Genomic DNA, 244,291 nt, shown 5'->3' with positions numbered 1-244,291 from the left:
CGATAATCGAAACAAACATATCACTATAAACTATTTAAAAAATCACCTTTATATTATATCGAATTTTTTAGTTTTGTTTCTATCAAACACATTGAAATAAAATAATACGGCAATGAAAATATAAATTAACGACCATACTGTAAATGAATTGACAGAAAATTAACGTGCTGGGAATCAAGGAAAAGTTTATATTTATTTAATAAAAAATTTCCAATTATTGAGACAAATTTTCTGACTTTTCACTGACATTTCTAGATTTATAAAATTCTCTGGCAATGTCCGGTTTTCCAGATTTCCCTGACCGCTAGACACCCTGCTTTTTCTCTTTCCATCAAAAATAAAAATAAAAATAAAAAATATAAAATAATTCAAAAGAGAGCGAAAGAAACAAGAACTCTTAATCGTCCCAAGTGATTGAAACGTGCGTGGAATATTTAAAATGCATCGTCTCGTGTATACGATACGCATACAAGATCAGATGCACTTGCGCTGCAAGTCGTGGATGCATGTCGTCGCATGCAATCGAACCACGTATATATATATTTACACACGCAGGAGAAGCCGGTCGTCTCCTCGCTTCTTGTGTGTCCCTGCACGAAATTAGAAACGGAAAGAAAACAGAATAACGCCGGACGGACGGCTAGGTGAGGTCATTTTACACGCGATCGTCGTGTCGTCACGCAGAAATATCGACTCCGTTGAAAATATTTCATCGAATATCGCCTGTATGAAGTTAGCCCCCCATTTTTCGAATTTTAAAATTTTAAAGGTTGTTCCAGGTTGTTCTAGACTTGTTCTAAATTGTTCCAAAAGATCAAATTTAAAAAATAAAAATTTTCGCGAAAAATGGAAAAAAACGATTTTTTGACCTGGCCCCCCATTTTTCGAAAATCGAACTTTTAAAGGTTGTTCCAGATTGTTCTAGTTGTTCTAAACATTGTTCCAAAGTGATAATTCCCTAAACAAAATATTTCACGAGATATAATAAAAAAATAGTTTCGTGCGCTAAAACAGTTTTTTTACGTTTTCGGCTATAGTTATTATCTCTTAAACACCAAACTGTATATTTTAGCTAAAAACGAACACAACAACCTGGAACAACTCTCAATTTTGCTAGAACATAATTTTAAAGAGTACTTTACTCTTGGAAATAAACATATTTTTGTTGTTTTTTCGTGTTTTTCGACCGATAACGACGTGACAGCGGTCCCAAACTATAGAACAATTACGTACTGGCATAGAACAACTTGGAACAACTCTCAGTTTTGCTAGAACATTATTTTAAAGGGTACTTTACTCTTGGAAATAAACACATTTTTCTTGTTTTTTCGTGTTTTTCGACCGATAACGGCGCGACAGCGGTCCCAAACTATAGAACAATTACATACTGGCATAGAACAACTTGGAACAACTCTCAGTTTTGCTAGAACATCATTTTAAAGGGTACTTTACTCTTGGAAATAAACACCTTTTTTTGGTTTTTTCATCTTTTTTGCCCGCTAAAGTCGCGATAGCGGTCCCAAACTATAGAACAATTACGTACTGGCATAGAACAACTTGGAACAACTCTCAGTTTTGCTAGAACATCATTTTAAAGGGTACTTTACTCTTGGAAATAAACACATTTTTCTTGTTTTTTCGCTGTTTTTCGACCGATAACGTCGCGACAGCGGTCCCAAACTATAGAACAATTACATACTGGCATAGAACAACTTGGAACAACTCTCAGTTTTGCTAGAACATCATTTTAAAGGGTACTTTACTCTTGGAAATAAACACATTTTTTTTGTTTTTTCATCTTTTTTGCCCGCTAAAGTCGCGATAGCGGTCCCAAACTATAGAACAATTACGTACTGGCATAGAACAACTTGGAACAACTCTCAGTTTTGCTAGAACATAATTTTAAAGAGGTACTTTACTCTTGGAAATAAACACATTTTTCTTGTTTTTTCATCTTTTTTGCCCGCTAAAGTCGCGATAGCGGTCCCAAACTATAGAACAATTACGTACTGGCATAGAACAACTTGGAACAACTCTCAGTTTTGCTAGAACATAATTTTAAAGAGTACTTTACTCTTGGAAATAAACACATTTTTCTTGTTTTTTCGTGTTTTTCGACCGATAACGTCGCGACAGCGGTCCCAAACTATAGAACAATTACGTACTGGCATAGAACAACTTGGAACAACTCTCAGTTTTGCTAGAACATCATTTTAAAGGGTACTTTACTCTTGGAAATAAACACATTTTTCTTGTTTTTTCATCGTTTTTTCGACCGATAACGTCGCGATCAGCGGTCCCAAACTATAGAACAATTACAGTACTGGCATAGAACAACTTGGAACAACTCTCAGTTTTGCTAGAACATCATTTTAAAGGGTACTTTACTCTTGGAAATAAACACATTTTTTTTGTTTTTTCATCTTTTTTGCCCGCTAAAGTCGCGATAGCGGTCCCAAACTATAGAACAATTACGTACTGGCATAGAACAACTTGGAACAACTCTCAGTTTTGCTAGAACATCATTTTAAAGGGTACTTTACTCTTGGAAATAAACACATTTTTCTTGTTTTTTCGCGTTTTTTCGACCGATAACGTCGCGACAGCGGTCCCAAACTATAGAACAATTACATACTGGCATAGAACAACTTGGAACAACTCTCAGTTTTGCTAGAACATCATTTTAAAGGGTACTTTACTCTTGGAAATAAACACATTTTTTTTGTTTTTTCATCTTTTTTGCCCGCTAAAGTCGCGATAGCGGTCCCAAACTATAGAACAATTACGTACTGGCATAGAACAACTTGGAACAACTCTCAGTTTTGCTAGAACATCATTTTAAAGGGTACTTTACTCTTGGAAATAAACACATTTTTCTTGTTTTTTCGCGTTTTTCGACCGATAACGTCGCGACAGCGGTCCCAAACTATAGAACAATTACATACTGGCATAGAACAACTTGGAACAACTCTCAGTTTTGCTAGAACATCATTTTAAAGGGTACTTTACTCTTGGAAATAAACACATTTTTTTTGTTTTTTCATCTTTTTTGCCCGCTAAAGTCGCGATAGCGGTCCCAAACTATAGAACAATTACGTACTGGCATAGAACAACTTGGAACAACTCTCAATTTTGCTAGAACATAATTTTAAAGAGTACTTTACTCTTGGAAATAAACACATTTTTCTTGTTTTTTCATCTTTTTTGCCCGCTAAAGTCGCGATAGCGGTCCCAAACTATAGAACAATTACGTACTGGCATAGAACAACTTGGAACAACTCTCAGTTTTGCTAGAACATCATTTTAAAGGGTACTTTACTCTTGGAAATAAACACATTTTTCTTGTTTTTTCGTGTTTTTCGACCGATAACGTCGCGACAGCGGTCCCAAACTATAGAACAATTACATACTGGCATAGAACAACTTGGAACAACTCTCAGTTTTGCTAGAACATCATTTTAAAGGGTACTTTACTCTTGGAAATAAACAAATTTTTTTTGTTTTTTCATCTTTTTTGCCCGCTAAAGTCGCGATAGCGGTCCCAAACTATAGAACAATTACATACTGGCATAGAACAACTTGGAACAACTCTCGCTCATACATAGTACCTACCATACCATCATACATATATGTATGATACCGATCATACATAGTACTTTCGGACTGCGGACACAACCTTCACATGCTCTCTCCCACCACATGCTCTTTCCCACTACGCTCTCTGTCCGTATCCGTGTAGCGCGGCGTTATCGTATATGTTCTTTGGGCGTTCGGGAAGCGGATAGTCGATCGTTTTTCGCTATCTTACCGAGCATTTGTACTATGTATGATTAGCATTTTACATCCTAAGAGAGACCGATCTTAAGATCATTTTGAAAGTTATACTTATTAATAAAAAAATTAATAAAATATTTTTCGGCATTTTGTATGCGATATTGACGTCTCGTTTGCTATTTCTTATAAAACTGTTTGATATGGCTACGCATGTAGAAAATCTCTTGGATATTATTTCATCCCTAGATTTACGTGATATTGTGAATCCTGACGGTAAACCCGTTATTCCCAGTTCTGAAATTTATATAAAAATTAGCGATATTACGAAGCAAAATCCCGATAGATATAAATACTTAAAGCCAAAGTATATATATGTAATTTTACAAAAAAACAGATACAGCATTTGGGATAAAATTTTAAAATTTTTCAATATTGAGATTGGATCATCCTTAATTATCGATTCTGAGCATGATATTTCTTTAAATAAAAGTAACAGTAATCTTATCACATTCAATCTAAATTTATCTTACGTGCTTTGGTTGAAGATAGCTCCTGAAAATGTATTTTATGAGGATAGAGTTTTAAAGGAACGAAGATATAATGTCTTATTACGCAAAGTATGGACTGACGAATTATATGCTGAAATATATACTGCAACGAAACTGCCATGTCCATTAAATTTTAAACATTGTAAGATATCTGAAACTGGTATTTATTTAACTGTATCAGGCCGATGTCCAGAATGCGATGCCATTTTCAAAGGTTGTGTCATTAATAAACCTTTAACACGATCTGATATAACGATGGAATGTGTAATTGAAAATTTCGACGATTCAATTACACATAAAAAAAAGCGTCAATTGAAAGGTGAGAGAAGATATAAGGTTTCTAAAGAAATGGTCGATGCAAATATTTTACCGTGTATATGGCGCAGAAAGGAAGCCGACAAACTTATGGATTTTGGCGATAACGAGCCAGCTCATTTACCAAACATTAATGTTTTACGCAAAGCAAAAGAAGAAAAACGCAATATTGATTTAGGAATATCTGTTAGTGATCCAGTAGAAAGTATAAAGCGTATGAAATATGATATTCACGCAGGACATATTCATTCCATTGGATTAGATCCATTTTTCGTTCACTACTGGACACAGGAACAAATGGCAATTTATCTTCGATATTTTAATTTTATTTGTGTCGATGCTACGGGATCATTGGTAAAAAAATTAAAGTTACCAAGTAATGAATTATCTGCGCATATATATTTATATCAGGTAGTAGCAGAAACTCCAACATCAAAAATGCCCGTATTTCAAATGTTAAGCGCGATTCAAAATACTAACGCAATTATGTATTGGTTAAATGAAATAATTAGGATAGGCTGTACGCATAAACAAAATTTCCCTTACCCAAAGCAGATAGTTTGCGACTTCGATAAAGCATTGATGGGCGCTGTAGCGAAATCATTTGGAGGATGTAAAAATTTGAAGGATTATTTACAACAATGTTTTTGTTATCTTATTAACATGCCTTATAGTTTACCATCATGCCTCATTCGCTTAGACATCTCGCATTACGTACACTTAATTTCCCGATGGAATGAATTTAAAAACATACATCCACGAGTAAAAACATTTTATATGTTAATCATGGGATATTTGACAAAAATAACTAATTTTCAGGAATTAGAAAATGTCGTTAAATCCCTTATAATAGTATGTAATAGCGAAGGCTGTGGCTTAAATCAAAATAACTCGGAAAGTTTAGCTGAACAAGCTTTAAAACACTTGCACGGTATAATTAAAGGCAATACAGACATAAATAACATAATAGAAAATGAAAACATTGAAAAAGATATTTCGGCAGCGGAAGCGTTATTCTTAAATGACAAAGAAATTCAAGAAAAATTTGAAAATAATACTATCGGTAATTGGGTAAATGTTTTATTTGAAGATTCTATAAACGCAGTTTCTTCTGCCTCTCAGGGTGAAGCGATTAATTCGTATTACGCCCCTTCTATAATTCCTAAGATTAAACATCTTTTGTATTATTTTCCACTCTATACAAGTACTATGGCAAATGCATTTAAACTAGAAAAAATACATGTCAGCTCATCCGCCATAGAATCTGAATTCAATGATCTCAAGCATCGCATTTTAAGAAATGAATGTCGACCGATGCGCATCGATAAATTTTTAAGCATCCATTTAAAATCCTTTTCGGGAAAGGCAAAATTAGCTGTATCAAAAAAAGAAGATATGAATTTAAATAAAACACAAGTAAGTGAAGTAAAAGAAGAAAAAAATGCATACGAAACAAATATTGATGACAAAGAATCATCAAACGTATCATTCAAAGACATCTTATTTGAAAATTTTGATGTAATTAAAAATGAATTCGACGATATTATAGAAAACAAAGAAAATGTATACAATGCAAAAAGTACTTCCGAATTAGAAACATCGACGTCTTTGTTTAATGAGTCTCAAGACTTATTGTTGGAGCACAATTGGAAGAATAAAAATATTCCTAAAAAAATTAAACGTACATATCTGAGTGCTCGACCCGATTGGAATATTACGGAACTTAGTAAAAAAAATGTAATCGGTATTGCTATGCTCCAAAATGGAAATTTATGTCCCTCAATTACCGACAAAAATGTTAAATATGTCGTACAAAATACATGCGGCTTTGATAGCATTTTTAGTATTTTAGCTTGTGCAACTATGTACAACTCATATCGTCAAGTAATGGAATCAAATTCAACAAAAGTTTATGAATTTTTAAAATTATTTTTAAAAACTGGTTCCAGTAAACAAACTTATAGAAAAAGAGCAGAATTGTTGCGCGACGTAGAACATTTTGTAAGCGAAAGTATATCTGGCATCAAAGTTATTGATACAGTTTCGAATATTTCCTATCTTTGCGAACAATTATTTAAAGAAGATTTCAGCTACAATTTAAATAAAACTTGTGTGAAATGTGAAAATGTTATTGAACGCAAAGGAATTATTTTACCGATTAATATTGATATATTGAACAAACTTGGATATAAGAATTTACAGAATGCAATAGATGAATATAGCCACACCTTAAATAAAAATTGTAAAAAATGTAGCAGTGACCTTAACATTAACATAAAATATGGAGATATAATATTTATAGAAACTACGGATGGAACGGAGCAGAAAATTAAATTATACGATTTTCAAAATAGTTTAATATTAAATCAAGAACAATATGAACTAGTAGGAATAATTAATTTTAAGGGAGGTGCAACAATTACATCCCCAGGACATTACACTGCATTCGTACAAACTAATGAGTGGATGCAATTCGATGACCTATATAAGAAAGCAGTACATGTTACTAATGAGACAGAAATAAACCCACACATGTGCATATATGTAAAACTTTAAAACTTAATATATATTTATTACTAATATATCTACTTATTATATGATAGTTACATCCTTATTATATGATACTTACATTTTTATTATAAACAAATTTAATTTTTAAAAATTTAGAAAATATTTTAAAAAGTTAAAAAACAAAAAAGTTAAAAAAAAATTAAAAATACAAAAACGTTATTAAAAAATTCCTTCGTAAAAACATTTAAAACTTAAATAAAGTTTAAGTTACATTAAAAACTAATTATATAAGAAATAAGACATAAGCAATAAATAAGACATAGACATAAGATATTTAATATATAGGCATAAGATATAGGCATATAATATTATATATATATAAGGTTAGATATATAAGGATAGATATATAAGATAGACATAAGGTTTAATATATAAAAATATTAAAATAAAAAAAAGTTACAAAAAATTTTTAATTTTAATTAATTTTGAGTTACATTACAATTTAATTATATAAGACATAAGCAATATATATATATATAGGCATAAGATATTTAATATACAGATATAAGATATAGGCATATATATGTAGATATAAGATTTAATATATAATATAAGACATAAGTATCGTGAGAGGCAAGGGGACTCACAATAATCAAGAACCCCGAAAAAGAGTAAAATACTAAATTTACAATTGTGCAATCGCCAGGTTCTCAAGGATACCTCAACAAAAGTCTTCTAGAGGGAGAAAGGTTAAATCTTACTCTGACACCAAGAGTAAAGTTCCCTTTGGGTGATTGTTCCGGGAAAAACGAGAGTTGTTCCAAGTTGTTTTATGCCAGTATGTAATTGTTCTATAGTTTGGGACCGCTATCGCGACTTTAGCGGGCAAAAAAGATGAAAAAACAAGAAAAATGTGTTTATTTCCAAGAGTAAAGTACTCTTTAAAATTATGTTCTAGCAAAACTGAGAGTTGTTCCAAGTTGTTCTATGCCAGTACGTAATTGTTCTATAGTTTGGGACCGCTATCGCGACTTTAGCGGGCGAAAAAGATGAAAAAACAAGAAAAATGTGTTTATTTCCAAGAGTAAAGTACCCTTTAAAATGATGTTCTAGCAAAACTGAGAGTTGTTCCAAGTTGTTCTATGCCAGTACGTAATTGTTCTATAGTTTGGGACCGCTGTCGCGACGTTATCGGTCGAAAAACGCGAAAAAACAAGAAAAATGTGTTTAATTCCAAGAGTAAAGTACCCTTTAAAATGATGTTCTAGCAAAACTGAGAGTTGTTCCAAGTTGTTCTATGCCAGTACGTAATTGTTCTATAGTTTGGGACCGCTATCGCGACTTTAGCGGGCAAAAAAGATGAAAAAACAAGAAAAATGTGTTTATTTCCAAGAGTAAAGTACTCTTTAAAATTATGTTCTAGCAAAATTGAGAGTTGTTCCAAGTTGTTCTATGCCAGTACGTAATTGTTCTATAGTTTGGGACCGCTATCGCGACTTTAGCGGGCAAAAAAGATGAAAAAACAAAAAAAATGTGTTTATTTCCAAGAGTAAAGTACCCTTTAAAATGATGTTCTAGCAAAACTGAGAGTTGTTCCAAGTTGTTCTATGCCAGTATGTAATTGTTCTATAGTTTGGGACCGCTGTCGCGACGTTATCGGTCGAAAAACACAAAAAAACACGAAAAATGTGTTTATTTCCAAGAGTAAAGTACTCTTTAAAATTATGTTCTAGCAAAACTGAGAGTTGTTCCAAGTTGTTCTATGCCAGTACGTAATTGTTCTATAGTTTGGGATCGCTGTCACGTCGTTATCGGTCGAAAAACACAAAAAAACAAGAAAAATGTGTTTATTTCCAAGAGTAAAGTACTCTTTAAAATTATGTTCTAGCAAAATTGAGAGTTGTTCCAAGTTGTTCTATGACAGTACGTAATTGTTCTATAGTTTGGGACCGCTATCGCGACTTTAGCGAGCAAAAAAGATGAAAAAACAAAAAAAATGTGTTTATTTCCAAGAGTAAAGTACTCTTTAAAATAATGTTCCAGCAAAACTGAGAGTTGTTCCAAGTTGTTCTATGCCAGTACGTAATTGTTCTATAGTTTGGGACCGCTATCGCGACTTTAGCGGGCAAAAAAGATGAAAAAACAAAAAAAATGTGTTTATTTCCAAGAGTAAAGTACTCTTTAAAATAATGTTCCAGCAAAACTGAGAGTTGTTCCAAGTTGTTCTATGCCAGTACGTAATTGTTCTATAGTTTGGGACCGCTGTCGCGACGTTATCGGTCGAAAAACACAAAAAAACAAGAAAAATGTGTTTATTTCCAAGAGTAAAGTACTCTTTAAAATTATGTTCTAGCAAAATTGAGAGTTGTTCCAAGTTGTTCTATGCCAGTACGTAATTGTTCTATAGTTTGGGACCGCTATCGCGACTTTAGCGAGCAAAAAAGATGAAAAAACAAAAAAAATGTGTTTATTTCCAAGAGTAAAGTACTCTTTAAAATAATGTTCCAGCAAAACTGAGAGTTGTTCCAAGTTGTTCTATGCCAGTACGTAATTGTTCTATAGTTTGGGATCGCTGTCACGTCGTTATCGGTCGAAAAACACGAAAAAACAACAAAAATATGTTTATTTCCAAGAGTAAAGTACTCTTTAAAATTATGTTCTAGCAAAATTGAGAGTTGTTCCAGGTTGTTCTGTTCGTTTTTAGCTAAAATATACAGTTTGGTGTTTAAGAGATAATAACTATAGCCGAAAACGTAAAAATACTGTTTTAGCGCACGAAACTATTTTTTTATTATATCTCGTGAAATATTTTGTTTAGGGAATTATCACTTTGGAACAATGTTTAGAACAACTAGAACAATCTGGAACAACCTTTAAAAGTTCGATTTTCGAAAAATGGGGGGCCAGGTCAAAAAATCGTTTTTTTCCATTTTTCGCGAAAATTTTTATTTTTTAAATTTGATCTTTTGGAACAATTTAGAACAAGTCTAGAACAACCTGGAACAACCTTTAAAATTTTAAAATTCGAAAAATGGGGGGCTAACTTCATACAGGCTCGAATATCGAATTTTAAAAAATCTTAAAAATCAAGTCTAACTCAATGGGAAAGCAATTTATTGTTTCTATAAACGCGAATTGAAATTTGAGGTTGAATTCATCTCTTCATTCTCTCTCTCTCTCCCTTTCCGACTTCTCTGAAAGTCTAACGGTATATTCTTCGTGTTCCGAATTCAATTTAAAGTTATATACTCTCGGAGCGAGGAGAATGCATCTTTCGCCGCTCGTTGACCCGTGGACTTTAATTGATCCCGTGAACGCGTCGGGACACGCCTAAATGGACGAGCCCTTGTTAATTCATTAAACGCCGAATGGCCGTATATCCTATATACCAGAGCGACGACGACGGCTGTTAATGTCGCTGGGTGCTGAATCATGCGTTCTGAGAAAACTCGCTCTCTCTCGCATCCTCGTCTGCCTTATATGAGCATAGCCTGCTTGCAGAGAGCACGTCATACATTGCGAACGTATATAAAGGTATGCCGAAAACGCGGATGCATAAAAGGCTATAAAAAATCCGTATAAAAAAATTAATATAAGAAGCACGTCCATACGAGAAAATCTCTAAAATCAGGCCCAAAAGAACACGAACAATCATTCAGTATATGAGAATTAATTAATTTTTTATTATATAGAATTATGAAATTATTATGTTGTGCACAGAGAGAATTTTCTCTTCGAATTTACCCTGAAAATCATGGTAATCGAAGGACAATATAGTACTGGAAGAATTTTATAAGAGTTTCTTCTCTCTGATTAATATCTACCACAATAAGATATAAAATGTTCAATTAATTTTATGTACATATTAATATTTTTTATTGTGGTAAATATTAATCAGAGAAACTCATAAAATTCTTCTAATATTACATTGTTCCACGGTTGTCATGATTTTCAGGATAAATTTTAAGAGAAACTTCTCTCTGGAGAATTATTAATTTTTCTCTAATTTCCCTTTTAGATACTCTTTTCTATAAAATTCTGTACAAGATAAATTTTTTTTATCATTTATTAATCAAATATCGCCTCTATACTGATATTCGCTGACACTTGTTCGTGATTGTATTTAAATCTGTTTATTTGATCTCTACTTAAAGGGGCGAGCACCAATATATCTTCAATGTATCTTACGTCGCGTGTATAGCGTAAATATAACCGCGGGATATTACCGAGCAATGAACCCGTTAAATGACGGAGCGAAACCGCAACGACATTACAACGGAATATCGGAATAGGCTAGAGATATAGGATCTCTTTCTCTCTTTCTTTCTTTCTTCTCATGTTCGATATTGTAGATTCTCCACGAGCGAAAGTTCAAATGCAACATATTAAGCAGATCTGCAAATAAATATCGCACGAGCGATATATATAGCACTAGAAATAATTTTTTTCGGTTTTTTATCGACATCCTCCGAAGGACAGGATCCGCAAAGACCCTGATGAGAGCAAGTGGAAGCCGATGAAAGAGAGGAAAAGGCACGCGCGCTCGTATCGCGAGCATAAAGCTGCGTCCTCACTGGAGCAACGAGTTTCTTAAAAAAATTGCTAGTTGTTACCGAAAGTTTCTTAAAATTCTTTAGTGTTTCTGTTGCTAGCAACAAAAATTGCTGCTTGCTGCGTGTTTCCATTCGAAGCGATAAAGATAAAAAAAATTAGCAACACGCGTCAACAAATGTTCCTTCAGAGGGTGGGACCTTGAATTTTCAGTGACACAGTCACGGTTAAAACACGAATAGGAACAAAACCCAAATGTTTCTGTAATTATGTCGCTTCGGTATGGAAGTACAAAATGTCGCAAGTTGACATGTCGCAGCAAGAAAAAGTTGCTCGTTGTTGCTCCAGTGAGGACATAGCTTTAACGCAGACTTTACTTTACGGAGGCCGGCTCGGCGGCATTCTTGCGCCAAGTCGCATAACGGGTCCACATAGTCGATCTCGGCCCACTACTACTCCCGGGGTCCTGCGAGGTGGGCTCCCGCGATCAACCTTGAAGGGGACCTCCTCATCTCTGAGACCCGCCGCGGTTAATCGAGTCGCGCGTTCCGCGTGGATTACAAAAAGCGTATTATCGTGTTGACTTTTGATCCCATACTTATAAATTTTCTCCGTACGTGTGACACTACACGTCGTACACAATCATGTGTTTTTTTTTCGTCATATAGCAGAGTCGTAGGTCGTTCGATCGTTACCCTCGGAAGGGCGTTGGCTATACTATGACAAATTATGCATACGATAGATGAAAGACAAGCGAGGACGATTAAGGTAATGAGAAATCGAGGATCGATTTCAAAGCAAGGTAGGCGGAAGAGTGTCGGAGAATAAACACGTCGCTTCCTGAAGCGACGTAGAGGATTTTTACGATGAAATGTGAATAAATTTTATTATGGTCATAAAATACAGAAATACTTATAAAAAAAAAAAAGAACGTTCTTTTTTTCGATTAATTGCAAATTGATTAAAATTCTCATTTCAATCGAAGAATAAGAAGAATGCAGAAGGGAGGACCTTCGATCGGCCCTTAAAAGGCTGTGCGAGCCGCGAACTACGTGGGTTAACGCGAGATAACGATACGAGAGTGTTCGCACGGATGTCGCGAGCTCTTACCGAGAGCAAGTTGCGAGTTTCCGCGCACCAGCGGAGGCGTAATTTACGTGGATATACGAACATGCACCTTGTTCGATTACAATGCAATCGCCGCCAACGGCAAGCAGCATGGGTAGACGGACTCACATCTATTCTTACCCCGAGCTACTAGTAGACAAGTGTGTATATATGTTCGAATGAAAGGTGACTCTAAAATATGAGACAGCAGTCTGATAATATTAATAATAGTGTGATAATATAATATTGAAATGTAACAAAAGATATTTAGTGCGCTAAATAAAAATTAATATTTTTTATAGATATATCATATACAGTACCTATTTATTTAAATAAGTGCGAAAAATTTTAAGAGATGAATATCCTTTATATTAATGAAAAATATCCATCAAGTTTCAATTTTGGAATTTGTTTGAAATTTAGGGAAAAAAATAACTTAATTTTTACCTCCCTCTTTATAAAAGTGTAACTCCTCAGGAAGAGATAAAAAAAAGTATATATGTTTACATAAGAAACCCCCCTTAATTTTCGACAAAGAATCTCCTAAAATTGTTTAAACTTATTTAGATATATTCTGTATAAAAAATCTATCCGTAAGTAATATTTATAGATACTTTATTTTTAAGCATATAAAAATAAATTCTATTCTTCATTCATACTTTTCTATCTATCACAATTTATGTAATTGGGGAGATTCCTTATAGAATCGCTTTCACTGCCAAAACTGACGAGATTTTTATCTCATAATGAAAAGTGAATTCTACCTGCCGCCGTTACCAAGAATGGAAAACTCGTTTAGACCGGCCGAATTTAGTTTCGAGAGAAAGGGACCGGTTCGTGTGTATATTATTCGGGCCCAAAATCGAACGGGCCCCACCTGTATTTGCCTAGGCGAGTCCGCCCACAAAATCGAATCGCACCTCTCGAAATGTTTACGGTTCGATCCGCGAATTTGTCTCGACAAATTAACCGTATAAGGACATTTGATAGTCGCGCGAACATCTTTAAGCTGATGTTGTCTTTGACTAGAGTATCATTTACGAGGGGACGATGAGTTCACGTTCGTAAGCAAAGGGGAGCCAGTCGAGAAAACAACCGAGAATGATTTCATCTCGTCGTACACAATCGCTCGCGAGAGTCATTTGCGATAATTTGCATTCAACTTAAAACGTCGCGGCGCGATGAAAAAATGAGTTGGTTGCAGATTGAATAACAAGTAGAAAGGAAAAGCGAATCGCTTAAAATATCGGCGAGAAAGAGAATGCGGTTTAGCGATGAGTAATTCCATTGTAAAAGATGAATAATACTGATAATAATTCAGCAAACTATTTCTCCATATTAAGATTCGAACGAATTTAAAGAGAGACAACTGCACTTAATGAAAATAATTATGCGATCGAAATAAATTCATTATTTTTTAATATTTTCGTATAAAAAAATTTATCACCGATCAATTTTATTTTAACCTTTCTCTTACTGTTAAATATTATATAAAATAAGCAATGTATATCTCCAATCGACGTTTTACGTATCACTGTAAAATTAATTAATTAATTATTTTTTATTACGTCAAATATCTTGAGTAACAACTTTAGCCGCACAAATCGAGATTTTATTTCATATACTCCGGGTTTCGTGTCGAGTAAATTTTCTGCGTAAATTAACGGCAATTAAACCCCCGAGCAGCGCCAATTCGAGTAAAAGTTTCGCGATCTAACCAAATTAAGAAGTCGTGACGACACGCGTGTGTGAGTAAACGTGCATTAAATGTGCTTCTCGTGCTGTCTCGACCAGTTTTGTTGCAGTCTCGCTCTCGACATCTATTACATAATCAGTATCGGATAAAAACTACTTTCTTCTGTCATCCGCTATCTTTCCTTAATATAATGATTGATCTCGTCGGTGGGGTGTTGAGAAAATTCTAAAACGGTGTAACAGCGCATCTCTTTTGAACTAAAGCGACGAAAACAAAAAGGAAACATCGCATATTTTATTTAAAATTGTCCCGACGATGACTAAGTGTTCCTCTCGTGTTATCTCGCGTTATATGAGCATCATTTCGCGCTCATTTGCGTCGCTCATCATTAACAGCGTAGGCAAATTACCTGTGTTTTTTATTTCACGCGGTATCTGGCATCTCGTATTTATCCGGTTTATGCGGTATCGATAATAACAGATAAACACGCAGCACTTAACTGATAGTCGATATATCATATGACACTGTTGTTGATCATTCATTAGTAAGAATATATGTTGCGTGTTTAATTCTTAAAAACGCTACTCAATCTTCCGGTGATTTTTTTCTAAATTATAACTGAAACAAATTTTGAATAAAATGTCTATAAAAATAAAGTATAAAAAAAATTATCAAAAATATAGTTTTGATGTGCAAATTTTTTGAAAAATCTTTTATTTTCACCATAGTTTATTCTAAAAAATAATCTATATAAACATCATATACAAAATTTAAAACTCTACATCATGACGTTGATGTCAATGAAACATTCGATACTGATAACATATAGATATATCGAACACGCATGAGCGATAATGATAAACAAACGAAAAAATATCATGGTAGGAGACAGAAAAGGTGTATGCCACTCATTGATATCAACATATCGATCGTGAGGGAGAGAAAAAGAAAGAGAGGGAAAAAAAGGGGGAAGAATGTTGGAACTGCCGCTATTACGAAGCGTATGACTCAAACAGACGCCTGGCGTTGCTACACTGAACACTTGGAATACAAATTATTTCGATAGCATAATATATGTACCTTAACAAATATCAATGGTGTCGAAAACTAAATTAGAGATTAAAATCAATGAAAAATATTTCGATAAATTTGACTTTTTGAACCGCAAACACAGAAATTATACTTTGCATCAATCACATTTTCCGTCACAATTATAATAAACATTTAATCAACTTGGAAATAATTTTTCAAAAATTTCAATTCCTCGCGATAAGAAAAAAAATTGATGTCGCGAGCTCTCTTCGTAAACGTAGATTACGATCAAAATCCTTTGCGCCGTTGCAAAACAACGTGACTCAAATATCATAAACGACCACAAGCCGTGTTTATCACGACTGATAACGCGATGACGTGCGACGCGATCGATTCGCTCTAGAAAAAAAAAAAAAAAAAATAGCGCGCGAGGATCCTGCATCGTCATTACTGTCATACTCTACGAGGCCTCTAGGTATACCTATTAGACTAGAATAATGTCACTGACACCCGCGAATAACGACCGAACAACACCAGGCTGAAAAGGATCGAGCGCTTGCTCTCCGGCGCACAGTTCACTAACTCCTGGACACACGCGCGACACACGGCGACGACCGGGGGCGCTTCGAAACGTGGCACTGCGAATTCCTCCGTCCCGAAGAACGTACGTATGTATATATGTATATATATCGCCGCGCGTTGACGAAGTCGCCGAGTATCCGGAGCGGAGTCGCGAGCCAGGTGCTGGAGCGACAAGGAAAAGCGTACGCGATAGATGAGGACAGGAGATAAGAAGGAGAGGAGAAATAGAGTCAGGCGCAAGGACGGAGGCGGCAGCGAGATGACGAGAGAAGAGGCGCACAGGAACAGTAGGGGAGCGAAAGAGAGAGGGACAGACAGGCTGCGGAATAGAGAAGGAAGGAAAGAGAAGAGGAAAAGACAGACAGAGAGAGAAGAGAGCGCACCGAGAGAGAATTGGAGAGGACGCGGTATGTCGCTCCGCCGTGCAGGCCACGTCGCCTCGGAACGCAGACTGCCGACGCCTGGACAACTGCCGCCCACCCGGCGGGCCAGGTCTCCCCTGACAGGGGAAGAGAGAGATAGAGAGAGAGATCCAAGAAACGGGCCTGAACGCACCCCACCTCTTCGTCGTATATCTGTATGAACCTCGCGCCGACGACCGTCCTCGCTGCTCCCTCTTTGCCGACCCATCGGCTGTGGTTCCACGATCACGATCCTGCTTGCTCACTCCTGGCGAAGGAGCCGATAAAGAGAGGTGGGAGAACGCGAGGCGGCGAAATATGAAAGAGGAGAATGGAGAACAGAGGTAGGGTGAGAAACGTGCTCTCGCGACGCCGAGGAGAATAGCTACACGCTGAAGGAGGCAGTAAGGCAGGTCGCGGATCGGCAGGGGTTATATGCGGAAGTCGCGGCTTCACGTTCTTTCTTCCTCCAGGTCGGGATGTTATTTATTTTTGCCCTAGCAAGGGAGGGAGAACAATCGCGACTAATTTTGATATAATCGTCAAAATTAAAGATTTTTAAAGCTGAGAATCTGATATATAATGTCACCGTATCGGGATCAAGAAATTGCGAGTGCATCCTTCGCGCTTTTTCGAAAGATATTTGTCAGAAGAGCAGTCGTATATTTGTATCATAACGGCGTCATCATTGAGGCATTCACGCCCGATTATTTGGCTTCTAACGACGTTTCAGAGTTCGATTCGGAGAAGCACTTGCTTGGTCAAGTGGAAGACACGTGAGAGCTACCACTACTATTTAGAGCATCGGTCATCTTTCATGCACCCCGCCAGAAATGCGAGACTGTTTAATGCACATTCGACGAACCGAGAGAAAGAGACCGGTCAAATCTCCCTGGCGAGGTCACGCGTTATTTCTCGCAGCCACGTAACCCTCGGCGATATGCGTGTCTAGAAATGCTTATTTTACACCTTTGATCCAGCAATCGAGACTTTTATTCAACGTAAGATGTTTAAGCGGCTAATCGCGTGGCTGCAATATAAATTGCTACCAGGAACCCGTTAATAAGGTTTGACTCAAGATAGATCCCAAAAAAAGTAGTTTTAACCACCCTACATGGAAAGAATTTTCTCTTAAAATTTACCTGAAAATTATGATAATCATAGGACAACATATGGTATTTGAAGAATTTTATAAGAGTTTTTCTGATTAATATTTACACAATGAAAAATATATTTTTCATTTTGTAAATATTAATAAGAAAAACTCTTATAAAATTCTTCTAATACTATATTGTCCTATAGGATTATCATGATTTCAGATTTAATTACATTTAATAACTTGTTATCTTAATTAAATGTTATTTCTATATCAATAAACGCATTTAAATCTATTTTTTAAGAGAATTGATTGGCGGAAACATTTCTTAGAGATTGGAAATTATATATTAAATTGCATTCAACGTTTAAATAAAATAAAAACGCGGACGCCAATTAATAAGCTCTTCCGGTTCATCGTTATAAATGTTGAATATTACAGACTACAGTTGACTTTTTTCAACCTATTCGCGTTTTATGTAGCTGGCTAACAAGTTTAACTGGCATTCCTAACTGTACAACGATGGAGACCACGATTACTCCAAATATATAAATACGCCGGTTTCGTGGATAAAATCAGTCCATCGTCGGACGTCGATTATTTTCACGCTCCATTGCAAATATATGAATCGTCGACGAAGTATTTAATAGTAATTTCAATTTATTGTGTAATTTATGAATTAGTTTAAAATTTATTCGAACACCGAAACAAAATATTGTGCACGTGTTAAATATTGCAAGAGTATTAATTATTTTATCGGAAAAATATGCGACAGAAATTCAAAAATACTCTACAAGGTAAGTTTCCACAAAATTGTATAAGTCGATATTATAAATTAAATATACGAAACAATAAATGTACATTTCAATAAATTTTTTAAAAAATTCTACTTCAGAGAAATGTTAATTTTTTTTTTAATTTAATATTTTTTCGAAGTAAATGCATTCATAATCGGCTTAAGAAATGAACAACGTGCAAAATCGACCATCGCAAAATCAAAACCGACGTGCGTATATCGTAGAACATTTGCGCGAATCATCAACATCGCTCTGTCAACTACGACACGTCATTCTTGTACGTGTCTTATCAAATATCGCGAACAAATTCCTTAGACAGTCAGAATATAGAAGAAAGATAAGGGAAGAAGGGTAGATGAATGCGCGAGAGATAATTTTCGTTTATCGATGTGTTATAAGAGTTTCATATCTAAAATTGTACACTTTAATTTTTTTAAAGCGATATAACAGAGTAATCTTAAAATAATATACCTCAAAAAATTTATATATTATTAGCCATATGATAATAAAGATATGGTAAAACAATTATTATATCGATGGGGAAAGGAATATTCTTACGGTATTTCGATATCTCCTGATGGTAAAGTAGAATATTTCCGGTGTATTTATATATTATATAAATATATATTATAATACAAATTAAAACGTATAATTTGCCTATACTTCCTTATCACCAAATCAAGTATCATAGAAGAACCAAAATCGCAAATAGAATTTGACATTTATAAAACGAACTGACTCCTGATAAAATGTCTGACCTTTGGCTTCTATAACGGTATTCCGAGCAAAACTTAGTTTGATACATCTTACATTATTCTAGACGTGTATTAGAATAGAATAACCAAAAATTATTTTTCAATATATTTATACGCGACAGTAATTTTGCGATCATAAAATAAAATAAAATAAAATTTCTCAATGCTATTTCGCACCGCGATTCCATCTCTTTTAAATGGCAATTTAACAAAAAACCTTACACTCTAAAGAAACTTTAGTCGTTCGTGATAATTTCAAGATGAGGTTATTATGTGAGAATAATTATAATATACGTGTCAACAAGTCAGGATGAGCACCCCGGTATCGTCAAGTATATGGCGGGTATATGGTATTTACATAGCAACCGACACCACAAAGAAACATGCAAGCCTCGAGTCGAACGAGCAGTATTCTAAAAGTATAATTTACATCTCGAAAGTCTTTACAGAAAAAAAGTATGTGCAAAAAGATGTTTCAAAATTTTTTCTTCGCCCATAAACATGTGCTAATTATTTAAATAACGTTAAGTTTCTTCGTGTTAAAAGCGTCCTTATTTAATATATATGTTCATATTTAATATATATGATATATCGTTTATTTATAATGATACAACTATATATAGTTATTTATATCCAAAAAAATTTATTAACTTTGACTTAAACCTTTCAACTAAATATTATTTTGTTAATTAAACATATACAAATATTTAAATTGAATATAATATAAATCTAACAAAATGTATACTTGCGACTTAAATACTAATATATGTTCAATTAACAAAATAGTAATTTAATTAAAAGATTTAGTCAAGTTCACAAATTTTTTTTTCAGTGTAGAATGATACAAGTATATATTTGTCAAATTTGAACTGTCATTCATATTGAAAAAATTGCGAAATATTTGCTGTCTCGAGAATAATATTATGATAGATCACTACAGAGAACAAGAAGCTCTAATATGGGCAATTGATTGAAATTGAATCAATTATTTGTATTTGTCCATTCGGGCACATTATATATACATATAGATTCGTAATGTAACGTTATGGGACGTATGCTACGATAGTTTCGCAAAATATTATTGTTTCGTGCTACGAATTATACGACAATTACATTATGAACTAAATGTGCGCCTTTTCTATTTTGGTAAGAATAATAGACGACAAAATGCGAGAACGTGCGCGACATCACGACGAGGTCTTTGGACCTGTCGTACGAACTAAAGAGTTAATGCAAAAAGCCGCAAGACTCGAGGGTGATCATTGTCCGCGGTTTAAATTTACATTAGCACTTCGTGCTTGAGCGTTAAAAGCGTACCGACGAATGAATGCCTCGTAACACGTACGTTTAGTCTGCACGCTTCAATGCAAGAAAGAGTCTGTGCGTTTAAAACAACCGTGCGTTTATGTTTACGCGTTGACATATGGAGGAGAGTACCTTGCGTGTTCCCTGGTTTAATTTTATCTTTAAATAAGAAAATTCGGAAAGTAACTCGAAAATTGCTTTTTCTTAACCCATTGAAAAAGTTTAATTATATCAAAAATTTTTAATCAAATATATAAATTATATAACTATACACGTATATATCACTAAATATAATTGTATATATAACATTTTATAAAAATTGTTCATATTAAAAATAATAAATTATTAAAGCGTGCTTTTTTCATATAAAATGTGATATCGCGTCTTAAGGTTTTAATTACAAAATGGCTTTCTGTGCTCGGAGAAAGTCGTCCAGCTGGTAATAATTAAAAGTGGAGGGCAAGCATCGCTAAGCATAGACTCTGTATAGGCAGAGAGGCGAACAGAGAGGCGGCTGATGGCGTATAGCCGGGCATCGAACCGTGACCCGAGCACCTGTTGCCGCCTCCACGGTCGTGGCTCAATGTGAACTGACCTAACCTGTCCTTACTTCCTACAGCAAAAGATGCAACGATCTCATCAGGTCAACCGGTAGACAAAAACAACACCACTGTCAACAGCTTGCAGAGTTCATCTATATGAAAAGCCTAGCGACCAGGTTGAACATTATGTTGCCATATAAAATACATATTTAAAATTATTTAAAAATATAGTATAAATTAAAATAATTTAATTAAATGTAATTAAAATAATTTAAATTTATATTTCTCAATTTATCATTAATTTGTAGGGAGAAAGAAAGAAAGAAAAGATTCATCAAAATTCCCTATCTTCGAATTAAAGTTCAAAGTCGTTATGTAAATCAATTATTGTCACAAAGGTACGCAATTGAAACAAGCGACTTCCGATTGAGAAAAATGTCATAGATGATCTATACAGCGCTAGACACATGATTCAATTACGCAACATATAACAGGTAGCTTCTGCATTACATCATCGTCTTACAAATAGACAGATACGTACGAAATGACTGCTGACCACCTTATGACTAATAGCGCATAACAAACTTCAATTGCCACGGATCATTAATGCTTCACGAATAGGTCCATACGTGATTCATTAGGATCTTGACATTAATCCTAGCTTGACACTAGCTAACAACGTGTTATACAAATTAAATTATATATATATATACAATTATATAATTGCGTACAAAAAATGTAATGTAAGTTTTGTAAAAGAACGTAAAGAAAAGTTATACGTATTCTATATGTAAATTTTTTATGCTCATTCATCTTCGGTCATTCAATCCTTACAAAAAGGCCTGTCTCTGTACGTCTGACAATGAGACCTCTCAGATAATAAAGACTATTGTCACCCACGCAGTCCGAGACAGATAATAATCCGAGCAGTCTAAACGCGTTTAACCGATGCAATAAGACGAGAAGAGTCGAATAAAAGAAGAGACGTCTGTGAAAAAGTTATCGCGGTAAGACGATCTCTAACGCGCAACTCGATATTTACATATTAAAATAATCTCGAGTTTCTGCTCTCGTCAGCACCCTTCATTGAAGGTTCCGATAAGACGATGATGTCACGATGATGTATAAACACGCCATAGAATTGTACTAAAATTTAAACGCCACCGTAGAAATAATTTATCGCACAATCTTTTAAAATACAAATCTTTTATTATTCGAAAGCATCTTGTGGGAAAAATAATTTATATAGTCGTGTTAAAAATGAATCATCGAAATAAAATGACCAAACAGTGAATAAAAAAATAACACAATAAATAATTTCAATATCCTTTTAATTGAATAAAAATTTTTAACAGTTATTATTTTTTTTTCTTAAAAAAAGCAGGAGCTACTTGATTTTTAATCCGATGCTGCCTATTAAAAATTGTTAATCTTGCACCAAAATTAATCGACAAACAGAGAAAAATATTACATTATTAGATGATTTTTTTCTGAAGACTACCGACCGACTTTGAACTTAGAGAATTACACGGATTATTAATTTCATTCATTATCAATTACTTTTGACGTGACCCTAATCACCTCCGGGATAATACTGACAGCGGAAGAGCAGAATCGCACAATTGAATCCACTGTAGAAGCACTTGCTATTACTTTGAGCTATTCACTATTACGAGGATCATCGTTGATCTACACAATCTTCATCAATCAGAACACTAACAACGAAGTAAATAATCGAAATAATAACCGACTCTCCAATCATACTTTTCATATTAGTTCATTAATTATTTTTCATTATCATGTTATGAAAACATTGTTGTTAGAGTATATTATTTAAAATATAAAAATTCAAACACAAAGCATTATTCGAATTTAATAAATAGGCAATTTTTGTGTCAAAAGAAAGTAAGCTTTTCTTATCTGATCATTTCTTATGGCAATAAATAAACTGGTAAAGAGATTCAATGAATGATAATGTCAGCTGACATCAGCAATGAGCGATCCTATCTACAGAATAAGACGTCAAACATGACAAGTAAATTTTCAAAGATATTTATGATACGAAAAAATGTTTTTAGACAAAATTGTAATGATCTTGATCTAAATGTTGCACATCTTTCAATTGCATGTTTATTTTTTCTATTTAAAGTTGTTAAAAAGAACTTTCACAAGAAAAATACAATCTTCTTTTTTCTTCATCTCTATACTCTTGAATAGCAGTAAATTACTATAATTAGATTATATATGTTTCAACTTAAACTGTAATTATATGCTTTCACTGTAAAAATAATTTAATAATCTCAAAATTTCCTTAGTAGCATCACATAAAGAAAAATAAATGTACACATATATATCGAACAATATTAAAATATTAAAAGTTTAATTTTTCCTAATATATTTTCTCGTATTTTTAATATTAAAAAAATTATTTTATAAAAATATTTTTAAAAAACTAATTAATAAAAATATTCACTTGTCACGCATTCACGCGCTTTATTTTCTATATAATATATAAGAAGAGATCGCAGTAAATCCATGGGAGAAGAATTTACATGCTAATGAGACAGCTGACGATCGAATGTCTACATCCCCGCGGTGTCAGATTACACTAAAGTGTATAATGAGTTTAGAAATGTGCTAATTGAACTATCTTGTAGTAAACGATGAGTTCACTTATGTATGTTTATCTTAGAGAAAGTGTGTCAAAATAAAATGTATAAGTAGTAAATTCTAATTTGTGCTTTATATTCTTTACAATTTATATAAAAAATAAATATATAACAGATATAATTGTTATGTATTAATAATTTTTATTTTAATTTTATTTTTAATTTATATAATTGTGTGTGAAGTTAATATATCCTTTCGTAAAAATTCATAAATATTTAAAAGTTTAGTTTTATTTTCAAGAATTCTATAATTCTTGATAGATTAAAAAAATATTCTGACTACAGAAAATGTCTCAGAATAACTAAGATGTCAATTAGCATTTTATTTTATTCTGCATTTTCCTTTGTATTTTTCATCAGATTTCCAAATATTTAGAATTTTACGTAATATCTAGAAAAAGTTCTATACCTTTACAAAATAATATTAATTAAAATATAACTTTTAAAAAATAAAAATCTTTTTAGGACTCACATATAAAGTTATAAATCTTTGAAAATCTCACGAAAAATAAAACGCTGTGTGAACTTGACATTTCAGATTATGAAATTTCTATGGTTTAACAGCCAGAATTGTTTGAATACTATCAAGAATTATATAAAAACTTGAAAATAATGAAACTCTTAATAATTTATGAGTTATCACGAAATGACATTCCACAACTGCATACACATTATATAAGTCATAAGTGATTAAATTTATTACTTTTCGAAATTTATTAATTTCTTCATTAATCAATGCTTTTCAAAGCTTACATTTTCGAATCATAATAACATCAAGAATTTAACATTTCGTTTGACCCAAGCCACATAAATTCGTCGCGTTGGTTGCTATGAAAACACAATCGCGGATATTTACATTGAAATTCCGAATTCAAGTTGACGATCGTCGTCCAAGAATAAAATACGCAAATCAAACAGTGCTTTGTACTGTCTTTCACCGAAAATAATGCACTGCGCACGTGCATCTTGCTCTCATGTGCGCCGCTATATTTAACGGCGAAAAGTAAAGAACCTTTGGCTAAAAATAGTCGTGTCCACGAATGAGGCGAACGTGTCAATGTTAATGTTATAACCCTACAAACGCACGCACACTGTAAATGCGAGCGCATTAAGATGAATCAGCACCATCGAGCAGTGCCTCTAAATTTCGCAAACTCACCGCGCATTTGCGCTAATGTGAATAAGAAACTGGTAGAGAATCAAGTTGAACGGCAAAGGCGCCTATTCTCTACATGTTATTTCTGGGATATTAAAGACGCGCTAAAGCACTGCAATTATTATATGCTTCGTGCTTTTGTGTATCTGACGATCTATAGAAATGTATCGTTAAAGAATAATATTTTTGTATCTATTTTCCGAATAAATTAAAATGTGAAATCATACAAGAATTTATGTAAAAATCTTATTTGAATTTCGTATGAACCTTTTATAATTTATATATTCAGAATTGTACATTTATCCGAACTGACTTTATTATTTCTCGTATATCATCGTGGATAGACACGAGGGAATATATCGCTCATACTTTAACATCCCTCGGAATATAAACATATGTTCTATCTACCGCAAGCGTGCAATTAAAGCGAAAAGCGAGAAAAATCAATAGAATTGCGGCACTCACCAGCGATACGCAGTACGGCCCGGTCGGCAGGATCGAGCTGCAGGATGCTCAACGGCTTGTCCTTCGCCCATTCCTTGAGGCTGCCGTCCAGCTCGAACTCCATGATCCTCGGCAGATGATTTCTTCCTTACACCATGCTCGAGGAGCCGCGTTTCGCTTCTCCTCGTGTCGTACGACGTGTAACACGCAACGTGTCCTTTCGCCACCACAACACTATATTATCACAACACCACACTACAATGTCACGTAACGCGCCCGCGGTGGTTCATCATCGTTCATTTGTTTACAGCACCGCCGAGATACACTCCGATTCGGCTGCTTTTGTCGTTCGCCACTGTCCACGTGACACGTGCGTCCCGACGCACGTGCGTCCGCCGTCTGCTACTGCGGGAAACATAATACGCACACTCCTTATCCCTTCCGCTCCCCCACTACTATCTCTCTCTTTCTCTCTTTGCTTTTGCGCGGATCACGCGAACGACGATCTCGGATAGCGTTTGTTTACACTTACACACGTCGTGTGTTTATACATTCGGTGAAGCAGAGGACAATGAATCGGAAAGGAAAAATAAAAGAAAACGTTATGTGTAATAACGGGATTAATGCATTGTTTCTCCGCGGAGTAATATTATTTCTTCCGGTTCTTTTCACTGTAAAAAGATATGTAATATGTTACATAAAATCATGTAAAATTACACTTATTATTTACTTGTAATTTTATATTTTTTTACAGTGTTTGGTAGAGCTTTTAGACGATTCTCGATTAGATCGCGTGAGACTCTAACCCTCGATCGGGGGATGAAAATAGGGGAAAATTCACGAGGGTTAGGTGGAAGTCACGAATTAGCTTCGCACGCACCACTCATTGAGAGACCGTTTTGCGGTGCTACATATGCATGGGGTGATTTGAAAGCGTATATTTCCGAGAACTCCGGCTGCCTAGGAGACGAATTGAAAATACAAGCTACCTCGAGGCCGCGGCACTTGACCTTGGCCTTGACGAATTAATAATTATACGTACATATATATGTATACGAACAAACCGTGAGATTTTCATCACACTGTCTCATGTTTATTATATTTAGACCGAAATATATAAAGCGTATAGTTTCTCTGAAATTTTATATAAAAAAATCTCTTTCTTTAAATAAATTATTTCGCAGACCGTAAAAATTATACACCATCCATCATAATTTGTTCGCGTCGATTAAATGTAAATTGTGCGTAATAAATGCGTGTACGCTCCGTTTTCGCATATCATACATAATATTGTACGGTAACAATCTTTGATGTGAAAACCGCTATGAAAACGCTAGGTTGCTCGTTTGTCTTCCACGCACAGCTCCGTACATTGACTTCTATTTAGATTCGCGAATGTGGTCGGACGATCGACTTCTATTCGCATTACTAAGCAATCGGTATCGAGTTTCCGGAAGTGTCGAGTCGCCGTGAGTTCGCGCAGATACCGTTGAATTATCGCGAACAATCGGGAAAAGAGAGACGTAAACGTAGGCTCTTTCTCCTCATCGTGTGGTATATAACAGCGTGGAAACAAAAGTGCTGCTTTAAAATCGCATCAAACGCCGCACACATATAACGAGGCCGCCATTAAGGCCGTATATTCGTCTACGAGAAAATCTGCGCCATGAATGAAGGAAGGCAAACGCACACGACGAGAGCCGGTACAAGCGTAATTAAGAAGTGGAACACACGGTAGCAGAAGCGGAGGCGAGCTCCTCTCGTGGGTTCCTCTTGTTTTTTTTCCTCCTCCTCTACAACGCTTTCGCGACGCGGATATCCGTTCCACTTAGCGGGCTTCGAACGGCTTCGATTCGCGCGAAATAATGTCGGTTTGGACGTTAATTGGGCGAACGTGATTTGCAACGCGAGGCTTGTCAAGGGAAGACTCACGACATGTCACACACCGTGGAAATTTTCACAAAGAGGGAATTAACTCTTCTCTTTTTTTATCCAATTATATCTGACCGTGTTAAAGAGGGATGACAGCTGTACACGTGACAAAAAAATGACAGAATTGAAAATTTGTATTTTTTGAAAAAAACATATTAGTGCTCTTTCACAATATTTTTTTTTTTACGTATTAGCGGTTGATTTTAATGAAGTTAACGAATCGTAACACGTGTGCACAAAGCGACTCCGGTTTATATACAGTGTATAATTTTGTTTAGAGTTTTTGAGAGACGAAGCGACGCCTCTGGGATCTCGTTTTACGAGAGCGACCATCAAGGAAGTCTCACGAGGGTGCTATACGTTTTATAACCGGTCGCCGACGAAAGCTCAGACATCTGCCGCGGTAGATTGCTTTGTAGAAGCCGGTCGCGATCACTACACGCACGAGATAAAAGATTCAGCCCGTGACACGCGCCTTCTTCGTGCTTCTTATAGATATACACGACCGATTAAATTTTAACTCTCGTATTCTCGTCGCGTACTTTAGCAACGAGTGCAGCTTTCATCTCCAACGCGATCTGCATGACGACTAAATAAAACGATATCGAGTTTAGGCCGTAAATGTGTACCGATAAACCGAGGTAAAAGTACATAGTCTCTCTACTTGCAATGTCGACTCACAATTTCATAATCACACTTCTATACGTTCGTACAAATGGTAGATATATTTTTACAACCTATTTCGCTACTTTGAAGATATAAGCTCTCGTCTTGTATTTAGATATAGATATTACAATGTACTTTCCATCAATATTTTCGTAACCGATAATTCCATTTCAATATACGTAAACATGATCGTGAAACTAATGACATATGAAATGGTGTCATTGAATGTTATTTGGATTTAATATCGCGGAAAGATTTATTCAAAACTTAGATATAATAAAAATTAATATTTGTTCTCTATAAAAATTGAATTATTTAACAAATTTAATCGATCTCGATATTCTGAAAGGAAACAATCCTCTGAAAACTTGAATATTTTCCATCAATATTTGCGTAACATCGATAATATCAATTTCAGTATAAATATATTCATGAAGCTAATATATGATATGCAAAACACTGGTACTGAATATTATTTGGATATAATATCGCGGAAAGATTCATTCAAAACTTAGATGTAATAAAGATTAATATTTTCTTTTCTATAAAAATTGCGTGAATTATTTAAAAAAATAAATCGATCTGGATATCCTAAAAGAAGAAAATTCCTCTGAAAACTTTGATAATATAATCTCAATCTAGATTAAAAATCACGATGAATCAAAATGAATAAAAATAAAATTAAATGTCAAAAATCGTATAAGATTATCGACTTTTTCGAGGCGACTATCGTAACCGTAATATTATTATTTTTTCCAACGGAAATGGAAAGGTAAATATATATGATGTGTATGAAAGAGAAAGAGAGAGAGTTAAACTACATTATTAAACACGTTGCTTATCGATCGACCAACAAACGCGCATATCTCTGAATTTTTCGGAAAGTACTATACTAATTTCTAATCGTATATATGTAGGTCGAGGGTTGCAGCAGCGATAAATTTCGCGAGAAGGTCGACGGAAACGTGAAACCGCAAACCGGTATCGACCGAAACTTTCGAGATCACGGAATATTTCGAGAAACGTGTGCGCAAATCCGTCATCAGTATTAATCGGAAATTCGACGACCTTCCGAAAGAGAGAAGGTTCGCGCGCGCACGAACTGTCAACAGTGTCAAAGTGTCAACACACTTATTTTTTGACTACGTTTATCACCGTTATCGTGATTCCTTTACACAATCACGAAATGATTGCGTAAATTGAATACAGCCTAGCACACATATATCTGTAATTAGTCATTGCAATCTATCTTTTCTAATATATAACGTAATTAAGTATGAAAACAATGAAAACTCGCGCTATACGCACGGACTTCGCAATATCTATTTTTTTTTTTTTTTTTTTTTTTTGCAATAAAGTAGGATTAGTCATATTGATTCTTATCAGCGTTCTACATCTACGTTCCTTTCTTCTCGCTCTCAAAAGTACAGCGTCATAAAATTAAGAAATCAGCGAAAGTAAGAAATCGAAAAACTATCACTCTGTCGCGAAACACAGATATTTGCCTGAAAGAGCCGACTTCAAAAAAATATAGAAATATATATCTGTAACTTTTCACTCTTTTGTATTAACAAAAAAAAAGCACTTGCATATCTCCCGATATGCGCAACATGTGATCGCGATATAATATACATACAATGCACCGACGAGATACAGCATCTATCGATCGGAATGAAATTCGCGGGATTTCGCGGAAATCGAGCGTGTTACGCAGTCGCAACGCGTACGCGAGCGACGTAACCCAAACACGTCGTCGCGGTCACGCATAACGCCTCTCTTCCTCGCCAAGAGCGCCGAGTTTACCGCGGTTAGGCTAACCTACGAGGCGTTCGCCAAGTGTAACGAGGATTCGACTTACTTCCGGCGTTCTCATGCGGCGCGACGCTGCGCTCCCTCCCTCGTCGGTCGTCGCCGCGACGCTTAGTTAGAGAGTGTAACTAAGTATAGACGACGATGGAGCCACGCGACGACGATAATTCACGCGTGCCACGCTTAAAGAGGAAAATGCGTGCGAACCGCGACAGCGGACGTCCGAGAGAGAAAGAGAGAGGGAGAACGAGCAAAAGGGAGACAAAGAGAGAGAAACTTACGCTGAAAATATAATCCGTCCTGCGCGACGTCCTCGCCTCCTGGTGCACCGCCGCCTCACGGCGGCATCGTCCAAGATGAAAAAAGGCCGAAGTGAAGCGCGCCGGGACGTTAAGCGTGTCCGATCGTCGTCCGCTCGGAAAACAAGCGAAAATCGATGTTTCCACCGGTGGCGAGCACCCACACACGCTCTCGGGTATATCTCTCTCTCGCGATGATACAAGTCTCTCGCGCGAGCCGTGTCCCTCGGATTCGCCCGGCGAAACGACGCGCGAAGCCTTCGTTCGATTACGAGGAAACGTGGCGGTGGAATAAACTGTCGGGCACCGCCGTGTCGAGAGCGCGCGCACCGCGCATTATCACCTTATCGCGCCACGATTTTCGCGTCACGAATGCCCGACGACCCGGTTGTACGCGGACGACGACGGACGACGCGCCTAGCAGACGACATTTTGCTTTGCGCGAGTCCGCACGAGCCGCGACGGAAACGCCCGAGCGCCCGCCAGGGGCGGCTCGGTCGAGCAACCGCGAATATTCGATTCTAATTTATCCACCGTCGGATTATCCCGATTCGCGACATTTTTTTTTTCCCGAATCGATATCCATGTTTCGGAAATTTCAGCGAATTTCTCATTTTTATTTTTATTTTATTCGCGATTGTGAATTTTATTTTATTGAAATTTGCGTCGCGCGTGTAATTTCGATGTCGTAACTCCGACTTTTTGTCATTTTTATTTATAATATGGTACTTAATAGCAATGCTTGTGTGATTAATTGAATTGTAATCATTCGATATGCACTGTCTCTTTTTAGAAAATACAGCAGTGTTTATCTCTCCCTTTTTCCTTTTCTAAATAAAATAATAGAATAACAAGTATAAAAAAAAATGATTATTTATCATTTATAATTACTTGCAAACACGATAATTTCGTACCTCTATTTTTGATTTCGAAACCTTTGATATTTCGTTTTGGCCACCATCGAATTTCGTATCCTTGTGAATTTCACTTGAAATTTGTCCGTCACGTACGTACATTGTGCAAGAACTAGTTTCTTGAATTAATATGCGTGTCGCGTGTAACCGGCATGCGGCAGTTAACCTTAACTAGGCGCTCACTTGTTTGTCGTTCCTCTCTCTCTTTTGTTCGTTCTTTTGCTCATTCGCTCGCACGCATGACGCCACAGCAAGTTCGAGAGACTATCCTGCTCTAGCGTGTCAAACCTTGCAATAAAATCTAGCAATTTATTATAGCCGATGCGTAATTCCGCTTCAATCGAGATCTAATTCTTCCAACAACGATTTCATCACAATAAATATAAAATGACCGTAGTTATAGAATCTTCCTCAAAATTCTTAAAAATAGAATGCATTTTTTTTTTAGATATCAATTTTAGTGAATATCTGTATTTAATGAGTAATATTAACTTAATACTTCCTGACAGAAACAATAATTATAGTTTAATTAGAGATTTCTGCGTCTATTATAATTATATAGCTTTCAATCACGAATCTTTCATGCATAAAGCTCTGCAAGATTGTGTATAAAAGAGAGAGAGAGCGAGAGAGCGAATGAGAGAGAGAGAGAAGAGAGAGAGATCTCGGCATTTTACCTCTCTATTACATCATTTACATAATGTACATGAACATACCTATTAACTAGCATTTCTGACACACGTCGACGAGGAAATGTGAGAAAATATGCGAAAAATGAGGGAAACAAATCTCTGAGAACACACACGCACACACACACAAGGACGGTCGTCGATACCGAAGTGGCTACATTGACAAATGGCGATTATTACGGCAAACCACATCGTGATCGAATGACCGGAACTGTAGGAGACACTCGCGACGATTTTTTGCACGCGCAATTCACTTTTGAATGGAAAAAATGCGAGATAACGTACGGAGCATCCCGGCCGCCGTGACTCCATGATTCTCTGCCGTTGCAACTGACCGATTCAAAATCTATCGAATCAATTGCGATTCTCGAAGTATCGAAGGGATCGAGGCGGCAAATTTAAATTACGATTACGATTACTACGTTTGCACGCTTCACAATTGCACTTCGTAACACGAAATACATGATTTTTAGAAGAAGAAAGATCAAATAAGATAAAGATAAAACAAAAAATTGTTTTGGCAAAATCAAATTCGAGAAATATTGGAATAAATATTAAAAATTATATCTAAATACATAATCTCTCTCAATAGTCGAAATAGATAACTAATAAATAACTAATGTAATAATACAACTAATGTAACTAATAAATATCTAATGTAATAATATAACTAATGCAACTAAAATAAATAACTAATGTAACTAATAAATAAATAAATAGATTCATTTATCTGATAGAAAATAAACAAGTAAGACACTTAATACTAATATTCCCAATTAGGGAAATGTTTATAAATTATTAAAATATAGTTTTTGATCATTTTAATAATTATCTAAATAGTTTTAGAAATGATTTGCTAAACAATACTAAAATATTAAGCTAATGTTCACAGATTGTAAGAACAGGAAACTGGGAAAAAAAATCTGATAATTAGCAAAAAGCGCTTATAAGATGCAAGATGCGATAGAATGATTACAAAAACATGTACACGGTTTGCATGTTAATATTAATGGAATGTGAGATCATTTCTATATACGTGGGGACGTCAATTTTTCGTTCACACGTCGTCCCCAATGTTACCTCTGTCGTTGAATGGCAACCTTCAAAACCTTTTGCCGCGGTTGATGTCATCACTAAATAAAGGTGGTGATACTATCGATAAATCTGTTGTTTCCTCTAAGTATTGAATGAGTAAACGCGCGTTTGAGTATATTTCAAACGCAAGGTATGTCATTATCGTATTGAATACATTATCTTGGTGATCGGTCGAGTAACATGTCGATACTGTTTTGATTGTGATGTAATGTAAAATTAATCAATAGCTCTGATCTCTTATGCTATAAATAAATTTAGATGAAGATATAACAAGAAAATAATGCATAGTTCACATATATATAATCATGTATGTGTGTAATAAATATTACAACTATATTCAATATGATAATTATGCTATACATATATTATACATTAATTATAATAGTTTTTATAGGCAGTATATCATTTTGCGATAATCAATGTTAGACCATGTAAAATTTCCATTGGCAGTGATATTTCTACAGTATCATTTTTGTGTCGAATAAAAATTTTATACTTTTATCATAACAAATTTCTAAATTTTACTAAACGTGCTGAATCTTTACTTGTTTCAGCACTGTGTTACCTTTTTTATCATTCACAGCAGCAGTTTTCCAAACGTGATCCAAATTTTCGCGAGTGGCGTTAATTTCTTTCTGCAATCGTCCAATTGTTTCCTCTTTTTGCCTTAGTAGATGCTTGAAACGTTGTAATTCTCGATGATACTCGTTTTTCATACGGTGCACTCCAAGTTCCTGTACTTTCATATTTTTCTCCGCCAATGCTAAATGCTGTTTGGCACCTTCGTGTACAATCTAACAATAATAATATTTTAAAAAATTAAGAATAAAGAAAAATATATATATGTACATATATCGATAGATATACTTTAAATACCTTTAATTGTTCTTTTAAATGGCCTACTCGTTGCGTAATAGTATCGCCGAGAAAATGAATACTTGCATTTTCATTTTCTGTTTCATGTAAAAGTGCAATCAATTTATCTCGTTCAGCGACTGCTGTTTCATACTCACTGAACAATTCTTCACAGTATGTTGTAGTCTTTCTCAATTGCTTTTTAAAAGAATCTCGAGATATTCGCATAGAATGTGCTACTTTTTGAAAATGTTCCAGTTTTCGCTGCATGTGTCTAAAAAGAGAAAACAAAATAAAACATTTATGTAACATTATATAAATCAAATTTTCAAAGTTAAGAGATTTACAATAAATATATTAAATATACTTACTTTAAATTTTTTTCAAAATTTTTATTCGACACTCTTAATTGATTTCTTTCTATTGTATTTACATCTAATTGTGTCTTATTTTGGTATTGCAATTCTTCCAATTCTTTGATACGAGTAGATCCTTTCTCTTTCTCAGTTTCATATTGACGTTTTAGTTTCTCAAATAATTGTCTACATTCTTCGACAGCAGCATTATGAACATCGATAGGCATCGTTTTCGTATTGTCGTTTTGTAACTTTTCATATTCCTTATGAAAAATATCATATTTCCCTTGAAGATTACTGAGTTCCGTCCTTGATGCAAGATATTCCTCATGAAGTCTGTTATTATCGAATGACATTGCCTCCACTTTCTGTTCATATAATGTATGGATCTCGTGTATTTTTTGCTTCTGATGGGCCGTTTGTTTTATGTAACATTCGTTTATTTCCTTGAGTAAATCAGCATCCTCGGCTATCATCTTAATTTCATCCACATACTTGGTACACTAAAAAACTTTTACTACAATAATTTGTAAAGTAAACAATAAACTCTGATAACTAAAATACCTTTGATCTTAATTTTTCCACTTCATTCTGCATGCACTCATTCTCTGCGATAATCTCTTTGCATCTAGTACTGAACTCTGCAATATCTTCTTCATATTTATTTATAAGTTCTTGTTTCTCCGACAGATTTTCCTGATAAGCATCTAAAAGTGGGCCTAATACATGAGTATTCACAGAACCCCATGACTCTAATAGTTTTTTATTACTGTCTGCTGGGCTCTTAGAATCTAATATGTCATTAATATTTTTAGATATGACACTCTGTCCCAATTCTCTCATTTTATCTTGATATTTTTCTAGTTCTGCATTTAAACAATATATTACATTTTTCAAAAGCACTATATCTTCGTTTAGCTGAACATTTTCAACTTTGCATTTTTGATTAAATGTTAGAAGATTGGAATTGGTTTTCTCTACTTTTTGAAAGTCTTCGATAAATTCTTTGTGATATGCATGCAACTGACGATATTCTGTTTCACGTTTCACAAGAACAGTATTTAGTTTTTCATATTCTTGTTGAAGGCCCTCATAATTTTTGAACAATTTGTGATACTTATTGCAGATTTTTGACATTAAGGAATCCTTTTCTCTTAATTCTGCAATAGTCTCTGAAATTACATTATAATAGATAATTTTTATAATTATTCTTTAATTAGTAAAATATTATTTGCATTGTAATAAATATATTTATGAAAGAAAAAAAGACTTACCAGGATTTATCGCAGAGTTTTCAAGTTTCATCGTTAATATCCGATTTTCTTCAACTAATTTATCAATTTTCTTTTGAATACAATGTTTTCCATTTTTCTTATATAATACAACACTGTCATTATTTCTATTTTTATCTGTCACTTCGTCGGATTCACCATTAACTCTTGAATGACGTCTTGTTTTATGAAACCGTCTGTAACGATGCAGTGGCTTGTGCACTGGTTCCAGTTCATTTTCAGTAATTGAAACCTTACGACTGCTGTGCTGCAATTACAATAAAATTATGTTAGACAATAAAATAAAAAAATATATATTAAAAATTAGTTTGAAACAAAAATACAGAAAAATATACCACTTAAACTATATTTCTACCTTTTCTTTATAACGCTTATCAACACTGTTATCACGATTTGGCATTGCCTACACCTGCTGTTCGAATACAGGCAACAAATAATAGCTTTTAAAAAGTCATTTCTGACGTTATTAGCGGAAACACGTGATGCTTGAGATCGTATCGAGTGTAAATTTTAGAAGGCTTACGTCTTGTTTATGTCAGATGATGTTTTGTGTTTTGAACGCAGCCATGATGCGATCACCATGGCAACAATCGACGACGAAGTACCAGGAACTCACTGTTAGATGGAGCCACAGGCGCATTTTCGTGATCATTTCTAGTACGACTTGGCGTCACGCGAATCAATGAAAGGCGACACATGTATTAACGCATATGACATTTCATTCAAGTTCATTCAACGGAGCAGGGCACGCTGAAAACGTGTCACATGTCACATACCGAAGAGAGAGGGAAGGGGGAGAAAGATAGAGAATTGTCATTTATAATAAAATTGCTCCGACTCTACTTATCCTCAATTTATTCTCGTTAAAAACCGTGCGATTACGGAAGTAACGCGCGCCAATTATTTTCAATAGATTCAAAATTTTAATTTACGGAAGTTTTAATCCGTATCATATAATGTGTGTGTTGACAGAACATATCTCAAGATTGACTCCTGCGAGCATGTCACCGTACATACATTTGTCTGATTGAACGATATACGATAACAGCCGCAATGCAGTTCTTATTAAATGATACTGCCTATCCCTGAGTTGTACCGTTTTATAACGATGATTTGGAAGGAAATTTGATTTCATTGATTACCAAAGAATTATTGTAGTAAATGTCGTTCTTACGATATTGAAGAAGTAGTCAAAGTAAAAAGAGTTCTTACATTTTAGAAGACATTATACGCATATCTTAAGTAGTTATGTAAATTATGTCTATGTCGCAATAATTTATTCTTGACGCACTCTTAGGTAATACTTGGCCAGAACTAACTTATTTATCATTACCATTTCCGAGGTAATTTCAGTACCGACACTTATTATAGATAAGACGGCCTTGGCCAAAAGATTATATTACGCGTTCGTAGAAATCCGATTAACGATTATCAATATCGCAAATTGTATGCAATATAAGTATAACATATTTTTCCTGTACTTTATATCTGTAACAATTAAAAAAATTTGCAAGATATTTCCTCGCATATAATTATTAATAATAATGAATTATCTTTTTAATAGGTGGACTATTCGTGCTGACGCTGTCCTTGTATTTTATAATGTCAAACGGCTTGGTTTATCACAATTGCAACTTTTCCCAATATTTACAATCTGGCAGCATTTATTATGTGTACAACCCTGATTATCCCAACGTCTCTAAAGGTCGACAATCGTGCAGGTGGATTGCGGAAAGTGACTATCGGGTGAAATTAACATGCAATAATTTTAACATACCTTGGGTAAGAATTTACATTTGTAAGGAAAAATTAAATACTATTTAAATCTAAATATTATTGAAAGATTGAGCCTGTATTCATGAAAAAAAAATTAAAATGATTTGTTACTAATTAAAATTCACAAATAAATTACAGATTTTTTTACAATAATATCCAAAATATTTTTCGCAGAATTTTAAATGTGCCATTGACAATTTAACTGTACACGTGAATAAATCTACGGCCAATTCCTATTGTGGCAACGAGACATTTAGCGTAGAATCGACAGGAAAAGTCATGATCATTGAAATGTCAACCGCATTTTGGTCATCGGGAGCTAAATTTTTGTGCGAACTACAAGCGATCGAAGAAGCAGAGGACGATAATTGTAAATGCGGATGGAAAAATCCGGTGTGCAAACCAAATAAAATTAAATACTAAAAAATTTGATATATGTACAATACATACATTTCAAATAAAAATGTCTATGTATTTTATCGGTTTTTAATTTTAATTTATCAGACAAAAATAGTGGGAGGTAATGAAACTGGGGTGAATGAATATCCCATGATGGCTGGTCTCGTCGATCCTTTTCAAAGAGATGTATATTGCGGAGCAACCATCATATCGCAAAGACACGTTTTGACTGCCGCACATTGTCTGACAGATAGAAATACAAATAGCGTAGGTGTACTTGTAGGAGATCACGATCTTACTACAGGTATGTTAATATGTTTTTCTTTATCGAAAAGATTTTCTAATGGAACATGTATATAAAATTTCATTCAAGTTTTATTAATCTCTATTATTATTTTAAATTCATGTACATGTTACCTGATTATATAATGGCCAAAAATTTTCTAACATTTCAGGCGCAGACACAAATGCGACGCGCCTTTATACCGTATCCCGATTCGATATACATCCTCTTTATAATGACGAAACTCTAGACAATGACATAGCTATAGTAACGACGAATTCCATTATAAATTTCAGCGAAGAAATTGGACCGGCTTGTCTTCCCTTTCAACATCGGTTCGATTCTTTTGCAGGAAGTTATGTAGATTTATTGGGTGAGCGATATTCGCTATGTTTCTAGGAAATATTAAATTTTCGTTGTTTCACGTAAGTTGCATAAATAATAAACTTGCGATGCATTTAATTTGATCGAAATATAGGTTGGGGAACAACACAATTTGGCGGAATGAAATCAAAAACTTTACAGAAAGTTATATTAACCGTACTCACGTATCAAGAGTGTCGTCGACGGGACCCGAATTTATTATATAGTCAATTATGTACTTATGGGGAGAAGAAAGACGCGTGTCAGGTAGCATTGTATTTTTTTCTTGCGTAAATCCTACAAAATTATTGCAGAGACAGACACATTTTTTCCTTCGTCTATATTCTATAATTTATAGTTCGACAGTGGTGGTCCCGTTCTTTGGCAGAATCCTACGACGAGACGAGAGGTTCTGGTGGGTATTATCAGTTTCGGGACCGGTTGCGGCAATAACGAACCAGGGATCAACACACGTGTCGGCACTTACATAGATTGGATTCTAAGTGTAACGTCGGGTAAATACATGAAATATACAATGCCCGTTATCATCTCATTAAAACGTAGGGTAAACAAATGAAATATACAGTGCGTTATCATCTCATTCCGTGCTTATTTATCCTCTTACAGGTACCGATTACTGCAAGTCTGAATAAAAGGAACAAGTACTTCAAGTGATATTTAAAAGGATATCACTTGTTATTTGTGAACAATTATTTTTATATAGCTTATTATTTATAAACGCGACATATTTATTTGTAAACTGTTATTTATATATTTATTTCTTTCTCTCTCCTGAAATATTTCAAATTGATGTATGTATTTACGAGCAAAAATATAGATTTCTGATTTATATGTTTAACGTGCAATAAAATCAATATATTTCGACTGCCTTAGCCAAGACGCTTCAATCAATATCCTCAGACCTAGATTATATACTTAATAAATCTCAAATAGATTATCAATGGTACTTGAATATTGAAATTGTTATGCAGCATATTTCTCATGTATCTATTTGCAAGATTTAAGTAGATATCCTGAAGAGCTTCGAGCGAATATTTATAATATATTTCAACGCATATTAAGGTATATAATTTTATTCTAAAATAATGAATTTTAAATTCATTGTAATGAATTTAAAAAGAAAATTATACATAACCCATACAACACCGTTAGATTGCAAAAACATTACAACAATCTTTCACCGCAATATTGCAATATTGCAAATTCACTGCAAAATGTTGCTACATCATTGCTGTTGAATTGCAGCAATGTTAAAATGTCCGCTTTTTGGAAGATAATAAAATTATTGATTATCGTTAACATCTTTTATTGTACAATATTGCAAAAAATTATTTTATTACCAGTATTATACCCAGCAAATACCAAGTTACAGTTATATAATTGTTAGTTGTAATTTTCCACTCAACAATATAATTGTTATAATACACGTATTATATTTTTGAGTGGGAAATTACAACTAACAATTATATAGCTGTAACTTGGTGTTTGCTGGGTATATGTATATATATTACAATATATAAATTATAGAATTTGGATTACATGCAATATTTCCGAAATATTAATGTCATGTTGCTACAAGTGTGCTGGAATTTTGTGCACCTATATCTCTGCAATGTCTTTATAATGTTGCATTGCAACTTGCAACGTTGCAACGTTGCTGCAATATAATTGCAATAATCTGTGCTGTATGGGAATAAATTATTAATTCCAAAGTTGTATGTGTACGCTTATGAGACTTTAGATTATCTTTAATAGCAATTTGTACAGTGTAGAATGATCAACATTAACGGCTCGTAAACAATGTCTCATTATTAATAAGTTCCTGAATGAGGATGTGACGTTAAACTGTTTATAGGAGGGAATCTATGGTAAACGTCCACTTACACCGACCAATGTAGTACCACATTAACTTACTTGTCATGGCGTGTATGTACCGAAGATTTACATCATGCACTTTTATCATGCTTATCAAGAGAGAAAGAGAAAAAGAGAGAGAGAGAGAGAGAGAGAGAGAGGAAAGAATAAGAGAGAAATAAAATATGATATAAATAGATACAATAATTGGCATTATAAACGTAAAACGATCTTTGATCTACGATAGAGATTGGTTCTTTGTCATAATTGAAATTGATTTGTGTAAAGTGTTATATTTTTTCTTCTGACTATTTATATAAATAAAGATAAATATAATTTTTAAAAAATGTAAACTATCATATTGTATATCAATAAATATTATATCAAGTCTCGTGCGAAGTCAATGTTCTGCGAACGCGTATCAGTTAGTTGATAGCAGTTTCATGTTCACGGCACACATTTATTAAATAAATTGATTTCTTCGATATGCATTGCGATAATATATCCTTGACATAGTTGTTGACTCAATGATAGTACGCAAATAGATACTCTTCCCATATCACGACGGAACACCGTATAAAATAAAAAACTTTTTGCAATAAGATATATATTAGATGCTTTCCTTGGGAAGAAATTTAAGTCATTCAAATAATAATTTTTTATCACGTAAAAGAAATCATTAATAAAAGCATTTATTTTATTTTATTTTGAAAAGCTAGATAGTCGAAGCTAAATGATTCTAGTTAATGTATTCACAAAAATTGTAAAATTGAATATCTTTTATTTGTGATGAATAATATGTTTTTGTTTTATAAAAAATTCTAAGACGAAATTAAAATGTACGACCAATATCGGACCAATATTTCCTCGTGAGAACTCCGACGAATAAATATCCTGTTACCTGCTCGTAGTTCGCATAATCCATGTTTTTTTCTCCGAGAAACGCGGGTGCTATTCAAAAATTCTTTAGTGCATAGAAAGAAGTTGAATAAAGCATTGTCGGAGAACGAGACGATAGGCGTGTATAACCACATTTGAGTGCGATGGTAAATGAATAAAACAGGTACAAACGCAGATATCCGTTATAACATTTTTATATTACATGTATAGAAAATATATGATAAAAGATGAAATCGCACAACGATCTATCCACTGTGAGTTTTACTTGTCACACATTTCTAAATGACAATACAAGTAAAAATAAAATTAATCTTCTATAATAAAAAATAACATGGATCAACAAATATTCTCGTACGTCATCGTCGATTGTTCATCACATTTAACACAGTGCATTATATAGCAAGGACATGCATTACTTATATTACGTGCGTGTTATTCTTTTGTCCCAGTCTTTTTTTTAATATGCATTCAAATTATCTATAACAATAGTGACAATAGAGTTTTTCAGATTCTATATAACGTAATTATACTGACAGAACAATCCAGAACGAATTGATTATTGGGATAAAATGTAATAAACACTGCAAAGTATGAATATTTAAAATCACATTAGAATTTATAAACATCAAAATAAGGAAAACTCCATACTATGAGAATTGTAAAATATTCAAAGCACTTAAAATATGTATTGTAAGTTTTTTACTTTATAATTAGGTGTATTTTAAATGTTTTTCGTCTTATTGAATCTCTAAATATATTTTGCATATATTATATATTATAATTTAATTTTTTATATAAATATATATCTTAATTTTTGAGACTCGTACTTTGATATATTTCTGTATTAGTACAATGGCTAATGAACTGTTCAAATTTGATATATGGAAAATTACTTCCAAGGTTTATGCAATATTATGCAAGCAATGCTCGTGGTATGCCATAATCAGCACAGGTAAGCAAAAAAGAAAGATAGACGATGTGTATTGGATTTCTACAAGACTAAACTCAATATTCCGTGAAATCTAATTAAGCGGATTTTGTAGACTTTTTAAAACATCTCCAATTAAACATTTTTGTTATTATTTGCTGGGAGCGGTTTTAACGATATATATACGTTCTGAGATAACTTTACTCTCGACGCAAGACCAATCAATGTGGAACATTATTTGAGAGAATCGTTATTGTCGTGCATCCGACACGATTATGAGTACATATGCACAAATACTATTCGATGCAAATCACGTAAACGGTGATATATAGAGTGGCGGATAAAGTGAAGAACTCGAGAACAAGGTCAAAAGGTTACGCGACTGATTGCATAACTTGATGAAGCTACTGACTGACTGACTCGCTCTATGCATATAATGTATACATATATTACATGTACGTATATAGCACGTTCAGAAATTCCGCGAAACATTATATCTAGAGATAGCGTTGAATGACGTCATAGGGTGGTTGCGACCCTCTTTAGTCGATGACGTCAACAACTTGAATGTATTGTAAAAAAGAAAGAAAGAGAATAGAAGAAATATTTTTATGATTGAAATATAATAACGTAAATGAAAAAATATTATAAATAAAAATAGCAAAAAAAAAAAGGAATTTATTATATTTATTTTGCTCTCACTGGTCTTTTTATTGAGCTTTAATTTGGGTTCAACAAAGGTTCTCTCTCTCTCTCTTGCTAAGTAATTATCTCGACGAAAATTCCCTTTTCCCTTCGTTTGGCAAATAAAGTGACCCAAATAAGGATTAAGATATTGTCTAACGTCATCACAGAAGGGATGCTGGGGAATCCTTCGATCGAAGTGGATATGACAGAAACGCTGACGCGTGGGAAGCTGCGCGAGCGTATCTTTACTCTCTTTGTGAAACGGCAAAATTCGATCGATGATGCCAGTTTGTTAGTTTAAACTATTCTTGTCATCTCGACAAAAGCGCGAAGTTCAAACGAATAATAATAAAATGCGCGTCACTGAACAACAAAATGAAAAACATTTTCATCCACTCGGTGCTAAAAGATCAATAGGAATACAAAACAATTATTAAAACATTCCAATAACAAATTATGACGTAGATAGATTTAAATTTCATGACTTTAAATTTGCACTAATCTGCATTGTCAAGAAAAAAGTTAACAATAAGACGAGATTATCGCGCAATTAATTAACAACCGTGCTTGAGAATTTATATAAAAATCCCTCTATCACACACACAATCTCAGTTCACATAATTACATTCGGATTACATTTTCCATTCCAATTTTATATTCAAAATTTTAATATTTATGTAAAAAAAAAAAAATCATATCGCAATATCTGAATTTTTAATTTTACTCCATTTTATTTGCCCTTTCTTTTTCTCTCTTTGCTACCTTTTCTGCTTTACAATATAATAACAACACAATCGCTATCCAGCTCTCTACCATTTGAAAAGGGTCGGCTGGCGTATGCGCGTACATGCACAATTACCTCGGCCAATCGGGAGACCGAACCACCGGTAGAACGAACCTTCGTCGCGCTGAACAGACGTCGATGTCGCTCCAGAGGTGCCTGTTCCGTAGGTTCGTTCCCTCGCGCACATCGTCGCGCATTAGCGGCAGCTCAGTCCGATATCGACGTCCGAACGAGGCGCATATCCATCAAGTCACAGGTTGCGGCTTTTGGCCGTTTCGCGCTTTTCGCATTTCTGCTGATAGAACATAGAACAACGAAGCACGTGGAGGCAACTTTGGCGCAGTAATAGTGCAAGGAGGTGATATACATGGGTACCAAATGCCCTGGAAGTTTTGCCCTTCAACATACAGACACGCGCGTCCACTGCGACGTCAATCCGACTCGTCCGAAGACTAACCAGTTTAAATAATAATTCTCACAGAGTGAGTTTTTTTTTCGATCAAGAGTACTCGTATTAAATCTAAAACCAACCACGACGACGAGCGCAATAGTGTCAACGACAACGTCTTCCTCGCATGCGAAGTCAGGCCGAGGGAGACAAATTATGATGCTGAACTTGTGACTTCCACCTATACCAAACGGCAGCGACTTAAAGGAATCCGACCCACGAAATATACGAAGACTGCTAACTGATTTTGGCTGAAGCTAAAGAGGCACTGATTTAACGACTGACGAGAAAATCTTCGTGAATCAAGCTATTTTAGATTTCGAACATCCGGCAACTACTGAGGAGCCAGAAATTCCTAATCTCTCCTCACGTCTCTCTTTCTCTCGTCCATCTCTCTCTCTTTCTATACTTTCCTCTAACTCTTTCCCTTATTTAGATATCTAGCTTCCGCGCGGAGGATCGATCGATATTTCGTCCTGACTGGTGGCTATTAACGACACGCGTACTTTTCATTCGCCCCCTCCTACTCCATTTTTCACGCTACGATTGCTTCCAAACGTAACGTAAGGTGCAACCCCCTTCAAGTCCTCTACCCCCGTCGTCGATTCTTCCATCAATGTCAGGTAGCGCGTGCTAATTCCGCGTATCCTGCATCATCGGTGGTCGATACCCTTCGACAGCTCCGACTATAACACGCGACTCAATCTAATCGGAAGTCGCGGATTTCTTTCGTAACATCGCATCAGCCGGTGTTCGATCTTTATCGGGCCACCTACGTGAGCCACCCACTCTGTTTCCACCAGTTCCTAGCCCACCCTATGACGTATCCTTTCTCATACTTCGCAGTCTTTCCATCCTGTCGCAGTTTACTTCTACATGGTCGCGTATATGCGTCCGCAAACAGTCAATAAGAAGTATCATCGAGGCACACAAGTACCAAAGAGAGACGAGCACAGATATAGAGAACATTTCGTTTTTTCGCCGACAATTGTACATACAATATTAAAAAAGAGAGTCTAGTCGGTTATTCCTTGAGGGAAGAACCGATCTCAGTATTTTTACGGATACAGCAGCGCAAGCACTGTTGACACTATTACAATTGCATAACAAGAAGAAGATAACTACTGTTGTACTACCACTGTTACTGTTATCGTTGTTAACATTATTGTTATTGTTGTTATATGTCCGCTATCCTGTCACCTCATCAATCCCAATCGCTGCGAAATCACGGCGGTAATAGTGACAGTGACAACGATCGCCGAAAAATTCGTGAGACACGTGTTTCTGCCAAATCGTGTCGTTAATTAAAGGTTATTGACGGAGGAGAAGCAGGAAGAAGAGCTGTACACGAGAAAGGAAATAAACAGGCAGCAGGAAGTGGAGGAGAAGTGGGGTCTCGCAACGTATCTCTACGAGATCAAACAAACAAGGAGTGTGCTGAGGATCCCAATTAAGTAATATTATCCACGAGAAGAGTGATCGATTCTTTGTCTATCTATCGAGATTTATGAAAAAATGGTAGTCGAGACCGCGACGAGAAATGGGCACGAGCTGGCACCTTTAAATGACCATCGTCAACCCGCCCATACAGTGACAATTGTGGCGACCGGAAGTCAAAATGCCACCGGCCAAGAGATAAAGGAGGAGAATAGGGCGGCATGGAGTGGGAAAATGCAATTCTTTCTCAGTATTATCGGGTACAGCGTGGGCCTTGGCAATATCTGGAGGTTTCCTTATCTGTGCCAACAGAATGGAGGTGGTAAGTAACATAATCGATACGAGGATTAGAATTAATAATTCTCCGCGTCACACAACTGCACGCACAAATTTCAGAGCAATCGTATAAATAACGCGTTCGATGTACGAGTTGTATGATAACATTATGGCTAATTACGATTATTAAATATATGTATGTATAGCGTACGTAATTTTATTTTAATACACATATACTGTCCATGTGTGTGAGAGTGTGTGTGTGTGTGTATATATATTGTTGATAAGCTGTATGTTTTTATTTTTACGGCCTTCGTAAGCAAGTGACACCTCAAAGTGTTCTTGAACCATAACGCGTATCAGTAGCTAGATAACCCCAGTTTCTCACATGTATGAACACATATATATATATACAATGTATACATCAATTATCCCTTACAGCATCCACGTTAATATATAGTATCAAGATATTGTAGAAGCACGTTTTTTTCTCGTATACACTATAAAGTAACGCGCGAATAATGTCTATACCTGCAAAATTAAATTTTTGCCTAAGATACCAAAAAGTAAATGAATTGAAGAAAAAGTTATTTTATGCAAACTTACAAAATCTCTAAAATTTCTGATCTAAAAACTTGGCAAATTTTGAATCGTTACATATTGCATACGTCAAAAAGATAGACTCTCTTAAGCTTTTCTTAAAATTTTGTCATTTGGTTTCTTCAGATATTTCTGTAGATGTGCGAAAAGTATGTGAATGAATATCAGATTTGGAAAAGTGCACAATTTTTATTTGACTATATATATCTGATTATTTATATCGGGTTGCTTGATAAGTGAGAAGTGTTGACAGCGTGTACGCCAAAAAGTTGCCGCAAAATTGCATGCAACATTGAAAGCTCTCGCAACTTGCAGTCGGCGCCAGCCTCTACGGCGTCGGATGTAAAGCGAAGAAGAGCAGGGACAAGGTTGCACGATACGAGGGCAGTGGAGTCGGTATAGGCACACGGCTAACTATACTAGTCAACGACTATTTTCAGGTATCCCACGCCGACGTTAAATATAACTGCTACGAAATATTCCGTGTGTTCGCGTTCTTAAACATTTCTGCACACGCGCTCTTATCGGCCAATTTCAACGATTTATATGTTCAACAGCTGCAATATTATAAAACACTTGCATATATCTTGTATATTTATGTATATATTTAGTTTGAAATTACTAGTAAAACTTGCCACATTTTTTTCCTTTCTTCTTTTAATAGAGAATTTAATATACTAAATAAGATATAAATTGTAATGAATAATATTAATATACTAGATCGCACACACGCCGACGAGTTATTATAATTTATGCGAAGTCGAAAGATTTCCTATTCCGCATGACTAATTCAATTTTTATTAACTCTGCAATTCTATTCAAATATATTTTATTCCTATTTTTAAAATGTAATAATTCTATTTATATCATTGTACTATATTTTTTAATTTTATGAATATCAATTTTTAATATAAGAACTTTTAATCTAAAAAATATGATCACAGTTTGGTTTTAAAAAAATAAACGATTTTTCATTGTCTCATCATTAATAAAAGTAATGTGCTAGTAAAGAAAAAAGTAGCGTAAATGAGGCGTAATATTTTTTGCGTGGAAAAATACTGAGTATACATTCAAAGGGGTATACTTCACTATAATTTATAGACTCTTCTATAGCGAAGGTTAATAAATCTTCGTGGAAAAACGGTATTGATGCAATCACATTGTTCACGTATATATGGTGAAAAATATCCCTTAAAATCTGAATCTAAATATTTCCGACTTTGCACACAAATATCTAATTAAGCTTACCAAGTGTTATAAATGTAACATTCTATCTCAAAATGCATTTCGCTTACTTTAAATTAATTTATATAATTCAGCTAAAAATATATATCGCGATATATATACATATATCTATGCGAAATAAAATAATACCAAATCAATACGGAAAAGAGATATCTGTTATTCATCAGGATAAAGTTAGTTCAAGGTTGTACCTGATTTAATTCAACCAGACATGAAAGGTCGACCAACCGCAAATACTAAAAGACATACGCATTAGCGGCGTGACATTTTGTTTAGTATACCGTATGAAATACGAGTGCAACACGCGTATAAAACATGCGCACATAATTGCAATTTGGACAGATTTTATGAGCGTGTATTTCCGCCCGAGAAAATACCATTCCTTAATTAACAATAAGCGTAAAGTTCTGCTCTCGTGCAAATTATTTCAAGCCTCTGTTTCGCTGAGCAGCTCTCCTTATCACAGTCGCGAGAACGAACAGTTATTTAATATACATCTACTTTCGCGGATGTGGGTAGGTAGATAGGTCACGAGAGGTGTACGCGGGTGGCCCTCGCCTGATTATGACGTCAAAGTTTATATGCACACCGAAATCATATCGGTTACCATCCACCAACTGCGCAGATCGAGCTTCCGTTACTACTACTTAGATACACCTATCTCGTTTTGCCATAGGTAAATACTTGGTCTGAAAAATGCACCGTAGACACTCTGCTCAGAAGTTCACGAGAGATTCAGAATTAATCTCTTTAATATCGCTATATTATAATTTTACTGGCTTAAATCTCCGGAGCAATATAATAGAGTCGCGCAAAATTCAAATATATATATTTTTTCAAGCCGCGTTTTAAATGTTTTGCTTTAAATTATGAATTTAAAACGTGTTAGAAAAATAAATTTTTATAAAGTAAATATTATATAAAATGCGCTATAAAATTTGTCGAATCTCACATTAAATACACAGAAGGAATTCTCGAATTTCTGTCACACTGGCAAATTTGCAAACCGACAGGTTTCGAACTGGCGAAAATTTTTGCGCGTACCTGCAAATCGCTGTCGACGATTAAATTTCGCGATTCTCAACTCATACGTGGGGATACATACAACAGCATTAAGACCTAAAAAGGCTCAGCTTTCAATGGAAATTTCCTCGTTGCGCCGTACCATGTTCGCGTCCGCGACGCCGAACGCCTATCGATCGATTCATACCACTGACTGTGTAACGGAAAGCACGCGACCTAACATCTGCCGCTCTCTGTTTCGCAGCTCTAAAGTAATAGCGGCTTTAAACGAAGAGTCTGCGTTACGAGCCATTGACATGTTAAACGCCAATGTATAACATCGGATTACCGATGACGTGAAGCTCGTGAAGATCCGAAAGAAACGCTATTATAATCGAGAGATCTATATCTATTTCTGCACGTTTCAATTATTTTACCTTTCAATCCTACCCGCTTCTACTTTTTCGTTACTCGTAATAAATGAAAGATTAGTGATTAGTATATCAAAATTTTTAGAATGTTATTTATAATCAAGTACGATCAATCAATCACTGGAGTTAAAAAGGTTGCTGCTATTTTTTATAGCTTTGTACAAACAGAAAAAGCAGGTTTCGCAGCTCGCAATTTTCTCTTTAGTTCTAATTTACATTTGTATGATTATCAAAAAGATCGTGCAAGCGATGGAGTGGCTCGACGGGTTAGGACTTAGGTTGCTCGATCAATACAAGGCGTTCCAGCTACGACCGCGAAACTAGACATCTAAAGGCAAAGGGAGAGAGAAACGTGTTGGGAACAAGGGAAGACGCAGAAAAAAACGGATAACGTGATACATCAAATAAAAGAATAATTTAAAATCATGTGTGATATAATTAATATTTCGCTGACAAACTAAAAGAGAACACGTGATTTAAAAATTACGTATATGTTCCACTAAAAGAAATAGAAAAATCCATATTTAAAACCCTGAGTTAAATGTATAATACACGCGATCGATGTCGGAATTATAATCTTGTGTACATTATATATATGCAACGTCTTTCCAAAAATAACTTCTGTTTTGCTTACTTTATATGATAACAACATAATTCGCCTATATACAAATGTATTTATATGGATTTGATAGAAGCACGTTATCTGTCTTGCAAATGAGGCATATAATAAATCAGATATCAAATTAATTTGTTTAGCATATTTTTCACTTACTTGGCAATCCTTACATATGAATTCTGTCTGAATGTTTATGTATACTCGTATTCTTCGTATACTGCAGAAACTGTAATCTAGTTTAAATTTAGTTATTCGAAGAACATTAAAATTCACAGAAAAGATGCATGATATGCCAAAAATGTGCCAATATTAAAATTTTCTATACACGATTCAGAAAGAAAAAGTCGATCGAACACTGAATAACGGTCGTCGTACGAAATATTGGTTGTCAATACACAAAATATAAATATCTTCGTCTCGTAGCCTCTTCCTTTGTTACATAAAACGAGATCTCGACAGATCTATATTTGCAAATGAAAATAGAAGTGGAAATTTCACGCCCACTCTCTCTTTCTCTGTTTTTCAAAAAGATATTTCGAAAGATATTCTCCGGTGACTCTTTTGTCTTATTCAACACCTTCACGCGAACATATAAATAGCATTGTAATGTTGTAAAAATAATCTAAAATATCTATATAAGAAAAATGACATGTATAATTTCGTTAAAGCAATATTTGCGTGTACATTTTAGGTGCCTTCCTCATTCCTTTTTTCGTGATGCTCATCTTAGAGGGCGTACCCCTCTTTCTGATCGAGCTGGGTCTCGGACAACGTATGCGACAGGGTGCCCTGGGAGTTTGGAACAATATACATCCTTGGTTAGGAGGTATAGGAATCGCGTCGTGCATAGTTACGTTTTTCGTTGCGCTTTACTACAACGTAATTATTACTTGGTGCTTCTACTACCTCTTCAATTCGCTCGAGGTAAGCAGATCGATAACGTTTCGCGGCGATTGACGCCACGGTAATCTGCGTCGAGACATTGTAAGTAACTCTCTCTTCACTCTACATGTCACTGTAGTCTCTTGAATAGGTGGTATTCAAATTTATGTAATCGATATAAGCACGTGCTTTTGATTATGCAAGAATATGTAAAATCTATCGGCACTTTTAATAAAAATTATACTATTATTAAAAAAATATACATATATTAATGAGAGAATCTGAACTGTATAAGAAAAATAAGAAATTATTTTAATTGCTAGCAATTAAAAAATGTATTGTTTTGGATATAAAAAGTAATATTAATTTTAAATAAATGCGACAATCAAAATAAAATGTTCTCGACTACAATTACCGATGGCGTCTCTGTAATATTGTCACATCTCTGCAAAATATTAATAATGCTCGTCCTTTTTTTATGTTTCAATTAGGCTGTCACGATCAAATTCGGTGTAAGTATCAGTCTATTCTAAACAATGAATAATATAGTATAATTTTGCCTAGCTATTGGCCTGGTTATTGTATGAGTTGCATAAATCGAAGCATATATGCAAATTTTATCATGTGACGCTCTCAAAGTTCCATGCTCAAAGCGCTGCAGCTTTTACAGCGCAATAACGGTATGCTCGTTAAAGCGTCTATTGATAATCTATTTGCATATTCTGACGCAACTAGGAATCACTGCCGTGGGCGAAATGCCCGGAATTGAACGGGAAACCGGTCGAGGAATGTGCCAGGAGTTCGGAAACCGCATATTTTTGGTACAGGACTACCTTAGACGCGGCACCGTCGATCGAGGACGGTCAAGGTCTCAAATGGTGGATTGTGCTTTGCCTCTTGCTCAGCTGGGTCATCGTGTTCTTCATCGTCATGAAGGGCATACAATCGTCCGGCAAAGTAAGATCGTATTCAGAGTCGATGTCGATTGATCTGATTTGATTAATCGCGGGTGATGAAGACTATCATTTTTTATATATCATTTCTCTTTTAGGTAGTATACTTTACGTCCATGTTCCCGTATCTCGTACTGACCATCTTTTTCATCCGCGGGATTACATTAAATGGTGCAGGCGCCGGACTGGCGCACATGTACACACCAAAGGTGACGATCGATTTTGTTTCGACTTCATCCAGACGAGTGGTACAAAAAGGCCACGGATATTAGATATGACATTTACGTTATTCGTTCAAGGTTGAGAAATTGTTGGAGCCCCCGGTCTGGCTTGACGCGGCGACCCAGGTCTTCTATAGCTTCGGACTGGCGTTTGGTTCTCTGATCGCGTTCGGCAGCTACAACACCCCTAACAACAACTGCGTGAGGGACGTGATCCTGGTGAGCGTGTGCAACGCGTTTACTGCCATTTACGCGAGCGTTGTCATTTTCGCCATTTTGGGGTTCAAGGCAATGTCAAACGTGGAGAAGTGCGTCGTCAGGTAATGCGACCGCAAGTGCGGCATCGTTTCTAAATTCGTCATCGCGAAGAGAGTAGTGAGAAAAATCGTCCACGGCTGCGGAGATGTATCTTTAAATGGTCGAATGATAACTGTTGCTGCTTGTTCGAGAGATGCGTCGTCGCTTTTTTAACAATCTTACGCTATTAATGCATATAACATATGAGTCACACTAACAGAAGTCTTTTAATTAAATCAAGTTGTGAAATGCAATCTTTATTATTCAAGTATAACAATTCACGTTAGTGATGCTATCGAATTAAATTGCAAAACTTTCACCACACGCAGATTTACATTATCATCACAATTTAATTTAATTAAATGATAAACGTCAGACAGTTGAGCATTTAAAAGTGGGAGGGATTGAATCATAATGGGACGGGATATGCTAATAGCTGATGTGGCGAACAACATGAGGGGCATAGAAGATATGTCAAATTACTTTTATTTTAGCGCGAAGGACACCCTGGTGGCTAATGGGCTGTTGAATCCTTCAACTACATTCAACCTGGAGGACTACGAAGACTTTATGAAAACCTTCAATTCTTCGGAAATAAACGACACGATAAAACCATGCAGTCTCAGCAATGAGTTAGACAACGTGAGCAATGCTTGACAAATAAATTTGTCAAGAGCGTACAGTTTAATGACATTAATTATAAATGATCATTGTTTTTAGGCTGCCGAGGGTACTGGATTAGCTTTCATCGTGTTTACACAAGCGATCGTGGAATTACCGGGTGCGCCATTTTGGTCCTGTATTTTCTTCCTAATGCTTTTGGCTCTCGGTCTGGGCTCACAAATTGGAATACTCGAAGGCATGCTTTGCGTCATTTTCGACATAGATCTCTTCAAAAGAATAAAGAAGCAATATATGACGGGTAAGAGCAATTGTTGATCTATTGATTTATCATCTAGCGGTATCCGATCCGGAAAACAATAAATATATAAAACTATCTGCTTTAATTTAATTTGCGGACTTAGGAGTTGTCTGTGTCATTTGCTTTTTCGTGGGGCTCATTTTCTGCACCGGTGCTGGGGAGTATTGGCTGAAAATGTTTGACAGCTTCGCTGGTACCATCGGTCTCGTTATGGTCGCCTTGATGGAAATGCTCTCCGTAGTCTTCGTATACGGTCACGAAAAGTAAGTTAAATTTCAATTTTTCTTTCATTCTTTCAATGACCGATCGATTTAACAATCACGCGAACGATGCACAGATTCACGAAGGACATCGAGGAGATGACAGGATACAGACCGGGACCTTATTGGCAAATCACGTGGCGATTTCTCGCTCCCATAATAATGGTTTGCATTCTCGTATCAAGCATCGTCTCGATGTTCATCAAAAAACCGACATACTCGGCATGGAATGCGACATTGGTAAGCAATTATGTAAATTAAGATATTTAATTATATAAAGATATATAATATCTCTTCTAATATTTTGTTTTGGTTTTGTTAGGGCGTGACAGAACCAACGAGTTATCCTAGTTGGGTTCTGGCCATCGCAGCCGCCATAATTTTCGCGGGTATCGCGCCGATTCCGATCGTTTTCCTCTTACGACGATTCCAGTGCGTGAAACTCGACGTGGATATCCATCAAGGCAGTATTCGTCGTATCGACACCACCGTTTCCACCAAGGAAATGATGGGCGACGTTGACGTGAGTAGAGTCATTATATATATAATCGTATAGCAATCGTGTTTTCATATGTAGGAATCTAATGAGTTATGATTGTTGAAAATTGTATGATAAAAAAGGGAACCCTGAGGTAAAATGTTTCCCTCAAAGATAGCGTTATGGCTTGAAATCGTTCGTAATGGAATGTGTAAAATTCATGACAAACAATCCACTATAACTGGACGTGTGTCGAGAATAAACGCACGTTGTCCATTTTCCTTTTGACACAATTGTTTTGGACGCAAGTAGTGCCTACCCTTAATAACTGTTCCATTAGTGTTGTTCCCCTATCCGAGATAGTTTGTCTATTAAACGGTGTAGCGACTTAATTAGCACACCACGTGTATTTCATGCCTTATTAAATCGCAATACAGCCTTGCGCAATTAAACGATTCGTTAAAAATGAGATGTATCGGTCCCATAATTCCTTATGACGCAAGTTGTTTCTCATGGTGAGCCAATTAAGCGTATCACGCGAAGTGTCTAGGTAACTCACATTTGAACGTACGATCTACAGTTGTAGGTAAGCATCTCCATTCTGTCTGTGGTAACGTCGATTACTCGATATCCCCATAGCTACGTTATACACGTGAGTTCGCAGTATCAGTAACTTTTGGGAATGCATCCTCATGAATGTTATTTTTAGCGCATCCATCGTCACACGTGCACGAAGTCAACGTGCATCGCAGATAGCGCGAAAAATTACACGGCTCTAATATTCTGTCTTCCTTACCATGCGATAAATCATACACACTGAATTCAACGTCGCGATTAATTAATACTCTGCACGATCGAATAATGAAAAAAATTGTATCAATACAAATTTAATATGACACATTTCATAGCAAAATATATCATCAGCATCGATAGAATGCATGATTAGATTTCCTAATATTGTAACATATATGAATATTTAATGTAAAGAATTATAATAATGACAGTATGAAATCTTTTTTAAACAGAATTATTTTATACGGGAAATGCGCGCGATATATCACTACAATATAAAATATTCTAAATTTAAACTAAATTTTTTAAATTGAAATAAAATTTGCACTATAACCAGCATTCAATGAAATTTGCATAATCGGCGGAAATTTATTTTTACATATTGAACATAATAAAATTGTGATAAATTTATATCGCAGAGATCGTTATAAAAAATTATAAGATATAAACTTATATAAACTGCATTAATGCAATGAATCAGCATGCTTGCTTTTGGTAAGTATGCATTTTAAGAAGTTTGACCTGAACAGCATGTTAAAAATGAAACTCCACAAAATTGTCATCTATCATCAAGAATCACGTCTGTTTCACCAAGAATGAAGAGACACTCATGTATGCGTAGGATAATACATTTGATCGGTTGAGAATTAAAAGTGGTCTGTCATCAATTATTAAATTGCATAATTATTACAAGTTCTTGTTCAATCAGCTTTTTTTCCATGCGAAATAAAAAATAGCAGATAATTGGAAAGTACAAGATATTTATGAGCCTTCGATCATGAGCTAAAAATTTGCAACTTTTGAAAGATGAGAGTTTATAAATAGTTTGTGTTTAGAAAATATGTGATACGTAGGCGCGAACAAAAATGAAACAGACGTCTATTCACAATATAGTAGATCACTTACGATACTGAACCTTTCGAAGCTACGATCACATACACTTTGATAGTAGAAATTAACATAATTCCTATTTTTAATTGCAGTTGTTAGAGATATCTCTACAAACTGTGATCGCAAAGAGGAGTTATTTTAATATTCTATTCTTGCTCCGAAAATCAAGACCGTGGCTTCGTCTCTCTTAGTTATAACCTTAGTTCGCAAAATTCTATAAATATCTAATCTTATTAATTCCTTAACTTTTAGCTTGATGAATATCACGACCGATTGGAGGACTTCCCGGAAGAGGACGAGGACATTAATAGCGATGACGATATAAACACTGCACCGACCATGAGCAAACTCGCCAAAAAGGCAATGCAGGGTAGGGCTTTTAAAATGGAAGTAATGAACTTTTAAGAGCGCATAATATCGGCGTGACTCGTTTGTTTGTGAGCTATGCGGGCTAAAAATATCGGCAATGATTATACACATATATAAAGACTAACTATGATTTATGTCCAATTAATAGTCAAAGTGTTTGCGAGATAAGCTCGTTCACTTAAGATATTATCATAGAAAACAGTAGGCATATAGATATTTACGATAATTAATTTATAAAGACTTGCGGGAAATTACATTTTAATAGAGACTAAATTGTGTGCGTAAAAAGCGGGAGCAACAATTTTCGACACAAAATTAAATTTTTTACTTTAAATCTTTAACTTTGAAATTAAAAGTCTTTTCATACGTTTGGTCTTTATATATACTACAGTCATTGGTGCGTCTTTAAAAAATGAGAATATATATTGAGCAAACAAACAACGAACGAACGTACAGCGCGAACGCTCAAACTTACTTGAAACTTCCTTTGATGTACCACGATAATGAGCAAATCGGATCGGATGTAAGTAAAACACTAACGAAGTATTGCACCTGCGTCCGATCATGATTTGTATGTACACATCTGGTAAAAATTTATAACGAAAATTCGCATTCGTCGTTCGTTTGCTCGAAAAGTAGGGTGTGTCGATCCCGATCTTTTCGTATATATACGTAAACTTTAGGTAGAGATATAGGGTGAATCCGCAACAAAGCTCAATCTAATCGGATCGAAGCCGTCACTAGGAGCAATATGTAATACAAAATAAATTTTAGAGAGGTGTAACGCGAGAGCGACCAATTGTGCGCTGTGACGGATTAGCGTATCGAACTTTACCGTCGTTTACACGCGCTTCCGGGTAAAATCGCGATTCACCAGACGGAATGCGATAGATGTATAGCGAGCGAGAAATAGCGACGAGAGACTAGAACGTTCTGGCTTTTTAGTATCGCGTGATGCGAAGACGATCTGACGCGGGGTCGTTGAATTCGTCCGAGTCAATTCAATTTTTTAATTGAACACGGCGCGATTCTTTTCTTTTTTCTTTTTATTATTAGAACGGTAGTTTGATCTTTCCAATGGGAGAAACGTCGGAAAGACTAGACAATAAAATTGAACGTAATCGAGTTGTTAGCCAAATGTAGACCGTTTGTTTACTGCTCTCTACAGAATCCCGAATGAAATGCTTTTCGCTCCTCCGAGGTTCTACCTTTCGCGTATCATTACATCCGGATATGATCGACCTTGTCTTCAAAAAAATGTTTCAAAAGAAATATGTCTCGAATCCTAAACGGATCCAGAGCTATTCCTTTTATTATTTTATTACTTAAGTATTTTTAAAATTAGTAAAGCACTTTTGAGATTAAAGCAATTTTTTACCGAAAAAAGAAGAAATTAATCAAAGAGATTAAATCGTATGTTGATTATATTGAAAAAAAATAATATAGGTTTATACTATGTCTTAGAACTTTCGAAAACGTATAATATATATACATATGTTTTTTGTCTAATTTTAAAAAGTTAATTAATTTAATATTATATAAAGAGATTAAAAGAGTATTTTCGAAACACGATGGAATTACGGTCGATCAGATTTGCATTATTCAATCTCGTTCAGCAAACAATTTATGTATTACAAATATTATATAAACGAATCACGTCAAGTACGGGTTGATAATACTTTTAATTAGTAGTTAGATTTATAATCCGCGAGAAAGTATTATATTATAATTAATCCAAACAGGCTTTAAAGTTAGCTTAAACGTTATCTTTAAATTTCATTCATCAGCTATGACGGAGTATCACATTAAGTTAATAATTAAAAAGCCTTCATATTTATAGTCTAACGCGTTCCTTTACTATTAATTTCGCCAGAAAAAAAACGAGTATTCAAAGGCGTCACACGGTGCCATTATTACAAACGTGACATTTCGATAAAATACATTACCGGTGCAGAATATATCGATAGACTACATTGGTGTCGTACTGGTTGCATAGTATCTCGCGTTCTCTTTGCGCGCGAATACGGGACCTCCGCTCTATTCCAAGATAGATTTTCTCTTTCGTGAAGTAGCCCCTTCGCTGGGCTTGTTTGGCTGGTCCATCTATTTTGGATACGGAAATATTGTGTACCGATTCCGCGTTTAGGATATAATCAACGAGTAATCGGTACGCCAAGTTCCATCTCCTAAGTTCTCGTGTAACAATGTGAATTTCGAATAACCGTAATGTCAATAATAAAGAGACTGCGATCCGCGAGGGAATCGCATTTTTGCTGTGCAAATTTCGCGAAGTATTCTTTCGTATATATGTGTGCGTTACGATCTAAGCTCGGAAACGTCATTGTGATCATCCTCTGTCCTATTTATATTATACATACTTTAAACTGAGATCAATTATAACTGAACGAATCAGTGAGAACGTGTACAATATCGCGATTAATTCGCGAATACTGATTAGAATTGACAGAAGATTGACAGGTCGGTGCTATGGAAGCAAAGCGAGTGCATCGAAAAGCGCTCGCATTGCAAGGAAAGTAACAACGGTATGTAAAATAGGAAGCCCTAGGAGCGAGAGATTATTATTATTATTATTATTATATTAATGACATTACGAATTCGATGAAAAACGTAACGCGTGTGTGCCATTGTAAATAATAACTTGGCGTTTATAATGCCAATCGCATCTAAATTAATACCTCGTAAAGTACCTATTTTTTGAATCGCTTAGGAATAGTGTGACGAAGTATCGTACCTACTTATTTTCTTCCCTTTTTTCTACGTATAAAAGCGTATGCCCCTTTTCTTCGTGCATGAGAGACACAAACTTTTAGAAGCTAGTCGTCTAAATCTAGACGTATGTAAGTAGACAATGTGCGAAACGTTCTCTCCTTCGATATATGAGTTATACGATAAGCAATAGCCATTCTGAAGGAGTTGACGAGATAACCGTCGACTTAATGTAGAACACATGACGCAGCAAAAGCACATTTTTTCAGAGACCATTATTCCACTTTCGGCATTTCTTACATTTCTGTTTACATATTTAAAAGAAGTCATACAGCAAAGTTATATTATGTTCAATTTTATTTTTTACGTTAAATTTTAAATATTTCTCTAAAAATTACTTATTAAAATTCCTAATATCTTCCTTACTTTATCGAGAAAAATCTGGGAAATATGCCGAAAATATATTTATAGTACAAGTATATCAATCAATATCAAATATCATCACTCAAATCATTTTCAAATTACAGAATAATGCATGTCGCATCAAAATTTATTTTGCAAAATTTATCATACTTCTTTATTATTGTATAAGCAATTGTTTACTTTAAAACTAATATGCGAGTTATATGAATATACAAAAGAAAATGGTAATTCTAGTGTATATTTATAGCAAACACACATATTGAGATTACAGTCATAATCTTTCATAATGTTACATTATTAACATTAATTTCGAACGCAATTTATTCGATTATTATTCCAAACATTTTTAAAAATAAAACTCAGGTTCGCGTCAACATTAACTCGCACAAATTTAAAACAATATTTCTTCTGAATTTTCTTGATTTCATTCGATAAATGTAATGGAATCTTTGTTTTCAGAATAAAACACAAATTTAGTTTTATGTAGCATGTTTTGCATATAAGAATGTATTTATTATTCAAAGATTAGATGAAATTTTTATTTCTTTTAATTTATTTGTAAATTTTTTTAAATTTTATCATTAATAAAACAAGCACGAATTCTTAAAAAAAAAAAGTAACGATGACATGTAAACAATTTCTTTATCTCAACTAATTTAAATCATATTAATTGAACTGTTTATACTGAAATATGATGTATTCATAAAATATAATTTAATTGTAGAATATAATTAATTATTTAAAATAGAATTATAAGTTTATCGCAAATATATAAGTATTGTTAAAAAAAATAAACAGATGAAAAATAGAAGATGGAAAATATTTTCTCGTTACAAAAGAACACGACGAATTATCTCTCTAAAAAACTATTTGTTCTTTCTATATGAAAAGAGATATTGTATATCTCTATTGCTTCCAAAAATCGAAAAATTGTTTAATTTTGAGAAAATAAACAGTATTTTTAAAAATCTCAGAAATGTAACTTTGAATCAAAAAGATTGATGCATGTTAATCCTTAATGAGGGCCGGTTATTCCAACTCTTGGTAAGTTTTACTCGACAGAGGTAGCATATCTTTTTTTAGAATTTATCTGAAAAGAGACGAAAATATGCTACCTATCGGGTAAAACTTACCAAGTTGAAAAAATCAGCCCTAAGTAATGTTTAATTCACGCTCACATTTGTGGGGTCTGTCAGATTCCAGAATTAGAACTTTGCCTTTTAGTTTTTATGTTAAAAAAATAAATAATTAAGAGAATATTAATTTAAAAATACAATAATAATTTTTCTCTTCTTTTCTTGTTTTCCTAGACTTAAATGCCATAAATACATATACTAATAAAAGTAATTATGTTTAAAAAAGAATTGTTCGAAAAAAAATATAAAAAGCAAAGTATCTATGTGTGAAATCCCACATTATTTCTCGTCGACGTTTTTCATGTTACTAGATAAAAGTTGAAGAGCATTCGCAATATCGTCATTCCTATTTTCGAATCGAGCTAAATTTGTATACTAAATTCCTTAAAATTTAACAATTAAAGAATTTGGATACAATTTTTAATCTACCGTTTTATCGAGTAAAATAAAAAAAAAATAAATGGCACCGTTGAACACAGAGAACACGCTTAATCTCATCGTTTCAATATTTCTGTATTTAAAGTTTCGCTTAAATGTTTGTGTATCCGATGCGCTCGGTAATTCCTCGAAGTGATATGTACATACGATTATAAATGACATAATTAATGTTGGGTAGTTCTATCTTAGGCGCTGCTGAAGTTTAATTCAGTCATACGGGAAAGAAATTTCTCTCCCAGGAGAAAATTTCTTAAGTTATGCGTAAATATTAAGAAAATAAAACAGCGAGTATTATATTTTCGTTCTTTAGGTTTATACGATATCATAATGGTAATTATTTTAGTGCAAGGAGATCGATTTTCGATAGCGAGTACTTCCGATTATATTTAATTGCTCGACACAATACGTATGTTTTTAATAGCGTGAATGTTCAAATCATAAGCTATCCTTGAATTTGAACATTGTCGCCATACTTTTAGCGACTGAAACTTAGATATTTACTATGTACACAGTGTATACAAAATTCAGAGCATTTAAATAAAAGCTTATTTATTGTCGAAAATGCGTTCTCTTTTAGCGTGTTCAATATTATTAAGGAAATTGCCTTGTTTTTTGCATTTTCTGTATTTACCATACAAAAATGTAACTTTAATAATAATAATATGTAGATAAAAAATTATTATTCGTATTTTTTCATTAAATATACTCACTGATCAAAAAATTTAAGCACCAGAAAAACACAAGCAATAAGAACAAAAAATGTACAATTGCATCGCAGAAAAATATGCAAATAATTTCAGTTGGAATTACCATACAAGAACGTCCATCAAAATGCACAATTGTCTGTTGTGCTATTGGAACATAATGTTGTTATTGCATGTGTTTTTTTCTGAATATTAAATTTTTTCGTCGAAGAGTGAGATGTAATAACCTTGATAATCGCTGCGATACCATATTCAATATGATAGTGTCGTTACTTTTGATGCGTAATGATAACATTAGGTTCTCCCACGCAACGATTTACGGCAAAATCTTATCTGTTATAGCAGATTACCAAGTCGCAAACGTTGTCTATTTCATAAAATGCACTAGAGTGCACGGGTATGCAGCAAGTTCCGTAGCTTTTTTTTAACAATGTTCCAAATGGATGTTTGTCAAGATAAAGGATTCGATAACGCATTGCATCCAGAGATTGTGAGTGTGAATAATCTTAAAGTGAAGAACTCTACACGTAATACAATTTGTGCAAATAGAACGGAAAGTTATCATCGTAATGACACGACGAGGGAAAAACCAAAATTTCACGTTAAATATCGCGATCGCGTTTATAACATACAAAGTTTCTTAGGTGTTCATCCAGGGGGAAAAAATACGCTCATGCGTTTCAAGGATCAAATCTTAGATGGTGAATTAGCAAAATATCCTCATTCTAAATCCGCTTACTATCTTCTCGAAGAATTTGCTGTGCAATATCAAGAGAGATATAACGAGTGCGAAGTGAGTGATATAAATATTAATAAATGAAAAATAGTCAATCGCCGTATATTCATATACGTATTGAATAAAAAATGTTCTTATTTAAAATATACTTATTTGCAAAAAAATGTTAATGTATTTATGCAAGAAAAACAAGTTTGAAGAAAAGCAATCTCTCGTGTTCCAATTTTAAACAAATTGTATATGTATATATTAGTGTTGAAAAATAGCTACAATTGTAAAAATAGCATATTACGATAGACATTACACAAACGTTAAAAATAAATGGTACTTTGTTTCATATTAAATGATTTGTTCATATCGCGTCAAGTTTATCTAAAAAGATTAGCGCACCTATATCAGTTATATAAAACATTCATCTTGACGTTTATTTCATTTTTACATCGTTTTACATTCATGACATATAAGTAAAAAAATGTACAGATAAGCTGTAAACGCAAAAGTTACGCTAATGTTTTACGTAATCATTGTTTTACGATTATATATCGTAAAGAGATTATATGGAAAAAATAGACATGCTAAACAAATAAATAAGACGTTAAGATAAAATATCATTAATTAAATGTTTCACCTCAGGACTTAATTAATTGGGATGTACCAATATTGCGGCAAGTGGGCTTTATGGGGGATCGATATTGGGAATGGGTAAACTTGCCAATAAATCGACCTATTCGATTATTTCAATCGAACATTTTAGAATTATTATCGATCACACCATGGTATACCGTACCGATTGTCTGGGTCCCCATAGTTATATATTTCATTTACATAGGATGTCTTCCAAATATTTCGACAAATATCGGTAATTTCTGTGTACATGATTTATATTTTAATTATATATTTGTAAAGTATATATAAATAGTATGTTCTTTTCAGCTGAACTGACTACACTAGTTCAAAAGTTATCTTTTTCCTTCTAATGTCGAGCAAAAAAAAACAACCTCTGAACTAGTGTAATCAGTTTAGCTGAAAAGGACAGACCAATAATGAAAAGTATAGCAAGCATGAAAATTTAAACGTTTACAATGTACACAATAATTTGATATATGTGACTGCATATTTTAGTGATTACGTTGCAAAGAATTTTTTCATCATTCCTTTTGGGAATATTTATCTGGACCGTTATGGAATATTTCATACATCAAAAAGTATTTCACTTTAAACCACCGCATAATTCGAGATTACTAATTACTTTACATTTCCTATTTCATGGGAATCATCATAAGGTACGATCTAGAGCCTTAATTAATATTTTTAATATTTTTAATTAAATATGTTTTAAATATTCATTGAATGTAAAGAGCGTGCGTAAAGAAAAGCTATATCAATAGGCACCATTGGATGAACAAAGACTGATGTTACCACCGACATTCAGTTTAATGATAGCGACGATTGTTTGGCAAATTTATAAAAGCATATTTCCTGTGGCAATAGTTAATCTTGTCGCCGCTGGTACTATGACGGGTACTTACTACTTATAAATCTTCTGATATATATATATTTCATATCCATATTAATTATTTCTATAATTCAAATAGATTTATATGTATATATATAATTGCAATTTTAACTTTATTTATTTTATAGGCTATTTATGTTATGATCTAATGCATTATTACTTGCATAACGGAGCGCCGAAAGCCGAATCCTATTTGTATACGATGAAAAGAAGACACAATTACCATCACTTTGTACATCATAATCAAGGTAATAGATGGGAATTACTATTAGAGATAATATATAGGAGATTAATTATTTAATTATTTGCAGGATTTGGAGTGACCAGTGACTTGTGGGATCGATTACTTAAAACGGATTTACGTTTGCGGAAATTAGAGAAACCATTAGAATGGTAAAACAATAGTAAAAATAAAAATGTAGCAGCATTTATATTTATTGATAGATTCTTCTTTTAAAATATATTTAAAATATATTCGCATAAATAATAATTCATTATTAATATAATCACAATTGTAATTGCAATAAGTACAGATTACTCCTTGTAATAAAGCATAACTCTGTAAATTTCACCATAGTTTCAGTCCCTTAGAAATTTAAGTACGTAAGTTCTTAAGAGAGATTCAATATTTAAAAAAGTATGACAATCTAATAAAGCAAAAATATTGAGAAATTTAATCTTTTCTTTGCATTTATTTGATAATAAATCTTAAACGGCCTTGTAGAGTGATATCTTAAGTACATAATCCATGATAAACACATGGCTATAAGTCCATTTGTCTCGTTTCATGCCTAATATCACAAATATGTTCAAAGTTAACAGAAAAGTACATATTGTGCCATATATATATATATCTTACTGAGATCTCAAAGCATATCTGCATCGTGGCATATAGCCGTTATGAAATAAATTATACCTGAGTACGCACAACACACATTCACATGAGTGACTCTCATGTCCCAACCCTATAGAGATTTGTGTCCATAAAATTCCATCGCACCCTTAAATTAGCATCACTGTGCTTCCGTCTTAACAGTTTTCCTACCCATACTTAATTGTGGAAATGAACTTTTATTAGCGGGAGGGTTTAACTTGGACGACAGATATATAAATGCTTCAAATAAGCTAGATCTATCCATAACGTTCACCTCATAATGTTTAATTTTCTCTCTAGTGCACCAATTAGTCGCTTTGCTCGCAGTATTCTCTAAGTTATTCAATGCAGCGTCAGTTTTCGTTCGATTACCGATCACAATTACAATTATTTCCTTCTTATCTTTATTTTTATCAATATCTTTCTTCAAAGGAAAGAGAACATCGAGAGATTCAGGCTTACCAGTGTCGTACACTAACACATAGCCGTCAGCAAAACCAAGATAGTGTCGTGGAAGCTGCTGATTGTTTACATTACTTTGTAGAGATTCAAGTCCAGCTGTGTCGTAGAATCTAACTTTCTCCTTTGTGCCCCGATCAGTCTCAATGTTGGCGACATAAATGTCTTCGATTGTAGGATGAATTTCCTGCAATTAATTATTATAAATCTATTATATAAATCTCTGCATGGCACGAGATACACGCAAAAGAATCGCACGCAGCAACGTAACCTCTTAAGATAACGCGTACCATCTTCGCATCGATATTCCCGTATATGAGCTGTTCCAATAAAGCCGTCTTCCCAACACCTTTCATTCCGCAAACTACCACCCTCGTAGTTTTCCCCATATCTAAATCTAACGTTTAGATAACGGACTTCCTCGCGCAGAGATGACATAAAGACTGTCAACTACTTGGCCATACTTGGCTACGTCTAGACGTAACGTCAAGTGAATGCGCGTGGGAACTGCATTGCGGGAATTTAACTATCACCTTCTCCCTTCTCACGTCACGGTCACGGTTGAACGCGTAAATAATTATTGCGTCCAGTACATGTATATTTATACAATAATACGAAACCAGTTTTTTTAATACTAAGGAGAGCTCTCCTGCGATTTTGCAGAAATTTTACAATATTATTGTAAAGAGAAAATTATCGCTCTCAAGTAAAAAAAAAAATACAGTATGCAAGTCCCGCTCCCTCTTTCAAATATAAAATATATTGTAATAAACTATATTGAGTTTTTTACAAGCAAAATATTCATGTATTTAGGCGTACATTTTTTTTTAATAAATAATTCGACTTACATTTCGACTATTTTTTTTCTTCGGTCTCGGCGTATTTGGCGCCACTTTTGTAGTTTGCACTCGCGTTATTTTTTTCGTTCGCGACGCTCGGGTTTTATCTATCACATTTAAGTTATTTATTTCAGCGAATATTCAACGACAAAGAAATCGCGGAGATGTACAATATTGAAGTATAACAAAATAATATGGCGACGGCGATCGTGTCGCAGTCGATGCGATTTTTATACCAAAATTACGAGCTTTATTCGTCGCGTGATACTACTTCGACACGATGATGCGAAACTACGACCGGAAACGTGCCATCACCCGGTTAGAAATCAATCGACAATGCCGAAAAACTTTCGAAAATCCCGTCGAAATCGTCCTCGTAATTCTCGCGATCCGCCTCGTACATTCGCGCGCGAAAACTTTCGGCGGCTTGAGTCGCCGCTGTGACGTCACGCCAAGACCGAGAGTCTCCTTGTCCTGATTGGTCGATCAGAATTTTGTCCACCAATCGGAAACCGAGAAGCTTTGTCCTGATTGGTCAATCGATAGTGAATATATTGTCGAACACAATCTAGAATGCTGCTGCCCTCTGCTGCACTTTTTACTTGTTTGTGCTGAATGTTCGCGAGCTCGTCGTCGCCGGTCTGTCCGCGAAATTACGAGTGAGAATGTACTAATTAATGTCATTACATCGTTAATTATTGTATACGTCTAATCGCGTCGCGTGTCGCAACATCGTAATCGCGTTCGTACGCGCGAAATTGAGCTCGTCGGCCGCGAATCTCGCTCATTCAACTTCGCTTCGTTCTTCGCTCCTTGACGTGACGTGACAGCGGCGACTCGAACCGCCAAAAGTTTGCGCGCGCGAATTTGCGAGGCATATCGCAAGAATTACGCGGACGCTTTTGGCGCGAATTTCGGGAGTTTTTCGGCGTTGTTGATTGAATTCTAAGCGGGAGATTGTACATTTCCGGTAGTAATTTCGCATCATCCTGTCAAAGTAGCATCACGCGACGAATAAAGCTCGTAATTTTGGAATAAAATGTGACGCGAGTGCAAGTGTGTTTTATTGGAGCATCTTTTATGAGGAAGAAACTCGGTGGCATCGAACAACGGCGGATCAACTATATGGTAATTTATTTATTGTATATTTTATTATTACTAATATTTATTTTATTATTTATTTTTTATTATTGCTCGACATATATCAATTATTCTAAATTTCACTATATAATTTATTTCATGTATTTATAATTTACAGTTTACATAACACCACTGCTGCGCATCGTATCGGTGAGTCTCATCAATTTTTGTTTAAATTTTGATTAATAATTTTGTGAAAATCCATGTATAAGAGGAGAGAAAGAGAGAGAGAGAGAAAGAGAGACATATCGCAAACAGTATTCTTTCATTAATTTATATTTAATATTTATTTCTTATTGTATTTTTTTATATATATTTTAAAATTTATAATAATTAATAATATAACTCGGTCTTTTTAAATTCTTTTTCCTTAATAACGCTTTTACATAATTAGGCGATACGATATACATTATCAATATATCTAGAGATATTAATATCATTTTTAATCTAGGCAAAAGGATAAATACATCCTGTCCGTTTTCCTGTTTAAAAAAGAAAAATATAAAAGATTTTTATTAAATATCAACATCTCATACAATTAACATTCTATTTACATTATTATTATTTGTTAATAATAATCTAGTATAAATTAACATAAATAATGAATAAATAAATAAATAAATAAATAGTGATTTTCAATGACAAATGTCACGATTGGTATATTACGATTCTTTTCTTGTAATCTCTGACTTATAATTAGAATAACGAAAATTTGTGGAAGAAGTGTATATATTGCAAGAGGCACAAAGAGCTTTCCACTCTCTTCTAAAGTCATCATGGATGTTTATAATATCTATAGGCCTATATTCTCTTCAATTCATCTTTTTTATATTTTTCACAATCTTTTTAAGCTTGCGAATTTGTATTAAATAATGCAAATAATGCGAAAAAATGCTAAAAAAAACCTTATCTATAATTTTCTGCTATTGAATGAATCCAATCATCAATAATGTGCATTTGCTAAATTGCTCAGAATAATATAAATATGACAACGTACCGGTAAGTACCCGTATAGTAAAGCTGCTGTACTTATTAATTATTATATAATTTCGATATTAATAATTAATAAATTCCAAGGAACTATCTCTCTCTACTAAAATGTACATTACATTTAATGCGTACGGTTAACATCTCAGTCTGTAATAGCTATAATTTACGTATCATAGATCAAATCTCATCGACTGATTATTTAATAAGGACATTTGCGATTGACAATCCACCTGGACAATCGTATCTAGATCATATTTGATCGCATTTCGTTGCGTAAATTTTGTATCTTCTAATTTATATATTTAATATTTTGATATAAAAATTGATTAGAATTTAATCGAAAATATTATTCCATTAATTTTGAGCATTTAAAGATTTGCCTCTGAAAAGTAATTTAATTTTTATCGTGATTTTAAATGCATTTTGTTTGTAATAAATCTTTATAAGTAGAATAGATTTTTTGAAGCTTTTATGCATGTAATATAAACTAATAATTTGCGCAAAGCAATCATTATATTTTGAAAATAAAATTTATAGTCCTGAGAAAACAAATTTCACCAAGTCATCATTTTTTATTTGACTCGAAAATAACAAAAAACAAATAAATAATATATAAATAAGAAATTAATATACAAATTAAATTCTTTTTGGAGGCTACAATATATATATATATATATTAAACGCGAAAGAATTATTTATGAAATTCGTAATTTATCGAGTGTAATTATATACAAATCGTCGGCGAAGAAAACCGAAATTGGAAATTTCTGCATATTCTGATAAGACTATCTTTGAGTCTGTTTCTTACTCGCCAATTTCTGTAATCGCGCTTTCAAGCCGTGAGGATTTAATTTTACTCTTACGACATCGGATTTATTTTCGAGTTTCTTACGAGCTTCCTCCATCCGTTCCTTTCGTATTCGCTGCTGTTCCTTTTTCCAGATATCCTGTAAAATGCGCTCTGTCATAATTGACTTATTTACATATTTCGCGCACGCTGCAAAGTATACCTTAAAATCCCGACAAAAACCAAGCCATAGGTTGAAAAAATCGTAAGGTTCCGCAGTCTCCAGTGTGGCGCCTTTGGGAATGAACTGATAAAATCGCATTACTGCCTTGAATTTGTTTTTAGCTTCCAGTAACTCTTCTTTTTCGTTCGCCAATTCGGTATTCGCCCTCGCCATAAACGAATCTACTTTCTCCTTGAATATCTTGGACGTAGTTGGATCCGTTTCCACGACAATGTTACACTTTTGCGCGCATACTAAAACAAATTAATTTCACTTACATTAATATTTTTAACATATTTAAATATGTTGTGCTGGACGAAATTGATATAGAAGTCGTTCGCTGCGTTTGCAAAATTTAGAATTTTATCAAAGCATACATTTTTATCGATAAATAGTTTGTATGTATAGTAAATTATTGTATGTATATTCCATAAAAAGACAAACTAAAAAGAAGACGAAGAATTTATAGATTATATCAAATAAGAAATTATATACATAAAAATTTCTTATCTGATATAATCTATAAATTCTTCGTCTTCTTTTTAATTTGTTTTTTTATAGACTATAATATACATACAATATTTAATATACGTACAAATTCTATTCATCGACAAAAAAAATATATAATAAAATAAAAATATATATATATACAATTTACATACGTATGAACCAAAATTACAATGCGATATTATAATATTTTGATATCTAATTCCGAGCTTTTTAAGTAAAATAACAATATTTAGCACTGCTATAAAAATTTTTAAGCAGCCTAATATTAATAATATTACTTACTCTGCAATTCTCTGTCCAATCTGTCAAGTTCTTTGGCAATATCGTCAAATTTAATCGTCGATGCAGCTTCGACATCAGCAGGCTCGGGCACGGGTAAAGCTAATGGTTCATCGAAGCTATTATGTTCTTTTTCTTGAGCCAATTTCGCATTGACAACATAGTGTAACAAAGTAACCCCGGGTACGTTGGACTTTACATCTTTCAGTTTGCCAAGAATCTCTAGACCGAAGCCATCAGCCTGACCACGCATCATGTTTCCAGCCGTTCATGTAATTACCCAGAGTCAGTATAATAGCTATCACTTTCCTCAAAGACTCGGACTTGACCAAAAAGTCGCAGGTGGTCCGTACGTTATTTAATTTATACGAGACCGACGATATCGCGTCTTGGAATTCCGACTGAAGCATCAAGCAGGCTATCCTTTCGGAGAAGTTTTTTATACCGGCTAAACGCTTGAGAAATAATTCTGGTTGATCGATAGGAATATCCGGAAACTCTGCTTCATGCATAGCGATTTCTGCTATCTCCTTTTCCGTAGGTTTCTGTAAATTACAAAACATAAGTTTTTTTCAAAGTAAACGTTTATAAATTTATAGCAGAAATTGATTGCATTTAGAAAAATAAAAGAAACTCAATTATACGTGCTAAAATATTTAGATTTTTAATTCGTATTGTTTACTCACGATTTCGTAGATCTGCTGCAGCGTCTCCAAACTGATGACACTCGTGTCTAAATTATAAGCCGCGTTCTCTATCTCGCTAAAATCAATGTGTAGACTCTTCTCAAGAATTCCCACCATCTTCGAACGTTTCGGATCCAATATTTTCGCTGGTTGGATCTTGGTTGGACCTTTATTGGAAGTGTCCTCGGTCCTCTTGGTCGGATTCTTCTGCCTCACCTGTCGTGAAAATAAATCGGCGAATTCTTTCATGTTTATGCTCTCTTCCTCCGCAAGTTCTAGCCACAAAGGTACCTAGAAGAGACAACATAAAAACAATCATGCATTATTAAAGAAATCATTATATCAACAATTAATTTTATCCTTATAATCTTTTATTTACCTGAGTTGGCGATTCTGCAGTAGCGGAACTTTGACTAGTCGCAGTAACTGGCACTATAATTCTCGTCCAATAAAGTGGCTTCATAGGCACATCAGGATTTAAAGGTTGTTTTCTCATAACTAGAAAGGTAAAACACTGTGTTACACGGTGCAAATACCGGAATCCCGCGGTAATAGAACTGTACAGCGTACTCTCGATTATTTCGAGACAACGAGAAGAATCGAGAGTACTCTGTACTTTTGTTAATTTTGATACCTACTAGCTCTGCTAGGCGGATTCCACCCTCCGACCGGTGGAGCGGGTAAAGGACAAGGGCTTTCCCCCGGAAGTGACGAGGGTGCCATAGGTGGTGGCGGTGGTGGGCCTGCACCTGATCCTCCGAATGGAGGCGGAGGTGGGGGTGGTATACCGTCCAACATCGGCATCCCCGGTGGTGGCGGTGGAGGTGGTGGACCATCTGCGGAACTCTGCGCTCCAGGTAATGGTGGCGGTGGTGGCGGTGGCGGTATCAGTCCATCAATAATCGACCCGAGCGAAGGTGGTGGAAGAGGCGGCGGCGGTGGTGCTCCGCACATGTTCAACATCGGCGTAGGCGGTGGCGGTGGTGGCGGAGGTATCCCGCTCATGGTGCTCTTCATGGTCGCAATTTCGCACGTGACACCCTGAGGAGGCATAGGTGGTGGCGGTGGTGGTGGAAGAGGTATATCACTCTCGATTCTATGCACCGACATGGACGGAGGCGCGGGTGGAGGTGGTGGTGGTGGCACCGCGTTTTGCAGAGGTGACGGCGGAGGTATCGAATTTATGATACTTTGCACAGGCGGTGGCGGAGGAGGAGGTATCGTGCTCGTCGTACTCGACATCGGCGTAGGCGGTGGCGGAGGCGGCGGTGGTGGCGCGGGTGGAAATGTACTCATGATACTTTGCGTTGGCATCGGCGGAGGTGGCGGTGATGGTATCCTCGAAATATCCGTCAGTTTCGTCACCGATGACGAAACCGTTCTTTCGCTAGCTCGCGCCGATTCGGTGCTCGCCGCGAGGACGTATGGAGAAGGCGGCGGCGGAGGTGGTGGGATGAAGGACTGCAACGACGTTGTTGAGATAGATGTAGCTCTGCTCTTGGAGAATGACTCCGGTAGGGGTGGAGGTGGTGATGGTGTCGCATAGTCTTCGTTTGACACGTTTATCTGATACGATAAGAACGATGGATTCGCGACCTTGTCGATTGATGCGGGCGAAAACGCGCGTGTCATCTTGATTTCCTCAGGATCTGTAACGAGATCATTTCTGATCGATGAGTCTCTGCCGAAGTTGTTTGTTTCTTCGGCACTTCCATCGAGAGGTGACGAGCTTCTCGGTGATGTTTGAGTAGACTGGCCTTTACTACTTGTCTGTCGGTTTATAGATATCTCGCGCAGTCGTTTGATCTCATCTCTCAGTTTCTTCACCTCTTCCTCGTATCCATGTATATCTTCAGGCATGGAATGTTCACCGTATGTTTGGATCGATTTACTTGGAGCTGAGAGAAATTCATCCGCCTGCACGCAGGTGTCTGTCCGATCTGTCTGATTAAAACAGAGCGTTATGAAAATAAATAATCACGATCGACACATCAATCATTATCGACTTAATAAATAAATCAAGATTTTACCACGGACGTTTTCTTCACACTTTTGTCTGGTAACGCGGAGATCTTAGAAGTTGGTAGGTCTTGTTCTGAAAAATCCATTAATAATACGTAATTAGTATAAAAATAGATTTCTATCTTATTAAACTTATAAGAAAATTGAATCAAATTGTATCTGATATGCTCTCTTCACATCGTTTGGCAAGCTATAAACCATTTCCGAATAAGCAACTGTTCTATTTTAATTTAAGCTTTATATTAGCAGCATTAACGGCACTTCTACCTCTATAAACATACAATCAATCCTAATTAAAGATGCATGTTTTACGAACAAAGCAACTCTTTATCATCGCGTAGCTCTTATCTCGTTTTATCACTCAACATACAAGAAATTCTTCTAGATGTATATCTTATCTCTTAATCATTTTCATCATTAATGAGATTATTAACAGAATATATAAATAAAAAATAAATATAAATATTTAAATAAAAATATGTGAAATATGTATCTAAAATTCTAAGTGTTTCTGCAATCATTACTGGAATAGCAACTTTACAGATGAAAAAAAAATCTACTTTTCGAATAAGATTTGAATTGTTAACGTCATGTACACTCTTCCTTGATTACGATTAAAAATAATGTGATATTTTAACTCGATTTCTCTTCGTTGCAAACACGTTTCGGATACACGTATAACACTCGTTTTTTTTTTGTAATCACTTTTTTTATTCCGTGTGTACACATCTGCTATTAGACACCTCGCGCTTGTCCCGAAGATGTATTTCTCTTCTGCTCCGAAAAGGAACTGCCACATCTCGTTGACGAACGATACGGGAGAGCACGATCGCAAATCCGAGGCTAACCCCGCATACGCCCCATCGATAAGACTTATCGGCAAACACGCACATTTGATTTATACATATCGTTCGCTTTAACCTCGGTCACGCGTGATACGGATTATTTGGTGACCGGTAAAAAAAAATATTTCCCATCGCGATAGTGCCGATGAAAGGCGGCGATTGTCTTGTCGGCGCATTAACCGATCATAATCGCTATCTACTGATGATGTTACGATACCTCGCGATTTGTTGAGCGTAAATTACGTAATTCTAATAGAGGAAAAAGAAACGAAATGCCGTGTGTTTACCCTCCGTCACGTTATCTTGTACCTTTTCTTCCGTCATGAGATAAGATTCGCGATATCGTACTGGCGCGAAGATAGATTCTAGGCCGTGCGCTGACCCACGTCTAGTTATAAAAACGTTTTATATCGCAGCGAAACCGTCATTATGCCCTAGATTCGCGAGGAGTAGAGTCAGAAAAATAATTCAGACCTTGGAAAAATTTTTCGTAAAATCTTGTTAGTATCTCGTTTGAAAAGATTGCCGAAATTGCAAACAAATTTCAACCGTTTATATTTTCTAATTGTGTCCTCTCACCTTTAAATTGTTTATAATCCGTCTTCTGAATAATATTCTTGCGACTTTTCTTCTTCTTGGCGCTATTACGATCCAGGGTCAAGCTGGCCACTCTTCTCAACACCGTACTTTCGTTTATCGATGATTCGCAGACACTGTGTCGTCTCTGTAGCGTGCTGACATTAATTTCTGGAGTCGTGCTCTTCTCGCTCGACGTCACACCTGAAAGTGATAGGCCCATTTGAGACATCAAGTGTCAGAGACACATGCTATGTTGACTTAGGTCCAATACATTAGGCGTCCTCTAAGCTCTTCTTAAACAATATTACTTATACAAACTTATATAATTGTATTTCAACGTAAGTTTACTCACACAGAGTCTTCAAACTTTGCTTAAGCCGTTAACTTATTTAACTTTTTAAAAGCTGATTAATCACTCGGTAAAATTGTGTAAGAAGATGAGTAACGCATGTGTTAAATTACAAACTTAATAATACAAATGTTCCTCACTTATTCGGGGACTCATCACCGACAAATTGATCTTCTTGTATCTCGAGATCGCAAACGGAATCTTCTTCTCCTCCTTGCTGTCGATCGACTTCCTTGGGGTCGACTCAAGGCCCAATTTCATCACTTGCGCCTCGGTGGATATAATCGGACTCGTGGTGAGCTCCCCAGGATCGGTGAAGACACTGTCGCTCGAGGAATCCTGGCTGGGCGGTGTCGGCATTTCCGTAACAACTAGACCCTTGTTTGCCAAGCGCCAGGAATCGGTTACTAACAATGGTGGTAGCTGGGTCGTCGGAGTCTGCGGTGTTGTCATCGTCGTCGTCGTCGTCGTCGGCGTCGTCGGCGTCGTGACACTTGGGCGGGAAGACTCCGTCGTTGTTACGCATGGTTTCGACGTTATTGCGGTATCCTTGCGACATTCGGGCTCTACGCTTTTCTGCGTGTCCTAATTACAAGACAATTTTATATTATATACATACATCGTGATTTGAGATAAAAATAAGCATGTAACGTTGTGGAAATTTGTTTCTCTTTAATTCAAGATCGGTAATCAGTTTTCCATTTTGCTTCTTCATAATTAGACGAATTATATATTCATTTTATTTTACTTAACATGTGTTTCTCATTTTTCAACATACACACAGTCTTAAATTACGCATCGCGGAAAAGATTTTCCCTCCAATCGATAGTTGCGTTGGATTTGACTTAAAACGTGAAAAGGAAAGGAAAATGGTACCTTGGGTAACACAATTCTCGGTGGCTGCGGTGCCTGCCTCTTGGTGTGACCCGGTGTCTGCACCTTCTCGAAGCTGATCTTGATCGGTTCGCGCGGCTCGTCGCACCCATCGGGACTCTTGGGTGGTTGGTCCCGCTTATCCTTACTCTGGTCCTCGACAGTCTCGAGCTCCCCCGTGGACGCGGACGTCGGCACCGGTGCAATGTCTCGCTTCTTCTGCTTCTTCTTGCCGTCGCTTTGCAAATTGCCCATCGCCTCGGGAATTTGCACGCCTACGTCTAAGTTGCCCCAGTAGAGCAGCCGGATGTTGTCGACCCAGAGGTGGAAGAAGTCGGACAGCTTTGATCGCGGCGGCCGCGCCTGGGCCGCGGCTGCGCCTTGACCATGGCGGGCGTGCATCCGTGGTCGATAATCGAGAGCTGCGGTATCCGCGATCACGGCGTCGTCGTCGCCTCGACGAGCGCCGGCCGCTGCGAAAGCAAACACGGAGTCGAGTCACCACCTCGTGAGCTCGTCATCCGGATTAATTCGAGACGACTAGGAATGCATTCCCGTATTTTCATCCATTCGCGCATCGACATTACAATTCGGAGCACTCTGATTAACTCAATTATACGTGCGGTTATCGCGCCGCGGATAGAGTCGTCTTCATTAATATTGGAGCTGTTTTTTTAATTAATTTTATTAATTAGCGAAACAGAAAAACGAGAGTTTGACTATGGTGTGTAATTGGTTCGCGATAATTAATCCAGATTATTTAAATTTATTGGTAAACGTGACAATTTAATTGTGTTGACATTAATATGAGCGGATGCGATGTTTGCGTTAAAATTAATTAAAATTCAAAATTAGACTATCGTATCTGACGTTGAATAAGTGGATTTTAAATCGTTATTTAAACTGTATTCGCGAAAGAATATAAAGAAGAGAAAATATGATGAATGAATACCAACTGAATTTAATGGACTGTGAATTACCTTGATAACTGATTAACTCGATACTTCTTGGATATCGTTTCGTAATCGGATATTGACAGCTCTAATATTAATAACCTTATGTCATATGATAACTAAACGATACGACGTGCTGTCGTCTGCATACTGAACATTTTTATATAGGGAACATCGATTTATTATTACTAGGACACGTTGGTGTCATTGGCAACTATTATTATCTTGCACTCAAGGCTAGTGTGACTTTTCCATGGAAGTAACAAAATATATAATAAAAGTGAAAAGTTTTACACGTTGAAATCTCGCGCAATAATTTCCTTCTTGATTAAAGACAATAAATTTCGATTGCATTCTTAAAATTAATATAATATTTAAAATAATTAAAAATGAAAGATGTAAAATTTATAATTGTGTAACATATTCATCGACGAAATTAAATATTTAAAAGCGAATATAAGCACTTTGAACATGCTTCTATACCAAACAAAACAAAATACATTGCTTATGTTTCGATACGTACAAACATGATGCATAGATAATGTTTCGACTACAAAACACGACTGAATGCCAGATATAACATTAATAACAAGCGTGAAAAACGAGAACTCACGGATGATACATGAAACAAATTTTTAACACAACGCGATAATATATCAAAAATGCTTCGCAAAACATTATGCACGATTTATTAGCGTTCGGATTACCATTAATATAATATCGGTTTTTCTTTCCTAAGGTATTTATCATGATTACAACAAACAATGATACTGTTGCATATTCCTCTCAGTTGTTACTGTATATCTTCAAATTACACTTGTCTTTTATACATCGAATCGCATATTATTGACACTCCGAATGTAAACGAATAACAGAGTATATTGACACAATTTTCTTTTTCACGTAGGATAATATTTTTTACCGTAAATGTGTTTAAAATGCCGATTATGAGTTATGCGATCGGGAATTCAGAACAGTCGGAACGATATTTAATGCACCACGTGGTGTGACGTCCGTCACGCGACTAGAACGCCGGTGCCTGTTACCTTTATTATACATACATCGGAAAATCAATCTTGAGGGATACCTCAAGGGCAAGAAATAATACAAGCGTTCCTCGACATAGTAAATTCATGAACAATTGCTGTTCAAAGTTTTCAGTAAATCGCGACGAATTACAAATTAGTCAACTTCGATCAATTAATTAGAAACAGAAATTTTTGAATGTCCTATTATTAAAACATTTCTCGTTTCAATATTTATTACATAATTTGCTATAAAAAATTTTTAATTTGACATTAATCAGAGCAAAATCTAAGGATTTGATAGAATAGTTAAGTAATAAATTATTTAATTAAAGAGAAAGATACTTAAACACAGTTTTTTATCTCTTATAACATACAATAGGTACCTATATTCAAGAAATATTCGCGATTTGAGAACGCGAGAAGACTCGACGTAACACATTAGCTATGTAACATTATTACGATCATAATGAATTAGAATCACCGTCAGAATCTCGAAGAGATTACATGTACGTTACATGTTCAGTAGGATCATGCGCTTCGCGGAGCCTGCTATTTCGTAACGTAAATATACGCCGAAAACGTGCCATGTAATTGACGTGATGTAGAAGAGCGTTGCTCCCCTCGTGAGGGTATTACGCTCCCTTACCTGATTCTCTCGCATTTCGACAGCACCGCCAACATATTACACGTTACATCGTGCGGTTCACGCGTGCCACTGAAAACTCGCATCTCGTCTATTATCGATTGTTCCCGGCGATATAACCGTCCGCGCATTTTTCATCAGTCGTTCGCGTCACGAGCGTAAAATATCACCTCGGTTTCTGCGAGGAAAACACGAATATCGTACACGGTAAAAAGCCTTCGAGCGTTTTATTGAACACGTATAGGTGGGAGGCAGCTGCCCGAACAGCGCAAACTCGCGCCATCGAGCCCTCCTAGGTCGATGTCTCGATGTCGAGGTCGACAAAGCTACGATCGCCTCTCGATAGTTTGCTCTCATGGTGATATAAATTGCACGCGGGATTCTGGGATCCAAGTTTCCATAAATCTCGACTGTTCGCCACCGATTTTTCTGGAGAACCCGCCTCGGGTCCTCCAGACGTCGATGCTGCAAATATGTATATACATATATATTACAAAGATTATTTTTAAAAATTCACAAATTGACAAATACTTATATATTAATAATCGAAAACAAAATTTAAAAAATTGTTTTATTATATATAATGGCAAATTATTATACTATATTATTATATAATATTTAGCAAGGGAAATAAAAACAAGCGAGATCGTCGCTTCATCGTTTATTTTTATATTGCAACATAAAATTTGTACAAATAATAATTCATTATAATATCGTAACTATAATGGATAATAATTAATATACGAATTTTTTTTCGTGGATGTGTGTGCAACGCGTGCACGCACACGTGCGCGCGCGCGGGAGCGACGTACACGCGCTATTAATTAATTAATTAATATTGCGAGCGGCCACGCACACGCAAGCATGCGCGGCACGCGGTGCGTTATCGGATCGTCGCGCGAGAACTCGGCGATTTTTCGCGAAAAAAAAAAAAAGATCCATTTTTCGGCGAAAAGCCCGACGAAATCCTCGCGCTTGGGGGGATCCAATATTCTATCCTAGCATCCGACGCTCGTAGGCATTCGCTTCCGCTCGAGATTCCTTCGCGACACATGCGTTTTACATATATTCGTAGAGTGATGGACGACTTTTAGTGAGATAAACCGGTCCGTGACTCTCGTTTAAACACACACACGCATACGCGCACTCACGCACACATACAGAAGGAGAAGGGGGAGGACTGTGTTATTTGATGGTTTAGAGAAACGTACATTCTCGTATTTACATCTACTTCGGCGAGCGACGTTATTCTACAACTTATTAGAGCTGCTCGTCTTTGTTACAATTATTTTCCTCTTATATAACATAACATTTTCCTTTTTTTTCCCATAACATACATTACCCGTACACTCACACATGCACATACATATGTATTTTTCTCTCTCGTTTTATATCTTTCTCTTCGCTATGTATTATGTACAAAACCGCAGCGTAATTCTCATTCTCTTCGCGCGTAAGGTAGCGAAAATCGATCGAACACGGTCTTGTTGGCGTTCTTTGAATTTATTAACCCTATATAGTATATACGCGTGTTTAACGTACATGTATCCTCTACGATTTCGTTGTGTGCAAAAATATGTCGACTACATTTTCTCCGTTCTTTTCCCGTTCGCCCTGTGTTCCCGCCTCCACATTTAGCTCTCTGCGCGACCCGCCTTTCTTTCCTCGTATATATCGCGGGGCTAGAATTTACGTTATCTGACTCGGGAATACAACTGTACAAGGGTGCATTCGTGTCCCTTAAGTAATTGTGCCGGTAAAACTCCCTCTGTTGATTCCGAATATCGGCGGCTTCAAGACGCAGTAATAACATGTATAACGTTCGTAACGTTAACGCTCGACTTTCGCTCTATGAAAGACATGGAAGTAGGAGATTCTAATACATCGGTTTTCGTACATCGGTCATCGATGAATTACCTTGCGCCAAAGAGGCAGCGCGCTTAGTATCATCGATAGAGAATGTAATATAGTGCAAGGGTATAAAAGGAGAAATATAAGTCTAATAAATAAGAGACACGATATAATGAATACGCGATCGAATCAGATAAACCGAGAATATGCGAAAGATGAAGTAGAGAAAGGAGGTGGAATATTAATAAAATGCGATTCGATGTAAAAGACCGAGAACGTACAAGAGATAAAATATTTTTGCATATAAAACGGAAAATATTTCAATATTGGACACCGTATTAGCGTTAGTAAAACGAATTTGCGTTCGTAAAAGATGCATCAGAGAGAAAGAGAGGAAATGAAAAAAATAATAGTTCGCCCTGTTGGGGCGAACAGTAAATAACTCGAGACCGACGTTATGCTTGGTAAAATACAATCCTATTTCATATTAGCGAAGTAATCAGCGAAGAAGATTATTACGTCCAACAAGACTCGTTACGATCGCGTTGTGTACGTGCAACACGACATCGTTTCGGTGGAATACTTATTTTGTTAGAGTATTTGCGTTCTCTCTTAATTGCGCCTATGTAACGTCGTGGTACACAAGACTAATGGCCACGCACAGATCCGCGTGCAATCGCAACGGTCAAGATGCGATCGTCCGATCACGATGTCTCCGAAGATTTGCATTACGAGCAAATGAGATCAACAAATGATGTGCGAACGAACGCGCGGTCCAGCGTTTTTCACTCGTTTCCTGCTCCCGCGGACATGAAAATATGTGCAAAACAAAACGGCGGTATTAGATTATTATTTTAATTAGTAAAGAGATGATGTAGAGCAATCGAGGTTATTTTTTTCGTCTCAGGATGAAAATTTGTCATCCAAACGGATACTTTACGATTTATTACTAAAGTAGTATTGCTCGAGTGTTCGTAAAACTGTGACGCTGAACGGATGTGTATGTAGCATCGCAATCTAGTTTCTCTTACTCTATATCCTGTTATATTTTCACGTTTGTCGCGAGCGAAGAAAGACGACACTTTACCGGCGTCCGATCGACAATACAAAAATAAAAAAAAAATAAAAAATAAAAAAAAATGAAAAATTGGAGAGAAAAGAGGGAGTAAAATTCAACAAAAAAGCTGCGTACGTAATCTCTACACGTCGCATATAACTATAAAACGGAGTGACGCGTAGAATATTCGCACGTAAAAAAAAAAAAAAGAGGAGTCTCTATACATTTATATCTACCGTTAGTCCGAAATATATTCAGGCTGAAACAGCGAAGTTCGTTGTCGCTTTCGTTTTATTTTTATTTTTTTCGGGCTCCTCCCAAGTTTCATCTGTCGTCTCTCGTGACTGCGAAGCGGCGAATACGATTACAAACTTGTGTATCGCATCTAACAATATCGCAGACTCTTTCAACATTGTTAAGTACCTTAGGAAACTTACTTAGAAATATTTACAACTGCGTGTGATGAATATTCAATGTCGCCGTCGCTTTCCCGTGCAATGCAATAGTCGAAAAGACATCTGAAAGACAACTCCGTCTTTTAGACGTCTTTTAGACACTCGGACTGTCCGAGCTCCGTCACGAGGGCGGATGACGTTTGAGAAGTTATCGTCGCGCTCATTTCAGCCCGACAATCGTCTCGATCAAAAACTGCTCTCCGCGAAAAAAGAATACATCTCTTACTTACATAAACACTATCCATAAACTCTAGCACATACTTACAAAGCCGATGACGTTAATCGCCTCGGTTGATATACATCATATATATATTTTAGATCGCGAGAAACTGCGATCGCATGTCATCCGAAGATACGGCGTCACCCATAGTCATATATAAAAGTATAAAATGCATTGAACGCCATATATCGTCACCGTAATCGTACAATTTTTGCGCGCCATTGGTTCGAGAGACTTCAACGACCTGTCCCTCTGTCATTCTTGAAATATCTTCCCGTTTATACGTACAACATCCTTTCTCACGTGAGCGGCCGGAAATTGAAGTGTCCTAGTATTTTAACACCATAACACTTGAAGTACGCTTACAAACACAGTTTCGACGAAGAGTATCGCACGTCTCCTACATAAATTCGCCCGATAGAAGGAAACGCAATTACGCGGAAAAGACGAATAAATGCAATGAAATCACACGAGCATAGTCATCATCACATTAGTCAAAGTTAACAGAGTAACATTACGATAAATGCATAGAAAAATTTCGTTGTTGCTCGAGTATCCAGCTTGATTGAATATATTAACAATAATTAAACGCATTGAATCCGGAATGGCAGTTATCTCAAAACAGCATATTGTTAAATATTAATATACGTGCCGGATTCAAAGTGTTAATAATAATAATATTCAATCAGTCTCAGAACGGCTTAAGATTAGACAAGGCTGAATGTTATGTACGTATTTATATGATAAACATTTGATTTCTCCAAAGATTTCTTCAAAATAACGCGATCAATAATGTTCAACAAAAATTTACATACATAAATTTCAAATAATAAAATTTACAAAAAATTTGTTTTAATTATATAAACTTACTAATTAAAGTTGATAAACAAGAAAGAGCAACGTTTCGCTAAAGATACACTGCCCTTGTGTCGACATAGATAAATTCTCTTAGGAGACCGTATCATTTGATATCTGTTCATTCCCGGCACACACGCATACTGATATCACTGTCTGTAATTATTGCATTCGATTTAAACATCACCTTCACAATTGTTCCGACAGAATAATCACTCTAAGCGTCTGAACACTATCGTTGTCGAGAAGTTTGTTGGACCCTTTGAACGAAACTTCGTCCTCTTCGAGACTCTCGACGGTCGTATGCTCGCATCCTTCCGCCTCGGCTCTCTCCTCTCCCGGTGGATCGTCCTCTTGTTTCGCGCTTCCTTTCGCGAATAGCGACTCGCGACGCGTTTCGCTCGTACCGACCGTTGACTCTTCCATGACATTTGATTGAGCTAGATCGTTGTTATCCTTGGAACATCCTACTTGCGATCGTTCTCGCGTAATCGAACAACTCTCCGACGAATTGGCGAGTTTCCTGGAAGCGGAAGTATACTTTGCGGCACATTCTGGAGACTTCTGAGTACGCGATCGAGCCGAGTCCGCGCCACGGCCTGTCAGCGGAGATGTCCTTGAAGGGTCGTTCCGAAAAGGAAGTCGCAAAGAAGGATTGGGTGAGAACGGCAAGTGTGATAGCCTCTCCGTGGCTTTGGAAGCGTCGAATTGAGTTCGCGGACTTCCGGTTAGCGCTTTGATATTCATAGAATGGCCCTTCGTGTCGACTTCGTCCGGGCAGGCTTGTCCCTCCAAGGAAGACGGGCGTTCCAGTAGACAACCTCCCTCGAATACGTGAGGATTCACGTCAGCATCCACTTTTAACGTTTCTCCTTGTGGCAAAGCCGCGGCCTCATCGAGCGTCGTCGTTGTACTGCCATTGTAGTGCTCTTCCAGCTGATCAGCTTCAGGAACCGCTTCTAACAGTCCCGAACGATCGACTCGTAATGGCACAGTTCGTGCGGCGACGTCCTCCGCACCAGTGAGCACGCAAGGACGCGGACATGTCACAGGATCCGTCTCCGCGATCTCCAGTAGTCCAGACTTATCAATCCGTCGGACTGTCACCGGCGCTGGCACGCCGTCCAGATCGCCATATGACGTCAGTCCGTGTCGATTTCTCGCGTAGTAATCTTCCGCGGGCAACAACGATGGACCACGTCCTAAACCTACATCGTAAGCCGCACGTTGCGGAAAATGCGGTGGACGTATCGGAAGACCCATTTGCGATGTCGTTGTTGCCGTGGCCGACGTCGCGATTGACGGTGCGGCGGGTGTCCTCGCAGACGGCGACACGGAAGGATTCTCGAGGACTATCTCCATACGATGACGATGTCGATGGCGATGATAGAGATGCGGATGCTGCTGCGTCACCGTATGACAGGGGGCCTGCTGCTATAGCCAGGTAGTACGCGTGTTTCCGGCTCGTGAGCCGGTAGGCAGGTCTCAAACGATTATCTCCCTAATGATTCTACGTCTGTTCGGCGTGGAGTAGCCCGATTCCAGACTCTCGTCGTACGATAAACTGACTTGTTGCGGCGGTTTTGTATCTTCGTCGTAATTCTCCTGATATGGCAATCCCGACACATCGTAAGGTGAATCTGTCGAAAATGAAGCAACGATTAATATGAAAACGAGCGGAATTGCAAGGCTGCGGAAGTCGGTGGTAAGGGTCGATGGAAGGAGAGGGGAAGCGGAAGGGCTCGAAACAAGCCTCTTCAAGAATGGAGAAGGTATCGCCGAACAATGTACTGTAGCCGCGGAAGATCGATGTAACGTACGATATAATCTATAACGCTGCAGCCCGACACGCACGCCGGTAATATAGGGACTGTCATTAGAAGCTAACGCCGGACGAGGGAAGTCACGAGAAACGATCGTAAGGCTAATACTGACCAACGTGTTTCTGAGACTTGACGACGGTGGCAAAGGGCTCCGCACAGAACTGCTGTCGGCTCAGATTATGGCTCTCCCTGTAATTCTCCCGTTGCGGTAGATAATGAGGATGCGTGGGGTAATCGGATTCCGTAGTGCCATATCCGGCAAGATCGTAGGGCTGATTAACGCCATTTGCCGCCGCGGACTTCATCTGCCATATGGAATCCTGCGAGTTCACGGAACCACCGTTGTTGGAATTCGAGTAACTATTATCCATGTAGCCCATATTCACGCCTGTGAAAAATCGAAAAAAGATCATATAACGTAAAGGTATATTTTCCGAAAGTTTTTATCAAGATATATAACACGCGCGCGCGACGCAATCGAAGAGAAAAATTCTTTTTATTTTTTATACATGTACGACGTTTACCGTTGATGTTATGATTAGGTTGATGATAACCATATCCCGACTGCGAGTAAGCGGGAGTCTTCGAATCTTCCAGAGCTAAGGCATGATCCAAGCTGTGCTCCAGAGCTTTATTCTCGGCATAGTAGGGTGGCGGTGGTTGTGTTTGTTGGCCATTACCTGCCACGAGACTCGGGCGAACGCTGGAAAAATAAAGAACAGATGAGCTGCCTTCTTTTATTCAAGTCATGTGCGAAACAACACGTCGTTTAGCTTATACGTCTAGCATTTTTCGTTCATAGCGAGAGGTAGCTTCGTGCGAGATGAAAACTTACGCGTTCGAGTCCATTTCGTAATCTTTCGCCTTCGTCGCGTGTTTTCGTCGGCACCGGCAGAACAGCAGTAACAATGCTGCAAAGAGTATAAAAACTGCTCCGCTCACTATCAGTGCGATTAAAGTTGGCGTTGCGAGTGCACCGGATTGCGCGATGTAGGATGGTCCAACTGCGAAAAGGAATAAGAAAATTGCTTCAATTCAGGAAAGTCGTTGGCAAACGTACCATCGCTAAAATTAACTTGTGCCAAATTACCTAAAATATCACATTATTTTAAAATGTCAGCAAATAAATAGTTAATGGAGGATATTCATTAAGAATAAATTAATTAAAATCTAATTTTTTAATTTTTTTAACTCTAAGATAATAAAATCTAATTTCGCAACCGCACAAAGCATATAAGATTAGTTTGAATTGATTATATAGATTATATAATTCTGTAATTCTATAATCACATTACTTTTGAAAATTAAACTTACTTTCGGCTTCCGCGTACTCGCCACACTTCTGTCGATCCGCTTTGAGGCAGAGTCTAACTCTGAGACGAGGTTCCGAATCTGCTGCTTCGGGATCGTCCAATATTCCCTCCCTTTGAGTGGGCGCAGCCCCGAGAACTTCGAGAGGCCACTCGTCGACGATTCTCCACGAACTATCAGAGCCTCCGTCGAACTTCTCGATAGACGCCACCAATGCCAGGCACGTGGCACCTACGTTAATAGCGAGTGTGCCGCTCTCAGGATCGAAACTCACTCGTAGCGGCGTAGGTATCTTCGCCACCGCCGTAGTGGCGGACACTTCATCGGAATAATCGGAATGATTTTTAGTATTGTAGACCTTCACCTTGAAGGTGTAAGTCTGATGTTGCTCCAGATTGCTCACGTTACACGGATTCGATCGTCGACAATCGAGCTCGAGCCACTGACCGGCCGGTCCACGAGGAGGCGCGCAATCCGGCGCAACTATCTCATCACCACCGGCCACTCTTCTGTACGAAACAAAATACTTGGTGATAGGAAGGCCACCGTCGAAACCCAGTTGCCATAAAAGAGCAACGTATGTAGGTCCGATTTCCATGGCAGTGATGTTAGTCGGTCTTTCCGGCGCACCCTTTGGCTGCAATCTGATGGTAGACGTGACGCTACCTTGAGCATTGGCAGCGCGACAGGTATAATCGCCGTAATCAGATTCGCGGATATTGGTCATTCTCAGGACGGATGTGTACGCGTCGTAGTTGTCGCTCGTGGTGGTAATCTCGTAATGACCGTCGCTGGACGAACCCTGAAGAGTCGCGGCGTTGGTACCGAAGCTCCACTGGAACTCGGGCTTTGGCCACGCTTGGACCTTGCAGGCCACCTCGGCGGTCTCCCGAAGATTGTAGGCCACCTTGCCGTGTTGATGGAGTACTATCGGCTCGTGCTCCACCTTGAGCATCATCGTGGACTCGACTTTCTTCACTTCGTTCATGAAGACGCAGGTGTACTTGCCGCGATCGCCCGCCACGATTTCGTCGGTCTGCGGACGAGCGTGACCCAAAAAGCTCAACGTGGAATTTACGGTTATTACGCTACCGTGGCCCTCCGACGCCGTCGTAATTACTTTGTAGAGCCTCTCGTCGGCCGTTAATTCTTGATCGTCCTTCAGCCAGCGCACGCTAGGTCGCGGCTTGCCCTGCGATACGCAGGATACTTGAAACGACGACTCGCCGACTCTGCGATAAGCAAGAAGACGTTACATTATTAGAACGGAACATATATCTTGTTCTACCCGCAAAGAGCTATTTCATTCCCCGAGTGGCGTATACCTCACAGAAGAAAAGCGCAGAAGAAAGCAAACGTAAAGTCCGTAGACTTCTATAATTACACGACCGTATTTTAGAACAACCGGAGAATTAGAGGATCAAACAGTTGAAGAAGCTCATACGAGCTTGCAAAAAAATTTATTATACTTGCAGATATAATAATCATATTATTTTCCATCGTGCCGAGTACAGATTTAAACGTCTAAAATGCGATATAAATATACGTTATCTCTAAAAAATATTGATTTGAACAAAAAACAGTTTTCCGATAAGTCTGATAAGAAAAGAAACTACAATATTTAGAAATAACTGTCATTTTTTAGAAATAGAAATTTGTGCATTATTACTTACTTTCTCGTGACATGAGGTTGTAGTTTAGTGAGTATCTTCGGCGGCTGATGAACAGTTAGATTCACCGATGCAGCTTCGCCAATGCCGATCTCGTTGATCGCGTGGCATTTGTAAGTGCCCTCGCTGCCGAGGTGCACCGAGTCGATCTCGTACTTCGGACCAGACGGGGTCGGCATCAGGATCGTGCCGCCTTCGCCCTCCTTCCACCACTTGTACTGCGGCTCAGGATAGCCGGCCGGACTGGCCATGCACGTGAGTATCACCCGGGAGCCCTCGACGGCGACCGGTGAATCCGGAGTCACTCTCGCCGGACCGGGCTTGTGTCGCACTCGAATGGTGACGGTGGAATGTGCCGAATGATTCCTGCGTTCGCCACCGGTGGGATGGATCGTGTTCACCGCGCGACACGTGTAATTACCGGCATGCTCCGCCGTGACCCGGGTCAATCGCAAAATCGGGCCCGACTGTCTGAATTCCGGCCGACCGTCTCGCAGCCACTCGATCACCGACGGAAACGGATTGCCGGACACGTTGCAGTGTACGGTCACGGTGTCCTCTACGTCGGCCACTCGGAAAGTATCTCCCTCGATCGTCACCGTGGGTGGGATAGAGTACGTCCAGAACCAGGGAGGCGTCGGTGCGCTTACCGAGTCCGTTGTCCGCCTGACAGGTGTACGTGCCAACATCCTGCAGCGTCACCTTAGGTATCACGTGCTTGAAATTGGTGGCGATAAAACTGCCATCCCGCCACCAGCGGACCATGCCGACCATCGGCTTCGAGTCCACGTGGCATTTGAGAGTCGCGGTCCCGTTCACCTCGACCTTGAGCGGGTTCTCCGGGCCGATAGTCACGCGCGGGAAGTAGTTGACGTCTAGCGTCACCGAGGCATCCAAGGTTTCGCCTTCGCGCATCGCCCGATTTCTCACGACGCACCGGAAGATCGCGCGGTCGTCCTCTCGCGTGGGTTCCACCATCAGGGTTTTACCGGTGTGCAGCGGTATAGTGCTGTTGCCGCGGTACCATCTCACTTCCGGTTCGGGACTGCCACCGTAAGTGTTGCACTGAAGCTCGAGTCGCTGACCCTCCGTAGCTGGTGCGGAAGTAGGCGATATCGACGGCGGACCAGGTGCCCTCAGTACCGTCAGGGTGATGTACTTTCTATGAAGATCGGTCCCGGTGCTGCTGACCTTCACCCTGCACTCGTATTTGCCGTTGTCGCGCTCGTAGGACACGTTCCTGATCTGCAGATCGTAACGGCCCTCCTCCAGGTTCATGAACACTTTGTAGTTCGGCGACAACGAGCGATTCTCGATCGCCGCGTTGTCGAGATTGTTGTTCGTATGGGTCAGCCAGAAGCACGTGACGTTTTCCCGCGGCGGCGGAAATCGACATTGCAGCTGCACCGTCGAGCCCTCGTGCGTGTCCATTTGCGTCTCGTCGACGCGTGCATGGATGGGCGCTGAAAAACGAGAAAAAATCAAGTTCAGCTCGTTAAATCATAGACTCTCTTGAAAAGATTGAAACTTTTTCCCGAATATTTTTACGATATGAGTTTCTCCCTTCTCCGTTAAAGGAAAAAAACGGAAAAATATCTATACGGTCCTTTAATAATATTTATCGGATTATACATTATGCTATATATGTACGGTAACAACGTTAACGAACGATCGATCGGCGCCACGAGGTAACCCGATAACCCGGTGACCCGATGAATAAATCGACCGCAAGAGCGATGGGCGAGGATCGATCGGTCTCTTCTGGCCGCACTTTACACTTTTGCACATACACGCGTTTTCCATTAAGATACGGGAATATAAATTCGCGGTGCGCGTAGTGGTAGTAGTAGTATAGTGCGTCAGGAGCGCGTTAATGCGATACAAATTACCTGTCGGCTGTCAACCCAGTTTTAGGTTGAACCGACTCTCGCCTTTTGCGCAATTAACGCCGAGTCCTCGCGCCGTTTTCGCAGCAGCTTGATGACAATGCCGATTGTCGCCCGGGCATGATTGAAGCAAGTGGGAAGGAATAACGCGATTTGGCGACGCGACGCGAAAAGCGTCGGACGTTTCGCGCCGTGTCGCATTTACGAAATAATGAACACGCGAAAACGGTTCGTCGCCCGGCTACAGCTCGCTCTGCTGCGTGAATTCCTGTCTCTTTTACGGCAGCGCAGCAGCGCGAGATACCGTTAGAGAATATCCGGGACGGCTCGCATTCTGCGAGAGAAATTGGTTTACCCTCTCGCTCGTGTTTTCGTCGTGAGCTATCCAATTAAAAGCACGAAGGATGACGGCTATAAAGGTTAATTTAAAAGAAAAGAATGAGAGAAGAAGAAGATGGTTGAGAGAAAATTGTGCGTGTATAACTTAAATAAATAACGCGTAATAATTTTTCCATCAACGCGCAAACAACGTACGTTCAACTTTAATATCTGCGTATGTGTCTATAGAGAGGGACACCATTGTAACACCATGTGCGTCGACAACAAACATTGTACGAGCTCGTTTTATTTTTTCTTTTTCCTTTTTTTTTATAAAATTCCGAATACGCTTCATATAAAAAAAAATTATTACATACGAATCCGTTACGCACGATAACCAATATGTGTTATACATGTGCAAAGTTTACAATAAAAAGGTCAAAATTGACATGATATAAAAATGATAACCGATGGAAAAAATTGTCCACATTTATAAAAATGCGTGTTTAAAAATACATATTTTTATTACATGTCTCTTGTGCTCTAAAGTAACGTTTGTTTCGTACACGCAAAGTATTCACGGTTTAAAAGTTTGTTTGTTCCATCTTTACAAAAGAAACAAAAAAAAGCTCTGCATTCTCCCACGCTGTTTGTGCGTTTTGCAACCAACCGTGGAAACAACACGTCATTCCCACCCATTCCTCTCTACCGTACCGTATATTTGTTTAGTAAATATAAATGGTAAATATAAAATTTCGGTAATTCTTCACGCAAATTAAGAGAGAGATGGGGGTATTTAGTGCGGTTCTAATTATAAAAAAAATCTATAATAGTGATCGATAGTGAGAACAGACTGATGTAAAATGAAATAGATATTCCAATAACTATCGCTGATGAGTCCGGTTATAATTATTTCAATTCCCGTAGAGACCGTTTCAACGAATATTTAATGATCGAATGATCTCATACACGTCAGCGCCAATTTAAACTATATAGATAATTTTAAATATCTCCTTCGCTTTTCGAGACCGATTTGTCTACGCTTTAAAGAGAAATGGTCTTTAAATTGATCGACGAAAAATATAGACGCGAGAGAAGAGATAACTTTTAGTATATATTTCATTATACATCGAATATTAATAAATCTAGCGTAATTTTCGTACATCCCTTTAAGAATGATGTTTTCGCTATTATGAAAATCGATGGTCATATGACAGTGGCATCGCGGCTTTTCACTATCGCAACGTAATATCGAATGTCGACACAAATCACTGTGTGAAAATCGAATATCACAGCGCGGTGACGTTGAAAACTAATAGTTCCCCCGCAGTGTCGTGACCACAAATATCGCGAATATTTATGGTTAGGACTGCACTGTCGTTGAGTTAACGTTAACCAAAGTTAACTAAATGCTCGATCTAAATCGTAGTCACGACATAACGATATAAAAAAGACATTCGCGCGGAGAAGTTACGAATGCGGGAATAGCGAATGCTGTCTGTTCGACTTGAGTCTCCCACAGAGACTCGTGATATTCAACAATGAAGCTCATGACGTACGTTGCAGGCGTACGTCTTGTCATGGTTTCGTATATTCAAATGGGAACCCTATGAACCACTTGAGTTCGTCTGTATGTCTGTCTATCTCGGACTTGTTCTGCCCTGCTACTCGCTTATCTATTCAGAGCTGGAGAAGAATTTTCAGGTTTATCGTGAATAAGTATACGTTCAATTCTTCGATGCTAATAAAATGTACCGAAAAAAGAAATGGAAGAATGGGCGTTAAAGAGAGGCGTTATAATATATTTTCGCAGTATTACCGAGTTTAACGAATAGAGCGGATACGCGAAGAAATGCAGATTCCTACGCGAATAATGAAACAGAATACCGAAGAAGGATCGGGATATTTAATGAGTATTGAAATTCTCGACGAATCTTCGGAGGAGAGAAATATATGTATATATCATCGGAAATTCTCCTCTCTAAATAAATTCGACGAAATAAACGTTTGACCTCACGGCTCCTGAGGTGTAAAGTGGAACTTTCTCGCACACGGTGAATGCTCGCGCGCAAACGATTTCATTTACACATTCGCGTTATATACTACCGTACTGTACTACTATCGGTTACGAAGCACCGACGAACGATGGAAGCGGCCACGTATCTCCTCTCTGCATTGGGTCACGTAACGGTAAAACCGCCGGTCGACTCGACTTGTCAACGCTATTGAGGCTCGTCCTCTACCGCGCCATTTTGTTTGGAAATGTTCGGGGACGCATCTTTTGCCTCTCGTGATTCCTCTCTTTTCCTCGCTCGAATTTTCGCACTGACGTTTATCTCGGCTACTACCCCCGCTTTTCGATTTATTCGTCTACGATCCGCGCGTTTGATTGTTCCTACGTTCGTTCATCTATCCGTCCACCCATCTCTCCGCTCGTCAGCTGATACTACATCGAGAATCGACGAGTTCGCTCGTATATCCGTTCTCGTTCGCGCATTGTCCTATTATTTTCCTTCGGCAATTTCCTCGCTCCGTTTTCGGACGACAGGAACTTCCTCTTTTTCTCTTCCCTACCCTCGCGACATGACGTTCATCCTTTTAAAGGTACGAATCCCGATTCGTGGCTTCACCGAGAACACGCCATTACGATATTACATTACACGTGAATAAGTTCTTGCATCTTGCGATTTTTATAGATGGAAGGTAAATATAGGTGGAAGGTAGATTTCGCCAAAACTCTCGCGGAGGGCAGAGGTATCTTCGAAATGTATATAACCAAGGTATATAAAAGAATTCTTTTAGATTCTCTCTCTGTTCTTCGCGAAAAAATCTGAAAATTAAATTCTGGCCACTTCGCTGTGTGATATATTGAATTTACAATATTATAAGGGAAAGTAAGAAATCATATTTGTAATTCTCTGTGGTATAAGAGACATATTATCATTCTCCGACATTATTATATTCGCGCGAAATATTACGGCATCACGCGGCTTTAATTGAAATCTATTTTTGAACCGCGATGTCCCATATATATTTTTAATTACTTACCAATGATGGATTTTATTACTGGAATAGCATTGATCTCACCGAGCTAACGTTATACCCACTTAACGGTATCGGCAATTTTTCATGAGTTTTATACAAAGTTACGAGAGCTGGCGAAGAAAAATCCACAAAGTTGGATAGAATACGCGAAAGATCAAGAGAAAGTTTTTACAAAATTTAATCATTTATCGGGTATATAACGTTGTTCTTTTGAAAATTCGATCTCAATACGGCCTAAAAATATCTATAGAGGCAAAAACGGCTTCAAACTGATATAAATATCTAATGGATCACGTGTTTGTGAAAAAAGTGACTTTTTCGCTCGACGATCCAGATGGCAAAACTGCTTTTTCCCTCTCTTTCCATATCGATGCTTTGCCAGAGCTTTCCGGAAAATTATGCCTTTATGATCGTTGCATATTTCTTCGCTTTTCTCTCTCTCTCTCTCTCTCTCTTCCTCTTTCTCTCGTATTCGAGAGAGCGCTTCGTCGATCGCAAGTGTTGCTACAATTTGTCGTCGTAAGGCGCTTTCAAAGCGACTTTAAATCGTTATGTTGCTCCGCGAGCGAGTGAATTACGTTGCTTGGCAAAATCAACTTTCCGCGCTAGATTATTCCGCTCTGCTCTACATTTCCTTCAAAGAGGGACTCTTACTTTTGCTTAAATCCATTTCTAACCAAGTTTCGTTGAAAGTATGCGCTCGGTTCTTTGCGTGCGGTACGCGTTGCGTGAGCGATCGAGTTTTCGCGACAAGATACGGTCATTTAAAAAAAAGAAGGCATATACCGATTAATCTTGATTGTGGAAGAAATAATAATAAATACATATAATGAGTAAGTAGAGCGCGAGAACGCGGAGAGCATGGCGGCGTTACTTCTCACACAGTCACGATTATCGATTTTCCAATCGTTATTCTCTCTTATAGCAGAAATTCGATAAACGTCTATCACTTACGGCAGCAATATTAAATACTTTGGCGATTAAATCTCCGCGCTGAAAATCTATCGAAACAAAATATCATATCTGGTTATTCTCAGTATCAGGTGGACTTTCGATTAGCTGGACAATCCTCGTCGTCAGTTTCAGACAGGATTTAATTTCGAATCGCGAAAATTTCGTAAATTTTCCGTATTCTTATATATCTCTTCAATCCCTTTAAAATCCCGAATCTATCGACGTCTGCGGTTGAAACGTAAAATGGGAGGATAGGATCTAGATGTACACCCCGATGTACTCGAGCGTGGTTTCTGCTTATGCCGCGATTATGCGTGTCGCGAGAAAAGGGGGTGGATGGAACCTCGGCATACTCCAACCCCTGCATAATATATCTTATTGTCACGAATCCCTCCTCCCTTCACTCCTCCATCTCGTCTCCGTTTCCTCTCTTCATTCCGTCTCTGCGAAATCGCCTTTCTCGTTATCATCCCTTTGTAGTTTTACTCTATGGCTTTCCGCTTTATTGTCAATTGCGCGATGACGGATTTAAATTAAGATTCCTCTCTCTCTCTCTCTCTCTCTGTGCTCGAAAGCGTTTCCTTCGTCGAAACTTTCTCCCGTGACGAATGTTCAACCACGAGGAACAGTCGCACGTTGCGCCTCGATTCGCATAAATGGCACGCTCGTCTTGCTCTCCCAGAAAGTATGACCGACCAGCATATATACTTTTGCGAATGTAGACGTTCATATACACGTATATATTCTCGCTCACCATACGCCATCGCTATCTGTACCACTATTATCAACATTTCACGCGCACGTGCATTATGGCGAATGCACAACGAGCAAGAGTTGCGCTTTACGTCGCAGTCACTGTGCGAAGATACATATCTTGATATTGCCGGCGCATCGAACATACATATATCAAGTAATATCGCTCTGACGGAAAGATTCTACTCTAAGTGGTACTCTAATGGAGTAACGTCGATCGAATAAAGAGAACGGAACAAAGATAGAAACATATATATATATTTTTTTTTTCCTCGTGTGCCGTCGTCGATGAATAAAATACGCGTCTTGAATTAATTATCGGTTCATCGCAGGCGGATGCATTATAATGAGTCATTCTCTATTGGCTCAGTTGTTGGTAGAGCGACAAAGCGACAGAGCACATGCCACGATACGTCAGTTTCGCGTAACCGCGGCGCAGATTCTGCGCGACACAGAATTCGAGGAGTATTGCAAACAATTTACGCGCCGCGCGTGACGCTCGACGGCGGCGGATAACAAACTTTCGACAAATTAATGGCCCGATAGACGCAAAGCTATATCCCGTATAATCGATATTTACGGCTGCGTGAGCCGGCACAAATGAACAAAGCCGGCCGCGTATATCACTCGAGAGAGAGAGCCAGAGTAATTAAGACAAGGGATAACGCATAACGAATAATTCGCGTGACGTTTCGACAAGCGGCGGCTTTGCCCGCGAGATGAACGCGACGTGTCGTTCCTCACCCGTAACTTTATGCGCACACGTACACATACGTATATACATGTTGACGCGATCATATGTTCTTGAAACCAGACACGATGCAAATCAGATTGATAAAAATGATAGTTGTGCTATTTTTATTCCACGTGTGTGTATACATGATAGATATCATTTTAATTGAGCACTCTCGTTGTATACGTATACCATTTAAGTTATCACGCTGAAAGGTTATCGCGGGACTCTGTCTTGAAAAAAGGAAATATTCTTATAGATTTGAGACACCCTGTACACAGAGAATGGCATAACGAGGTTTCGCGCAATACGGACTTGCGTAAATACGGCTTAGTCATGCAGGTAACAATCGTACCGATCTCTCGTAGATGTTTGATCGTGCATATATACAAGACACACACATCCTTACTACGGCGCGAGCCAATTGCGAAACTGTTAATACTGCATAATGCAAGATATGGCGACATACAATACTGCGTACGTAATAGGTTTTTTTTTGGAAATCCCTGGCAATTCTCCTTTAAGAAAATTGCTTTCCGCGTTCCAGAAGAGAACGATGATGAGACAGAAAAGAGAAAATTATGGGACAGATTTTAAATTTATATAGTTACGAAAGTGCGCGCTGTGAAAGAATACGATAGAGATTGTTCGGATTATGTCTCTCTTGTTCCAAAGTTCACCTTATATTCGGCGAGAGCGGAATTAATTTCTTTTTCTTTACATTTTTTTTCTTTTCCTCGAACAATTCGCCAAGGTAGAATCGTATAATTTCCAGTCGAACTTTAAATTTCGGGATTAATCTCGAGAGAAACATACAAGTATAGCGAGCGTTAGTTTGAAGCCAAGCCGCACAAAGTTCAAGTGACTCATATACCAGTCCTGTGTAACATGAACGTCCTCGTACTGGTGTCGGTGCCAACGGAGTATGAATTTTCAAGATACATTGCGCCATTTTAAGGTAGCGCGGCTCAATATTCTCGGCGACACTTTGTGCAATATTAAGAGGACACGGGATTAGCCAATTGGCGTAAGTAAAAGCGGTCGTCAGCATCGATCGTTTAAGCTCTGGACAGAGCAATTTTCGACGCGGAGGGCAATTTCTGCGACGTGTTACTCGGACGTACCGCGCGAAAAAGTTGTAGAAATCATTATCTCGTGGCAGGCGATAAAGGAAGCGATCTACAAGAACGCGCAGATACAACTTCAGATAACGGACGTTTACGTGACTTACAGCGATCTTATACGAGCGTTATCCCAGCTAGCCAGTAACGAAAAAGGAACGAGGAGAGTTTAATATCTTTCGCGTATTTAGCTTAAAGCACAATGCGAAAGAGAGAGAGAGGAGCTCGCGTTTTATACCTTATACCACATATATCTTTTTCGAGCCGAAGGTCTGTGCGCCCAGACTTTTGTTATGTGTTATCTTTATAAAAACAAGATTACGTTATAAATTACTTAGTTCACAATTACCTGCCTTTATATTTTACCTTGAATTTTTCTCGCCATATAAAATTATATAATATAGAAATTGTGTTGTGTAATTTATTTCCAACTTTTTGCATAAAAAATTTAATTACGTACATTTTTAGCACTATCGGATTGCTTCAAATATTTTGCACAAATTAATTATTAACAGTCTGTTTATCGAAGTATTTAACAGGTTATCCGATCGATGCTATAGGGAATGCGTTTTTTTTCTTGTTAACGGAAACCGTTTCGCTTCCAAAATTTGCTTGCGCCGCGTAGGAAATGTAATTCAACACGTTGTCGAAGGAATGCCACGTGGTATCGTATTTCGAGCACAATCCTACTGTGATTTACTGTCGCGCGGTTAAAACCGTGGATAACTGTTGAAACGTTTCCTACGTTTGGGGAGTTGCCGTACCAGGCAATCGAAAATCACATGAAAAAAAGATGTAAAAAAAATCCAAATAAAAATTAAACGTTATTCGACGAAATCAGAACGACTGCATCAAAAAATTAACGATTTTACAGCGTAACCAGTGTAATCATTGCAATTAAATGCTTGCATTTTCCAAGCCCAATAATTTTGATCCGGTTGGACAAATATTTTTTTAAATACACATGTATATATAATATATAGATTGACCTACGTAAAATGCAGTCTATTATATTTATATACATATAAAGCTGAAATTTCGTTTCCGAATGTTTGAATTTTATCTGGCAGAGTAATGAATTAACCGTCGAATGTTGGTACCCCGCATACACATGCACACACCTACTCCGGACCCTTTGTAAATTTATCCCTTCAATGGCGCCGCCATCTGGGAGCCCGCGAAACGGCATCAGCCAGCCTCCGATGCAGACCTGCAGCAGCCCCGCAGCAGTTGGGTTGCAGTAAATCACGCAAGCAATAGACGAAGGGGCAAACCGCGGGCGCTGTCTTTCAACTCCGGGGATGCACGAAAGCCGCGCATTCGGGAAACGTTGCCGCCGCGCCGTCGCGTCGGTCGCATTGCGTCAAGAGTGCTTTTCGTGCTTGCTTCGTGGCGAAACCACGGGCCAATTAAGCGCAATGCGAAAGAAAGAAAAAAGGAAAAAAAAGAAGAAGAAAGAAACGTACTCGAACGAAATATGAAGACGCGGGCTCTCTCTCTTTGGCCGCGAGCTCATCGCGCCAACGTTAATAAGGAAGCGCGGCCGCTTCTTCCTCGTGATGTATGGCCGAGGTGCTGTTTTACGGACAGATTTACGATTCGGCGGACAAAAGATCGGGAGGGAAAGACGACGATGGGCACAAGATGAGTGCCGTGAGGTACTACGTCCGCTCCTTACTCATTCACTCACTCACCCACTGTCGTTCTCCCGTTACTCGCGCAGACAAAGACGCGTTCTCCTTGCCAGATGTCGGCGCGACTGTCACGTCTCTCAGTCGCGCCGCGCGCGATCGACGTAATCTACATAACATACATGTCTCTTGTAAAGTGAGAAAAGATGTTTCATCACTTTACGGTTTTAAATGCAAGCTTACATTGCAACAACGCGAAAGAGTCGCTCTTCTAAAGTCGGCAAAAATGCTTCTTGCATCCTTTCAATTCGTTTTCATATTTTGATCGAAAAACATATATGAAAGTAAAAAGAAATCGAATTATTATTTTTGTTAGCAACTTTAATGTATGTACATATGTGTAGGGCGTTCATAAAGTTCGTACCTTTGCTTATAAGGAAAAGAATGAAGTAATATCTATAGGTGAAACTGCATAATTATTAGTCTTGTTTTTCTACATATGAATTTTGCAAAGTTACACATTTTTTATCAGCGATGCCAGTTTTGTCAGATGGAATTATTGCAAAAATTGAAAATGTTAAATTTTATTAAAATTGTATTAAAAATTAATACAATTTCTAAAGTTTATTTTACAAAACTCATTCGTGTAAAATTCATTTTCATGAATGATATAAATTTTTAATAAAATTGTAATGACATTTTTTAAAAGATCGTATTATAGGTATCTGACAGATCTTGTATCGCTGGAAAAATGTATAACTCTGCAGGATTCATATATGAAAAAAAAACTAATAAAAATGTGCACAGTTTTAACCACTTTATTCTTTCCTTACAGACAAAGGTACGAATTTTATAAATACCTCATGTATATACATATACACATATACATGTATATATAAAATTACACAAATTCTCTATTGCAGTAAGTTCAGAATAGCTTCTATAACATAATTAATATAACATAAATACTCGGAGAAATCTCTCAGAATGATTACTTTGTACGTTTCATCTTATTTACCATACGCACACAGGAATTCTCTCTCGATGAAAACCATATTCGCGCCGAAATTTCGGGCGCCTGCTTCGCAAAGGTGTAGCAAAGTTACTCGAAATTCTCCCAGTTATTTCCCACACCGATGGAAGCCACGCTGTCGAGCGAGGAGAGGCAACCGATGAATTTTCCGGCAGGAAGATTATTCTCTCTCTCTCTCTCGACTCTGCAGGAGGCCGGCTCTCGAGGACGACGCGACGTCACGAGACGCGCAAACGTATGATCGACGACGACGATAATTCGGGAGACCGTCGAACACTTTCCAATATTTCAAATGTCAGATGTATCGGAATATATTTGAATATAAGCGAGAGGTATGGGACGGCGATATAAAAGGCGCACACATGTGCGCAAGTAGGTATATAAGTAAACCCGGGGAAAACAAATTAGCGTTATCGGTTGCGATCAAAATGAAAAATTACACGATTGGTGTGCGACCTTCGCTTGATACACACGCTATGCTCACGCACGCGGTCTAGAAAATTATCGCTCGCGAATCTGTCACACAAAATCGTAATCGCGTTGCGCAGTTTGCTCGTCGCATTTAATTGCATTAAATCATTATCGGATATTTGGAGCGGGAAAAGGCGAGAGGGGCGTGTAAACCGCTAACCAAAAATATGTACGCTAATTCCGTAATGTCTGGCTATTAGATAATAATTCCCAACAGTAATATGCGGTAATACAAATTAATAACAGTGATTATAGTTTTCCAGTGATTTCTATGATACATATATGCACAAAATAATTGTCGTCCCAGACTATTGTTGGTATTGATCTCCAAGATATTTATAAAATTACATTCGCGTGTCCATACAATATCGATGACAAAATACGTATAAAACATCAAAGAGATATTCCGTAAAATTTCGTCGAACGTTTCATAATTTAATCGTGTCCCGGAAAATCTCTACATTTAATTGCTCATAATTTGATAAAATTCTGCAGAGAGAAACGCCTCGTTATTCCGATAAATACGAAGGAAAAAAGCAAGATTCCCCGTTATCGAAATTAAAATTGGTCTCTTACGTAACACGCCGAGTTCTGTAAACCTCATTAACGCGCGATGGTTTTGTCGGTACTGATACACCGGCGATAAATCGTGGCGAGTCTGGCAGCAACGAGCGTAATCGCGAGGCGAGGAAAGTCGAGCGGTCTCTCTCGTGCGATCGCGATCAACGATTACGTTGCTTGGCTTTAAGCTCGTTTACGTACGCACGGGACGATAAGCGATTGCCCGGGCCGGGCACGGCAATTTTTTTGCATTAATACACCCGGTAATGAATGCACACGCGATATACATATATACCCGTGTACATACATATAAATATGTACCATTTTTTTCATGCGAGATGTCGCATGCGGCACGCGACGGATTAATGTCGGGTTATACTACTATATACGTATATGTGTGCGTATTATCGCGGCGCGAATCCGCTCCGGATTAATACTACTCGTCGCCGTTCCCGAATCCTTACATTTCGGCGGTTTATGCGGTCATCTATAAATTAGTTCGCCACGGTATTGGACCGACCACCACCGATACGAGAGGATCGTTAACGATTAGGGTTAATCTCGCGAGCTGCCAGACATTGCAGGGTGTATATTATATTATATTATATTATGTGTATATACGTATATTATATTATATTATATATATATATATATATATATATATATATATATATTGCGTGTACATGTGCTATGTGAAAAGTTACATTTTTCACTTTTGTTCTACCGTGAACATTACGAGTCAGTAGAAAAATAAAAAGTTTGGCGTAAAAGTTTTAATTTTCCCATCATAGGAGTATAAAAAGAGTAAGACGCGATGGATCTTAATTGGATTTTAAAGTCAGGCTTCTTTTGTAAAGTTTGCCTGTACATGTCAAAGTAAGAAAGCTTATACCGATATTCTACACTTTCAACGTGTGATACTCATCATATACACAACATCTTTATCGAAGAAATATAATATATTTATCATGTCGAGATATTATTAATTTAATTTTCTAGCTGGAAAAAAAACAATAATAAGAGTAAATATAACAACTGTCGCTACCGTGAATGCAATACGTGACACGCGATGCAGGATGCGTGTGTCGCAACATCCTGTAGTATTAATCGCGAAACGTGCCGATCGGCCTCTAATGCGAGGCCAAAGAGCCGCAAAACGAGCACAAACGAACAAACGTCGGCACATTGCGCATAGTAAATACCTAAAGGCATGTTATTCACCGTTGATGTTATCGACATCGCCGGCAGAAATCGTCATTTGTACGCGTTCGTGCCAGTGTTTCTCAAATCGTATTTGTCTCAGAGGTCGCTTGACGTTTCGAAAAGGTATCATGAGGATTATATATAAATTTTTTCTTTTTTTCCCCTTTTTTTTAGACTGACGTAGACATTTGTCACCCGTAATAGTATGCGTGTAAAATTTTACAGGCCACCGCGGTACGCATATTTCGAAAAAACTTGAGGTAAAATTTACGTTAATTATTTTTGCATTAAACGTTAATGGAACACGGAAGGTTATAAACTATAATCGCGTGGCAATTTTATAGAGAACGCTCTCGATAACACTTCTCTTTATCACGCGTGTGCTTTTATTTAAAACGCCGGTATAGACCCGCGTGCAGAGGAGTGATACAATAAATAAAGAAAATAAAGAATATCGAAATTTTCTCTGGATTTTATTATATATTCTAGAGAGTCCTATCCTAGAGTCTCTGTCGCGCGATCTCCTTGTTATCTTGGCGTATGTGACCGCGCCGCCTTTAGGTGTTTCTTCAGCTGGAAAATATATGGAGAATTTTCTACGACTGCGTGTCTTTTGTCTTTATATAAAGTAAACTCCGTGCTTCGATAATACCTCGGCGTGGCTCTCTCTCTTTCTCTCGTTGCACGTTTTCGCCCCCGCATCGACAGAGGCACGCATGTGCCGCCGCTAATGGATTTTAGTTATTTAGAAAACTCGGTTCGCGCAAGATCTGGGTTTGCATTTGCTCCTTGTTCGGACGTGAGACCGCGACCGAGAGGAACTGCACGGGCGAAACTTTACGTGACTAGTGCCGATTCGGGCTCAGCACCGGCATAATGCACGGTTCTTCAGAGGTGTTGCCTCTGCGGTATTAACAAACATGTTCTCTCGCACGTTCGTGCACCATCTAACTTCCTTCCCGTAGTAATAAACGTGAAGGGTTTCGCCCCTAGCGACGTTAAACGGCCACTTAAAGGGAACTATTCGTAATCTAAATATCTTTCGAAACATTATATATACTAAAAATAAGATGCACACGCACGCACTATTTTCTATACGCGCTTTTATTTTCTCTATTTTTGTCTCCGTTTCGAATATTTCTAAATATGAGTGCATATATAAATGCAATCAATTTGAATTATTCTATTTCGTGCCTATATATACATATGTATATGTATGAAATAGATGTGAAATAATTATAAGGACATGAAGTATTAATGGCACTGAAATATTCAAAGGCATCATAATGTTACACGACATGGAATGATTTGATATAATAGTACAGAATATGTGGAAAATTAAAAGTATATTATATTACGTATATGTTCTATACATATGTGTTACAGGAGAGAGCTATATTGTTAACGAAAAATTGTGCAACACTCGAAGGGAACCGCAAAATATGCACACTGTGTCTTTCTGTATAACATATTTCATATAAATTTAGATTAATTGGAATTAATTTTTTGATTAGCACGTACAAAATTTATATGTTACAATAAGGTTTCCTAAATTTCAACATGGATCGATAACTGATCTCATGACCCATAAAAATATTATTATTTCATTAAATTAATTAATATTTCCATGTTTTTAATTAATATTTCTATATGTGATAATATAATCAGCGTCAAATTACTTTGTTTTTCTTCTGTCGGAAAGAAATTAAATCGAAACTGATTCATCTATATCACATATCGTTATCTACTTACCAGAGCATAAAAAATGTATTTCTTTTCTATATCAAGTCATTTTAGTTATAACAATTTGCTAGAAAAATCCTTGGAATATTCAACCTTATAATCTGGAAATTAGAGGCATTTGCACGTTATAATCCCGTCGATCTAATCTCTAAACCCCATTGACATATCTGTCTCTGCTTTTGCGACACCCTGTACATATATACACGCCCAACGGCACCCGTGGGCAGGACATAACAAAGCGAAACGCGTTAATGTCTGCGGCGTATATGGCAATAACAATACGTCGCGCGGCCGGCAACCGAACCTTATTTCACCGCGTCGAATATCATCGCCGTAGGCATTCTTGCACCGCATGCGGCCGCGCGAATATTGGCCCTCGTATGTACGTCCGTGCAATATGACGGCGAGAATCGCAGTCATAACGCACATGCGAAAATCGCGAATCCGCTTCGGCAAAAGAAGCACGTCCGTTTTTCCCTCTCTCGCTCTCTCTTTTGATTTCAAACACGATCATATACCAATACACTCATCGGCTTTCAAGATCGACGAGCTCTCGGGCCAGATGGTAGTACAAAGCAAGACGTATAGAGTGTCATAGGAAGTCGCCTGCTTTCTATCAATCATAGAATGCCATGAGCCATTTCGATGACGTTGGGATTTCTTAAAAATATTTTTTACCGGTATTTTAATTAAAAAGGAAAGAGAAAAAGAAATTTACAAATAAAAAATATCAGAGAAAAATAAAAAAATATATATAATCAGAGAGAGAGAGAGAGAGAGAGAGAGAAACTTTTTTTAAATTACATTGAAAAAATTTAATAAAACAGAGAAATTATATTTCAAAAAAATATTTGTGCCGTCTCGTTTAATGTAGCGCGAAAAAATGTGAAATTGCGCGACAAAAGATATTTAATATCCAATCTTTTTAAACATATGCGTACATTATATTTACAAAGAGAAACACGAGAAATCTCTGGAGCAGTCGGCACACATTGTTTGACAAAAAGCCACTGCCGTTTCTTTGTCTCTCACATATATTCCCATAAACGTGTCTATATATGTATTGATATATATCTATTCGATACATCGCAGCATTCGACCTTTGCGATATGATCCCGTATATGAAACACACGGTGAAAGTTGGGAAAACTGACATACGTTGCCCTCCGGTTGTCGGACCTGCCCCAGTCATCGAAACACGCTAGCGATGTGCAAAATAATTTGAAAAAATGGGTCGGCAATTTTTTATTTCGCATCACACGGCACATATAGCCGGGAAACGTATACGTACATACATATACAAGCGCGAACGAAATAATGCTCCCTACGTGCGTGCGCGTTTACCTCCGACAAATGCGCTCTCGTTCCGGCATCCATTTCGTTTCCTGTGTGTAAATGTGTGTATGTGTGTGTGTATGTGTGTGTATGTGTGTGTGTATGTGTGTGTGCCTCCTCTTTCTCTCTCGCCAGTCCGGTAATATAAAGAATTAATTCCTCGACCGTTTCTCCGCTTTTCAAGGAATAGAACGGCTCTGGACCAGGCTATATCGGTGCAGCAAACGTGCTGCAACGGAAATATTTGACCCGCGGCGGAATCGGTAAGGAAGCGCGGATACGCACGGAATGGAGAACTGCAGTAATGTGAAAACGGGTAGAGAATACCGAAAATTCGAGTAATCCCGAAACGCGAGTAATGATATAGCCTCCGGTTTTGCACCTTCTTTTCACGCAACATTACTCGCGATGTTTCAATGCTTAATCCTGATTGAATAAAAGATTATTTAGTTTTCCACATTATAAAACTAATTTACAATACGAATTATAGAGAAATCTAATCGCATTAAGCTAAACACTATAAACAATTATTAAGTCCTCGGGCAAAATTGCAACAGTGTGATTAGATAAGTAATCTTTTTCTATTCGTCGTGAAATGTTTTCGTCTGATTTTCATTCGAATTAAAATTCCATTAAAGTGACATTATACGTGCCGGGTATTTTCATGTTCGTGTCGAGAAATGAAGATGAATAAAGTAATAAAGGGACGATACTTTGTATAATTGCCGTACATGGAAAGTAAATAATTTTTGGATCCGAGGGGCGCATAACTCCCGGGTTATATATTTCTGCGCGACGACAAGAAATAAGGGGGGTCGTTTGCGAAAGCCTTTAATCGTTCATGTTTTGCGCAAGAGGAGAAGAGGTATGTCGGCGCCCTCCTGTGTGCCATTAACACGGCGTCGCGCTCGTAATCTTCTTTTCGTAATGCAACAACGGAGAGAGGTAACGGCGCTTTCGCACCTGCGTTGCAGCTTGCATTTCTTTAACGCGCCCCTCGCAGGAAGAGCGTTGTCGTCGAAATTTATCGAGTGGACAGACAGCTTAGAAGCACTCGGCTCTCGGAGGAAAAACACCGGCAATAAGAGCGGGAAATTTATTAGGGCTGCCGCAAAGACGTCGATCGATTACTCGTGCCACTTTACTTTAAATGAACGATTGTCGACCGTACCTTAAATACCCACCGATCTTCTTGTAACAGACTATCCTGTTACTATATAATACCGTTTTCGGTTCTCTCTCTGTCTCTCTTCTATTTTTTCCTCTTAATTAACCGATATATATATATATATATAGCACTCTGCGAGACATTTCGAGATAAATTGTGCCGGCCCTATTTTTACAGCATCTCACATTTTATCTCCAAGATACAAATTGCTACATAAATCAAGCTACTGCGTGACCATCGCGATTAAATCTATTGTATCTCTCGCGAGATACGCGCCGTTAAACGCACTCGAAACGCAACACTTTTCCTCGCAATTAAATGTATCATCGTTGTTAAGAAGGAACATCGCGATTTCCAATCCGGCTATATACCTCCCCGACCGATTAGCGGTTAATTACTTTCCGATAATTCCGCGGAGCGATAACATTTGGCACGAATCGCCGCGGATCTTCGTGGGAAGCGGTCGTTCGTGGGTAACGACGATTAGAAAACGCGCGTCGTTAATGCGGCGGCGCCGATGCGATTTTCCGAACTGCGAACCGCGACGAGTCGATTCGAGAGAGAGAAAATGAGAGAGAGAGAGAGAGAGAGAGAAAGGGAAAAAGCTACCACCATCCCCATCGCGATCTATGCGCGCAACATAATCGGCTTGCAACTGCAACGCGCCCTCTCACCTAATTATGGCCTCCCAATTAAAGTCCCGAGTGCGTCCGAGCGTGAGTCGAGCGTTCGCGGCAAAAGCAACTTTAATTTGGACCTCTGCAAACCTCCGACCTTTGCAGTTCGCGAATCTTAGCCCGCGGTCATTTCGATTCATCGAGAGAAGAAAAATCGCGGATTGAGCTACACGATTGCGAGCGTGTGCAAGCAAACCTTGCGCGTATGCAAATCTCCCCTTCTTTCCACGTCCTCGACCACCTCCTCCTCTCTTTGCGAACCACCGTTCACTGAGAGATTGACGCTGGAACTGCGGCGGCTGTTTAGATTGCCGCGCGGTTCGACATGCCACAAAGGACCGATCCGTGACGCTATCAGTACGCTATCATCATCTTGCACCGATGCACGGCTGTGCATCTGCATTTCTGGCACACGCAAACATCGTGTCTACGAGCAAACTTTCCTCGGCCCGTCCCTCATATGACGGTTACCATCCATAATTTTTAAATAGCACTTTGAGAGTTTACAAGTTACGCCATTTCTCTTCTGATATATACATTGTTTGAATTTTTAAGAATTTTATTCAAAGGTTTAATACACACAAATACACGCACGCATTTGATGTCGCGATACATTTTGCGGCTTTCATGTATATTTGAATATGAATAAAGTGAAACTGACTGAGAGAGCAGCTTAAAGATCCCAAGAGAGGAAGAAGCTCGTCTGAGAGTTAAGAACATCGATGCAACATTAACATGCCATTTCGCATCAAGATATAATATCAATAAAAAGTAATATTCGAAAGATTTATCAGTACGAGAGGACATTTAATCGCGTTGAAAAGTGTGCATATTTTTATTTATACATTCCCGAGGAATAAATTGAAGTGAAAAAAAAAATGGAAAAAGAATTAAAAAATTAAGGAAGAGGAAAGTACCACAGAGTATACATGTAGCTTTCTTTCAACAAGTTGTGCAACATTCTCTTTGTACTTTAATGACATAGTTATGCTTATGTTATTTAAAACTTTAATTTCGTTGTTAAAGCGCCATTATTATCATTATTCTCGGTCGCATCAGATCATTCTTGACAGAGTGAACACGGTCGTAATTGTGCTGCTTGGCGGTATTTTCGAAGCAGTCTTCCATGAAGCTGCTTCTTTGTAAGATCGGTTCGACGCGCGATCACGCAGCCGTGACTCGTCTCCGTATTATGTATACTTTTTCACCTGATGGAATGGGCGAAATATCCGAGAACCCGTAATAAATGAAAGTCTTTCTTTCAACTCCTAGTTTGATCTCTAGAATGGAGAATCGCTTCTGCGGTAGAGACCAAGTATTTTTAAAATATCGCCCGCAGCCACCGCATCTCCGGAATCTCTCGATCTTATGTCAATTTAACCGACTATATCGCGACGACGTATAAAAAGATAGTAGAGAAACTTTGTGAGAAGAACGAACTTTCGTCTTGACATTTCTATCGTCTGCCATATATTTTCTAATCGATTCACAGCTGTTCCGACATATTTCTTCCGCGTAGCCCTTGGTTAACGAGTAGCAATGACAGACATACTACGTAATAACTTTATTTTACTTTGCTTACGATTTTTATATACGTCTGATCTATTTTCTCTCTCTCTTTCTTTGATACTGTCGACTCGTTTTATTTCCAGCAATCGTACGACTAAAGTTGATGCTAGTCGTTTCAATGGAGACAGAAACGTTCTCTCGATATCTGCCACGGCTTGAGCGAGCGAGTATCGTCGACATACTTCGATATCCCGTCGACTATTGACATATTATTCGACCTATTTAATACATATATGACACAAGTTAAAAGACTATACTCGCTCGCGAAACAGAAAATTCGAAGAAACATTGCAGGAATAATAGATGCAGCAACGGACGCATACATCGGACGTTTCAACATTCCCCTTCTGGATGTTACAACGTAGAAGGGCATGTTGCAATCTGCAATCTGCAGCCCACGCAAGACATATACGCGCGCGAATCCGGTTTCATTCCTCGACACCTCTTTTCTCCCTCGTCCTGCCGTGTTGCATCGCGTATATATACGTTACAGAATTATCAATTTATTCGATATTTATACTCGCCAGAGGCGGCCAACTCCGATCTACCCCCAGTGCCCATCAATCTCACCCCGAGTGAATCGTTCATTAATTAACTACCATCCTGCGTTTCGATGAAATTAGTTTTTAATCATAGCGTCCAACGTTCGTTAGGAGTACGTAACAAGGACCCAGAGCATATACTCACCGGTGCAGAGCAGCAATAGGTTCATTATCGCGATCTGCGTACGGCGGTTGATCCTCGGCTTTCTATCCATGATTACAGGAGATGGAGTTTATACAGAGACGGGGAGAGAGAGAGAGAGAGAGAGAGAGTAACTTCACACGAGGATAGTAATTTCACACGTGTTTCACACTCGCGGAGAGATTCTCATCCGCTGCTCCGTCGTCGCGAAATCCCTTCCCTGTATTCCGAAACTCTCACCGAAGGCGGCAATCAAATAATATACGCATCGTCAGTGTAATTTATCTCACTCGGTTATCTCTCGCGGCGTGCGCTGCGTATTTATTATTTATTTATATATTCTCACAGGGGATCGTGACACAACACGCGCGCACATCCGAATGACATTCACTGCACTATTAAAGCGTCGGCGACGAGAGAGTGAGACGCTCCATGCACCATTCTTCATCGCACTCGTTTCGCAAAAATTCAACCCTCGATCGTCGTCGTCGGTCGCTACCGTCCGGATCTGTCGATCGTTCTCGGGCGGATACTCGCTGGCAACCTTACATCAGCGACGATGACACTTTGGCCCGACGAAGACATCAGGCGGAAACGACGACGCGCTTCGATCCGCGCGCGATCATCGCGTTTTTAAACTCGCGCACGAAGAAGATGAGACCGAGACCCCATTCCAGCACGGGGCGGCGAACGTATGTGCAGAAACGTACGTGCGTGTGTGCGTGGACCGCGTGCACCTGACGGTATCAATGGTTTCCTGCGCGCGGTCGAAGATTTTAAATCGAGATTCTTCTCTCCTTTCCACGTCTCGAGTGCGAAGAGAGATACGACTCCGAAACTGTGGAATTTTTTTTTTATTTTACTCCCGCCACGGGAGATCACTGTACCACCGTTGTTCGAGACAATACACGACGGAACAGACTAGTCGAGGTCCCTTTTTGCCCCGAGGACAAACGGATGAAAGAGCCTCCCTCGGTGAAAAGCAGTCTGGCGCGAAAACCAAAACTCTCGCACGTCCGTCGACACCGCCAGTGCGTCTCTCGACAGTCGCACGGCAACTGAGCCTGTGATCGCATCGCGCCTTTGCTGCCCCCACTCTCGGCTTTCACCCCCACCGCGGCTCCTTTGAACTGCCACGCATAGTGTGCCGCGTTCATACTACAACCGACCGGCGGTGGCGGTGGCGGCGACGATGGTGGTGGTGGTGGTAGTGGTGGTAGCGTCGACGTCGACGTCGACGTCGACGACGATGACGATGACGACGATGACGAAGACGGTGGTGGTAACCGGCCAGAGCCGGATGCGCCTCTGCAGGTGTAAGAGGCGCTAACTCGAAGCTCGTCCGTGAGAGAACTCGCTTACTGCAGGGTTTCTCAATCAGACGAAATCTCGATGCTCCTTTGTACGGTGCGAAAATGCAGGAGAGAGAAATCACAGACGAGCGAACAACAAATTCGATAATGCATAATTCCCAGGGAAAACTCTTTGACGAGAAATGAGATTTTTTAATATGAATTTCGTTACGGTAACAATTTTCCCCTTCGATAGCGTTAAATAATATGTCCGAAAAATGTATATATCATGTATAACGTCGCGCAAATATTCCGAAACGTATCATGAAGAAGTTTCTATTGTTATTTAATGTATTCAGCATATCGTATTTTCATTACGGCATGAAATAGCTTTAAATAAGACTAAGTCTCGAAATATGGTCCCTGCTGCATATATGGTCCCTCTTGAGATATATATATATATATATATATCGTAAGTAAAGTACTTGGACGACACTAGGAACTACTTCAACTCGCTGGTAATAGTGCATTCTGGTTATGTGAAGAGGGTGCATTACGTTTTGCTCTCTTGAAACAACGAATTTAATGAAGGTGGTAAATTTTTATAAGGTCCTTATGTAGATCATTGCTTACGTTTTTTACGAGATATAACGTGCTCTTTTAAGAGATGCAACAGCGCCTATAGCGACCTAAGATTACTGGTGACTGGATATTATAAAAATAGAAAAAAAAGAGTAGATTTACAATGTGAAGTAGTTATAATTGTTTTATCTATTCCCAGAATTTAGCAATGTTTTCCTTAAAATAATAATACTGCGCTTCATGCGGTATAAAATTATAATACGAGTATCAATCGTACGTATGGCGAGTGACGCGCTATTATAAGTTAATTTCACTGAATTTACAAACGATGCATTTATATACATGTACATATGTATACGAGCAATCAAATGTTCATCTCTAGATAAAAATATCTCGATTGCACAAGTTCCAAAGCAATGCAATGTTCAATAATCAAATTCTTACCAACACGTACTTTCAATTAAAAATATATTTTTTTTTTATATATAAACCTGAAAATTGCACGAAGAATTTAATACGCTACCAGTGACGTCTACATTTATAGACAAGCTAATTTTGACGGAAGGTAATTTTGTCGAAATTTACCTAATTCTCTAATTTAGGTCTGTTAATCGGTACCCATATGACTGCATGAGGGAACTGAATGAGTTTAATTATTTTAATTACTTAAGAGAGCTTTCCGGCCAGTTTTGCTTGACAGTATATGTATATATACATATATTGTATATATAAGTTTGTATATACTATATACAATAGAGCTGAACAAGAATAGATTTACCTTCTTTTACTATATCGTACTTTTGCACTTACTTGAACTTCTCATATATGTAACTTCTTCTCTTCTTTATTAATCTAAAAATATATACACACATCTCTCATTTTTATTTCTCCTTTTGGTCCCCTCTCTCGTAATTAAAATTATTAATATAATTACCCCAAAAGCGTTTCAATTACAATTTAACAATTTTGCTGTACAAAACTCGATATAGGATTTAAATAAATTCCCATTTGATTTATCTCCTCTCCTCCTCACATGTAAAATGCATTCGCGTGAAAAATCTGTCTCTCGTGCTCGGGGCGTTGATACGGCACGAGCCAACCCTGTCGGCGGTGGCGGCAATGCCAATGGTGGGGAAAGACCATGCGGCGGGTCGGTAGGGACAGAAGGGTGTTGTCGGCGAACGTTGGGCCCTCGCGTGAGGTTCGAGGACGCGCGCGGGATTGGGGAAGAGAAGGTAAGCGAGGACGAGAGTAAGAGATGCACGACGGCAGTTTGCCCCCACCGATCTCTACGGCAGGTGGTTCTTTCTCCCGCGGGCTCTCTCGTATATACTCGAGGGACCACCAAGCATTTCGGCCGACCGCCTGTACACCGCCTTGTATATACGGAACACGACGTAAACCTGCTGCGAGAGCGCGGCTGCACCCTGGATTGAAGGGCGCGTCGGGTTTTTTAATGGATCGCGCCCGTAATAACGCGGCCGGCTCTCCAGATAGAAATTCGCCGCGTGTATATATATATATATATATATATATATATATATGTATATATTCGCAGGTATAAAAAAATTCGCCATATTCGGAAAATTACAACCTCTTAGTAAAACATTTACTCCGATTTTTTCATCCGCGAGCTCTCTTCATTCTCTCTTACTCCTGATGTATTTTGCCGCCAAAAAAAAGGGGATTAATGTTTTTCTCGCGTGGAGCTTATTTTGATATCTGATAAAATATCAAGCAGAGAATACTCTAAATATACTATCGCAACTTTAAAAATATATATGTACGTGTATCGATGCGGCAAAATGGTGATATTTCGATAACAGTATCGCGGTATCGTTAGCATTTTTGCGTGTCCAGTCGCAATTGCGATATGATAGATATCGCGAGAATTTGAAAGAGTTTTATATAAACATACAATCTCGCCCCCTTTTCCGTTTGTCGATTCTATGCATTAATCTTTTTTCCTCCCTCCCGCCTTTTAAATAAAAGCGGCTCTTTATGGAAGACACTCAACTGGTATGATTTGCATAGATTCGCAATTCGGAGGAAAGATAGCGGCCAACGTCGAGATGGCCGGTTTAGGGGTCACACAAAATGGGCTCTTTGCGCATACAAACACACACACACGTGCCTTACTGTGTGTATGTAATGTTTGTATCGCAGCTTATTTCGTTGTCGATTGTAGCCGTGGAATTCGGATGTGCGCGATAGCATAAATTAGCGTTTGATGTACTGGGGGGGTCTCTCGCCGTTTGGTAAATGATAAACCGCGTCGCCGAGATTAAAACTGTATTTTGCATCGGCTGCGCGGGACGCATCATATAGGATGTCGATCACGATGGCCCAGTTGCAAGTGGCCGCGGCGATGTAAATTAAACTTCGATCCGATAAATTTCGGACATGTCGAAACAATCTTAATGGGCGAATAATGATGATGACGATAGCCGATAAAAATACTGTTTTATCGTTTTATATGCGCGTCCGGGGAAAATGCAACATTGTTATTGCGAAATAAAATGCAGACTCTTCCTCGCGCGCGAGAGCACACACGAAATGCGAGATCGAGCTGTATTTAAAATACAGCTTACGAGAGCTAGAGGAACAGCTAGACCGACGTGTGACAATCTCATTTGACGTTGCGCCACGTCCTACCGGAACGCTTGGTGGAATGCAGAGGACGCGTTTATTACGTAACACCACGTTTATTAGGATCGTATACGACGACGACGCGCGCGTGTCGCTTCTCAAGTTGATCACTGTTAGAGACCGGTAAACTTCAATCTTTCAAGCTTACAAACGAGTTCTTATTTGTCTTTAGCGAACAAAGACGAGCGTGTAATTTCGCCTCCGAGACGAGGCCAAGATAGCGGTTGGAGATCCATTTCGCATCGCCGTAGAAATTTCGTTAGAAACACAAGCTGGCACGCCCAGCGAGACCTTCGGGATGTCCAGCTGCCCTTGGTCCTGCCTGGTCAGTCTGCCTTAAATCTTAGAACGAGGCCTCTTCCTCTTTGTCATGGTCATTTTTTACCTTTGTCTCGTAGAACAACCATCCGAGGCCAAACGATGCAAGGGCTCTATGGTAACATATGCAAGCTCCACATGTCACGGTGAAGTATCATGTTTACATCGACATGCATCAGCATGCGTTGCCCACAAGTATAGGCAAAGTAACCACCCAATATTGGCGACAATGCGTATATATCGGTAACATTATCGTCGACAAATATTTGCTTTCTGTCGCCGTTCGATAAACATCAAAGAAAATGTTGTCGAAAGACTGCCGGAGACTGCGTGCGATATATAGGATACTGTCGAAAAGTTTCATATTTTAGTGCACTTTTCCCATTATTTTAAGCGACCGTATCATAGTCGTTGACTCGAGGCCGGCAACACATTGTCGAAGAGACAGGCGCTTTCGCGACTTTATTTTTCACTCTTCCATATTGCCGTTTTCCTTTCTCATAATACATACGTAGCGTTTTCCATTCTTCCCAATAAAATTCCATTAATCCTACTCTTGATCAAGCTTTATGAGTATTGAATGTTCTCCCGGGGAAAAAAAGCGCGACAACAAAAACTCAGTGGCTCTCTTTTAGTAATAATAGAGTGAATTCGATATGACAACGTGGGATATTCTTGGCAACGAAATTTATTTCCGTTGCCAGCAATTATGTCTGCTATGTTGCGGTATCGTAAACGCGGCTTGAGACCTGTATGTGTATTTTTATTTGGAGTTTCATCGTTCACGCTCTCGACTGTCGCCCCGTTCCGAGAGGAAGCATCGCACTTTCAACAAAACTTTTGTGAAACGAAAACGTTCTCCCGTGGCGAGACTCGACGTGCGCGCGGTTATGAATCTGAAAAAATTGCCGATCGACCCTGAATAAATCATTAATTTAACCGTTTTCGGTAAATAACGAACTCGATTAATCAAAATATGTATCGTAATCGCTCGTGCGTTGTTAATACGATCAGTTAATTAACAAGCCGAATTCGTTTATCGCGCAAAGTGATTCGATGTCGCGCAACGACTTTTTTTTCAACCGGATTGGAGCAAAGTAGATTTTCATAATATAAGTCCTCGATTCAGCATCCATTAGCGGAGTGCCGTAACACGCTAGCACGTTCATTATAAAATTCCAATAATTAACATTTTTAATTCTTAACTATCTCGTAATTAAAGATATTAGAGACATTTTTTTATTACGCAAATAATTTCTGATGATCAATAATATATTAACGATATATACATGTATATATCTCTAGGGAAATTTAATCATTGCTTACGAGAAATCTCTGTTTATTTCGAAAGAGATCGATACGTATGAGCCACTACTTTTTAATCGCATTCAAAAATTTACAAAATGACGTAACGTCATACTTACAATTAAAATATTCAAATTCGAAAATGTATATACATCGCTCTAGATTCCGATCGATTTAATGGAAAGTGGGATTGCTCGAGGAGCTAGAAAGAGAGAATATAAGCGAGTTGAAGTGTACCAGTTCGGCCGCTAATTAGCGGCGTACATAGAAAGTCAATCGCGAACGCGATTATGCGCGTATCGGCGCGTAACTGAGAGCTCGCGCGCGCGCATTCGTTTGTTCGTTAAACGCGACAATGCGACCAGAGCGATTTTCGACCTACGGACACGACACGAGTGAGTTGATCCGATTCGAGGTAGCGGAGCGAGAGAGCGCGTATCCAAGGGGGTTGATGGAGATCTCGCGCTGTGCCGATGCGAAGAGAAGAAGCTGGCGGCCCCGTTGCAATTCGCTCAAATTGAGCCGTCCAATTTGTTCGGATTGTCATGCTAAAGCGGGTCGGCGAGAGCGAAAGAGCGAAGAGGAAGGGGAAAGAACGTCGCGGTCTTGCCATTGTTATTGGAATCGCGTTCGCTACAGACTATTTCGCTGCATTTTGCGAGAGACGTATGCGTTTAACACCCGCTCAACGTATTCTTGAATTCTCGACCTCCCGTAGGGTGATCGATATTCCGAAAAAGGTAGGACGCGCGAGAGTTAATACACGTCTAAAGTGTCTGACTTGCTCCGATAAAGCAAGTTTCTCTCACAACGGTGCCCCTTCCACGAAGACTCTCATGCAACGACAATTATACGCACGTAATGCGTACCATATTTGTAACTGATGTATACGAACCAAAATTGTCGTAGCATAGCTAAACGATAAATCTGGCGCGGATCCAATCGGAGAGTCAAACCTCTGTCTACACGCGCTACATTGATCGTGTTGCTTCGTGTTTTATGGTCGAGATATTATCGGAAAATTGTTCGGGAAAGTTGAAGCGCGCGTTATCGTCACTTGAAGTTGCGTTAATAAATCTGGCTAATAAACGATTTTGAATTTCATTCACGGGGTCGATCGACGCGCTTCAAATTTTTGCCAAAGTGGCGCGACCAGGCCATCATTACGCGTCATTTACTTTCCGATACTTCAGACTCGTCGCCGATCTCGCGAATATTACGTACCGTCGAATATGCGTACGTATCTACACGCACTCGCGTGTCTACATGCGTTCATATATACGCACTATCATCATCTGCGAGAGACGACCGGTTGTATCACGCGAATAACCGGACGCGGTTTTAAACCCATTTGCAACCGCGAAAGATTATATATATTCCGCTATTCTGCCGGAGGGAGAAACGCGTTGACACTGATCTCTTTGTCACTCCGGAGCGCAAGCGTTGTGGCACTCAAATTTAAAACTTCGTTTTCCATATGGTCCGAATTTTTCGTAGTATATCCCAAGAGAGAGAGAGAGAAAAAAAAATGACGCAACCGTTATGCAATTAATTATAATAAAAAGAATTGTTAAGCCTCGAATAAATATAGGTACAGCTTTGAAGAATGCATCTTTATCTTAATAATATTTAATACAAGTTCTTCCATCTGGTAATATAATTATTTTAAGTAATAAAAAGTAAAAGAGATCGAATATTTATGATCAAGATTTTTTCGTCATTTATTTTAGTATTTAGTAATTCTTTTCAGCTTGCATACATAGTTCTTTAAAGTATAAAAATTAAAAAAATCAATTTACGCAGAAAATAGAGAATATTTAAAGATAAAGGTCTTCTTCGGGCGGAGACGTTGCAGCATCTCGCGGTCGCGCAAGATGTTATATATGTATGTCCGCGTTCAAAGGAGGATTTGGAACGCCAGCCGGTTCGACGACGCACAATCGGGTCTTTATTTCTTCGAGACCGAGGTCATCTTCGCGTCGAGCAATAAGCGATAACCGCAATGCGCCCGGCTCATCCGTAAGTGCGGTGTAGTCAGTACACAAGTACACACTCGCGATCCTTTTTCGACTCGTTATTGTCATCGTCGTCAACGGTTCGTTACCCCCGTCAAGTCCTTTTGTACGCATTGCGCGATTCCGTCTCCACGTTTTCTCCTTCTCTCTTTCTCTCTCTCTCTCTCGGTTTTCCTCTGCCCGCGGATTTTTCTCTCCTTTTTTCCGTCTCTCCGCGGTTTCTCGTTCTCCTTTGGCCGCGAATCCACCGTTTTTCATTACGCAGTTGCGCAACCGATCGATAATTCCGGGAGATGATTATTCAAGGGATAAAAATCTTGGAAAAAAAATAATCATGTGTCACACATTGAAAACGCTCCGATATCCTATATAGAAGCTCGCGGCAAAGAAAGGAGAGAAGAAGTGACCGATGCCGTAGAAATTGAATTTGTTTTATTAATCAGTTTTAATTGATAATGCAGAGAAGAGAGTTTATATAGATTTGCGTGGAAGCTGCAGATAGACGACTGGCGAAGATATTGCATAAACCAATATCGTAAAAGCCCGTCTAGAATTATACCGGTAAGAATATTGAAGTTATAACGCGGATTTTGCTGCGACACGAGAGAAGCTCGGCTTCAATCGCGATTGCACTCTAGATTCGCGCGAAAAAGCGAGAATTTATTTCGTTATTTATAATAAATTTCTAGATAGATATCGCTTATCACGTTCGCCGCGTATGACTGCCGCGCATGAAATGTCGACGATATAGCCCCTCCAAAAGAGTTTAACATATATTATGTACAAAGCGACTAATGCCACCGTATCTCGGACGAACGTTCAAAATTCCCATGAGTGAAAAGTTTCGGGTTAAAAGGATGCATCCCACTGGCGTTCTTGCTTTTACATACGAGATGCGGCATGCGCAACCACCTTTTGAGCGCAACTCTAAAAATTCCTCGTTAAGGCACAGCCAAATGCAAAAGGGGGGTTGTCGTGGGAATAACAGTTATTAAGCTCAATGCTCGCTTTTACGTTCAATTGCGAATACATTGTGAGAACATTTCGCTCGTTTGATGAATTTAAAATTTGCGTATTTTCTTTCTCTCGTAAGCGTATTTTAATTTCTACGATATTCACGACTATAGTCCTCCTCTCTGTCTCGCGAAAAGTATTTTCAATATAATTTTCGTTAAGTATGCAAACCCACCAAGTTTTCTCGATATCGGCAAGAGCCCTCCAGCATTTTGTAAGCGCATTGTATGAGATACGAGAGAGTGAAGTCTGTATCTCGTCGGAAGGAGCAAGCGTCATGCTTATTTAGGACGCGTCATCCTAAGTGTGATCTCGTAACTTTTCACAGCTGGATAGACGTTTCCGCTCAGAGAATCGATCGACGTTGACGTCAGCGACTTTATTATCGGAAAGAGATGGAGGCAAATAGAAGGGAGGAGGGAGAGAGAGAGACGGAGGATGCACAAACGAGGAGAGAGACAAGAGTCGCAGTTTTAATTACGGATTGCCGAAGCAGTCTCTCGTGATCCGCGGAGTCATGGAAAGCGCGCGGAAAATGCGATTTAATTAAATGGTAACAATTCACGATCGGCGTATTAATGAAGCATCTGCCCGCTACTCCGCTTCCTGTGCGAGGGTGGTCGTCTCTCTCAGAGAAGAGAGAGAGAAAGCATCGTTCGCATAGTTGCGGCGGTAACAATTGCGTTCCGATTCGCGTTTTGAACCAGGAGGCAAACCTTTGCGCTCGGCTTTGAATTCGCGAACGCGCCCTTCTTGACAATCGCTCGATTGCTCGCGTTCGTCGCGATCAACAACGATTTCGCGAAGAGAATCGCGGAGGCCGAATTTTGTTTTATCCCGTAACGAAAGATCCCAAAGAACGCTCATCGATTGAAGATGTTCGCGGAATAAAAAGGATTTTAAATAACGCTACATGTTAAATCAGCGGTGTTCCACAAACGTGTTACAAGTGTTCCGCGAAATTATGAAAGCACGGCATACCTACATAAAGTATTAAAATTTTTTTAAATTTTATGAATATTATTTTTTAAATTTAAATTTTTTTACTGTTGCATAATTTGTACTGTATAATTTTTAATCAAAAATATGTTTATGCATATTTTTGTTATCACCTTTATAATCTTAATGATTTTGGTATTCCGCAAATTTTTCTTATAATTAAAAGTGTTTTGTAACTTCAAAAAGGTTAAAAACTACTGTGTTAAACATTTAAACTCGATTTGAAAGAGATGAATCTTTCTTGGCAATATAATAAATACCTACGGTAAAACCGTGTAGACTCGCGTGTGTGTGTGTGTGTGTGTGCGCGCCGAATGTGAGAACAGTCGTGCAAAAGCATCTAATTAAATTAATAGAAGAGCGAACTAATAAAATAATTACTCGCGAGAGATATCACGATTTAGTCGCGCGCGTTCATCATTATATTATGTAAAATAATTAATGTGTTTTCCAACTCACATATTTTTTTCAGACGTGTTACAAATTCACGCGTTTCAATACTGTCAATTAGAAACAATCAAATATTCAACTAGAAAAATTAAATGTAATATTTATAAAACATCGTATATTACCCTGAAAAATAAGATTTTAAAATTTCATATGTATGTATGTACATGACATTAAAGGCTAAACTATAACATTTGCCGCAACTATAAAAATTAAAATAAATAATGCTATATAATAAATTATATGAAAATAACTTTATAGGGATGACATTTTTACGCGATTTCTTCGAGGGATGCATTATTTCTGCACATGTTATAATATAGATTACCCATCCTAGTTACTTACTTTTATAACGAAAATGATCTAAGACACCGAAATGTTATAATACACATTACGATTAATCATCGGAAAGTATCTTTCAACGACAGATACGTAAACGTATTATATGTGTGTTATGTGTGTGCACAGACACGCGTAGGATATATGTTTACTTTGGACAAAATTCTCTCCATCACGGGCTTCCGTATAACACGTAGACCTCTAATTAAACCTTCCCGTAAATACCAATGTTTCATGTACAAACTTGCGCATAAGGTTACACGCATGCGTTGCGAGACTTGCCAAAGGCTGTTTATACATTAATAACGGTGCATCTTATACGCGTTCTCTCGTGAGAGAATGTTAATTCTGCAGAAATTAAGTACTCCCGACGATCTCTTTCTTTTTCTTCATGCTCTAATGTACCGCATCAAAGTTCGCTTATACACTTTGCTTGTTTATGACTGTGTTAAACAATATTCTTGAATAACTACTTTAACTTTTGGATCTCTATATATTGCGCATCTTATCGGGTGAACTTTTCAACGTTATATAATCTAGTAGAAAATTCTGCAACGGAATTAGTTTAATATATGCATCGCGCGGAATATTACTTTTGCAATCTAATTTTTTACGCGATAGATTTTATTTATTTTTTTTTTTTATTTTGCTTTTAAACATTGCAAGAGCCCCTTCACACACATGTGTGTCTAGTAAAGTCTTCCGAGAATCAAAAGGCGCACGATGACCTTCTGACAGCACGCATGGCATACTTCGTATCGAGTGCGTCTCGCGTGAACGACGTAACGGTACATATCTGAACCCGTATCTTTCGTACATCGTCCTCGTATACGTCGATTTCGTCGAACGTAGGAAGAGACAGACACACTTGAGAAATGAAAAAAAGTGTCGCGTCATCGAAAGTAAATTTTTCGGCTTTCAAATCGAAAGGGGGATGTCTGTTCGTTGTTACACGGTCGGACAAATCGTCTTTGTTGGATACGATACTTTGAGAAATATACGTCCTTTCCTCTGTTATTCCAGTCACTTCGCGCTACGAAATTTGTATTATCTCGACAAACAGTGACAAGGCGGGAGTTACAACGTAGTGATGAAGCTGTAGAAAATTTCATAACTTGGTGCTGGGAGATAAGAGGTCGGCAGGGTGGTCTAGCTAACGCTGTTTTTATTCGCTGTTGTTTATGCTGTCTTATTTTTATCAGCGACTATCTGCCGGAAAATCATCGCCATCCATCGTGCAATTTCCATTTTTATCTTGGCGGAGGGGGTGGAAGAAGTGCGACGAGCTACGCGCCTCAGGTGTATACTTCCTATGACCCTATTTTTCTTCCCCAGTGTTTTTAACGCGGTATACTTAACGGCTGATTAAGGCCTCTATATATTCGTATTCTCCGACAGCGCACGACGATTAAACCATACGATCTATGTTATAAATATCAAATATGATCCGCGCGATGTACGAAGACGCGCGATTAACTTAACACGATCGCCGACAATTATAAACGAGGGAGAAGAATGGAAAGTGTGATGTCTTCCGTAGTAATAACGCGACATCAAGCCGCAACGGTAATTACTCGAGATATATTTCCCTTGGAAGCTCCCATACCATCAAAATTTAAACGGTTTCCCGGATTATGAGCGTCGCTCGACGGGGTTAATGACGTCGCGCGTCTAATCGCTCTGACGAAGCCCAAGTTTTAAATGGACGTAAGTAAAGAGAGAAGACAGAGAGAGAGAGAGAGAGACATGAGGTTAAAAGGCAAAGTTCATCTCTAGACGAAGACATGTCACATCGATCGATAAAGGAAAGCGTGCGTTCCCTCGTACGAAGACGCGGGAGACGAAGAAGACGATCGAGCTGATCATCCAAGATGGCTTCTCTTCAGCTTGCGCGCAGCATCCTCTCGCTGGTACGGAAACTCGACCATCTTCTCGTCTCCGGCTGCGCGCTGCCGAGTCACGCTACCCATCAGCGAGCCAAAGGCCCCGTGAGCCCCGAGGGCTAGCAGATGGTCGCCAGTGGCTGTGGCTTGAGCATCGTACGAGAAACTACCTAGCGTTTCCTGCGGAGCCCGCGTCATCGAGAGAAAGAGGGAGAGAAAGAAACTTGGCAACGTCGGGTTCGTCGAGCGGGCCTCAGGCCCGCCAGGCACGTACGCACGCTTTCCTCCTATCCCCGCGTCCTGGTGAACCCTGTACACCTCCCGTTCTCTTCCCCCTCGGATCTCCTCACTGACCCGCTGTTCAAGAATATACGGCAACATCGCGCTCTGTCTGCAACAGGGGCCCAGCGCTGCTGTTACCTCGTCGACGTTTAATGCCCGAGAATTCAGGGCCGGCTCCCGCCATCACGATTCCCGTCCCTGCTCGAACACATCACGATTTACCAATAGTGCCTATTGAAGCGTGATTGTCGTTAGCCTTGACGGATACCTTTTACCCGTTTAATCGAGTCACTCGCTCGATAGCGAGGTCTGTTAGAGTATGTCTTTAACAATCTTTTTACCGTACGAACCAACGATTATTCCGCAATAATTGTGGACTCGAGTCGAACTGATCCGTGGAGAAGGGAAAATATTCGTTAGCGATGAATTAAGCGTTCTCATATCCTAGAATATCCGGAGTTATGCGACTCTTATACGTCAAAGAGGTGATTTGGCAAGCGATCGCGTGGCTGCAGATGTGTCGAAACGCTCGTTTTGTACATCAACGTGGCCGGGAGAGATCCAGCGCCGTTCCTGGCAAGGCGTCAAGAACCGGCTAGTCTCTCTGACGCTAACCTGGCATTGTCTTGACCTCAGGCGAGGAAGGCCGGGTTTAAGCGCAGTAGGGCCCCCTCTTTAAGTTTTACGCTCTCTCGTATACCCGTATTTACTACAAAGACGACCGCTGGTTCTTTTTTACCTGCGAGAATCACGCGTAGTCCCATTTTCCCTTTAAACTTTATCTTGAGACACGGGATCGTTAATAAAATCGGCTCCGAATAGTTTTGGATGTGGACGGCTGCTTGTTGCAATAGCGATGCCTTAATATATCTTCTCTTTCACGACAGAGGGATTACTTTTCTCCTTTCGAGAAAGAACGCTGTAATTCCCCTTTGTCGAAATTAGTTTAGTAAGATTTGGAAATCTGGACGAATATAATATAATACGTTTTGCGTTGCAAAGCGGCTATTAAGTACTGCATTTGAGGTTTCCTGGAGGTAGATGGCAAATCGTGTAAACTAGACGTTTACCGCAAGATACTAGCTTCGAGGCAATCGAAGAAGATCCGATTTAACAACAACAAACGACAAATATATAAGCAAGATCGAGGTATATTGATTTCTAAGATACTTCTCTCTTTCTTTGTGGAATATACTGTATCCTATAGAATTTATATTCTATAGGAAAAGAGAGAAGAGATATAGTTTTTGGTTTTATATTATTATGACAGATAATAAATAATTCTTTTTCGTGGAAACAGATTCGTCATACTAAAATTAAAGGTTATCGCAGTACACTTTTTCATTTCAAATTTTCAATATTTTATATATTTTTATATAATCTTGCATTATATATATATATAATACCTATAGGTAATGCGATTTTCCCTGTAAAATATTGAAAAATAAAAAAAAAAATTGTGCGCGAATAAAAAGATCATTATTTAGAATAAAATAATAAAATATAAAATACTCACTGTACACTTTTTGTCTTTTCCAAAACTAAAAGAAGTATCTTAGGAATCAGTATATCTCAATCTTGCTTATATGTATATATATTTGTCGTCTGTGTTGTTAAATCGAATCTTCTTCGATTGTCTCGAAGCTAGTATCTTGCGATTAACATCTAGTTTACGAGATTGTCTTCTCTAGGATGCCTCAAATGCGATATTTAATAGCCGCTTTGCGATATATACATATATATATGCATATGCATATCGCAAAACATATTGATTTCTGTTCAATCGTAAACATTATTTCTTGGTAAAAATAAAACTCTAGTTTTTCGCGTATGTATAAAGCAATAGTAAAATGATTGAAAAACGAGGAGAAGAGGACAGAGTATGTGAAAAATGCGGCGATAAATTGAATTTCGTTTAGGCATGTAATTAACGTTCCATCGGCGTCGATCAGTCCGTGAAACTCACCGAGTTTATGTGAAAAATATCAAGTGGGTTAATGCGATGTATTATATCGCATCATTGCACCCTCCGGATAATTCTTGACTCTCTGCCCATACATCTTCATTAAAGCCAAGTTATATTCTCGAAGTCTAAAAGGGGGGTAAACTCGCACATTCTCTTATATCACGACGTCGTAAATCACATTCCGAAATTCGTCCGGGAAATGCGATTTCTCTCTCTTGACGTTCGACATCTCTTTATCCATTAACGTTTTCGCGCCTGGTTTTCCTTTAATTATTTCATCTATTATTACGAAAACTTGCTTAGGGAAGATTCGATATATCCGTAGATGTATCTGCACACAACTCTCTTATTATTAATTAATTAATATTACAGAAAACAAATCTAAATGCAAATGTAAAGAAAAAAAAACACGAGTATTCACATAAATATATGTATATCTATGATTAATAAGGCTTGGTAGAAATATTTCTCAATCGCGTGCGCTTATTAAATTTGCGCGTCTCGTACGTAAGGAACTGTTCGTAGTAAGTGAAATGAAATATATTTCGATATCGCTTCGACAGTTTGACACTTTAGACTTATGGACCTTATTCAATGATCCGGCTTATTTCCTGGTGGATTTCGCTCTCGCGAAACTTGAGATAATTTTCCGATCGTTTCGTAATCGTCACATTTTCGCGAGTTATCTCGTAGGGTGCAGTATATATATTTTATCTTTTATTGTGTCGACGATTTGATCATCCGCGCTGCGTTAACTCAAGTGAAATATTTCGATTCCACTTCGATGACTTGACACTCTAGACTTATTTTACTCCATGATCCAGCTTATTTCTTAGCGGATTTCACTTTCGCGAACTTGGAGCAATTTCCCAGCAATTTATCACATCTTAGCGACTCATCTTAATGTTATATAAAAGTGTGATTGTATGTGATAATGCAAATCATTGTATTTCAAGAGATACGATCATTATTTTCGCGTAGCGAACTCATCTTTCAAGTTATGCCCGCGTATAATTAGGAAACATACTATTTACATCATGTTTGCATGTCGCTGGTACATACTACACACGTATACACGTCTTAATAGATACATGCATTGGTAGATGCGTGGAATTGTATGAGAGGTACATATGTACTCTCTAATGTAACTCGTATGGACGTAATTGGGTTAATGTTGTAGTTTATAAACCGAGACTTTCACTAATCCGGGCTGCTGTGTCCCGATTCAAAACGATCGTTATACGGTCATCTTCGTCATTTCCGTCCAACTTCGGTTGGGATCGTCGGTTTAACGACGAGCGGGCGTAATATTCCACAAAGCGCATACGCCGCGCATTCCACACACGCACCTAGAGTGGAACGAAAGCTCGGAAACTAACAAGGAGTTCTTTCATTCCCGTCTTTCCAGAGCGACCGCGGTAGGCTGCGCCGACAAAAAATGCATCACCCTCGAGTAAGAGGAGAAGCGATGGGAGAGATGTTGAGAGCGTGACGCGACGAAGAAACGAGAGCAAGCGGAAGACGAAGAGAGAGGGAGAGAGAGAGACAGATATAGATATGCAGATAAGGAGGAAGGAGAGGATGCTCTCCCTCTCTTCTTATGTGTCGCCTTGTGTGTCGCAAAACTATAAAACTGGCGCGCATCGTGCGGCGAAGAAAAAGAGATCGACGTCGACTGCGCATTATCGTCACTTTGTCGAGAGGAGTGCGTCAAACTGCTTATCTCCTTTGCGCGGAGTCTGTGCGCTTCTAGATCCGTGCTTCTATCGAGGAGACTGCGAAAAGAGGCGAGAGGCCGCGAAACGGTACAAAGAGAAACACTAGACGAGCTCTCTGGTCTCCACCCTCGCTCCTCGGATAGGAAGGAATAAGGACGGTGAAAAAAGCCAGAAGAGAGAAAGAGGGACAGAGATGATATATATATATATATACACATGCAAAGGATGCAGAGAGAGAGAGAGATGTTGGCGCGAGCGAGACGAGAATGGCAGGCTGCCCATGAGCGGAGAGATGAGGAAAGGTCTCGGGTTCAACGTTTCCTAAGAGACGTTGGCGGCTAAATTTAACCGTGGCCCGCGTCATAGCGGCGCGATCCGACCGCTCTCGTTCAAGGCCGCGAAAATCGTCTCTCTTTCGATTTGTATTGTAAACGCTCGATATTCTATCGGGAACGACAGACGATCGTTCATTCATTGACGATCGAACGGGACGATTGACAGTTGCACTTAGTTGCACGCGGGCGTCGTTAGTTTGATGAATTTCGCGTCTCTAGCAACGTCACGTCTCGTAATCTCGCGATTCGAGTGACGGGATCGACTCGACTATCGATGACGGATATCTCGAGGAGAATATTATATTTTTGTTTCGCATATCGATTCCGTATTTTTTATCGACTGGATTTTAAAAATGTCGGAGCACCGCGATACATCGATAGTCTGGCGTGATCCTTGCGGATCGGGGAAATAATTTACGTTGAGCCTTTGTGTAAGGATAGCGAGAGGAAGCACGATGCGGTAGATAGACACCGAGCGGAGAGGATGATCGGGGAAATTAGAAACCCGGGCCGGCGTTCTCTCTCGCCTATTCCTCCGCGTATCTCCCTATAATTGGATCCAGAGTCGTCGAAACGTGACACGCTAATCGGCCAAGTCGCTTCGCCGGATAGAAGTCAAAGAGTCTGCCCACCAGCGATAAGCCCAACTCCTTCCCCGGCCCCGATAACGACTTTACGTCCGTGTTCTACTTACTTCGTTCGTGCTCTCTACTCGCGTGCGCTCGCCCGTCCTCTCCTGAAACGAGAGAGACTCCATCCGGGAGGGACGCGGCGACTAACTTTTCGACGCGACGTCGTTTTCCTCTTGCACTTTTACATTATCGTCGCTCATCTTTCTCGCGCCCGTCCCCGGTCCGAACTTTAATCTCATCGCTTTACTTTGATAAATCGCGTGACAACCCTGTCGTCCTTTTACAGGCTGACGGCGGAATTGACAGCGCGCTTTTTCGGAGCCCCGACGACGCGACGTGTCTCTTTCGTCTTCGCGGAATTTTTCTTCCTTTTCCTCTTTTTTTTTTTTTTCGACAATTCGCGCGGTCGCGTCTCAAGCATAACAAATGTTTGCGCGCATAAACGCGCGTGACGCCGCGGTAGAATCACGCGCGCCTGAATGAAACGCGTCGAACACCTGTGCGAAGATTTCCTAGATTAGAGTTTACTCTCCGAAACTTTATTAAAGTTAAATTTGTACCTAAAATATTAACTAAGGATAAGGATTCGCTATATCATTTTACACCCTTGAAACTTACCTCGAGAGAATACCGTAATTAATATTTATTACTGTATTAAATAATTCCGTGGTTAATTTAGCATGGAAATTTAGTGGGGAAAAGTTTTTACCGACGTTTTTAAAGTTCTATAAAATATGAGAGAAGGAATCTCGCGTACATAAATATGAAAGTCGAATATTCCGGTCCTCGCTTTCTCAATGCGATTCATCCGGCGGATAAACTACGTAGTACAAGTTTATTTATGAGAGAGTAGCGGAACAATCGACATCAAATTTTCCCACCGCGCGCATATTCCCTCGACGAGATCTCTCATAATCGACACTCGTGGGTGTCCGCCTTTGCTCCATCCGCATTCGGCGCTTTTGTCAAGCTTTCGCTGCACTGCCACTTGCAGTGATTCCCAAAGCCGCCGCCTTTTCCTTCTCTCTCTCTCTCTCTCTCCACTCGACTCGACAACATTCTGAGAAAAGTATTCTTGGAGGGAAATACTCCTCTCTTCGAACGCGTATCCTCCGCGAACAATGGGCGAGAGCGTGGGACATATTCGTACGCGTACGACGCCTTCCCTTCTCCATTCTTTCCCGAAAGAAACCGGCGATTTTAGGTCGTAGAATCAAGGCAGACGGAAGCGGAGTGAATGCGCTTGCTAAAAAGTACATTGTAATACTTTAGTCGCGGAGAATACGAAAAACAAATAGAGATACAAACGGATCTTTCTCCGATTGAAATCCGCTTGCTCATCGACAGGGGACAAAAAAATTAATCTCTGTTAATCTCCTCGATAAAACTCAATTTTCTAAACGACAAGAAAAATGAATAAATTTCTCAACTCGAAACGGAAGTGAAAGGTGCGGCTATTACGCTGAATGCACGGCGCACAAAGCCGACAATCTAGACTGAAAACCCCTGATGTAGATAAACGGAGTCATTCTAGCGTGATAGGCTCGCGCGAACATATATGTATGTAAGAAGTAGCAAAGGAGAGAGACATATGTACACACACACACACACACGCGCGCGCGCTAGCTATCGCAGCTTCCAAGAGCGGGCCTCGCGGATTTTATCCCGAGACGCGCGTAATCGCGAGGGAATGCCTCAAGCCTTACGTAAAAGCCATCCTTCCCGGGGCTCCAACTCCCCACAAATGATTCACATTCAACAATTCCGCATTGAGCAATTTCAAGCTCGGCTTCTCGCTCGCTCGAATCTCCCTCAAGGTCCCGATCCGCGCGTTTCTTACGCGCGATGCAATTAGTTGCGTTCCGCAGCAGAGAGCATACGATAATAATCAGTTATGCTTTCCCTTCTTCCCTCCTCCTCCTCGCCTCTCTATCTCTCTCTCGTTCTATCGGAAATTCCTCCTATCGGAGAGACCGACCGGAGATCGATATCTGCTCGCTCTATCCGGACTTATCCGACTGGCGCGAATTACTCGCGTAACGAGTCCATTTAATCTCGGTCCCATTCGACGCGTGATACGAAATTGTCTTTGTCGTTGTCCGTCGAATGTTCCTTCGAAACTGCACGAAACGCACAGTTCGTCGATGCCACCTGTTGCACGGATTTCCGGCGCGCTTCCTCGTATACGCGCGTATATATATACGTGCACATTCGATGTAGATACGCGTATATACGTTAACTGCGTACGCACGAAAATCGGTCCTGCGATTCACGTGACGACCTGTCAAAATCATCAACTTTTCGCTAAATTTCGCGTACGTAATACGAAAGCCGAGCTGGCGCCGAATCGTAAAGTGGATTGCTTTCGTTCTTTTATATCGATTTCACAAACATTTATACACTCGTGTGTATTACTTACTCTATATAAAAGGATGAAGTAAAATTAATTTATTTACACCTAAAAATCTTTTTCGGAGCGAAAATTAACGGTCGTTGTGAGTAGCTTGCTCAAAAGTCTGCCTAGAAATTTCCATTGTCATCGATCTACCTGAGACGAAAGTTGAAAATGTTTATAAAGTCACGTCTCGCACGCCTGGTCCATTTGGATGTCCCGGTGCGAATGCGTGACATGAGAGAATAGTCCGGCTCGCGCTTGTCATTGCTGTCGTCGGTTTCACCTGTCGAATAGATCCTCTCGATCTTGTCGAAAACACGTAGAAAACACGTTCCCCGTTGATTTTAAGACTTTCGAAAGCACGAAACGTGCATGCCATCACGACTGCGTATTTATTTCCGAGATCCGCGTTCGTTTCACGTATTCAGCTGGCAGACTATACCTTTACGTGACCGGACATCTCGAACGTTATTTTTTTGTGTTTTGTCTTTTTTTTTTTTCTTTTTTATACGAGAAGGACCAGGGTAATTGGCCGTCGAAAATGCTGACGTGAAGGATCGGTCACGAATCTTCTCGCCGAAAACCAGCTTATGCTCGCCGTTTGGTATTGTTAACGAATTATATATATCTCGCAAACAAACCTCGTGTAAAATATATATATCCTTTTTTTTTCTCACTCGCTTACCCTAGCACGAAATCATACCGAATTCGCAAACGCACATCGCGCATCACGTTTGGGAATTCGGTATATGATTTCGTGCTAGGGTAAGCAAGCGAGAAAAAAAGCGGAGGAGTCTGTTGATGCATTTAATCGATTTGTCCCGATTCAATTCAGCCAACTCCGTTCAGAATAAAACTAGTAAAAATACAATAATATTTTTATAAAAACCGAGCTTTTATTTACCGTTGCGCGGAAAAACGTTGTATTATTTTAAACCGTACAAAATATCAGTTTATTTATTAGTTTTATTTTGCTTCGCGACGAGACAAGAAATATCTCTAAAAAGATGCAGAATAAACATAATGACAGACGTGTAAGTACAGGCATTATTTTTTTTTGCAAAAAAAAATATTACTTATATTACTATACAAGGATAACCGAAACAATCTTGTATACATATTTAATCCGACGTTTGACCAAATATACTTGAGTCAATTTTGTCGAAACCGAATTTTATATGTGTGCGTTTTTTTTTTTGGTGTATATTATATGCTTCCGAATATCTCTTTTTTCTCGGAAAAATCGAAAAATTGATGAATGAGCAACGATACTGGTTGACGTCACGTCAGCGTGACAAATACCGCGATGCGTATAGAAAGTATTTTTCAACGTTTGAATTTTCGATGCCGGAAACCGGATATTGTTCGGGCACCCAAGCGAACGAATATTTAAATATCAATGGCTGCGAGGGCAGGGACGAGGGAATCCCTTTATGGTGCATCAGTGTATCTAATAGCGAAGTCTGTTTAAAGCATATGCACGTATCGACTGCATATGACAACGAGAATGGAAACGCGAGGTATCGGTCGATCCATCGGCTCGTTAAGTCCAAAAAGCTAGTCAGCTTTTGTATATCGAAATATGTTTGCCGAGGTCTATTCTAAAGCATAGATGTATCGATAAACACGTGCATACATAAGAAATGATGCGACGAAGAATTTCTACGTCTAACTGTGAAAGAAAGAAAGGAAGAAGGAAAGAGGACGACCGGATTTTTAAATCCAGAGTTGTTCTTCGTTTAAAAGCAGGAGAACCATACAATCCGAGAAGCCCGCTTTTTCCTCGGACTTCTCTTCTTCTCGCGTGTGACGATATACAGTAACGAGGAATTCAGCTTCGGAGCGATTGGCTTCGAGACCACATGTTGTCGAGAAACGGCACGGCGGCGTTGACCGCGAGGGTCTCGCATCTGCGAACCCGTCACACCGGTCTCGCGTCTTCCAGTGGCGTCGAATAATCGAGATTTTCATACACTCCGATTCCGATACACACTCTTTCTCTCTTCCCCTCTTTCGATACGTCTTATACGCATTCGTTTCTCTGTTGTATTTTTTTTCCTTCGACGGCCATTTAAATAGCTTCCTCTTTTCAATTCATTGTTTTTATTCCCTCGATGTATTTCCAATTTATTTGTCTACTTTCTTTAATCTCCATCAGTTTTTTCCATCTTTGCAATAATTTTCTTCTTTGATAATGAACATAAAAACTCACTTTCTAATCGTTACAAATATAATAGCTACAATATGTAAATGTATGAATTTTTTTTATCGCGCTGTTGTAAATGCGTGCCTTTGCACTTTTATTCATCGTTATACAGAAAAGAGAATTTATCTTTCCTGGAATGTAATAAATATTCTTTCCCGCTTTCCATTTCTCCCCTCCTTTTTCTTTCACTCTTTCTCCTACTATCTCGATACATATCTTGATATACGCGCGCTGATTGCAGTTGCAGGAATGGCACGTGGCCGAATACCTTCGGCCAATTACAATTCGCGGCAAACCCTTTGCAAGAACCACGAACATTTTCATTCAATATCGCGTTTGCCCTCTGCGCTGTTACGAAATTCATCGTACAAAGTGTGCTGCTGCGCTTCGAACGCCGCGCATTCGTGCGGCTGACACGTTCATTTGCTCAGCGACGAACACGAGCCACCTTTACAAAGCCCCCATTTATTTGGCTCGGGGGAGGTGGCCTTTTTCCACAGACGCATATACACACATCTGCGCACCCACACACACGCATACAGACACAAAGTGCGCCCTTTTTACGTGCGCCCGATTCTCTGATATCTCGCGAACATTCTCATGTTTCATTACATTTGCAATCATATCACTGTCCGGAGAGTCCAGAGTCATGAAACCATCTCTATATTAATCCACCACGCTTTAGCGTAATAACAATACGATGTTATTACATTCTCGACTCGGCGAGAATGTTATATGCTCGACGACACGTGTGCTTACACGTATGTCCCGCACGTGCGTCCACTATGTCAAGCATTAGTCCTACTTTCACATTCTGCTTTACGCGAATAATACATTATCGAGTCATTCTATTTTCTTTAGTCTTTAGAAAAAAATAACATCCGTTTTTCGAGACAGAGAATGACCATCGTTATGATAAGAAAAAAGAAAAACATTTCGCAACTTTGAGGACATATTTACAGATAAACCGGTGTGCAAACATTCGAGGATAGAGGGTAGACAGGGGACGCAGTGCAAATAAATTTCGGTCACAGTCTCGGTCAACTATAAGACTAGAAAAAAAGAATTCCTCGTCAGAGAAAGAATTTGAAATTGTGGATAAGCGGATTAGGGTAATCTTTTCGCGGAAGCATCCCGAATCGGGGGATGCGCAAATGTTGTCACGGCGAAAGATTATCGGGTTCGCAGGTTCGGAGAAGAAAATCGCTCGGCTCCACGCCGTTGGATTCCAGTCGAGCCGGTTGCCGCTCCTACCAACGCATTTACCTTCCTTTCCCTTACGTGGCGCACCTCTCGTCTCTCGTTCTACCTCCTGTCTTTTCACTCGCAACCTACCTACCTACCTACCTAACGTTCAGCTCTCTCTTTCCCTCTTTCTCTCCCACCGCCTCATCTTCATCTCGATCTTTCTCATCATCGTAGGTCTACCTCTCTCTCTCTCCTTTTTGCATCCCCTACCACATTTCTCTCCTACACGCACGCATACATTCATGTTGCATCTGGGTACGGCATGCCAAAGCATAAAGCGGTCTTCACAACGAAACGAGATCTAGCATTAGACATCGGTCATTATTTGACATCGTAACGAAGGAAAGCTACAGTTAGCGGCATAACAAAAGGATGATCAGAGCTTAAGTGAGCCATTTTGCAGAGAGTCGCTTATAAAGGGACTCCTTATTTAATTTGAGTGGTCGGAGCTCGAAAAGCTCTGTTCGCCATCACCGAGATACGGACCGCTCCAATTAATCGTGGTATTAATGTGTGCTCTGGGCGCTCTTTGACGGTATATATTATCCCGCCCACACATTCGAAAATGCTCGGCGGGGTTTAACGTCGAGAATAAGAAAGAGGTTGATATATATATCTCGGGGAGATGTACGTTGCAGGCAAACCACTACAAAAGGAGAAACGTGCATAAATATTTTACAGTTTCAAAGTGAAAATTATTTGCAATGCTGATATGCAATCATAATCTGTCCGGACGATGACCTTTCCCAGTGTTTGAACCTAAGCTTTGATTAAGTTTCGTGGCCCTCTCTCTCTCTCTCTCTTTACTGTTGCATAATATAAATGCAGCTAAAAAGGTACCTCGATAGCCACCAAGTTGTGTGATAATGGTCCATCACCTGAGATAGAACAGCATGCACTATATATTTGTTTGCACAGCTTTATTATATGTATCCGGCAGTCGTTTTCTCTACTGTACGATAAATATGATCGATAAAGCTCGAAACAGCTGTAAATATACGTTTCGTAATCATCTGCATTTACATATTTTGTACGTATATTGTTCTACAATTGTATTTTTTACTTATTTAGGAAGCAGAAATCGCGAGTTTCTGGAATTTTTATGAGAGTCATAGTTGCTTAGCTTATACACACATTATTCAAGATTTTAATTGTAATAACAACTTTCTATAGATTAAATTTTTCCTTAATTAAAATGTCAAGGCGCGTCTCTTGATAACTCTCGAATTATAAACGACTAATAAACACAATGGCTTTCTGTGCGTTAAGTTGATGGAAAGCAATGAAACAACAAAGTCTCTTATTTCTCTCATTCAAATTCCGCTCGAGTCTATCTTTTCGGTATTTTAATTCGAAGTTTAATCAACAGAATATTGGACGGTATTAAATAAAGGAAGATAAATAAAACGAGGAAACAAACAGTGCGAGAAATAGAGAAAAAGAGATAAAGAGAGAGAGAGAGAGAGATTCCACGAGTTTCGCGCTTCGTAACTCCGTATCGGTGGATTTAATCCCCGTAACTAATAATTTGTCGTTCGCGCGCCGACTTTTCCCCGGAGCGAGTAAGCGCCACCACCCACCATCAGGACCGGAAGTGCGAAACCGGCGTGGCGCGGCCTTATAGCGAAGGCGAAGTTAAAGGGATTGCCTGGCGGTTCGCGTTGCACGCTGCGCCTGCTGCCGGTTATTAGCCACGAGCGCCTTATTTATAGGCATTGCGTTTGCGTGGTCGTTACGTAGGTCGACGGCGCGTTTACGCGGCTGCAAGACAGAGAGAGAGGGAGCGACTTTACACAAACGACAGCGCCTTTTCCGCCAGACAGCGAGAACGCGCGCCCGCTCTAGGCGCCGCGATAACTTTTCTAGCCGCGCTCTTCCTCGTTTTTTATGCCGCGACGTGCTCTTCGCTTCACCCATTCACTATCCTAACTTTTCTTTTCTCCTCTCTTCTCATCGCGCCTTTCTTGAGTTTCTCATATTTGCCTATCGCATCTAAAAGTCAATAAACTGCTGTATATCGTCTGAGAATTTATAATCGCGATTCGAGCTTTTGATGCAAATAAGGTTTTGGAATTACATGATTTAATTTGGGATATAATATTTTACTGGAATTTGTCATACGTTCGTAATGTGTTAAAATATATTGTTGAATACATATTACATAAATCATTTGGTATCGTCTACTGGAGATTTTTATAAAAAAATTAGCATCCTTGAAAACTTGGTATTTATTAAAAATGGATTTCTGAAAATATATAAGAAGATGTAAAGATAGTTTCGTATATTATCTTCGAATTGGAGATTATTTATTATAATTCAGTAGTTTATAGGTTCTCAGTTTTTGCTTCGTACTCTTTTCGAATATAGAAATACATCTCATATATAATACTATTCAATTTATGTCAGCGAAAAATCAGGGAAAATATACACCAAGTCAAATGATATTTGGATATCCATTCATTAGAACGTCCGGTGTAATATTATAAAAGTTTGTTGATTAATATCGAAATACATTTCTGCTCTTTCTCCAATCTACTTATATTATTAAAGTTGTATAGTACGATACACTTAAACCGCTTATATCGAAAGTGGTGCAAACCGAGTTTTGTAACATTATGAATTTTAATGGGATATGCATATAAATTGTTGTAAGAAAGTTTAGAAAATCAACGATGATTTTTAAAAGGAAACGATTCTCCCTTTACTTATATCATTATATAATTTATCAAATCTCTAAGAGAGCGCGTTATAAAGCTGCCCCGTTTATTTCGTACTAATTTCGCGCGTAAACTTCTCGCGCGTGAAAATCGTTTACTATACATCGCAGACATATTTATATATACGTTCTACGTGCGTTCTCGCTCCGATGGAGTTGGCCAGCGGAATAATAAATTGCGACTCTCTTTTTCTTCCTCCCTCTCTCGTCATCGAGGCGCACCGCGGGCGCCTCGATTCTCCGCACCTCATATATATCCCCGGCACGAGGTTTTATAAGAAATACCAATTTTAAACATTGAATTTAAATTCTCGCGGATGCACGCCTGCGTGGAAACTTCCTAATGAATTCACCGCTCTCTGCTAAGACCTAAGGAAAAGCTCGCGCGCGGGAATTATTATGCCCGGGTATATCGGTTAAGTCGAGAACGAGCCAACTCGGAGGTCCGAGAGACGCATCCCTCCTAAACTTCTGTAGTTCCGTCGAGAATAGAATGAGCGAGGGAAGGAATAAGGGTAGGTAGGTAAGTAGGGAAGAAACGGGGGATGAAGATGCGCCGCCGTAGGAGGTGTGGTATAAAAGAGGTGAAGTAAAAGTAGTGGGAAATGGTTCTTTGCACGGTGGAAGAAAAGTTTTCGGTCGCGGTGGTTGCTTTGGACGGACTCCCTAAGTCCGTCAAAGCGCATTTCTCGCCCCCGTTTTCCCACCCTCGGTCGAAAGTCTCGAGCGACATCTCGCGGATATGGTGTGTCAAATTAGCGAGCGGCTCTCGATAAATATTATACTCGGACGCGTTCATTAGGAAGTAATCGATTTCGATTCGTCAGTCTGTCTTCCGAAATTAAACGCTCTCGATAAAACCACAATTCGTAAACATTGCGCGATATATGCGAGAAACGAGAGATGATCGGCGTTGTTTAAATAAGTGCTACACTGCGCTGTACGTGACACCGATCAAACTTTGATGAAATATTAAGCGAACGGTGTGGATCGTTAAATACTGCACTATTAATCGGTTGGCGTGCATCGGTTTATGCGGTAATCTACTTCTCTCCGAGTAAACGCGCAGATACATCGGAATATTACATTTCCGCAGAATGGATTAATTATCTCCCGCGGAATGTTTCGTCGAGATGCCGGAAACGAAATTATTAATAAATCGATTGTCGTTCGTTAACAGGAGCTATCAAACAGTTCTGCTCGCGTACGATGGGCGAGAGTGCGCTTTAACTCGTATAATAGTGACTACGCAACGATGAATCTATAGATGTTGCTTTGCGTTTACATTTACGTCTAAAGAGAGATCGTTTCTCGATTCTTATATCGCGTCCCCCAAAAATTCTCTTCCATTTCCTCTCATTTTCGCCTTATTTTCCCCGTCTTGCACTTTGAAACAAGAATGTTTGACAAACGCTTCATCGTGGGGCACGTCCCTCCACTTGGGCCGAAACCGTGAAAGGTCTTCATTACGTCCTTTCCAAACCTTTCTCGATAGATGCGCCTGTTCACGTCAAAAACACGAGAAGCCGAAAGAGCGAGAAATGAGTTTTCTCGCGCGCGAGTAGTCGGCGACCCGCGAGAAAGAGAGAGAGAGAGAGAGAGCTCTTTATAAGCGAGAAGGCAGGGTGATGGCCCCGTGATGGCGGGCGCGAGACAGAGGACAAAGAACGCGTTCGGGAAGGCCGCAAGAGGGAGTAGAAACGGTCCAATAAGTATGGCGCTAAAGAGAGGGAGAGCCGGAGCTGAGCGTAAGAACGTCAGAAAGTGTTTATCCTTGAGATTGGACGTCCCAGGAGCCATCGTCGTAATCCCCTCGCGGCAATCTCGTAATCCTAGCCTATAACTTACTCCCGCAACCCCCACCTCCTTTGGCAAGACTACCCACCCTCTTTCTCGCTCACGAGATGTGGCCGATCTCACCCTCTATCGTGAAGAGCGTCGGCTACGACGCCAGGGGATATCCCACCCTGGATTCTGGGGGCCATTGTGTCCGAGACAATATTTTTCATTCATTTTTCCCGAGGGCCCGGCAAACTCGCATCTCGCCTTTTACGAGCTAGAGACTCCGCGACTTCTTTCGTATAGAGAAAGGGAGACCCGCTCCCTGGACGCTGAGCTTTCGCTCAAAGTCGTATTTCACGGAGAAGTTCCCCGCTGCCGCCTTCGTCTTCTTTCCTAGACTAGCCAGATTCGGTGAGAAAATATCTCGGCAATATGCCGGCCGCGATAAATCGTTGGCCCGCATCGTTGGCCAACCTTTCTCTCGTCGGGAAGTTACGTTGTAATTAGAGGCGAAGTAAGTACCGCGGATTGGATCTCTCCCTTTTTTTTTCTTTCCTCCTTCGCGAAACTCGAACTTGCCGTCGTTTCGATATTTGACTTTGTCCGAAACAAGAGCTTACTCGCTGGGTTTTGTTCACTTTTCCGAGAGAGAGAGAAGCGGAGTCGTCAACCGTATACTTTCTCGCGCGAATCACGGGTTGAGAAGGAGCGCAAGAAAGCGCGCGGCACGTAAGTGCCTTCTGAAACCGAGGCACTTCCCGTCTAACGAAAGGTAAACTTTTATCGCAAAGATAAACTCGACGGGACGATTTTTGTCCACCCCGTTGTTCCCTCACTTTTAGCACTTGCCCCGGTTAAAAGGAGAACGGAACGCGACTACCGACACCCCGAGAGATCGTTAAGCGACCGTAGCTCAAGCCAAGCGCGAAATGCGCTCTTGTCAAATATATGTGTATATATATATATGTGTGAGAATCTTGGAAGGATTTTTATATTGGAAAAAGAAAGAATTTTAAATTTCACCTACATAATTATATTAGGAAATTTTTGTCGAGAATATAACGTTGTAGCGTTTCTACGGAACAAAAATAACCGATAGTCTACATATGTTATTAAGTATGGATCTACATACATACATACATATGTCATATGCTGATATGATACATTACGAAGCATATGTTTTACATAAACGGCGCGCGTTCCTTCGTCGAGTTCCCCTTCGAAGAGTTAACTCAAACAGAGCACATTTTTGAGCATAATATATTCAATCTCCATACGAAGGCCAAATATTTGCGGTTTTCTTTGGGGAACCGGTTGAGAAACAGTAAACGCAAACTTTACGAAGGAGAAAGAACGAGAGTGTTTTCCCCGCGTGCTTCGTCGCTAGATTTATTACGCTACCCCTACAGATTATTTACCATCAGACGTTGACCATTGCCGGATGGTTGATGAACGAGCGCTTTGTTCGCCTCGGACATTTTGCTTCCGAGTTTGCTGCGAGTCTGATGCTTGTAACTCGAGTATTAAGCTATTCCACACTCTCGAACGCACTCGAGATTGGACGAGTGAAAAGGTCCGATAAGTACGAAGCCCGCGCGAACCGAGTAAAAGTTCGAAGCGTCCTCGAAGCTCCTTATTCGGAGCTAAAATACTTGCAAATTGTTGCGAACGCGTAGAAAGCGAGGAACGATTTAGAGAGCGACAAATGCGCGAAATGTGTGAAATTTGCAAAAGTTAAGACTCGTCGATATTTTTGCTTCGATATTTTATTAATTCGGCTCGCGTTAAAGCAATAATTTCGATCGACTTTAAAATAATTTCCAACTGAATCGTTTCTGCGACGCGAGGATTAAAAATTAATTAAGCTAATAATGTTCTGTCAGTTTTCATATTGTTATTTGAAATTTTTCAGAGACGATAAATCGAAGTGGAAAAGAGAGAAGAAGAGACAAATATTTTTTAAACTTTAATTAACTTTAATTAATATGGACAGAAATGTTATAAAATAGCACTAATAATAAGATTCTTAATCATGATTTTTTAAGTAACAAAGTATAATTTTAGAGAAATACACGTGACCTATATATAATATATATATATATATAGAAGTCTGTGCCAATCATTTATATATCCGATAATTTCACGTTAAAAAAAAATATTCAAAACAACTTAGCAATTCTTCGTTCCTTTCTGTAATAACGCTTCCACAAAAGTGTGATAAAAAATGTTTTCAACCGAAATTAGGCTCAAGTGTCGCTTATACAGATTGTCACGCCGTCGGTTGCATAATGCACGTATAAAGGATAATTTATATGGTCAACCGCACGTAGATACGTCGTAGACCAGCATTATTTACCCATTAGACATTCTGACACCGTTGATGGATAATACGCGAGCGCATACTTCGCGATTCCCGCATACGAACCCTAAGTTGTTCGTCCTGTTCGACGAGGGCGAAACGCTGCTGATCGATTTAGAGCATCCAGCACTGTTCCCAACACGCCTACGTATAGTGGAATAATTAAGTTATTGGATATCACGTTATTGACAACTAGATGCGGCCGTCGTTATGTCATTACAGATGCGGAATGGGCGACCGTATATATCGCTTCTGACAGATGGGGAAGCGGCAAGGCGGGAGAATATAGTGGCGAGCAAAGGGAGAGAGAGAGAACGAAAGGAGAAAGAATGGAGGGGTTGGGGAGGTAAGAGCCGGGGAAGAGAGAAATTAAAACGTAAATTGACGTGCTAAGCGAGCTTTCCCGTCTGCGCTTCATTTATTAGCGTGCGCCGGTTTCCTGCCGCGAACGAACAGAGCCGCCCTCGCGCCAATTAAGCGCGCCGCAACGTGCATCGCCTTCGAAATGAAAGCCAGTCTCCGATTATTCGAGAACGCCGCGTTGCGGGACATTATCGTGAACGGCGATCCCGGGAATATCCATAGTTCGGATCGCAATAATAGCGCCGTGTTTTCGATTTCTCGGCAAAAAAAGAAAGTATATATACAGGGTGTCCGGTAACTAACGGACCAATGATTAAGGGCGGATTCTCTGGCCAATTTGGAGACGATTTTTCCTTAGCAAAAATGTTGACAAGTCAATAATTTTTGAGTTATAAGCGATTGAAAAAATGGGTTTTTTGAAAACTAAACGTTTTGGAGTTAAAAGTCTAACATAATTACATTCTTCAGTTAATTTTAGGTAGAGTTTACTATAACAAAATTTTAATTCGAGGTTTAGTTATAAAGATACATAATGACAAATATTGGAAAGTTGTAAAAAATGATGACCTTTTTCGACATTTTCGCTGAGGAAAAATCGTTTCCAAATTGACCAAAGAATCCATATATATATATATATATTTGGCCGAACGAGACACATATGTGCCATGGATGTATAAGTCTTTCCAGGACGACTTTCTTATTTCATCTATATTTGGTATTGTACGTTAATAGAATTATGTACTCGAATGGATGTACATTTCTTCGTGCATTTTAATAAAATTTCAATTTTATGCGAACAACGAAAGCTTGAAAATATATATGTCGATGGTACTGTACATCGGTGCTGTATATATTCGTGTAAATATTGCGTATATTATGATATAAAATGAAATTTTATAGCTCGCGGAATCAAACTCGAAACGTACATATCTCGGATGATATCAAATGCGATGTTAAATGTAATACTGTGTCTTGTATAAATATCGATTACGTATATACGTTACATTATTATAACCACAAAATATAATTGGTATATTCAAATCATTTTAGCATAGAAATTATAGCGTTTTGTGCGCATAGAACCAAAAGAGAAAGAAAACATTCGCCGACATAGGTTGGCTTTATATATACGTTTTGGCCGTTTTCAGTTTATAGACGAATATACATATATATATATATATATATATATGCACACTGATCTTTTTAATTACAAAATTACAAAATTACATTAACATAACACTTAATGTTGTGCAAACATACGTAGGCGGATAATTAATTTAAAAGAACCGTCCGCCGGATCCTAATGAAAAATCCAAGCTTGCTGACCTACATTTTACAATCCGCGTACAACACGCAGCAGCGCGGATTCTCAGTTACAAATACGGCTTTACTCCCGCGTATATTTCTGCGATCTTTCCCGGCGCATCGCGAACGTTTCGAGGCCGAAACGCCCATGCGAGGTTCAAGAATACGGGAGGGAGAGGTATCGATATCCCGGTCAAGAGTACCGATGTCACCGTAGCCGATGTGACATGTATGCACGTGTATATATACTTTGCCATCGCTATGTCGCGTCTTCCGCACGCTCCCGATTTTTCCCCAGACTTTGTCGCGCTTTCAGCGAGCGGGACACTCGTATTGTGTTTCCGCGGGAGAAGCATGGGAAAATGGGAGGCTGCATCGGCGGGAACAAGATTGACGATGCGGGAGGATTAACAAGACGCTGACAATGCGCGCGCGGACATTCGACACTGCGTGTCGGCAGAATTTTGCTCTTCGAAGAGTGTCCCATCTCCAATAAATGACCCGCTCGTAATAGGGAAATGTGCGTGTATCCTGCTTTTTCCATCGAGTCGCACAAATATTTTTTATATTCTACGGCAGAGAAATGTTTGACCTGTGAAAAAGAGAGAACTAATCTTTCTCTCTACCGCGAGTTTATTAAATTATTAATATTAAAATGGAATATAGGAAGATTGAAGAGCTAAGTATTTTAATGTTTAATTCGATATATATAATTGGAGGTAATGAAGATATTTCCAATCGTTATCTCGAAGCGTCCTACATATGCTAATTCTGCGAGATACGATTATAGTATTTGTAAAAACACGATTCCTCCATTCTCGCAATCTGATACAGATATACTTGCATTTATATCACCGAACTCTCGCTCTTTGCTCCGCTTCGCATATCGCGACGCTCGCTGTTTTGCCATCTTGTAGGTCTTCTGTGGAGCATCGTACGGCCTCTCCGGTCGAGAGAGGCTTAACATCGGAATATTTTCTGAAAACCTAGCAACGAGGCCGTTTTCCAACGAGCAGCAGCGACGTATAGATGGAGCGAAGGATAGAAGAAGAGCAGCGAGATAAAAGAGGAAAAGGATAACGACCGCGATAGTAATACCAACGATAACCGGAAAGGCAATTCAATCCGAATCGGCAAAGATAGAACCGTTGCGCCCAAACGTTTCCATTACCGGAACAGGGGATGAGAAAAAAGAACCGACGCGCGCGAGCCGACCTGGTACCCGGAAAACGCGACACTGTCGCGGGTAATCGCTTGGCAATATGCGCGCAATAGCACAGAGACGAGAGCAGGGTTGATCCTATCCGCGAGACAGGGGAGGAAGTAGTTGCGTACCCCCGGCACACAAGGACGCCGATGTGCTTAAGGAAGGTTATTTGAGTTTTAATCCAGAAAACAAGTTAAGCAGTTAATAAGTAAGAAATTACAGTATAAGCTGTTGTACGTGGCTCGCTTCTTTAATCGCGAGATACACGATTAATCTCGTAATAAATGGCTGAAAAAAGTTGAGATATAAAAGAGAAATAAAAGTAGATTTAGCTTTTTTTCAAGCTGAGATTCTTCTTCGTCTTGACAATCCGCGAATATCATTTTTTACGTCAATGACTTTTCTCGGAGAATACGCGGAAAATTTTCCGTGAGAAATGAAACGAATATAGAAAGACTTTCAAGTTACATAATATATCATTCGGGTTTTTTTCAGTTCTTTCAATATAATGTAACATTTTTAGAATCTTTCACGAATATCGGTTTCAATGTATATATATATATATATATATTATATTCTTCAGAATAAATATGAGGATATATATATATATATATATATAACGCAATTCGTTTCTCGCGGGATTATAAATGTTTCAATTTTCTCTTATTCGATGTACAGAGAATTCGCAACGAAAAGATTAGAGATATCCGTCACTTGGTAACTCGTATTGTATAATAAGTGTATAAATTTGCCGGCGCGCGTGTTTATGGGGATTTCTTAAGTAAGAAGTAGACGGAGCACATCTCGGATATACTCGGATCACTTCCGATTTACGCTGAGAAAAAGCTGTACAAGCGGGTTAGAAGCTATCCTGTAGAACCTGCATAACGCCAGCAATATCCTTTAACGGGGCAATGTAGGATAATCGAGGAATTAAAGTCTCAGGCGGTGATTTCCTTCGAGTATTGCCAGAGGTTAACGCGAAAGCGTAGGCTGCCAGTATTATTTCCACCCTTCTTACGGATAAAACTAACAATTAAAGCAAAATCGCGTCTCGAGAGATCAAGTTATCTATAATAAAATACCTATCGTCTCGTGTCCTCTTTTCCTTTTTAGACACATCTATACTAGATTAAATCAATTAGCTTTAAATATCACAATTAAATAAAACTTAAAATATTGCGGAATTAATTATTAAAAATGAAGAAATCAATTATCTCTTTTTATATACCTTATATATGTATATAAAAATATGGAAGGATATTACTGATATAAATTACGTTCGCGGATATATCTTAACGATACAAGGTAAAATCCTTTATTCGAAAATAATTGCCCAATTTAAAAAGGTCAAGAAACAAGAAAAAGGTGCAAAATATTTACGGTCAAGGGTTTGCGTTATCTCTTGGAAAGATTTATAGCTTGTAGCCTCCGATACATTCCTCAAACATCTCAAACGAAAACATCCCCCGGAGATCGGATAACCCGATAAGAGTGAACCGCCACAAGCCTATTGTGAGCGACGTCGATGAGAGGCTTTCGCGCCTCTAGACAGGTCCACATAATGTGTCCGTGTACAAGCAATAATGGCAAATATGAGAGAACATTGTACTGGCCCTGTTGATTCCGCAATACGAGGATATGCGGTTATATAATTCTCATGCGGTACACAGGGGTGTTTCTGATAGACACGCGACTTGTTGATGGGTTTATAGAAACCACACCAATCGCGCGATGATTTATACGGAACGTCTCTCGTAAACACACGCGACAATTCTATCGAAAAGGCTTTTTTGTGCAAATTTTTATATAGATCGCTATATATACGTACGGTTCGCGGTACGTGCAAGCCAAATTGAAATCTCGAAATATCCTAAATGAATTTTTTAAACGGAAAGTGTTGAAATAGCGCCTATTCATTTAGTTTTTGAAATCAGTCCGACGCGAAATAGCTCATTCTGCGCGTCGGGCTAAAAAAAAATGAAATAAATAGTCTATTCAAAAATAATTCCAATGAACGATCAAGTTTCCGCGAAATCCAATTACAGAGCCGAGTTTCGCGGTGGAGTTCAATGGCAGTTCGATTTCGCGCGATCGTGCCGTTTACTCGCATATACGATATTTCTTTTCGCTCCCTTTACGTCTGTCAGCCTGTCTCGTGTCTTTTCCACACACACACATACATATGTATATACAAAAGGCATCTATCGCGCGGGCGGTCGTACTAATTGAGAGTTACGTCGGTCTGTTTGATATTTGACACCGAATTCATTTTCTATTCGGTGCCCTCGCTATTGCAACTAGTAGGAGCTAACACAGCTAACGCGATCTACTAGTCGTAAACTATTTTTAGGTCGTGCATGTGCGCGTTTAGAAAAACAGCTTTACCGCGACAAGCAGACAGGAAGACACGAATAGTGATACACGGGATAATTTATATTTGCTGACTGTCGACACTTTTGTTACGTTTTCCCGCTACGCAAACTCGCGTTTATTTTTCGCTGGTATACACTTAGTACTCTGTAGTCCGATATATATGTAGGAAATGTAAATATTTTTACTTGATTTGGAAATCGTGAAAATAAATACATTGTTCTTGTCAATATTGAAGAAACGGTTAAGAGTTAAATAATTTCAAGCGTATATATTTTATATGGCTGAGAAAAAATTGCAATTACGTATAGGACACCGTGTACATAGTGTATTCGTTAGGGGTCATTAAAAGCGATATATATTATTGCTCTGTGACATTTAAAGCGAAGCATGGCACGAGATATCTAAACAATGGCAGTCAATTACGTTTGTTCGCCTGGAAATATCCATTTCCGTTTTATACGTATAAATGAACAACACACAATTAATGATCATGTATAGTATCAAATTACTTTATTGTATCCGAGCATCATTCTATTTTCATCGTAGTTACACCTGATTACGGTCGTGATCACGTTTATGAATTAATTAAATTAAATGGTGAAAATAAACTTAGTTAATAATATAGATTTAATATTTAAATAGGCAACAATTAATTACACGGTATGCTTAAGAAACTATATGGAAGCGAGGAAAAACCAGATTGAAAACTAAAAAGATATAAAAAATAAATTGATTCCTCGATATTGCAGAATTTGCTGCTCGGTTTACTTTGGCCAACAATATTCGCGATAGTAGACATAGAAAGGAACATCGTCGTGTGTCGCATACGTGTGAGAATTTTTATCGGAGATGATTTTCTTCTCTCCCTCTTTTTTCCTACCCCGTAAGAGTCGCGTGCGCGTGCAGACGATGCCGCCGTTGTGCATAAAACTCAAACGACGCAGATATACACAGTTTGTTTTTCTTTCCACAGTTCAGATATCAGAGATAGCTGCCCGATCGAACTGCCGGATATCGCAACGTAAACATAACGAGAGAACGAGGAAGGAAGGAAGGAAGGAAGGAAGGAAGGAAAGGAAAAGAAGAGAGGAAAGGAAGCGAGGACAGACGCTGTCTAGCGCTGCCGTGACTCGCAGTGATACAATCGCGTTTACAGGCCAACTCGCGGGCTGCCAGCATACAGATTGGCGTCCAGAATAGTCGTAACTTTGGCATCTGACATAAGTTAAGTAAGCATGTATCTTTACGTTTTCTCTTCACATCAAACCGGATGTTGTTCGCTGATGTTACGAGCGAGAACAGAAAAGCGATACAACAAGATATATCTTACATATGCAAATAGTTTGTCAGATTGTATAAAAAGATTCGATTAAAGTTTCCCCCAAATAAGAAACGCGTATTTATATAAAATTTTATATATTACGTTACTAAAAATTTTGGTTTATTTTTTATAATTTATGACCAAGATTTTTAAAAAAACTTGCTAATAAATATCTAATAAAAATTGCATAGAAATGAAAAAAATTATAAATAACTCGTTTCTAAAAATTTCTAACTAAAGACGAGTAGTGAATAAAGTAACGCGCGTTGAATTTTTTAGAATATTTCATTTTTAATCGCTATTTTTCGTTTAACACAGTTTACAGTGACCGAAACACACACGCACACACATCTTTTTTTTTCAAATATATATGTTTGGAAACAATTACAGTTTATTTTAGTTTTATTGAAAGCAACTATAAATACACACGCAAAGCAGTAACAAGGCAAATAGCGTTTACTCTAAATTTGCTTCTGTCTCGTTTGCAAAAATAAGTATATACCCGTACAAAGCTTAATGAAAATTACGTAATCGTAGTGCCTTTAGAAAGCCAATAACGTCGCGGTCAATGGAACACGAGCCGCATCCGGCTAGTAGAAACTAGATCTGGTCGACTAGCCTCGTTAAGCGACGTTAGTTATATCTACGGGCGCGCAACGTAGGGCGATGCTGGTAATTTGGGTTCTCGGTGTCGTTTGCGGTGTACGATTAGACCGGACTAAGATCGCTGGCTTTACGATAAATGATTGATGGAGAGAGCGTGAAAGCGAAGACGGATGCGCTCGAGTAACCGCGCGCTTCATTAAAAGGATACACCGTACCTACAATCTTGCGCGCGGGAGAAACTATCCCTCGAAAATGATCAGCGAAGATAATGTTGATACCCCTTGTCGATATCTATGATTCATGAAACGTGCATGGAATAGTTCGCGCGCGAGAGAGAGACGATCTTCTCGTTCCAGATATACACGGCACGATCCGATATCGGAGCAGCACACTCTTATCCGTCCACTCGTCTGAGAAATACGAGAGTTGCGAGAGTTTTCATTTCCCTCGTCTTCATTTTCACGACTGTTCATTCGTAATAACATCGTAGAGCGTGTACATAAATGAAACATTTTTTCCTTACACGGAAAGAAATTTTTCACAAGATGCTTATACTTTGTCGACGCTTTCGCAAAGTGAAACTGGCTTCCAATATGCTTAAGCACTTGAACGATTTCGTCGCGATACGTTTATATCAAAGCTTGAGAGAAAGAGAGAGATTTGCCAGATTTTGGAATTGATTTATCCACTTGCTGCGTTCGCGATATCTCGCACGAATTTACGTCGGATGATCAGAAAACTCAGTTCTGCTAGCGGTGCGAAACCTGTTCGACAGGCGAACGAAGGAAAGATGAGACTCCCGAGACCATCGTTTCGTAAAATTACTCCTCGTATACTTGTTCAACGATGATGATAAATACCGTGGGTCATTGCGATTGCATTTACGCGAACAGGTTTCCACACGCAAGTGATTATCTCGACTGCAATTCTCGATCGAAGAGAACAGGAGATCCTCGACAGATCGATATCTCTTTTCCAAAACGCGGCATACGATCGTGTTCAATAATAAATCAACAGATGGAAATAAAGTTGAGTCTTTATTATTTCATAAGCAGATAAAAAGAACTTGGCGTGATTAAAATTCTCTATTCTCTGAAATTACGTTGTTATTTAAATATAGAACAGGTATCGATCGCGCGATGCATATAAATAAATGAATCATCCGAAAAGCAAAATCTCTCTCGCCATATATAATTCTCCGCACGTCTAAATAATCGCTGGGAAAAATATCTTAGCCTCTCTCGAATGAGAGCATTTTAAAGAACAAGGGTTAACGTTTGTACATCGCGTCTCTCCGCAATAGCTTCCTTCCGCGCGACGTTAAATAGCGCTGCTTCGTGTATATAAGCGAGTCCGCGATATTAACAGCCCGTGAGAACGGCTCGGTTAGGTTAATGGCATCGTAGGAGGAAGTGCGCGATTACAAAGTCGCCATTTTTTCCTTCTTTTTCACATTCGCCCCTTTCATCCGTTTTTATGTCCTACGATTCGCGTCAGTCGGCGCTTGTTATCGCGTTCCTCGCATCGAGCGTCACTCGAGGAACAATAGAATCGTATCCGATCATTAACGGACGATGGAACGAGGGGTTCAAAGATTCAACCCCGCGCGCGACACAACAATGACGAATTGGAAATTGCCCCCGTAAGTGAAACACGTCTGTTTATTCCGAGCAGTGGCGGAGCTACAGCACTTCCGGACCCATTTACACCATTCATCTTTCTCTCTCTCTCTCCGGCTCTATTTAATTATAAATTAAGTTTTCTTTCATATTCAATTGTTAAAGAATCTGCTTCATTTTTAATTAATTCTACAATCCACTCTTAATCCTATAACATTTGTTCATTTTATTTTTCGCATGTTTTCATATTTCTAAAGTAAATTATTTTAAATTACATTTTTTAAATCACACATCAACATATGTTTAAATACATTGCATTTTTCTAATTTTTTCACTTATGAAAAATACGTAATTTTTTGTTCTAGATATTTTTGTTAGTTTACAAACTGCATAAACATGTTTCATATTTTAGATACTCTGATATAATTTTTCCCGTAAATTATATTTTAATTGATGTAATTACTTAATTGACATTAATAAATCTATATATATATGTTGTTAACTTCTCACTTGTAATGTATGAATCTTGTACAAATTTATGTTTTAACAGAATTAGCAAAACATGATTATCTTGATACATTTCTGTTATATTAAGAAATTTAAAGATGAATATTTCGAACATATATAAAATTATTCGATTAATATAATCGACACATAACAAATTCATCCAATTAGTAAAAGCATTCATTTTGATGTCTAATTATTTATTTTTGCTATTTCTGGATAAAGATTCTCATTTCACGATTCGAGCTGAAAAATAAATGTGTCCAAGTAATTTCTATATTTCGTATGAAATTCTAAATAAAGTCTGGAATTAAAGATTTATCATATTTTACTAGTATAGGTACACATTTACAATTAAAATAAATTTATATTGTACAGAATTGGCTATTTCAAAATTAGAAGAGGATCGATTAAATAAATATTTTCTGTATTGAAGAAACCGTCAAAAATATCCGAGTAATAAACATTTAACGAATAAAGGGATTTTTCTGTCGCATGGCGTTTAATCGCATCCGTTGTTACTTAACAAAGTGTACGGACGTCTCGTCTCCCGACCGCGCTTAACCCGCTGTCTTCGATCTGTTTCGAGTATATTAGCTTCGACGCGAAAGGTATTCCTTAATTAACTCGGCCCGTACACTCGCAGCCGATAAAAGGCGGTATATAGACGGTAGAAAGTCGGCGTAAGGGCGCCCACGTAGCACTCGCTTTTCATTTGGACGATGGACTCGGCCGCCGCGCCGATGCACTTTTACAAATTGCACGGTACTTGGACGAGGCTTCTCCCAAGGCTGCCGGTTTGGGATTTGCGGCGAAAGCCACGCCGCATAGGAAATTCTACGAGACCCGCCGAAATTCGGCAACAACTTACTTGTGCACCGTGGCGTGGCGGACCGATAAGTTTTTATCGCGAATAAGTTTCTCTGGCGCGAAGCGCGCTTCTGTTACTCCGTGAATATATATATATATATCTGCGACGGATGCGACGTGGATGCCAAGTTAGACGGGGTGTCAAACTTGGTACTTTCTCGTTAAGAAAAATCGTCCCTTCTCCAACATCCGCTCGAAGCATTTCTTTTCGTACAAAATATACGACTCTTCGCGCGAATTATATTAATTATATTAATTATATTAAGGAAGGTGACAAACCGCGGCAAACGTCATTTATAAATGTGCATGATTTTCGTGGTGTTGAATTCTCCCATCGCGTGAAGAAAGAGTTTGAATATAGCTATATATAGACGAGAACCTTTTTCCGGCAAAACTGTCTCTCAAAGCTTTAATAAATCGCGCGTTCTATTATTAATCCGTACATTGTCCCGACTCGCGGGACATATCCCGAATGGAATGAAATATTTCCAGCCGATATCTTTGATAATTTTTAGAATAATAAAATCATAAAAAATATTGCGTCAATGGTTCGTTCTCTCGAACGTGGCAATGAATAGGGAGAAAAAAAAACCGCGATAGAGCTAAAATTGCCAGTGGGCAATTTAAAGGATTAATTTTCCGCGAGTATACTGTGATAACCGCCAAGCAATTCGATCTCTCTCTCTCTCTCTCTCGTTATTGTCGTGAATTATATGGCAATTTTTTTCTCTCGCCCGGCGTTTGCCCGCAAATTCACTCCGCCAGACTCTTTGCTCTTTTCTCGCATCTTCGACCACCAACGGCAGGTGTGCTCACAATGGCAGGCAACGGTATCAACATCGGAAGAGGTGCACCGTGTGCGCGCTCGCTCAATGGGATACCAGGTACCAAACGTTATTCGGTTCGAGCTATAGAATACGGAAACGGGTACCTAGCATACATGCGCCTCAGAGTTCGTTGAAACATGTAATGAGAAATAGCGCACTGGGAATCGGGCCGCGTATCCGCGGAACGGAAATAGGAACGCGATAGAATTCGCTCGGATAACAACTTGTTCCGTTTCCACCGTTTCTGCCCGGGGAAGATTTTAATCACGACGTTATTGTTCATTCTTTCCACGGAAATTCGTCGTTTCATCCGCTCCGCGATAGCTGGAGAGGACGACAGAAACCGCGGTAAGAAGTTGGGAAATATACAAATGAAAAATAAACCACGCTCTGCGTGTTGACATTTGGACAAAATTGCGCGACAACAAAATGATTCATTTATTTCTCGATGAGACTGCAAAGCCGTAACAACAACCATTAAAACCAACATAAAAACCGCTCGTATCTATAGATACGTCCAGGTTGGTCAAGCGGAATAAAATTGTGAAAAATTTTGGTGTTATCCCCCGGGGTGCACCGCGTTTAATAAACATAGTTCCTGTTTTATGAAATCGGCTCGACGACACGGCGAGAATATATATGTGTGTACGCGCGCGAATACGCGACAATTGGTGTATCGATTGTTTTACACATCTCGTAACAAACGCGATCCGCCCGCAATGGCCGCGAGAACTTTAAACCGCAATTTTATCAGGAATGTCAAATATCGCGGGAATGTCACTATACGATCGTGCATGGGAGTGCGCGCGCATTCCTCGATAATAATCGTGCGGTCGGATAAGAGGGAGGACCGTCAACGTGAATGAAGCTTTTCGGCGGAAGTTTTCGCATCCTTCCGCAGCATTCGCGAGTCCGCGAGTACCGCATAAAAGAGCAGATCCGTCCGTTTCTATAAGCCTAAAGGACGGATATTTCCCTCTGTCCCGCCGGCTTATATACCGCGTTCTTTGATCTCCGAAAAAATTCAATTTGCCTGGAGATTGAACGACGGTCACTGAACCGCACCGCGGACGTGGATCTTCCCTCTTCCTTGCAAAAATCGCTCACAGCGCGGAAACAGATCGCGACGAAAACGTTTGCCCGAGTCGTCTCTCCCTGTTTCCCCCCTCAATTCGACGTATCGAGTCGTATTTTAATCCGACGATATTCAATTCCGTTTACGTGGAAGAAAAAGAAATCGAGCGAACTTTGTACGCGTAGAATGGGAGGACTGATATTGTAAAGTTTGACGTGACGTCGCGACGAGTATGGAATAAGTATTTCTTTAGTTACACTTTGCCAGCAGTAGTAGGCGGAGTATTCGCTGTATGTATTCGCGGATTTATTGACTCGACTGAAATAAACAAGAAACCACTTTGCCGCTCTTTCAAGTGGATCAATAAATAATAGCACGTTGCGAACGTGATTTTGCACAAGCGGTAACTTTCGACTGCTTGTAACGTACTTAGGGCACAAAAACTACAAAGAGAGCACATGTTAACTGATATTTTAACTCTCTTTTTTCTCCCCCACCCCAACTTTTGGAGACAAACGGCTTCGGATTGCGAAGTGTATTTTCTCTCCAAGTTCTACTGTTACTGCTACTTCATCGGTATTCGCATCGATGTACGAGTGTTATCGTAGTTCGAAAGTCGAGTAAAAAACACACAATTGTTATCGACGCACGGAACTGGGTTCTCTTTTGTAATGACATTTCAAAACTGACCCTAGTTGCTCTCGACTCGAGACACTTTATTACATGTAACAATATGTGTTCTCCGAAACAATTAGCGGTAGTGTAACATAGTACTAGAAGTAAGCTAGTTGTGTTCCAGTTTCCTGTAAACCGGAGATAGACTGATATACATAGATTGATTAATATACACCACAAGTTTAATGTACTGTATGACAATGGCTTGTAAACTCTTGAAGTATCTACGTTAATAGTATTCAATAGCGTCCGCATAAATTTATATCTATTTTGTAGCAAATGTAACACAATGTAATATATGTTAATAATTTTTTTTTAATTAAACAGTTTTTTTAATAATTTTAAATTAAAAACGCGTTAAATAAAATAATATATATGATTTGCGAGTGAAAAGATATTGACAATCACTGCTCTAGGATTATTTGTCTGAACGGCATGAGTATATTATATATACGTTGATTTATAAGAGATGAGATAATATAAACACAGAAATAAATACACAATAATATCAAAACAATAACGAGCTAACTAAACGACAATTAGAATAATTATGAAGAGTATATAATATATATTGATATAAAATGGAATTGACGTGATCATCTCTAATGAGAAACAAGTAGAGATTAATGAGTTCGAAATGTGAAAATTATGTAGAGCGGCTAATAGATAAGATATATAAGGAAAATGATACGGTGATATTTGATAATTCTCTAAATTGAGAAATTCTCGTTATAGATTAAATCAATTAGGGCAAACGCGGAAATGTTCTCGAAAAACATGCATAAATCTCTCTCTTCACTTTTCCGAATTATAAAATATTTAACGTCAAAAAATTTCCAACTTTGGGTATATAGGGCGTCCAGGTGTGAACGATGTTCTTGCGAAAACTCGCCAGACTCGCTTCAAAAGAATAAAGAGTCGCGTTCACTCCCAGGAGAGAAAGAGAGTCTTTATGACGAGTTTGGTTGAAAAGCGCCGCTGATCGCACCTGCCCGAAATTAAATCGCAACGAGATATATATGTATATAAAACGTATACGCGGAGACAGGGATGAAAGTGAATCTCGCGTGGAATGCGAATCGATTTAGCCGAGGATGGTCATCACGCGCGCGTGTCTCATCTAGTTCCTCTCTCTCTTTATCTCTCCCTCTCTCTCTCTCTCTCTCGCCCTTCATGGAGCGTTGCGCGGAGCGCGATAAACGTAATGCATCTTCAACCAGACCGGGCCAACTCTATTAGCATAAATTGAGCCGAGATACGCGCCTCGGTATATAACGCCCGACTTTTACAACTATTTTTATTGCCTCGACTTTATGCAACCTCGCTGCCGCGGCGGAGGCGCGTTCCCCGACTTACCTTTGCTCCGACATGGAGCTAGCTCGTCTAAGTTAAACACGCCCGCTATCGCGGAGAACACACACGGGCTTTCTGAATATCTTTTACAGTCCGTTTACCTACTGCCATAAGCGCGCGCTGGTGCGTATGATGTAAATAGAGAAACCTCTCGGCACGCACGGTAATCCAACGCGTTTACGCAACACGATATTGCGAAAATACGGATTGATGCTTGAGATGTGACGGTATAATGCTTATTTAACGTTAACACGCGACGTTGACTCTACCGCTTTGCGATATAGTATATACATATGTACATTTAATATGCGATATGTAATACAATTCGTATTAATTACACATTTGTATACATGATCGATTAAATTGCTGACAATTCGCGTATAATGATATCCGTTTTTGTTTTATCGGACATGTAATGTAACGACTGGTCAAATAATCGTTTGAATAATCGCTACGTGTAATATCAGATTTTCGCAGGAATACTCCTGTGTATATATCGTCACATGTGTGAAGTTACGATCTAACGGTTCGACATACACGCGTTATGCGTCGTATTTTAAGACGAACGACCGCAACGCTTACTTTATAACGAGCCTTGTAACTTATTTCTGTGTAAATCATCGTCGGGTCGCGACGAAGTTTTCCCGTTATTTTAATACGCTCGGCGAATTTTATTTTAGGCAATGAAATTCATGAGAGAGATGGAGAGCCAAGTCGTTTTGTGAAAAAACAAGACAGTTTACGTTTAAGTAAGCCATAAAAATACATACATATAAATATATATATATATGTATACAGTAGTATAGATTTAATTATACATTTCTTTCGCAAACTTTCCCCGTGTGCTTAAAATTATAATTACACAAAACAAATTATAATAAAATTCCGCTGAAAGAGATTTTCCATTTTATCAATAGAATCCCGCGTAGACGAAGCTTTCTCCGAGCTCGCAAATTACAAAGGCACGATTGTCGTAATTAAAATAAATACCAGACAAATATCGGACGCAGCTTATTCGCTCCCGTTCTAATTCTCCCTCACCCTGACTTTTGTCGACGTCACGTGTACCAGAGAGCGTAGTTATATATTTTCCTAAATCCGATAACGCGCGCATATATATACTGACGCAAAATTTATTTCGACTCGACGTTTTGGAGCCGTTTCGACCCGAGGTTAGTCTCTGGTTGGGTCACGTTTGACCCGTGGACTCGCCAGCTCGTGGCCGCAGCCACGAGCTGCGGCCTCGTGGTCGTCGTAATAGGTACATTTCGGCATCAATGGAATGTCGGCGTTTCGTATGTGGACGCGCCCAGGGCGTTCCGTATAAACCCCAGCGTTATGCGAAGTATTCTAATATCCTACGCGTCCCATAACGTACCATTGATCGATAGGAACGCATTTACGTGCGCGCGCGATTATACAGGATCCACTTCCGGACCCGCATATGCATAAAATTTTCCCCGGGGGTAAATTCGTGTGCCTCTCCTCGCGCGCGAGCTAGAGCAAAAGGTTCGCCTCGCGTTCGCTATAACTGCTAAACTGCATTCCGACACGTTATTCCATGCAAATATTACCAAACATTACGGTTGTGGTTCCATTAGTTCAGTTTCGGAAAAGCTTCGTGGAACGTTCGCATATTATATATTTCTATATGTGTCTCTTCACTAACGTTTCTCTTTTGGCTGTATAATTACTGCGTTATTATACACGCGCGGGATTCGTATAATGGCTGTGATTTTTTTAAATAGGCAAATGAAAAACTTTGTGAATAAAATGGAATTTACGAGACGTAGAATATTTAACAAGTCCAGATGACTGTGAAAGTACAATTGCAACCATATTGCATTTGGGAATATCCATTGTATGGACCTTCATTTACTTGCGTCGTATTATAATATGTAGTTAATTGATGTATTCGAGGCAAAACTAAACGTTCACGTATGTATGTATGTCTGTACACTATGTACGCGGATTGCTAACAAAGTTGGGCATCAAAGAAATTCGGTGTAAACTGAATTCACAACTTTGTTGGACAATAGAGTTAGCCAACACTTGTTGACTGTTGAGAACTCGTTTACATATCGATAATTGTTGGCCAATACAGGCTGCAAAGACCGCCTAATGCACTTGTCTTCTATGCAACGTGCAATCTCACAACGATGGCTGATATTATTCTATTATTTGAAATACACAAAGTAAGAGTTAAAAAATATAGTTGTAATAAAAAATTATTATTCCGTATATGTTTAATCGTATTCACGTAACGCCGTTTCTGAATATAAGTTTATAAAAGCCCGAGCCATAATCCATTGCAAAACATCATTTCATCTTGGTATAGTTTAAACTTTTGCTGCAAATTAAGTTACCTATTCATTTCCAAGTTTGCTTTACAGTGCTACTTTACCTAATTACTTTGCTGTCCGGGGAAAAAATTGACGACCAACAGCGGTGGTGGGAAAAAGGAGAAAAGTCAAAGTTAACTGTTGAATGGGCATAAAGCGTGGATTCGTTCCCATTACATTCTCGCTCGACAGATTATCGTGGAAGCGATTTGCAAATCGCAGGCAGCACCTAAGGTTTTACGCCATACGCCGGATATGATTTTATACGTCCGGCGTTTCGCGATCGAGCGTTTAACGTGGAATACGGTTGATAACGGCGCACCGTGCACCAGAAGCACCGACGTTTTTCTCGAAAGTATCCCGGGAGGAGACCATAGGGAACGACAAAGCCGCTCTCTCTCTCTCTCTCTCTCTCTTACGCGAACCATGTTACTTTCCGCGCGCTTAATCGCATTTGCATAATATCAAAATGCCTTTAATGCGTATACTCCGTATCCGCCAGGAGAAACGATTCTCCCGAGTGTCGTACGGTCCCTTCCCGCTTCGTTATGTATTTTCCTTTTCATTTTTTTTTTCCCTCGCGCTTTCACCCGCTTCTATCTTGCAGCGACGCGAAGCGAAGATGCAGCAGCATCCAAGAGAGAAAAGTAGCTATACTTGCCTTCATTATTCATATCGAAAGAAGAACGCTGATAGCGTGTTCATATCGTAGAAGGAAGAAATTTCGGTCATAATAGAGCAGAGAGATATCGGAAAAGAATAAGGGCGCAAAATGGTATTTTTCTAAAAAAAAAAAAAAAAAAAAAAATAGACATCTTTTTTCCCCACCGACATAAAAAGTGTTAAAAAGATTACGTTGCGTAAGTTGGAAATTATCGCACATTTCGGCGATTCGAGATGCGACAAGTCAGATTGAAGTTCCGATCGGCGGTGTCAATAAAGTAGCTAACGATAACTTCTCCACGTTTCTCGTTCGCGGCCAGAGTCGTTTCTCCGACAAAGTTCAACCCCGTTCGTCGATCGATCGATCGAGGTGAAGAGGTACGGAGGTGATTACTCGAAGGCAAACGGATTCCTCGTACGGCGGGCAGAAACTGCCTCGCGACTTCACAAAAGCGCTCCGCAAATATTTGCGGCCACACGTATATCCGTATAGCCGTCGATCTCTCTCCGTCCATTTAACGGATCCGAGACACACCACGAGGCGGACCCGAAGCTTGTCTACTTGCTTTTCGGGAAGAAAAACTCGCCCGGAATCGCGGATACCGCGTCTATACCGGAAAGCCAACGGGATGATGAACGTCGAGTTCGAATTCGATCTTTTGGGACGAGGACGACACCGAGATGCACCGCGCGCGCTCTTTCCGGAAAGATCTCGAATAAACTTGGTCGAACAATTTACCGAGAGAGATTTCGCGACCCGTCGTACGGCCATCGAGGACGAGGCCACGACGATCGATGTGAAGAATGCAAGGAATCTTGGTATATTCAATTTAATATAATAAAAAGGGAACCCTCCGTCTTTGAGAATCCTTGAAAGTCGGGAACCCGAGATACATTGCTCTCATATGCCGAAGGATAGTCGAAAAAGAGTGGATTTATAAGGCGGTTGCCTCGAGAAAGATAGTTTCTCTTCTTTCATGCATATGTCTTGTACAAAAATAATTATTTAAAAATATTGTATTATATCAATTGTATGGATCGAGTTAAGAATGAAATAATGATGATATAAGAACATTATAAAATATAGGAATAAAAGTGCGCATACATAGAGATATGTCAGTTGGCTTTGTCAGTTGGTTTGGTGATGCAACTTGAGGATTTTCTACAGTTCTACACGAACAATAAATAAAAGGATATATAGAATTAATTTTTTTGTAACGTTATATTTTCAAAATTTGAGATTAAACAAAAAAAATATTTTTTTCTTTTTTAACAACACTTTTGAATGACGTTGTGCCATAAGTGAATAAATTCATTTCAACAGCAACTGGATGTAAAAACTTGATACTAAAACGTACAGTGTTTAAAAAAATAATAATATTGATATTTAAAACAAATTTATTTCAATTTTTGAAAAATGATTTTTTCTATATGCATATCTTGATAGTTGTTATATGAAATATACAGTTTTGTATGTCGTCGTCAATTTATATATTATAAAAATACACAAGTTATCGGTATTAAAAGTTCAAAAAGTCACAAAAAAAATTAATTTTCTCTCCACTTTTCAAACTTTTCAACATTTATAAAAAAGAATCTTTTACATTGCATCCTAATTTTTACTGTTCTTCTTCATATAGAATTCTATACATATAATAAAATTAATTCTCCACATAGAATCAACGGAGAGACCATCATTCGGCACCAAACGTACTCATATTTACAAACACGTTTTTACGATCTATAATAAAGCTCAATCGGGTGAATTATTTCTGATGCGAATCTCGCAAAGAAACTTTCCAGCCAGCCGCGCTCCGGTTAAAGACGAGGCCTGGGCTCGACGAACCCCGACGAACACGACCGGACGATGCTCGTAACTCTCGGCCGCGATAATAACACGGCGACGAGCTCTATAAACGTGCGGGCCACGAACGAGGCCGGTGTGTGGCGGGGAATGTTCAGTATTTCGCGGATAAATTTAGCTACCGGGCCGTTGCCCGCGCACGCTTTTAATGTCCATTGCGAGGAAGACGGAGTTGTTTTGCGAGAGTTTGCCTGGTTTCTCTCTCTCTCTCTCTTTGCCGACGAGTTGCAAGATGCGGGATGCAACGGGAATTTTGCCGGTCGCCGGTACATAAAGATCCCACGAAATCCCCGATCCCATTGTCTCACCTTGATACATGAAACTGGAACTTGCCAGGCGCATTGTAATAGGATTGTCTTTGCGTTCCTAGCAACGTACAGTTGCAGTGCCAAGATATTAAATCACGTTACAGGAATAATGCAGTTAGTTCGTTATTACGTGAAGAACATTCTATCCCGGAGAGCGCGTATACAGCGTCTCGCACATCTCGCTGGCTTCGCTGATTGTTTCAATGTCGAGACATCACGGCACGACTGTATCAAATTATTTGATTATCATTCGGCTTCCGATTAAATGGATCGTTTAAAATTTCTGAGTGGGATGGAAAATTGTATTATCGAAATTTTGTCGACAGCCTCGAAGCTGACTCGACAACATTTCTCAGTTTTCAATACAAAAACGTGCGTTTGTGTGCGTGTGATTAAATAATGCTAAGTATATGGAATTATATACTTGTATATCGGCATTTCCTGTTAATTTGTTCGCTAAATTTGGAGAAATAATATTCTGAAACGATCTGTATACTTGTAAACGAATTCGTAATGCATAAATTTCGAATTCAGCAAGACTTAGAATTGTTAGGATGGAAAACAATCGCAGGAGCTTTGAATGATCATAATCTTGAAAACGCTTAATCTCTTATGTGCGTGCACGTGCGTGTCTATGAGGGTGTATGCATTCGAGAACAATAGAATTGGGAAATTCATAGAATTTGTAGTTGCTTACTTATTGGGCCACTTCGTCGGTTCTCTCATCGTTGCTTTCTGTGAGATTCCTAGCCTCCTAGAGCGAATTTCATTTAAAAGGAACTCTCCGGATGTAATTGAATCAGTATGAGATGAGAAAAAACCTGAATCTTCGTGCTAATTAATATCTCTATTAAGAAACGCTTGTAATTCGCTTGTATTAAATTGCAGATGAGTGACGGAATATTTTTCCACGATTCTTATAAATAGCTCTTGTCTGACAACTTTTTTATGTGAAAAATTATTTTTAATATTTTTCTACCATGCAAATTTATATATACTGTGATAAATATTTATTTACGATAAGTTTATATAGTTGTTGAAATCACGCGTAGGTAATCAATTCTATTGTAAAGCTTTTTATTTCTATTTGTGACCCTTTATTGTGAAAAATTGTAATATATTTTTACTTTCATTACACATTGCAAAATTATATATGGTTTATGATCACAGACATTGCGAACCGTTAAACCAATTTTCAATTTAGGTGAATACGCTTCCTCTCGCGACCATATTTCCATTACTCCTGTTTTTATTTTTAATTTTGAAATAACATGGACATCTGGTTTGAATCTCAATATTACTGACGCTTGTAATTTACAAAACTTTCAAATATGGTATATAGAGTAACCAAACATTGCTTTTTGAAATGCTATTAATAAAACACGGAAATTTAATACATTATAAACTACAGAATATTATTTGTATTCAATGTTCGCGTAAAGAGAAAAGAAAGTACAGTTTAAAAAGACTATGTTTTATAAAAAAATCGATTAATTAACTTTTATTAATGTTAGCTATATAAGATAAAAATTTTAATTAATTTATATTTTTTTTTTTTTGTAAAACCTGCATAGAAAAAATTGCAATATATGTTATTCTCGATAAAGTTCTCGTTATAATTAAATCTTTTACGCGAATAACACTTCCTATAAATAAATTAGACCAATTTTGTGCGGCAACTAAATTTAAATGAAGCTCCTCCATTAGAATCATTTCGTTAAAGTCACTTTTAGCAGTACCAGCGTGAATAAAAATTTTTTTCCTCTCGCATATATATATTTCTTGTTCTTTAAAATTTATGACAATAGTTTAGAAGCGAGTATAGAGTTACGTTTAAAATGCTGCAATTTCGCTGCTGAGCCATTGATACCCTTTGTATCGACGTGGCTGGATTTTATCGGTCGTATACGTCATTATTATGAGCCGACATTCGCGGATTATGGCTCGATCGATCGTCGCCTACATACCGCGATTAATAGATCGCCATTATTGGCTGTTTAGAACTTTGTACAGAAGGCTTGCAGTTAACGCGGAACAACTTCCGCGCGCGTTTTCGCTGCTAAAAGCGAGTCCCGTTCGACATATTACGTACATTCCTGCGATACGTTATCCCGATCACTTCCCGTGTGTCACACAATGTCTGGCTACAATGTCGCGAAGTTAAAATTCAAAACTTGCCAAGTATGTGTCCGATACGCGGAATAGAATCGATTTCGCGCATCTACCCATTTTTCGAATCTCTATCGTCACCTCGCGAACGAATCGTCCCCAACATTCCCCCATTATTTTGCACGCTCGTTATAGTACTCGAGCCTTATCGATGAAAGCCCTTATGCTTTACCTAACGAATACTTCACCTTCTAAAGGGCATTTCTGCATCGCGCGAACAAACATTATAGCATCGTGGCCTTTGCGTTATCTTGCACAGGGTGATTCAAGGTTGTTCGTAATCAACGTGGCGTGTTTTGGTCCCACACAGTCTTGGAAATATTAATAAAGATTAATGCTCAATGATCGATAATGTCCTTACTAATGCTGTATAATGCATGTTGTAGGTTGTATAAAATGTAGGACAAGTTGGTCAGTGATTAGATGCGATCTCAAAGCTTTCCTCTAGTAAAAAAAAGCATGATTGCTTATTCAGAAAGCAGTATAAGCTCTTTGTGGCTCGATAATCCATGTACGCCCTTGTGTTAATTATCACGAATTGCCTGCATTCATTTACCGATTGTAGTTGGCCCATCTTTTGCATACGAATATATATATAGACCACACGTAACATTTGTTTTAATCAAGGTACAACAACAACAATAATGAAACAACTGTATAATAATATGATTAACATGCGTAGAACCACGACTGATTAGGTTTTAATTGCCATTTACTGACATAAATTAAATTAATTGTCATTTACCGGTACAAATAATGCATCCTATATAGGTATTATTTGCATATAATACAATATCTTGAAAAATATATATATATATATATATATCATATATTACTCTTTTAATATATAAAATATTGGTGGTCAATTATTGAAAAATAGCATCGACTCTTCTCTGTAACTTTTTCAACGAGAAATTTCCCGATATTTCCGATTAAATGAATTTGATTATATCCTATATATATATAATACCATAATTAACACAATTCTCGTATAATCGCCATTAACGAAATCAAACGTGTAGCTTCACCCATTTAGGACGGAATTGAGATTGACGGTGAACAACTTTAAAGATTTCACACCTCCTCGTGCTAGATTTACAATTCGCGCACGTAAACGACATACCCGCATCAAGCGACAAAGCCTTCATGATGGATGGGAGGGATAATAGAAACTCGAGGAACGAGAGAGAAAGAGAGAGAGAGAGAAGAAGCGCGGGCGTTTCTATCATATCCTAGAAAGGTGTTCAAGTTGACGCCGTTACGTTTTGAAGAAGGCTCGACGACGAAAGCTCGTCGGCCCGTGCAACTCACGAAATTAACGTGGGACTCTTGGTGAGATTAAGAGAGGTATCGCGCTGGATCTACTTGGGATTTGAACCGACGATGTCAGAACTTTCAACGGTATTTACCGTCGAGAAAACGGAGGTGGAGAAGGAGGACAGTCGCGCCTAATTATCGCGAGTGTCTTACGTCACCGCGTACGTTGAAGGGACAGACAAAGATAAAGAGAAGACGGATTAACAGTGACGGATTTAGTAAATACGGAGTCTAAAAGCGTGAAACATCGCTAACAAATTGTCGCGAGTTTTCATTTATCGAAAGACGATCCAATGTTACATGTAATTAAATCAGAACGCGAATAATAATCATGAGCAATTTTTTTTTGCATATAATTAGCGTGGTCCTTGAAAAAGTAGATATCCGAAAGAGATATCGAGAGATTCGGTCTCTGATGACGAGCAGGAAGGAAAATGTGCGCGAAAGTCTTTGGCGACTACGGTGAATTTAGAAGACAAGCGAAAGATTGCAGAAGAAGGATGAAAGAGGAAGATAGAGAGATGGAACGAGTCTTCGTATTACAATGCAAAAGTTTTCAGTCGCGCGTCGAGCGCAAACTCGTTAACCGTCTCCGACGTTCGCTTTCCGCGTTGGGGAAAAGCACCGCAAGAACGTGCGCGAAAGTAATATTAGTAGGAGAGGAAGAAGTAGTCGAACACGAACATTGATGTATAAATGGATGCGCGGTTGACTTATATTCGCTCGTTATTAGTTACGCGATCGCGATCATTATCTCTCCTCTTGCGTCAAGATGGCGAACAAATAATATGAACATTGACGTATAATAACGCGGAGCACATTATATCCTTTAACGGAGAAATTGCTTCTTAAACGTTAGTCCTCATCTCGTTTCCGCCGGGAGAGAAAAGGGAGACAAAAGTTTCGCCGTTGTACTTTTTTAATGAATATTAATAATTCGTGCGTTGTGCGCTATCTTTATAATTATCACGGCTATTCGCACGTCGTCATTTCCCGACAACACAACGCGCCGACCATTTTTCATGAGTAATTAGCATGCTCGACGAGAATCTGTTAAATGAGCGGGCGATGAAGCGCGATACGTGAAAAAGAGCATCGTCGATTGATATTTATCAAATGAAAGCGGAGATATTCGACCCCATTCGGGTGGGAAAAAAAGAAGGCAAAAAGTAGCGGAATAAACCGTTCAACGAGAAAAGTGTGCGTTAAAGCTTCTTCCTTTATTTCAGATCAGAGTTGTTAAATGTGCAACTAAACGGCGGACGGAATGCGAGCTAAAGCGTAAAAGCTTGCTAAATAAATTGAAAAACGGCGGCGGGATCAGCCTCTCGCAAGAAAAAGATTTATATAACGCGTCCGAATGGTAATTAATTTATTTTCAACGAGATCGCGGCTACTGTCAATTACATATATATATATATATATTTAACGAGAAATGAGCGTGGGCGATTATGAAAAATATTCTTTTGATATATATTCGATAGAATATACGTCGAGGATCGATGGAAAGAATTAATCTAGTTTCGGCCGTTCGTTTAGATTCGGCAACGTTATCGCGATCTCTTCATGTATGTCGATATCGAAGAGAATTTATAATAAAGTGATTAATTCATATTTCATAATGCTACATCGGTTCCCCGGGATTCGTGCGCGCATATCACGGCGGAGCGTTGAAAAGTTTAATTACGAATTCTGATAGGACATACCCACGATGACACAGTGCCGGGGGTTCTCCAATGATATTTCTCCCGCGACCAGCGTGGAAAAGTAAGCAAAGTAACTCGAGCCTGAAACACGCGTAGCGCACACACAGAGATTCCCGCCGGAAATCTCGCAGCGTGAATTTTATGAAAGAAAATCCGACGACCGTTTTCCGCGCGCCGGGGCGATTTGCATATGCTATTTTTTCGCGGGCAAAAAACCTATTTGACGTCTGAATCTGCGATTTGAATGTCGCCTAGACGTCAACATGACGTCACCATAATGTCACCGTCGTTTCACGAATGGACCGCATTCGGCAATTTGCATTCCGACCGCCATCCGCGCGTATTATTCCGCTCCGACGGAGCTGTTTTTTTCTTTTCTTTTTCTAAGTTTTTTTTTTTTTCTTTTTCTTTTTTACGTTCATCCGTGAAACCGCGCGCACCCTTCTGCTTTCGTATTCGACATTAATTTAATACTCTTCTTTTACAGCGACGCGACGCGACGGCGCGCGGCAGCGTTGTCAAAACTTTACATTACAACATTCGCCGTACGACATTCCGGTTCAATATTCAGAATATGCTTTCTCCCGCATAGGAAATTAACGGACGATAAAATTACTGACTATTTCAATTACGATTATTTAACCGTTAATTTCCTGAAAGTGTGAGAGGGAGAGACAAATGATTTCGCGCATTCTACGTGAACGCACACATAAAATGCGATGGGTAGGATGATATGAAAATGTCCGGAAGATTAATTGGCCGTCATACCTTATTCTTTGTATCAATATTTCCCGCCGTAAATGTCGGAAGGCATTTATTTAACATCTGTTTTTATTCCGCATCGATTGTTTCGAGAGATACACACGTGTGTTGCGGCTAAATTATTGTTATTATCAAAATTATTGCGGGCATCTCTGGCTGTCCATTAACTTCGACAATGGATGGCACTGTACGTTCGCCATATGCGGTAAGATCCGCACAGCCCCGTCGTAGTTCAGCCGTGTCAGCCATCGCGGTTGATAGTATTTATCACCGCTTTCTACAACCCAACAGCCCGATCAAGATTACAGAACGTTTTTCTTCCGCCGTCTTTCCGCGGGTCGGAGGAAGCGCAGGTAGCTTTTGGAAGATCGATGGTTATTGTCGTTGATTACGGTTGTACGAAATGCAAAGGAATCGAGGCCCCGGCGAGAATCGCGAACCCTTTGTGATGCATACAGGTAGTATCAAAAGTCGACCTATTCTTCGCGAAATATATACGAATCTCTTTGTACGAAAAAAAAATTGCGCGTGTATAGATTTCCGTTTCGTTTATTCTTTCAGACATTTAAATTTCTAATTTTTTTCAAATATAGAAAGTCCGTCGAATTAATCGGAGTATATTTTTTTTTTCCTTTATCATTTGTGTTGACTATTTAAATAATTTTTCCATTCCGTTCGTTTTAAAATTCAGAATCCATCAATAGTAGGTATATTTTTGCCCGCTTTTTATCAATTCCTGTTATATATATATATATCCGTCGATCGAGAGAAACGCGAGGCTTTCGGTACACCCTGTATACGCGCGAATATAGCGACGCTTTATTACATCCAGACACAGAGCGATGTGTCACAATGCAAAACCGCCGGGTAATTAACGTAAAAGTCGCGAATGCGGTTGGCATTGTGCTCTCCATAACGATCTGATACGCGATGTCTCTATTTCCCCTTCCCCTCCCCGCAGATAAAAGCATGGGGGAGGAATGCAAATGTCATCGTCGTTAGTCGCGTTAATTGGCGCGAGCTAAATCGACGAGTCATCGTTGCATATCAAAGAATCCGCCGCGCTATATGTCCTCCTATTTCCCATCCTTTTCTCGCGTTTCTCGCGGTGAACAACAATCGCGTGCTTCATTTGCGCTTCCGGCGCACGCTCTTTTTAATATCCTCCCGAGTTATTCGCGCGGCGCGGTTTTACAATTCATACGTGTAGGAGAGAACGTCGGGTCTCTCCCCAACGGGGCGCATCGCGGGTTAATTAAATTTGCCACGCCACCCTCTCCGGACGGCACGGTTTCCGTCTCGTTAAGGTTGCGACCTTCGCGTTTCATCTTGGGTAAAGCGACATCCGCGTGACAATTCGTTTCTCCCGCGCGCGTCCTCCGGAAGTCTCGACTCGCGCCCGCCCATGGGATCGCGAGTCGTTCTGCATTACAAAGCCCGGCCTCCTTTTTTTCTCCCTCTTCGCTTCGCTCCGTGCCGTCTCTTATTCGTCTCTTTTCGGAGCGATATGCCCCGTCTTCTTCCTTTTGCGGCTTTACGCGCCTTTATGCGACTATTGGGACCGAAACGACTCTCTCTCTCTGTGATCGACTGACGTAAAATCGCGTTCTTCCGTTTGGTTTAGTGCCCACGATAAAATTGCTCCTCTTCCGAAAATAACCGCGTTTCCTGTCGGTCGAAATAATTAAAGTGTCCGGGGGATATATTATGTCCGCGCACATTGCACCACAATGCAACATCATATTTCTATAGATAAATACGTGAAGGATGTCAAGCGATATTTTTAAAGGTATATATAACTTATGCAGCATCCTGTATACAAGATGCAGCAGCTATAATACACGCATTTTATACGCAGACGTTTTACGTCTCGCAAATCATTTTTCTAAAGGAGAGAGAACCAAAATAATCGAATAAAAAGTAATACGCGGAAAATGTAATAAACGCTTGAAACGTGTTTGTCGCGAATTATTATTATCGGAGCGAGAGAGCGTGTCACAAATGCGAAACGACCCTCTGTTTGTTTCGTGTAGAACATACGCGTAATTAAATCGCAATTTTCGGGACGATTTCCGTCAAGGCTCGTTAGACGAATTTTCGTCTCGCGGCCGTTTCCGATTGATGGCGATGGTCGGCCGACGACGAGTCGAATTATCGATCCGATCAGCGGTGGCTGGCTGGTCGCGTTCGTGAACGAGCTCTTCCTCGATGACGAGGAGGATATTATTAGCTCGGAAGGTTCGGGCTGACGAGCTTGCGCCAAGAAGGCGGCTGCTTCCGCTCATCCGTGACGCTATCGTTCACACTTTCCCGCCCAGAGGAGCGGAAGCGTGCCGGAGCATCCGGTGGATGGTATACATCTCGGCGATTAGCGTCGCTTTTGCGCCGATTGTCGTCGGGATCCATCCAGTCGAGACGCACTTAAACCTTCATTATGACATGGCTTTTCGTAGGTCTCGTTATTCGGATAGCGACAGATATGTATATGAGGGAGAAAAACCGCAAGCGCGGAAATTTATTCAATTTATTGACGTCGCGCCCGAGTCTTTTATATCTATATATCTCTTCTATATATCTGTAAGAACGGAGCCGCGAGTTTAAAAGGATTTGAAAAACGGATAATTCTCGTAAATTATAATATAAGCTGCACGACTGCAATTAGGTATGGCAAAACCTTATTCTTCATTTAAATTCCGCTGAACTTCAATAGATTTTTAATTTCAAATTGAAACTTGTAATTATAAAGACACTGAAAGTTGCGTATTAAAAGTTACGGAAAAGATGGCATTTATTTTCTCGAGATTCGTCTTCTATAGGATAGTATATATAATTCTCTCGACGTGTATATATATAGTATTTCCGGATCATCCCTTCGAAATTTTGAATGCGCGCCCAAAGATAAATGATTTTCCAGCTGCCAAAACATTCACGCAGGCGAGGAAAAATATCGCCGAACATATATATATATATATATATATATATATATCTAATGACAATATATTTGTCTTCCGTCGTCATTTTATCGGCATTTGGTTCCATCCTTTATTTGCCCCGACGTTCAAAAGTTAGAAGCGTAGACGAGAATTTCGAAGCATCGACAAATGCACGGACAAAATATACGGGACGCTTATAAGAGGGAGAAAGAACGAAGGCCCTCGCGAGGCTCCTATCGTTCGTTTCGCCGCCACCTTCCACAGGTATACCATATTCCAGACGCTATCGCTCTCACGCGCGCGCGAGGAATAGGAAAAAGCGGCGAGGGAGAGAGCTGTTGTTTCCTCGCTTTCTTCGCCGCGAAGAGAGACCCGTCCTCCGTTATTGCTTCGGCAAACTTTTAAATACTCCGAGGAACGGAACTTTGAAATTCCAATAAATATTTAAGTTCCTCAGTATTTCAGCTCATCTAAAAGAGAGGGTCATTCCGTTGTCCTCGAACGTCACGTCGACAGTCGATATGCATGTACATAATACACCTACACATATACATATATATATACGGATACTGAGGTACGCAACGCAGCCTCCTGTAACGCGGGGACGTACATAGCACGCGAGTGTAAATAGAGACGTATATGGTTCATTGGTATTCGTCACCGAGCGTTTACTCTACCACCAACGGTTACGCTGGTTCGTATCGAGTCGGTGCATAAGCTTAACCGAGCGTTAATCCTTGAAATTCCGTCCTGGTTTCGATCTTGCCGCTGAAAACCCGTTAATTATAAACCCTGCATACGTTTATGAATCTGCTTTACTCGAAAGGGGAATGCGTGAACAATCCTTTGTAAAATAATAATAATTATAATAATAATATGCTCTATAGAGTAGTTATCTCGCGCGTGCAAAATTAAATTTAGAATGCTTCACAATTCTCTAACGTATACATATATGTATTACCTTATGTATACACGCGTATATATATTTGATATATCTTTAATAAATCCAGAAAATAAAATCCTGGAAAAAAAGATCGCGCACACGAGAGGATAATCAATCTCTAAAGTAATTGAATTTTCAATATTGTCCATCCCGACGCAGGTAAAGGTTCATTAAGATGAAATCTATTTGCTTCAACACACGTATACATGTATATTATATTTGATAAATAAAACTCCATTAGAAATTCCCTTACATCTGGTTTAATTTACTAAAATGCGTTAAAATCCATGAAATCTCTCGTTGCATCCGACGATAGCATTTCGAAACACTCTGTACATCCCGGACACGAATAAGTAACGCGTGCGCGTACACACGATCCGGGCACGCAAGTAGACAGAGAAGATAGAGGAGGTAAAGGTCTACAACAGTAGAGAGATGCGCGTGTAAAAAAACGTCGGAAGAGACGGTACATATATGTATACATTGCATGTACGCGAAAGAAGGGGGTAGCGAAGAAAATGCTGGCACATGAGAGCTCTAAGCCTCTTCTACGGCAAAAGTCGCTGACCTTCCTATACCAGTCACGCGCGGGAACAACGTTCTTCGGGGTCTCGAACGTGCGCGCGTTTAGCGTTTTCGCTCACGGCCTAACGCGCGCTCACGGCGCGGAATTGAATTTTAACGATGCGACTCTCTTTCTCTCTCTCCTCCTCCGGCAGGATTCAGATTCGCCGCGTCTCTAAAGCGCGGCCTTCCCGCACCACGATTAATATTACAGAGCATCGGGTTACTCGCGCACCGCCTCACCGCATTTTAATGGCCGATCTCGTACTTGGCTGATATATATATATAATTCAAAATCCCCGACGCATTCGTATACACATGTTCAATTTCACGAAACGCGCAATGAAACGGAATTCGGATCTTGACGAATCTTAACTCTCTCGAGAGAGAGAGTCTGCCGAGAGTGCTTATTTTTAGGTCGATGGCAACGCGAAACTTCGGTTATTGATAACGCGTCCTCTTTAACGGTGTTACAATTTAAGTGGCACGTTGTGTACACTTTGCATGCCTTTTACGAATGTAACGAGAATATCCGAATGAGTAGTTCGCGTGTTGCGCAATCGCTTTGTTTTTTCATTAACCCCGATTACCTTATACGCGCGAGCAATATTCTAAATCGACTACGCGTCGTAAACGATTTTCAAAAGGATTGTTCATATTTTTGATGTGTTTTTTTCATGCTCGGCAAGTTTTTGCGATAAGCGCAACTTTTGTCCCATCCATTTTGATTCCGTAACTACGTGCTTTAACTTGAGCACGGAACATATGCACGGGAATAAGAACGTATATCTACGTAACATCGTTCGTGTTGTTCAACCATATGTTATACGCTATTGGAATATTTCGCGCTGTCATTTTTTCTACCCGCTCTACTTTTTCTATCCTATTCCTCTGCAACGTTAACAAACTGATTAGAAATACTACGGTATAGTATATAGTTACGGTAAGAATAAAAAATTGATTTGACGGGGATTTAAAAGGCATTTATAATCGTTTCACAGTAAACGCAATATTCGCTACCGTTAATTTCTATTTCGCGTGTCTATAATCGTGTAACAATATCGGGCATTAAATACATACGTATGTGCTAATGTGTCGGAAAATGTATTAGCCCGACTCTTGATATGTTCCATGTTTGATTTTCGTCGGGCTAGCTAGTAATGGACGATACGAGTCGATATATAGCATAACGCGTCTTGATAATTTATAGACCGATCGAATTCGCCAGATGGTACCGTTTATTCGTCGCTGCTGGAATATCCAAACGATGGAGGCAGATATGTCATAGCTAGAGCAAATTGTTACCCTCCTCTCTATATCGTCTCCCTCCTTAGCCTCCTTTTTCCGCGTCGATCATCCCTCGAAATACGCGCTTCGGGCTAGTCACGACTGTAATCGGCGTCTCTCATCGGATTTCCGGGATCGCGCGGATGATTTTAAATTTCCCGTATCACGTATACCGAGGGTTATCCGAGAGGCCTCGGAGCCGTCAGAACTCCCACCCTTTTCTTTCGATACGCCGACGATGTTTTCACCAGCAGGGGTGTAACGACGGTCTTTAGCCCCTTTAGTCCCCCTTAGTCGGGTGTGTGTGTGTGTTAGTTATAACGAAACCTTGCGGCCACTTAGGCACGTGAGCCTCTCCCAACGACGACGTGCCGTGCACCAACGTCGTCGCGTAATCACAATGGTTAGCGCGATTGCGATCGGCTAATGACTGAAAAAGTATACCCTCGTTAAGAAATACCGACACGATCGAACTGGCTCCTCGCGAGATCTGACCGGCGTTCACGAACATAAAAATCAATTTCGGTCTCGAACGCGAAACTCTCTCGCGCGAAGCCGGCCTCGTATATTATTAGAATTCGACACACAACGTTCCGTTTCTCTCTTTCTCTTTCTATTCCTCTCTGTCAAAGACGAGAGTCTCGTTACAAGCAAGTGCGCGATTCGGGACGATAAATATATTTCGTGCGCAGCGGAATGACAAATTGGCGATAATCGTTATTATTAATCAACGACAGAGAGCGCAAAAGAGCTCTTATATTTATATCCGGTTGTTCTAGAATGCAATTTAATTTGCAAATTTTCAATGTTATTGATTATTTGTAATTGAATTACTCTAGTGGGATAATCGGCGAAAAACACGATTTTATATAAATTTGTAATTCTTTTAACAATTTACGCGCGCGCGCGCGCGCGCGTTTGATTACTGCAAATTTCGGAGCAAAACGATCGCTGAGCCGAGTATCCTTCCGCGTTCAGCGATTCATAAAAAAAACTTCAAACCTCATTACATTAATTATTAATAATCTTGCTTAATCGAATTATATTTCCATACATAACGCAGGCAGTGTGTTGCAAAATTCTAGAGAGAGAGAGAGAGAGATTAGCGGGTCGTTAATCCAGAGGTTAATTAACCTCGATCGCCGGCTCGCAGCTTTCACGCTCGCATAAAGGGGTAGCCTCATTTCTCGCGATGACAATCGATGACGTTTCGACGCGTCTCGCGAATTATATTATTTATTATTATCCATCGTAATTGATATCCGAGCCGGGGAGACGAATGGGTGCGCTTCGATAAGCCGATCTGGAAACATTTTTTATCTCCGCAGAGAGAGAGAGAGAGGGCGTCATCCGAAAAACTACCCCATCGCGGCCTCTTACGTGTGCCAAACGCGTCGCGCTAAGGTGCACCTCGCCGAACACTCCGTATCAGAAACGGAGGTTCGCGACGAATAATTTCACTTTGCGGGCCGCGATAAGGACGCGAGTGCATGTTACCCTACCCGGTATGATTGCGGAATCGCGTGATATGCTTCGCGCGAGAGACCTGCTCGTGACTCGGCCCTTTCGCAGTCGCTGAAAGCCGGGACGGGAGAATAAGAAGAGGAAAAAAGGGAAAAAAGAAAGCCGAAGAAAAGAAGAATTCCGGGAACGAGCCGCACGCGGTTGTCGTTACTCCCTTTCTCCCTTATATAGTTTTTCGACGACGCAAGAAAGATGAGAATTGTCAGTTTGCCCCGTCTCGTCGAGACGGGCTGCGCGCGATGTTACGATTACAAATATTAATTTGCGTAATCAATAAATTTCTCGGGTAACGTAAATCAGCAGATATGAAACTGCAGATATAAATCTTGTGATTAATGAAACGAGAGTCCCTCGTGCGACGAGAACGACGACGAAGACGACGACAAAGACGAAGATGACGATGTGAATAGTTTGTGCCAGGAGTTTGGTTTGTTTCTTCCTACTTTCTTCTTCCCTTCACTTCCACAGCCAGCTTTCCCAGCGAGTTTCCTTGGATCGAAGCCGCGAGGGATTTGCGAGTCTCGCGGCGTTTGCTCGCTGGCACACAACGATTGAATTTCCGATGTAACTGGCTAACCGCAATCACCTTCCACCAGTTTGGATGGGAGAGTCTTTCCATCAAATATTTGCGAGTCGCGAGGCGATCCTTCTATAGATAGAAAAACCCCTAGTGGTTTTTTTTCTCCCTCTTCATTATATCGAATGAAAAACCATCGATTTCTAGCTGCTACATATATTATATATTGTCGTGATCTTCCGCAGTCTGATAAGTTGGATTTATTTTTGAAAAGAGAAATCCTCTCTCTCTCTCATATTCTCGGTTCAATCAAGTTTTACGGCGCATCAAAAAATCACGAATGCCTCAGAAAACAATCTGTTGCACGGTATATCAGACAAAAGTCGGAAGGTTTGCTGCGAGCAAAGGGGATATCGTAACATCTCGCTCTCGATCGAAGAGCAGCGTCGTTAAAGGACTAAATAAATAAGGATCGACGGGGATACACGGGCGAATTCACAGTAGCCGCAGCGACTGCGGAGAAACGTATAGAAAGAGAGAGAGAATATTCGCGGGCGCGATTTTTCAAGATCTAACGCCGTAAATATTCGCCGTCGAGACGAACGATACCATCGTTGGCAGCGCGCACAGCGCCGGCATATTATTAGGACGAACTATACGAGCCGGAGTATCGCGTAAATACACCCGATACCAATAAATCCGCGAATGGCTATCCATAAATACCTGGACGGTACGTGCGCGAGAGTTCCGCGAGTGCGGAGAACGAAAAACGGCGTCGGCGGCTACTTGGCCGACGGCCAGCCGGATATTTTCGTGCCCTCGCAGGCAAGGTTGCGCTCTATGCGAGTGCATGTACGTGGAGAAGAGCGCGCATTGACTAGTCCGGTCACCACTTAAATCACTCTCCCGCGGAACGGGCAGACCTAGCTTCTCCCTTCCCTCTTAGAGATCTAATTAGATTCCCTCGCTGGTGATGAAAAACCACTGGCTCGCACGTGAGAGTCGGATGGCGGCGCGGCGTCTTTTCGCGAGAAAAAAAATGCGAGGATCCACCTAGACACGGTACGGTATCCGTGTCTACGTATCTCAGAGTATGCATCTTGCATATATATATATATATACGTATATAAATGTATACATGCGCGCACGTACGCACGTGTAAATTTCCCCGAGGTTAGCGCACTCGTCGTCGCTCCGGCTTGTACCTCCCGAGGATACACGCGCGAGAGAGGGAGAGTTCGCAGGAAATGAAGTTATGTTTGAGAATTTTCCGATCCGCGATATATATATATATATGTATAAAGCGTACGCTTAAAAGGGAAAAGGCAGATGCGAATTAAAAAATATGCGACAACGCTTGTCCAGCGACGAGGGGACTCCTTCAGGAAAACCTGCTCGTATGTATAATACGGTATTAAAAAAGATTATTAGATTACTTACGAAACGAGAAAAGTTTGTTCGTCATAATTCCCACGTAACTTTTTTTATCGTGTGCAAGAAAAAAATTTGCATACGTCATTTTTATCAATTCTTTTTTTCCTCTTAAGCGCCTCTTACAAAAGCATTGCAGTGTTTTTACTATCAATCAGTCCTCAAAAAAGCGTCTTTGCTCGATTCTTCCTCGTTCTCAGGGATGTTTGATACAACCGCCGAAGATTGCCACCGGTATTCCGAGATTCTAATCTCCGATTAAATCCATTCACGATAATCGTGACCGGCGCGCGAGAGTCATCGAGGACGTGAAACCGTTAACCCGCCTTTCTCTCTCCCATTTCCCTCCCATGTCGGGGGGTCCGACGACGGTTTACGATTCCAATTACGCGGAATCGAACGTGTGGATACCCTCGTTCAATTAAGAAAAACTAATTTTCTCGCTGCGAAATCCAAGCGATTGTCGCAGCTTGCGCGTACATTTTTTTTCCCTTTTAGCTATATAGCGCGGTAATTCGTGCGGACGGTCGCTCTCGTTGGATTAAATTTGGCGCTTATCGTATTATCCTCGCGCATAGTTAATCTCTTAACGCCTTAGAAGAAGGCATGCAATGCGCGCGAGCAGCTGCTCGAGTATCTGGGAATCATCCGGGATATGTCACAACACGGAATTTTTCCAACTAAATTTCGCTCTTTCTCTCTGCACAAGTAATGCAAAACAATAAAATCTGAAAATTCGGAAAATATTGCAATATCTAACCTTCTTAAATTTATTTAGTAACCTACTTAAATAAAATTAATTTTTTCAATTCATATCCGATATGTATAGGATTATCCTGTAATAGCAGTTAATGATACGTTTTCAGTGGATTTAAAAAATGTAGGCTATATTAGCTTCGATATCTGTTGCCTTGACAGTTTAATCCTGTAACAAAGATGGATCTCTACTTCGCTCGTATAACGACGACCGTCCGAATTTTCGATCCTCCAATTAAATGCCGCACGGAGGGATAAGTTCCTACCCGAAAGAGAGAGAGAGAGAGAGAGGCGAGAGAAACAAGTTGACCGTACTAAATCCGATATCCTGCGTCCAGGCTACTTCACGGAGATACGTCGATATAAACGTATAGGATTTTTATCGGTAGCCGTTCAGGATTGGCACGGTTCTCCCGATACGACGATCTGCCATTAGTTACGTCCGGGATACACGTCGGACGACGAAACGCAGGACTTCGCCGCTCTGTGCGCCGGCGATAAAAGTTCTAACGTAAAAATACAATTTGGAGGAGAGTCACGAGGCTCGCCCGTATAGGAACTCCCGAATAAATTCTATCCCTACGTAGTGACCGCAATGTCACGAAGACTTACACGGATTCGCGACAGATTTATATATGCGTGAAGATTTATGCCTGTGCGTGATCCTAATCAAGCCAAGACTTGACTCTCCGATTTACGACATTTCAGACATGTGAATTTTACACGCGCATTGAAGGAATTGTTCGGACATATCATTCGCGCACACAAATGGAACATTTTCCATGTATTAGAAAAATATGTGTATTTTCTGGATTCTGTGGGTATTTTTTTTTTTTTTTTGCCACAATATCGGAAAAAGTTTTAAATGATTTCTTTCCTTTTTACAGGCACATGTACTCAAATGCAACGTAATAAAGTAATCATTCCGCTAAATGAATCAAAGCAAAGATCTCGAAATTTTGAATACACCTGTGTTTGCGTGGCAACAGGCATATTTGAGGAGGTCGAAGCCGGATTTCACCTCAGACCACGCATTTGCAGATTAAAAGCAGCAAAAAACGTGGTATCAGTCTTTCTTCGGCTTCTTTCGGCAAGAAAGAAGAAAAAGGGAAAATTCGCCTCAAGCTCTCCTTTCTCAGCCCTGGCCACGGCTCTGTTCCAGTATTCTTTTCCATTCGCTTGTGCACTACTTTCTCTCTCTCTTCTCAAGTCTTTACTTAGCCTTTTATGCGCCTCTTCTGCATTCGCCGAGTAAATCCGCGTTGTAAGCCCGCCGCCGTCTTTTATTGTCGTCTATTTGCGTGCATGAAAGTTCGCGGTTTTTCACTGGCATCGTTGAAACGAATAGCAGCGAGTCCGAGATTTCACATTCCAAAGGGAAAATTCAGGGGAAAAAACGACGTAATTTCGGAGATATTTTGTTATATTATTTCGTTATTATTATTATTTCATCAGAAATTATAAAATTGATCAATAATATAACATTCCTTACATTCCTTTTTCCCCTTAATTGAAGTAATAGGATGCCAAAGATCGTTTTTTTCCATTTTAATAAGTTTGATTTAAAATAAAAATTTTTAATTGAACTGGAAATCCATAACGAAGAGAGAGAGAAAGCGCGTCGACCGTTTTCTTCCTTTTAGAACACACAATCTACGTAACGTTTTAACGATTTCGCAAATAAATAAACTCCGATACTCGTTGCAGCGTGTCGGTTGACATAGCGCAGGTAGGTAGAAAAACCGGGGAAATCGATTCAGTTCTCCACATTGAACCCTATACACTGTTTCTTGCCTCTATCATCCTCTGCATCGCTTCTTTCGTATTTAGAATGAATGAAATGCGTGGCAACGCTCAGGAATTAATGAAATGCAGTTTTCGAACCACGTGGCTTCAGCGAGGGTGGGCAATCGATGCAGCCGTTGAAGGAAATGGAAAAGAAGAACGGGAAGAATTGCGCGGAAACCGATTTCACATGACCAATCGCGATATTACGGCTCGCTCGCGCGCGCGCGCGAGAGAGATGAGCAACCCCTTTTTCGCACAAAAGGATCGATCTTTTCCTCTTTATCTCGTAACGATCCTATCCGAGAGCACTTGATTTCACTCTAAGAAGCCGTTACAAAACTATTTCAATTTCTTTTGCCAAGGGTCCTCTTGGCACCAAAGATTTCCTCGATATTTTTCTCGGGGATTCGGCATTCTCCACGGACCACTTTATCTCGCCCCTTGTCCTCCCTCCCCCTTCCCGCCCCCTTCCCATCTTACCCTTTTCACGCCTCGCCCGACGCATATCGCTCCAATCGAGTCTGGCACGCCTGCTGCTCGATAACACGCTCGCATACGAGCGGACTCTTTTTTTCTCTTCCCACCCCAATATTCCGATCGTATTATTATTGCCCTCAGTTTCATCCTTCGTGTTTTAGATATTATTCCATAGGGAGAAAACCTTATCAGACTTTAGAAGACTGATTGACGCGAAGCCATACCGGAGAATTTTTTTTTTGCAACGGAGTTTTAAAATTTTCAGGCGCTTTCAGGCTATATTCTGTATTATTAACGCTGAACTTAAAAAAAATCTGAATAGTTTAAATATTAATCGATATTATTACGTTCTCTTTCATAAAGTTTGGACGATCAAGCATACATATTTCCGATCTCGAAATATTATTATATATTATTGTATATATTTTACCCATTAATGCGATAAACGATTCGCACAAAAAAAAATGTCCTTCTCACATCGTTTTCACCCTCTATAACTCAATCAATCGTAGCAATTTCTTCTAGCTACGCGAATAAAGCACGAGGCGGATTATCATTCGCGGTCGATCCCGCGGTTGATTGACGATTTATGATTTTCAATTTTCAACACAGAGAGAGAGAGAGAGAAAGAGAGAGAGAGACGCGGTCGCGGAAGCGGCTTAATGGGCCATTCGCCCACATTTGCATCGAGCGGCGCAAAACGTAATTAAGACCATCCTGAAATCCCAGCTAATAATACCACGCGGAGGGTTGATGCGGGCGGTCAGCGCGAGCCGTCATTGCGAAATATTTGCTCGACCGGTTGTTTGCCCGCAGCCCGATATCGTCATCGACCGGACAGTCACGTTTTATCGTCACGCGCATATTACTCGTTCGCGCTGAACGATGCACGCACGCACCTACATCCTCCCCGTGATTGTCCGCTGGACGTCCGCAAAGTGGCCGCCCATCGCTCGTCGAAGCTACGATGAGAATAATGACGGATATGAAATCAGTAGGGATTAAATAAATCAGCGCGAACGTTATAAATAAAGGGGATTCGTCGCTCTTTAGATTTAACTCGCTAATGCCCTCCCTCAAATTTGCGCGTTCGAAAAAGAGTGCTGTTTCACTAGCTGTGTTTTGCGCGTCCCTTTTCATCTTTTTCTGCCGCATTTTTTCGGACGAACACATCGGAATGGCCGCGCGCGCTAGTTTTCGTCGAGGGTGTTTTTTTCGCTTCGCTCACCCCGGAAAATCCGCTTATCCGACGTTAATCCTAGGAGGATCCAGCCCTCAATTGGCGCAAACTACGAATATGTCAATTACAGTCAAATCCCGAGGACGGAAACATTATGTACCTTTGTATCCGTCGTTCTTTGCCCTCAGATTTTCCCGGAGACGCGACAAATTTCTGGCGGCTATTCAAACCAGATGCAACATATGCATCTATATATCCATCGAATCTCGGAAATATAGATATCCGCGCACGATTTTCCTTCGGTTAGAAAATTACGAGCGCGTTCCCTCGGGGAGGTCTCCACACTTGGTTGGAGCCATGGCGTGTATACGTCATCCGCGGGATTCTGGAACGTTATCTTTCTATGTAGGTCCGGACGTGACGTGTCGCGAACCGACCGGCCGGTGACGTTCCGATCGACGCGACGCGATTTCCAACAACAGGACCCGCGCGTCGTTGTTGTTGCTCTTCCCCCTATCGCCTACGGCGCGTTTGCAATTTACGTAATGCATCGTTCTCCATAAATCCACCGGTGGAAAGAGGATCGACGCTGCGATGGACAATCCCGTCGCATCGGAGATTGAGGGCCGACCCGCGGAGAGATACGAATGTTTTCTCTTTTTACCCTTTCTCCCTTTTTTTTCTTTTTTTTTTTTTGCAATTTCTCTCTTCCTCTCTTTCTCCCGTTGGCTACTGATTTTTTTTTTTTTTTTTTTTTTTTTTTTTTTTTTTTTTCGCAAACGACCGATAGCGATTTCCGTCGCGGAGGGCCCTCGGGCGATTAACGGTCCGTGCATTTGTTTCGTGCGTGTGCATTTTACGCGGGACGTGTAGTGTAGAGGCCGTCGTTTGGAATTCATCGGCAGTTTAACCCCCGGTCGGGGGCCAACAGTTTTCATCTCGATTGACGCGCCTGCGTATTATCCGTTCTAAAGCGCGCTTCAAACCGCTTCATTTCGACGGTATTACCTCTTATTAGACGTAAAAAAGAATTTAACAAGCATTAAATCTCACGGATTTAATCGACATATCTGGTATTGTATATACGAAAAGTGCGAAAGACCGTTCGTATACCCGGCTGTTATTGACACGCCGTTTTAATTCCGCGACGTGTACAAAGAAGAGGATGTGGAATCGACTGGTTTTTGTATTTCCGGGCGAAATTATCCAAGGTAGAGGGTGATTTGGGCCAGGACGCGATACACATATATACAATTCGACATCGAAAATGCAACGCTCTGAGTAATGTCGCCGCAGTGTTTAAATATAAAATGTACTTTCACCGCGCCCGGTGACGCGCTGCGGGGATTGCTCCCTTGTCGAACATGCAACCCCTCATGTTCGTATCCGCGTTCGTTTCCGCCGAGGACCGGCAATTTCGGTCGGCGATGCGCCATACTCGTGGATCTTCGGCGCGAGTAGTTTGACTTCTCTGCGCGACGACCGCATTCCCAGCGGTGCATACGTGAAAGATTCACGAGGAATCGCGTGTTCGACAAAGTCACGAATTATTGAACGCGTGCCCGGGAGAGAAGGGAGAGAGAGAGAGAGAGAGATATACGAGGAAGGGAAATGGAGAACACGAAGGGGAAATGGGCGCGACGTTTCGCGTAGAGAGCTTCAAAAAATCTCCTACCCCGATTCCTCGAGAGTTTCGCTCACGTTTCCCAAAGATTGCATCGTTGAACAAGTCCTTGCGTTTTTCATGCATCCAACCGCGTCGCGCGAGACCGACGACTGATTTCGATATCAAGATGGAAAAGTTGTCTAATAATAATATATGCATGAAATATATATATGTTTCGCGATGTTATTGCGACAATTAAGAAAGAAAGAAAATTTGGAAACTAAGGAATTTGTATCCTACGGTCGGGATCATCAGAAATTCCTCTTTGTTCCTTCTCCTAACTTCCTATATATATATATAAATTTATAACATTTAATATATTAAATGAAAAGTCTCATTGAATTGAAAATAAAATAAAATAAGATACAATAATATATGCATGAAATATATATATATATATATGATCTACATTCCTGTCAGCCGATAGAGCCACACGCGATGTTATTGCGACAATTAAGAAAGAAAGAAAATTTGGAAACTAAGGAATTTGTATCCTACGGTCGGGATCATCAGAAATTCCTCTTTGTTCCTTCTCCTAACTTCCTATATATATATATAAATTTATAACATTTAATATATTAAATGAAAAGTCTCATTGAATTGAAAATAAAATAAAATAAGATACAATAATATATGCATGAAATATATATATATATATATATGATCTACATTCCTGTCAGCCGATAGAGCCACACGCGATGTTATTGCGACAATTAAGAAAGAAAGAAAATTTGGAAACTAAGGAATTTGTATCCTACGGTCGGGATCATCAGAAATTCCTCTTTGTTCCTTCTCCTAACTTCCTATATATATAAATTTACAACATTTAATATATTAAATGAAAAGTCTCATTGAACTGAAAATAAAATAAAATAAGATACAATAATATATGCATGAAATATATATATATATATATATGATCTACATTCCTGTCAGCCGATAGAGCCACACGCGATGTTATTGCGACAATTAAGAAAGAAAGAAAATTTGGAAACTAAGGAATTTGTATCCTACGGTCGGGATCATCAGAAATTCCTCTTTGTTCCTTCTCCTAACTTCCTATATATATATATAAATTTATAACATTTAATATATTAAATGAAAAGTCTCATTGAATTGAAAATAAAATAAAATAAGATACAATAATATATGCATGAAATATATATATATATATGATCTACATTCCTGTCAGCCGATAGAGCCACACGCGATGTTATTGCGACAATTAAGAAAGAAAGAAAATTTGGAAACTAAGGAATTTGTATCCTACGGTCGGGATCATCAGAAATTCCTCTTTGTTCCTTCTCCTAACTTCCTATATATATATATAAATTTATAACATTTAATATATTAAATGAAAAGTCTCATTGAATTGAAAATAAAATAAAATAAGATAACTTTTGCCTTGAACTATAGCTCTCTATAACTCTCTCGCAACCGACATACATATTTGCATCGAGGCGACGTCGCGTGTAGCTTCCGATTATAGGTGAGTGGTTACATCGGTTCTGATTAAGAGCCGTTTACCGCCGCTCGCCGTCTGGAATACCGTACCATTCTAGTATTCTGCGAATCAAGCTATTTGTACTGATTCGGTACGCCTTCCTGTTGCGCGCTTATACCGCTTGTGCCTTGCTACGTAATTTGGTAGCGAACGTGAGGCGGGTACGTGGCACGTTGCCACGAAAGCGAAGCACTATACCCTTCCTCGACTTCTCCAATATCTCGTTCTCTCTCTCTCTCTCTCCCTTTCTCTATAGTGCTTTTGTCGTTATTCTGACCCTCGAGTGTTATGCAATTTCACATGCGCAAAGCTGTAGCGCATTAACTTATGGACAAATACAAATCGATATCTGCACCGAACATGAAGAGGATAAAAGTGTTGTCACTCTGTCTGGAAGCAAGAGTATATGTATGATGTATGAAGACTGAAAAGCCACTTTCGTTTTGATCCACTTTTTACTTTCTGTCCATGGTATATACTTAAAATATAATAACGCGCAGATCATAGAGATGTATCGGATTTTCCAGGAAACAGATAGACAGCATTGTAATAACAAAAATCGTTGGAAAACGACAATCGCAAGTAAAAAATGCAAATATTAAAAGCATAAAAGCTTTGTCGTAATTCTCAAATGAAAAAGTGTTTATCTTTGGCAAAATTCAATTTGACGGAAAAAATCTGTGTTGAAAAGATTACGTGATCTGTTTTTAAAGTCAAATTAAAAGCGCAATCAAAAGACTATTTCAACGGAGAGGAGAGAGAGAGAGAGAAAGAATAAAATCATATTTATATTTATTGTACAATACATAATAATAATAATAATAAAAATTTATCGATCGTTACGTTCTGCGTGCTCTGTTTAAGATTAATGATGAGGGTTGTGGGGCTTGTAAAAAAATGATAACGTCGTAACTCGATCAACGAAACATTGTCTCGTCATCGATGTTATTCGAGTCGATAGAGATGGATTTGTGCCTTCGTCTCTTGATATTTTAACAGCGTCATGCCGCGAGGGATAGAATTTTTCTTATGGAATTCCATCATGCGTGGAACTTTCCTTATTTTCATCTCCCTATGCGCGATCGGATACTGCGTTTCCCCGACAAATTGATCGTGCGACAAGAGAAGGGGTGCACAACGAAACGGACTATATACCAAATATATGCGGTGGGCGCAAAATTGTTCCATCGTCGATTTGCAACCAAAACCGTCACGTACGAAAATCCATTTAACATGTATTTTTTTCTTTATTTGCATTGTAACAGTAATTCCGTGTCCACTATTTATGCCGAATTCCGTTGATCGTAGTATGAATTCTGAAATCTCGTTATAGTTATACATCGCATCGCGAGAATCAACAATATTTTATATTTATCCCAGCGATCGATGCATGTGCAATGAAATTGATGGTCAGCACGCGCGACCTGCCGATTCGAGCAGCAAATTTGTCCATCCGGTACGCCCTGAGGCAACACGTTCTTTTCTATATATAGCGGTCTTTCAATTTAAACTCGCTCCGGTCACGAAACCTTTTCTTCCTTTTTTCGAGTTGTATTAAAAATTGCGATTATTTCAAATCGGTCTGAAAGAAAGTAAATAGACGTAAATAGACGGGTCTTTTTCATTCCCAAGAACGTGCAATAGAGGAAAAAAATAAATCGAGAAATTAGAAAAACGGACTATTCTCGCGCGAGGATATACCGTTTTGTAAACAACATTCTAAAGCGTAAAACACGTACATATGTAGAAAAAATTTGCGTTTTTAATAAAACTGCGCACGAACGTGGAAGTTTCTGAATGAATGCCTTCGTTTCGCGGGTAGGTATGTTTATCGAGGGTTGTCGTTTTTTTTCTTTTTTTTTTTTTTTTCGCCGAACGCGTAACCGTACGGCGAGCATTCCCGCTGATTGTGATTCCCCACTGACTTACATCGCGTTATACGGAAGCGAAATGGTAGACGTGCGAAGGGTAGGTATATAGTAGATAGGTCCCTCGATCGCCACCGAGTGTGTTTGCCCGGTTCAACTTGACCTGAATTTACCACACGCGTATTTGATCTCGTTGCGAGATTTACCGGGATATTCTGAATTCTTCGCAACAGATTTTCCGACGCGCTTCACGCAATCGCTTTTACCTCGAGTTATTCTTTTTTTTTTTCTCTTTCCTTTTTTGCGCGCAGCCGATATTTCGCCGTATTGTTCAGAAATTGAATCCTTCGGCGGCCGTTAACAGGAGACGTGCGTTGTAATAGTTTCGATACAGCGAACGTTATGGTTAACAAAGTTACTTGTTTCAGAAGTGACGCCATTAACGACTCTTCCTCTGTCGATGTCTCTCTTTTTTTTTTTTTTTGCCTTTTTTCGACTGCCTTCGACGAATGTACGACAATGTATTCGCATCAAGTGCGGATGTCGACTGTCGCTAATTAATCACACTACAATTATTTCAATCGACCTGTGATAGGCTTTCGAATACCTCTCGCTACATCTCACTCGTCCGATAATGAGATTATCAACAAAATAACACGGTGGATTTACACGGAAAAGGTTCGGCAATAATAAAATACAGTGTGTGTGCCGAGAGAAGTCAGCAATGATGTCGGTAATTTTGACAGAAATCCGATGACACGATATTTTTCCGCGGACAACGATATTAAAGTTTGCGCGTACTGTTGATGCAGGCCGATCGGGATGTTTTACGATCGTGTCGCTCGTGCAATTAATGCATCGACCTACGCACACTGTTTTTTTTTCAGTTTATGAATTTGTTAAACGGCAACAATGGCCGATCAGAGAGCGGTATCGGGGATATATTGTATATAATGTCAATCGCTCGTATACTTAATAATTTATGCGCGCGCGCGATGCTATATAATAATTAACATAACAAGTTTTGGTTCTCTATTTGCAACACAAACTCACGCCGCGTTAATTGCACACGCCCGATATTTCACGCCATAAATTTGCAGCCTGAATGATTTCGGAACGATGCGTGTTTCACACTCGGCACTACGCCACTCACGTGAAATCAAACGCGCGGCTCATGATAGTAATTTCAATGTTAATGGCAGTTAAACGATAAGAGTACAAAGATGAAGCGGGAACGTATAATGGAAAGTACATTTAATAGAAATATTATCGGACAGTTTTTAACAAAATATGGAATTTATAGTAAATTTTCACTTTTTCCAATATGTAAATTCTGATATAATATTTTATACAGTAGGTGGTATATATATCATGGGCGTGTCACTCGTGCATGCATCTACAGAGAATCGTGAAATTTCAATTCGCCGGAATTATACCGGCTCGAATCTCTCCTTGTGGGACATGAATCAATCTTCCGGAAGTTACTGTTGTCCGGAGCAATAGTTTCTAGCGAGATATCAATTCTCCTGGACGAGGTATCAATTCGTCGTAAAGCCCATAAAGCATCGTTTGAACGGGACATTGAGTAAGAACGTTTATTCCTCCGTTATTCCAACATATACAATATATTTTAGACTATTAGGTTTAACGTCGACGAAAAAAATCGCGCAAGAATTGTCGTGCGCTTTCTTGAATAATCTAGATATTAAATAAATTTTTTTCTTCTCCCCGATGTCCTCGTCTTTGTCTTATATACCTCGTGGAAAAGAAGCCGAGGATCTCTCTAAATATCCCTCCGACAAAGTCGCATCAACCGCTAAGGGAGGATCTCTCCGCGTAATGATATTTACTACGGCACGCGGATATTTACTATGGAAAATCTCGCTCTAAATTCTCACCTAGGTGCGTAAAATTGTCCATAATACTTGGCCTGCAACCGCTCCGGTCCTAACGCGCGCCAGCCATTCACTACTACCCTCATGACGTCGATGTTACTTTGCTCGCCTTCTGCCTTTTTTCTCCCGGCGCATTACGGCGCGCTTTTCCCATTTTAGCATGTTCGACCTGACCTGACCTCTTCTCCCGACGGCGCTCCACGAAACTCGCTCACCTCGTCACGGGGGTGTGCCACGGTACGATTCTCCCGGTGAAAGACGATACGCGCGATGGACGGGGTAAGTAACCCGATCCGAATCTCCCATATTGCGAGATGATAACGAATACGAGAGAGCGAACGTGTAAAATGTGTATGCCGTTGTGCGACTCGAAAACTCTAAAAAAATATAATTGGCACTAACAAATTGTATACATTCATTGAAACAAGAAATATAATGGAAAGGCAAGCCACGTGAATCATTGTGATATATACGTATGGAAAAAGTTATAATTAAAAGGAGAATATCAGTAGAAAAAAAATCAATATTATGTCATTACTTGGTATATCTGTCGCCTTTTTAAATACAGCTGCATTTAAATTATAAATTTATTTCTGCAAATATATCTGCGATGCGCGAAGCACTCGTTCCGCCGATAATTACCGGATGCTATCTGCGGGCGTTTTCGCATCCCCCTTCGATTCTTTCTAGCGGCAAATTATCCGGGATAAAGGTACAGATACGATACTAGCATTTTGCCCCTGGTAATTACCCCGTGTGCGATCGTATCTCCTACACCTTCCAATTTCATCTGAATCCGACCGCCAATCGTATTAGCGAGGCGAGCCGCACTACGAGACCGATGGAAATCGCGCGTCCATCGATTCCGTCCGCGAGGTGCGCGGTTTAATACGAACGATAGCCTAGCGGCGTACAACTTTATTACGGTTGTAATAAAGTTACGGGAGAGCTGACAGCGCGCGCGGACGCGACGGAGAGAGAGAGAGAGAGAGAGGGTTTGTTTCGTCACTGTCGATGGCATTAATCCGAGATCGAATGCACGGAGCGATACCAGAGAGTTACCGATCGCACCCTCCACTAATCGAAAACCACGCGTCGAGACACTTGAATTGTTCTTCAATTTTTTCTCTCCGCAATTTACTTTGATAAAAAAATTAGAGCATTGTGTGGTGTATAAAGTTAACAGTGAAAAAACATCTTTATGGAGATCCAACGTCGACGCTATTGATTTTGCCTAGTTTGATCGCGGTTTACGGACGGACCTCGTGAAAGTAAAACAGTCTTGTATTCTAATTTTTACAAATATAAAGATAATATTGAACTGAAATTTTTTCAATAAGGTAATATATGATAGCTATATATTTTAGCGACAATTAAAACACGATGAAAAATAATTTAATAAAATCCGGAAGCATAAACAAAAAAACAAATTGGAAGAATCGATCAACCCTGAATCGCTATGCATACGCGGTTATTGGCACGCGCTTTACAAAGTGTTCGCGAGTTTCGCTAAGTACACGCTCCACAAGTCACACAGATATATATAAAACTTGTTCTTTTTTTTTCACCGTTCATTTTAGCAACCGCGAACCGAAACGCGTCATCGTCTGTCGATATATTCGCTTACGAACCGGTACCACGGTCAACGCGCGCGTAATTGTAGAGCACGAAGGGAATGGTCCCGTTATTGTGAATGGATTGACAGCGCCGATCACATTCTTCGATACTACAAATACCGTTACGCGTTCTACATGCGTTTGTTGAATCGTGATTTACGAATAGGTTCATCCGCGCGGACATTCTCCGAATTATGACAATATTCTACTCCACTCGATTGAACTTGATTGAGAACAACAAGCTTCAGCTTTGCTTGTTCGATTGTTTGGAAAACAAATAATTTATATATTCCACATTTGTCGTCCGAATATAAATGTTTAATTATGCGATGATTATAATTTAGACACGATTTTCGAAACAATCAAAACAGATTTGGCAAGACTCATCTCTGAAATTGCTTCGAGTCGTCTTCCTGTTTTATCGCTTGTAATTAGATTTAGACGAATTATAACGTAGAAATTATCTGGTAAATATGTTTGACTAAAGTTTTAACTCAAAATGTTCACTCTGTTGTATTTTAAGTAGTTGCTCGTAGTTATATGGACAGAAAATAAATTCCATTTGGAGATTTATTCCTACGCGCAATATTTTAACTTTATTTTAACCGCTCCAGATATCAAGTTTGTCGCGCACATACGTTGCGAACCGCAAACATCTTTTTCAAAAGGTGTTAAGGCACGAAGAGCATATTTTCTTCCCTGAACGAAGTACGTCGCTTTTGGTAAAGAGAGAAAGAGAAAAAAAGAGACTCTCTCTCTCTCTCTCTCGTCTTCGCACGACTGTCTCTGGCTTTTCGCATTTTCCGCTAGCGCAGCTATTGTTTGTTTATGAAATTATCCGCGACCCAATTGGCTCGGGCGGCTTCGTCGGAAGGCTGATCTTTCGGTCGGTTTACTGCAACACCGCCAATGGTTGGCGACGCGATGCTATTCCGCAGCATTGCCAGAAAGGACACTGGAGAAGCAAGAGTATAAGACTGCGCAAAAATGAGAAATACTTTGGCGAGAGTACATATATATATATATATATACGGGGATGTTTCTGTTTTCGCATTTCCTCTCTCGACGATGGATATTAAAGACCAAACGTACCAGTCGGTTTCGCGAATGTTGAAACCCCCTTAATAGTTGTTGAATAATACATTACGAGTATTTAAAAGACTCGCTAATTAAATCACGACCGGGGAAAAATTATTCCGCGCTCACACAAGTCGTTTAAGCCGACGCTAACAGAATTTTAATATGAAATACAATTGCCGAATTTTTAATATTTCAAAATCATGAGAGAAAAAGGGAGAGCCCCCGATCGCGCGTCAATCAGGATTAATATCCAATTAAATTCTATTCGGAATTGATTTCAAATTACGCTCTTTCGAGCTCAATTCGCGAATTTTAAAGCCCCCTCCAGCTTCTTTAACGTTTATGAAAACATCGGGGAAAAATATCAGTGAACAGAAAGGAGTGCGGAGAAAACCAGGGCGTCCCGGATATGTAACGGAAGCGAGAGGTCAACGACACTGAGCCATACACGATGGACGCAAAAGAAGGATGCGAATTTTCTAGTTATCGCTTCCGTATAAATCATCTCTTTCTCTCTCTGCTCTCGATCACCGTCCATTGTTCAATGACTGCGTTTACGCCACGTTATGCGACTGATGTTCAGGCCTCAATGACGTTTACCCTTCCTCTTAACCTCTCTCGGGCGGGTAGCCGAGTAAAGCTGGACTCTGGGCTTTCGCCCGATCTCGTTGCTTGCTAAAGCACACCCGCGTTTGCTCTCGCTCGCTGCTTTTACGTTTACGATGCAACGCGCTCGCACATCTTCTTTACTCTCCCTGTATATACTTTATTCAGTTATATTATTGACAAATACCAAGAATCTACAAGATACCAAGAGTCGCACGCAAACGCTGTAATGTTCGAGCAGCTGCTCTCTCGACGTTAAACTGTCTCGTTTTCAATTTTATTCGTCTAATAATGGTACGTAATGTAAACGCGAGATGAGACTATCGCGGGCTAAATGCGCAACGAGAATCCTTCTTTTAAATAAACTTTGCATTTTCAGCGCGAGACTATACGATATAATATCACGTTTATTTCATATTCAAGTAAGAGCGCAACAAGAGAAAGATTGCAAATCAGTCATTATTGATCGTAACTATAATTAAAAGGGATATTGTTTGCTCGATATCTGTAGATTAAAGCACAAATATGTACACACGTATGTAGTAACGCAAATCTAAGCCCAGAAAATTGATTCGACGACAAAATTCGATTCTCCAAGAATTTACATGCTCAAAAGAAAACGATGTTGCGAGAGGACATTCGAAGGATATCACTGTCGAGCTCATTTACGCTTCGCAATGCGCCAATTGCGATATTTCTTTCGAAGCACGTGTGTACACAATCATTTTATTAACTCTGACAGAACGAAGAAGACCGTCCCGTGAGCGCGATGGGATTTTAACGCATCTCCGGAAATTACCATATTGTTTCATTCGCGACGCGCTATTGGAGAACGAAATTTCATTTCTCTCGGAAGCAATCCGGCACAGAGTGCACTACGGTTGGATGGAACGGACTACGAGCGAGCGATATTCCGCGTTGCGACGACGCGACACGACGTGTCGCATACGACAGCGGAAAAGATCGATTCGACATTAATACTTCAGCGCAAAAATCGATCGAGTGTTCGCGATCTTTTTCCACCTACCGCGTAGCTTATGGTAGAAAAAAAATAGTTTATGTACACAGAGAGAATTTTCTCTTAGAATTTACTCTAAAAATCATGGTAATCGAGGGACAATATAGGTATTGGAAGAATTTTATGAGTTTCTCTCTGATTAATATCTACCACGATAAGATATAAAATATGTTCGATTTTTACTATGTATGTATGTATGTATGTACATATTAATATTTTTTACACATTAATCTAAGGCTTTCGATTTAAATTTAAATTTCATCAAATAATGAAATAAATCTCAATTGTATTTCTAATTTTAATTTCCTAATTCTCAAGTCTCTCGTCAATACGGAACCACGATAAAAAAAAGAGGGATAACACAATAAAGACGATCGATCGCGTCTCGTGGCGTCGTAGCGCAAGGAGTGCACGAGGTCAGTTACACTCGGCGATTTTCAGTGTAAAGACAAGAGTTGCGTCGACAATATTTAGACACGCGATGCAACATTTATGTAATTACATTCTCGCCCTCCCACCTTTGGTCGAGCGTAGTCGATATTAATATTTACACGCGGAAGAGGATGCTGTTCAAAGTCGCGTCCCCCGAAGGGACATGACGATGTTACAACGATGTCTTTGTCGCGCATCGTTTCATTTGCAGGTAGCTTACAATATATGTCTTTGCCATATTTTTCAGCCGCACGCGTTCCAGTTAGCTTTTAACGCGCGCGAGAGTTATCCGATGTTATCATATTGCGAAAATTACATGCTCTTTGTTTCGACAAATATGTTATCGACCGCCCAATGTGCGCGCGCGTGTGTGTGTGTGTGTATGTTTTTTCATATTAATTAAATTACGATAATTAGTAGTCCGCTTTTGTTCCGGTAACTGCGATTCATCGTTTCTGCATGCGAGTGTAATTACGCTCCACGCTAAACGAAAATTCCACACTAAAGTCCTTTTTATTATTTCACTACAAGAGCCGACGATCGAGCCGCGGCGGCCCGAACGCGCAGCAGTAGTTTTATATTCCCTTCGAATAACCGGTGCAAAAAAAAAGGGGAAAAAATTTGTAACGTGCATATATCGCAATACGGAAAGCTAACTAATTTGATATCCGAACGACATTCGTGAGAAATGCCGCGCCGCGGCTCGTAAGAGGCCGCGTATCGGCGACATTACTAAACGAGGTCGACTGAGTGCTTTCGAGCACGCACGTGCCATTTACGGTAGTAGGAACCGACGAGATGGGACGGGAGAGCGAATATGCGGAGAATACGACAGTAAAGGCGAATTCACGCTCATCATTTCGATGAGCGTCCCGATTGAATCGCGCGAGGAGAGGTTTTGACGCATGGAAACGCGAACGGAGCTTTTCCGTTAGCAATCTCCGCCATTAAAATTTATCTCAAACTTCTGTCTCCCTCTTTTTCTCTCTCTCTCTCTCTCTTGCTTTCGAGAAATATATAGAGATTTTCCCCTTAGTCCTAATCTTTTTCAATTTCATTCATCGTTGAGTTCGATGTGGACTCGCTACGATAAGAAGAAGGTTCTCTCATTAGACGCGTCATCGGCACAATTTTATTTCTCTTACTCTCAAATTCCTCCGCCTTCTTAAACGATTCTAAGATTCTTCAAACGACTCTTTAAACGTTCCGAGACGATCGTCAAGAATGAACCCGTGTAAATCCGCCTTCAGATGCAGCACGAAAACGGATGCAAGGGTTGGGTGGAAATTACCGCGCCAGTAGCAGAGCATCTCTCCTTCTCTCTCTCTCTTTCGTTAAATGCATCCGACTGTTGTTTTATTAAGCGTAAGCGTAATCGGTTTAGCAATGCCGAGCGCAATCGCGGGGCGAATATAGTCGGCGAATCGAGCCGCGTCGAGGATGCGGATGAGTTTAGCGGAGCAGCTTGCGATCACCGCAAATAAGTCTCGTCGGATAAGTTTGTTCTATTTTTGTCTTTTTTTTTTTTATGACCCGGCGGGAACAGCCGAAAATTTTACGCGGTATTATACAAGAGCGATTACGAATGCGACTTTGGACGGCGGAGGTGAAAATAAGGGAGACCAATTTTCACCCCCATGGTATATTGTTCGCGTTATTTAAGATCTCTCGAATCGGGAAGCTAAACCGGTTACGTCGAACGCGAGAGAACGAGCCGGGAATGTAGGGCGCGAGATACGTTTCGCTCTTCTCCGACACAATATCGAAATATCTGTAAAAATGTAAAAATGTGTAATCAGCTCGTGGAACGCAGCTCGCGCGGTTAGAAAGTTTCCATCGGCCAATCAGAATTTCTCCGCTATCGCGCTCCATTCCTGAGCTCATTATAATGCGGCTTGATCATGGGAAATAGGGGCACGATGGAAAGCCCGGATTTTTGGTCGAACGTGCGCTACAAAGGGCGGAGTTTTTGTTTCATTGTCCGCACAAGGGGTGAAAGTGTGTGCGTGAGTATGTGTGTGTGTGTGGGAGAGAAAGAGAAAGGGGGAGTGGTGCGAGAAGAGAAACGAGAGCAAGCCGGACGGTTCACGGTAATTAGTACACGAAGGACGGGCTTTTTAGTCTTAAACGAACTAGCTTGCCGGGGTTTATCCCGAAAGCGGCGTCGTTAAGCCACACGGGCAAAGAAACGGAAGAAAAATACGGAAAGCGAAGACGAATGCTGGCTGACAGACGAGTCGTTTCTTGCCGAACTTTAAAACGCGTCTCTCGCGAACGATTTCTCGCGATACAATTCATCTTCGAAAAAAATACGCTCGAGATACATCAAAAGTTTCCAACGAAACTCTGACATTGATCCTTCGGAGTTTTATTGTCTCGAGACAAAAAAAAAATAACTTGGAGAAAGGATTGAATATCTCTCCGCGGAAAATTAGTTTATATTCTTTAATAAATCATTTTCATTGCTGTGTGTCAATAAAACTTTTTCTTAGATCCATTCATTGTTTTTAGAAGCCAAGTTTGAATAAAGCTGAGACGGTGAAAACCGAGACAGATAACAAAGGATTTGGGGGAAACCGCATTCGCACTATATATAGATCAAGGATCTCGATGACGAGGGAATGGCTGTCGATTCGATTTCACGGGCGTTGCATATTCACCGCGAAATTACAAAGCCTCATTTTCGCGGGATAAAATGTACACGAGCGAAACCGCTTTACGGAGATCCTATCGCTTGACGTGCGAGCGCGAGATGAAATTCGGCTTTCGGGTAATCGGGAAAATCCAGGATCTCGCGAGTATCGCGTTCGGGCGAAGGTGGAAGTCGGGACGGAAGTTACCTAAGGATCCTCCCGACCGTAATCCACGTCGTAATCGTCGGATATACTTGGCAGGCCTTGGCGAGGACCCAACTCTATTTTCTCTCTTATTCAAACCCTCCCTCTCTCACTCTCTCTCTGCGCTCAATTTTTGCACTCTGCTTCACTCGGCCCGAGCGAGTGCACCGGTATCGTTTTTATAGATTTGCGCAAATTCACTGGATGCGTATTCACGGAGACGGCGTTTTAAGGCGAAATTACGATAATTGGGCCGCCGCGCGGAATAGCGGCGTAAGTCGCTCAAATAAAAAAAAAAAAAAAAAATACAATTTCGGAGTACCTCTGCCGGTTTTCGAACACAATTATTTCGGCGTGACTAATTTCGTTCTATAAAAAACCATGAAAAAAAAACACTGCGATAAAGTAACAGAATCTTGCGTTGTATAAATTCTCTCCATCATTGATTTCATTTTTTTTTTTTCAAAATGAGGAAAACGTGATTTATACCATTGTTTCGCTCTTATTTTGCATTCCGTTATTTGATGCATAAAATATCGGTATATATAATGTACGTTATTCAATTGCGAAATATAATATACTCGATATCCTCACTCGTCATGCTTCGAATCTGTCATTCAGAGATTCTTCGATAAAGTTAAGATCGATTTCATTCCCTTAATGAGACCTTTATTAAAGAACTTTCAAGACTTTTAAAGAATTATTTAACAGAAAGAGAAAATTCTAACAAGTCCATCTGAAAAATTATTCTCGATATCGTTTTCCACTGTGATTTATTATCAAACATATATATCTATATATATATATATATATATATATACCTATTGCAATTGATTGATCCTCAAATGCAATTATTTTTCACAGTTAACGCAAATATTTTCCCAGCGCACGACCTTTTATAATGATTTCCATACATACTGTATAAATTTCTGCACGATTGCACGTGGATAATTTAGTCTCAGTTGGCATAAAGGCCAATATGCTCACGAGAAAGATACTTCGCGCGAACAATGCCATTATAACCTGTTGACTCGCAAACAATCCAAATAATGTTTATAATGGCTTTGTATACGGGTAAACTAGCCCAACAAATGCTATGTTATTGGTTAATGAGAGATTTCTGTTATTTCACCAGTGATGCCGCGTTAAAATATCGATCTGTCTGGCACGAGAGACGATCTTGCACAAAATGCCAGTGAATTTGAGCGAAATACACAGTCACTAACCCAGCGTTTTGGCCTTTATAGAGTTCACGTAACTTAATACCTCGTGCTTCAAAGTGTCAATGTCCCGGATAACAAAAATAGAAATAAACAGTGTCGCGCGATCGTCAAGTATTTAAACATCATATTCAAATAATCAATAAAATTATTAAACTAACATAATCGATAATTTATTTACTTTTCATTATTTTTTCCTTCTTAGCAATAATTGTATAATTTCCTAAAAAATATTTAATCTACTGAAAGATTCGATTTTAGAAATAGATGGCTTTTCATGATAATTATTGCTATATAACACTAAATTCTAATAGTTTATTAATGATGCAATACACGTTAACGTGTTCGTAAAAACATCGATAAAAGAAAAGCTTTTTAAATGTTCAAACGTTGCTACGCTTATTGTTTTTTCAATGCAATAATGTACGGCTATATTATCCAAACTTATTTTAATGCATTCGAGGTCATAAATTGATCGTGAGGCAGCTACACTTTCGCTCGGAGCGTTACATTTTTACGATCGACAAATTTGAAACACGCGCAATAAATTGTAGAAAGAGATTTTAACGTTGAGCGAAAAATTTTATTCAAGTTATACATAAACTATAATCACATTGTAAAATATTATTTAACTTTTTCACTACATCGCATAGTAATAATATTTAAAATGTGGTGTTTAATTAATAAAATTATAAAATTGAGAGAACAGATTAATTGTTATAATTAATCATTTTACAAAAAGAGAATATTTTAAAATTTATTATAATTTTTAAACTGAAATATCTTGCTTCTATTTTTCTATTTTTCTTTAAATATAGTTCGAAAATGCAATTCTTTAGCTGATTTTTGTCTCACGATTAGATTACTTTTCTTTTTTCGACCTTAAAAACTTTAGACTAAATCGCCGTCGTGTCGATGCAACGATTTTCTGTATGCAGCTTTTTTTTTAATGCAAACGTTGACTTACTCTAAAGATAAAGCCGACGATCCACATATACACGTGTACGTCATCAAGACGACGTTCTCTCGACGTAACAGCTGATCGTCATAGAGATATAATAAGAAGACGGGAACCAAACGAGCTGTCTTCTTTTCGCAGTGTTGCCAGTGATAACACTAGATAATGAGATTTTGCCTTCTTCGTAAATCAGGAGATACTCTCTTCGTTATGTATGTTTAGATTCACTTTGAATTTTTAACAACCTTTGAGCATCGAGATTGTATCATCTTATTATGAATCGACCCATAGACAAATGAGATTTGCGGCTAATTAAATCGTGAAAATTTAAAATCAAATATAAAACATTAAATATAAATAAGTTGTATCGTGAACGAAGAAAATAAATCCTTCACTCATTCATAATTCATGTGACGTGAAAAATTCAAATACGTCATATCTGTATATTTAGCACTTCCCTGATGAGTTAACGTTGATTGGGAAAGAGAAGAGGAAAATAATACTAATCTGTCGAGTGAGGCGATTATAAAACTGGAAGTCGGTAGATGCCACTTCGACCTCGGCCGCTTGCTTGTCCTTCCGGTCACGCGAAGTCGAGGACTTAAATACATAGCTGAAGCTTCGTCGTTAATTGGTCGGTCAAAGATGACCCAGCTAAAGCCAGCTAGGAAAACTTGTTCGCCGATGGAAACACCTAACGCGAACACGACGTGTCCAAGTGTCGAACATCGTGTTGGGAGGATCTTTCAAAGGTATTAACTTCGCAATTTCGATATATTTCGATGATTTTATTACCGCGATAATTGGCAGATATCTGTCTGCCGATATATAATATATTTATGGTTAATTAGTATACTACGTCGATGATAGAAAATGCTGCCGACATAATATGCTGTTTCCTTGAAAAGATTTCAATTAGACTAATGACGTAATCCTTGATTATCGCATATTCTCGATGATTCGAAAGAAGAGTTGCGATAATTGGCATATGAATGCGTGTCTATAACGAGGAAATTTATCCTCCAAAAACAAGCTAATCGCGATGATGTCCCCGTGGGAAGAATTCGTTTGAAGAATTCTTGGCGCGACGCGCGAGGTGAGAGAGAACAAATCGCGTTATCTTCCGCGGTCATCTGTTCTAACAGCGGCCGTAATCGAGCGTGTAACACTCGTCGCTTTCAATTTCGCCGAATCGCCGTGCAATCCCGACTCGAATATCCTCGGATCTTCGCCGCCTTTTAAGAACAAACCGAGATTATAAGGGATAAAAGGGGTGGCGCGATTATTCCGCGCATACCATCGGCAAGAACCGGTTTATTTTCCGCGACGTAATCGTCCTTCCTTGCGTTATACATTCCGCAAAAGTCAAGTCGGATCAAGTTAAAGGAAAGAAATGCCGATATTGCTTGGCCATAGAGAGGAAATAAGAACAAGGCTACATTGTGTTTGGATGATTTCTAAGAGAAATGTTGCCTTACACTCTTAAATGAAAAAAGGGGATAAAAGGAAAAGGAAAATATATAAAGGAAAAATAGCCTCTCGGGGAGATTACGTGATTATTCGGTTGATCAAGCTATTCTCTGCGCGATCCATTCTACGGTGGTTTACTATCACTGGAAGGAAAAACATTCCATCGCGCGCTTATAGTCAGCCGCGGCAAAAGCACCTAAAGATTACGAGTCGCGAAAAGAAAGAAAGGAAGTAACAAGTTGTTTGTTCAAGCCCGCGAATTTTCCGAGGCACGCGAGAAGCAGTCGCGAGAAAAGTTGCACGTCAGAAGAAATAAATTCGCTTCTCCAATAATATCGACGTCCTAGCGCACGAAAAGCGTAATTCAACGCTCAGCCGCCGTATCGACGTTAGTTCATTAACTTGTTACACAGTTGCATGGCGGACGCTCGATATCCGCGCTATCGATTTTCAGTCGACTTCGATGGCCAAAGTGCCATGACGCGAACGACGCGACGTGGAGTGTCTTCGCGCGGAGATACAACAAGCTAATACCCTTCCGTCGAATGCCTTTTTTTCCTCTCTTTTCCTCGCTCTATCTCTCTTTCTCTATCTCTCTCGCTCTTTCGAGAATTACCGAAGGACGTGGTATATATACCCTCTTTTCCAACGATCTCATCGATCGCGCGACCTACTCATCGCGCTAGCACACGTGTGTCACAGGTGCCGTTTTGCAGGTGCTTGTGTTCGCGTTCGTATCTAGGCGTTCAACTAGACGACTCGTGAATTTATCACGACGTTTTCTCGTCTGCGCGCGGTTTCCCATATATAGTGACACGTCGTCGTGCGAATGAAGCCACGAAACGTCGTCTGTAATAACTTAATTATTGCCAAACCACTTCACACTACGAACACATAATAGAAATTGTGCCATTTTTCTTTCATTCCTTTTCTTTACTTTCTGAATTCAATTTAATGTTCTCAACTCCTTCAACCGGAGGCATCTATAATTGCACAAACGCGGCTTTCGAAAAATGAACGATTACCTCAATCAGACTTCAAACTATACCGCTTCACTCTGTTTAATGATATACTTGTAACTTTCTACGCTTCTTTGACAAACTTGGAATTCCTTTTGGAATCAAGCGCCGTCTATGAAATAAAACGCGGAGTGTCTCGGAGAAAGATTCGCGACTTGTTTCCTTTCCGCGGATATTTTTATTCAAGCGGATCGATCGTCGAGTAAGTTTATTATGCCGTTCTCTTATCGCGACGTTTCAACTTTCATCGCTAAACATTCGGATTACGAAATCCAGGGCTAAGTTTCCCGCTGAAAGCAGAGAATGGGCCATTCCAAATTAACTCTCGACCAGTCGCAGCCGTAACAACCTCAGCTAATCAGAGAGAAATGATCCCTCCTACGAAACCCGAGTTACAAAGCTACTCTGGATGACGGGAATGCGGATTGTCGCTGCGCGCCCTATATATGTATATACACACATATATATATATATATATATACCTATACGCCGAGAAGAGACTTGAAGTTTCGCGCTACGAATTCCGGTGGGGTGCATGATGAGAGACGAGAGCTTCGCTCGTCCCGGAATTGTGTTCGTCGCGAACGTGACGGACCGGAAGAACGGGCGACGCGCGTGCGACACGAGGAAGATCGTCCCTCCGGTCGTCTCCCGAGAGTATCCCTCTTCGTGACCGAGGGACACGATAAACGGCACGAAGCGAGGCGTGCCGTCTCGTCGTCGAGAGAACCCGGCCTCGCGTGCCAAGACGACGAAAAGGACGACGGAAGTGTCGACGATCGTCGTCGTCGTCGTCGAGAGAGAATTTTCCCGGCCGCGACGTTTCGCAGGAGGGATCCCAACTCGGCCGGATATCTTAGCTCGACGCGGTATCTTAACGGAGTGCTTTCTTAACGCGTCGGCGTTTCCACCCCGTCCTTTTCTTCCCCCCACGTGTCGACGATCGTTAATATAATGTCCCGAGTGCCTCGACGGTGGCGGCCGCGACGTGAAATACTGCGGCGAGTTCCGTCTCGACGCTTCGCTGCCGCTTCGTCCGGCACGAGTCGTTTCCACGTTAACGCGCCAGCTATTCCGCGGCTACATCAGCTGGTTCCGCCGCTCGCGTCCTGCGCGATTCACCGCGATAATTACGTCCGAAACCGACTTCCCGCCCAACGCGACGTCGGACGGCGAGGATCGATCGATGCGACACCGCGTCGCAGCGCTGAGGAATAAAATCGAATCGCGCGTGCATATACGAATGCATGAAAAGGGCTATTATTTATATACGCGCGACCATTTGTGCGCCATAAGGATGACATTTTTCGATTAAATTTTATTAATACGTAAGAAGTGATGTTTCATATAGTATTGCATATAGAGATATTTAAAAAAATATTGTACACCTAGCTGTCAAAAGCTTTATTTAGTTAAAATTTTAATGGGAATTTCCATATATATATCTAGCTCATTTTTTATATATAAGATATTTCCATTAATCTCCTCATTCATATATGGAATCAGATTTTCGTTGAATAAACGTTCACAAACTTATAAATTCATAACATTCATAATTTATCACAGCTCCCAAATTTTTTCGACAAAATATTTTCCTCAAACTCGCTTCTTAGACTTATAAATAACGACGGAAATAATTTTCCCTATCCGTATTAAATATACATTTATCCCGATGATTCTTCCACACACACGTGTAATTATTTCGTATACGTAGAATAATCGCGCCGGTGCTAGAAATTCGTTACCCATTATCGCGTCCAGAAATTCTCCCGTTCAACTATATTCCATAACTCGAAGCGCACATTTCGGGACACATCCAGCATGGCCGACGTAGTCGTCGTCGCGAAACTCGATCGGGAGTGCGTAGATGTCCAGGGAGGAGCAGCGAATAGACGGCGTATCCGCGCGCGTTGCCGGAGGCGGATAGTAGAATCGTCTGGCATTGTGCTTGCAAATCAAGCAGACCGAATTTACATGAGATTTATGGCATTCCGTTTGCTCGCGCCGTAACGCTTCGCCCTCCTGCCGCCACCCCTTTCTGTTCTTCTCGATACCCTCCCCCGTGTGTAATGTACAGCGTTCGATCGTTATATACGCGTCTGTATGTGTCTAGGATCCACGCCGATCGCGTCTCCTTGCGATGGCAATCCAAGCGATAAGTCACTTGCAATCGAGAGAATAATTATATGTGTTCCGTGAAGAAATGAATGACGGATGAGAGAAATGTCCGACCATTTCCGTGCTCGCGAAAGAGTATAACAATTTATATTTATATATAGATATAGGAATATATAAATGTTTTCCATTAACAAAGTTGTTTATCCTACCGTTTCTATTATTACTTTCCTGCCCATTATAATATAAAGTTTTAAAATATCTGAAATATAGTTAAACTCCATTCTAATTATATAATTTTACTCATAATATATAAATGTTTCGGCGGAAGAGAATCGATCGGTTATGATTAAATTAGATTTTTTCCGACTAATTTTGCAATTCAACAAAAATAGTTGAAATCGCGTCAGCTGAATTCGATATTGCGAGAACGAGATAGAGAGATATTTATATTTTAACCGGATCGTTGCGTTGGCTCGAGGGATCGTTTGCCGATTTCAGCAAACGGACCCGGAGATGATCGTAAGAGGGACACGTGCAAGCATAACGTTTTTACACGCGCGAGATGCCAGGGGAACGAGAGCTGTCGCGAAACCGGTCGGACAAAGACATCGGGATAATGGGTAGGTACCACGCAAAGCGCCTACGCAAAAAGACTTGGAAATAACAGCCCCAACTCGACGATATCTGCGCGGCAGATGCAACGATCGGTGGGACCATGAAAGGGGTGGAGAAGGGAATGTTTGCGGTATATATGCACTGCTCCGTGCAAAAAGAGACGCAAGTACGTGTTTGACGATTCGCGCAAAATTCGTGCGTTTAACGCCTCTGCATCCGAAATTCGCACCGAGATTATCGGGAATGATAAATAAACAAGAAGCAATCTCGCGAGATTTTTTGTCATTTCTAATAAATTCGCGAGTAATAAAGAGAAGAGTATATTTTATATTGCAGGCAAAAAGATTACGTCTGCTGAATGTAATCAGGAATATATATATATAAGACTAAATCAATGTAGCTATCTCGGATGGAGCCCAATATTATACAAATATAAGAATTATATAATGTGCCTACAATATAAAATATTATATATTGTAAAGAGACTCACTCTTAAGTGATTTCTTCTGCTCGCCATACTCGATTATGTAGAGTCGACGTGAATGCTGCACAGATCTGAAAAACAAAAATAGTTATAATAAATACAATGTTCAGTCTTATATATATATATATATATATATGTACATGTACAGTATTATGTATCTTCTCTTAGAAATAAAATGCAAAAATGTTAAGGATCTCTGCTTGAAAGTTTTACATTCAATGCGTTCATAATTAATATCTTCTATTCATTAACAAAGAATCTTCCATATGTTCAGCATATTATTTACATCTTCTGTCTGATTTTTAAAAATTTTAGACGTGTCGTTTATTACCAACGTAACAAGCATATTTATACATTTATTCAATACATGTATTCGATGCTCGAAAAAGAATCGAATATAGAATTATGGAATAAATAAAAAAGAAAGGAATATGGATGCAGAGATTATGCAGAAATATATAAACTCTATAGCTTTGAATTTTTTACACGTGAGTTAGAAACACTCAAAGAGTTTCTAGATATTAGCAAAAAATTTAATTATAATTTCACAAGAGTTTATATATATATGATTGCGCGACAAGAGAAAGAGAAGAAGAGAAACTGCTATTTATATTCATTTTACTAATGAAAATGAATTATAACTAATACAATAAACGCATATAAACGCGCGAAATCACGGAATAAAATATTAAACAGCCAATCGCGTTTCTCTTGAATGCATCGCGGAAACGAGATTGCTAACGTATGCGCGGTATATAAAGGAAAGCAAACAAAAATTTCTGCAATAACCAGTCTCATTCAACATATCCGAATATCGATAGCAGGTCGCGTCTACTCGAGTAGATGCACCGGCAAAGTACCGCAAAATACGAGTCTCGCATCATCGCTCTCGTCTCGGAATTTCGTGAGATTGCAAGCAGCATCCGCGGGTGGTCCTTTTTAATTTCCTGTTCAGGATGCGCTTGGACGCCGCGACGTCGTGGTCGGGGACAAGCGAGTAGATAGAAAAGAGACTTACGACGGTCGGCGGAAGAGGTGGAATTCTTAAAATTCCGGATTTAACTCTCTCCTGAAGGATTAAAGCGCGACGCTTTCGAAAATGTCCAAGTGCCAAAGAATCTGCGCGACTTACAATTAGGTTTTTTCCTCTCTTTCATCTTTAAGGAAGGTACTTTCCGATATTTCGTACGAAAAGTGACTTATATACAAATACATATTTATGCCTGATACTCGCTCGTGTCTTCAGTCGCATGTATGTAACATGTATGTATACATATGTTATAAATGACAAAAAAATCCCTTTGGAAAAGCATCGAATCTCGTTGGAAACATCTCGATCGGGCGGAAGGAAATGGGAAGAGTATGCCGCGTCGGTAAGTGGATTCGTTCCGTGTACAACGCGTTTCAGACTACGTATATATGTAAAAACCATGAGTTCTCTCTCTTTCTCTCTCTTCGAAGACCTTCGTGAGACACGTTACCTTACGTAGGGACTCGAAAAGAGACTAGAAAGAACCGCGCCGAGGAAACATCTAATAAACCGAGTTCGTTTCTGACTCTGCGATGAATAACAACGTTTGTAAAACATGCAAAGAGCGAGGATACGATCTACTCATTATATATCTGTAATCAGAATGTATATACGTTTAATCAATCATGGAATTTGGCCCTTTTAGCTAAACATTTTGTGTAAATCTCCGCGTTCGCGATCCTTCATCTCGTATCGAGCGCGAAAATTGAAATGAAAGAGGTAAACGTATATTTCTATTTCGCGGATGTGCCGAATAATCGAAAAACGTAGGACAGAAATTGTCGAGTTGTCGGGAATGTAACGATATTGAATTGGAGTATCGGCGAGACGGTGGCTCCTCATAGAAAGCAATACTTGGATGACAGCTTGACAAAGCGCTACGCCAATGTGATACATCGAGAGAGAGAGAGAGAGAGAGAGAAAGGTTGATAGAGAAGCGACATAAATACAATAAAGAGATATAACAGAGAGCGAGAGTATCAAGTTGAAAAATAAATCCGCACGAACGGCAATTCTAATGCCATATATCGTGTTATAAAAATATATATATAACCTGATTTTTTTTTTCTCTTTTTTTTCATTTAATCTCAAGTAAATTCAAACTCCCAATCACACAGTCCGATAGAAAATATTTCGCTCCGGTATTTGACGAATAATTTTCGTCGTATGGAGTAAAAAAAATGCAATAAGCTAATGTGTTCTACTCAATCATTTCTAGCTTTGACGGAGGCGCAAAAGTTTTGGCAAAAATAGGACGCCTCCTCATGTTCGACGCCGTGTCAAAATATTTTGCATCGCGCATTGTCACGCGTGTTTCGAGACTCCCTTTGCACGCGGGCGTGTATGCAAATGGTATAGAGTAAGTATAACGTTAATGGAAACGAGCATTCGCATTTCTACCCTAGTAAGGCGCATCGCGGACGATAGCAATCGCATGTGCGAAAGTTCTTTCCCCCAGATCGCTCTTTGATCTCCCTGTCTTTACGCCGGTGCAATGCCTTTGTCGAGAATCGTGATAAAGTTTTCGACGCTACGTACAGAGATCAACGCGCCTCTGCTCTTCTTCACCTTTTGCTTTTACATCCGTGACGACCGTGCGGAATCGCCCGGAGATGATAAAAATTTATGGAGATGGAAGGGTAAATTGACATCCCTTATAGAAAGTTCCGTCGCTCTCTATTCGAGAGATCGTTAACTTTTGAGTAGATGGAGTGGGAGAGAGATAACGCGGTGATAAAAATAATTGACGATAAAAATATCGAGCGCAAACAGAATCGAAATATATATATATATATATATATATATACATCGACACTTGCGGTCGTCGAAAACTGAACATGTCGAGTTATGAAATAATTAGCGACGTATCATTAATCATTACGTTTTAATCTCCTTCTCTCTTGAATTTAATATCCTTTATTCGTCCGCGAATATATACGGGACTGTCATCAACGTTCCGCTCGTTAAAACCTTATTCAGGTAAATCCACGAATATTATACGAATGCTTTTATTCAATGCGTAAATTTCTTGCGACTTTCATTCGCGGCGACACGCGACATTCCTCTGCATCTAATCGGCTCTACTATATATATACCTAAATCCAGCGCGTGCCCGAGAATGTATCTACCTAACTCATCAATTTCAGGTGCCCTTCCTCCCCTCCGCGATCCAATGCAGCGTGCGCTAATTGCATTTGCTTCTGTGCCGATACTCGTGCCATCCAGTCTCCATCAGATTATTATAATTATTGTTATTACGAATATCTCTCATACATGCGTAATTTACGGCGAAATAATTTGAATTACGGAGATCCTGGTATCAATTATGTGTGCTACCGCGACGCGCGGTGGCCAGCGCGCTCATTGGAAATTGAACATTTTTAGCGCGATGCATCGTCGACGTTGTTCGTGCATTAAATTACGTACGTCGATACGCGTCGTCCACGCGTGGTGCGTGATATATCTGCGCCGGTAAAACATTTCGATTAAATGATGCGGCACTTAATCGCCGCTCTCATCTTTCATTTTCGCTTTAATGCACGTCTCTGTACATAAATATGTATAACCTGACAAAGCGTAGTTTGTATTGTATATATATATGACTTGTTTAAACACTACTTCATTTTTTAACGCCACCGATCCCTTTTTAAGTTAAAATTCAATATCGTTAACTCGTTGGATCCCTTTTTTTTAATATTAAATCCTAATTTGGTTGAATAATTTTAAAATTTTTCTTCTTCGGGTTTAAGTTGACGAGAGCACATGATATTCCTCACATTAGATATTCCGTAAAACGTGGAAAAATTTATATTACTTAAGAAAACTGTGCTTGAAAAGGATGCTTCTGCGTATACACATTTTTTTTTTCGTTGCGTTTTCGTCGCACACTAATAAAGCTCGTTTTCTTTTCGTTTATATACGCGTCTAAAACTTGAAGCGAAAATAGAACAGTGTCGCGGGCGAAAATGTACAAAGAACGCGCCGTCTTTCCGCGTCGCAATCATCCCGCAATTTGTTTGAGACGCACGGAGTCGGAATGTTTCCTTAATTGTCAGGTACGCGGGACATACTATTTCATGCGGCAACCCACCTGGGCGTGGGTTTGCGGGACCGTAAACCGTCTAGCTACTATCGTCTTTGAGACGCTTTGAACCGATCTCACGGTAAGAGTATTGAATTTGCATATTATTTGGTAGCGCGTATATATATATATATGGTGTTCTCTGCACATCGGTCCTTGTGTGCGCGAACCGAGAGACTTCCTTCCTTCCTGCCTGCCTGTCTATCGAAACGGCTTCTCGGACCGGATATCCAGGAGCCGGCAGGATATCAGAATCTACTTCTACCATAGTCTCCGTCGCTCTGTCGCGGATGCGCTTCGTCCGTAAATCTCGCACCTTCGTCCATCCTCTCGATTCGCGGCGTTTGTGCCATTAACGCGATTCCGCTATACTCCCTCGACGGCGATAGTCGTTTGTGATTTAGTGCGCTACGTTTCGAGAGAGAGAGAGAATGCGGCTAGACGAGAGAGTCCCTGGTTCGCTTACTTCATTTCGCGGGAAAAGAATAAATCTAAACTATGGCTATACCGCGAGATGTAGGGTTTCTAGGGTGTAAATTGTTGTCTCGCTCTCAAGTACCGCGAGCGATTTCTAAGCGCAGCAGCCGTGTATTCTTGACCGGCGAAAGAGGTATGTACGATGATGATGATAATGATGATGATGATGATGATGATGATGATGATGACAATAACGCAACGTGACCACTTTTGCTCGCGTAATGTATTTCCGTCGAAAGCCTCGCGATTGCACGCCGAGTTGCGGTCAGTTCAGAGAACGATGGCCTAATTACATTATTAACCCTGCGACCTCTTCTTCCGCGATGTCTCTCGCATTCTCGTTATGCACGTTCCTTCTTTTTCAATATAAATCAAAAATAAAGATAAATTACTTTCGCAGACAATTTTTTTAAAAGTTTCCAACAATTTTAATAATTACTTTATCTGTTGTTAAATTTTCTACAATTAATAATGCACAATTAATATGTCAAAGCGTACACGTATTACATATATACGTCACACACCGACGCATGCGTGAATTTACATATACGCGTACGCACTCATACGTTTATATTAAATTAAAATGTTAAAACCGCTTATAACGAAAAAAATAGAACTGTTGCTGACGTAAACAAATTATCAGATTTTCAAAATTAAAAGCTTCTGATCTTATAGAACGAGTCAAACGCATTGTAAATGACATTTAAAAATATTCAAATGAGATAAAATGTGAATTATAAAGCACGGTGCAATCAATGTGAATTTCCTATGCAAACTGATTGTTTTTGCCGTTCTTGTTAATAAATATTTTATGCGTCTCGCATATGTGTTACATTTATTCGCTTCAACAGTTTTAATATGATGTCTCAAAATGTATTCTGCATATTTTAGATACACAATTTGTCAATAGTATACTATTTTTAAATGACCTCATTATCGCAATACATGTATGTATGGATAAATCAGTTTTTCCTGCTTTATATATAATATAATAATAATTGTATCATATGTGTATATTATTTATTTCCTCTCTCGCATACTCGCATTTTATTATTCGTATTAGATTCGTATTTTCTTATAATGCACGATTATCTTTAAAGATAGAATTCTCTTTCTATTTTCTGTACGTAAACCGTGCGCATCGCTAAGAAACAGCAAGTTCTTGAAATGTTAAAACTTCCTCACATCTGTTCACATTCGGTCTCTTTGACTACTTTTAAACTATTCAGAAGGTGTTTCGACAATCGTTGTATATTGATAAAACGTGTTCTGGGCAATAGCGAAAAGTCGAAAATATATTCCAACTTTGCGTTATCTTTTTTCAGAAAGAGAGAGAGAGTGAGAGAAACGTCCTCAATTTATCCTGCATTATAAAGTTCTAAAACTCAAGAATATTCAGTTGATAATCCCTCGTAAAATCTCGACATTTTTTCTTCATTCACCGACTGTTATTCGATCGAGCTTAACACATATTACGAAAGACTTATTTCGACTTTTAAAGTCAAAGTCCCCTAAATCGGCTTTGAAGAGAGAAGAAGTCTCTCGGGCGTCCAATTATCGTTCGACGAATTCCATCGGGGAGCATAGCTCGGCGCGGCGAAATTTTTAATAAATGTCACCTGTACAAACCGCATGAATGGAGAAAACTCGAGAAATTTTCGTCCGCAGTAAACCGGTACAAAAACCGTCGAAGAAAGGTTTACCGAGCGTATACATATAGTGGATGGGGAACGCGTCGAGACAAACCGGTTTCCACGATCGCCTGTATGGATGTGTGACAGGAGTCAACGTCTTCGGAGGATGTCCTCTACCGCGTAATCTGTCGTCGTTGCACAAGCGCGTCGCGTTGCTTATTTTCGCTACAGTGAATCTTCGTGAGGAGTGGCTATGCAAAGAAAGAGCGCCCGACCCGCCTTTATGCAGAGGAGAGAGACTTCCTTAATATGTGCTCGGTCCGATGAGTTCCTCGTCGCGAGAAATAGCGGCGGGCAGAACCGCATATTGCGAATAGGCAAATAAGTGCACTAAATTTCACGGGATTAAACGGAGTAAATGAAGCAGGGAGAGAGAGAGAGAGAGAGAGAGGCCGAATAAGGAAGAAACGTATGCGATGTTCTTGGATATGGAGATAGAATCCACTTCGTTAATTTACACGCCGCATAACAATTAAAGCTGCATAACTTTGTGATATTTTCGATGCGCGCATATATATTTAATTCAACGGATCGATAAATGCGCAAGTAAAATTTTCTTTGTATTTAGGTTAAATTATAATTATAAATTAGATCGTCATGTTATAATAAGCTTACAATCAATAACAAAAAGATCCTACTACCTCTCGACACACGCGAGAATATATACCGAGTTCTCTCTTCAAGATTATTGACTTGCCTAGACGGCATTTTATTCTATTCTCGAATAAAATTCTCCGGCCAAAGGGGATTCCCGCTCCAGTTCGATCGAAATGCCGCTGCGCATTTTACCTGTCAGGCAGTTTTCAGCATCTCCGATGAAATATTGGGGCATAAACCTCTTTATGGGATCACTCAACCAAAGTGTCCTTCGAACATCTATTTTTAAAGAAGGAATTTCAATCGCGTCGTAAAACGATGAGATTGATGATGAAAAAAATACCTCAAAATCCGCGTATATATTCTGTATAAGAAGATTAGACACGAGGTATATCCGATAAAAAGTATTGCACGTGCAATATGCAACGAACAAAGAAACTTTAGAATTACGCATAATCACGTACGTCGCATCTGAGCACGTGCTCGTTCAATGGCTCGTCCGCGCGACAAGTTTCGCCATGCTTATTACGTGCGCCACAAGAACACAATTGCCTCTGGGGCTAGAAATATTGTATCGTAACGATGCGTGGCCGCAAGATTGCTCATCGGCCACGGAAAGTAGCTAACTACTGTAGGCAAAAGCGAGCGTGAACTTTTTTCCGCGCCGTCAAAGCTCGGCGTATCCGACGATCAATGGCGTAAAGGAAAGGAAAAATGAGAACGCAAAAGTCTTGGCGATGCAAAACAAATATATGTATATGTATAATATAATTATATGTATAATAAATTATGTCAATTAATTTTATAATCGTAAATTTCAATCGCGACAAATTTGAACGTTTTACGAGAAGAAAAAGAGAACCGTAATACATTATAAGAAAGAAAGAGAGAAAGGGGATGTTTTGAAGCGCACACACACACAAACGCACACTTATACACGTATAGTTACGCCACTGCCGCCAATCTTTCCGGACGGATGTTAGGAGGACGGCGAGATGTCGTACTCTTTGCGGTTCCTTCTCAGCTGGATGCAATGGGGCGTTCACGGCACGACGGCGAGTCGATTCCGTTCCGGTCGAGAAGCCGGGAAAAACGAGAATCGATTCGTAGTTACGGCGAAACATGGACGCGCTCGTCTCGCTTCGCGTCCGCGAGTCGATCGTCCAAGAATCGGTGTGGCAACCGATCCTGAAGGGTCGATCGTCGTTAGTAAGTGCTGTACGAACCCTTCGCTAGGAAAGGATTTTGACGCCGATGTAACTTTACAGACCATAACCGAGCCGCAGTTCTGGCCGCTTAATACCAATTTGTTGGATTTTTTTTTTTATCATACGCGGAGATATTCGTCATATTGCTTCAAATGTCCGCAACCTTATCTCATCTCTGATTCATTTTTCTGATAAAGTTTCATTAGCACGAGTAATTACAATATAATTGTATTATAATTGCACCGTATATATGTAGAGACGCCCAAAGAGAAATAACTCTATTGTTTCATTTTAATACCTTCCACTTTTTAATATTCTGATATCTCTTGATAAAATAATATACATTAATTTTGTAAAACGGAAAAACGCTGGCAAAAATGTTATATACGTTTGTTACAGTCACCTTAAGTAATGAACGGCTAAACAATTATTTTCGTATTTTTGTGTTTAATCCACATATTTATGCGTGACCGTTTCGGTAAACTATATTGTTGGAAGCTAAATAATTTAAGAGTTTTCATGCGTTCATATACGAAAGCGTAATTGTATGTTAATTAGGCAAAACGCAAATGAACATACAGATTGAAAATACAGACGAAAAATTTGACAGTAGCGTAAAATAAGCGGGGATACATGCATTATGTATCAAATTATATTAATTGCTAGAATAGTCGATGAAACTGCAAATGCGCCTCGACATTTGCTTTATGTCATATTAATATTCTGTTGCGAAACAGAAAATTACCTCATTTAGGACAAATTGCCTCGATATATCGTCCACAACGCCAAATTATTCGGTAGAAAAATTGTACTATGCCGATGAAAGCAAACATAATCCATTGTGTATAAAAAGTGCAGTAATGGAGTTTTTAGCGTCCGTGGCTGAGCTCTGGTTGCAGTGAATTGCATTGACTCAAAAGTTTCAAAAATACGGAGATGACATACGAACTAAAAATACGAAATATTGTATAATGCGCGAATGAGTGAAAAGACAAAGAGAGAGAGATAGAGAGAACGAGCGGAAAGAGAAGGGAAATGTTTTCATAACTTCTATTAATAGAAATTATGCATTAATAATAACGGTTGTATTATAACTTAAATAATCTAAAAGGTCGAAATACAATAGATAAATGCGTGTGCAAATTCGAAAGCGGATAGAAAGAGTTAGAGATATCCATTATTCCAAATCAAACCTTATACATACGTACATAGCTCAAAATATTTTTTATATATAAAAATATTATTTTACATGGGAAAAATATGATTATATTTTGTACAGAAAATTTTTAAAAATTATACGAGAAACGTTCGTTCTTTTTGTTGAAAAAAAAATTAAAATTAAAATTATTGTAACGTAAAATTGCAGTATTATTACTTCACTTGCATTTTTGTATCATTTCTAGTGCAGTATTTTCTTAAAACGTTATGTAATGTTATATCAAACCGTTATTAATAACCCGTGAACAGTAATATTTGTCATACGCGATGACAAATTTCATCGAGCGATTTGCAAATAAAGTCCATTAATTTCTCAATACACAATCTGCCCGAGTATAGAAATGTGTTGACGTGTGTAAATTCACGGTCGTCGGTCGCGCGACACGCGGAAATGAATTTCATTAGGTTCATTCGTGCGTTCTTATACCGGGGACACGAGAGTTTAATTCGATTTCACTTATGACAGTTATATATTTATCCACAATTAAGATCGTAATTTAACGCGCTCGTATTCTTGCGGCATAAAATTCTGATCCGAATAATCACGATATTACACCCATCCCTAAATGTTCCGGCTTGAATATTTTTCGCATTCACATAACGACGGTGTCCTCGAACAGCCGTTATATTATATTACGCATTAAATAAATTTTTATCACCCGTATATGATAATCGTACAAAAATTTATTAATCACGAGCGCGTTTACGACGATCGCTTTATATGTATATTCGCCGTCCGTTCGAGATCCACGTTATCGTCGATTTAACATATCGCGAAGAAAGAGGTAGCAGCGCGCATCTCAGGCTTAACGACTCGTTCTCGATGTTTTCGGGCCAAATAGAGCGCACGCGTCCAAATTGCTCGTACGTATCCCTCGGACGTATCCTTCGGGATTCGAGATAGAGCGAGAGCGTGACGGCGAAGAGGACCGCCGCGCCGATCGAAGATTCGGAATGCAGCCGTGCGGCACACGACGCGCTTTCGGTTCTCGCAGCACGTGGAAGGGTAACGCGCGGAATCTAATGAAGGGACGTCTAGGGAGCAGTTTAAGCAGTTTCGCCTAATCTAACTGCCGCGGTCGCTCCGTGTTAGCGAGAGGAGAGAGGAACTACGTGGCTTTTGTCGGTCGCCATTCTCTCCCATCTCGTTCTTAGACGCGATAGCGCGAACCCACGACGGTAACTCGCGGATGCAAACGAGGAAAAGAAGCGAGACGGATCCCATTTCGTGCGAGAAAGTAATCGCACAGGGGTAACGAGCGGGAATAAGATCGCAAGCGGAGAGATACAGGTACCGATTTTCGCATCTCTTACGCGCACTCTTCGCTCGTTTTTATGTATATATTTCGAAATATTTAATTGATAATATTTTGTTGATATTATCGTTTTATTAAATAGTATTTTTGTACTCTCTCACTTATTATTTATTCTGATATTTGACCAAGTTTGCAAAATTTTGATGAATTCCCGGTCGGATTCTTCCGTTAATTAATCAGTTGCCAATTTAATTCTATCGTAATAGATAAATTTGGCCTTAATTTTATTTAATTAGCATTTAATTGTTAATTTAAGTAGCATTTAAATGCTGATTTAATTACCATTTATTCGTGGTATTAATGACAAGTAAACTACATTATTTTCCTATTAGCAGACAAATTGTAAATGGCGTTATTATAGCGAGCGACACGGCACGGATTTACATCGAATTATACAGTTCATTACTAATTCATAAAGTAGTCGACGATGATGAAGGCCGGATCTACAGCCTGTCGAGCGCAGCAGAGGCGGAAACGAAGATCGCCCTCGCCACCCACCATCATCCCCTTTTCACTTCCTCTAGCTTTAGGCGACAAGGACGGTCACGAGCGCGGGACACGAGCGCAATTGACGATTCGTCTTTAACCATTCTTCGCTCTCTGACAGATCCCAGAAGTAAGCAAGAGTGGCGGCGGCGGTAACCGACATGGGTGGTAAGCCCCCCATCGAGTATTCATGCGGCTTTAATTACCGGAACAAACTTTCGACCCGATTGGAAAAGTTTCGACGATGCTGGCATACCTGATCGCCCTGCGAGAGAAGAAGATTGAGCCCGGTCGGGCTCGAAGGAAGCGGATAAGGACGAAGATACCGCCGGAGATATTAAAGGCGATCGCTGGAACGGAGAGCTTCCTCAGCTTCCGCGTTTGCATGCTGCACGCGCACGTTTATATCATGCTATTACCTCATGCCATTACCGCATCTTTGATCGTCGCGCGTCTTTTACAACGTATCGTAAAACGACGGCGGCCCAATCGAGGCAATACGGATCGTGACATTAGAATCAACTGTATCTGTCAAATGTTAGTTGTCGAGCGGATTATTTGTTTTGGCGAACGCTCGCTCTGTCGCTTTCAACGATGAAATTCGCCAAGGAGTGTGATAAAATATAAAAATTCGTTGCACATAAATCTCTTTTTTTTCTCTTTTTTATATATAACATTTTTATTTAGCAAATAGCATATCTTTATGCTGAAAGCAGAGCAAAATTGAAATAAAAAATATCTTCAGTTAAAAATAATTCTGATAATTTACATTGATAATGAGCTACGTAGTTAGAGTTGTAGATTTTAAAAAAATCAATCAAATTTTAATTGTAAATGCAAATTACATATTTCTTTTGTTCAACTTTCTTTGCACGCAGAAGTATCTGCAGTATTTACTTCTGTTCTTTTAATCTACACATATTCGCGCCGGTCAACGTGCATCGCGTGCAAGACATCGAAGTCTAAAATACCGACATCGCGTCGTTCGCGCATATCGAAGATCTTTCCACGCACTGTACGTGCGAGCATGTCATGAAACTCGACTCATGCATCTTTGAGATGTCGCAAAGTCACTTGGCGCTTAAGAGCTCGTCGCATCGATTACTCTTGGTTACTTGTTAGCTATGCTAATAACACTCCGCTACTTGCCATGCACTTTAGTTACATAAATATCCTTTAAATTTTGTTATTATCATTGTCTTTAATTCGATGCCCTTATATTGTGTAAATTATTGCATTTTCTCCCAAACATCTAATGACGCCGCGATCCATCTATCTAATAAATAATTCAAACTGTCAAACAAACTGACAAACCTGTCCCTCGACCATTTGCACCGTTACTTGTTAGCTATGCTAATAACACTCCGCTACTTGCCATGCACTTTAGTTACATAAATATCCTTAAAATTTTGTTATTATCATTGTCTTTAATTCGATGCCCTTATATTGTGTAATATATTGTATTTCCTCCCAAACAACTAATGACGCCGCGATCCATCTATCTAATAAATAATTCAAACTGTCAAACAAACTGACAAACCTGTCCCTCGACCATTTGCACCGTTATTATGTGGGGAAATATTATAATTATGGAAGACACGCAAACAATAAAAAATGTAGGCCAAGACCCTTTTATATTATACAACGAAATACTCGCCGAGAAATCGTTCTGCGTCATACAATTTTGTGTGATTGTCTTCCCTCGCGCGAGAGTTTCCGATCCACTTGCCGATCGACATATCGACGAGAAAAGTACATAGACAACGACTTCTCGATACGACATCGAACGGCCGAAATAGTCGACTTTTACGAGCACTCGTGATACCAGATTGGCGTCGCGACGTGTCGCGTTGCTCCTACAAACTCGAGCGTCGAACTCCCTACACGGTGATCGTCCATTCGATCAGAGGCGCATCGTTGACACTTTAAAATTTCGTTCCGATCGATCAATCGATACTCTTATCCGCAAGTGCAATAGTTGAAAAGCACTTTAAAAGATCCCCCTCTCAATTTGATCAGTACCTCTTAAATATATATATGTATAATCGATGAATTTATAATTTGTCTTCAAACACATGTGTAGTAATAATTATACAAGTTTTTTAATTAAAATCCACACAATGTAGGGTTTCCAAACTTTAGAATATAATACCGAAAATACTGTTATTCGCTTTCTTCTTAACGATTAATAAACAGTTGAGCTGTAATAGCGTGGAAAACGCTTTCGTAATTGAAAGGATCACGCTACATGAGGTCCCTAAATGTGTCGTTTCGAAAGTTTTAAATCCACCAGCACACCTGAGGGAAAGCGAGTGCAATATCGGAAACGTGCCTGGAACGAGTAGCTGGCGGCTTCATCGTCGTCGCCGTCATCGTCCTTACTTGTCGAAGTTACGCTAGGTTAGGCTTGGATGTTTTGTCTAAACGAAGGAAGAGTCGAACCGAGAGAGATCGGAGGAACCGAGGACGCGAGGAAGACCGAGCAACTCGGCGAGAGCACGATATTGGGATCCATTGTTCTAGAGGTTCGCGACGCCATAGAGAGGAGGAACCATTGTGCGAAGGACCGAGCGCCCTTGTTGTGCCACGTTTGCCGGCATCACGGCTTCGTTCGATTAAAAGGGTGTTAATTGATCCTTCGATCGACGCTTGGATGGCGAACGTCGCTCAACGAATTTCTCATATTGCCGGGCGCTTACGAACGACTTGCCCTGTATTTCTGCGCGGTGACATTCTTCCGGGTGAAATAAATCACCGAATCGTAATTTCGCATAATTTAATGGGTCCATCAAATTTCAGATTTTTATAGAAAGAAGCGCTCTTGAAAGAAAATTAATTAATGCTTTGTTTTTCTCACATATATCTTGCTGTTTATTACGAAATTCATAGCGTTATTTTTCACTTAGAAACTATAAAAGTAAATAATTTCTGCGTAAATAGATTTTCTTTTTCCAATATGAAAGATATAAGATGCTACCCATGTTTATGATTCCATCTGATCGAATTTGGCCGAAATATCTGTACGGGGTCATTTTTACGGCATAAGAAACGCTTTCATATATGTCGAAAACGTAGCAAGATGTGGGAGATATTCTTTCGAAAGAATATCTTGGGGATTGTTCGAGGTTCCTCGTCCAGCTGGGACGTGGCCTTCTGGAGAAACGGCCGCTGACCCGATCTTTCGCGTACCTACTACTACGGAAGGAATCGATTTCGTAACCGTGGCAGTATCCTGAAGGTATATCGCTCGATCTCGCTCGGTCCTGGTGTCGCGCGGAGCGTGAAAACGGCTTTTATGGTGTCGACAACCCGGCATAATATCACCGCAGTCCCGTCATTTCGAAAGTCCATGAATCCGACTACGAAAGTGCATGTCGTGGTCAACTAAAGGCGAAATCACACTACGTATATTTGTATCGACTCTCCGCAATTATCATTTAATTATTACATGATTGTATATTATGGAAAAAAATTTATTCGCAACAAATTGATTTCTGCCACAATATATATTTTCTAATTATATTATTTTATAATTATTTTATATAAAAAATTAACTCTAACGAAATAACGATTCGAGAAAAGTAAAGAAATGTATTTTCGTCTTGAGTCTTGTCAAGAAAAAAAATGATCCTACAGAATTATTTTTATAAATATATCCGCTCGCACGTGATTGATTCGCCTTCTATCGTCGAAAATTCGGGCAAAACGATGTGTGTAAATTCGCCTTAAGCATACTGCCATTGGAGAGAGTCCCGGAGTTAATAAGCAACCCCAAGTAGCGACCGAAATTTGTGGTTCCTAACATACGTCCCCGGCACCACAAACCCGCCCCCGCCAAATATAGCTCGCGTACGCGTATGTACGTTTATCCATACGCCACCCACTCCCATCGTGCCAAATTCCCATGCGATACGTTTATATCCGTCGTAGAAGCGGCGGCGTGCCAGATGGTTCGCCAAGGCCGCTGTATCCTCTTACGGCTCCTGAAACTTCCTCAAGTAGGTACGTCTAAGTTTGCGCGGACGGTATCCCGCTGGGCCGAGATATCATCCGTTATTAGGACGTTAATCCGAAATATGCCGGCGCGCCGACACGATTGCAAATTACCTCTAAGGCCGCGCTCAACGCGCGCTCGCCGAAGATCACGATACCATCTCTCTCTCGGATATAGGTCGAATCGCGCTGGCACGTCCGACCCGATGTCGTGCAATTAGGTACGCTAAAATTTAATGGGTTATCGATCGTGTCCCACTTTTATTCCTTCGAATTAAATCCGCGGATGGTATTCCGATACCTCTCGGCATCGCTTCTATAATCAAGGAGACAAATTCGCGCATTAATAACGCGTATTACATAAACACGGTTAACGTCACAATTATGCAAATATACAGTTGTGTACACATTCTGACGCGGGGAAACATTTCCTGGATAAATCTCTCTCTATCTCTCTCTCCCGCTTTCTCGTAAACACACTGGCGCTAGCGCGGTAATATTAAGGACACAAATCTAACAAAATGAGTCCACACGGCATACTATATCAACGTACCTATGGCGCTAAACACACCGAGAAAGCATGATACATGGTCGTGCGAATCGAGAGTCTCGGATTATCTCAGGCGGTGTTTCTATCGCTAATGTGCACGAGAGGGTAGTCTGGAGGAACCTGGAGGTTCCTGGAGACCGGACCGACGCGATAGAGCGTAATTAGGACGATCGCAACGCGTTGCGAGATGCGTGACAATGAGACGAGGAAGCTATAATCACTTGCATATACGATGGGAGACACGACACACGATACACGATCGCATCCGCTCATGATCATTCGCGGATCTACCTTTCGCATCATTTTTTTTTTTCTCTTTCATTTACGATTCGTTACCGTCGATGAACAAAATTCTTGAACAAACGAATTTAATTTTGCGACTATAATACCTCCAATGTCTCGAAATGAAATATTTGTTTGAAAAATTGTTTGTATATATACCTATAGCAATGTAATTATTTTCTCCCAGGATTTTTCAGGCGCGCGTTCCTTATCCGAGTTTTTCATCTCTGATCTAGCCGCGCGACGGCACGCCACTTAGACGAACGCGATTCACATGCTCGCATGTATATCGTCTTCTTCCACGGTAAAGTCCACGAAACGGTGGCTCGACGAGCCGTGACGGAGGCTTCCGGTCGCACGGCCTACGCACGCATCGCATCGCGCCGGGATAGACGTTCAGGAAAGATAAAGAGTAGACCGCGCGAGGAGGTCGCCCTTGACGCGAGTAGGGGAATCAACACGGGACTCACAATGAGAGGGAAACCGAAGCGGAGATCGCGCTCGCGGTCGAGCGTGACCTGCGAAATTAAATCGAGCCGGTTCGCGATGAGATTATACGGGAGGAAGAATACGAAGACACCTTCTCGATTGTCTCCTCGCGATCGTCGATCCAGATATTTTCCATTTTCTCTTCTAATGAAGTTTTAATTAAATATTATTAACAATAATAATAATAATATTAAGTGCCGACGAGAGGAGTTTTTGAAATTTCTTAATAGCGGAAAATGATGAAGAAGATATATTGATGCGAAAATCGAGTCATCAACTGAACGTAGGGGCCGCAGGTGACATTGACTCGAGCTTCTCGAGCATCTCATTTTCATATCCGGCCTTGACTGACGTACCTGACACGAGATTAACATGCGCCGTCACGGTTTCCACGCTTTGCGTAAAAAAACGTTTCGCTCTTCATGATGCAATCGTTTTTCAAGATTTGGTCTGATTTGACAATCATATCGAATCAAGATGTCTGATAAAAGAGCATGTATTTGATCAAATAGAATGGATATTGTTAAATGTCAGCAACAAATTTTTAATGATCCTTTTAAATCACGTAATATTTGAAGAAAGAATCTATTATAGATTACATCTAACGCGAGATGATAACGCGTTAATTTTCTGCTAACGTTCATCAAGGGTATCGTTAACCAAGTTCGCCTTCACGTTCAGCATCCCTATCTATTGGATAATTTATGATTTCCGTCGTCTGGGTGTCGACAATACGATGCATAATTGATGCAACTTCGATCATGACGTCGGGATGAGTTTCGAGAAATGTAATTCGATTAAGAACATAATTCGAATTCCCATTTTGCGAAGACTGAAGGAACGCGATTAATAGCGTTATCACGAATGACAAAAGAATAATCGCCTTATTCAAAATTCATGGTCCAATATTATCGGTCTATTATATATATATATATATACTTGGATGTATAATTATATAAGCTTTATTAAACATCATATGTAGATATATTTATATTGAAATTCTCGAAAAGAAAGATCGATTAAAATAGTATATTTTGAACGAAGGGATATTTTCACGAAAAATTATTTTCTATTGCTCCTGCACCTATGTCAGCTATTTAATCCGTTGCGATTTATTTTTAGGTATACGTAGAACTTCGTCGCGGCGACGCACCCCAAAACCGGAAGACGCGACTTTACGACGACTTAGGGCGACGCGAGCTTCAACGGTTTTCATGTGCATCACCGTGTCGACGATGTACGTACAACGAAAAACCAGCATCGGAGAGTGGCGGTTGGCAGGTGCCCTAACGACCATTTATCGTTTGGTCTAACCAGAAGGCCGTGACCATGATGATGTAAGAATATCTGATATACCTACACTTATTTGTGTGTATTTGTGTGTATAAGGGCGCTTTAAATTCAGACGGTACCGGACGTTACATCGCGCACACCGACATCGCGAAACAGTACATTAATATGTCGTGCATGGATTACTCCCACGCAATCCTCGGATTTTCATTTCATTTATATTTCAATACCGTTAAGCTACTTTTGTTCACAGCATTATTATGCGCGCGTATGTGGTCTGTATTTTCATAATAAAATATATCGTCGCACATATATATATAAATGTAAAGTATAGTAGAGCGAAAATTTTCCTATAATAATGTATATGGTATACGAGAATTTCAAAATCAAAATATAATATTGTGTTTAATAATAACTGAAATGTACACGTTGGTTTAATCACTTTTTTTTCCAACAAGAGATTGCATGAGAAAAAGATGGGTTTTCATGTATTGTTTTCGGTATTTAAATTGTATGAATCGCAATGTGAATCGGCATTTAAATTATATGCGCCTTGAAGCGGAGAGAGATCGCAGGTGTTGTACACATCTTGCGTGTATAAAATAACGTGTCTATATCCGAGGGTTTAAACGGACATCGCACATTTCCACCGTGACAAAACGATATACTACCCTCTTTACGCATTTCCTCGTCTCGCATGGCTGAACCATAATAAACATTGGATAACTGATCCGTCACATCAACACTGTTTGCTGTTCAAAATCCTTGCTTATCTTATACGCCGTTGACACACCTCAATCTGTCACGTGAGATCGCAAAACAAGCGGAAGGTATGTAAGAAAATGTAATAATAATCTAGATATGCATTAAATATGCATCGATGGTTCTCACTATTAAAATTATGAGAATAATATATGTAGCCTAATAATACCCGTCATTATGCAGGAATAGTACATTTTGAGTATATATTATTCTCTCACGAGATTACAGTTTCAATTCTAATAATACATATAGATACATCATATGTTGACATATATTTCGAAAAGGGAAAATTTAGCTTCCATTTCTCTATGAGCACAAATGTAAACTGATGATCTTCTAGCGTGAAATTAAACAGAAATTGATAAAACAACTGAATCGTGAATATGCTTTCTGTATATTACAATTTCTCTCGAGGTATATGAATTTTATAGCAAATTAATGATCAACTCTGCGATGATAGAGATATTACATAGAAAAAGAAAATACAAATTATTTGCAATACAGCTCCATATACATATATAATAATGATAATACTACTAGTCATTAACAATCAAATTGGAAACCATTAGATTAGATAATCGATATTGGAGAACTGCACGATACAAAGAAACAGGTCAAGCCTCCTGTCTTTGCCTCTTCGCCAAGATTTCGTGTATAGCGCTACGATACAATTTCCCAATAACGGTAACTACGTGTGTGTTACTTGGGCAACGAAATTCAGCAAGACGATTACGGTTCGCAGACCGCAACACTTCTCGAGAAATTGTTTCGAGCGACGCGGATACTTGATTTAGAGAGACTTCCGAAACACGATCCCACTCGATTCATCCCGGCCTGGGAAAGGCCGGGCGGGTGGCTACCGACAAAGCCAAATCCGATATCTGGCAACAACACCGGTATCCGTCCGCCGTACGTTCGAATGAGACACTATCAGAGTCGGTGGTGGTAAGCTACTAAAGTCGTCTTCAAGAGAGAGAGAGAGCAGCGCGCGCGGAAAAGACGTCATTTCACCCCTCGCACTCTTATCTCTTTATTCTCTCTCAGCTTGGTAATCGTCCGCGCCTTCCTTCCTCTCATTGACGCGCGATAAGAGCAAAGTAAGTCGAGAGAAGTTGGTGCTTGAGAAAAAAAATAACAAGTTTATATCGCCTCTTCATCTCTTAATTCTTTCGTTCCACCTCAGATTACTTCTCAACAACAAAAGAATATCTCGTCGTTCGCGCTCTCTATTCACTCAGAATTACTTGCGAACAATATATGCGAAAAATAAGAAGCACGTTCGCGTCGAGGAAGAAAAATAATCCCGTCATTTATCCGCGTCTTACTTTGGCGAATCATCGAGTCACCGCGCGGATTCGAATCGATCGATTCTTGACTTGACGCAAAACCGTTCGCAATTAATTTCCCTGTATTACTTAACCCGGTTCGGGTGAAAATTATAGGAATTTCCGAGGTCGCGCGCGCAAATTTAACGCCTTGATTAATTTGGATCGTTTGCGGCTTGCCGCGAGTTTAGAATAAGAGCGTTCGCACGTACGTAAGTCGTCCATGCGAAACACCTCGTGACGCCGCGTGCTCTCCGTTTCTCATCGTCAATTTACAGAAGAAACTTTGAACGTGCGCGCGAGTACGACATCGATTATCGGCGACCTGGGTGACGCGGCGGCAAAGTCGCGAGAACGGGGGTAGTTTGACAAACGGAAGTCAACCGCGGTACACGGATGGGATAAATCTTCATTCCTGTTTGCAACCGAGAGGCAGCGCAAAACCAAGACGAGAGAGCGCGCGCGCATATGACAAAACATCCTAGTGGCAAAGGGAGCATGAACACGAGCAGCGATGTTTCACCAGGGGATACTCGGAGGAAAAAAGCGGAAAGAGAGGATGAGAGGGAGAGAGAGCTGGATCGATAAATAGATAGCCAGCTCGAATTACTTGTTTCGTCTTGGGATCAAGAGACCAGGCTGGCGTATATAAGCTCATGTTCTTCCTCTTCGATCGTAAATACGGTCCACTTTGATCTGTCGGAGCTAAGCTGAGGATTTTCGTATTTGGAATCCCGATGAAAAAGAATGTCGCTCTTTCAGACTATTTAAGAATTATTTTTCTCGAGCTCTCTTTCTCATTTCAAACCTTAAATTCTTATTAAATATTTCGTAAATATTAATCATTAATTTCTTCATTTCCTTTTTAATTAAATATATAACTGTTTTTTCTAATTTCATATTTTATCATAACGCAAGACGTTGAAAATTAATAATGATATGACGTTGATTTGTTAATTTATTAACGACGCTATATATTTATTGAGATTAAATTTATCTAACCGTAGCTAAATCTATTAAAACATATATATTATTAAGACATATAAATTATAAATAATTGGTGGAAGAAGAAAAATAAATGAGTTTCGTGCAAGAGACGCAACTATCTTAATATAAGAAAAATATACGTAGAGCTCTAAAGAAAAAAGTTGCACAGTGTGGACAGTTTTGACAAAAGTTTGGATTCTTCGAAGACCGTGCTTCGTCATAATGTATCTTTTTTTACGGCCGTCTCGGACGAACGAGAAATGAGGCGACGGAAAAAGGGAGGAAGACAAAGTAGTCGGGAAACGTTATTTCTTTTACGAGCGCAGTGAGACATCGCGCGGGCGAAAACTCTTGGCGGGAGAAAGCCTCGCGCAAGTCAGCGACTCATTTAAAAGCCATAATGCGCCTTCTTCGTGGTGTATGCCATTTGTCCCGTATCGTTCAATCCTACCACGATGTACATCTTCGTGTACTTGCGTATCTTGTCACGCAAGCGACCTCCCTGACTTTAACCTTTCCATTTGTCTTTCTTTGCTTCATCTCTTTCTTCATCACACATTGCTGTATTTCTCTTCTCAACAAATTAAACGAAATTAAAAAACATTAGCGGCAAAAGTTGCTGAAATTTTTCAATTAAGTCGTCATTTTTTTTTTTTTTTTTTTTAATCAATTTCGAAGTTTTTCCTATATATGAGAATTATTTATTTTTCCACGAGAATGACAATCTCGCAATTTTATTCGAGATTTGAAGAGCTTTGTACATATTTGATATTTTCAGAAGACGACGGTTATCAGAAATTACGTAACAGTCTGTTATCTAACATGCAACACAATTTCCTGGAAATATCTTTTGTCTATAACCGAAACAAAGATTTGCTATATAATTAGAATTTTTAATGGTTGATTAATTTGATGATATATAATTTAATTTAAACGAGCAATGGAAAAAATATTTTTGCATTTTTTCCGCATGCTCAATAGAGATGTGGGTCAACTTTTCTTGCTCAATAGAACCAAATATAGACGATCTTATTTGACGACGAGTCAAAGAGAATGCTTTATCGCAAGACTAAACCAATGATTTTTTTTTTAACGAAATTAACCAATGGAATTTCGATTTTCTCGTGCCTACAAATTTGCCGTAATTCTTCTCGATTCATAAATTTTTCAGATTTTTAACTGTCTATATCGAGCTTATTATCTCCTTTTGCTGGCTAAAAGCTATTGTCGTAATAATTTATATTATATTCCGAAAACGTCTCCAATCTCGTGGTCCATAAAAATGAGAGAGATATAAAAAATGGAAGAAAAAGATTATCGAAAATATTTAAATGCAAGAAAATGAATTTATACGTATTACTTTTGACAGGATTGGTTTATCGCATAATAGAAGATTAACGACAATAATTTCGATGATCTAAAATCTCTTTTCGGAAGCTACCTATATATAATACAGTCGTAACCGAGATATAAAATCTATTTTATCTTTTGTTAGGCGTCAAACTTTAGCATGTCTGTTATTTGTGCAAAAAAAAATGCGGGCATAAAAAGACCGATGACTGATAAAAGAGTGAATTGATCTGCGAATAACGGATGAAAAAAAGTAGGAGGGATTTTGCGGTGACCGAGAAGTGGGTCGCGAGCTTCGCTCTTTATTTAAAAGCTGCCTAAGAGTTTCCTTAACCTTCTTAGCCTTTTGCTTTATCGCTTGACAGATTTCAGTTCGACTCTAGTCGAGTTTATCTCTTTAAAGAGATCGAAACATATTGACAATATTAATAAATTTTCATCTCTTTGCGCTTTTACGTCTCTCAATGAAAAAAAAAAGTTTATTAATTCGAAATTATGTTACGCTGATATAATAAAAAAAAAATATAATATTCGCGTCCGATACCGTGACAAATAATGCGGTAACAACGCAAAACAAGTATAGTCGCGACGTTGTCGCAGATCTAATTATCGTCGGCGACTCACGTTTCCAACCGCTCTCAATCTACATTGTCAACCCCTGCCGCTTCCCCAGTCTAGTCCCTCTTTAGGGATTTCTTCAATTGAGTCTCGGGCATCTGCCGGCGGCAGGGACTCGAGGGAGTTAAATTAGAAGAAAACAAGGAAAAAAGTGGCGAGCGCGCGCGCGCGCGCGAGAACGACGTGATTTCGTAGTTCGAAGCGCGACCTCGTTGAGAACCGACAAATCGCTTCTTGGATTTCCTCTCTTTACCTTCGACTTCTTCTCTCGGCCGCGTTTACCCTGTCGGATTCTGAGAATCGCGGAACTTTTCAATAGGTCGCGATTTTTCGCGGGTGTTACCGCGAACGCGATTGACTTCCGCGGCACGAAATCCGCGATAGAAACCGCAAGAGAATCCACGCGGTTCATCGACCCGCTCTGCCAGATATTACCGCGAGCTGGAGTAAAGAGGGAAGTGGAAGAGGGAGGAGGATTTTCGTTTGTTCCCGATTTCGACGAGAGAGTTTGGCGCGCCCGACAAAGAGCAAACATACGGCCTAGGGCGTACGATCCCCGGGCAAATGTCGACCCGGGGATGTGAGAGACTTACTCGAGTTTGTCGCAACCCCGTTTCGTTTCGCGGTCCTTCCGCCCTGGGTCCTCGCGCGCATCCGACCCCATACACGGAAGCGACGCCGACTAAGCGAGACATCCAGTGATTCGGAAACTGTAATCCCTTTTGTGTGTTCCCTACGACGCGAGACGAAACAGCGCGCATATCCGGAACACCACGGCGGTCTTCTCGTTCCTTTGTTCCTGCATCCTGGGGTGGTCTCGCCCTATCTCTTCTCCTTCTTCTCGAAGAGGACTTCTTCGCGGGTTCTTCTCTTCGCGAAGGAAGAAGGCTTGGGTTCGCTCGTAAAAACGGTATAAAAACCCCCGTGGACGCCAGAACGTCGTAAACTCGGGAGAGAAATGACTGCAGATCGTTCACTTCTAAGTACCAGTACCGGTGCAGTCTTGCGCGTCCCGATGTAGAGAGAGAGAGAGAGAGGAGATTGTCTTTCTTTTCGCCCGACTTAGGCACGCTAGAAATTCGTGGCAATGAGATTAAGGCGAAAAATGCCAGGCTCGCGTGTAAGAAGAATTTTCTCTAGACATATTTTTCACGCGAGATTGCGACTGTGTATATACGTAATTTACGGAGAATATGATTCCTAATTTATCCGATCGAAGCAATGAGTCGCGATTTATGCGATAAGATTATTCTGAACCGGCAAGTAGGCATAATGTTTACTGGTTCGGCACCCGCGATACACTATTGCATATTACGCGTATATTAATTATACATTGCATTTATATTAAGCTTTTGAGCGTGCTCGTGTGTGCTGCGCACCGATACACGTTAGCTTCCATTTTACGGCAGCGCTAATTAATCGAACATCACAACGGTGATTATGTACGACGACAAGTGAAACGAGGTTTTGCTATTAAATTGATGCTTTATTGAAATCCGCGAATTATGCGAACTATGTAAATTCATATTGTGTTGTATTAAATCGCTACTGCTTGCGCGTTAATATGTAAATTTGCCGAAATTGTGGTATTTTTAGAAGTTGATTTTATTTTATTTACGCGCACAAGAATCGTAATCTATTTACGAAGCAGATTAACCTTTTCCTCTCGTATATCGGTATAATGGTAAATGAAATATAAGCAATATTTTTCGAATGTTATAATGTATAATTAATACGAGCCGGATACTGACATATAAATCAACTTTTCCTCGTCCAAATTAATTAACATCACGTTATTGATCGCGCTCATTTTATTATTTTTTGAACATTTTGTAATTAAAAATATTGCAATAATAATTTCTTATCACATTTAATTTTCAATATAATAATTTTAGACGCAAGAGCTCTCTTCATTCTCTCTATTACAAGAAATTTTGCTAAACCTATATTTAAAATCTATCTTGCTAGAGGAAAATATCAATGTTTACCACTATCATATCGATAACGATGAAAGTTTCGTTCTTGCGATCCCGTCTTTCGTTTCTTCCCTCCTCCTCCCCCCCGCATTGCTAGTCCTTTTGCCTCCATCAAACGCAAATATACACGTGCCGAGTACTCTCGCCGGGGCATCTCTTAACCGCTGATAAATAGAGCAAGTTTCGTGCAACGTGTTGCTTCGCCTCTTCCTCGTCTCGTTACTCCCAGCTCGCCTAAGTGCGCAAACTTTGGCCCGGATGTACCGCCACGGGAATGCGGATAGGCAATGGCGCGCAACCAAGGTGTTCTGGGAACAGCTTAAGGGGAGCTGATGCACTCGCGCGGCGAGTGCGGGCGGAGAAGGAAGTGCGTATGCGCCGGCGACGTTAACGAAGGCAATCGAGGACGGCGAGGTTAAACTTTAAGCAGGGTCGATGGAGCGATGAGGAACGGAAACTGAACATCCTTTTACCGAAACTCATTTGTCTGTCTTTGCTCTTCTCAGTCTTAACGAAAGTGACGTTAATCCGAATTCGCCAATCTTTTCTCTCGATTTTTTAGTTTTATATAATCTGATAGTTCAAAATGAGGTGTCATGTTAGACTGTTGGTTTTATCTATTTGGAATAATTTCAATTTTTTTTTTTAAATTGTGTTAAACTGTGAGAAGAGGCGACACAAACGCTTATGGGTATTTAAGAATTTCTCGCTTAAAAACGAAGAAATAATTTACGAGATCCAACATCATAAGATCACATTACGGCGAATACATTAAATGTGACAAATTGTAACACGCATAAATTTCTAATAAATTCTTGACTCGAATTAACGGACTATTAGTAAGTTTAAGAATAGGATGATTTTTTTGTAAGAATTATAAATTACGTAATACTGTTATACTGAGAAAGACCGCGTGCGGTTGAAACGTTTATATGGAAGGTTTTTTTGTAATTTTAATATATTGTTTACGAAATAAATTTTAATTGGATACAACATCTTAAATATTGCTCGATAAGTTGGCCTTTTTGAATACATTTGTTGTTTTATATAATCTATTTACTTTGCGATTATTTTTTTTAGACCATTTCGTTTACATTAATTCACTGTGAAAAAACCTTTCTTTCCTACGCATTTGTATTCGATACTTTTCCAATGTTTCTGTTTAAAAAAGTAAATCAAATCAAAGAATTGGCGAGCGCGTGTACATATGAAATAGATATTCTAGAATTGTTTTGAAAAACATTTTTATACGATGACAAGAGAATCGACTTCCAGATGGTGTTCGGTTAGCGTACCATCAGCGTAACGAACAACTATATATGGACTTGTTATTTGCGATAAGTTTTTCAGGTTTGTCGGATGCACGTGTCGCCTCTCTGTTCCATCTGCTCTTTGCTAAATCAAAAAAGCATGTTTGAAACTTTACGCTTTCGCGGACACATTGCAGCGGGTGCGTTATTCATGACGAAAACCCCGCACGGATCGTCTTCTCCCGATTCTCAGCCACGGGCTACAATTTCTTGTATACACGACGTAACGACTATCCAACTTTTTTTTATCATCAACCCTCTCCCAGTGCACCAACTGACTATAATATACTCTACGTCAAAAGATAATTATACTACTTGCGTCACAATCATAAATATGTCGTTTACTAGTCGCTTGATTAATGCAATTAAACACATTTCTTCAATGAACGAATTCTTATATAAAACAGTGTTAAATTTTTCATTATTTATAATATATTAAATTATATTTCAAGTTCCTTTAAGCCTGTGTATAGGAACCTGAAAAAAAAAACAGAGATATGTACATACATAATAAGAGATATATACATTTTTGCAAATTGGACGCTCGTTGTATTTTTCAATCGGCGTAACTGAAATCTTCCTTAATCTCAGCCGAGCAAAGAGATATTTATGCACACTCTCGCGCCGTAGTTTAGAACCCGAGAGACTCTATCTCGGAACACGTAGACAGTATCCATCTTACTATACGTTTATCTATCCTCCGGACTAAGCCACGTTCGCGGACCGCGCTTAAGGCTACCGTTACATCGGCGCTTCGCAGCCAGCCCGATACCGACCTCTCCGTGCACGTACGTAGAAACGTTAGGCACGGAAAAAGATGTACGGCGAGTGGATGGAGAAGGAACATATATATCGAGAGAGAGAGAGAGAGAGAGAAGTTACACACCGGAGTACTTAGATTCAACGCGCGCGAGTCCGTTGAACTCCGGTCGAGACCGCGCGACCCTTTTCCGTTGTCCTCTTCTTCCTCTCTCATCTCGGTCACCACGTTTCTTTGTCCATATCTTCTCTCTCCTTCACCGTCCGCCTATTTACTCTCGTTCCTTCGTGGTTTTTGCCTACGGTGGAAGGGTAATCATGGTGCTTCACGCGTTACTGGACCCGCCGTTTTCTTTTCTTCCCGAGAAGTCCCAACCTCCTGTCTCTATCCGATTGTCGCATTCGCGTCTCTTTCTTTCTTTTCGTTTCCTTCGTGCCAAGAACGAACCCGAGATGAACTCTCCGTATAATGACAAAATCGTGCACTTCTGTCAACTACCATCGTTACTGGTTTCTCCGCAAGCAACTGCGGACAACATCGAGAAGACATTGCCTAGCTTCATTGTCATCGCGACATTGTGCATTTTGAATTTTTTATTAACCAGGAAAAAATATATCGCTCTACTGAATTTCGCGAAATTAAATTTGTATCGCGCGCACGTTTTTCCTGTCAGTGCAACATAATAAACGGATAAAAACATAGAAATTAAGGAAATTTTTAAAAACGATGTTACTTTTGTTGTGCCATAGAGTCTCCCGATTTCTTTTTACAGAACACGCATGCGGAGTATCCGACTGGCTGAAAGAGTCGACCTTCGCGTATATCTAGATTATAATACTCTTATTTTCTTCCGCGCGCTCCGGATGCGTCCGATTTTTTTTTCTCGCGAGAAAGTGGAGCGGCAACACACCGGGACGGGATTTTACGAGATAGCCAATACGATGCGAGGGTGTACGGGATATGTCCGGGCGGGATATAGCGAGCAAGAGCGGAAGCAGGCACCGTAGCTACGGTTATGAGCTCTTGTTACATGTCGCGCGTTGAATGAATCCCTCTCATCATCCACCCTTTCGCCCGACGTTCTCTTTCCGGGGACGAGAATCAGCATTTCCGTGCGCTACCGAAGCAACATTTCATTAGCCGAACGGCCTCGAAAGATTTCAGCAATAATGCGGAGGCGGTTTTCCGGATGCGGAAATTGTGCGCTCTCTTCGATAGGGGCAAACTAACGCGAAGGGGCGGTTAGAAGAGAAATACGGGGTGGAATAAACAAATTAAATCGGGCTGCTTCTACTTTCCCTTCAGCAACTCCTGCCGCTTGTAACTGTGTATATACCGAGGAGAAACGAGGGGTGAGATCGGGGAAGGAAAAATGTTTGGACGTTTCGTGCGTGTAACGCTGACGCAACTAAGAATTTCCGACGGGGTTGGGCGTCGTGTACGTGCTGTGCAAGGAATTTTTATTCACTGTTTAGTTTTAATCAAAACCCGAGCGTCCCGGAGTCGCCGTGACAGTCTAGTTGCTCTTCTTCCAGTTCACTGACGGGCCTTTTTTTCCGTTCTCCAACACGCGCACTCAAACAGAGAGAGAGAGAAAGAGCAGACGAAATGAGAACGGACATAGAGACCACCGTCGAGAAATAATTGAAAAAAACATGAAGTGGATCAAAAAATTCGGTGCACCAAAAGAGCGGTGGAAACCAAGTGCTACGGGCTCTCGGAAAAAAAAAAATTGATAGCCCTCCGGGTTTTCGCATCGGTCACGGAGCGAAGAGAAACGATGTCGCGCGATAAAAACGATGTGAAATTGTTTTCAAAAGTAACTACCGGGAATTATAAGAGGATTAGTCGCGCGTAAACGATAGATTCAAAAGTAATAAGCACTTTCATTTAAATTGTCTTCCCGGTTCGGCATATCGAGCATACGAATTAATACAAAAGCTGGTTGTTTTATATAACGAAAAAATAACACTGTTCAACATAGCGATCGTTCCTTTTTTTTTTGTTATACGGTTCTATAGATCGGTTTACACACACGACTGCGACAATTCTACAATTCTGCGATATTCGCGAGAAAAAGCTTTTCTGCGTGAATTATATTTAATCTCCTCGATTAAGTAAACTAATATGCAAAGTAAAACGCAAAGTCGTTACATTCAAAAATAATTGCCGGCAAAGTAAATATTCGATTTATTTCGTTTAAGCGTCTCTACGCTCCTGTTATACATTTTAATCCTCCGTATTCTCTCGACGATATCCGCAGTAGTTTTGCCGCGAATAAGTATCTATTCCACGATTCGCTTATTCGCGACTAAAAGAAAAAAAGAAGTTAGAAATCGATGAATCCTCGGTTAGTCGCAGCTCGCTCGCGCACAATGGAACATCGAAATCGCAGGACGTTAATCGCCTCGATGACGCATAGAAACAGATCGTGTTTGCTTTTTGCTCTCGTTTGTGCCCGGCTCTCTCGCGTCGCATCAACAATTCCGCCCGGTTGTGTTGTAAATCTTCACGAATTGGTATTGGCGGAAGAAACGCGCGAGGTTTAGCCATAGCGTCGCTCGTAGGTCACATTGTCCAATTTAGCGTTCGTTACACCCGCCCCACTTCGCTTCTCGCGACTATATGGACTGAAAAAAGGGCGAGAGAGAGAGAGAGAGAAAAAGAAATATCGGAGTATACTATCTGATAGCGGCTCAGTCAGTTAGTGCTCGCACAAAACTCCTGTGTGCGAACGGATACCCAACCGTAGTCAGGGTGGGTGTGTAAGCGCTGCTAAAAGTTATACCGCGCGTCATAGGGCGCACTAAAATTCCCGACGAGTTCAACCTTGCGCAGAGCAACGATTTACCTCATCGAGTCCGTAAAACCTTCTGAAAATCCGATGCTAGTTTACGCTTTTCGCGTATCAACTCACGGGATACTTTTATTACGCTTCGCGGCACGTAGTGAGCGCAGTTTTAAAACGATTAATTCTCTCAGAGCGAGATATAAGCTCTTCTCCTGCTACGGTTCAACCAGGACGGTTTCCAATCTTATCGCGTCGAGATCCGTTGCGAAGTGATTGTGAGCTATATGGGAAATTTATATATAAATATATATAAATATCGATTGTCGACAGGAGGACTGTCGAATTGTAATATTACAAGATTTTTCAATCGAGAATAAAATGAACGTATTATAGAATCGCTGAAATGAAATTATTTATAAAATTACGCTTTTAGAAAATATTTCGATATCTCGATATTTTCATGCAAGGATATAATATTTGAGAAATTACGAGATTTCTTTTACGTCATAATACACACAATCTAGACCGTAATTATATGAGCAAATACTTGCTATTGTCACATCATCTGCAACTTTTAGATATATAAAACGAGAGAACTGCATAGCGCAGAATTAAGTAGAACGTTTAGCTACAGGTTATAACGATAAATGTTAGATAAAGTTAAGCGACATTACGCTGAGAGATTTGCTATGGAAGAGAAAGCCCGCTCGAGTCGATTATATACACACGCTCGTTTATTATTATCGTGAACGTGCATCGTGCGGAAACGCCATCGCGAGAAGATGCACGAAACGCTGCAGTTAGTCGCTGCATCGGCGACTTTTGTACGTCTCATTTTTTCCTCTTATTTGACCTTTTTCCCGAGTTTTCCACGGCGTACCCACAGAATTCATCCGTCCCTTCCAGTTGTGTACGAGGCTGGTTCCAGCCTGATCTGGCCAGATGCCAAAAGCAAAAGTTCTTCTGCACGTATTTACCTGATATCGTCGCTATACGCGGAGACGACAGGATGACCGGATCGACTGAGCGTGCCCAGTGACTGGATAACACAAGCTTCCCTCCCCAATCAAATTGGATTTGTTCAGCGAGTAATTCGGATAGTGCGCAAAGAAACATCGCAGAGGCAGTATATTCCAATCTTCTCGTATTACCGACTACTTTTGTAGTTTTTCGACTAAAACTATATATTTATCGTTTTTTTTTTTTTTTATATCAAATTCCCACACATTTTTTAAACAGAAATTTCTAGTTTTTCGTATTAAAAAAAAAAAAAAACATTATTAATCGTTGGTATCAAATTTGAAACCAAGAGATTGTTTTGTACGCTGTAAAAAAAGATATATAAAATTACATAAATAATAAGTGTAATTTTACATATTTTTATGTAATATGTTACTTATCTTTTACAGTGTAAGGAGACTAAAAAGATCGAAGAGCGCGCGCTTTTGTGCAGTTATTCCTCGCGTTCGGATAAAAATGCCGCTGGACCGAGGCTACCGTAGAAATCGGGAGGTCGAGAAAAGTGGAGGCCGAACAAACGGCAAAAGCGGAGGAGAAATAAATTCGCGCACGCACGAAGGGGCGGAAATTGGCCCGCAATCTTTGCACGGCTTACGGACAATTGCCGTTGGAATTGCTTTTCTCTGTGCTTTATTCCTTCCCTCTGTTCTTCTTCTCTGCACTTTCTCCGTTTCATCTCTCTCTCTCTCTTTCTTTTTATTCTCCTCTTCCTTCTTATTCTCTCTCCCTTTCTGGTTCGTCGGAGATTACCTGCTTCGCAACGCTGTTTCCATAGTTGCAGCTCCTGTTGCCTTTTCGGGTCAGTGCTTCTTCCGTGTCTTGTATAAGAATATGAGAGTGAAAGGCTATTGAGTTTTTTGTGACAATATGTACTTCGTACAAGAGTAAAACAATTGCGTAAAACAATTTTTTAGAGTGCAATATCATTGATTCGCACATGTTTTTATGGAAATATATTTGGATTAATATTGTCGAAATGTGTTACAATATACAATATCTTTCGCGCCGATACGATTCGTTTTCATCGACCGACAATAGATCCAGAGCGCATTCTTTTTTTCCATTTTTAATACATATTCCAATATTCTCCGATCTGTTCTTTCAGATATTTTCACAATAATATCACCAACATATTTTTTACACTTTATACAGCAAAAATATTTTTAAGCATAAATTTACCCGCATAAAGCTTGTTTTCAGTTATTTATAATTCAGAAATTATGCCAACCCGTCTTATTCAAATTTTGTTAACTCAGCGTATAATGCAAAATAACATAGGAAGTTTATGGCTTCTCTCTCTCTCTCTCTCTCTCTCTCTCTCTCTCTCTCTCTGTATACAGTATTCTCCTTGAACAGTACTTACATATGGTACAATTTCGCGAAATTACTGAGTTCGAAACAACATTTTCTCGCGTACAATCACGCGTGGCACTGCAGGTGCTGCTGCTAACTGCGCGCATACGAATAATTGCATTTTTCGCCATGTATTTCGATGAGGCAATCGAGAGAGAAAGAGGGAGAGAAAGCGAGAGAGGCGAGAAATGGTCCCGCACTCGAATATGCGTGCACTCAAATTGCATCGACTACAGGATAGCGTTCCGCGCTTTAAACTTGTTCCGCCTACATTTTTCATCATTTTTTTTTTTTCAATCGCGACGCGTCTATCGCGCGAAACAACGTTAGAATCGCGAACAATAAGTCTGGGTGTTATTGCAAAGCATCAACATAGGGATATTAGTGCAACGTAATCCCATTACACAAATACGCGCGAGTGCGAATTTCATGTATGTTTGAACACGCGGATTGAAACTCTGTCATAATCCGGGAAAAATAATTTTCGATATTATCGGTGCTACAGGAAATTGTCTTCCAGTAATTGTTATTGTACTATTTTTAATCTCTGGTTTGATGAATGTATCCCGCGAGCGCACGCAATAGAGAGAGAGAGAAAAGTATAAAATCCATTTTACCGTAATTATGTAATTCCAAATTAAATTTATCGGATTTATCAAATTGTTATTCGATGCGATATATTAATAATCCTTAATGAAGAGTATGTATTTGCGTGAGACATATACAGTTTTCAAAAACACGTTTAGAAGATTGTCTATTTATTTTGTTCAAGTTTGTTATTTCGTTTCCCATCTCATTGCTAGAGAATAAAGATTTTTCTATAAAATAAAAATATTACGCGAATATTGTCTTTCAATATTATCATTCTTTGTTTCGTCGAAACCAATGTAACCTGCGTTTCAATTGCTTTACAAGAAAAAAAACGCGAAAAGTAAAATGCAAAATGTATTGTTCCAGTTAAGAATTAATCGCTCTGTACACAACCAACAATGTGTTACGTTTATTTATAAATCGTATTCTTTCAGCCATCATTTTCCGCCGGTGACGTTTAAATCCGCGTGTCACGAATGCGGATCAAATATTGCGATCTCTAAAAAATGCAAAACTGAAGCGAAGCCGGTGATCCGTATCCCCCGGTAGTGACTCTCGTTTGCGTTTTGCATTACGCGTTAATCAGTATCTTTGACGGGCTTTCACGAATCGCAAACTACAGCACGGTGACCGGTAGTTGCCAGCGAAACGCAACAGAAGTTTGCTTTTTAAACGAACTCTCGTGTTTATTACGTCGCTGCGCTACTAATAAGTGAAGGTAGTTAAACGTTCGCCAGACTTCTATCTCGCGTATCACGAGCGAGTTCCAATGCTGATTCATTAATAACGGTACACTTTCGAAATTGCATTGCACGCGCGGCATAATGGTGCGCGGTTTCTTGTCCATCATTTTTTCAATGTACGTTTCTCAGTATCGCCGAGGAAAAGAGGACAAGGAAATTATTCAACTAAAAAGTCGATGCGCAATGGTTTTATTAGAAAAATATTAAAATTGTTTTTTTTTTTTTTTTTTTATTGCGTATGAAAAATCCGGCACGTACTTCTAATACTTTTACTTGCACCCTTTTCAATTTTTATATAAAAATGTACAGGAGATATTTTTAACTTTTATATAAATTCTAGTAAAAGAGAAAAAGAGAAGTTTATTTAAAATGCAAATAATTTGAATTAAATAAAAAAAACGAATCGTAAAATAGAAAACAATAATTGTAATTTCTTAATCAAATTAAATAAAACGTCATATAAACAAACATATAATCAAATATAATTCATTCAATTATTTATCCGATTGAAAATTAAAGGGATCGATATTTTCTTTTAATATGTACCAACAATAATACGAAAGTCTGATGAATAATGTATATGATATACGTGTGTGATAAAGTTACATAAATCTCGAATCTATTATTTCATATCGGTTTTTTTCACAAGCAAGCTATTAACAAATCTCATGCCGTGCGTGCAATATTTTCAGACACAGTTTTTTACTTTAATTCTCAATTCACTCGGTAATAAAGAATCCTTTTTCGTATTATCCGAGTTTGCAATCAATTAAGCTTAATTTGATTTATCCCGCGATATACGAACGGCGACGGCGCGTTGTCACAATATTTTTACAATATCGAAGCGGACGCGAAATTTAACGAAGAAACGAGGTATATAACATCGTAAATATAACATCGAGAGATAGCGCGATATCGCATCCCCACGCGCTGACACTTTCCGGATTGCAAATTCCATCTCCAGAGAGGTGTCCAGAATCGTCGTCGAGCTACATCTCCCACACTCGCGATGTACGTTCGCCTTTCATCCCCCGGCGTCTTTCGCCGGGTCGTCGTACGACCGGTGTCTTTGTCAAGGAGCATTATTACGATCGCACGTCCGTTTCCTGCTCCTTCCCTTCTCAACACACAGACGCGTACATGTACGTGCATATATCAGAACGGGTGACGGGTTACCCGGTGCTCATCCGTAATACGTATGAATCACGAGGTCGCCGAGAAAGCGCACGCCGAGGTCTGGGATTACGCATCTCTGCGTATACTCCACGTTCCTTACGACGTCCCGGGAGTGTCGGAGTACCTGTATAATACACGAGCGTGTCGCGCGCAGGCTAATAGGCGCGCATATCCCTCGCGTGAGAACGCGCGAAGGTTATTTCGCCACCATCCTGGTAGTCGTCGTCGTCGTCGTCGTCGTCGTCGCGGATGGGAATTATAGCAGCGCGACATTCCGGAAAATTCAAGGACATGACTATCTCGTTTGCCGCGCAGCCTGACGACTACTCGACTGATCTCGCAAGTCGAGACGATTGTGAAAAACAGTCCTGTCTAATAATATATGTATGTAGGTGTGTGCAAGTGCGGCCTGGATTATTTTAGAAAAGTATTCTAATAAATTTGTGAAAAATTCATCGCTATATATGCGATATTTTAACGACAGAATATAACGTCTGTAATATAACCAAAAGTCTGAATAAATAAACTAGGAAAGGTACTTTTGATCCCTCGATTTAAATAGATGAAAAAGAACGTTTTTATATCATCTTAAATATACTTTCCAATTTTAACGGTCAACTTTCATTTTACTTTATCAACTTTAATTTCAGTTTTTTGTGTATTTTCAAATAATAGAAACCGCCGCAAGAGTTTGGAGTCGGTAGTGATGACCTAACGCTATTATTCTCTATTGTTCGCAGCACGGATATGTCAGATGAACGATTTCCATATACATGCAGATTCACATAGATTATAATCAGCTTAACCGTTTTGACACGTAGCACAAAAAGTATTCGTGCAAAAATTTTGAATGCTTGAAATCTGAGTATTGCAAAACATTTTTTGAAATGCTCAAAATTTCGAATCTATTTTCGTCTTTTAGAAAAAGTTATAATTGTTACATTTTTTTTTTCTCTAAATACACGCGAGTTCAATTTTCTCTATCTTCCCAGTTTTCTGATTTAACATTTACAAACGACATTTGCGATTGCAAAACGTGCTCTACATGATGTCAAAACATCTACTCGATGTGTAATCTTCTCTGAGCGCATGAATATAAATAATTCCCTTTAATAATATACTGGTTATTTTCGTGATACGAAAAACAACATTTTATGGAAAAGGTTGCTTTGTTGGTATAATGAGTATTCAACAAGAGATGATTATCGACGTTTACGAGCCGAAATTTTGTTTACTTTGCAAATTTGATCTGATGATACCTTGGGGCGAAAAATATCTCTATGCGCGAGGGTAGCGTTTGCAGTTGAGAGAAATCTCTGTGCCGTAGCTGTGTCAATAAAAAAAACATTCACCAACCAGATTGGCATGTTATCATACAATTATATTTTTTACGAATATTAATTCTACATATATAAATTAATAAAATAATAATATTAGCTTTAATTAATTAACTTTATATTTAATTTGTAGTAAAAACAATTCGCGCTAATTATTTTGTGAAAAAATTAAACAGAATGTTTTATAAATTAATTTAATAAATTTAAATTTCTCCGCAGCAAAAATATCAGTCATATTTTTACTATAATGCAATGTTTAATATCTTGGCAAATAAATCGAATAAAATTTTTTATACACATACACACACACACTCTCTCTCTTTTTCCTCGTTACTGCAATACATTAATTACATCTAATTATATGTGTATATCCTTCTCACAGAAGTCTTAACACAAAATCTGTAAGATCTGTTGGCACTTCTAACATGTGTTTCTCTACAACTTTGCTTCCTTGGGTCCTCTCTATCTCTCTAACTTGCTCTTTCTCTATGACATACATACTCTATTAATTAATTCGGTAATGGCGCAGCTAATGAAAATATTATCAGTAGCCGTATTTAAGCAATCCCCCATAGTGCTCGCGGACATTATTGGCAGGGATGTACTCCGTCGATGCGTAGTAATTATGGCCTCGGGCTTCGCGCGCGCTATCATGCCACCGGTAATTATTAAATGGGAATTATCGTTCGTATGGACATTAATGTGGTGGCGAGTATTATCGCGTGGCAGCCGTATAATGCTTAAAGTGTTATTCCGAGTCCTCTCTCAATGTGAGAGCGCATATATTAAATTGTATACCTATCTATTTCGGGGGATGCATACACGGTGAAATATTAGGCGCAGTTGCACGCGAGCATGCGCGGCCCGCGAGTCGCATCGCGTCGCGTCACACGTTGCATCGCGGCCGATTTCGCGTTATTCGTTTGGAAGCGGCTTATCGTGCGTCAGGTGAAATTAATTAGCGATAAGATTAATTAACTTGACCCACCACGTTTATCCGGTGGTCGGTTCCGATCGCATTCCTCGTCGCCTGATCAAACTCACCCAACCCCCATCCCTTTCTCATCCCGTCTGTCTCCCGTCGCCCTATCAGCCTATTTATCTTTCTCTTTGTCCATTTGTTCGTATTTAGCCGAATGACAGCGCTTCGATAGGTAATTATACCAAATCCATCGCATCCGAATAGCGATCGAGAGGCCGTCCACCGCGCCGTACCATTCCCATTTTCGTCCTATATTTAGTTTTCCGTTTCGTCACATTTTTAATTGATAATTAATTTTAATCATTCAATAAGTTTGAGATTTTCGATTCGCAATTTTGAGTCCAAGAATGTTTTATTAATAGTGTCGCATTAATCTAATAAATGATACGCGAAATATATAATATGTCGGCTCTCAATATTATTAATAATAATACATGAATTTTAAATCGGCCAATAGAGCCCAAGCGCGAAAAATTAATTCTTCGGAACTGTATCTCTTGGTTTGAGATTACTAAGTTCCATATATATAAATTAATCTCAAAACTTACATATGGAATTATATAAGTATTATAAAAAAAAAAGTATTATATCTCATCAAGAAGCATTAAACACAGGTAATTGTAAGTATCCGTTTTCCTCCACTTTTCTCTCGTATGCGCAATATTCATGGAATTTTTTTCTCGCGCCCTTTGCACCTCTAATGGTAATTTTTAACGAGTTTTTCAATTTAACGAGCGGTAAAACGTACCGGACCCGAGATACTGCAGCAGTCTTTAACGACGCGACTGTCCGGCTGGTGCTCCAATTTGTCGAACGCGAGAGAGGCGGCAAGCTTTTAGGACATTTTCGAACAAAGTGTTTAGAGCTTATGACAGCGATGCTGCTGCAGCAGTAGCAGAAGCTGCCGCTGCTGGATCGCGCGCGCCTCTCGTCTTCCTCATTTCGGCCGTTTCGCGATTAATCGCATTGTCTCTTGCTGCAGGACCATTAGAGAGTAATTACAAGCAACGTAGTTAACGCGCGTAAATTTCGGCCGGAACGCAGTTTTGTGTTTATCACTCTTCATGATGATGACATCACTTCGTCATGACAATGCGAGCGTACGCGTACGATGGACGTTCAACTTTTCGGAAAATTTACAAAACATATTAGATATGATTTTCTATGCGCGCGCCAGAAATTATTTGATACGCGGATTTATTTAAGTTTTCTTTTTACTCGCGAATATGATTCCTCCTCTTTGTCGGTTCGCAAGGGAGAAAAAAGAAGAGAAAAAAAAGGAAAGAGAAGAGAGCGAAAGAGAAAACAGACACTAATATCCCTGCTTCAACAGATTATACGGCAGATAAATTCGTGCGCGTGTTAGTTAATTGTTATCATTAAAAAGAGTATGACGGGGTGTAAACGATTGCGGATGATAAGAAACTATTTAGCTTGGACAATTTGATTTAATAATACATAATTACTAGATTGGTGCAAATTTGTCATTCTAATTTTAGTTTTAAAATATAAATTATATATACACATGTAAATTTTTTTATTTGAAAGTAAAAATTATAAGAAGGAAATAATTCTCGAAAACAAATTTAAATATAATATTTTTAGAGAATAAAAAAAATCAATTTTAAAATACAATTAAAATTGTTGATTATGAAAAGTAACATAATACTTATTGTTTAATATTACAAATTATATTATTTAAAGTAAAATTAAAAAAAAAATGTCTCAACATATCTGAATAATTTCGAAATCGAAAGTGTAAAAAGAGTTGACGAGAAAAATAAAGCTATTGTCAGAGAAAAAACGAGAAAGAGCGTTAACTTATTTTACGTCCTGACCAAAGCATCGCTGATTCTCTTCCAAGATGTATCGACAATGTCGTTTCAAGAAATATAATGAATCGTCTAACGACCTTTTAATTCCATTCTTCTTGCTTAACGAGCAGGTGAAAAGTACTCGACCGAATAAAAAACGGTCAATGGCACTGCAGCGTAAAGATACTTCCGCGACAAAGAATCGACGTAAAGTCACTGCTATTTTCATATTAACATTAATCCGACAGCGTTTGGTAACCCATTATTATTCTCGATAATTAATAGGCTATGAGAAATTGTTCGAATATATTTAATTTAATGACCAATTACTGTTGTTGTAAAAGAGAATAACAGCTTTGTTTGAATTTGTCAGAAATACTCCCAATTTATAAATTGAGATTTTAACGTGCATACAATTTATATAAATGTAAACCTAATTTATAATCAATAGTTAATTTGCAAAAATATTCACATTAATATGAAAATATAAAAGTCATTAAATCGTAAATGTAAATACGAGAGCTGATCGCGATGCATTTATAAATTTTCATTCATATTCTTTTTCCGCTTCAGAGATAATTAATTGAAGTCTTCTTTAATTGTAAATAATTAGTTATATAATTTTTTTTTTTATAATTTTTATCGTAAATATTGTATAAATTGGAAAAAATACTACGTGTCACTAAAAACTTGCCCTCGTTACTCATCATGTCTCTAACACCTTGCTCCTAACATTTCAAAAACACAACAGATATTACTAAACCTACCACAACGGAGGCAAGAGAGACTGGTGAACAATTTGCTTGACGTTTTAACGACCTTCCGTCGTTCCCAGCTCTTGTGAACGTAAACTGGACTCGATGGGAAACCGATCGTTGCAACGGTACTGCGGAAATCCTTCCTCAACAACGCTTCCCGTTACATAGGACTCAAATACTCCGAATTACGATAACGTGCGCATGACATAAAAACATTTTTTCCCTTGAACTTTTATGACAAAAAGAATTATAAAAATGTACTATTATTAGTTTTTATAGTTCATATTGTACATGCATATAGAGACACGTACATATATATGGATATATGTATTTTAATTGAAAAAACGGTTATATCCATTTCGGATTTAATTCTCAATCATTATTAATTTTATACAAAAACTGTTACTTTTTATTACTTGTTTTCGAAATAAATATTAAAACACCCGCAAGTTTTCATTCAAGTTTAATATTATTACCGATAGCTGAGGATTGATAATGTTTATTCGCACCCCAAAGTAATTAAAATATCAATAAACGACTGCTGACAATCAATGTGTTAATCCGATGAGAATTGCGCAGATTTAACTAAAGTGACAATTGAATGCATTTAACGCCATATAGCAATGTCGATTTTTGAATAATTCCCTCGATTGATATCTCTGTGAATTTTCATTTTTGTGCGCTCCGTGACACGGATATATCGAGTATCAATTCGCGTAAATGTATCTTGAGTGTGTGGTGCAGATTCAGTTTTCGAATTCAGTGATGAATTTCAATGAAACGCTCGATGAATATAAACCCATGTGCGTTTCCGTATCGATTTTAGTAAAATTTTCGCAATTCAGCTTATATCACTTCCAAAATGAACAACTCATATAGGAAGCAGATAAGTGATTGATCAATGTACGGTAATTGGTCAGCGTACATTCATGCTACAATATATCAAAATCGACATATTGATTATAATCGTTTCTAAAACGAGTCTCAGGAGTATTCTCCAACAATAAACGCATGACTATATGCGTGTCAATGTTAAATTAATTATAGTTATTCTACAAGCTTTAACGGATCCAGGGAATATTTTCTCTCTTCATTTACCGATATTATTGTATTAATATCGCAATTAATAACTGAATGCGATTCTGAAATATCGAATCAAAGTTTGTCGATCCCTATATCTTATTAGAACGTTATCCGCCTCTCAATATTTGAGAGCGACCTTATCTACGATATCTACAACGTTCGATTATTATCTCTGGAACTCTCTTACAGCACCGGTTCGTATTATCGACCTCGAATCTCGAAGTAGGCGTAGCCGACGGAAAACTTACGCGGAAGCAGTCTCTGGAAAGTCTTTTCTCAATCGCGAGACCGAACTCTCGGTCCGCCGAGAAACGTACGATCTTGAAGAACCATCGTTCCCCCTAGAGATTGGCTCTAAAATTTCCGGTGGTCATTCACAAAGGCGTGATTTTCAAACATATGTCTCCCGCGGGGTATATCCTTATCGCCCGCGAAATTCATGGCGTAACTCGCAATATGTATTACGCGGTCTGATTAAGGGCAGGGATCTATACAGCTCGCGTGTTTGACTTCTCGGCACCATTTCTCGCTGGAGAAACCAAAAGCTCGCTTCCCCTAACGCTCTCTCAAACGTTAGCGCTAATTTAGAGCGTCGTTCGGAATGAAACACTGCTTACACAGGTTTTAGAATGTATCGCGTGGATCATCATCGAGAGTGAACTATGCAAATTTCACTTCAGGAAGCCTTCCCTCCTCGCCTACCTCTGCTCTTTGTCCCGTATTCTCTCTCAACAACCGTCCACTCGACGACTTCGTCGCTCCGCAAATTGCCAACATTGTGCGAACTTCCGCTAATCCTAATCAACGTCACCGGGGTTGCAGCAGCGTCAATGTGACCTCTCGAGTTTCTCCGAGTTTATCGATGCAGCCGAGCAAGACTATACTCATCCGCTATTCTTGCCTCGAGAGAGCCCTCTTTCTCCGCCTTCTTTTTCAAACTTCGCTTCACTTCAATTCGCCATGGATCGTTAAAATTGACTCGTGCTACGAATTATAGCGGTTACATAAGCGTAATGGGAAAGCTCGAGGCGATCATTATATAATGCGTTACATTATAACGCAAAATTACGCGTGAAGCACGTTAATCTCGGAATATTTTAGATAAAGCCTCGTGTCAAATTTGTTGCCAGAAAGGAACAAATTATTTTAAAAACAATTATAAAAACCAGACTTTTATCGATCGATTTTTTTTTGCAGATTTCAACGTAAATACGCATTTCCGACAAAAATTCCAAACCCTGTAATGAAATGTAAGACATTTCGCTATAATCGTCGCACGTAGAAATACGGGAATAAATATTTCGCGGATTAAAAACGCGAGTCACGTGTGACACGATCGTGACAAAGTTAATGCATCTAGTCAAGTGCATCGATGCATCTACATGCAACGCGATAGAACAAGGCATGGGGGAGAATAGCAAAGAGAGACAAACCCGGTACGCAGGGAAAAGCGGAGGAAGAGAGACGGAGAAAGATGCGGTGATTTGTGTATCCGCGTTAGGCGTGAGGTCGATGCGGCCATAATAATTTATCGTTGTAAAATATTGTCTCACCGACGACGCCAATGACGCGGAAAGCCTGCGGTAAATCGAGCGAGATCACGCGAGCGCGCGCGACCAGGTATCGCGTGTCGATCGCGCCCGATTCGATTTGAATCTATATTCGCTGCCGATTCGACGCGTGACTTGAAGTACGTGCGCCGGGCGCGCGACACGAGAACTTATTGAAACACATTTGACGCATCCCCTCGAGTAAAACACCCGCGTCTATCTCGCCGATCGAATCGCCCCTGAAATTACGGCGGCCGCTATCGTAGCGTGATCTTTGTATACACGGTACATAATTTGCAGCTAGCTTTAATTTATCAAGCTTTGATTCGAGTCTCATTTATCAAAATTTATTGTGGACCGAGGGATTTTTTTTTTTTAGAAAATTGCTCATGCATTTTCGAAAGGCTTTATCGGAATTTTGTTTACAGAAATTCTCAAGAAAGCAGACGCGGAAAAAAAACATCGATACATATTTCATATTTAATATATAACGAGGTATTATATATTCATTATTTTAATTTGAAGCTACGTGAATATTCGCGGATAAAAGCCTCTTTCTACATAACGGAAGTATAGCGCACGGTATTTTCTTCGCTCGAAGCATTTCAAAGTCAATGAAAATGGTAGTGACGTCAGTGATTCCTGTAACTTCTTCATTGTCGCGGAAGTTACGACAAACCGTACTCTGACGGCGAGAACAATCGAGGAATTATCGTTGCCGCCCGTCTTTCTCTCTCTCTCTCTCCTCCTTTCATTCACATCTCTCCTTGTCTAGTAATCTTTCTATCGATGCAGCACGAGAAAAACAGATCATACAAAGTATCCCAAGAGATTCGCCTCTTACTTGTTAGTTTGAAAATGTTTGTTCGATGACGTATCACGTAAGACATTTCTTTTTCTCTTCGAAAAAATTTGAACTCAAGTTTCCTGTTAAAAGATAAGATACATCATTCGAGGATGAATTTTACTCTATTACAATAGCTACATTTTGCCAATTAAATTTGTTTTCTTCTTCCCGAAAAGTACAAATGCACAATTTCTTTCTCTCTTTCCTAGACGACGCTCGTGTTTGACAATCGGCGAGATAAGGGTGGTAGAGCGATTCGCGACTCATGCGCAATGTTCACTCTCATTTTCGCCCAATTATGATAAGACCGGGCGCTTCCGATAACGGTGGAAAAAGGATGCCATTAGTATGCACCGAGCTCCCGTGTGTGGGTGGAGAAAAAGGGAGAAGGAGAACAACGTCGGCGCGGACGTGCACTTAGCGGCGCGCCAAGCGTGTCGTAAAGCGATCGCCGTAATGTCGTCTGAAATAGAGTTACGGACATTTACGCGCTTCCGCGCGCACGTTTCACCGATATGGAAACGACTTGCCAAGGAGTTACAACGACCCGAGCGGACACAGTAATGGCGACGCAGGACAGTCCGAATAATGGATTTCTCGTAGGGGTCGCACGGCATACCGATCCTGAGCTACGTGGCCCGGAATTGAACCTGTGAATAAATCGATATCGACCATCGGCGTTAGCGTTAGCGTAACCTCGATCCGTCCTGCCCTGACACCGCATCGGTAATCCCGCTCAGCTGAATATTCCGTCTCCCCAGACTGTCGAATTTGCTTGCTCTGCATCAGCGTGATCAGCCCGGCTTATAGATCTCCGCGATCGCATAACCGTGTATCCATCGCACGATCGTCGGATCTAAAACGGTACAACCCCCACCGAGCAGATCAAACCAATACGCGGTGTTATCGGAACGGGATATTTTTCTCCGGGAAATATAGAGAGCCTTCGATATTGTATATACAATGGCTCAAAAATTTCAGGCGAAAATAATCTTAATCGGAATACAAGTGCGATAGATGAAGATTTTTTTCAACACTAAACACCCAATGTAATCGCATATCGTGAAATTCGATTGCGCAAACAGTATAACCGTTTATTTTATATAGTATATATGAAATAAAAATATCAGAAAGTATTTACTATATGACGATGAACTCTATTTATAATTATCATTGGAAATAGTATAGAAACGTTGTGACAATATTTAAGGAATAAGGTACGGCGAGTTATTCTTCTTTCTTTAATAGAAGAAATTTTTAATTCCGCTCCTTTTATCTTTTTCTTTTGAATTCGATCGCTTTTCCCTTTTTATCCAGATATATTGGAGATTGCCCGGTTAATTCTTCCCTCGGACCTTGGCTCTTGCTCCATAATTGTTACAATTACGCTCGCGATTGGCTCGGGCTCGGGACGAGAGATAAATAAGAGTAAATGAAAACGTGCGGCAATAACGCGGCACGCGAATGTATCTCGGGGTTAAAGTACGATGACAGCAGCCCCGAGGGAATTTCGATAGAGGCGATCCGCGCGCGACAAGGACCGTACCGATAAATTGAATTTCTTCGTGCCCGTGATTGCCATCGGCGAATCGGCTGGCCTCAGATCGACGCAAACCCGCTACATTCCGCACCTACTTTGCGCCGCTGCGCTGCACGAGGCGTTCGTTGACGGGCGACGTATTTGCACGCTCGGATATTCAGTTAGCGCCCGGAACATCGGAATTGCCATGTTAATCGGAACCCGGTCACTACCGATGGAGAGAGAGAGAGAGAGAGATTGACTAGATTCGGAATTTCACTAGAACGTCAGATAGTCATCGGAAATGCATACATCGACATATACATTTCAAAGCGGAATTTTTGACGAGCTTTCTGGAGCAGGATTTTCCATTATCACCCATTATATCGACAATCTATTCGATTATCTGAAATGCACGAGCAAAATCTTTAATAAATTTATTACATCGCAATGATTATATTAGAAAAATATTTTTTTAAAAAAAGCACATCTTGAATATATGTCACTTTAATATTTTTCTTTCTACCGTTTTTTTGCCGCGATATAATTTTTTTACTTACTACACGCAAATATATCTCATATTTAATCTTCATATCTTATCTGAAATCAATGGATCGATGCTAATCAATCACCGTCAGCTGGTTAGCAATACGTCGCCGTGACAAAAACGGCGGAAGATAATTAACCGTCACTCGAAAGATTCTCCCTAATGCTTCGGGAGAGAAGGCGGGTTAAAGAAATTGTGCTCTTAGGAAGAGAATACAGCGGAGAGAGAAGGTTAACGAGCGGTCGTCGAAGAAGGTAAAGACGAAGATCTGTTGATAACGGGTCGACATACGACGAGACTGGATGACAAGGACGGTAATTTAATCGAGCGCATTCTACGCGCGACGAACACAGATACGATGCTATTGTTATACCGCGAATGATGAAACACGAGCACGAGAGACTAGTATGAAACTTAGACCGGATCTTAGATTGAAAGGACAGAATATATAATGCCTCATATTTTATTAAACATTTATTTCTTATTACAATAGCTATATATATATATATATATATATATATATATATATATATTATTATTACGTTGTGACAATATTTAAGTATTAATAAATGCATAATAAAATACAAAGACAAGCTATACAGAGAGTTATAATAAAATATTCATAAACAAGCAATATATAAATGCGTTTTAGGCAAAAATATTCTTTAGTA

General features: G+C 39.2%; 7 protein-coding genes and 1 long non-coding RNA gene across 11 annotated transcripts; 4 read left to right on the top strand and 4 right to left on the bottom strand.

Annotated features, from left to right (window-relative positions):
- The first annotated feature begins 17,894 nt into the window (after positions 1 to 17,894).
- On the top strand, positions 17,895 to 38,830 carry LOC114931544 (venom serine protease 34). The gene is made up of 8 exons (XM_029303662.2): positions 17,895 to 18,410; positions 36,753 to 36,970; positions 37,139 to 37,357; positions 37,469 to 37,667; positions 37,819 to 38,019; positions 38,125 to 38,276; positions 38,368 to 38,524; positions 38,637 to 38,830. Exons 1-8 carry the CDS (start codon positions 18,380 to 18,382, stop codon positions 38,660 to 38,662), a joined length of 1,203 nt encoding a protein of 400 aa, XP_029159495.1. The 5' UTR covers positions 17,895 to 18,379; the 3' UTR covers positions 38,663 to 38,830.
- LOC114931543 (centrosomal protein of 89 kDa) lies at positions 32,996 to 37,075 on the bottom strand. The gene is made up of 6 exons (XM_029303661.2): positions 35,544 to 37,075; positions 35,171 to 35,435; positions 34,461 to 35,068; positions 33,912 to 34,399; positions 33,562 to 33,814; positions 32,996 to 33,479 (listed from the first exon to the last, which is right to left on the bottom strand). Exons 1-6 carry the CDS (start codon positions 35,586 to 35,588, stop codon positions 33,210 to 33,212), a joined length of 1,929 nt encoding a protein of 642 aa, XP_029159494.2. The 5' UTR covers positions 35,589 to 37,075; the 3' UTR covers positions 32,996 to 33,209.
- Positions 38,831 to 43,323: 4,493 nt separating the features above from the next.
- On the top strand, positions 43,324 to 60,706 carry LOC114931542 (sodium- and chloride-dependent transporter XTRP3). Of its 3 annotated transcripts, none has more exons than XR_003819690.2 (13): positions 43,324 to 45,390; positions 49,930 to 50,162; positions 50,612 to 50,632; positions 50,856 to 51,077; positions 51,172 to 51,282; positions 51,373 to 51,614; positions 52,086 to 52,233; positions 52,312 to 52,513; positions 52,617 to 52,776; positions 52,851 to 53,013; positions 53,096 to 53,296; positions 53,832 to 53,903; positions 55,187 to 55,252. XR_003819690.2 is itself a non-coding variant. In XM_085483807.1 (13 exons), exons 3-13 carry the CDS (start codon positions 49,956 to 49,958, stop codon positions 55,337 to 55,339), a joined length of 1,830 nt encoding a protein of 609 aa, XP_085339933.1. In that variant the 5' UTR covers positions 45,324 to 45,390; positions 46,260 to 46,384; positions 49,930 to 49,955; the 3' UTR covers positions 55,340 to 60,706. The 3 variants fall into 3 exon arrangements, 2 of the variants coding, with proteins under 2 accessions (XP_029159493.1, XP_085339933.1); XM_085483807.1 differs by lacking the exon at positions 53,832 to 53,903 and adding an exon at positions 46,260 to 46,384 and having other exon boundaries at positions 45,324 to 45,390; positions 55,187 to 60,706; XM_029303660.2 differs by lacking the exon at positions 53,832 to 53,903 and having other exon boundaries at positions 43,325 to 45,390; positions 55,187 to 60,706.
- A 296-nt stretch (positions 60,707 to 61,002) lies between these two features.
- Positions 61,003 to 63,660, top strand: Fa2h (Fatty acid 2-hydroxylase). Its single transcript, XM_029303663.2, has 6 exons — positions 61,003 to 61,524; positions 62,101 to 62,326; positions 62,590 to 62,750; positions 62,856 to 62,988; positions 63,112 to 63,231; positions 63,295 to 63,660. Exons 1-6 carry the CDS (start codon positions 61,162 to 61,164, stop codon positions 63,378 to 63,380), a joined length of 1,089 nt encoding a protein of 362 aa, XP_029159496.2. The 5' UTR covers positions 61,003 to 61,161; the 3' UTR covers positions 63,381 to 63,660.
- On the bottom strand, positions 63,395 to 64,863 carry kappaB-Ras (NFKB inhibitor interacting Ras like 1). The gene is made up of 2 exons (XM_029303664.2): positions 64,607 to 64,863; positions 63,395 to 64,503 (listed from the first exon to the last, which is right to left on the bottom strand). Exons 1-2 carry the CDS (start codon positions 64,703 to 64,705, stop codon positions 63,997 to 63,999), a joined length of 606 nt encoding a protein of 201 aa, XP_029159497.1. The 5' UTR covers positions 64,706 to 64,863; the 3' UTR covers positions 63,395 to 63,996.
- A 918-nt stretch (positions 64,864 to 65,781) lies between these two features.
- LOC114931536 (uncharacterized) lies at positions 65,782 to 231,412 on the top strand. Of its 2 annotated transcripts, XR_014924923.1 has the most exons (5): positions 65,782 to 66,283; positions 66,414 to 66,445; positions 143,896 to 144,151; positions 216,254 to 216,468; positions 229,710 to 231,412. It is a non-coding gene; the product is annotated as an uncharacterized LOC114931536 (long non-coding RNA). The 2 variants fall into 2 exon arrangements; XR_003819685.2 differs by lacking the exons at positions 65,782 to 66,283; positions 66,414 to 66,445 and adding an exon at positions 127,820 to 127,964.
- LOC114931535 (uncharacterized) lies at positions 66,355 to 77,080 on the bottom strand. Its single transcript, XM_029303618.2, is given in 13 exon segments — positions 66,355 to 68,232; positions 68,296 to 68,549; positions 69,088 to 69,346; positions 69,348 to 69,629; positions 69,771 to 70,061; positions 70,150 to 70,268; positions 70,409 to 71,714; positions 71,801 to 71,865; positions 73,217 to 73,417; positions 73,706 to 74,150; positions 74,442 to 74,911; positions 75,419 to 75,479; positions 77,066 to 77,080. Coding segments are annotated over 13 exon segments (3,930 nt in total). The 3' UTR covers positions 66,355 to 68,070.
- ed (hemicentin protein echinoid) lies at positions 82,979 to 108,341 on the bottom strand. The gene is given in 8 exon segments (XM_029303617.2): positions 82,979 to 83,140; positions 83,436 to 83,711; positions 83,848 to 84,026; positions 84,159 to 84,327; positions 84,638 to 85,866; positions 86,308 to 86,912; positions 86,914 to 87,767; positions 107,193 to 108,341. Coding segments are annotated over 8 exon segments (3,537 nt in total). The 5' UTR covers positions 107,263 to 108,341; the 3' UTR covers positions 82,979 to 82,985.
- Positions 231,413 to 244,291: the final 12,879 nt, after the last annotated feature.

The sequence above is a fragment of the Nylanderia fulva genome, unplaced genomic scaffold (genome assembly GCF_048542155.1).
Source record: "Nylanderia fulva isolate GAGA-0341 unplaced genomic scaffold, ASM4854215v1 Scaffold27, whole genome shotgun sequence".
In the NCBI taxonomy this organism is placed as follows: Eukaryota; Metazoa; Arthropoda; class Insecta; order Hymenoptera; family Formicidae; genus Nylanderia; species Nylanderia fulva.
This window is presented reverse-complemented; position numbering and strand designations above follow the sequence as displayed.

Excerpts from the sequence above, each read along its gene's own strand:
- LOC114931543 (XM_029303661.2), bottom strand. The coding sequence starts at position 35,588 with ATGCCAAATCGTGATAACAGTGTTGATAAGCGTTATAAAGAAAAG. Across the intron at positions 33,815-33,911 it reads AATTTTGAAAAAAATTTAAA|ACACATGCAGCGAAAACTGG; the intron begins GTAAGTATATTT and ends TTCTCTTTTTAG. Across the intron at positions 33,480-33,561 it reads ATTTAAAAGAACAATTAAAG|ATTGTACACGAAGGTGCCAA; the intron begins GTATTTAAAGTA and ends TATTATTGTTAG.
- kappaB-Ras (XM_029303664.2), bottom strand. The coding sequence starts at position 64,705 with ATGGGGAAAACTACGAGGGTGGTAGTTTGCGGAATGAAAGGTGTTGGG. Across the intron at positions 64,504-64,606 it reads GGAATATCGATGCGAAGATG|GAAATTCATCCTACAATCGA; the intron begins GTACGCGTTATC and ends AATTAATTGCAG.
- Fa2h (XM_029303663.2), top strand. The coding sequence starts at position 61,162 with ATGTTCCAAATGGATGTTTGTCAAGATAAAGGATTCGATAACGCATTG. Across the intron at positions 61,525-62,100 it reads AGAGATATAACGAGTGCGAA|GACTTAATTAATTGGGATGT; the intron begins GTGAGTGATATA and ends GTTTCACCTCAG. Across the intron at positions 63,232-63,294 it reads CTTTGTACATCATAATCAAG|GATTTGGAGTGACCAGTGAC; the intron begins GTAATAGATGGG and ends AATTATTTGCAG.
- LOC114931544 (XM_029303662.2), top strand. The coding sequence starts at position 18,380 with ATGCGACAGAAATTCAAAAATACTCTACAAG. Across the intron at positions 18,411-36,752 it reads ATTCAAAAATACTCTACAAG|GTGGACTATTCGTGCTGACG; the intron begins GTAAGTTTCCAC and ends TCTTTTTAATAG. Across the intron at positions 38,020-38,124 it reads AAGTTATGTAGATTTATTGG|GTTGGGGAACAACACAATTT; the intron begins GTGAGCGATATT and ends ATCGAAATATAG.
- LOC114931542 (XM_029303660.2), top strand. The coding sequence starts at position 45,147 with ATGGTAGTCGAGACCGCGACGAGAAATGGGCACGAGCTGGCACCTTTA. Across the intron at positions 50,163-50,611 it reads ACCTCTTCAATTCGCTCGAG|GCTGTCACGATCAAATTCGG; the intron begins GTAAGCAGATCG and ends TGTTTCAATTAG. Across the intron at positions 52,514-52,616 it reads AAAGAAGCAATATATGACGG|GAGTTGTCTGTGTCATTTGC; the intron begins GTAAGAGCAATT and ends TTGCGGACTTAG.